General features: G+C 38.6%; 1 protein-coding gene across 1 annotated transcript; it reads left to right on the top strand.

Moving 5' to 3' along the window:
• The first annotated feature begins 54,618 nt into the window (after nt 1-54,618).
• SNCA (synuclein alpha) lies at nt 54,619-207,729 on the top strand. The gene is made up of 5 exons (XM_052642221.1): nt 54,619-54,739; nt 62,373-62,414; nt 69,145-69,287; nt 205,517-205,600; nt 207,618-207,729. The coding sequence occupies exons 1-5, from the start codon at nt 54,619-54,621 to the stop codon at nt 207,648-207,650; spliced, it is 423 nt and encodes a 140-aa protein (XP_052498181.1). The 3' UTR covers nt 207,651-207,729.
• Nucleotides 207,730-288,358: the final 80,629 nt, after the last annotated feature.

Consider the following 288,358-nt stretch of genomic DNA (forward strand, 5'->3'; position numbering starts at 1 on the left):
AGAGGAGTCTGGTGGGCTACAGTCCATAAGGTCTGTATGGGACAAAGAGTGGGACACCACTGAAGTGACTTAGCATGCACGGGACCTCCTTGGTGGCCTAGTGGTTAGGATTCTGAGCTTTCACCGTGTTGGCTTGGGTTCAATCTCTGATTGGGGAGGGTCCTATAAGCTGTGAGGTGTGGTAAAGAGAAAAAAACATTAAAAAAAATAATAATAAAGTACCCTACAGATTAAGGTTATGTTCTTATAGTCCACAAAATGTTATAGTTCACGTATTCAGAAAAACATTTTGTTTATGATATGTGCATGTATAAGATATATGTATATATACACACACACACATACATATGGATTATTGGGTATAAAGTTGTGAAAGATAAGGCAAATTTTAAACTTTTGACCATAGTTGAAACTTTGTTTTCAAAAACTAAAATTTAAAATGTTTAGTGTTTTTGATAAATGCATCATGGTTGTATAGATGGTAACATGAGGGGAGACTGAGTGAGAGATACATAGGGACTCTCAGTGCTTTACAACTCTTCTGTAAATGTTATATTATTTAAAATTTTTAAATGGCAGGTCTTAAATACACTAGAAACACTTATTCAGAGTTTTATTGGTATTATGGCTAATATGTTAATAATGTTACATACAGAAAGACAAGGAAAATAGTCTGAATATGGCTATTAGATCATTCACATTCAGCCTTATCAACTTTACCTCAGGCTGGAGTATAACATCTCCCTGACTTAGATACATAGTTATACTCAGAATTTAAATCAAATACCAAGAGCATTGAAATATCAAGGACTCACTATGTGTCAGGAAATGATAAAGTCCCTTAACCTTTCTTCACCAGCTCCAAGTGTCTTAGAGAAAGCACAGCTTACACTCATGAGCTTCAAAAGGCAAGTGTGGAAGTATTTAATATAATGATTCATTAAAATGTTGAAATAAAAATTAATTCAGCTTTCCTTTTAGCTCAATTATTTTCCTACCTTCTTATTAACAACTGAAGCTAAAACCATTCCCCCAGGTGCCCAAGAGAAAAACTAACTCAGAAATGTATGATTTTGTAACAGAGATACAGCCTTGTTTACATTCAACCCTCTTCTCCATTGCGCCCTGCAGTTCAGCTTGATCTGAACTGTTCATCATCAGCTCCCTGTAGTCTCTACCTACGCAGGAGCAAAACAACCTTTTATTGTTTGCTCATATGATTCATTCCATACAGCACAATCAGCTTTTCCTAGTGCAAGTCAATATCTCTGGACCTTCCCTGAGATATGCTGCCCCACCTCACATACATCCAAACATATTCAAGGAGTTTTAACACCCAACACTGAACTCCAGTTCTACTCAGTTCACCAAATCAAAAACATTTCACTATAGGCTCTAAACTAAAGGAGAAGGCAATGGCACCCCACTCCAGTACTCTTGCCTGGAAAATCCCATGGATGGAGGAGCCTGGTAGCCTGCAGTCCATGTGGTCGCTAAAAGTTGGACACGCCTGAGCAACTTTCACTTTTCACTTTCCTGCATTGGAGAAGGAAATGGCAACCCACTCCAGTGTTCTTGCCTGGAGAATCCCAGGGACGGGGGAGCCTGGTGGGCTGCCGTCTATGGGGTTGCACAGGGTTGGGCACGACTGAAGTGACAGCAGCAGCAGCAGCTAAACTAAACACTTTTATTCACAGAAAAGTAAGACCAAATTTCTGAACTTACAAAAACAGTGGGGGCATTGGCAGTCTAACATTATATATATATTTTTGCATTGTCCAAATTTGGTTTATTTTAATCTGAATGGACTGGGGATTTCCTAGATTTGCTATCCACAGCTCTTTTCCCTTCACTTAAAATGTCTCCCCTTTCCCAATCATTTTCTTTACAATGATCCATACAGATGGAACCAAAGGATCTCTGTTGTGAAATTTTCTCTAAACCACACAGCAACAAATGATCTCCTTATTTTCTTTTAAAGCAAACTTTTTTTTACACAATTACTGCATACCTATGAAGTTTCAAGACACAAGAGACTTGCCATTACAGTTCCCTAATATAATTTATTTAATGCTCCTTGGAGAATAACTTGTGATGTTGCCTGTGAATAATGACTTCCAAAGACTCCAAGATTCTTTGTGCATGTTGTTGATGAGGATCACTCTTGCAAGTCTTTTAAGTGTACAGGGAAGCGTCAACCACAGCTATTTCCTGCCTTAACAGTGAACAGTTACATTTACTGTTAGTAATTTTATGTTGTAGACTTAATCCATCCTCCGGTCATGTCTCCTCTTGAACTCTTCAGGAAATAAGCACTAAACTTTCAGAGTATGATCTCTTTTGATGTCGACCTCACCAGCCTCTTACACACCACTACCAACCAGAGGACTGGGGATGGGCCAGGGATAGAGTAAGAACAGCTGTCACATTTGTGCAGAAGTGTCCATTCCACCCGCAGCTTGGCTGAAGATCTGTTCACAAGAAAACGACCTCATCACATGGAGGAGAAGAGAGGACATGTATCAGAAAGACCCATAGGTGATGTAGCTCTCAGAAGAGATAGGTGTGGCTTCCCTGGCACCTGGGGATATATCTAACGGGTGGAATGGAGCCTGCAGAATGAATGGCATAATGGCTGGAGGGCACACAGGGCAGAAGATGCCTTCCAGCACTTTGGCCTATCCTAGTGCTCTATTTCGGAGGATTCCCAGGTGGCGCTAGTGGTAAAGAACTCACCTCTCAATGCAGGAGACATAAGAGACACAGGTTCAAACCCTGTGTCAGGAAGATCCCCTGGAGGAGGGCACGGCAACCCACTCCAGTGTTCTTGCCTGGAGAATCCCATGGGTAGACAAGCCTGGTGGGCTACAGTGCGTAGGGTCACGAAGTGTCAGACATGACTGAGCAACTTAGCACGCATACATGCACACATAGTTCTGTATTTCAGAGGTGGCACCCTGAAGGAAATGTGAACAGGTAAGAGTCCTTGCAGGAGCTTAGACACAGAGCTCAAGCCCCCTCAGCCAGCTGTAGTAGGCTCCTAGCCCAGAACCTTGAACTGGTACTGTGTTCAGCATGAGCAGGTCACATGAATACAGTGTGTTGGCAAGATAGATTCTGACTGTCCCTTTGTGCATAGTCTCATTAAAGAAATATTTTCCAGCCAGCAGGAAGTGATGCCATGATGTCTTCCTGAGCCTGTCCTCATCATAGGGTCCCCAAACAAAGCTAATAATATAAACACGAGCCCTGGGATTCTTAGGGGCATGTGGCCTACTCCATAAGGAACAGGACTGGGAAGTAGGGAGAGGGGCTGGTAATGGGAATCCTTTTCCAGGTTTTGGATTGTCCCTTCTGGAAAGTTCTGCTGACTTGGCAGGTCCCAGCTCTGGAGGGAGAAGGACTTAGAGTTTTGAAGAAGGCACTCACTCCAAAAATCAGCAGGGTTAAATGTAGAGTTCCATCATGCAGAAAGTTTTAAAAAATCCTTTTCTCCCAAGTGGTAATAGGAAGAAGTTAAAAATGTATCTTTCCCAGTTTTGCCCAGTGTTTAAATTACCTTAATGACCTAGGGCAGAATAAGGTGTTAGGGAAAAACTTTAGGAGAATTTAGGGAACATCTCTATGGAAATCCAAGAAATGTGGGAAAACAGACCCTAATAATAGAAATGGCTACCTTTTCCTTCAGCCATTGAAATGAAAATTTAAAAGTTATTTTGCTTGTCCTTGCACCTGCCTACACCTTGGTCCCAGTTATCCAAATTGACTCTCATAGCAGTATCTACATGATGAAGAGTGTTTCTTTCATCCTCACACTTTCCAATCCATGTTCTCTTCTGATCACCTTATGAATAATGCTTAAAGTTGGCTCACTTAAATCATAATTTTTAACTCCCTTATTACCTTTCTGAAGGTTCAAATACCTGAGTTCAGTTCAATTCAGTCACTCAGTCCTGTCTGACTCTTTGAGACACCATGGACTGCAGCACACCAGGCCTCCTAGTCCATCACCAACTCCCAGAGAGTGCTAAAACTCATGTCCATTGAGTCAGTGATGCCAAATATCTCATCCTCTGTCGTCCCCTTCTACTTCTGCCTTCAATCTTTCCCAGCATTAGAGTCTTTTCAAATGAATCAGTTCTTTGCATCAGATGGGCATCAGGTATTGGAGCTTCAGCTTCAACATTAATCCTTCCAATGAATATTCAGGTCTGATTTTCTTTAGGATGTACTGGTTGGATCTCCTTGCAGTCCAAGGGACTCTCAAGAGTCTTCTCCAACACCACAGTTCAAAAGCATCAATTCTTTGGCACTCAGCTTTCTTTATAGTCCAACACTCACATGCATACATAACTACTGGAAAAAGCATAGCTTTATCTAGATGGACCTTTGTTGGCAAAGTAATAATGTCTCTGCATTTTAATATGCTATCTAGGTTGGTCATAACTTTTCTTCCAAGGAGCAAATGTCTTTTAATTTCATGGCTGCAGTCACCATCTGCAGTGATTTTGAAGCCCTCCCCCAAAAAGTTTGTCAAGGTTTCCACTGTTTCCCCATCTATTTGCCATGAAATGATGGGACCAGATGCCATGATCTTAGTTTTCTGAATGTTGAGCTTTAAGCCAACTTTTTCACTCTCTTCTTTCACGCTCATCAAGAGGCTTTTTAGTTCCTCTTTCCTTTCTGCCATTAGGGTGATCTCATCTACATATCTGAGGTTATTGATATTTCTCCCAGCAATCTTGATTCCAGCTTTTGCTTCATTCAGCCTAGCATTTCTCATGATGTACTCTTCATATAAGGTAGTAAGCAAGGTAACAATATACAGCCTTGATGTACTCCTTTCCCTATTTAGAACCAGTCTGTTGTTCCATGTCCAGTTTTCACTATTCTTCCTGACCTGCATAGAAATTTCTCAAGAGGCAGATCAGGTGGTCTGGTATTCCCATCTCTTTCAGAATTTTCCATAGTTTGTTGTGATCCACACAGTCAAAGGCTTTGGCATGGACAATAAAGCAGAAGTAGATGTTTTTCTGGAACTCTCTTGCTTTTTCCATGATCCAGCGGATGTTGGCAATATGATCTCTGGTTCCTCTGCCTTTTCTGAAACCAGCTTGAACATCTGGAATTTCATGGTTCACGTATTGCTGAAGGCTGACTTGGAGAATTTTGAGCATTACTTTACTAGCATGTGAGATGAGTACAATTGTGCGATACTTTGAGCACTCTTTGGCATTGCCTTACTTTGGGATTGGAATGAAAACTGACCTTTTCCAGTTCTGCAGCCACTACTGAGTTTTCCAAATTTGCTGGCATATTGACTGCAGCACTTTCACAGCATCATCTTTCAGGATCGAAACAGCTCAACTGAAATTCCATCACCTCCACTAGCCTTGTTCGTAGTAATGCTTCCAAAGGCCCACTTGACTTCGCATTCCAGGATGTCTGCCTCTAGGTGAGTGATCACATCATCGAGAATATCTGGGTCATGAAGATCTTTTTTGCATAGCTCTTCTGGAGAAGGAAATGGCAACCCACTACAGTACTCTTGCCTGATAAATTCCATGGACTGAGGAGCCTGGTGGGCTACAGTCCATGGGGTCGCAAAGAGTTGGACACGACTGAATGACTTCACTTTCACTTTCACTTTCTTCTGTGTATTCTTGCCATCTCTTCATAATATCTTCTGCTTTTATAAGGTCCATACCATTTCTGTCCTTTATTGAGCCCATCTTTGCATAAAATGTTCCCTTGGTATCTCTAATTTTATTGAAGAGATCTCTAGTTTTCCCTATTTTATTGTTTTCCTCTATTTCTTTGCATTGATCACTGAGGAAGGCTTTCTTATCTCTCCTTGCTATTCTTTGAAACTCTGCATTCAAATGAGTATATCTTTCCTTTTCTCCTTTGCCTTTCGCTTCTCTTCTTTTCATAGGTGTTTGTCAGGCCTCCTCAGACAGCCATTTTGCCCTTTTGCATTACTTTTCTTGGGGATGGTCTTGATCTCTGCCTCCTGTACAATGTCACCAACCTTATTCCATAATTCATCAGGCACTCTGCCTATCAGATCTAATCCCTCGAATCTATTTCTCACTTTCACTGTATAATTGTAAGAGATTTAAGTCATATCTGAATGGTCTAATGGTTTTCCCTACTTTCTTCAATTTAAGTCTGAATTTGGTGATAAGGAGTTTATTGTCTGAGCCACAGTCAGCTCCCAGTCTTGTTTTTGCTGAGTGTATATAGCTTCTCCATCTTTGGGTGTAAAAAATATAATCAATCTGATTTCAGTGTTAACCATCTGGTGATGTCCATGTGTAGAGTCTTCTCTTGTGTTGTTGGAAGAGGGTGTTTGCTATGACCAGTGCACTCTCTGGTCATAGCAAAACTCTATTAGCCTTTGCCCTGCTTCATTCTGCATTCCAAGGCCAAGTTTGCCTATTACTCCAGGTATTTCTTGACTTCCTACTTTCACATTCCAGTCCCCTATAATGAAAAAGACATCTTTTTTGGGTGTTAGTTCTAGAAGGTCTTACAGGTCTTCATAGAACCGTTCAGCTTCAACTTCTTCACATTACTGGTTGGGGCATAGACTTGGATTGTTATAATATTGAATGGTTTGCCTTGGAAATAAACAGAAATCATTCGTCATTTTGAGATTGCATCCAAGTACTGCATTTCAGACTATTTTGTTGACTATGATGGCTACTCCATTTCTTCTAAGGGATTCTTGCCCACAGTAGTAGATATAATGGTCATCTGAGTTAAATCATCCATTCCAGTCCATTTTAGTTCGCTGATTCCTAGAATGTCGACGTTCACTCTTGCCATCTCCTATTTCACCACTTCCAATTTGCCTTGATTCATGAACCTAACATTCCACGTTCCTATGCAATATTGCTCTTTACAGCATTGGACTTTGCTTCTATCACCAGTCACATCCACAACTGGGTGTTGCTTTTGCTTTGGCTCTGTCACTTCATTCTTTCTGGAGTTATTTCTCCACTGACCTTCAGTAACATATTGGGCACCTATGGACCTGGGGAGTTCATCTTTCAGTGTCCTATCTTTTTGCCTTTTCATTCTGTTCATGGGGTTCTCAAGGCAAGAATACTGAAGTGGTTTGCCATTCCCTTCTCCAGTGGACCACGTTTTGTCAGGACTCTCCACCATGACCGGTGCATCTTGTGTGGCCTTAATGGCACGGCTATATTTTCACTGAGTTAGACAAGGCTGTGGTCCATGTGATAAGACTGATTAGTTTTCTGTGATTGTTGTTTTCAGTCTGTCTGCCCTCTGACAGAGAAGGATAAGAGGCTTATGGAAGCTTCCTGATCAGAGAGACTAACTGAGGGGGAAACTGAATGTGTACAAATACCTCATTTGTACACATTCACTTCCTGTGTTATTTGAGAATGCTGCATATGAAAAAGTTCCTAATTAAGAACCACTCCGAAAAGTCTCAATATTACTTCTTCTCTGCTTCAGATAACCTCTGTTTTATGATTGATTTCAGCCACAAAACTCCCCTGTCCCATGAGAGGATTTAGCCTTCAAACTGGTATTTGGAGCATCGTCATGCCTGCGTTCGTGAAATACAGCTCCCCACTTCCCTATTTGGGATCCTTCCACAGACCCTATAAACATGCAATTACACGAGGCTCTATTATTGTTCATGGAACAAATTGTGGGCCAAAAAAGTAAAATACTCAGTGCTGTTTAAATGTATAAATATGCACAGCAGCTCAATGTGTTTTTATTGGATTAACAACATGCTTTTACATTGTGATACTGCCAAAACCCCTGATATTTCAAACCTGGGAACATTCTCACTGGAGAAAGAGGAAGAGTTGCTCCAGTTATGTTGATGACCTCTTTGTAAAAATGTCAGCTTCTTTGCCTAAAACAGCACAAAAGAGTGCATGCCCAAGAACAAAACTCTGGATCAGCCCAACCAGGGTCTATTGCACTAACCTGTGGCTTTGATACTCTGTTTCCTTATCTGCAAAGCAAATATTATTATTAATGCCCAATACAGTTCAGAGGACTGAATGAGGTTAATTTAAAGCACTTAGCTCACTGCCTGAGTCATATTGGTGTTAGCTATCTTTCACTAGAATGGGTGAATTTAACTCAGATGACCAGTATATCTACTACTGTGGGCAGGAATCCATCATGGTCAACAAAGGAGTCTGAAATGCAGTACTTGGATGCAATCTCAAAAACGACAGAATGATCTCTGTTCATCTCCAAGGCAAACCATTCAATATCACAGTTATCCAAGTCTATTCCCCAACCAGTAACACTGAAGAAACTGAAGTTGAACGGTTTTAGGAAGACCTACAAGACCTTTCAGAACTAACACCCAGAAAAGATGTAGGGGACTGGAATGCAAAAGTAGAAAGTCAAGAAACACCTGGAGTAACAGGCAAATTTGGCTTTGGAATGCGGAATGAAGCAGGGCAAAGACTAATAGAGTTTTGCCAGGAAAATGCACTGGTCAAAGCAAACACCCTTTTTCCAACAAGACAAGAGAAGACTCTACACATGGACATCACCAGATGGTTAACACCAGAATCAGACTGATTATATTCTTTGCAGCCAAATATGGAGAAGCTCTATACAGTCAACAAAAACAAGACCAGGAGCTGACTGTGGCTCAGATCATGAACTCCTTATTACCAAATTCACACATAAATTGAAGAAAGTAGGGAAAACCACTAAGCCATTCAGGTATGACCTAATTCAAATCCCTTATGATTATACAGTGGAAGTGAGAAATAGATTTAAGGGCCTAGATCTGATAGATAGAGTGCCTGATGAACTATGGAATGCGGTTCATGACATTGTACAGGAGACAGGGATCAAGACCATCCCCATGGAAAAGAAATGCAAAAAGGCAAAATGGCTGTCTGGGGAGGCCTTACAAATAGCTGTGAAAAGAAGAGAAGTGAAAAGCAAAGGAGAAAAGGAAAGATATAAGCATCTGAATGCAGAGTTCCAGAGAATAGCAAGAAGAGAAAAGAAAGCCTTCTTCAGCAATCAATGCAAAGAAATAGAGGAAAACAACAGAATGGGAAAGACTAGAGAGCTCTTCAAGAAAATTAGAGCTACCAAGGGAACATTTCATGCAAAGATGGGCTTGATAAAGGACAGAAATGGTATGGACCTAACAGAAGCAGAAGATATTAAGACGAGGTGGCAAGAATACACGGAAGAACTGTACAAAAAAGAGCTTCATGACCCAGATAATTATGATGGTGTGATCACTCATCTAGAGCCAGACATCTTGGAATGTGAAGTCAAGCGGGCCTTAGAAAGCATCACTACGAACAAAGCTAGTGGAGGTGATGGAATTCCAGTTAAGCTGTTTCAAATCCTAAAAGATGATGCTGTGAAAGTGCTGCATTCAATATGCCAGAAAATTTGGAAAACTCAGCAGTGGCCACAGGACTGGAAAAGGTCAGTTTTCATTCCAATCCCAAAGAAAGGCAATGCCAAAGAATGCTCAAACTACCACACAATTGCACTCATCTCACATGCTAGTAAAGTAATGCTCAAAATTCTCCAAGCCAGGCTTCGGCAATACATGAACCGTGAAATTCCAGATGTTCAAGCTGGTTTTAGAAAAGGCAGAGGAACCAGAGATCAAATTGCCAACATCTGCTGGATCATGGAAAAAGCAAGAGAGTTCCAGAAAAACATCTATTTCTGCTTTCTTGACTATGCCAAAGCCTTTGACTGTGTGGATCACAATCAACTGTGGAAAATTCTGAAAGAGATGGGAATACCAGACCACCTGACCTGCCTCTTGAGAAATCTGTATGGAGGTCAGGAAGCAACAGTTAGAACTGGACATGGAACAACAGACTGGTTCCAAATAGGAAAAGGAACACGTCAAGACTGTATATCGTCACCCTGCTTATTTAACTTATATGCAGAGTACATCACGAGAAACACTGGACTGGAAGAAACACAAGCTGGAGTCAAGATTGCCGGGAGAAATATCAATATCCTCAGATATGCAGATGACACCACCCTTATGGCAGAAAGTGAAGAGGAACTCAAAAGCCTCTTGATGAAAGTGAAAGAGGAGAGTGAAAAAGTTGGCTTAAAACTCAACATTCAGAAAACTGCGGCACATGGTCCCATCACTTCATGGGAAATAGATGGGGAAACAGTGGAAACAGTGTCAGACTTTATTTTTGGGGGCTCCAAAATCACTGCAGATGGTGATTGCAGCCATGAAATTAAAAGACACTTACTCCTTGGAAAGAAAGTTATGACCAGCCTAGATAGCATATTCAAAAGCAGAGACATTACTTTGCCGAGTAAGGTCCGTCTAGTCAAGGCTATGGTTTTTCCTGTGGTCATGTATATGAGAGTTGGACTGTGAAGAAGGCTGAGCACCGAAGAATTGGTGGTTTTGAACTGTGGTGTTGGAGAAGACTCTTGAGAGTCCCTTGGACTGCAAGGAGATCCAACCAGTCCATTCTGAAGGAGATCAGCCCTGGGACTTCTTTGGAAGGAATGATGCTAAAGCTGAAACTCCAGTACTTTGGCCACCTCATGTGAAGAGTTGACTCATTGGAAAAGACTCTGATGCTGGGAGGGATTGGGGGCAGGAGGAGAAGGGGACGACCAAGGATGAGATGGCTGGATGGCATCACTGACTCGATGGACACGAGTCTGAGTGAACTCCGGGAGTTGGTGATGGACAGGGAGGCCTGGCGTGCTGCGATTCATGGGGTCGCAAAGAGTCAGATGGGACTGAGCGACTGAACTGAACTGAACTAAACTGAATCTTTACATTCATTTGAGTGAGGCAATCATAGTGATATGTTTATAACTTACTTATCCACGATGGGCTTTCCAGATAGCAGTGTTAAAGAGTCTGTCAGCTAATACAGGAGATGCAGGAGACTCAGTTTTGATCCCTGGGTTAGGGTAGATCCCCTGGAGAAGAAATGGCAACCCACTCCTGTATTCTTTCCTGGGTAATCCCTTGGACAGAGTAGTTTGGCAGGCTAACATGGGGTTGCAAAAAGTTGGACATGACGTAGGGACTGAACATGCATGTACACCCTCAGAATTAATATAAAGAAAAATTCATTTTTGTAGTCTAAGTTGCTAAAAGAAATTGAAATTAAAATAGTAAAATTGTCAATAATTTGTGTTTCCTTGCCTCAGCCTTTTGGACGTTTCAGTCAGCTTATTTCTGTGGTTCTCCATGTATCCTTCTTGGGCCAGCAGCATTAGCATCACCTGAGGAAGGAGCTAGAAATGCACATTCTTGGGCCTTACTCTGGGGCTGACTGAAAACCACTGTTTTAGTGCGATTAGAGGAAAACCAACCAAAGCACTGTACTTAGCATCATGTAGGGGGAAAAAACAAATCTGATATTGATACTTTCCCCATTTTCAGATGTTTCTGCTTATAGAAATCAGTTCAAACTATATGTATAAAAATAAAGTTGAACATTTATTTCACAAGGTATTTCCTCTGTTGTTTTCTGTGTTTAGGGAGATTATCATCCCTGAATTCTAATGTACACCCAGAATCAGCCTGTTTTCTCCCACCTGTCTCTCTTCTCACCCCTGTGTCCCCTGGACCCTAGTCTCCTTTCTGTCACAGAATGTTTTCCTCCACACCCCTCAGCCTGCTCTGTTTTATATGTGCAGCCAAATGTACTCACCAATACAGGCTCTTCTCCTTCCCATTCAAACAGCTGGAGCCTCCCTCACTACCAGAGAACCCAGAGAAGCTCCCAGTGCCAAAGACAATGTCTGTGTAAGAGTCTCCGTCTTAGCGCTGTTCACACTATGCCTTCTGCCTAGAATGGTATCCATATTTTACATCTTCACACTGTCTCTTCTGAAGATCTTTTTCTTAGATATCATTTCTCGGGAGTCTTTCTATGACCACTCATCAAAAATGGCCACTCGCCTCCCTCCAAGAACTCTCCAATCCATTCTTCTGCTTTATTTATTTTAAAATTAATTACTTCTACCCCTTATATTACATAATTCTTAATTGGCAGCCTTTGACCTTAGGTTCTAAACAGATCTTTGCTCCAAACCAATATGTAGCAAATAACAGACACACAATGAAATGAGCATTCTAATTTAAAACTTTGAAATGCCTTTTTTTCTATAAAAATTAGTATATACACAATACTTACTTCAAGACACAAATATTCATTGAGTGCCTAAAGCCTTCTGGGTATTTGACAAAGCACTGGGTAGGAAGAATAACAGGCTAATATCCCTGCATTCTAAGAGTGTGCACCCCAGTGGTTATAGATATAGTAACAACAGTATGCACAGTGGCTTGTGAATGCTAAGGCCAATTTCACAGATCAGGAAAGGTTTTTAAGAAGAAATGATAAAATTTGCATTTATTTCGAAACTGATAAATATGTTTTCCAGAGGCAAACAATTATATTTTATATAACTATTATACATAGCATGCTTTATTCAGATTAGTTCAAATCACACTTTCAATAGCAAAATAGATTTGCCTCATTTACTCTTTCTTTTAAATAAAGAGTTCATTAACTTAAGAACATATCAAATATATCTTGGAGACATCTTCTCATTGAAGTCTCTTAACATCCTTCTATCCTTTTGACACAGAAATCAGAAAGTTGTTTGACTTCTCCCTCTCCTTCAGCTCTCACATCCAAGCTATCTTTAAGTCATATCCATGGGATCTCCTGAATTTCTTACATCTATTTTCTCCCTATACATTCTCACTGTCAGTATCTTCTCTTTAGCTCTCATAATTTCTTTCTAAACAATTAGAACAACTTCCTAACTGGTTTCTCTGAATGTTGTTTTCATCCCTGGTGATGGACAGGGAGGCCTGGTGTGCTGCGGTTCATGGGATTGCAAAGAGTCAGACACGACTGAGCAACTGAACTGAACTGAAACATCTACAGGATAACATCAGAGTATGCTCTTTAGGCAAAATGAATCAGATTACACTGATTGCATTTCTCCTTTGAACTCTTTATCATTATCTCTATCTGTAGAATAATTATGTACCCCAAAATGTTGATCCAAATTGACCCAAACGCAGTCCAGTTTTACAATCCGTTGTCCTAGTGTGATTATTTGTAGTGTTCCTTTTGCTCTTATAAGTGTCTGATTTGAATAACAAATTATATGATTGCTGTTTTCATTGCCTTCATTATTTAGATTGAATTCTGTATTTTATATATGCAAAGACTTCACTCACAATATGCATCTTTCTATTAAGAGAAATAAGATTGATCTCATACTCTGATTGGTCTGTTATAAAATCTGAGTGCATCAAAATCATGGATTGTGTCTTAAACATTTTTGTCCACCTGATTTTCAACACCATGTTTGGCAGTGAATAGGCATTTAATGATGATCATCAAATTTTGAATAGTTATCTCTACAATTAAAGTTTTGTTATTAGTGATTGTTGTTGTTCAGTCGCTAAGTCACGTCTTACTCTTTGCAAGACATGGACTGCAGCACTCCAAGCTTCCCTGTCCTTCACTGTCTCCTGGAATTTGCTCAAATTCATGATTGAATCAGTGATGCCATCCAACCATCTCATCCTCTGCTGCCCCCTTCTTCTTTTGCCCTCAGTCTTTCCCAGCATTAAGATCTTTTCCAATGAGTCAGCTCTTTGTATCAGGTGGCTGAAGTATTGGAGCTTCAGCTTCAATCCTTCCAAAGAATATTCAGGATTGATTTGCTTTGGATTGACTGGTTTAATCTCCTTTCAGTCCAAGGGATAGTCCAAGTGTATTATCCTCTGATTACTGGGTATAGCCATATGGTTTTTGACCTTCTTTTAAGTATGTTAATTTACTCTAACAACAAACTATTATTGACCACCTACTCTTTATCAGTTGAGCAATGCCCTGGTAATGCTTGGAGCCAGAGAAACTGAAAAAAAAGAAAAAGAAACAAAACAGAGGTGTAACCAAATAAGGGCACAAGTGAGGATGTAGTTAGGTTCAAGGTACAGTAAGGGCACAAAAGAGGATGTGATCAAACATCAGGGAGCACAGAGAAAAGAAGGTTCATGAAAGAAAGGACGATTTAACTGCATCCGGGAAGATGTGCCATTGTTTTTCTGAGGGACAATTTGGGGGAGGCTATCTCGCCCATAAAGAATCAGCCTGCAATGTGGGAGACAAAGATCTGTCTAGTCAAAGCTTTGGTTTTTCCAGTAGTCATGTATGGATGTGAGAGTTGGGCTATAAAGAAGCCTGAAAGCAGAAGAATTAATGATTTTAAACTGTGGTGTTGGAGAAGACTCTAGAGAGTCCTTTAGACAGCGAGGAGATCAAACCAATCAATCCTAAAGGAAATCAATCCTGAATGTTCATTGGAAGGACTGATACTGAAGCTGAAGCTCAAATACTTTGGCCACATGATGTGAAGAATGGACTCATTGGAAAAGACCCTGATGGTGGGAAAGATTGAAGGCAGAAGGAAAAGGGGACGACAGAGGATGAGATGTTGGATGGCATCACTGACTCAATGGACACGATTTTAAGTAAGTTCTGGGAGATGGTGAAGGACAGGGAAGCCTAGCATGCTGCAGTCCATGGGGTCAGAGTTGTACGTAACTTAGTGACTAAACAGCAGCAACTCCACATTTATTGGAGATAGCTCTTTTAGATTTTGAGTTCTAGGCAAGGAACTGTAAATACTGACCTGAATGGGCTAAGCTCTGCTCAAGGAATTTTGGCTCCAGAGAGGAAAGCAAATTCAACCTCACCTTGATTGCATAGAAACGTGAAGCTTTACAGTGTTCTCTATTGCCTTTAACCTTACTATGTCTATTTTCTCCTTTTGGTACCAGATCAGAACTTTCTGACATATTTCAATTATTAAATTCAGTCTAGGATATATTAGGTGCCTCAGATGGGGTAAAGCATCTGCCTACAATGTGGGAGACCTGGGTTTTGTCCCTGGGTCAGGAAAATTCCCTGGAAAAGGGAATGGCTATCCACTCCATTATTCTTGCCTGAAGAATCACTTGGACAAAGGAGCCTGTTGGGCTACAGTCCATGGTGTTGCAAAGAGTTGGACAGGACTGAGTGACAAAATGCTTTTACTTTTTTCAGGAGATGTTAAAGCTTCAGCAGCAAAACCACTTCAAACTTTCTCTTACCTCACATTAGGCTGGACATGTCACTCCAAAGAGCTGCAGTAAGAAGAGGGAGGACTACGTCTCTGGAGAGACCTCTCTCTCCCCTTCTTTGGAGTCCGTAGAGATACATGATATGAGCACATCCTTGATCCATTTGTTTTCTTCCAGTTCTATCAATTAATGGTAGCCTTTGCTGATACTGGTGGCAAAGCTGGTAAAGAGTCCGCCTGCAATATGGGAGACCTGGGTTCTATCCCTGTGCTGGGAAGATCCCCTGTGGGAAGGAAAAGGCTAGCCACTCCACTATTCTGGCCTATCCACGGGGTCTCACAGAGTCGGACATGACTGAGCGACTTTCACTTAACTTCACTTTGCCGATACGTGGCTCTGTGCATGGTGTTTGTGGGCAGTATCACTTTCTCCTGGTCTCTTGTTCCTTATGGAGCAGAGGTGTCATCCCTCACATAGGCCTACTCCATGTGCTCCAGTGGGGAGTCTCCCAGGAGCTCTACACCTCTCTCCTCCAAGCTCTGTCCTCCTTCACTGGAGGTATAGGAAGTACTGGGTGTGATCTCCTTGCTCCAGGGCTGCAGGGGACTGTAGTGGAGAGACTCTTATCCAAGTCTTCTTAGGCACACACCATCTCTGTCCTTTCAAGGACTTCAGGTTACATGTGGCTTCCATCATCAGAAATCTCTAAATCAGAAACTGGCCCTAGTCACTATGTGTAGGTGATTCAGATGTTTAAGAGTCTGGTTGCAATGCACAAGGCTTGGGTTTGATCGCTGGGTCAGGAAGATCTCCTGGAGAAGGAAATGGCTCCCCACTCCAGTACTCTTACTTGGAGAATTCCACGGACAGAGAAGCCTGGAGGGCTACAGTTTGGGGGTTGTAAAGAGTCAGACACGACTGATTGATTAACACTAACAATGTCTACATCCCCCTCTTAACAAATGAATCCATGTCAATTTTGTGACCATACCAAAAATTTTTATATATCCTGTAGCTCAGCAACCATCCAACCAAGGCAACAGACATAGTCTCTTGTGCTGGACACCTTAACTCTGTGAGTAATTTTCTTAGAGCCAGATCCAGCTTAGCTGTCCAGACCTCTCTTTATCTCCATAGTATAGAATTAAATAGTTTTGTCTTTAAGTGAATTCCAGAGAAAAATATCTAACCCCAGTTGTTGGTGAATCTCTTCTAGAATGTGGATTCTTTACTGTTCATTCCTCAGTTTGGGGTCTTTGCCAAAATTTGGGAATAAGGAAAAGTCACATATTTTATTAAATTAAAAAATACCATGTTCTATGCAACAATGTATGAAAAGTATAAGCACATACAAACTATAGAGAATAATACTGAGGAGGCCATAATTAAAAATAGGGAAAAGAGAGGAAAGAAAGTATGCAAATCGGAATAAGCTTCCCAACAAAAGTCAAGTTTGAGTTGGGTTTTCAAGAATGAGTAGGAATTCATTAAAGAGATTCTGGTGTTTCTCCTAAGAATATTATTTTAATAATCCATCTGGCTACCTTCTGTAAAGTAGAATTTAGATATGTAGGATAATTTTGGACAGCTTAATCATGAGCCATAAGCAGGCCCGTGAGTCTGAGGAAGTCACTGGGAACTATGCTCTATCACTCATCCCCTCTCTAGGGCCAAATGACTTTTTCTTTGACTTTTCACTTCTCTCTCTGTAAATTGGCTTCTTGGCTCACCCAACCTGCTTGGCCATGGCTAATCAGTTACCTCAACAAGAAAATGAGACTGACCTTCCAGTTCAGTTCCCCAAGGACAGCTGTCTAACCCGTTGTCTCTAAAATTCCCTGAAGAAAAATGTTGAGAACCTGGACAGATGTCATGAATCCACTTCTAATCCAATTACATAAGGCCAAGGTATGGCTAGAAATGGGCATCAAGTGCTTCATGGGAGGAGGCTGTGGACAAAGAAAAGTTTGTACTAGGAGGCATGCATAGAAAGGAAATGGCTAGGTATGTTTCCCAGTAATTTAGGAATGCCAAGTTACTGTCTTTTTTAATCTTTGGAACACTGATTGTGTGGATGGTGGACATGAAGTAAGAAAAAGGCATGAGTTTCTTCTATAAAGTTGTTTTTCATTTTTTAAATTATGCTTATTTTATTTATGATGTTGCCTGGAGAATCCCAGGGATGGGGGAGCCTGGTGGGCTGCCGTCTGTGGAGTCGCACAGAGTCGGACACGACTGAAGCGACTTAGTAGTCAGTAGTAGTAGTAAGAACTGAATCTATTAATAGGCAGAATGAGGAACTATCTATAGAGTAAATCTGAGAATGCACTAGTGGTGGTAGTTAGAGTTTAATTGCTAAATAAAACTTCAATTCAGTCACTCAGTTGTGTCTGACTCTTTGCGACCCCATGGACTGCAGCAAGCCAGGCCTCCCTGTCCATCACCAACTCCTGGAGTTTACTCAAACTCATGTCCATTGAGTCAGTGATGCTATCCAAACATCTCATCTTCTGTCATCCCCGTCTCCTCCTGCCTTCAATCTTTCCCAGCATCAGGGTCTTTTCCAATGAGTCCATTCTTCACATCAGGTGGCCAAAGTATTGGAGTTTCAGCTTCAACATCAGTCCTTACAGTGAAAATTAAGGACTGATTTGCTTTAGGATGGACTGATTGGACCTTCTTGCAATCAAAGAGACTCTTAAGAGTCTTCTCCAACACCATATCAATTCGTCAGTGTTCAAAAGCATCAATTCTTCAGCGCTCAGCTTTCTTTATAATTCAAATCTCACATCCATACATGACTACTGGAAAAACCATAGCTTTGACTAAAAGGAACTTTGTTGGCAAAGTAATGTCTCTGCTTCTTAATATGGTGTCTAGGTTGGCCATGGCTTTTCTTCCAAGGAGTAAGTGTCTTTTAATTTCATGGCTATGGTCACCATCCGTGGTATTTTGGAGTCCTCCGCCAAGAAGTCTGTCACTATTCCACCGTTTCCCCATCTGTTTGTCATGAAGTGATGGGACCAGATGCCATGATCTTAGATTTCTGAGTTGAGCTTTAAGCCGACATTTTCACTCTCCTCTTTCACCTTCATCAAGAGGCTCTTTAGTTTTCTTTGCTTTCTGCCATAAGGGTTGTGTCATCTGCGTATCTGAGGTTATTGATATTTCTCACTGCTATCTTGATTACTGCTTGTGCTTCATCCAGCCCAGTGTTTATCATGATGTACTTACAATGCACATAAGTTAAATAGGCAGGGTGACAATATGCAGCCTTGATGTACTCCTTTCCCTATTTGGAACCAGTCTGTTGTTCCATGTCCAGTTCTAACTGTTGCTTCCTGACCTGCATACAGATTTCTCAAGAGGCAGGTCAGATGGTCTGGTATTCCCATCTCTTTCAGAATTTTCCACAGTTTGTGATGATTCACATAGTCAAAGGCTTTGGCATAGTCAATAAAGCAGAAATAGATGTTTTCTGTAACTCTATTGCTTTTTTGATAATCCAATGTATGTTGGCTATTTGATCTCTGGTTCCTCTACCTTTTCTAAAACCAGGTTGAACATCTGGAATTGCATGATTCACGTACTGTTGAAGCCTGACTTGGAGAATTTTGAGCATTAGTTTACTAGCGTGTGAGATGAGTGCAGTTGTGTGGTAGTTTGAGCATTCTTTGGCATTGCCCTTCTTTGGGATTGGAATAAAAACTGACCTTTTCCAGTCCTGTGGCCACTGCTGAGTTTTCCAAATTTGTAGGCATATTGAGTGCAGCACTTTCACAGCATCATCTTTTAGGATTAGAAGTAGCTCAACTGGAATTTCATCACCTCCACTAGCTTTCTTCATAGTGATGCTTCCTAAGGCCCACTCAACTTTGCATTCCAGGACGTCTGGCTCTAGGTGAGTGATCACATCATCGAGATTATCTGGGTCATGAAGATCTTTTTGCATAGTTCTTCTGTGTATTCTTGCCACCTCTTTATAATATCTTCTTCTGTTAGGTCCCTACCATTTCTGTCCTTTATCGAGCCCACCTTTGCATGAAATGTTCCCTTGGTATCTCTAATTTTCTTGAAGAGATCTCTAGTCTTTTCCATTCTATTCTTTTCCTCTATTTCTTGCACTGATCACTGAAGAAGGCTTTCTTATCTCCCCTTGATATTCTTTGGGACTCTGCATTCAGATGGGTGTATCTTTCCTTTTCTCCTTTGCCTTTCCCTTCTCTTCTATACACTGCTGTTTATAAGGCCTCCTCAGACCGCCAGTTTGTTTTTTTTGTGTGTTTCTTTTTCTTGGTGATAGTCTTGATCCCTGTCTCCTGTACAATGTCATGAACCCCTGTCCATAGCTCATCAGGCACTCTGTCTATCAGATCTAATCCCTTGAATCTATTTCTCACTTCCACTGTATAAATGTAAGGGATTTGATTTAGGTCATACCTAAATGGTCTAGTGGTTTTCCCTTCTTTCTTCAATTTAAGTATGAATTTGGCAGTAAGGAGTTTATGATCTGAGCCACAGTCAGTTCCCAATTTTGTTTTTGCTGACTGTATAGAGCTTCTCCATCTTTGGCTGTAAAGAATATAATCAGTCTGATTTTGGTATTGACCATCTGGTCATCTCCATGTGTAGAATCTTCTCTTGTGTTGTTGGAAGACAGTGTTTACTATGACCAGTGCATTCTCTTGGCAAAACTCTATTAGCCTTTGCCCAGTTTCAATCCGTACTCCAAGGCCAAATTTGCCTGTTACCCCTGGTGTTTCTTGTCTTCCTACCTTTGTATTCCAGTCCCCTACAATGAAAAGAACATCTTTTTGGGGTGTTAGTTCTAAAAGGTCTTGTAGGTCTTCATAAAACCATTCAACTTCAGCTTCTTCAGCATTACTGGCATAGAGTTGTATTACTGTGATATTGAATGGGTTGCTTTGGAAACAAACAAATCATTCTGTTATTTTGAGATACTCTTTTGTTGACTATGATGGCTATTCCATTTCTTCTAAGGGATTCCGGCCCATAGTAGTAGATATAATGGTCATCTGAGTTAAATTACCCATTCCAGTCCATTTTAGTTCACTGATTCCTAAAAAGTCAATGTTCACTCTTGCCATCTTCCGTTTGACCATTTCCAATTTGCCTTGATTCATGGACCTGACATTCCAGGTTCCTATGCAATATTGCTCTTACATAGCATTGGGCTTTGCTTCTATCACCAGTCACATCCACAGTTGGGTGTTGTTTTTCTTTGGCTCTGTCCCTTCATTCTTCCTGGAGTTATTTCTCCACTGATCTCCAGTAGCATATTGGGCACCTATGGACCTGGGGAGTTCATCTTTCAGTGTCCTATCTTTTTGCTTTTTCATTCTGTTCATGGGGTTCTCAAGGCAAGAATACTGCAGTGGTTTGCCATTCCCTTCTCCAGTGGACTACATTTTGTCAGACCTCTCCACTAGGGCACATCCATCCATATTTGGTGGCCCTACATGGCATGGCTCACAGTTTCATTGAGTTAGACAAGGCTGTGGCCCATGTGATCAGCTTGGTTAGTTTTTTGTGATTGTTGTTTTCAGTCTGTCTGCCCTTTGATGGGGAAGTCTTATGGAAGGTTCCTGGTGGGAGAGACTGACTGAGGGAGAAACTGGGTCTTGTTCTGATGGGTGGGGCCATGCTCAGTGAATCTTTAATCCAATTATCTGTTGATGGGTGGAGGTGTGTTCAATCCCTGCTATTTACCTGGGACCAAGGGAAGTTGGGCTTCCCTGGTAGTTCAGAGGTTAAAGCATCTGCCTGCGATGCAGGAGACCCGGGTTCGATCCCTGGGTTGGGAAGATCCCCTGGAGAAGGAAATGGCAACCCACTCCAGTATTCTTGCCTGGAGAATCCCCTGGATGGAGGAGCCTGGTGGGCTACAGTCCATGGGGTCACAAAGAGTCGGACACGACTGAGCGACTTCACTTACTTACTTACTTACTTAAGGGAAGCCTTGGTCCCAGGTAAATAGCCGGCTGCGACGGGCACACTAAGCGTGGCTGAGAGGAGCTACCCTACGTCCGAGCTCAGGGTCAGAAGCCAGAAGGACCCCATGCCCGAAGGGCGGTGGCCAAGAGGAGTTACCCCATGTCCGAGGTCAGGGGCAGTGACTGAGAGTGCCAGGCAGTGACGGTGCAGGAACAGCCGAGAGGAGCTACCCAAGTCTGAGGACAGGGGTGGCGGCTGAGACGAGCTACACCACGTCCAAGGAGCGGTGGCTGCATGGGCGCAGGAGGGCCTAGAGGAGATATCCCACGTTGAAGGTCAGGAAGGGCAGCGATGAGGAGATACCCCTCGTCCAAGGTAAGGAGCAGCAGCTGCACTTTGCTGGAGCAGCCGTGAAGGGATACCCCAGGCCCAAGGTAAGAGAAACCCAAGTAAGATGGTAGGTGTTACAAGAGGGCATCAGAGGGCAGACACACTGAAACCATACTCACAGAAAACTAGTCAGTCTAATCACACTAGGACCACAGCCTTGTCTAAATCAATGAAACTAAGCCATGCCTGTGGGGCAACCCAAGACGGGCGGGTCATGGTGGAGAGGTCTGACAGAATGTGGTCCACTGGAGAAGGGAATGGCAAACCACTTCAGTATTCTTGCCTTGAGAACCCCATGAACAGTATGAAAAGGCAAAATGGTAGGATACTGAAAGAGGAACTCCCCAGGTCAGTAGGTGCCCAATATGCCACTGGAGATCAGTGGAGAAATAACTCCAGAGAGAATGAAGGGACAGAGCCAAAGCAAAAACAATACCCAGCTGTGGATGTGACTGGTGATAGAAGCAAGGTCCAATGCTGTAAAGAGCAATATTGCATAGGAACCTGGAATGTCAGGTCCATGAATCAAGGCAAATTGGAAGTGGTCAAACAAGAGATGGCAAGAGTGAACGTCGACATTCTAGGAATCAGCAAACTAAAATAGAGTGGAATGGGTGAATTTAACTCAGATGACCATTATATCTACTACTGTGGGCAGGAATCCCTCAGAAGAAATGGACAAAGGAGTCTGAAATGCAGTACTTGGATGCAATCTCAAAAATGACAGAATGATCTCTGTTCATTTCCAAGAAGTGAAATAGAAAAATTTCCAAGAAATGGAAATTGTTCATTTCCATTCGATATCACAGTAATCCAAGCCTATGCCCCAACCAGTAATGCTGAAGAAGCTGAAGTTGAACGGTTCTATGAAGACCTACAAGACCTTTCAGAACTAACACCCCAAAAAGATGTCCTTTTCATTATAGGGGACTGGAATGCAAAGGTAGGAAGTCAAGAAACACCTGGAGTAACAGGCAAATTTGGCTTTGGAATGCGGAATGAAGCAGGGCAAAGACTAATAGAGTTTTGCCCAGAAAATGCACTGGTCATAGCAAACACTCTCTTCCAACAACACAAGAGAAGACTCTACACATGGACATCACCAGATGGTCAACACCGAAATCAGATTGATTATATTCTTTGCAGCCAAAGATGGAGAAGCTTTATACAGTCAACAAAAACAAGACCAGGAGCTGACTGTGGCTCAGATCATGAACTCCTTATTACCAAAATCAGACTGAAATTGAAGAAAGTAGGGAAAACCGCTAGACCATTCAGGTATGACCTAAATCAAATCCCTTATGATTATACAGTGGAAGTAAGAAATAGATTCAAGGGATTGGATCTGATAGACAGACTGCCTGATGAATTATGGATGGAGGTTCATGACATTGTACAGGAGACAGGGATCAAGACCATCCCCATGGAAAAGAAATGCAAAAAAGCAAAATGGCTGTCTGGGAAGGGCTTACAAATAGCTGTGAAAAGAAGAGAAGTGAAAAGCAAAGGAGAAAAGGAAAGATAAAAGCATCTGAATGCAGAGTTCCAAAGAATAGCAAGAAGAGATGAGAAAGCCAGTGATTAATGTAAAGAAATAGAGGAAAACAACAGAATGGGAAAGACTAGAGATCTCTTCAAGAAAATTAGAGCTACCAAGGGAACATTTCATGCAAAGATGGGCTCGATAAAGGACAGAAATGGTATGGACCTAACAGAAGCAGAAGATATTAAGAAGAGGTGGCAAGAATACACAGAAGAACTGTACAAAAAAGATCTTCATGACCCAGATAATCATGATGGTGTAATCACTCATCTAGAGCCAGACATCCTGGAATGAAGTCAAGTGGGCCTTAGAAAGCATCACTACAAACAAAGCTAGTGGAGGTGATGGAATTCCAGTGGAGCTATTTCAAATCCTGAAAGATGATGCTGTGAAAGTGCTGCACTCAATATGCCAGGAAATTTGGAAAACTCAGCAGTGGCCACAGGGCTGGAAAAGGTCAGTTTTCATTCCAATCCCAAAGAATGGCCAAAGAATGCTCACACTACCACACAATTGCACTCATCTTACACGCTAGTAAAATAATGCTCAAAATTATCCAAGCCAGGCTTCAACAGTATGTGAACCATGAACTTCCTGATGTTCAAGCTGGTTTTAGAAAAGGCAGAGGAACCAGAGATCAACTTGCCAACATCCGTTGCATCATGGAAAAAGCAAGAGAGTTCCAGAAAAACATCTATTTCTGCTTTCTTGATTATGCCAAAACCTTTGACTGTGTGGATAAGAATAAACTGTGGAAAATTCTGAAAGAGATGGGAATACCAGACCACCTGACCTGCCTCTTGAGAAATCTGTATGCAGGTCAGGAAGCAACAGTTAGAACTAGACATGGAACAACAGACTGGTTCCAAATAGGAAAAGGAGTACGTCGGAAAAGGAGTATGTCAAGGCTGTATTCTGTCATCTTGCTTATTTAACTTATATGCAGAGTACATCATGAGAAATGCTGGACTGGAAGAAACACAAGCTGGAATCAAGATTGCCGGGAGAAATATCAATAACCTCAGAGATGCAGATGACACCACCCTTATGGCAGAAAATGAAGAGGAACTAAAGTGCCTCTTGATGAAACTGAAATTGGAGAGTGAAAAAGTTGGCTTAAAGCTCAACATTCAGAAAACGAAGATCATGGCATCCAGTCGTATCACTTCATGGGAAGTAGATGGGGAAACAGTGGAAACAGTGTCTGACTTTATTTTTGGTGGCTTGAAAATCACTGCAGATGGTGACTCCAGCCATGAAATTAAAAGACGCTTACTCCTTGAAAGGAAAGTTATGACCAACCTAGACAGCATATTCAAAAGCAGAGACATTGTCGACTAAGTTCCATCTAGTCAAGGCTATTGTTTTTCCTGTGGTCATGTGTGGATGTGAGAGTTGGACTGTGAAGAAGGCTGAACGCTGAAGGATTGATGCTTTTGAACTGTGGTGTTGGAGAAGACTCTTGAGAGTCCCTTGGACTGCAAGGAGATCCAGTCAGTCCATTCCGAAGGAGATCAGCCCTGGGATTTCTTTGGAAGGAATGATGCTAAAGCTGAAACTCCAGTACTTTGGCCACCTCGTGTGAAGAGTTGACTCATTGGAAAAGACTGTGATGCTGGGATGGATTGGGGGCAGGAGGAGAAGGGGACAACAGAGGATGAGGTGGCTGGATGGCATCACGGACTCGACGGACCTGAGTCTGAGTGAACTCCGGGGGTTGGTGATGGACAGGGAGGCCTGGCGCGCTGTGATTCATAGGGTCGCAAAGAGTCGGACACGACTGAGCAACTGAATTGAAGGCTTCCCTTGTGGCTCAGCTGGTAAGAATCTGCCTGCAATACAGGAGACCTAGGTTCAATCCCTTGGTTGGGAAGATCCCCTGGAGAAAGGCAAGGCTACCCACTCCAGTATTCTGGCCTAGAAAATTCCATGGACTGTATAGTCCTTGGGGTCACAAATAGTCAGACACAACTGAGTGACTTTCATATGACTTCACAAAGTAGCTCAGATGGCAAAGCGTCTGCCTACAATGCAGCAGACACAGGTTCAATCCCTGGGTTGGGAAGATCTCCTGGAGAAGGAAATGGTTACCCATTGCAGTATTCTTGCCTGGAAAATGCCATGGACCGAGAAGCCTGAGAGGCTACGGGCAATGGGGTCACAAAGAGTCGGACACGACTGAGCGACTTCACCTTGAAACTATGGTGGAGGTAATGAAGATAATGGTACCTCCTTCAAAAGATTTCATGCACACATCACTACAGTCACTGCCCCCAGCCCCACAGCAGACCACCCTGGACTCACGCCTCCACAGGAGAGTCCTGGACACTCCCAGCAAGTCTGGGTCAGTCTCTTGTGGGGTCACTGCTCCTTTCTCCTGGGACCTGGTGCACACAAGTTTCTGTTTGTACCCTCCAAGAGTCTATTTCCTAGTCCTGCGTAAGTTCTGGCAGCTCTATGGTGGGTTTAATGGCAATCTCCTCCAAGACGGCTTATGCCATACCCAAGTCTGCTGCACCCAGAGCCCCTGTCCCAGTGGCAGTCCATTGCTGACCCGTGCCTCCACAGGAGATGCTCAAACGCAGTTCTGTCTCAGTCTCTTTGGGCTTCCTGGTGTGCACAAGATTTGTTTGAGCCCCCTAAGCATCTCTGGCGGGAATGGGGTTTGATTCTAAACAGAAATTCAACCCTCCTACCATCTTGCTGGGGTTTCTCCTTTGCCCTTGGGCATGGGGTATCTCCTCACAGCTTGTCCAGTGCCGTCCAGCTGCCACTCCAGCACCTACCATCTTGCTGGGGTTTCTCTGACCTTGGATGTGGGATATCTCCTCATGGCTGCTCCAGTGAAGCGCAGATGCTGCTCCTGACCTTGGACGTGGGGTATCTCCTCATGGCCACTCCAGAGCAGCCGCTGCTCCAGCACCTCACCGCCGCTGCTCTAGCACCATTCCAGCACCGCGCAGCCTCCATGCTGAAGAAGAAAACTTAGAGGACCCAAAAGAATAAAGTTTAAAAATTTATGTTTTATTTCAGGAAAGTGATACAATATGATGACAAGATTAAAAGTAAAGCATCAGAGCCAATCACTGTCTCCTGACAAGGAATCCAGAGAGGTCAGCTGTGGGCTCCTGCCCTTGTCCTTTTGAACCAGCGAGGGAGCACGTGAGTCCCTAAGCTTCACTAATTTCTTATGAAAACTTTGTCCCATAATAGCTGATTCCAATGGCCTTGGAACTGGCCTTAGTTGTTGAGCGAGAGTAAAACATCTACCTCCCTGTCCCTGATACCTACGTAAGGCCTGACATGTGGTGCTAAGTAGCATTGTTCTATAATCCTGAGGATGAGATAAGTTTCCAGAGGGTTTGTATCAGCTTGTCAGTATTGTTTGTTAATAACTAGGAGTTCAGTGATTTCCACCTAGCCTCAGTGAGACCCCTAGAGAATTATGTCATTGGAGATAGTTGTTCAGTCGCTAAGTCGTGTCCAACTCTTTGCGACCCCATGAACTGCAACATGCCAGGCTTCCCTGTCCTTCACGATCTCCCACAGTTTACACAAACTCATGTCCATTGTATTGGTGATGCCATCCAACCATTTTATCTTCTGTTGCCTCCTTCTCCTATTGCCTTCAATCTTTCCCAGAATCAGGGTCTTTTCAAATGAGTAGCCTCTTCACATCAGGTGGCCAAAGGATTGGAGCTTCAGCATCAATCCTTCCAATGAATATTCAGGGTTGATTTCCTTTTGGACTGATTGTTTTGATCTTCTTGCTGTCCAAGGGACTTGATGGTTACATAACAAGAATAAACCTACATGACCAGCATAATATAAGAAACCTGGCCTACACTCCATATTACACTCCCTGGTTCAGAGGAATTCTGTGCCCAGGTATGTTGTTCCTAATTCAAGAGTGGCAGTAGACAGCCCTTACAGAGGGAATGATCATAGAAGCCCTCACTTGACCTCCCAGAGCCCCTTATTGGGAGACAGTCTTTGTCTGATGAATATACTTATTTTAGTTTTCTTGCTATATTGTATCACTTTCTTGCAATGAAACATAAATTTGTAAATATTATCAAATCAATTTAGGTCCTTTAAGAATTTTCTGGCCCTTACAGTTGGTAATAATATCTATTAAATTTTACCAGAGTAGCAACAGTTTAACAGTTCTAAACACGTGCATGTTTACATTTATGTTTCTTAAAGCATACAGCTTTCCAACAGTGTGTGCCTTTTTTAAGGTTGGTTGATAAACTGGTCTGGACTGCTCCTAATCCTAGCAGCATAATCTACTGATGGTCAATATCAACTGGATATGAGGCTTGGGGAAGAAGGTGTTTGTAGATATGAGAAGAAATACTTGTTTATCCTGGTGATGACACCTTTGTGAAAGGTCTTGAGCCACAGTCTTATATGGAGTTATTACTTTGGGGGAAAAAATCCCCTACTTTAACCACTTGAAATGTTATGCATTCTTGTGAACATTTCAGGTTTCCCGAGAAAGTTGCTGAAAGTGGCCATTTGTCACTTTGATCACTTAAGGTCTAGCTTTAAGTCTGGCATTATGAATTCAATATTTTACTGCCGGTTCTTCTGAATTCAGCATACTCCCAGGATGAAAACTGTCTGGCACTGTCTGTCCTGTGGGAGTTGTTTGTATTTGAAGTAAACATTGAGTGTTAATGCATTTCAAATCTCCTCTTGCCACTTTGAGATTTTTAACACCTGCTAGCTCTGAAAGTTAAAATGTTAAATCAGGTGAAAAACACTGCAATGTTTTTAAAATGTGAATCTCAAAGAATTGAAGACATAGTTCAAGAATGTTAAAAGTTCAAGTGTTTTATCTGCAAATAATAAAAAGTAATTTGTTATTTTAAAGAAGGACAATAATAAACATGTGATACTACTGAAGCATTTGAGCAGTGGATCTATTAAATTACTAAAATCAGTTTAAAGAAATATAAGACCTATATATTACCATACTTGACTGTTTCTGAAAAGAATATGAGTTAAAAATTTTCACAAAAATTGGTATTAGACAAAATTTTCAGACATAAATGAGGATTTAATTTTTTATTCTTAATGATAATCATGTACTTTAATTAAGATTGTATGCCAAAAAAAGACAAATGGATCTACTGTGAGATTGGCCATTTTAGAAACTGATATACCTGAGAAAGGGCTTCCCCAGTCTATGGAGTCTCAAAGAGTCAAAGAGTTTCCCCAAGTGCAACTAAGCATGCATGTATAGCTGAGGAAATTATGGCAGTTATGAATTCCTACTGGTCACCATAAATACATATATTTTTAGACATGCATGTATCTTTATATGTCCATATATAGAGATATATTTCAAAGTTGTATGTTACAGGACTAAAAAAAAATCATAACAATGCATTAGTAGGAAAGCAACTCTTAAGCTTTTCACAGATTTTAAATACAAACATTTGAGAAGTGAAAAGAGAGGAGAAGCAAGAAGCAGGGGGAAAAAGAGGAAGTAGGAGGGAGATGGGAAGTGGCCCGGAGATAAACAGTTTGATAACTCAGGACATTCTGAAAATTTTATGTAATAGAGAAGTGACTCATATTAACAGCTAGAAATTGGACCCACTGTTTCATGTAATGACTGTACTAAGCACCAAGTAGGCTAGAAATACATTAAATACAAAAAGCACCGGGATTAGAGGCCGGAGATCTGGTTCAAATCCAGGACTGACTCTTACAGCTCTCTAAGGACTCGGTTTCCTCAGTTTCCATGTTCCAAGTAAAAGAAAGAAAGTGACTAATGATTAATACCCCAAAACTTAAGGATTAAATGCTATAATGAAGCAATGAGAATGTTGCCTGCTGTGAGTGTTCAAGAAATATTATTCCTTCCCTTTCTCCTTATGAGAGGTGACAAGCTCTTAATCTGTACATTTTTTTGTTTGTTTTATATCCAGGTAGGTAAAGGCAAGAAACTATCTTGAGTACTTTTTAATCTGTGATTTGAAGAAAACCTGTTTTCAGTCAAATTATCCTTGTGCTATACTAGGTAGTGGGGCTTCCCTGGTGGCTCAGACAGTAAAGAACCTGCCTGCAATGTGGGAGACCTGGGTGCAATCCCTGGGTCTGGAAGGTCCCCTGGAGAAAGGAATGGCTGCCCACTGTAGTGCTCTTGCTCAGAGAATTCCATGGACAGAGGAGCTTGGTGGACTACATATGGTCCACAGGGTTGCAAAGAGTTGGACACGACTGAGTGACTAATACACACACACACATACTAGATAGTGAGACTGTTAGTTTTTAGACTTTCGTTTAGGAATAACAAAACAGAATTCTATACATTGATATGTTTACAGAATTTCCACTGTGAAATTCTAAAAGAATTAAGCTTTTCATTCATATCCTAATTCAAATTTTTAAATTAGTTACTGAGGCAGAGACTAAGGTTTACTTTTTCTTGCCTTATTGAAAGAACTACAGAATGATATTAAAAATACTAAATTATTATTGTGTATTTGAATAATTAATATGTTTAATATTAATTATTTTAGGTATTAAATAAGAACAAGAACCTAAAAAGCTTGGTTTATTAAATCTATTTTTATGTTCCTAAGATAAACTTTTTGTGAACTAGTATAAAATTTTATTTTCACTAGATCAGAATAGTCTTAACTATGTTTTATTTACCTAAATCACTCAGTCAGTCAATAAAGTTTTAGTGAAAACTGGGACAATAGTTGATTTTCAGAGGAGGAAATTTAATATAAGAACTGTTTAAATAGAATTGAAGGACTGAAAAAGGACAAAATAGGATAACACAAAGATTACTAAGTACAAAAGTAGATATTGCTGCTGAGACTGGGGCAATGGAGGTCAAAGGTTGGGGTTATTACGGAAACCTAAACTCTGGAAGCAGGCCTCCTGTAGAGCTGGCTTTAATGATCCTGAGGAAGGGTGCTGCCAGGCTTGTGCTGGCGTGGCAGGAGCTCAGAGCTGCAATCAGACCCACAAGGAAAGATCTGATGAGGAAATCAAATTCAGAGAAAGAAGCACTGCCTAGACAGCTGGTGCTGATAACTCACAAGTCCAGGAGAAGAGTCCCTGGTAGGACCTCAGATATCCAAGGAGAGGGTGCTGCCCTCCTGGTTTTGGAAACCCTGAGGGGAGCAATGAGATTGGTTCTAGAAAGCAAGAACGAAGCTAGTGATGAGGACCGATTGCTGCTGCTGGAATGTGAAGATGGCTGGAATTGGATGTCAGTGACCACAGTCATCAGGTAAGAAGGGTCAAATCCCTTCCTCTTCTTTCTACTATACCTCTAAGGTCCTCATTTGGCAGAATCCAAACAGTCAGCAACCAAAGGAACATGGTTTCTGGAGCCAAGCCCCAGTACCAGATAAAAAAGAAAAGAAAAATAAACTTGGACTTAACAACAGTAGCTTTGTAACTGGCAGAGTGACATTTCATAAATTTAGCCAAATCTTTCTCGCCATCACAGTTGTTCAGCAAATACCCAGGTAGTAATGTGTACTTTTTGGGTAATACTCCACCAACAAAGGATTGAATATCTGTTTTTAGTGGAAAGTAAATTAATATTGTCATATAATTTTCAATTTAATGTTAAATATCTTGATGTAAATACAATCTGAGAGCTGTTGAAGTATAGTTAGCATTAATTCTGATAGATTATTACTTTTGTCAAAACTCTAGATATTAATAAGATATATCTTCTATGACTGTAAAATGACAAAAATTATTATAAGATATTATTATTTATCTTCTGCACATATGCTCCACTTTAGTGATTTACTCATACAACAGAGTCCTATATGATGAATCTGCCCAATGTTAAAATCAAGCTCCTGTTTACTGTATCCAATGATGGAAAATATGACAATGATTTGATTAGGTGTATAAATATACAATTTAGTATATAAGGACACTAGCCCTTCATGTTGCCAAAATTTTCCCTGCTTCCATACTCATCTCTGTTCCTGGAAGACATTCCTAGAATGTCTTCTTGGGCACCCCACTCCAGTACTCTTGCCTGGAAAATCCCATGGATAGAAGGGCCTGGTAGGCTGTAGTCCATGGGGTTGCTAAGAGTTGGACACGACTGAGTGACGACTTCCCTTTCACTTTTCATTTTCATGTGCCTCTTTCATAGGTGCCTCTTTCAGCACCTATGAGGCTGCATTTCAAAGTTTCACTTGAATCACAGTTTTGTTGCTGAAAATACACAGCAGAACACAAAGCACATCCTACCATATTTGGAAGGACAGGAAATTTGAGGAATATAGTCTAAAGTTAACACAATAAGCAGAGTATTCTAATTTTTCCCAAAGGTTCCACAAATCTACATGTTACAGGATGACAGCGCTCAAGTTTTCATTTTCTTTTCAAAGTTTCCAATAATTCTGTCATTGAAAAGTGTTTTTGCTAGGATTGATGGATATAGAACTGAGTCTGGGAAATAATCCAACATCTAGGTAAAAAGAATGAACAAAGGTGTGTGAGTTCTTCACAGTTGTTCTTTCCTATTCTGACAAGTTTCTTCATCCTACAAAAATAGATAATTTTATCATCTGAATAAATTTGTTTTATTAATAGGAGAGTAAGAATAATAAAAACAAAAAAATAGAAACCTGAACAAGGAAGGGAAAGAATTTAAATGACTCACCCAATCTTATTTTAATAAAAATATTAAATAACCAAACTAGAATGATACAATGTTTTTATTGAAGTATAGTTGATTTATAATGTTATATTAATTTCAGGTATATAGCACAATGTTTCAGAATATGTACAGATTACAGTCCATTGAGTTATTATAAAATAATAGGCATAACTGCCTCTACTTTACAATATATCCTTGGTATTTATCTACTTTTTACCTGGGAGTTTCTATCTCTCAATCCAGTACTCTTAATTTGCCCATCCACTTCCCTTCCCTAATTGATAACCACTAGAATGTCTTCTTGGAGAAGGCAATGGCACCCTGATACAGTACTCTTGCCTGGAAAATCCCATGGATAGAGGAGCCTGGTAGGCTGTAGTCCATGGGGTTGCTAAGAGTTGGACACGACTGAGTGACGACTTCCCTTTCACTTTTCATTTTCATGCACTGGAGAAAGAAACGGCAACCCACTCGAGTGTTCTTGCCTGGAGAATCCCAGGGATGGGCGAGCCTGGTGGGCTTCTGTCTATGGGGTTGCACAGAGTCGGACACGACTGAAATGACTTAGCAGAATGTCTTCTGAGGTTATTGGTATTTCTCCTGGCAATCTTGATTCCAGCTTGTGCTTCTTCCAGCCCAGCATTTCTCATGATGTACTCTGCATATAAGTTAAATAAGCAGGGTGACAATATACAGTCTTGACGTACTCCTTCTCTTATTTGGAACCAGTCTATTGTTCCATGTTCAGTTCTAACTGTTGCTTCCAGACCTGCATACAGGTTTCTCAAGAGGCAGGTCAGGTGGTCTGGTATTCCCAGCTCTTTTAGAATTTTCCGCAGTTTATTGTGATCCACACAGTCAAAGGTTTTGGCATAGTCAATAAAGCAGAAATAGATGTTTTTCTGGAACTCTCTTGCTTTATCAATGATCCAGCAGATGTTGGCAATTTGACCTCTGGTTCCTCTGCTTTTCTAAAAGCAGCTTGAACATCTGGAAGTTCACAGTTCACATACTGTTGAAGCCTGGCTTGGAGAATTTTGAGCATTACTTTATTAGCGTGTGAGATGAGTGCAATTGTGTGGTAGTTTGAGCATTCTTTGGCATTGCCTTTCTTTGGGATTGGAATGAAAACTGACATTTTCCAGTTCTGTGGCCACTACTGAGTTTTCCAAATTTGCTGACATATCAAGCGCAGCACTTCCACAGCATCATCTTTCAGGATCTGAAACAGCTCAACTGGAATGCCATCACCTCCACTAGTTTTGTTCATAGTGATGCTTTCTAAGGCCCACTTGACTTCACATTCCAGGATGTCTTGCTCTAGGTGAATGAACACACCATTGTGATTATCTTGGTCGTGAAGCTCTTTTTGGTACAGTTCTTCTGTGTATTCTTACCACCTCTTCTTAATATCTTCTGCTTCTGTTAGGTCCATACCATTTCTGTCCTTTATCGAGCCCATGTTTGCATGAAATGTTCCCTTGGTATCTCTAATTTTCTTGAAGAGATCTCTAGTCATTCCCATTCTGTTGTTTTCCTCTATTTCTTTGCACTGATCACTGAGGAAGGCTTTATCTCTTCTTGCTATTCTTGGAACTCTGCATTCAGATGCTTATCTTTCCTTTTCTCCTTTGCTTTTCACTTCTCTTCTTTTCACAGCCATTTGTAAGGCCTCCCCAGACAGCCATTTTGCTTTTTTGCATTTCTTTCCATGGGGATGGTCTTCATCGCTGTCTCCTGTACAATGTCACGAACTTCCGTCCATAGTTCATCAGGCACTCTATCTATTAGATCTAGTCCCTTAAATCTATTTCTTACTTCCACTGTATAATCATAAGGGATTTGATTTAGGTCATACCTGAATGGTCTAGTGGTTTTCCCTACTTTCTTCAGTTTAGTCTGAATTTCGCAATAAGGAGTTCATGATCTGAGCCACAGTCAACTCCCGATCTTGTTTTTGCTGATTGTATAGAGCTTCTCCATCTTTGGCTGCAAAGAATATAATCAATCTGATTTCGGTGTTGACCATCTGGTGATGTCCATGTGTAGAGTCTTCTCTTGTGTTGTTGGAAGAGGGTGTTTGCTATGTCCAGTGCATTTCTTGGCAAAACTCTATTAGCCTTTGCCCAGTTTCAATCTGTACTCCAAGGCCAAATTTGCCTGTTACTCCAGGTGTTTCTTGACTTCCTACTTTTGCATTCCAGTCCCCTATAATGAAAAGGACATCTTTTTTGGGTGTTAGTTCTAAAAGGTCATGTAGGTCTTCATAGAACCGTTCAACTTCAGCTTCTTCAGTGTTACTGGTTGGGGCATAGACTTGGATTACTGTGATATTGAATGGTTTGCCTTGGAAATGAACAGAGATCATTCTGTCGTTTTAGAGATTGCATCCAAGTACTGCATTTCAGACTCCTTTGTCCATTTCTTCTGAGGGATTCCTGCCCACAGTAGTAGATATAATGGTCATCTGAGTTAAATTCACCCATTCCAGTCCATTTTAGTTAGCTGATTCCTAGAATGTTGACGTTCACTCTTGCCATCTCCTGTTTGACCACTTCCAATTTGCCTTGATTCATGGACCTAACATTCCAGGTTCCTATGCAATATTGCTCTTTACAGCACTGGACCTTGCTTCTATCACCAGAAAGGAAGAGGAACTAAAAAGCCTCTTGATGAAAGTGAAAGAGGAGAGTGAAAAAGTTGGCTTAAAGCTCAACATTCAGAAAACGAAGATCATGGCATCCAGTCCCATCACTTCATGGCAAATAGATGGGAAAAAAGTGGAAACAGTGGCTGACTATTTTGGGGGCTCCAAAATCACTGCAGATGGTAATTGCAGCCATGAAATGAAAAGATGCTTACTCCTTGGAAAGAAAGTTATGACCAAACTAGATAGCATATTCAAATGCAGAGACATTACTTTGCCAACAATGGTCTATCTAGTCAAGGCCATTTTTTTTCCAGTGGTCTTGTATGGATGTGAGAGTTGGACTGTGAAGAAAGCTGAGTGCCAAAGAATTGATGCTTTTGAACTGTGGTGTTGGAGAAGACTCTTGAGAGTCCCTTGGACTGCAAGGAGATCCAACCAGTCCATCCTAAAGGAGATCAGCCCTAGGTGTTCTTTGGAAGGATTGATGCTAAAGCTGAAACTCCAGTACTTTGGCCACCTCATGTGGAGAGTTGACTCATTGGAAAGGACTCTGATGCTGGGAGGGATTGGGGGCAGGAGGGAAAGGGGATGACAGAGGATGAAATGGCTGGGTGGCATCTCTGACTCGATGGACATGAGTCTGAGTGAACTCTGGGAGATGGTGATGGACAGGGAGGCCTGGCATGCTGTCATTCATGGGGTCGCAAAGAGTCAGACATGACTGAGCGACTGAACTGAACTGAGAATGTCTTCTATATCTGTGAGCTCATTTCTGTTTCACATATATATTCATCATTTATATTATTTTTTAGATTCTTCATATAAGTGATATCATTCAGTGTTTGTCTGACTTATTTCAGTAAGCATAATATTTTCTAGGCCCATCCATATTGCTGCAAATGATGATATATCAATAGTTTTAATGACTGAAGATATCTATTATATATATATATAATTTTATTAATCTTATTAATTACTCAGTTCGGTTCAGTGATAGAATTCCAGTTGGAATTGGAGGTGATGGAATTCCAGTTGAGCTGTTTCAAATCCTGGAAGATGATGCTGTGAAAGTGCTGCACTCGATATGTCAGCAAATTTGGAAAACTCAGCAGTGGCCACAGGACTGGAAAAGGTCAGTTTTCATTCCAGTCCCAAAGAAAGGCAGTACCAAAGAGTGCTCAAAGTACCGCACAATTGCACTCATATCACATGCTGGTAAAGTAATGCTTAAAATTCTCCAAGCCAGGCTTCAACAGTATGTGAACTGTGAACTTTCAGATGTTCAAGCTGGTTTTAGAAAAGGCAGAGGAACCAGAGGTCAAATTGCCAATATCTGCTGGATCACGGAAAAAAGAAGAGAGTTCCAGAAAACATTTATTTCTGCTTTATTGACTATGCCAAAGCCTTTGACTGTGTGGATTACAATAAGCTGTGGAAAATTCTGAAAGAGATGGGAATACCAGACGACCTGACCTGCCTCTTGAGAAATCTGTATGCAGGTCAAGAAGAAACAGTTAGAACTGGACATGGAACAACAGACTGGTTCCAAATAGGAAAAGGAGTACGTCAAGGCTGTATATTGTCACCCTGCTTATTTAACTTATATGCAGAGTACATCATGAGAAATGCTGGGCTGGAAGAAGCACAAGCTGGAATCAAGATTGCTGGGAGAAATATCAATAACCTCAGATATGCAGATGACACCACCCTTATGGCAGAAAGTGAAGAGGAACTCAAAAGCCTCTTGATGAAAGTGAAAGAGGAGAGTGAAAAAGTTGGCTTAAAGGTCAACATTCAGAAAATGAAGATCATGGCATCTGGTCCCATCACCTCATGGGAAATAGATGCGGAAACAGTGGAAACAGTGTCAGACTTTATTTTCACTGCAGATGGTGATTGCAGCCATGCAATCATCTCCACTGGCTCTATTTGTCTCTTGATGAGCACTTGAATTGTTTCCATATCTTGAGTTTTTAAATAGTACTGCTATGAACATTGAAAGTGAAAGTGATAGATACTCAGTCGTGTCCCACTCTGCGATTCCATGGGCTGGAGCCCACAGGACTCCTCTGTTCACACATCCTCTAGGCAAGAATCCTGGAGTTGGTAGCCAGTCCCTTCTCTATGGATCTTCCTGATCCAAGTATCATACCCAGGTCTCCCACATTGCAGGCAGATTCTTTACTCTCTGAGCCAGCAGGAAAGCCCCATCTTGCATGGGGACATGATTATGACAAATTAGTGTTTTTTGTTTTTCCAGATATATACCCAGGATTAGAACTGCTAACTCATATGGAAGTTCTATTTTTAGTTTTTTCAGGAAAGTCCGTACTCTTTTCCATATTGCCTGCAACAATTGGCATTCCCACCAAGAGTGTACAAGGGTTCCCTTTTCTCCACATCCTCTTCAACATTTGAAGATACTTTGATTATAACCATTGTGACATGTGTGAAGTAATATTTCATTGTTGTTTTGATTTTCATTTTTGTAATAATTTTTGGAATAATATTTTTAATCAAAATCAAAATAGCATTTAAATCTTCTCACCAATTCAGCAATCTGCCTTTCGGAAGATTTTGGAGCAAATTGCTAGGTTTTCAAAATAAGTACTGGCAGAATTAAAGCAGAACGCTTGTCCTCACAGGATTCCCTCGGGTGAGTAAATAGTTTCCTGCAAAAGTAAACAATGGAATTCAAGGAGAGACTGAGTCCTGTAAACTTAAGATCAAGTGGTGAGGAAGTGCTTGGGAACCTCCTGGGTCCTTCCCCTGGACACATGCTAGGCACCAAGTATAGAAAAAGAGTGCCCCCCATTTGTTCAATAAATAGCAATTGTATGTATTGAATATTTAGTACCACATAGGTTCACAATCAGAATTTCAAGGCCGAGAAATATACGTCTAAAAGATGAATCCCTTAGAATATAAATGATGCTGTCTGTCTTCTATGCCCTATTTAGTTGTCAACATCTCCACCTTCTATTGAGTTGTCTGGGCAGTTTGGAAATGAAAATGCTATAGGGTAGGAAGTTTAAGAGTTAATGGATGCTTTTGATATTCCAGCTGGTTGTAAGGGTGGTGAATTCAGACATTCCTTATAACCTGATTATAATTCAGGTCTTCAAATTCTCAGTCACAAACTGTTTAATACACCAATGATTTTTAGGTTAACCTGTTCACCACACCTTTTTTAATAATCAGAGATGAGCTAGTAAGTCATATGATATTGGTTAGAATGGATTTAGAGCCTTAAATTCAAGCTTCAGAATGTTACTTTTGGCTGTGCATACTTATTTAAAAATATTCATAGTGCCAGCTTTTGTTCTCCACCCCCAGATTTTGTCCTCCACCCTCTGAAGCCTATAAAGTACAAGACAAGCACTTATGAAGGAGGAGATGGGCTGGTGTTAATTGTACATATTTTATTCCCTGGCATATTTAATTATGAGAGAGTAGACAAAGGGATTAGTATCTGCAGGAAAATCACAGCCTCCTCATCATCCACTGGAGTGATACTGGTTGGTTAATCCTGAGCCAGTCACATAGCTTCTAGAAATTTCAGGTTTCCTCAGGAAAATATGATGACAAGGCTCACTGTGTAGCTACATCGTTTTATTTGAAACTATAACTAGCATTCTTGAAGAAGGCAATGGCACCCAATCCAGTACTCTTGCCTGGAAAATCCCATGGATGGAGGAGCCTGGTAGGCTGCAGTCCATGGGGTCGCTAAGAGTTGGATATGATTGAGCGACTTCACATTCACTTTTCACCTTCATGCATTGGGGAAGGAAATGGCAACCCACTCTAGTGTTGTTGCCTGGAGAATCCTAGGGACGGGGGAGCCTGATGGGCTGCCGTCTATGGCGTTGCACAGAGTCGGACACGACTGAAGCGACTTAGCAGCAGCAGCATAACTGACATTGTGAAGCATACGTTTTCTAAAACTACCATAACAAAGTGCCACAGACTGGATGTCTTAAATAACAGATTTATTTTTTGTTATTCTTGGGCTCGAAGCCTGAGATCAATGTGTCAGCAGGGTTGCTTCCAACATAGGTCTCTCTCCTTCGCTGTAGCTGACTGTCTTCCCCTGTCGTTATCAGACTGAGTTCTCTGAGTGTGTATTTTTACCCTAAACTCCTCTTCTAATCAGGCCACTGGTTATACTGGATCAAGCCCAACTCAATGACCTCACTTAACTACTACTTTCAAGATGGTCTTTCGAATGTCAGTCATATTCTGAAATCCTGCAGGTTAGGACTTTAACATATGTGTTTGGGAGGGACATGATTCAGCCCATAACACTTGGGATATTAATTCTACTAGCTGTTAGTTCCTTGGTAAAGGAAGACCAGTATTAGAGAGAGAAAGGCATCAGAAATCAAAAGACAAAACTAAAAGAGAGAAAGGTTAGGGTGAAAAGAGGGAAAGAAAAATCTTGACTAGATGACAGGCCCCCTAATTATGTAAAGCTTCTGCATCCTATCTTCTATGTATTCACAGAGTTTTCTGTATTTCTCTTTACCTTCATTAAAAGTCTCAATATGCCAATCAGAATACATAGTTCACATATGGGAAATTTTCTCATGATACTGTCTCTAAATCACAGAAAAAATAAATTTGCACATTTGGCAAGCATGCAGACACTCAACAACATTCCAACACTGATAGAATAATTTGAAAGGAATTTAGATGAGACTTGTCATATTATTATTGTCTCTAATTAGCACTCTAAAAGGTATAACATTCTTTATATGCGATTAAGCTCTACTCTGAAAGGTGTTAAATTCATGCTTTTTTTCCATGGGGAGAAGAAAAATGTGAAAGAAATTTTGAGAAGTAAGTTTATAGTGATCATGAAGGTAAAAATCATCCAGGCCAAATGCTTTAATAAAGAAAAACCCAATGCTTAATCTGTTGCCAGGAAGCAACAGTTAGAACTGTACATGGAACAACAGACTGGTTCCAAATAGGAAAAGGAGTACATCAAGGCTGTATATTGTTACCCTGCTTATTTAACTTATATGCAGAGTACTTCATGAGAAATGCTGGACTGGAAGAAGCACAAGCTGGAATCAAGATTGCCGGGAGAAATATCAATAACCTCAGATATGCAGATGACACTACCCTTATGGCAGAAAGTGAAGAGGAACTCAAAAGCCTCTTGATGAAAGTGAAAGAGGAGAGTGAAAAAGTTGGCTTAAAGCTCAACATTCAGAAAACGAAGATCATGGCATCTGGTCCCATCACTCCATGGGAAATAGATGGAGAAACAGTGGAAACAGTGTCTGACTTTTTTTTTTCGGGCTCTAAAATCACTGCAGATGGTGACTGCAGCCATGAAATTAAAAGACGCTTACTCCTTGGAAGAAAAATTATGACCAACCTAGACAGCATATTCAAAAGCAGAGACATTACTTTGCTGACTAAGGTCCGTCTAGTCAAGGCTATGGTTTTTCCTGTGGTCATGTATGGATGTGAGAGTTGGACTGTGAAGAAGGCTGAGCACCAAAGAATTGATGCTTTTGAACTGTGGTGTTGGAGAAGACTCTTGAGAGTCCCTTGGACTGCAAGGAGATCCAACCAGTCCATTCTGAAGGAGATCAACCCTGGGATTTCTTTGGAAAGAATGATGCTAAAGCTGAAACTCCAGTACTTTGGCCACCTCATGCGAAGAGTTGACTCACTGGAAAAGACTTTGATGCTGGGAGTGATTGGGGGCAGGAGAAGAAGGGGACGACCGAGGATCAAATGGCTGGATGGCATCACTGACTCGATGGACATGAGTCTGAGTGAGCTCTGGGAGTTGGTGATGGACAGGGAGGCCTGTCGTGCTGCGATTCATGGGGTCGCAAAGAGTCGGACACGACTGAGCGACTGAACTGAACTGAACTGAACTTAATAGAGAAAACTATCTTGTAAAAATAATTCCATGGATGTTTCCAACTGGTTAGTAAAGCAAGAATCAATAGTATATATATTCTGCAGTGTCCTCCGGTTTGTGTAGGAATTAGAGAGCCTACTTCTCTCTCTGAAAGGGACAAGTGACTCTCTCTAGATGTTTTTCTTTGAGGGGCAGTCTCTGTTATGCTGACCCTCTTCACAGTGAAGAAAAGCACTTGCCTTGCTTCACTACTGCTCTCTGCCACTCTGCTAGGTCCTGTTTCAGTTCAGCTCAGTTGCTCAGTCATGTCCAACTCTTTGTGACCCCATGGACTGCAGCACGCCTGGCTTCCCTGTCCATCACCAACTCCCAGAGCTTGCTCAAATTCATGTCTGTTGAGTCAGTGATGCCATCCAATCATCTCATCCTCTGTGGTTGCCTTCTCTTGCCTTCAATTTTTCTCAACATTAGGGTCTTTTCAAATGAGTCAGTTCTTTGCATCAGATGCCCATCAGGTGTCGGAGCTTCAGCTTTAGCATCAGTCCTTCCAATTAATATTTAGGACTGATTTCCTTTAGGATGGACTGGTTGGATCTCCTTGCAGTCTGAGGGACTCTCAAGAGTCTTCTCTAACACCACAGTTCAAAAGCATAAATTCTTCACTGTTCAGCTTTCTTTATAGTCCCACTCTCACATCCATACATGACCACTGGAAAAACCATAGCTTTGACTAGACGGACCTTTGCTGGCAAAGTAATGTCTCTGCTTTTGAATATGCTGTCTAGATTGGTCATAACTTTTCTTCCAAGGAGCAAGCATCTTTTAATTTCATGGCTGCAGTCACCATCTGTTTAGCCACTATAATACTAGATGCTTGTGAACCTTGCTCATCTCCAGATACCTCTCTGTGTCCCATTGCAAGATGCATCCTGAAACTTTGTAATAAAGATAGGGGACCCTCACCATTGGCACTATCCTTAGTCAAGGTTCTAAACTTCCTAAAGAAAAGCTGTGTACCATTTTAAATACACTTTTGCTAAACAACTCTTTTCATTACACACAGATATATATATATATATGATTATTAACTAAATATTACATATATACAACAATGTTGAAAGCTCTTCTGCTGTTTCAAGTGATTATTATATTTATAGACTATCATATGTCTGTCCCATTATGATTGATTTTTAACATATCTTGGGAGAATCCCATGGACAGAGAAGCGTGGTAGGCTATACTCCATGGGGTCCCAAAGAGTCAGACACAATTGAATTGACTTAGCATGGGAGTGATTTTAATTATTTAAATGTTCCCTATAGTTCTGACCTGGTGGCTCAGCAGTAAAAAAATCTGCCACAAGCAGGAGATGTGGGTTTGATCCCCAAGTCAGAAGATCCTCTGAATAAGAAAATGGCAAGCCACTCCAGAATTCTTGCCTGGGAAATCCCATGGACAGAGGAACCTGATGGGCTATAGTCCATGGGGTTACAAAAGAGTTGGAAATGACTTAGAGACCAAACAACAAAATTATTTTGTCACCATGTTGATGATCTGGTACGTATACACTACTTCCTTATCTGAAAATAAGCTGCACACCCTTAAGTAATTACTATCAATTAGATTTTTACATGAATCAGTTTTTCTTATTGATGGTTGCACTATATGAAGATGTTTGAATGCTATTTTTTCTTTCTTATAGTTGTGATTTGAGTATGTAGTTATGTGACATGTGAAACATCTAGTCAGATATCCTGTGGAAATTGGAGATTTTCATATTTAAGCAGGTCTATTTCTGCACTTTAACTTTTGGTAATTTAAAAATAAAAATACACAACTTTATTTTTTAACCATTTTCAAATTACCCAAGTTCTATTAAAAATTTCATTCTTTGTGGTACCCTGGAATTTACTACATGTTTCTTCTTAGCCTTAGACTTCCCTGGTGGCTCAGACAGTAAAGCATCTGTCTACAATGCGGGAGACCCAGGTTCGATCCCTGGATTGGGAAGATCCCCTGGAGAAGGAAATGGCAATCCACTCCAGTACTATTGCCTGGAAAATCCTATGCACAGAGGAGCCTGGTAGGCTACAGTCCATGGGTCGCAAAGAGTTGGACACGACTGAACGACTTCACTTCACTCTTCTTAGCCTAACCTAAAAACAGAAACAAAAAACATTTAGTACAACATATTAAGGAGGAAAGAGAAACTTAAATAAAAATAGACTCAGGAAAGAATCTATGACTTACAGAACAATCATATTTTACTATAGAGAAGTTGATTTAAAAGGAATTCATTCATAATACTTTGTATATGAAAAATTATTAGACTGAATATATAGATGTTTTTATCCTACTTTTGTGAAGATACTAGAAAAATTGTCAAGTTATGCTTATAAAAATAAAAAATGAAAAGTTAAAAATAGACAACTGATTAAATATATGATACATTATAATATTTTAGGCAAAATGATGTAACAAATCTGTATTTATTTATGTGAATATGTTTTGTGAATGTATTTATCAAGAGGCTGTTAAGGAATAATTTATTCTCATTTTCTTATCTCACTCTCTTAAAAAATTCCCAGTTTTAGATGGGATAACAAGCTTTCAAAATATTAGTGATTTTTTTTTATAGTGTTGAAGAAAATTTCTTAAATGCCACTTCATCCTGTCAAATTGTCTTCAGAGGGAAATATATCAGATGCCCAGATAATTACAGTATTATAAGAAATATACTCATTTTGCTAATTTGTTATGATTTCTCTGCTTACAAGGGCATTATAACTTCAATTTAAAACACCACACACACACACACACACAAATTATAAATTCCCATGAAATGCTTTTTCATCCACTTATTTTCTGCCTTTCTGCACACAGATGCTGTTGAAAAGTATAAGTCGATCTGTCACGGTCTCATCAGTCTGTCCATTCTTCACTCACCTGGAACATTAGAGGCTGAGTTTATCTCTGAACTGGATATTCATTCTGAAGCATTTCAGAGGTGCTGTCACAACGACTCCGTCAAACTTGGAACTCCATTTGTTGTTTCATTTTATTTTTCTCCCTTGGAAAATTAACATAATTCGTATAGAACTCAGCCACCACCCCTTTAAAGAAACCAGATTCCAAGAATGTAAAACTGTCAATAAAGAGAGCAAAATATTTCTGTTACTGTATTAATTCAGTCTCCTGAAGCAAATTGCCATGAGTGCTGTTGTTATTGTAATCTACGCATTAAGGAGACACAAAAGATACTGGCAGATTTTCATCTAATGACCAGTAACAATGTCTTTAATCCCCCCACAACTTCTGTCCCAGGCTGGAAATATTTTACCTGCCATAATAAGTTAATATTATTGATGGGGAGGCATCAGATACCTCAGCTGTTTTGTGGAGTAGGGGAAGTTGCAGAGGGCTGGAAATAGTATTGAAAACTATTGCAATGAAAAAAAGGGTTATGGCAACCCACTCCAGTGTTCTTGCCTGGAGAATCCCAGGGACAGGGGAGCCTGGTGGGCTGCCGTCTATGGGGTCGCAGAGTTGGACACAACTGAAGCAACTTAGCAGCAGCAGTAGCAGCAGGGCACCCTGAAACATAGTGGCCAGATAATAATAATGCCTACTTATATTGAGAGATTCCACTATGTTTGGTTCTTTGCTAAATGTATTATTTATTCCTTACAATAGTCGTAAGATATAATCCCCATTTTAAAGATAAACAAAAATTAGAGGTTAGAGAGTATGTACACTTGCTCCCAGTCAGGCTACAAAATAGAAGAGCCTAGATAAGTCCCTGCATTTAACTTGTACCCAGTACCTCTACTTTCTGAAGTCTACCATGCTTATGCATGTCTTGAGTTCATAAATACATTTTCCCTTTTAGTACTAAATCATTTTATTTTTGTTTGTTTCATTTATAATTAAAACATTTTTTGACTATAATTGATTTGCAGTGTTTCAAGTGTACAACAAAATGATTCAGAATATATACATTCTTTTTCAGATTCTTTTTTCTTTATAGATTATTACATGAAATTGAATATAGTTCCTTGTGCTATACAGCAGATACAGTCATGTGTGTAAGTTTTTAAATTTATTTTTAATTGGAGGATAATTGCTTTACAATGTTGTGTTGGTTTCTGCCATACTTCAACATGAATCAGCCATAGGTATATATAAGTTCCCTCCTGCTTGAAACTTCCTGCCACCCTCCACCCCATCCCACCCCTCTAGGTCGTCACAGAGCAGATTTGAGCCCCCGTGTCATACAGCAAATTCCCACTGGCCATCTGTAATGTGCAGGTTTGTGTAAAGTGTATGGTGATGTGTATGTTTCAGTGCTACTCTCTCAATTCGCCCCACCCTTTCCTTCTTGTGGTCTGTGTTCAAGTCTGTTCTCTTTGTCTGTGTCTCTATTGCTACCCTGCAAGCAGGTTCATCAGTACCATTTTTCTAGACTCCATTTACATGCCTTAATGCATGAAGTTTGTTTTTCTCTTTCTGACTTACTTCACTCTCTATAATGGGCTCTAGTTTCATTCACCTCACCAGAACTGACTCAAATTCATTACTTTTTATGGTTGAGTAATATTCCATTATATATATGTACCACAACTTCTTTATCCATTCATCAGTCAATGGACATCTAGGTTGCTTCTATGTCCTGGCTATTGTAAATGGTGCTGCAATGAACATTGGGATACATGTGTCTTTCAGAATTGTGGATTTCTCAGGGTATATGCCCAGTAGTGGGATTATTGGGTCATATGGTAGTTTTATTTTTAGTTTTTTAAAAAGAAATCTCCATATTATTCTCCATAGTGACTGTATCAATTTACATTCCCCCAACCCATTCCAGCGTTCTTGCCTGGAGAATCCCAGGGGCAGGGGAACCAGGTGGGCTGCCATCTATGGGGTCACACAGAGTTGGACACGACTAAAGTGACTTAGCAGCAGCAGCAGCAGCAGCAACCATGCAAAGGGGCTCTCTTCCGTATCCTCTACAGATTTTATTGTATGTAGAAATTTGAGGATGGCCATTCTGACCAGTGTGAGGTAATATCTCATTGTAGTTTTGATTTGCATTTCTCTAATTATAAGTGATGTTGAACACCTTTTCATGTGTTTATTAGGCAACTGTATGTCTTCTCTGGAGAAATGTCTATTTATGTCCTCTGCTCATTATTTCGACTGGGTTGTTTGTTTTTATGATACTGAGTTTGTGTATTTTGCTGCTCATGTATTTTGGAGATTAATCCTTTCTCAGTTGCTTAATTTGAAACTATTTTTTCCCCCATTCTTAGGGTTATCTTTTCATCTTCTTTGCTTTCCTTTGCTGTGCAAAACCTTTATGTTTAGTTAGGTCCCATTTCTTTATTTTTTGTTTTTATTACCATTACTCTAAGAGGCAAGTCAAACAGGATCTTGATTTGATTTATGTCAAGGAGTGTTCTGCCTATGTTTTCCTCTAAGAGTTTTATAGTTTCTGATCTTACATTTAGGTCTTTAATCCATTTTGAGTTTATCTTTGTGTATGCTGTTAGGAAGTGTTTCGTTCTTTTACATGTAGCTGTCCAGTTTTCCCAGCACTACTTATTGAAGAGACTATCTTATCTCCATTGTGTATTCTTGTCTCCTTTGTCAAAGATAAGGTGCCCATAGGTGTGTGGGTTTATCTCTGGGGTTTCTGTCTTGTTCTATTGGCCTATATTTCTGTTTTGTGCCAGTACAGTACTGTCTTGATGACTGCAGCTTAGTAGTATGGTCTAAAGTCAGGAAGGTTGATTCTTCTGGTTCCATTTTTCTTTCCGAAAATTGCCTTGGCTATTCAGATATTTTGTGTTTTCATATGAACTGTGGAAGTTTTGTTTTGTTCTAGTTCTGTGAAAAATGCCTTTAGTAATTTGATGGGGAATGCATTGAATCCCAATTCAAATGAGTTGAATTTGATAGGGAATGCATTTGATTAGGAATGCCTTGGATAGTATAGTCATTTTCACAGTATTGATTCTTCCAGTCCAAGAACATGGTATATCTCTCTGTCTGTGTATGTTCCCTTTGATTTCTTTTATCAATGTCTCATAGTTTTCTGTATACAGATCTTTTGTCTCCTTAGGTAGGTTTATTTCTAGGTAGTAGTGTGTATATGTTAATCTCAAATTCCCAATTGATCCCTCCATCTGAATTCACCCTTTGATAATCATAAGTCTGTTTTCTATGTCTGTGAGTCTGTTTCTTTCATAAATAAGTTCATTTGTATCATTTTTTAGATGCCACATATAAGTGATATCATATTTGTCTAATTTCACTTAATATAATTTCTAGATCCATCCATGTTGCTGCAAATGGCACTATTTCATTAATTTTTATGGCTGAGTAGTATCCCATTGCATATATATGTGGATGGGCACTGAGGTGTTTTAGCTATTGTAAATATTGCTGCTATGAACATTAAGATGCATGTATCTTTTCAAAGTAGTGTTTTCTTATCTTTTTGCTTTAGGAGTGAATTACTGGATCATATGGTAATTCTGTATTTTAATGAAATCTCCATAGTGTTCTGCATAGTGGCTACACCAGATTACATTCCCAGCACCAGCATAGGAGAGTTCCCTTTTTGTACACCCTTTCCAGCATTTATTATTTATAGGCTTTTTGGTGATGGTCATTCTGACTGGTGAGAGATGATACCTCATTGTGGTTTTGATTTGTATTTCTCTAATAATTCATGATACTGAGCATCTTTTCATGTGTCTGCTGGCCATCTATTTGAACTTTTAGATCCCCAAATATTTAAACAATCTTTTCCATCTAGTTTTGAAGTTTTTAATCTTGGATCTTGCATGTCTTAATATTCTTAGCACGAAAATCACAAGGATATTTAAAATGATATCCAATTGAATTTTACATATTTCATATAACGTTTCTTGTGGTCACAGTTTATGGTCACTAAACATTAATGAGGATATAATACAATAATGACAAATATGATAAATGACATTGTGCTAGAATAAATGCCCACTGTTTTTTGGGCTTCCCAGGTGGCGCTGATGGTTAAGAACCTTCCTGCCAATGCAGAAGACATAAGAGATTCAGGTTCTATCTCTCTGTCAGGAAAATCCTCTGGAGTAGGAAATGGAAATCCATGCCAGTATTCTTGCCTGGGAAAGCCCATGGACAGAGGAGCCTGGCGGGATATAGTCCATGGGACCACAAAGAATTGGACACGACTGAGTGTGAGTGAATTTAGTTTTTTTTAGTTTATTTTTTGCTGTATATGACATTGTAGAAACAACACAAAGTTTTACACAGGGTCAAATTAGATAATCTTCTTTGGACTTTATACACTTTCTTTATTCCTCTTTATATCTCTTTGGAGTAACCCTACTGCCTTGTCTCAAGTGCAGCCCTTTCCAGTACCACACACAATGTCATCCCAACTGGATGCATTAGGCTTTCCCTTCTGTACCCACTGCGAAATAGAAGAGAAGCCTACCAAGATCTCACTAGCTCCTGTTTTTCATACATCTACAGAAGACGAGAGGAAAGTGCAGAGAAAAAGAAACAAGTGGCCCAAGAATCGACATTACATTGTTCCTTGTGTTCACAACAAATATAGAATAAAATCATTCAGAGATACTAAAGATTGCATTTTCCTTACTGACACACATTAAATCAATTCTTATCCTTCCTTTCGTTTATAGTCACTGAAGCTTCCTTATTTTTCATGTCATTCCACTTTGTAGTTCAAGCTTACCACATGGTACACCTAAAAATTCACTTGTTTTATGCTAAAGACAGAGAGTTTAGATTAACCATGCATTTCATAGAATGTTCAGTTTAGTTCAGTTCAGTCGCTCAGTTGTATCTGAATCTTTGTGACCCCATGAGTCGCAGCATGCCAGGCCTCCCTGTCCATCATCAACTCCCGGAGTTCACTCAGACTCATGTCCATTGAGTCAGTGATGCCATCCAGCCACCTCATCCTCTGTTGTCCCCTTCTCCTCCTGCCCCCAATCCCTCCCAGCATCATAGTCTTTTCCAGTGAGTCAACTCTTCACACGAGGTGGCCAAAGTACTGGAGTTTCAGCTTTAGCATCATTCCTTCCAAAGAAATCCCAGGGCTGATCTCCTTCAGAATGGACTGGTTGGATCTCCTTGCAGTCCAAGGGACTCTCAAGAGTTTTCTCCAACACCACAGTTCAAAAGCATCAATTCTTCAGCGCTCAGCCTTCTTCACAGTCCAACTCACATCCATACACGACCACAGGAAAAACCATAGCCTTGACTAGATGGACCTTAGTCGGCAAAGTATATGTCTCTGCTTTTGAATATGCTATCTACGTTGGTCATAACTTTTCTTCCAAGGAGGAAGTGTCTTTTAATTTCATGGTTGCAGTCACCATCTGCAGTGATTTTGGAGCCCCAAAAAATAAAGTCTGACACTGTTTCCACTGTTTCCCCATCTATTTCCCATGAAGAGATGGGACTGGATGCCATGATCTTAGTTTTCTGAATGTTGAGCTTCAAGCCAACTTTTTCACTCTCCACTTTTACTTTCATCAAGAGGCTTTTTAGTTCTTCTTCACTTTCTGCCATAAGAGTGGGGTCATCTCCGTATCTGAGGTTATTGATATTTCTCCCAGCAGTCTTGATTCCAGCTTGTGTTTCTTCCAGTCCAGCGTTTCTCATGAAGTACTCTGCATATAAGTTAAATAAGCAGGGTGACAATATACAGCCTTGACGTACTCCTTTTCCTTGAAACCAGTCTGTTTTTCCATGTCCAGTTCTAACTGTTGCTTCCTGATCTGCACACAGATTTCTCAAGAGGCAGGTCAGGTGGTCAGGTATTCCCATCTCTTTCATAGAATGTTACTCTTAAGCTAAATTAGTTAATTAAACTCAAGCATTCCTATTAGAAAGGAGCAAAATATCTAGATTTCATTTATCAAAGAGTAAAACAAACATGAGTGTAGTCATTAACAAAACATATAGTCAGTAATGCCTCCCAACCAGTTATCCTTCCATATTCTTTATGAGGTTCAAGTCATTCAATTAGTTAAATATTTTTTGTTTGAGCTTTAAAGTTATATTCTAATAGTCAAAAATTTTCTCAAGGCTATGCTGTAAACTAATGATGAAAGTGAAAAATACAAAACAGAATAAACCAAAACAACCCTTTATTAACTTCCAGTTTCCTTCTTTGTGCTTGAGTTGCTCTGCCTCCTTAGGAATACTGAGCTCAGAGAATACAGGTAGAACAAAAGGAATGTCACTACTGATATCACCAGTAACTAAAAGTTTATTGAATGTTTACTGTGTTCAAGGCACTTTGAGGGATGAAAAGAGGAGTAAAACATAAAGTTTTAAATGGCAAAAAATTATTTTATAATTTTGATTTAATTATAATTTTATAATATTCTTTTCTGTGGTTGATGAGAAATCAACTTCTCCTATAATTACTAATATAGAAATGGTAACATTTCAAATATGAAGGCAATGTTTTAGAACAGAAACTCTCCTTGATTTCCCAGGTCATATCCAAATTCAAAGGCTATTTCTAACAGAACTGGGTCTCACCTTTTACCTCTCACCCTATCCCATGCCCAGACAGTAAGGTACCAGAGAGTACTGCCAGCTCAGGAGACAACTGGCCTTTTGGAATAGTTCCTGCTGGCTTATGTCAGCTCTGCCACTTTAAAGCAATGCAATTTCTGCCTGTTACCAAAATTCTTTGAGCCTTAGATTCCCCGAATACAAAAGTTACATAATAAAACTTAACTTACCCATTTGTTATGATTAAATGATCATATATAGTCTTTTGCCAACCATAATATAACACATAAAGATGTGGAATCATATAATGCTGTAAGAAGTAGAAAAATGTAACAACAGCTCCAAAATAATTCTCTTTTTGGTCTTCACAGGGCCTAAAAAATAATCCTCTCATTGGTCTACACAGAGTCTAAAATATCTGTTACTTTATTCATCCCTGTAACTACTCAAGAGGGTCTCTGTTAACTATATATATATCATAATTGAGTAGTAAATATGTACTAAATATATTAAAATACACTTACTCCTTGGAAGGAAAGTTACGACCAACCTAGATAGCATATTCAAAATCAGAGACATTACTTTGCCAACAAAGGTCTGTCTAGTCAAGGCTATGGTTTTTCCAGTGGTCATGTATGGATGTGAGAGTTAGACTGTGAAGAAAGCTGAAGGCTGGCGAATTGATGTGCCGATGAATTGATGCTTTTGAACTGTGGTGTTGGAGAAGACTCTTGACAGTCTCTTGGGCTGCAAAGAGATCCAGCCAGTCCATTCTAAAGGAGATCAGCCCCGGGTATTCTTTGGAAGGACGGATGGTGAAGCTGAAACTCCAATATTTTGGCCACCTCATGCAAAGAGTTGACTCATTGGAAAAGACTCTGATGCTGGGAGGGATTGGGGGCAGGAAGAGAAGGGGATGACAGAGGATGAGATGGCTGGACGGCATCACTGACTCGATGGACATGAGTTTGAGTGAACTCCGGGTGTTGGTGATAGACAGGGAGGCCTGGCGTGCTGCATTTCATGGGGTTGCAAAGAGTTGGACACGACTGAGCAACTGAACTGAACTGAAATATATTAAATAACTAGTTGTGATGCGTCACAATGCAAAACACTATTATTGGCAGTAATAAAAAGAAACAAATTGAAAACAAATACCACTGGTTCATGCAAAAACATGAATGACCAAATATTAGGCTGAGTGAAGAAGCCAGAGAGATTTTTTTTTTTTAAGTTCATATTGCATGGTTTTACTTTTATGAAATTCTAGAAGCTGTACAACTGAATAGGGCACAAGGGAAATTTCTAAGGGTTGAAAATGTCTTATTTCTTCAAAACGGTGTGGGGTACATTAATGCATGTACTTTTCAAAATGGATTTAAAGGAATACAGAGTGGAACATATCACTGCATGCAAACTTTACTTTTAAAGTTTTAAAAAGACCAGCAAAACATCATTGTGTTTACTTTAAAATAGTTCTGATATCTTATGGATGCGTGCTGAATTATTTACAAATGAAAAGATATACATAATTCTTGGGATTTAGTTTAAAATGGGGAATGGGAGTAGTGATTAAAAAATGGGGAGTGGATGAGAATATAGATGAAACATGATTAATCATGAATTGGAAAATAGTGAAAGTTGGGTGCTATTCCACCGAGAGTCCTTTATTTTCTCCACTTTTGTATATGTTTGAACATTTCCCATAGTAAAAAGTTGAAAAGAGAGGGATCGATGAACAGAAGGACATAACTTGTTGAAACTCTCAAAGTCATAAAGCAAACCAACTCCCAACTTCTCCGATCCCAACGAAGTAAAACATGAATGTTTTGAAAAGACCACTTTTCAAATGAGCTGACCAATAGTGCAAAGAGTTGCTTAAGTAGCATATACTCGCTTCCCATCTCTTTTGGTTTCAAAGGGTTGTTTTGTAGATTTAAATTGCTCTTTACTCACATTTCAGAGTGTGAGTGCAAGGATCAGAGAGAGGTGCAAGGTTCAGAGAAAGCCTTTTTTTCCGCCCTACAAAAAATAAGCACAATACAAAGGAGCAAAAAACATATAGTAAAGATGCGTTTTTCCGTTACAGGTCTAAAAGCATCCTCTCTTCCAGGCAAAGAAAGCAGAGGGAGTCCGTTGGGGGGAGGAGTTTCGTTCTCCATTTCGGTGTGATCCAGGAACAGCTGTTTCTCCTTCAGCTTTTAAAGGTGAAACTGTGTTAAACAGTGCAAAAATTGTCTCGAACCCCTTGCGTGTGTCTGTCTGTGTGCCGGTGTGTGGAGATGGGGTGGCGTGTCAGCACCGAGGACAACGCGAATTGGAAGTCAGGAAGGTGAGTGGTATGTGTTGATAGAATCTCCCTTTTCAGAAGGCTCTGAAAAGATTGGATATACTGGTTCAGGAGAGTCAGTCACGCTGGATATGTCTCTTCCATCTAGGCACCTGCATCTGGAAAGTAAATTCCATTCTGAGGATGAAAAACCTTACAGCCGTTTGGTTTCGACGGCTGGGGAATGTTTATTCCTTGTTCCACTGATGGGAAAAGAAAACAGCGTCTGGCAGCCGCTGATTGGTGGAAAAGAAAATGGTGATAGTGGGGTGGAGAGAGGACTTGACTAGCCTCCTCCTGCCTCTTCAACCTGTAACTCTTCATTACTAGTCTCCTCTCCACCCGCGAGACCATATCGGGCCCACGAGAGGTTAAGAGTAGGCCTAAATCTGGGGGATATTTAAACAAAAGCATCGGTAACCTTTTGTCCTACGACCGTTAATCACACTTCATTGGTCTGAGGGAAACGTGCCCTTGGCAGAGCTGATGTGAGCGCGCTTCCTAGAGTGCCTGTCTCTTTCAGCAGCTCCTCCAGAGACTGGCTCTGCCTTTGGTGGTCGACCTGTCACACTCCCCGCTTCCCGAGGCTGGATCTGACGTGGGGGTCCCCGCGAGGAACCAGAGGGAAAGGCGGAGACAAGGATGGGGGGGGGGTGATGGGAGAGAGGGAGACTTCAGCCCAAGCCTAACACTCGGGATCCCCACGAGAGCGCCCGTGACCCTGAACTCGAGGCGAGCCGCAGAGCACCCCATCCTCCAGTCCCCTGGGTGCAGGCGGGAGGCGGGAGCTGGAGGCTCCGTCTTCCCCCGCCCCCACCCCATCCGAGGAGAGAGTGAAGTGCACGCGGCTGGGAGCGCAGCGAGCGCCGGGAGAGGGGCGGGGAGAGGAGCTAACAAATCAGCCCCGGGGGCGGTGAGAGGACGGGGAGGAGGAGGACCGCGGAGACTAGCAGGAGAGGGGGCCAGCGACCGAGCGCGGCGACGCGGGGTGAGGTGTGTGCTGGCTTTAGAGGGGACCCAGGGACCGAGCCGCGCCTGCAGCATCCTTGGCGCTCTTCCCCGCTCCCCTCGCCCCCCACCCCTTCCCTTCCGACCTTCTGCCTTTTTCTCTCGAATCCTCTCGTGCGGGGGACGAGGAGTGGCAATTCGACGGCAGGTTTGTGGGTTTGCCTCCCACGCCCCCCGCCTCCCAGCGCAGGCTTGTGCTGACAGCCGCCTCCTCTGGGAACCATCCCTCTTCTGGCGCCGCCTCCACCCTTCCTGTGCGCTCTTTATCCTCTCTTCCCACTTCAATAACATTTGGGAATGGTTTTTAAATTTTTTTAAGTGGGGGTGGGGGAGAAATTGGAGTTCGTGGAGCCGAGGAAATCTGGTAAGTGCTTGTGGAACTACCTGGGCAGCTTTGGAAGTCGTGGAGAACACCTGGCGGGAGACGAGTCGTTGCGGGCGCGCGGGCGTGGGGGTGGGCGTGCTGCCGCGAGGACCAGCTGTAGTCGGGCCTCTCTCAGAGGTGAGTGCTTATCCCTAGGGTGAGCGTGAGGAAAGGCAACTGACCTGTTTGCCTCCTGCTTCGACTGCTTCCCTCTTCTCGTCCTCAGAGGCCGAGAGGTCTGGATTCTCAGGGATAAGCTTCTCCTTTGGGAAACGCGAGGATGCTCCAGGGAGTATGAGTATTCAACTTTTGTTTGCCGCTTTCCTTAACCGCCCCCCGCCTCTAGTCCGCCCTCTCTGTTCTCTCTGTGAAGTAAACAAGCTATGTTTGGCAAATCGTTAAGTGGGAGCGCTGAGAGGGCGAGTCAACAGGTGATAAGGGGTTAACAGGTGCGGCGCAGGGTAGGGGGCGGGTTCCGGGCACTGAGAACGCCCCCACGGGTGGCTGGCGCGCCTCCTGAGGCTTCCGCGGTGGTGAACTCGCGCCCTCCAGCACGCTCTGGGTTGATAGCCCAGGGTCGGGTGCATGGTTGGGTGAATTAGAGCGAGGGCGGTGGGCTCGCAGTTGGCCTGAGGTTCAGCCACACCCAGAGTGAGTGGTTCCTTCCCTCCCCTATTCGTGATTGATCTGTTAGCTGCCTTCTGGAATGTAAGCGTGTCCCTGACCCCCTGCCTTCAGGTCCCTTTCCTTTTCCTCTGATGTCTTCTAAACGCACTTCTAACTTATACTGTCACCATTTGGACCCTGGGAAGTTAAAAGAGGAGTCTATCTTTCCGTGCAATTCCACTTCGGAAACGCGTAAGAACAGCTCATATGATTCATCCTAATCCATGTTTAGGCGGCTAGACTTTATCCAGCCAAGATGGATGGGAGATGCTAAATTTTTAATGCAAAAGCTAAGAAAAGCCTCCTTTGTCCAGTGGTTGAAATGGAGGTACACTTAAGAGAATCTCACTCTTTTGAGGATTCTACTGATGTTTCAATAGTTTTTACTTTGGGTGGTTCTAATTTCGTTTTTTACGCAGAAGGTCTTAAAGTGTATTTTGTCTTCCAGTGTGGTGTAAAGGAATTCGTTAGCCATGGATGTTTTCATGAAAGGACTTTCAAAGGCCAAGGAAGGAGTCGTGGCTGCTGCTGAAAAAACCAAGCAGGGTGTGGCAGAAGCAGCAGGAAAGACAAAAGAGGGTGTTCTCTATGTAGGTAGGTAAGCCCTAAATGTCACTTTGATATTTATTTGGGATTGATGGGTTAGGATGATGGATGCTTTAAATGCTGGTATTTCTCACCATTCCTCCAAGTGATGGGCTGAATCAGAGGTGTGTGTAAGTAGGTGAATGTGTGTGTTTGAGCTAATATACAAAGTGGGGCTATTTTGTTTTTCCAGACTATTTAATTTTGCAGTAATAGTTAGAACTTTGTTTCTTTTTTTAAATGAATGTTTCTATGCCTAAGTAACTATAGCTCTGAGGACACTTTTAAAAACTCAGTCTTAGAAAATATTCAATAGTATCTTAAAATCAAACTCCTTCATGAGCTTTTGATTTATTTTCATGAATAATATATGCTAATTTCAGTGTATTCTAATTTAAAAAGTAAGACGTTGATATAATCTTGAGATATGTAAAGAGAGACCTACTGTGACCCTAAAAAGAAAAGGACAGACAAGTCTTTGGAGTTACTTCTTGTGACCACTTGGTAAGTTGGGGACTAAGCTCAAGAAAGTGCTTGAAGGCTGCTAATATCTCTGAAACATTTATATAGTTCATTTATCAAATGATACAATAAATTAGATGCTTACTGTTTTTCCTTGTTTATAAATTCCCACATCAGAGTATTCTTGCAGTGAAGTGAAAGTTGCTCCATCCTGTCTAATACTTTGTGATCCCATGGGCTGTCCATGGAGATTCTCCAGGTTAGAATACTGGAGTGGATAACATTTTCCTTCTCCAGAGGATCTTCCCAACCTAGGGATTGAACCCAGATCTCCCCAGGGATTGAACCCAGGTCTCCCACATTTCAACTGGATTCTTTACCCGCTGAGCCACAAGGGAAGCCCAAAAATGCTTGGGTGGGTAGCCTATCCCTTTTCCAGAGGCTCTTCCTGACCCAGGAATGAAACCAGGGTCTCCTGCGTTGCAGGCAGATTCTTTACCAACTGAGCTATCAGGGAAGCCCTACTCTTTTTTTTTTTTTTATCTTGAACTGTGTTAGGTTGGGTGTTGTTTCACAAGTCACCTGGAATTCTTTGGGTGAAGAAATAGGCATACACATAGACACACACTCATCTATAGGGATACAAACAGGCACATGAGCATACACTCACACACTGCCCATTCTGTCTCTTTTCTCCTCTGAGCTTTTCCTCCTTTTTCTCACATTCTCTGGTAGCAGGTGTAGCAACAGTAGCCAAAGGATGAGTAATAAAGTGGAGGATGAGCATAATGGATTGTGTAGAATACTCTATGTCTGTGGGGTGAAAGAAAGCTGTATCGTCTCTTCAATATAGATGGACTGAAGAAAAGTTATACTTGGAATGCTTTTTATGAATATTTCTCATATTTTTTCTCACTGTTCATAGACTTTTTATTTTGGTTTAATCTTACCACAAACCTCTAGTTAAATTACTCTTTATCTTAAAATATATTTTCAGAAAAGCATTGAATTGAAACATGTTACAAGAGGTAAAAGTCAATGAGTTAATCTCATTTTTTTTCTTGTGAAATGTGGATTGTATCTTTTTAGGTGGAATTTGGAATACTGAATCAGTGACATTTAGATAATCAGTATTTTTATATTTGTCCTCAATGTTCCAAGTTGTACAAATGCATGCTTTGTAACCATTCCTTGATTTCAGTTACTTTATAGCTTAGTTACTTTTAAGATTTTTTTTAGTTGGATAATATTGATTTATTAGTTTTGAATGAGTCCAAGAACCACTGACTATTAAATTAACATGGTGCTGTTTTCCAGGTAATAAGCAGGATTATCATCTGGAAAACATTGTACTTGTTTTCATTTTCACCCATGAGTTTGGGCAGATAAAATAACTTAATTTTTTAGAGATTAATTCTGTTGTTTTCTCTGAAATTATTATATGAAATTTCAATTTGTTTATGTATACATATTTTAAAAAATAATCTTCAGTGTTCATTATGGTATTTAACAGAGTGCATTCTATATACTATTTATCAGTTGATATTTTAAAGTCAATTAAAAGTTGAACACAAATACATAATTCCGGATGAAGTATGACCTTGTGAAGTTATAGTACTACCAGGTTTTGGCAAGCTTTTTCCCTAAAGGGGTAGTGAATAATTTTAGGGTATGATGTCTGTTTCAGCTTTGCTCTCCTGAAGTGAAAGCAGCCATAAACAATAATTAGGGTGACTATGGTCCTATAAAACTTTACTTACCAAAACAGCTGGAGAGTTTATTTGGCTCATAGGCTATAGTTTACTGACTCCTGATAAAGTAGGAAAAAAATGTAGATTTGATGTCAAACTTAAATTCCAGTCCAGACTACAGCACTTTTTAACCTCTAGGATAATGGAAAGGTACTTAACATATCTAAGCATCACTTTACTCATTTGTAAAAATACAATTTGAATAAATGCAAGTACCTTGTAGAGTTCTTGTGAGAACATCATAATAAAGTCAAACCTATAAGTAAAAAGGCATACTTTTAAAAAATTAAAGACTTAATTTTTATAACAGTTTTAAATTAACAAAAAAATTGATATATAGAGGTTTCCCATGTACCCCAAACCCCACACATGCATAACCTTTCAAATTACCAACATCCTTTACCAGATGGTACATTTGTTACAACTGATGAACCTACATTGACACATCATAATCATCTGAACTCCATAGCTTCCATTAAGGATCACTCTTGCTGCAATACATTCTGTGAGTTTGGACGAATGTGGAAATGGCAATCCGCTCCTGTATTCTTGCCTGGAGAATCCCATGGACAGAGAAGCCTGGTAGGCTACAGTCCATGGGGTCACAAAGAGTCGGACACGGCTAAGTGACTAACACACACACACATTCATCATTATAATATATAGAGTATTTTCAGTGTCCTAAAAATCCTCTGTGCTCTGCTTCTTCATGGCCTTCTCCCAACCCCTGGCTATCACTGATCTTTTTCTCTCCATAGTTTTGCCTTTTCCAAAATGTCATATCAGTGGAATCACATATTGCTTAGCCTGTTGAGATTGGCTTCTATCAATTAATAACATGCATTTAAATTCTTTCATGTCTTTGAATGGCTCATTTCTGTCTAGTGCCAAATAATATTCTATTGTCTCAGTGTATCATAGTTTATCATTCCCCTCCTACATCTTGGTACTTGGAGGGCATCTTACTTGCTTCAAAGAGTTGGCAGTTATGAATGAAGCTGCTATAAACATCTGTGTGCAGGTTTTTGTGTGTGCATAAGATTTCAGCTCCTTTGGGTAAATATCAAAGAGCACCACAATTGCTGGGTCATATGATAAAATATGTTTAGTTTTCAAAGAAACCATCAAACTATCTTCTGCAGGGACTGCACCATTTTGCATTCGCACCAACAATTAACGACAGTTTTTGTTACTCTGCTTCCTTGACAAAATTTGATGCTGTCCGTGTTCTGGACTTTGGCCATACTAATACATATGTAGTGGCATTGCGCTGTTATTTTAATTTGTATTTTGAAACTGGTGACATAGGATGTGGAGCATCTTCTCAAATGCTTATCTACCATCTCCACATCTTCTTTGATGAAGTATCTATTAAGATCTTTGGCCTATTTTTTAATCAGGTTATTTGTTTTTTTACTGTTGATTTTTAAGAGTTCTTTGTCTTCTTTTCAGATATTTCATAAATATTTTCCTGTCTGTAGATTGTTTTCTTATTCTTTTAAAATTGTCTTTCATAGAAGTTTTTAATTTAAATGAATTCTCACTTACTAATGATTTAATGGAGTGTGTCTTTGGTGTTATAGCTCAACAGCCATTGCCATCCTTGAGATTATGTAGATGTTCTTCAATGTGATCTTCTAGAAGTTTTATAGTTTCACATTTCACACCTAAGGCTATGATTCATTTTGGATTATTTTCTTGTGAAGGTATAAAGTTGTGTAAAATTATTTTTTTCATGTAGATATCCAGTTGTTCTAGCACCATTTGTTTAAAGACTATCTTTGTTCCATTTTATTGTGTTTTTCCTTTGTCAAAAATCAGTTGATTATATTTATATTTGTGTATTTCTGGGCTCTCTTTTCTAGTCCCTTGATCTATTTGTTTATTCTTTCACCAATATCACATTGTGTTGATTATGACAGCTCTGTAAGAAGTCTTGAGGTTTGGTAGTGTCAGTCCTCTAACTTTGTTCTTCTTCAATACCATTTTGGCTGTTTTTGATCTTTGCCTCTCCACATAAACTTTAGAATCAGTTTGTTAATATCCATAAAATAACCGGGGTTTTGCTTGAGATTGTTGTTGCTCAATCACTAAGTTGTGTCCAACTCTGTGACCCTATAGACCGTGGCACAGTAGGCTCCTCTGTCCTCCACTATCTCCCAAAATTTGCTCAGATTCATGTCCATTGAGTTGGTGGTTCTTTCTCTCTCTCTCTCTCTCTCTCTATATATATATGTGTGTGTGTGTATATATATGTGTGTGTGTGTATATATATAACATGGAATTGTAAAATCAACTTGGGAAGAGCTAACATGTTGTTAATATTCTGTCTTCTATCCATGAATGTGGAATATCTCTCCATTTATGTAGTTCTTTGATTTTGTTATCAAAGCTTCATAACTTTTCCCATATAGATCTTGTATATATTGCATTAAATTTATGCCCAGGTATTTTATTTATTTTTGATGCTAATGTAAATAATACTGTGTTTTTAATTTCAAGTTCTGCTCCATTCATTACTGGTATATAGGAAGGTGATTGACTTTTTAACCTTGCATCCTGCAGTCTTTCTATAATAACTTATTAGCACCAGGATATTTTTTATTCATTCTTGACAGTTTTGTTTCATCTTTCCCAGTCAGATATCTTTTATTTCCTCATCTTATTGCAATAGCTAGGGCTTCCTGTAAAATGTTGAAGGAATGGTGAAAGGGGGTATTATTGCCTGTTTCTGGTAATAAAGTTCCTAGTGTCTCACAATGAAATACAATGTTAGCTGTAGACTTTTTTGGTAGATATTTTCTATCAGGTTGAGAAAGTTCTCTATTTCTAGTTTACTGGGAGGGTTTTTTTAATCACAAGTAGGTATTGGGTTTTGCAAATTCTCTTTCTGCACCTATTAATATGATCATGACATTTGTCTTTTTGAGCCTGCTGATGTAAAGAATTACTTAATTGACTTTCAAACATTGAACCAGCCTTGCATACCTATGATAAATGCCACCTGATTGTGATGTATAATTCTCTTCATGTATTGTTGTGTTTGATTCATTAACATTTCATTGAGAATTTTTGTTAGTGTACTTCCATATGTAGGAGCCATGGTTATTATTGTCAAATAAACGCTGCTTGGTGGCTCCACTGGTAAAGAATCTGTGCCAAGCAGGAGACCTGCGTTTGATCCCTGGGTCGAAAAGATCCCCTGGAGAAGGGAATGGCAACCCACTCCAGTATTCTTGCCTGTAGAATCCCATGGACAGAGGAGCTTGGTGGGCTACCGTCCATGGGATTGCAAAGAGTCTGACAGGACTGAGCAATTAATGCATAATTAACGCATACACACAAACTGCAACAGAATAATTTCTTTGTCAATGTATTTTCTTTCTATAATTTTAGCCTTCATTATAAAACTATTATGAATAACTAGCTTGAAAGATTAGAAGTAACTAGGGAAAATTTTCCTGTTTCACTTATGGCTGAACAAGTTTAGCATACTGTTTTCTTAAGCCTTATGAAAGAGTAATCTCATTCCTTTATAATATACTTTCAACAGCTAGCTTTTAATGCTAATTGATGAACCACCCATAAGGATCAGTATTATTTTTATGTTTTTTTCTCCTTTTGTGGTATCTTTGTATACAAATTTTCAATCAACCTACTTCAATTTAATGGACCAAAAATTTCTCAATCAAATGGTTTAGAAATTATAAGTTGAGAGTGAAATTCAAAAGCAAAAAAAAAAAAAAAACAAATGTAGCTCTCTGCCAAGTATTGTAACAGTAAAGGCAAGAAAATGACCTTCAAAACTCTTCCAGTGACATTCTGCTCAATAAGTAGCAGTGGTCAAGACTGTGGATTGATATCAAACTCCCAAGTCACAATTTACTTCACCTCCACCATACTGAGATAGTCAACATGACATGCACAGCAGCATAACTGAGTCCTTGGCAATGCCCAGGCATTATTTCTGATCTTCTCCACTCTGCAGCTTTGTGAAGTCATAAGAGACAAGAGGGGAATGGATGTGGGCTACATCAGCTTAGGGAAGCCATCAGATCCAGGGTCCCTTCAGCTATTATCTGTTATGAGATCTACTTATCTATAAGGTCTATCTGTCTATCACATTACTGGTGACATACCACTTGGCATGTATTTTGTAGCTTTATCTTTTCATTACAGATTACTTATCAATTAAAAGTTAATCATCAGTAACATATACTACTAAACAATTATGACAGCCAAAAAAAGGTGATTGGTTTGATGCAAAGCAACCTCATTAAGACTTTCTTGTATGTTTGGTTCAGGATACATTCCATGATTTAGCCAAAGATTAAATTATCAGGTATAACTGAGGCAGAGAGAATAGACTACAGGCCAACTGTTAAAATATATTTTTACTAGTTGTTTTTAAAAATAAGGGGTTGAAGGAGTGGCAGGTAGCGAATGATAAATATTCATTTCCCAGTTTTTTGGTCCTAATTTCCTTACATTCTTTGCTGTCTGATAGAATTAACTTTATTTAGCTTATAGGGTAGTTTTCAAGTGAATTTTCTTTTTGTTGTTATTTTCTCCAAGATCATTAAAAAGCTGTATGAAGTACAATAAAATCCAATATTAGAGAGCTGATGAATAAAATTATTCACAAACTTAATTTTAGCAATACATATTAATAAATTATTTGTGTGAAAGTTTGGTAATGGTCAAGATTTGGGGAAAATTCCTATCTTCCCCCTTCTTGAAGCTAGCATTAGTCATACTTCAGTGATAAAATACTGTATTCCTTCTAAAGGCTTGCCTGGTTTCATAGAAACAATATGGGCTTAGGGTCACAGAGCCCTTAATTTGAACATGCTTGTAGCTGGTGACTTCAGACAAATCATTTAACTTTAATTTGTAATTGCTTCATGCAGAATAAAATGGGCATGATTTGAAATGGGGATTTATCACAAACATTAAATGAAATGAAAAATGCCTTTTTCATAATAGATGTTCAACAACTATGAATTCCTTCTCTCCTTCCCCCATCCATTTGTGTTCCATGGGTTAAGTATCTTTCTCTGTACTGCGTTTTAGTAGAGCTTCTGCAGTTCTGAATCCAAAATCATCTTCCCAGCCAGACCCTGTGTTTTCTTACTTTTTCTTTTCAACTTTCTGTAAGTTGATATGTGTAGTGGGACACAAGGGGTTAAAAAGCTATTACTGTGTGCTAAAATCTTAATTGGAGCGTATCCTGTTAGCTTTGCTTTGTTGTATTTGTTGTAATGGTTACTGAATTTCTTTATTTTAAATTTTTTGCTCCCTGAAGATATTTTTACATATGGGTTTTTGAAGAGTGAGATATTGTTTTTCCATTAGACATATTTAAAAGTAGCTCATTAGCAGTAAAGGTGACTTTGAAGTTTATGGTTTGAATTTGTTTGTTTTTGTAGGATCCAAAACCAAGGAAGGGGTAGTTCATGGTGTGACAACAGGTAAGCTTTGTGGAACTTATATTCAAGGATGATATTGAAAATATCTAGTAAGCAGGATAACCCCAGCACTGATCGTTCAGGATGTAAATATAAATAACCACTCTGCCCATAGAGGAGCATTCTAGAAAACATCAGCTTTGTTTAATCTTGATTCTTTATTAAATATTAAATATTTTAAGTATGTTAAATATTTGTTATAAATAAGTAAAACATAGTGTTTGTAGTTGTCAAGAATGATGACTGAATTGACTAGTTTCATTGTTTAACTTATAGTAGTGTAACATTTCAATATTCTGGTCAACTTAATGTTCTGGCAAATAATAGTGCAATATCATATAAGGATTGCCATTTTTAAAGAGTTGAGTGAAAATTTTCTATAGAGTACAATGAAATATTCTGACACTAAATTATACAAATTATAATACTTCCTTGATTCAGAAGACATTTTAGGAAATACCCTTGGGATGATCAGTAAATTATTTATTGTATTTCTGTTTGGCCTAATTTCACCCAAATTTTGAAATTAGGTCTGTAACAAGATTACAATAACTGAATAGCGAAAATGATGAAAATTGTGGTGGTGATGATGAGGAAGAGGAGGATAATGATAGAAATAGAAAAATCACAATTTAGCAACTTTAATATATGGACTTGCTGTGATTGAGTTTTATGTTTTATGTACTCCAAGCTTTCTGACAGGCATGATAAAATAAGATATAATCATACGATCAGATATAAAATATTACTCATATGATGAGAAAACAGTAAATATGGCAGGGCCTCAGCAAAATAACATGCTTCTATTGCTAAGTTATAAAATAGATTTTGAGAAAATCAAATGGGAAAATTAATACAGTGTTTTGGTTAAGGCCACAAACAATGAAGCCAGAACTCTGTAGTCCAAATTTCTGCTTACCCCTTACTAGCTGTGTGACTGTTCTGCAAGACTCATTACCTCTGTGTGATTCAGTTTCCTCATCTGTAAAAGAACTCAGTGAATGAGAATATATATAAATACCTAGAATACTGAAGGCAAATAGTATGTATTACCTAGGTTTTACTATCATTTTGCAGTGAATCTACCTTGAGCTACATTTTTGTAGCTAGTGGAGAAAGGTATTTATATGACTTTTATACATACTTTTATACATACTATATAGTCCATGGAATTCTCCAGGCCAGAATACTGGAGTGGGTGGCTTTTCCCTTCTCCAGGGATCTTCCCAACCCAGGGATCGAAGCCAGGTCTCCCGCACTGCAGGCCGATTCTTTACCAGCTGAACCACGAGGGAAATCCAAGAATACTGGAGTGGGTAGCCTATCCCTTCTCCAGCAGATCTTCCTGACCCAGGAATCGAACCAGAGTCTTCTGCATTGCAGGCAGATTCTTTACCAACTGAGCTCTCAGGGAAGCCGTTTTATACATACTTTTGACTAAAAAAGTTAGAGTATAAAATAAAAACAGGGAGTTCTATGGTGGCCTTGTGGTTAGGATTATGGGTTTTCACTGCCGTGTCCTAGGTTCAACCCCTGTTCAGGGAACTAAGATCTCGCAAGCCACATAGTGCAGCTGAATATAAATAAATAAATAAAAAACAACCCTTTGAAACTAATTCTTCTAGAAGCTAAGTTAAAGTATGCAACATACATTTGCTCTGTTGGAATTCAGTATATATAAACTGCCCTGTAGGGACCTTCTATAAATGGCATGTTATAAAGTATGACTTTTGTAAAAACTAGCTATCAGACAGTTGTAGACTATGCTATATGAAGATAGTCTACTTGGATTAACAGCTGTTCATTGTAATAACTGAAGGAGAATCCATATGGATGAAAAAGCGGATAAGCATGTTGCAAAGTTTAGAACCTGTGGTAAAAATTAGAGAATAAACTAATACTACCATCCAATAGAGGCTATGCAGATGGGCTGTAAGGATAACTATTGACAAAGTCAGAATTTTTGAGTTTTTTTAGAATGACAGAATGTACACATGAGTTTTTGAGGTGTTTGTGTGCATGCATGTGTACACACTTGGCCTGGTACAAGTGACTGAAGTTTTGTACTATAAGGCAATAGTTTGCAAATTGTTTCTGAAAAACAGTAGCCTGCCAGCTAATGTTTCCATGGTTTTAAAATGTTTTTGCATATCCTGTCTTCCTTTTAGCATATTAAAGAAACTGAGCTGTTCTATAGTAAATAAATTTACATAATTTAGTTTAACCCAGGATTTCCAAAACTCATTCGACTTTCTTTCAATAGTTGAGAAAAAAGTGAAAGTCACTCAGTAGTGTCCCACTCTTTGTGACCCCCATGGACTACACAGCCCATGGAATTCTCCAGGGCTAAATACTGGAGTGGGTAGCTGTTTCCTTCTCCAGGGGATCTTCCCAACCCAGGGATCAAACCCAGGTCTCCCACATTGCAGGCAGATTCTTTACCAGCTGAGCCACAAGGGAAGCCTTTTCAATAGTTACTAGAGTTCAATTCAGTGAGTGTTCCCCAGAACACTATGGAAAATCCTTCTAAGCAGGGAGACCATGATGATTTTGGTATGGGCAGTATTTACACCATTGCACAAGTGATGTTAAATGCATTTACATCATTGCACCAAAGACTTCCCTGGTGGCTCAGAAGGTAAAGAATCTGCCTGCAATGTGGGAGACCTGGGTTCGATCCCTGGGTTGGAAAGATCCCCTGGAGGAGGGCATGGCAACCCACTCCAGTGTTCTTGCCTGGAGAATCCCCGTGGACAGAGGAGACTGTCCATGCAGGTTGCAAAGAGGCTGCATGACTGAAGTGAGTTAGCACAGCACCAGTCAATCACCCTGGCAGTAGTGAAATATCAAAAATGTAGTTATAAGTAATCTGGCCATGAAAATTGCAGTAGAATAAACCAGCTGCAATAAGGGCCATCCCTCTCTCATATCAGATAAATTAATTTGTTGAGTAAAGTTATTTCATGTAAAATTCTAAATTCATATTATAAGGATAAATAAATGATTAAGGTAATAACCTCAGCAGTTAATCGGAGAGAGAATTGGTTGCTTTTTATATATGACCTAAAATGTTTATCATGGTACATAATAAATACTAAATAATTGTTATTAATTTTGTTATTACTTTTAAAGCAGGGAAGTGAGCAACTGTTATAAAGTGCATAACATTATCAGCTAATGTTAAAAGAAAAATTTCCACGAGATTCATTTCATTAACTATTTTGTAGAAATACAGACTTTAGTAAACTTAGGCCAGGCGTTTTCTACCTACAACATCCAGGGAAAGTTAATCCTCCCAGTTAGATAATCTGAAGATAAAATCCAGAAAACTCTACCTTAATCCCTGGCTTTTTGATCTCAGGACATTATTATTTCAGTTGTCAGTACATCACATTATAGGAAAATATGAGAGTGCACTTAATCTGGGCTTGTTGAATGACATGCCTTTGAAGGTATTAAAAAATAATTTGATATAAGCTGACTCATTCTCATTTTTTCCCTCATGAATGTATGATATAAGAAATTCCTACTGTTGGAGATCTTCTGCAGGCTTTGATTCTTACACACAGAAATTTGTTATACAATAATGAACACAGTTAATTTTCAACATGTTACATTTTAAATTTCCTTGTTAAACTGCTTTAAAATATAAATTTCTTGTCCTCATATCTGTAATTTGTATACTAATTCAAAACTAGATCTTAATTTTGTAATTTTTTTTAATGTTATAGGTTAGATTTATTGTCTGTTCTAAAAGTTGGTGCCACATTTCCTTTGTGGAATTTTATTGTTAATTAGAGTCAATAATTGTTGAAATTAATGTATAAATTACACATATACACAAAATTTCTTTTAATGTACTCAAAATTATTTAATGAGTATTACTATGAAATAAAGAAAATATGATCTCTTGATTTTGATCAACTCAAAACATACTAGTGGAGGTGGATAGATATACTGGGAAATCAATAATTATGGTGCAAATAAAAAGTTCAGTAGTAAAGATATACCTAAAATTTTATGAGCACCCTGGAGGAGGAAGAAGGACAGTTGTTGGGAAAAGAGGTTATTAACATGGAATTTAACTTTCGAGGTGGATTTTAACAAAGGGGTTTAAGGTCAGTAAATTATCTGCTAGATAAATCAGTTCCTACAGAAATCTTAAAACATGTCTATCAAGGACTTCCCTTGTGGTACAGTGGTCAAAACTAAATGCTTCCAATGCAGGGACCTGGGTTCGATCCCTGGTTGATAAAGATCCCACATGCTGCATGGCACAGCCAAAAAATAAAAATAAATTAAGAAAATAAATAAAATGGTCCACCACTGCTATATGTAAATTCTGCCATTTTTTTATGTAAATAATTTCCTTATTCCTACAGTGGTAAAATCTAATAAATTATAATAAACTACAAAGTACATTTTACTGTGCAGTTTATGTGCATTAAAAAAGTATGTATATAAATCTAGAATTATAAAAATAAACTTTCATGGCTGGCAGAAGAAAAATTATGAATCTCTAAAAAGATCAAATTTTATTTTTGTCTTTGAGATTTTATAACAAATGTTCATTTTCAAGTAAAATTTTCTACTTGTGTTCCTAGAAAAGAAAAAAAAAATGAGAACTTGAAGCCCATAATTCACTATTTTTAAAGCATCAACATTCTGGAAATGTTTTAAAACATGAGATTCCCAGTACAGTTTTTCACTGGCATTTAAATTGAACTTTGCATTGAGTATAGCCATGACTAGTTGGTAGGCATCCACCACATCCCCAGAAGTAGCAAAAGGCAAATATCAAGCAATACCTGCTGTGAACTCTTCCTGCTTTTAGACTCTTGGGGCCACTTTCATTTCCCCCTATTGTCTACACTGAGGAGTGAGACTTGTTTTCCTTTTTTCCTTATGTACCTCCTCAACTTCCATGACCTACATGCTGTATTTGAAACCCAATTATTTTGACCACACTATTACTGTTTAGTTGTGTCAGACTCTGCAGTGCTCTGAATAGTAGCCCTCCAGGCTCCACTGTCCATGGGATTCTCCAAGCAAGAATACTGGAATGGGTTGTCATTTCCTTCTCCAGGGGAATTTTCCTGACCCAGGGACTGGCCCCTCCCAACTGGTGAAATGAAATCTGTACAATAATCAGGTGACTAGCACATAACACTTAACAGCTCACATAGTACAACTCATTGAATTCCTCAGAAAAGAAGGCAGACATTAGATATAGATAAGAATGCAAGACCCCGGCTTTATGAGTGTAAGTGTTATAAGGTTATAATTCAGTTTAGTTGTTCAGTTGTGTCTGATTCTTTGCAACCCCATGGACTTCAGTATGCCAGGTTTCCCTGTCCATCACCAACTCCCGGACCTTGCTCAAACTCATGTCCACTGAGTTGGTGATGCCATCCAACCGTCTCATCCTCTGTTATCCCCTTCTCATGCGTTTGATCTTTTCCCAGCATCAGGGTCTTTTCCAATGAGGCAGTTGTTTGCATCAGATAGCCAAATTATTGGAGCTTCAGCATCAGTCCTTCCAATGAATATTCATGACTGATTTCCTTCAGGATTGACTGGTTTGATCTCCTTGCTGTCCAAGGGACTCTCAAGAGTCTTCTCCAATACCATAGTTCAAAAACATGAATTCTTTATAGTCCAGCTCTCACATCCATACATGACTACTGGAAAAAGGTTTGGGTGGAGAGTTGTCTTGTTTCCTTTGACCTTGAAATTGTTAAAAGTGTAGAATCTCATCTTTTACTGCTTTTTCATAAAACTCTTAATTAATTGAAACAAACATTTTTTATTGCAGCTTTGTTTATTTGATATTTGTATGGAGTTAATATAGAAAGATTAATTCAACAGTTATATATAGTCTTAGATAATTTTTGATATGAGATCGAATCTCTTTCTAAATCTAATCCCAAACTATTTATACCATCATCTTAAAATTTAACTTATTTTTAAAAGCCTACCGTGGATTCAAGTCAATGTATGGCAAAACCAATACAGTATTGTAAAGTAAAATAAAGTAAAAATAAAAATTAAAGAAAAGAAAATAAAATAAAAGCCTACCGAATCTCCATATTTTATTTTTAATGAAAAGAAATTAAGTGTCCTCAACAAACCATTTCATTTCATACTTTAAGTCCAGCTCTTTTGCTCCCATTAAAATGACTGAAAATAAATCTTAACACTAAAACTCATTCTGTTTCAACTACCTGATGCTTCGTAAAAGGATCAGCGTAGTCATCCCTCCCTCTGTTTTATTTCTGATGGTACCATGTGAGAGCGTGTATATATTCTGTGACTCAGAAGGTGTGATGAAAAAAACATGCTGAGTGAGATCAAAGACTTGGCATTGAAATTGAAATAAAGAAATATTTCATGCTGAGTTTGATACAACTACACCTGCAAGCCTTGCTTTCTGTAAACTTTCTTTCATAAAATGTAAGAGCGAAATTGCTTATAGCCCTAAATTTGTGATCATTAGGCTTGAAACACCTTTAAATATCTGCATGATTGTATAGACTGTCTTGGCAAAGAATCTGTGTTTGGCTAAGCCACGCTCACTTAGCAATCTCAGTAACTTTTTCTTCTCCTGACTCATCAGTTATCTACGTGTGTGAATATAGGTCTTTGGAAGTTGATGGTTAGTGGAAGTGAAATTATTCCTAGTGGCTGTTGGTCCACCATCCCTTAACCTGTCATTGTTTTTGATTCATCCCAGTGGCTGAGAAGACCAAAGAGCAAGTGACAAACGTTGGAGAGGCAGTGGTGACAGGGGTGACTGCAGTGGCACAGAAGACAGTAGAAGGAGCAGGGAGCATTGCAGCTGCCACTGGCTTTGGCAAAAAGGATCATCTGGGCAAGGTAGGACTGTGTACGTCTTGTTCCATTTCTAAGCTTGTGGATCACCATTGCATTTTCAGCAAGGCACAGAGGCAAGAATAAGATGCTTACTTGCGGGAGAGCTGACTGAGCTTCCCTCATTAAAAAAAAGTACCCCCTTTATATGTATTCTTTTTGGAGAAACTCACCCAGATAAATACTGTGAAAATCGCACAATAAATGTGATTGTTTTATTTCCTGGAAAAAAAAAGTTAATGAAATGAACAGTGTAACAAATGTCTAAAAAAGCCGTGACATTTCAGAAAGAATGGGTGCTTTTATGTTGGCTGTGAATCTTGGAATTTTTCTTTGTTGGAGTATAGCAAAGGCTTTGTGCCCAATCTCTAAATGTTCAAAATGAAAATCTTTACTTGATTTCTTTATAGTGACATCATCTCTTATTAAATGGCATATTTGTTTATTATATAACAATTCACTGACAAATATATGTTTGTGGAAACGGAGGGGCTTAAACTATGATCATGGTTTTGGGGTGATTTTAAAATTCTCAGAATTCTCACTTTTCCTTTCTTGACAAATATGAGACTCTAGGAAAATTATTCAAGAGTTAGGACTTTCATTTTAAACAAATAAGCAACAGAAAATGAGGTATCAACTGGAAGATGAACATTTTACAAAATTCATGACCATTAAGCAGATTCTTTTTTTTTAAAATTGAAGTATAGTTGATTTATAATGTTGTGCCAATCTCTGCTGTACAACAAAGTGACTCGGTTATGGTCGTATATATATTCTTTTTTGTATTTTTTCCATTATGGTTTATTCCAGGTGATTGGATATAGTTCCCTGTGCCACAGTAGGACCTTATTGTTATCCATTCTAAATGTAATGACTTGCATCTACCAACTTCCAACTCCCAGTCCATCTTTCTCTCTCCTCTCCATCTTGGCCACCACAAGTCTGATCCTATGTCTGTGAGTCTATTTCTGTTTTGTAGATAGGTTCATTTGCATCATACTTCAGATTTCACATATAAATGGTGTCATATGGTATTTATTTTACTCTTTCTGACTTTGCTTAGTATGATAATCTCTGGTTGCGTCTGTGTTGCTTCAAATGGCATTATTTTGTTCTTTTTTATGGCTGAGTAGTATTCCATTGTATATATGTCACACCTTCTTTATCTGTTCATCTGTCAATGGATGTTTAGGTTGTTTTCAAATTTTGGCTATTGTGAATAGTGCTGTTACAAACATAGGGGTATATGGATTCTTTTGAATTATAGTTTTGTCTGGGTATATGCCCAGGACTGGGATTGCTGGATCATATGGTAAATCTATTTTTAGTTATCTGAGGAACCATCATCGTGTTTTCCATAGTGGCTTCCCCAACTTATATTGCCACCAGTAGTGTAGGAGAGTTCCCTTTTCTCCACACCCTCTCCAGCATTTATTATTGATAGACATTTTAACAAAGACCATTCTGACAGATGTGAAGTGGTACCTCATTGTAGTTTTGATTTGGATTTCTCTAATAATTAGCAACGCTGAACATCTTTTCATGTGCCTTCTAGCTATCTGTATGTCTTCTTTGGAGAAATGTCTATTATCGTATTCTCATTTTTTTGATTGAGTTGTTTGCTTTCTTGTTGTTATCGTTGAGTTGTATGAACTGTTTGTGTATCTTAGATATTAAGCCCTTGCCAGTCACATCATTGGCAGCAGAATGATTTTTGGTTTTTCCCTGCCACAAAGGCTTCCTGGCTATTCTTTAAATCCATATAGTGTACCCTTGCCTTGACTCTTCCCATTGTCTAGAAAGCTCTTCTCCAGTGTAAGTAACCCTGACTCACTCCCTTATCTCCTCAGGTCTTTGCTAAATAACACCTTCTCAGTGAAGCCTACCCTGACCTATTTAAAATTGGAGCCATTCTCCTTACCTCTGGTGTTCCTAATTTTTCTACTCTTTTTAAATTTTTGACCAAAGCATTTATCACCTTTAGAAATAATAACTGGCTTAATTATTTTTATGCATATTGTTTATTTTATTTCTTCCCTTCTGAAATGTAAGCACTATGAGGATAGAAGATATTAGTTTGTTCACTGATATTTCACAAGTGTCTAGAAGAGTACATGTAGGAGAAAATTAAGCAATTTGTATTACATTAAGACATAGAACAAGGAAATAGGTGATGTGTAGAGTGACTTTTATTTCTGTCTTTAATCAATATGTGTGTACTATAGCAACCATGGCTATTCAACTATTCAAAAGTTATCATCAAAATGTTTTGGAATAGATATCCTGAAATCTGTAAGAAAGTATTTATTTACTGACAAACTTCCCTGGATTCCTTCCACTCCTTGTAATCCTATGTAGCAGGCCTACATGAATGGGTCATTAAAACAGTGATAAAACAACTGAAAATATGTGACATATTGAGATTTTATTATATGTAGTTATTACATTGGTCTGCAACAATTGATTCTACTCATGGAAAATCTGGACTGGCCTTCCAGTGAAGTTCTTCATCTAATACTTAAGTATGTGATTGATGATAGTATTCCTTTGTGCAGAATATGCTCTTTAAATAATCTTATTGCTCATGCTAATAATTACACTATTTCCGATTTCCATCTAAAATTATAATTCTACGTGTGGCTTTATTCTATTTTCAAAACTAGGAAGGACCCTCAGGTTTTAGTACAGAGGCAACTAACATGTTTTGTTTCCCAGATCCTTGCCAACATAATGGAAACTATGGACTCTCTTCCCAGAAAAATGTACATACACACCCCAAAGGGCTTAATGGGATCATGGAAACCCATCAACAGACAGAGCTCCTGATTTAGACCAATTTCCCGACTGTACAGATGAGGAAAGTTAGAGAGGGGAAGTGCTCAGGCCAGGGTCACATAGCCAATTGTAATAGACTGGATTCCAGCAGTGCTTTTCCGCCTGCTATTGTCACATCCCCAACCCCTTCCTCAAAATTTACCTTCCTTTTGAGTTTTCATAAATAGAATTATGGACAAGCAGATTTAACTGGAAAAATTATTTGCTTCAGAATATTAAGAAACTAGGAAAGCTTGTACTGTCCTTGTCTCACCCCCATTTAATGTGTACAATGTAAATTGAAAATAAGGCATGAAAATGTTTCATTTCTTATGAAATTAGGCTTTGTACACTTTTAAAAATATTGCTCTTTATTTTCATGTTTTAAAGCAGAAGTCTAAATGATGTGACCAAGTTAAACATTTGGAGATATTTCTCTTATGGGTACTTGTTGTGTCTTACAAATGTCCAAAAATGAAAATGAAGTCATAAACCTAAAAGTTACAGCATAGTTGCAGCAAAAAAAAAAAAAAAAAAAAATTGAACTGGGATTTTAAATGGCTGATTTTCATCCCTGTGCTGTCACCAACAGGCTGAATGACCTTTTGAAGATCTCCTAAGACTCTTTCTTATATAATGAGGGATCTATAATAGAAAATTTTAAAATCCCAATTTAGCAGTAGAATTCTGCTTCTGTAATAACTAATGAAAGGTGCTAATGAACTTTCATTTTGGCCACATCTATGGGATGCTAAAAATTCTAGAGTTTAAACAAAATCATTGCATTTGTTCATTATGAAATGTGAAGTAATTTCATCCTTTAGACTCTGATCAGAGTGATTCTGGTGAATGGAAATAAAGCAATTTGTTGTAGCTTTAACCGCTTGTTAATGACCTCATTTTGACACACATTATTCATTGAATAAATAATACTTGTTCACTGTGTGCCATAAATTTTGCTAGATATTAAGGTTAAAATTATGAGAAAACCATACACTGTTTTTTCTTCATTATGCTTATAGTCTAGTGACAAAGATCAGTAATAATCATCTAATTACCCATAATAAGTGTATAGTTATAAACGGTGAAAAATGCAATGGTGTGCCTGATGCCAAGAATATCTAACTGAATGCTTGACCCAGTTACTGTGGATTAGGGTAAGGCCAGATGCTCCCTTGGGGAAATGATGTCTGAACTGGGATCCAAAAAATGACTAGCAGTTATCAGAAGTGAGAGTTAGAGGAAAAGCATTCCAGGCTAAAGCATCAGCATGAGAAAGTCTAATGTGGTAGGAAGGGACCATGGCAAATCAAAGGACAGCTGGAGCCAGAGAAGATAAGGATGTAGCCAGCCCACATCACAGCTAGCCATGGTAAAAATATTGGTCTTTGTTCTAAAAACAAAGGGACCTAGTCAAGTAGTGTAAGCACTTAATCTGGATTTCAGGTTATAGGTTTGCGTGTTGAAAAGATATCTCTGCTTGTAGAGTGGGAAACAGATTAAAGAAGGGAAATACTGAAAATCAGGAACCAGTTAGTGGACTACATGGGAAGAGGAGATGATTGTGAATACCAAGATGTTGGTGAGGGAAAAAGAAAGAAATGGTTTAATTCAAAGACTACACAGGAAGTAATATCAAAGCGATTCAGAGATGTATTTCACAAGGCTTGGTGGAAGAGGAATGTGACCAGCAGAGCTACTGGGTGTTGCTTGTTGAAGTGGATTAACAGCTGTGCCATTGTCTTGGTGGTTGAGGCCTCCCTTGAATGTCATGATTCCTGCAAAATGACTGGCTGCACCGGTGCTCAGTCCTCATGCACTTTGAGGGTACTTGGCCCATCATTCCCTGACTGATGAAGGGACAAATCTTCCTCCCTCCCTCCCTCCCTCCCTCCCTCCTTCCTTCCCTTTCTCCTTTCTTTCTTATTTCCATTTTGTTTGTTTTTCTAAACCAACAGTTCTAGTAGCTCATTTTTATTTTTCTCTCTTTATTTCTAAAGTTATGCCTTTGAGAATATTTATTCTGGTGTACTCGTGTCCTTTTGATGTTAACAGAGATGTATGACTACAGATACCTAAGTGTTTTTGTGAATTTGATCATATGGATGAAGCCACCCTTAGTAATAATTTCTATGATACTAGATTAAAGGACAAATCAGCTGTCATGAATTTTTAGAATTTTTTAAATCAGATACTATTAGCTTCTTTAATACATCAGCATAATCCATCTACTGATCTATATTTTTACCTGTGTACAACCAAGAAGTTGCCAACCTTAGAATTCATTACTTGAGGCTCATTCACTTGATTGGCACAGTAAGAATAGTCTAAATATGCATTGACAGAAATATTCAAGTTTTAAGTTCAAACAGTGATGTTATACAAGTAAAATTGGTAACTTCTATTGAGAACAGATGATCCTCTTGTACCAAGAGTATTATAAAAGAAAGACACTGGAGTGTTATTATGTAGTGAGTGCATCTAGGTTCACAATATACAGCTGTTCACTGCAGCGTTTGCTCCATTCCATCCGCTCAATAGTGCTCTGCATGTGTTTTTTTCGCAAGTAAATCCTTAATGAACAAATAAACATCTCTTTAATATTATCTGGAGTGTCCTAAAAGAGTTGGAGCCTCAGTGTCCCTGAAGTTTATATTTTTGTAATTGTTTGCTCATGTAGAAAGTGAAAATTCTGAATAAACTAATTAAGGCCACTGCTTGACAAATAGTACAGCTTGTTGTTCAGTCGCTTAGTCATGTCCAACTCTTTGTGACCCCATGGACTGCAGCACGCCAGGCTCCCCTGTCCTTCACTGTCTTCTGGAGTTTGCTCAGACTTATGTCCATCTAGTCAATGATGCCATCCAACCATCTCATCCTCTGTTGTCCCCTTCTCCTTCTGCCCTCAATCTTTCGCAGCATCAAGGCCTTTTCCAACGAGTTGGCTCTTCTCATCACGTGGCCAAAGTATTGGAGCTTCAGCTTCAGGATCAGTCCTTCCAATGAATATTCAGTGTTAATTCCTTTAGGATTGACTGGTTTAATCTCCTTGCAGTCCAGGGGATTCTCAACAGTCTTCTCCAGGAGCAGAATTTGGGAGAAGTATCAGTTCTTTGGTGCTCAGCCTTCTTTATGGCCAGGTCTCACATCCATACATGATTACTGGAAAAACCATAGCTTTGACGATATGGATATTTGTTGGCAACGTGATGTCTCTGCTTTTCAATATGCGGTCTAGGTTTGTCATAGCTTTTCTTCCAAAGAGCAAGCATTAATTTCATGGCTGCACTCATTGTCTGCAGTGATTTTGGAGCTCAAGAAAATAAAGTCTGTCGCTGTTTCCATTTTTTCCCCATCTATTTACCATGAAATGATGGGACCGGATGCCATGATCTTTGTTTTTTGAATGTTGAGTCTTAAGCCAGCTTTTCTACTCTCCTCTTTTACCTTCATTAAGAGGCTCTTTAGTTCCTCTTGGCTTTCTGCCATTAGTACAGCAGTCAACTTCATTATCACATCCCATTTAGGCACTGACCTATGTACATGGAGATGAATAGATTTTGTACAAGAAATAAACTTGAAATATTTATTATCTCAGAAACTTGAAATATTCAGGTTTCATCTGTTTATTTTTTTTTCTTCAGAGCCAGAATAAAGTTCCTAAACAGTGCCATCTTGAAAAATTAACTGAGATTATAAATAAACAGTACCCCAGAAAATGTTGATGTCAAATGTGTAGAAGCATGTATACTCTGTGATCCTGCCTTAATTTGTGAGAGAATAGCTCACCAAGTATGTACTAGGTGAATAAGACAAAGCTGAAATGAAAAATGTCAGATTGACATTATGATTTATAACATTTAAGTGTCCTTATTTTCCTTGATTTACCAGAGCTGTCATGTTTAGCTTGATACATATTTGTATGGAAACACTTGAGTACAACAGACCTTTTAATTAAATGATTAATCAGATGATGAATGTTGGCATCAGCTAATTCATTTAAGGCTGATTTCACAAATAAGCCAAAGGTCATAGGTGACCTTTCAGATTTCTTTGATGAAGTATACACATATCATATACATGACTTTATTATTGTTTATAAGGTGGTAATATATGTCAAGATTAGTGAAATATTTTAATTTACAGTAAACATTTTCTTTTAATGTTTTTTAATAATTGAAATAATATATTTTCTCAAATAATTGGTAGTTTGAGTCCTGCCTTGTGCTTGAGCATAACCAGCATAATTGTTCATTGTATTTAAACCTAAACTAAAAGCTTTGGTGAACAGTGCACTGCCTGATTTGTTTGTGGTGGAAACAGTGTATGTTATTAATATCATTGTAATCTTTGATTAAAACATAATGTGGTAAATGGGGGAGAAACCTAATTTACCCAATTGCTTTGTTTCAAAATGACTATAATCAATAATATTTTGCAATGTAGTATGTAAAAGTCAATATTCTATACTTTTATGAAAGTCTGCTAATGCTGTGTAAACTGCCTCCATTTAGAAACTCATCTCTTATGATGAGATTTCTCTTATCTAATATTTCACCAGATTCTTGATGGATGAATCATGATTCCTATGCTTAGTTGTTCAGTTGTGTCAGACTCTTTGTGACCCCATAGACTGTAAACCACCTGGCTCCTCTGTCATGGGATTTTTCAGGCAAGAATACTGGAGTGGGTGGCTTTTTCCTTCCCCAGGGGATCTGCTGATCCAGGGATTGCACCTGTGTCTCTTGTATTGCAGATTCTTTACTCGCTGAGCCATGTTTCCTAATGACTCTTAATCTTATATAATTGTAAGCAGGAAAGCACCTTCTAATTACATACAAGATTATAAGGGACATAGACTTAGGGTTACATTTTCATTACAATTCAGTAGCACTCAGTCATTTAATAGGTATTTGCATGTGCTGGTTGCTCAGTTGGGCACTATGGGAAATGCAAAGTTGAATACCACGTGAATGGCTCTGGTCCCAAGGAACGTGCAATCCAGGCAGGTGACTGATTTGTTAACCCCTGGGAAAAAGGAGCATCTCTGGTCTTTGAGAACTTGATTTTGTAACACGTATATATCCATCATAGGAAAAACACTTTCTGTTTGAAATGAGAGAGACTTATCCTCTCAATAAATATTATCCTTGAATTTTGTTTTTGACAGTAGACTATGGAATCACCTCATGCACATAGAGATAAGAGCCACAATATTTTAGTTGCTGAGACGCAGGAACATAAAAACACTTGCACCTGAGTTCTGGCACCAGTGGTTAATAATTTGTAAGCATTACAACCCTGCAATATATACATGACTACAGATCCAATTTTAGTCTGCAGAGAACTGATCGTGATGATAGTTTTGTTTGTTAGAGAAATATAGGAAGAGAGTGATAGAACTGCTCCAAGGCACACCAGCGAAACAGCTTCAGATCATATTTGTGCATTTGGTTTATTCCTTCATAAATGCTTGAAAGTGAAAGTGAAGTCATTCAGTCATGTCCTACTCTTTGCGACCCCGTGGACTGTAGCCCATCAGGCTCCTCCGTCCATGGGATTCTCCAGGCAAGAATACTGAAGTAGGTTGCCATTTCCACATGGATTAAAATTCTGCCGAATGCTGTGTGAGAGCAGTGTTCATACTTTTATGAATTAATTTTCATTGCGCCTGTGGCTAACATCTACTGCTACCAGTCCCTCACATGCAAAATTCACCATATTCTTAATAGTGTCAACCCACCCCAGTTTTCTTGCTTAGAAAATTCCATGGACAGTGGAGCCTGGCAGGCCACAGTCCATGGGGTTGCAAAGAGTTGGACATGACTGAGCCCACACACACTCATTAATCAGATACTATTATATGTCAGATTATTTTAAATTTAGGTCTTTTTAAAACTTGTATTACCATCTGAGCCATATTTTCACCTTGTAATTCAATCAAAAGCCTGGAAAATAACATTAATAATTTTAATGGTAGGAATAAAATGAGTAAGATGTGTTTATTGATTATGACATACAGTAATCTTATTCCGTACTTCAGTGATAATCAACTTACATGTTCCTAAAAAGTAAGAATAATTTGATTTTTTATCCTGTCAGATAAAGGCTTTTAGTTTTCTAATTTTCAGGGAAGTGTTTGGTGATTTTTACTTTGTCAAGATACAATACAGAAAGAGATCGTAGGTTCTCAAAACATTCAAAATACAAATCTAGAACAAAATTTGTTTACTTGAATTCAGAGGAATAAAAATGAGATAAATGAGATGCCAATTGTGTTTTGCATGCAAATACACAATTATGAGAACTAGAGTTAGGTGATTTATCAATCTAATTGTTCTTCTCTGCGGGGAAAATTAGTAATTTGTCAACTCAAATGTGAGGTAATTCTTTTATTTAAAAAACTTCATTAAAACTTTACCAAACATTTGTGTATGTAAGTTTCACTTTAAACATTCCTCTTGACCTGGTAGTTCTAGTATCACTTAAGAGATGTTTTAAAAATTCCAAAAGTATTATTTAATTCCTATTAAGGTTGTAGTGTGCATTAATACAAAGAACACTGAGACACTGTTTGAATAAAGAAATAATTGAATAAATACAAAAATAAAAAGAAGATATATATATATATTTTATCTTCTTGATTAAAGATGGAAACTATCTTATTTCTCTTTTGTGTTCTTCACACCTACACAATATGATGAATGTATGTGGAACTCAGTTCATAAGAATGAATTCAGTTGTAGCTTTGGGAACTGAGAATAATGTGAATTTATAATTTAAGAAAATCACATAGAATTTAACTGTTCGTGCTCACAAGGGAATGATGTAAGTCTGAGAAGCCCTATTAGCATATCGTCTCCAATTCACATGTATATACATTTATAAAAAAGCAGAAAATTGCCCTTTCATCATACACTGTATTATTTCATGCCATATGTGTTTCCTGAATGAGCACACACAGATTTGCCTTAAGGCCTCAGTTTTTATGCAGTGGGTTATATATTATTTACTGTCTGTAGCAAAATTGGAAAAAGCACGTACTTCCTATGTGTGTCACTGACTTTAGGGGTTAATATAATCATCACACAAAATGTATAATGTTACTAAAAAGACTTCATCTTTAATTTCTAGCATTGCAATATATGTAAAATAAGCACTTAAAAAATAATCTCCATTAAATATTAATAACTGCTTATAATAACAATCCTTCTTCTATAGTATTCTTCCTGAAAAAGGAAACTAATATTAGTGTTTGAATCAAGGGCAGATCACAAGTGTTCTGACTAAAACTGCTTTCTATGGTAGCTAACTGGTCTCTGTCTTTCTACTGCTGCTGCTGCTGCTGCTGCTAAGTTGCTTTAGTCATGTCCGACTCTGTGCGATCCCACAGACAGCAGCCCACCAGGCTCCCCCGTCCCTGAGATTCTCTAGGCAAGAACACTGGAGTGGCTTGCCATTTCCTTCTCCAATGCACAAAAGTGAAAATGAAGTCGCTCAGTCATGTCCGACTCTTAGCGACCCCATAGACTGCAGCCTACCAGGCTCCCCCATCCATGGGATTTTCCAGGCAAGAGTACTGGAGTGGGGTGCCATCGCCTTCACTGGTCTTTGTACTGAGCACCTGGCTTATTCACACTATTGGATTTGGTCACATATAGGAGAAGCATGGCTGAGTGCAGAGTGCATGTGCTTTTAACTCAGGGAACATGGAGTTGCTCCTGTCTCTCTGGATGATGTCATTTCACCCCTCTGAGCATGGATTTTCTCATCTGTGAAATAAAAGTGTTGGGCTAAATGAGTTCAGAATATTTTGAGTCTGTTTAATGGCTTGACGTTTAAGCCAGTTTGCTCAATTATGCATTGCCAGACCCCTGGCAACTCATTTAACCTTTCTGAACCAAACCTACTTGTCTGTAACTGGCCAGCCCCTGCACAGAGTGAGAGTATAAATGAAATGAGATATTGCAGACAAGAAATAAACCAACTGCAATGCATTGTAGAACATTTTGCAAAGGAGGAGCCCACATTTTCCTGAGTTGTGTTAGATTAGTGATTGTAGAAGGTCTCTTCTATATTTGTTTATATTTTGATGATGTTTAACAAGTGAATTTCAAACACAAAAAAAGAAAGTGAAATCATTGAGTGGTGTCCCACTCTTTGCGACCCCATGGACTGTAGCCTACCAGGCTCCTCCATCCATGGGATTTTCCAGGCAAGAGTACTGGAGTGGGTTGCCATTTCCTTCTCCAGGGGATCTTCCCGACCCAGGGATTGAACCTGGGTCTTTCCCGTATTGTAGGCAGACACTTTACCGTTTGAGCCACCAGGGAAGTCTGAATAATCTATTTATATAAATAAAGTCATACTGCCATTATTTTGCATTGGATTTCCCCAATACAGTTCCAGTGATTATTACATATATGTTAAATTTGTAACCCTTATCACAGAAAGTGAAGAAGAACTAAAGAGTTTCTTTATGGAAGTGAAAGAGGAGAGTGAAAAAGTTGGCTTAAAGCTCAACATTCAGAAAATGAAGATCATGGCATTTGGTCCCATCACTTCATGGCAAATAGATGGAGAAACAGTGGAAACAGTGGCTGACTTTATTTTGGGGGGCTCCAAAATCACTGCTGATGGTGATTGTAGCCATGAAATAAAAAGACACTTATCCTTAGAAGAAAAGTTATGACCAACTTAGACAGCATATTGAAAAGCAGAGATATTACTTTGCCGACAAAGGTCCGTCTAGTCAAGGCTATGGTTTTTCCAGTAATCATATATGGATGTGAGAGTTGGGCTATAAAGAAAGCTGAGTGCCAAAGAATTGATGCTTTTGAACTGTGGTGTTGGAGAACTCTTGAGAGTCCCTTGGACTGCAAGGAGATCCAACTAGTCTATCATAAAGGAAATCAGTCCTGAATGGTCATTGAAAGGACTGATGTCGAAGCTGAAACTCCAATACTTTGTTCACCTGATGTGAAGAACTGACTCATTGGAAAATACCCTGATGCTGGGAAAGATTGAGGGCAGGAGGAGAAGGGGACGACAGAGGATGAGATGGTTGGATGGCCTCACTGACTCAATGGACGTGAGTTTGTGTGAACTCCGAGAGCTGGTGATGGGTGGGAGGCCTGGCGTGCTGCAGTCCATGCAGTTGCAAAGAGTTGGACATGACTGAGCGACTGAACTGAGCTGAAAATTGGAAAGATATAATTTTGGGAAACGCTGTAGAAAACAAAGTTGGCAATCTTTCTTTTAAACTGAGGAGAATCTAGAGCCCTGATATATTGTGTTAGTGGCATAGTTGCTGTCTTTCCTTGCGGTTTTTTGATGTAAAACCCATGGAGAGTAGTACTGGCTATTCTGTGGAACACAGATTTGAGGTGCCCCAGGCTAACTGAAACTGTCGCCGCTCACTCAGTGCCTCATGTTCTTACGACTTGCTCTTTTGCTTCTGGATTAGAAGTGTTTAGAGAGATTACGAGGACTCAGCATCCCATATCCAAATCCTCTTCTTTTATACTCATTTTCTAGAAGATCCTTTGTTGCTGTTCAGTGACTTAAGTTGTATCTGACTCTTTTGAGACCACGTCTGTCAGGCTCCTGTCTGTGGAATTTCCTAGGTAAGTATACCAGAGTGGGTTGCCATTTCCTACTCCAGGGGATCTTCCTGACTGAGGTATTGAACCTGCATCTCCTGCACTGGCAGACAGATTCTTTACCAGTTGCTCCACCTAGGAAGCCCATTTCCCCTGGGACAAGGCCGACAAAAGGACTCCGTTCTTATGAAGCTTTGGTACCCAGTTCCGTTAGAGCTTCCAGATGGGGGCAAGTCTAAGTAGTTTGCAAGTGTGAAAATTGGCTTAGGCATCTTCTTGGCCCTTTTCCATTTTACTCAAAGGCAAGGAAATCCATCAAAAGGAAAGGGACCAGAGAGGGCTTCCTCAAGCTAACTTTCCATGCCATCAATTTCTAGAATGAGAGCATTTCCAGAGGAGGAACAACCTCAAGCTCATCTGATTTTGACAACTTCCTGATAAGCACTAAGGCTTAGTTTCATCTTTAAGGCCTTGTATTTAAATTTATTTTAGTTATTTCCAATGTAAAACAGACTCATTCTATAAACATTCAATCAAATCAAGATTTATTTTTTGCTGGAGCTTACCAGGAGCTCAAATTTCCCTTTCCCCCAAGTTCAGCTGAAATGGGAAGGTAGGTCTGTAGAGGGGGAAGGGATGATGGATGTGGGTAGGAATAGCTTTGCTCTTGAGGGGGTGTGGGTTTCATTCCACACAGCCACTGATGTCCTGCTGACTCTCCAATGTGGTCTAAATGGGCTGGACTGGTCACCGCCTCATCTCAGGGGTCTGGGACAAGCATGCTGCCCTGTCATTGCCTTCACATCTTTGCTAGCCAACCCCTTGCCAACACTTCTTTTCAAGGCCTTATCTGGACCCATAGGAAACCTAGGAGCCTTCCCACATCAGCCTTAACTCTTAGGAGTCAGGGTACGTGCGGGCAATGGAAACTGAACTCTCCAATGCAGTATGACAGTCCCCAGGTCCGAGAGGTTGTGGGCTCATACTCTGTTGGCACCAGGAAAGCTCAGCAGGCCCTGCTTCTCAGGCTGCATCTGTCAGGGAATAAGATGCCAGTGTCTCTGCTGACAGACATCTCCAACCTCATGAGGTACCACCTGCCTCCACAGAGGAGGGTTCATGAGAAAAGACTAACCCTAGTGTTCCACTTCATATCTGTTCCCCTGAAAATCCCTCCTCCTTCTTTCTTTTTGTACTTTACTGATGGAAGAATAATGAAACAGTCTGGTATTTGAACTTTCATGATTTAGTGTGATTGTCTCAACAATGAGTTCTGGTACCTACTTGGATGTGGGATAGAAAAGGGACCAGCTATTAGTCTGGATCACAGTGTCCTCAGTTTGTGCTACATTTTCAGCCACTCTGTGTTGGAGATGTTCTTTCAACAGAAGGGTTGGAGAAAAACTGATTCAAATCATTCTTGAGGTCATGTTGGAAATCTGTATTTAGAACATTGATATTATGCATATTCTTCAAATCAGCAGTTTCACTTCAAAGAACTTAAATGATCATAAAAATTTAAGTATACGGATGCTCACTTCAGCATTGCTTATCATATGAAGTTTTTAAAATATGCTAGAAGTTTGACAGTAAGGACTTAGTTAAAGGCATTCTGGTTGATCCTTAGAGCGGTTACGCTGAGCAGTCATCAAAACGCTAGTGTGGAAGAATAACTGATGGAGAGGAAGGATACTCTTGCTGCAGTAACTGAAAAGAACAGATTATAAAACAATATGGACAGTTTGTATCGTATAATCCACCTTTATTAAAAAAAAAACTGTGTGTATTGTGCATGTGTACAAAGACCTGAAGTGAATGTACCAGACTCTCAGTTGTTCTCAGTGAAGCACTTTCATTTCCAGCTGGACAGTTCTTTGCTTTGGGGACTCTCATTCACTGTGGGATGTTTCTCAGCCTTGGGCCTTACTTGTTAAATGCCAGTAGTGCTCCCCAGGCATCATACCAACCAGAAAAAGCCCTTCTTGAGGAAACACTGCCACTGAGTGATTATTTCCAGGTCACAGATTACATTCATTTTATTGTCTTCCTTTGTTTACTTACACTTTCTTCAATTTCCTTTAATAAGTATGTATTGCATTCATAACAAAAGGATAATAAATGGTACTTGTAATATCATACACTATTCAACATTTATTTGACTAAGCGTCCTTCTGCTTTAACTATAATTAGAACTTAAAGAGACTAATTTCCTTCTTAGTGCCCTAGTTCCCACTTATATTTGTTCAACTGATTGAAAACAAAAGTTAGCTTTATAGGTACTGAAAAATACAAGTATAGTATTTACTGTTCAGCCACTCAGCTATCTATTCATCCATTCATTTGATCCATATTTGTTACAGTCATGCCATGTGTAAAATACTGTGCCAGGCATCATCAGAAATATGGGGATATATGAGACCAATTTCTTCTCCTTTAGGCACTGACATCTAGCTGTTAATCATGGTGAGCATATGTAGGAGTCTGTCTAGTCATAGTGTGTTTGAAGATTGCGTCTCCAGCTACTTCTCTTTTCTTCAGATTTGAAGTAAGGCTGTCTCTGAGTGAGGTATCATACCACTCATAGTCTTGTATTATTTCTCAAAAAATTCTGGTTATAGTACACTTTTTCCATTTACTCCTCTTGATCACAATTATCAAACAAAATTAAAAAACTATTTCAGCAAGTCTATTTTGCTATCTAATAATATTGGTTTCCACATCCAAATTTCAAGATAAATTTTAACAAGGATTTTTGAAGAGTAATGGAGTGTTCTTCCCAATTGAATTAAATTATTTATTCTCTCTTTTTTGGCAAGTATATCTGCTCATTTAGGGCCTTACTCACAATTTGACTTTGCCAAATCTTTTTAAAAATGTGATTATAAATATTTTGGGTTCTGAGAAAGAGGTCATCTTCTTATACTCATGTATCCTCAAAACTTTGCCTTTCTCATTTCAGTGTATTCTCACATGCTTAGTTACTTAATCATGTCTGACTCTTTGTGACCCCATGAACTGTAGCCCACCGGCCTCCTCTGTCGATTCTCCAGGCAAGAATACTTGAGTGGGTTGCCATTCCCTTCTCCAGGGGGTCTTCCCATCCCAGGGATTGAACCCAGGTCTCATGCATTGCATGTGAATTCTTTACCATCTGAGCCACCAGTGAAGTACCAGCATGCCCACAGCATGACCAAATCCCCAGAATTACAAATAACCTCTCAATGTTTTGTTAACCTCTCTTATAATATACAGGAAGTTGCAAAAGTGTCACTTTTTGATAGACTTTTTACTATAGTCAGTTTATTTCTATTCGGATAAGATAACTCCATCTTAACCATGTTCACTTTACTTTATGAAGAAGCAAAAGCTTTGTCCCTGGACTAGGAGGACCTTACATTCTTTCAGTTCAGTTCAGTCATTCAGTCCTGTCTGACTCTTTGCGACCCCATGAAGCGCAGCACGCCAGGCCTCCCTGTCCATCACCAACTCCCGGAGTTCACTTAGACTCACACCCATCGAGTCCGTGATGCCATCCAGCCATCTCATCCTCTGTCATCCCCTTCTCCTCCTGCCCCCAATCCCTCCCAGCATCAGAGTCTTTTCCAATGAGTCAACTCTTCGCATCAGGTGGCCAAAGTACTGGAGTTTCAGCTTCAGCATCATTCCTTCCAAAGAAATCCCAGGGCTGATCTCCTTCAGAATGGACTGGTTGGATCTCCTTGCAGTCCAAGGGACTCTCAAGAGTCTTCTCCATCACCACAATTCAAAAGCATCAATTCTTCGGTGCTCAGCCTTCTTCACAGTCCAACTCTCACATCCATACATGACCACTGGAAACACCATAGCCTTGACTAGATAGACCTTTGTTGGCAAAGTAATGTCTCTGCTTTTGAATATGCTATCTAGGTTGGTCATAACTTTTCTTCCAAGGAGTAAGCATCTTTTAATTTCATGGCTTCAGTCACCATCAGCAGTGATTTTGGAGCCCCCCAAAATAAAGTCTGACACTGTTTCTACTGTTTCCCTATCTATTTCCCATGAAGTGATGGGACTAGATGCCATGATCTTCGTTTTCTGAATGTTGAGCTTTAAGCCAACTTTTTCACTCTCCTCTTTCACTTTCATCAAGAGGCTTTTTAGTTCCTCTTCACTTTCTGCCATAAGGGTGGTGTCATCTGCATATCTGAGGTTATTGATATTTCTCCCGGCAATCTTGATTCCAGCTTGTGCTTCTTCCAGTCCAGCGTTTCTCATGATGTACTCTGCATATAAGTTAAATAAGCAGGGGGACAATATACAGCCTTGACACACTCCTTTTCCTATTTGGAACCAGTCTGTTGTTCCATGTCCAGTTCTAACTGTTGCTTCCTGACCGCCTCTCTGTAATCACTGAATATCATCTCATTAATAGGTACTGCCTTTGGTTAATAGTAACTAACAAATCTGATCATCCCAAATGGCTAGGGTCATATTTCAATATAAATTACATTTTTAGACCTAAAAGTTTATTGAAATGTAACAAGAATTGAACCAATATTGTATATTTTTGAAAATAGAATTTAGTTACATTTGCAAATAGAAATTAGTTTTTCACTCTTAAAAATATAGGCAACTATGATTAAAACAAAAAGGCTTTAAGAGGGAAAAAATTTCCCAAAGTGCCTCTTTTTAGATATTGTTTTCACTCTTTATAGAAAGAATGAAATTTCTTCCCTCCTTCACACATTTCTTGTTCTTATTTGAAACTAATTGATGCCTTTATAAAAAGAAACTATAAAGACTTACTGGAGGGAGGTGCTTATGTTATCATTGATGGTTTTATATGAATGTGTAATGTGTATGTGCAAAATGCAATTCATGGTTGCATTCTCTTTAGAACTCTATTTGCTCTTCTCAGAATTCAAAAGTTTTATAAATGCATCTTCATAAATCTCTGTCGTTGGCATACATGAAATGACTTTGGCAGTACTTCCTATAGTATTCTGGAAATTTGAACATTAACCATGTCCACTACCCATAGAATCAAGCCCCAAGACCTAATCCTGTTATTCAAGATCCTTCCTTTCTGATCAACCGTGTGTTCCACAGTTACTCAAGAAAACTGCAGCTGAGACAGACAAGTGTCTTCAAAAGACCTTCCGGTTACTTAACACAGTATGTAAGTTAATTCTACCATAACTTTGAGAAGGCTTTATGACTCCTGTCTGAATTTTATCCAGGCTAAAAAGCCCAGCTCAAGCCTTCAGAACTCCAAAAACGTTCCCTTACTGCTAAAATGCATAATAATTTCACCTCACTTAGATCTCTTAGAGTTTGCAGGTATGTCCTATGGTACATATCTGGGGCTTCCCTGTGGCTCAGTGGTAAAAAATCCATCAGCAGTGCAGGAGATGCAGGAGCCACAGAATATATCCCTGGGTCAGGAAGATCCCCTGGAGAAGGAAATGGCAACCTGCACCAGAATTCGTGCCTGGAGAGTCCCATGGATAGACTGGGCCTGCTGGACTACAGTCCATGGGGTCGCCAAGAGTCGGATGTTACTGAGTAATGGAGCACACACCCATACACATGTGTATTTGGTTGCTAAGGATTAAACCGTCTTTTCCTTTCACTTTTCCAGTCCTTTAGCTAATTAGTTTACCTGTATTTCAAAATATATGTCTGATCTCACCACGTCTCCCTTCTCCACTGCCAGCACCCTAGGCCAGGCCTTCATCATTTCTCACCTGCATTCCTTCCCCTGCCTCTTAAGTGATCTCCCTGTTTCCACTCGTGCAAACTTGATAGTCTGTTCTCCACTGGTAGGAGAAATTCTTCTGAAGCAGATCAAATCATCCCTCTCCTGTTTTCCATCATCTAGTGCCTCCTATCACACAGAGAATGAATCCAGGCCCTTGCTCAAGGGGTGGGGTTAAGGCCACGTCATCTGGTTTCCCTTGTTTCATTTCCTGCCCCCAGTTTCCCCTGGTGCACTGTCCTCCAGCTGCACTGGACTCTTTGCTGTCCTTCAGACCTGCCAAGCACATTTCCAGTGGTCAAGAAATACATATAAAATGAGTTTTATGCATTTAAATGTGGACTGTTTCCTTCTTTTGAAGGCAAATGCAAATGGTATAGTCTTTAAAAAAAACAAAACCTGACTACTCAGAATTTCCGATATTAATTAAAAAAAAAACAAAACACAAGAATGTATAAAATGGCAAAGATAGTCTCTCCTTCAGATTTCCCTGTGATTTTGATGCCTGTTAGTAATTTGGTATATTATGGAATATGAACCTGTTCTAATGAGATCACATTTATCCTTCATTCACATAAGTTCTTGCTTTTGCACACATTTATTACAACTCTAGTTGATACAAGAAATTAACTTTCTCCTTAAGAACAAAGCAACCATGTCATTCATAAGATAAATATTGGTGATTTTCAAAACTTCTCATCACTATACATTATTCATATGGCAATAAACATTTTCTTAGTAAACCACATAAGTTAGAATGACTGTTGGACAGATGGGCTGAACTGCAGGCATCCAATATTAAGCAGTTGGTGAGCAGAAGATGCCAGAAAGAAGACTGAGACTAGCAAGGCAGGAAGCTTCCGATTGCAAGGGATGAGCCCTTGCTCCTGACTTGCTGCTGTGTGTCTTCCTTTGAAAATAATGCCTCCCAAAACAATTTATCGTGTTTTATATCCAAACACCAACTCAAGACTTTCACATGGTAATTGATATATAAATAATAAAATGAAATGTTTAAGCAGATTGAAAAAGGAACTCCCCCCCCTGCTTCTGCATTTTATGCAAGGATGACAGCTCTGAAATGTGTTTTCTCAGCAAGGAATGTGACAGTGTTCAGTCGCAAGAAGATGAGAGGGAGGGAAAGGCTGCTCACTGAGGAACAATGTGTCGTTTGTCACCGCCCGGACTCATCAGCCATGTGCAACTCTGAGTGGTACTGGCTGAGACAACAGCCTTCTTCACTTATTTCTTCTGGAATACTTCAGCAATACAGACGTCATTAGGAGCAGAGAAAAACATTAATAGCTAGATATCTTTTGTGATATGCAGTAGTCATCTCTGAATTTTGATCAAGTGAAACTTGATAACTTATTCATAGGTTGTACTGGTTTATCTAGAATATTCTAACTGCAAGGTGTATCTTTGAGTGTGATAGATTTTCTTTACAGTAAACAATACATTGAAAACAAGGGATAAATTCTGCCTACTGTAATGTCTGATATGGTTGAAACCATTTTAGTTTAACATATCCTCCTTTGTAGAAGGAAATTAATTGATATCCTACCTATAGGAAAACTATGTGTTAAGTGCCACTAGCTTCACAATCAAGGCAAATTTTGCATATATTTTCTTTCTTGATCCAAAATATATTTCTCAGATCGAGATGCCAGGGCCAATTGTGTGAGCAAGATAACTTGAGGGCCACAGTCCTTTTCACTTTCTGTGTTAGGACCCCTTTTAATTGATAGAGTAAAATTTGAGGGGCCCGAGAGCAGACGGTTGTATCCCTCTCCACACTTGACTCCCAAAGCCAACCACAGTTATGGTGATCATCTGTATATTTTTATGCCTGGACAAATTTGGATATTTGCTTGGAATTCATGCTCTCTACTACATTAAAATTTTTTGGAAAATTGGTTATATGAATCAGGGTGCCAAATTTTGTTTTGTTTATTGTTTATAACATTTTGTGGAATTATTTCAGACTAAAATGTTCACTTAGTTGTTGTCTACCCAAACTTTGAACTCAAATTAGCCAAACACGTAGAAAGAGATGGCTTTTACTTTCCCCAAGGTTAATTATTTTAAAATTAATTTCTTAAATTTGGTAAAATAGACTTTTGAAAGTGTTTATCTATGTAATATTTTTGTGAATTTTCTTCTTTTTTACTTCGGTTATATGTCTAATATTATTTTTCAAATTGATTCACAACTTGCTTTCAATGGTAGTACCTATGAGCTCTCTATCAACTCTAAATATTTCTTTCTTAATTTGTTTTTTGTACGTTCTTGTTAGGATTATTGATAGACGATTTATTAGTTTTTTAGAGTTCAATTTGCTACTTTAGGAATCCGTTTTAAAATATTTAAAGTGTCGTTCTCAGTTAATATAACATTGGAGTTTTTCCTGTTGGAGATACATTGTTTCTCTAAACCTCACTGGGAGAAAAGTTGGGTTGTGTGTTATAATGTACTTGGCTGATATTCAGTTTTCTAAGGTGCATTGTTTCTGAGAATACCATTGTTGGGTTTCATTCGGGCACATTTCACACTATTTGATAGAGTTAGTTCTTTTCAGAACCAATTATTGTCTGGATATTAAAACTTGTCATCTTTTATCTACTCATTTCAGATCCTTTAGGTGATCTTTGTTAGACACAGTTTGCATTCTTCGTTTCCATTCTTTTTTTAAAAAATATTAATTTATTTATTTTAATTGGAAGCTAATTACTTTATGATATTGTATTGGTTTTGCCATACATCAACATGAATCCGGGTGTACACGTGTTCTTTTTAAACATTGTATTTTCAGTGAAGGTTGAAGGGGATTCCCTAGAGAGCAACCAGTAATGACTCTAACAGCAAAACTGTTTAAAGAGCAAGCTCATAGACAAATAGAGAACATAAATAGCTCCCACAAATTACAGGAGGTCCTATTTACATTCCTACCTCTTTTCACATCTGATATTCAATTAATATTTAATGAATTTATGTCCAGTGCTATATGTGCTGATAACTTTTAGGATACGAGAATGAATAAAAATGTTCTTTGATCTTAGGAAAGTAAAGAATATCCAACCCAACTCTGTGTAACAGCTATTTCAACAAATTTCAGTAAAGCTAAAGGAATAGTTTTCCCAGATCTATTTTAGACGCTAGGCGCTTAGTTCAATGTCTTTTTCTCCTTACCGAGCTGGAATCATTCCACGCCTCTTCACTTCTGGGCAACCATGAAAATGAGATAGAGAGGATGCTACATCTGCCACAAATTTATCTTGATATACTGTTCAGTCTTGATTGGTTCTGAAGGTCACAAACAAAGTGTAGCTGTTTTGTGCGGTTTTTTTCCCCTTTCTTTTTTTTTCTTTCTTGGTTGATAAGAGGAAAAATAAAACAGCAATATGAGCCCAGAGCCAATATCTAAAACTAATTAAAAAAATTTTTTTTGCCTTATGTTGATTAACAATGTTGTGTTATTTTCAAGTACACAGCAAAGTGATTCATTTATGCATATACATGTACATATGTCTATTTCAAATTCTTTTCCCACTTAAGTTATTACAGAGTACTGAAGAGTTCCCTGTGCTATACAGTAGGTCCTTGTTGGTTATTTGTTTTAATATAGTAGTGTGTACATGTCAGTCTCAAACTCCTGGTCTGTCTCTCCCCTCATGCTTCCCCACCCCCTGGTAACTAAATTCATTCTCCAAGTCTGAGAGTCTGTTTCTGTTTTGTAAGTAAATTCATTTTTGTCATTTTCAAGACTCTTTATAAGCAACGTCACATAAGCAATAAAATATGATATTTGTCTTTCTCGGCCTTACTTGTTTCACTTAATATGAGAATCTCCAGATCCACCCATGTTGCTGAAATGGCATTATTTTATTGTTTTTAATGGCTAAGTAATATTCCATTGTATACATGTACCATATCGTCTTTATCCATTCATCATCTGTGAGTGGACATTTAGACTGATTCCATATCTTAGTTATTGTAAGCATTTCTGTAGTGAACATTGGGATGCATGTATCCTTTTAAACCGTGTTTTTCTCTGGATATATGCCCAGGAGTAGGATTGCTGGATCATATAGTACTTCTGCTTTTAGTTTCTTAAGGAACTTCCATATTATTGTCCGTAGTGTTTATACCAATTTACATTCCCACCAGTAGTGCAGGAGGGTTTCCTTTTCTTCACACGCTTTCCAACATTTATTGTTTGTAGCCTTTTTGATGATCTCCATTCTGACTGGTGTGAGGTGATACCTCACTGTAGTTTCGATTTGCATTTCTGTAATGATTAGTGAAGCTGAGTATATTTTCATGTGCTTACTAGCCATCTGTGTATCTTCTTTGGAGAAACATCTACTTAGGTTTTCTGTCCATTTTTGATTAGGGTCTTTTTTCTTTTTGATATTGTACTGCTTGAGCTGTTTGTAAATTTTGGAGACTAATCCCTTGTTCTCATTGTTTGCAAATATTTTTATCCCATTCTGCCAGTTTTTTGGCTTTATGGTTTCCTTGGCTATGCAAATCTTTTGTGTCCGATTAGGTCCCATTTGTTTGTTTTTATTTCCATTACACTAGGAGATGGATCAAGAAGGACATTGCTGTGATTGATGTCAAAGAGTGTTCTGCCTCTGTTTTTCTCTAAGAGTTTTATAGTATCCAGTCTTACGTTTAGGTCTTTACTCCATTCTGGGGCTTCCCAGGTGGCACTAGTGGTTAAAAACCTGCCAATGCAGGAGACATAAGAGACATGGGTTCGATCCCTGAGTTGGGAAAATCCCGTGGAGGAGGGCATGGCAACCCACTCCAGGAGTCTTGCCTGGAAAATCTCACGGACAGAGGAGGCTGGCAGGCTGTAGTCCATAGGGTCACAAAGAGTTGAACACAACTGAAGTGACTTAGCACACAGCCGTTACAGTCCATTTTGAGTTTATTTTTGTGTATAGTGTTAAAGAATTTTCTAATTTCATTTTTTCTACACGTAGCTGTCCAGTTTTCCCAGTATCATTTATTAAAGAAACCAAATAAAGCTAATTCTTTTTTTTTAAACTAATTCTTGAATAAATAGGAAGCTTGCCATTAAGGATCCCATGTAAAGTGTTCCCACATTTTCCTGCTGTTAACGAGAATAATCTACTGTACGTAGTATTGTTTGTATTCTAGAAATGGCCACTGTAGTTAAGGGTATATGATGTAGCCTTCTCCAGTTCTCCATGAAAAGTGGAATTAAACTAAATTTATTAGCTATGTATCCATGAACAAGTTGCTTCTTTATTCAGTCACATGATCTGTGTAAAGTAAGAATACTAAAATTTGTATCTCAGAGGTGTGGTAACCACCTGAGACAAGAGTGGGCCCAGAGCCTGGCACAAGAGAGTTTCATAGTTGCATAGTTCTCCCCCATCCTGCTTTAGTGTTCCAGAGGACATGTGTAGTAGTGCGTCTGCAGCACAGATCATCTTATTCTGTGTTTAGTTGTGAGCTTTCCTGACACACAGTGAACTCTGGGGTAAAGACCATCATGGGTATGACCTTATAGGTAGTGCTTTATCTTTCTCAAATTGTTCGCATGGTATTAGACACACAGATAGTTATTATTAAGTGCTTGTTTTTTATTACAACAGCTTCACAAAAAGATGGCTAGAGAAAAAGAATGTATTTTCCGTTTCACTGAATTTTCCATTTTAGTTTTGAACTTTTTAGAAATCAAGTGAACCAACTTTACATGATTATTGAGTGGCTCAGATGGAGCAAACTGAAGCTCAGTGATGCCAGGCTAAGTGTTTGGCCCACATTAGAGAGATCACTGCATGTCCCAGGAGAGTCTCGCATCTCGAGTCACATGATTCTCATTTGTGAATTTGTATGTATCAGAAAAAGTGTCCTGCTACTCAAACTTGCTAGCGATTAATAGGTATAGACAGTCAGTAGTGTTCAAGTCTTCACCAAATGGAACACTGATATCAGTGCAAGAATAGACAGGGAAAGTTTTATGTCCTATGTGTGTCATTAAGTCAACCTTCTTCACTCCTTAGTTAAACAGTTTGGCTGTTAGAAAACGCTTTCATTTAGCAACCAGCCTTTTTATAATTTCAATACATTTCCTCATCACTATAATAGAAATCAAGTACCTTATGATTATACAGTGGGAGTGACAACTAGATTCAAGAGATTAGATTTGGATAGAGTGCCTGAAGAACTAGGGATGGAATAACTTTGTACAGGAAGCAGTGAACAAAATCATCCCCAAGAAAAAGAAATGGAAAAAGGCAAAATGGTTGTCTGAGGAGCCCTTGCAAATAGCTGAGCAAAGAAGAGAAGTGAAAGGCAAAGGAGTAAAAGAAAGATATATCCATCTGAAGGCAGAGTACCAAAGTAAGTAATAGTAAGGAGAGATGAGTAAGCAGAAGATATTAAGAACTGGCAAGAATACACAGAGGAACTATACAAAAAGGATCTTCATGACCCAGATAACCACAATGGTATGATCACTCACCTAGAGCCAGACATCCTGGAATGAGAAGTCAAGTGGGCCTTAGGAAGCATCACTAAAAGCTAATGGAGTTGATGGGATTCCAGGTGAGCTATTTCAAATCCTAAAAGATGATGCTGTTGAAGTGCTGTATTCAGCACACCAGCAAATTTGGAAAACTCAGCAGTGGCCACAGGACTGGAAAAGGTCAGTTTTTATTCCAAGTTCAAAAATGGCAGTGCCAAAGAACATTCAAACTACCACACAGTTGCACTCATTTCACATGCTAGCAAGGTAATGCTCAAAATCCTCCAACCTAGGCTTCAGCAATATGTGAACCGAGAGCTTGCAAATACACAAACTGGATTCTGAAAAGGCAGACGAACCAGAGATCAAATTGCCAACAACTGTTGGGTCATAGAAAAATCAAGAGAATTCCAGAAAAACATCTATTGCTTCATTGACTACATTAAAGTCTTTGACTGTGTGGGTCACAACAAACTGTAGAAAATTCTTAGAAATGGGAATACCAGATCACCTTACCTGTATGCAGGTCAAGAAGCAATAGTTAGTACCAGACCTGGAACAGCAAACTGGTTCAAATTGGGAGAGGAGTACGTCAATGCTGTATATTGTCATCCTGTTTATTTAACTTATATACAGTGTACTTCATGTGAAATGCCAGGCTGGATGATGCACAAGCTGGAATCAAGATTACCGGGAGAATTTTCAACAACTTCATATATGCAGATTATACCACTCTAATGGTAGAAAGCAAAGAGGAACTAAAGAGTCTCTTAATGAAGGTGAAAGAGGAGAGTGAAAAGACTGGCTTAAAACTCAGCATTCAAAAAACAAAGATCATGGCATCCAGTCCCATCACTTCATGGTAAATAGATGGGGAAACAATGAAAACAGTGACAGACTTTATTTTCTTTGGCTCCAAAATCACTGCAGACAGTGACTGCAGCCATAAAATTAAAAGATTCTTGCTCCTTGGAAGAAAACCTATGACATAAATAGACAGCATATTAAAAGGCATAGATATCACTTTGCCAACAAAGTTCTATATAGTCAAAACTATGTTTTTTTCTATCAGTCATATACGAATGTGAGAGTTGAACCGTAAAGAAGACTGAGTGTCAAATAATTGATGCTTTTGAACTGTGGTATTGGAGAAGACTCTTGAGAGGCCTTTGGATTGCAGGGAGAGCAAACCAGTCAGTCCCAAAGGAAATCAACCCTGAATATTCATTGGAAGGACTGATGCTGAAGCTGAAGCCCCAGTAGTTTGGCCACTTGATGCGAAGAGCCAACTCATTGGAAAAGACCCTGATGCTGGCAAAGATTGAAAGCAGGAGGAGAAGTGGGTGACAGAAGGCAAGGTGATTGGATGGCATCACGGATTCAATGGACCTGCCTTTCAGCTAGTTCCAGGAAATGGTGAAGGACAGGGAAGCCTGGCATGCTGTCGTCCAAGGGGTCACAGAGTCAGACATGACTGAGTGTCTGAATCACAACAGTAAGAGAAAAGCAGAACCTTGGTCCTCTGATATTGCCTTAGACATTTACCAACACACAAAATAGCTATCAAACTTTAAAGCCCACTACACACCTATTAGAATGGCTGAAATCCAAAGCATTCACAGCACCTAATGCTGGCAAAATGTGAAGCAGTAACAACCACCAATTGTTACTGGTGTGAATCCAATGTGATGCAGCCACTTTGGAAAACAGTTTGGCTCTTTCTTTCAAAGTTAAATATATGCTTCTCATATGTTCCAGCAATCTTATCCTCAGCAATTACCCAGTGGAGTTGAAAATATATTCTTTAGGGAATCCTCAACACAGAAGTTTCTAGAAGTTTTATAGATAAGTGCCAAAATGTGGGAAAAACTAAAACATCATTCAACAGGTAAGGAGATAAATAAACTCTGGTACATTCAGACAATGAAAGATTATGTGGTGAGAAAAAGAAATGAGCTAGCAGGCCGCAAAACACATGGCAGATCCTTAAATGCATATTTCCAAGTGAAATGGGCCAGTCTGAATACATCCTATGTCGTTCAAACTATATGGCATTCTGGAAAAGACAAAGTTATGGAAACAGTGAAAAGATTGGTGGTTGTCAGAGGTTGGTGTAAGGACAGAGGGATGAGTGAATAGATAGAGAAGAGAGGATGTTCAGGCCAGTAGAACTATTCTTAATGATACTGCAGTGATGGATACAGGGCATATATATTTATTAAAACTCGCAGATCTGTACAACACAAAGAGTAAGCCCTAAGGTAAACTCTGGACTTTAGTTATAATAATGTATCACATTATTATCACAAAACAAGAGTGGGGTAGAGAGAGTCTCTGAAAGGTAAAAGGAAGAAACCAGTATATCCACAAAAGAAACCAGTAAAAATAGAAGGCATGCGAAGAAATAACAGTGAAAATATAAAAGTCTCAAAAATATGTTTGGTAACATTTTATGGAGTTTATTAAAATTCAATCTGAAGTGTGGTTTGGCAGGCCATGTTTGTCTGTAGAGAAATTCTTGTGAGATTTATACAAGGATTTATTAATAAAGAGAACACATAATACTAAGATTACATGCAGTCATGTTATGCAAGACAGGGACAAGGATATACTAGAAAAAGGATTTTGTGACTACACAGGCAATCCTCGCTTGCTTTCATTTCTGTACTGTTAAAGGTTATCGTGTACATAGAAATATTGCCATATAAGATAGTAAACTTGACATTTATGCAGCTGTATGTTTGCACATACCAATACGTATGGCCTTTCTACCTGGCTGATATTTGAGTCTTTTATTCTTCTTTAGTTTATTCGCTAGAGCATTCTCTACAGAAACTTTCCCACATTTTCACAATGCAGGCCTCTATTTCACTCTGCCTTATAGATTTCTGACTTACCCTCCCTAACTTTTGTTCCTTTTCCCTCAGCAGTGCCACATAGTCTCATGACTATTGCTTTGCATGTTTCTAGCAGACTCTCTTTCCTAATAAGCACTCTCATATGTCTGTCCACTGCAAATATTTAGTTAGATATCACAATCTCTTTGATTTCATTAAGTCTATAGTTACACTTAGTCTTTCCTACAAACAAGAAATGAAACCCTCCATTCATTTATCACCACCGACACCAGTGTTTCCCCTTTGATCCACAGTGTAAACCTTTGATGTATTCTTTCCACATGTAGTCATAAAATGACTCTAGGATCCTTATCTTTTCCATTATTTCTCCCATCACTTCCATTTTGTTTTGGATAAGACTCTCATCAACTTAGGTCTTCATCAGCACACTAGGCTCTCAACTTATCAACCTGTGGCTTTCCTTTTCCTCCCAATAAAGTTTTAGCTGCTATATATACATTTGACACATCATATCCCATTCAAACATTCAGACATTTAACTAGCACCTCATTTATTAGAAAAGAATATTTATGTCATTAGACTGTTATTTTAGTGTTTACATTTTTTTGTTCCAATGTTATATCTCTCTTCCTTTGCTTATTCATATGCTTGCTGCTAAGTCATTTCAGTCGTGTCCGACTCTGTGCGACCCCATAGACGGCAGCCCACCAGACTTCCCAGTCCCTGGGATTCTCCAGGCAAGAACACTGGAGTGGGTTGCCATTTCCTTCTCCAATGCATGAAAGTGAAAAGTGAAAGTGAAGTTGCTCTGTCGTGCCCGACCCTCAGCAACCCCACGGACTGCAGCCTTCCAGGCTCCTCCGTCCATGGGATTTTCCAGGCAAGAGTACTGGAGTGGGGTGCCATTGCCTTCTCCGTTCATATGCTTAAGACCTGGCTAATCTTTGAACACTCTTCAAATTCAGTTTCTAGTTTATGAAGCCTGTAATGCTGGCTCATCTATTGTCACTGGAATGTATCAATCTTTTTCTACCTCTGTGTATATGTATATATTTTATGCCTAAATCCTCTTCCTAAATCTCACATACTTAAGACACATACTTGTGCCCAATATCTCAGAAATCCCTGCCATAAATTCTTTTTTTTTAAATTTTTATTTATTTATTTATTTTTTTAATTTTAAAATCTTTAATTCTTACATGTGTTCCCAAACATGAACCCCCCTCCCACCTCCCTCCCCATAACATCTCTGTGGGTCATCCCCATGCACCAGCCCCAAGCATGCTGTATCCTGCGTCAGACATAGACTAGCGATTCAATTCTTACATGATAGTATACATGATAGAATGCCATTCTCCCATATCATCCCCATACAAAACTTGCCCTACAAACCTGCTGTTACAAAACCTGCTGTTATAAACACTGCTGAACTTCTCAGAGATGGCTGCATGCTGTCATTTGTCCTCTCAGTAGAAAATCTGTTTTCACAAATTCATTGTAATTAGTTTAGTGGTGCACTGTGATTTTTTTCCTATTGGTTTACTTAGTAGGTAATACAATTTTTATGTATGATAGGTACTTAATAAATGTTTCAGGTTGCTTTCTACACCTGCATCATCCATTATGGTAGACCCTAAACTCATGCTGCTATTAAGCACTTGAAATGTAGCCAGCCTAAATTGAGATGCAAGTGTAAAAAGCACACTTGATGTCAAAGACTTAGTCTGGAAAAAATTCATAAATTTCTCGAGTTTATGTAGATTACATGTTAAAGCTGTAATATTTTGGATGATATCTTAAATATAAAATTCATTTGTTTCCTTTTAGATTTTAATGTGGCAATTAGATTTTAAATTACATATGTGACTCACAAAAAATTTTGTTTTGGACAGTACTGCCAAAACTCATACTCATTAAATGAGTATTTAATGTGTGTGCAAGCAATATGGTTAGATAAAATATTAATATTGCTTGATGCTTCATTATTTTTACAGTTCTCCCTTATGTGTAGGTGTTTAAGTGCAGGTTAGTTATAGGTTTTCATCTTTGGACTAACTAGTAAGGCTACAGGGAAGGACCCAAGTTACCTGAATACTTAACTCAAGAATTGCCTTTTCATGGCACTGAGATTTCTGGGAACATTTGGGTTGTATGTTGCACAGTTTGATTGCACATGTCAAGTGCTCATTATTCTTCTAATTATTCAGATCCCTGGGGTGTTTGAGTTTGTGTCCCAGTTTTTACTGTTTCTAGCCTAAATGTTAACGCGAAACATTGTGGAATCTCTAAATGGCTGAATAAAAATAGGTCTCTTTCCATAAGGAGCGAGTCAGCACAGAGCTTGGATCTAGAGCCAGAAAACCTGTGCTGCCTGCTGGTGCACTGTTACATACATGCTGTACTTCTGCTTCTTCATCTGAAAAGTGATAATAATGATAAATTCCAGAGTGTGGCTATGAAGATTCAAAGAGATTAAGAATGTAGAATATAATGGTACATAGGAAAAATGCTATGGTATTACATCAGACCATGTTAGGTACTGCTCTTGGTATCTTGGTCCTTTAAAAATCTGAAACTTCTTTTCTATCAATAAAGCTAAAGTTGATATTTCAGATAAAGCTTTCAGATAAACAATAGAAAACTACCAAGTGTGTCATGGTGAAATACTTGTATGCATAATATTTAAAACACTCTCCAACTCAATAAAAAAAAATTAATGGGCAAAACAAGATGAAAAACTCTCAGCTTCATTGGTCAATTCAGTTCAGTCGCTCAGTCATGTCCAGCTCTTTGCAACCCCATGAATCACAGCACTTCAGGACTCTCTGTCCATCACCAACTCCTGGAGTTCACTCAAACTCACGTCCATTGAGTCGGTGATGCCATCCAGCCATCTTATCCTCTGTCATCCCCTTCTCCTCCTGCCCCCAATCCCTCCCAGCATCAGGGTCTTTTTCAATGAGTCAACTCTTTGCATGAGGTGGCCAAAGTATTGGAATTTTAGCCTCAGCATCAGTACTTCCAATGAACACTCAGGACTGATCTCCTTTAGGATGGACTGGTTGGATCTCCTTGCAGTCCAAGGGACTCTCAAGACTCTTCTCCAGCACCACAGTTCAAAAGCATCAATTCTTCTGCGCTCAGCTTTCTTCACAGTCCAACTTTCACATCCATACATGACCACTGGAAAAACCATAGCTTTGACTAGACAGACCTTTGTTGGCAAAGTAATATCTCTGCTTTTCAATATGCTATCTAGGTTGGTCATAACTTTTCTTCAAAGGAGTAAGCATCTTTTAATTTCATGGCTACAGTCACCATCTGCAGTGATTTTGGAGTCCCCCAAAATAAAGTCAGCCACTGTTTCCACTGTTACCCCATCTATTTGCCATGAAGTGATGGGACTAGATGCCATGATCTTCATTTTCTGAATGTTGAGCTTTAAGCCAACTTTTTCACTCTCCACTTTTATTTTCATCAAGAGGCTTTTGAGTTCCTCTTCACTTTCTGCCATAAGGGTGGTGTCATCTGCATATCTGAGGTTATTGGTATTTCTCCCGGCAATCTTGATTCCAGCTTGTGCTTCTTCTAGCCCAGCATTTCTCATGATATACTCTGCATATAAGTTAAATACGCAGGGTGACAATATACAGCCTTGACATACTCCTTTTCCGTTTTGGAACCAGTCTGTTGTTCCATGTCCAGTTCTAACTGTTGCTTCCTGGCCTGCATATAGGTTTCTCAAGAGGCAGGTCAGGTGGTCTGGTATTCCCATCTCTCTCAGAATTTTCCACAGTTTATTGTGATCCACACAGTCAAAGGCTTTGGCATAGTCAATAAAGCAGAAATAGATGTTTTTCTGGAACTCTCTTGCTTTTTTGATGATCCAGTGGATGTTGGCAATTTGATCTCTGGTTCCTCTGCCTGTTCTAAAACCAGCTTGTACATCAGAAAGTTCATGGTTCATGTACTGCTGAAGTCTGGCTTGGAGAATTTTTAGCATTATTTTACTAGCGTGTGAGATGAGTACAGTTGTGCGGTAGTTTGAGCATTCTTTGGCATTGCCTTTCTTTGGGATTGGAATGAAAACTGACCTTTTCCAGTCCTGTGGCCACTGCTGAGTTTTCCAAATTTGCTGGCATATTGAGTGCAGCACTTTCACAGCATCATCTTTCAGGATTTGAAATAGCTCAACTGGGATTCCATCACCTCCACTAGCTTTGTTTGTAATGATGCTTTCTAAGGCCCACTTGACTTCACATTCCAGGATGTCTGGCTCTAGGTGAGTGATCACACCATCGTGATTATCTGGCTTGTGAAGATCTTTTCAACTTCTGGGTTGTGAAGATCTTTTTTGTACTGTTCTTCTGTGTATTCTTGCCACCTCTTCTTAATATCTTCTGCTTCTGTTAGCTCTATACCATTTCTGTCCTTTATCGAGTCCATCTTTGCCTAAAATGTTCCCTTGGTTTCTCTAATTTCTTGAAGAGATCTCTAGTCTTTCCCATTCTGTTGTTTTCCTCTATTTCTTTGCATTAATTGCTGAGGAAGGCTTTCTTATCTCTCCTTTCTGTTTTTTGGAACTCTGCATTCAGCAGCTTATATCTTTCATTTTCTCCTTTGCTTTTCGCTTCTCTTCTTTTCACAGCTATTTGTAATGCCTCCCCAGACAGCCATTTTGCCTTTTTGCATTTCTTTTTCATGGGGATGGTCTTGATCCCTGTCTCCTGTACAATGTCATGAACCTCTGTCCATAGTTTATCAGGCACTCTGTCTATCATTGGTCAATAGGGAGATGTGAAATAAAGCCACAGTGAGATACCAGTACATATCCATTGTAATACGTGGAATGAAAAAACTATTATTAATAGCTAGGTGGTATAATTGCTAAGTCACGTCAGTTGTGTCTGACTCTGTGCAACCCCATAGATGGCAGCCCACCAGGCTCCCCCATCCCTGGGATTCTCCAGGCAAGAACACTGGAGTGGGTTGCCATTTCCTTCTCCAATGCATGAAAGTGGAAAGTGAAAGGGAAGTCTCTCAGTCATGCCCAACTCCTAGCGACCCCGTGGACTGCAGCCTACCAGGCTCCTCTGTCCATGGGATTTTCCAGGCAAGAGTACTGGAGTGGGGTGCCATTGCCTTCTCCAAAGGTGTTATAAGGTATAATAAGGTGTGAAACAACTAGAATTTTTATATACTTTCAATGAGATTGTGAAATGCTATAGTACCTTTAGAAATGCAGTTTCCAATAAAGTTGAAAACATACTTAATTCATGACCAGTAGTTTCACTGCTACATATTTACCTAAGATCAATGAAAAGATATGTTCATACAGAGAATTACACAGAGCCATTCATGGCAGCTTCACTATTACTAGCTCCAACTGGTAACAACTCAATTGCCAGTTAACAGTTTTGATAGAATACTACTTAGCAATAAAAATGCAATTAGCTCCTGATAACTTCAGCAAAATCGATGAATCCTCAAATTGTCATGCTGAGTGAAAGAAGTCATGCACAAATGAATACATACTACAATCATAGAAAACACAAATCTTATCTCCACTGACAAAAAGTAGATCAGCTGTTGTTGGAAGCAGAGTATCAATTCAGGAAGCATGAGGAAGTCATCCAGGAAGCTGAGACCAAGATGGAGTAAGAATTATAAGAAATTTATTGAGGGTAATAACCTGTGAAGGGAGAATGGGAGCAAAAGGAGGCTCAGAAAGCTTTGAGACCACCATGCAGGTTTGTGATCCATTTAAGAAGAGGTTGAAGGGAGAATTGGGCAGGAAGAGCCTCAGGCTGCAGTGCAGCTCAGGGGATGTCTGAGCTTCCAACAAAGAGCTCTGGTATAACATGTAAGAATTAAAGATTTTAAAATTAAAAAATAAATAAATAAATAAATAAATAAAAAAAAAATAAATAAATAAAGATTGCTGGTTGAGGAGTCATACACTGGGCAGAAATGTCCAGGTCCTAGTTTCATTGCTGCTCTCAGTCATTGGCTGGAGCCTGACCTTAGTTCTTACACTGCAGTGGATCTCATGGCTGCTGCAGTGGGAGACTGATAACACATCTTTCTGTGAATAAACTTTTGAATAGAGACTGACCTTCATGGCTACCACACTGGCCATTAGGGAGAGGGAATTAGCTAGAAAAAGACATAAACAAAATTTGGGGAGGTAATAGAAATATATGATTTATTGATTGTGGTGGTTGTTATATGAGATCATTAATACATTGAAACTCTAGGAATGTACATTTAAATATATGCATATTATTTTACGCAAATTCTGTTGTTCATTTGTATCCGACTCTGTGACCCCATGGACTGGAGCATGCCAGGCTTCCCTGTCCTTCACTATCTCCCCAGAGTTTGCTCAAACCTATGTCCATTGAGTCGATTATGCCATCCAACTATCTCATCCTCTGTCATCCCCTTCTCCTGCCTTCAATCTTTCCCAGCATCAGGGTCCTTTCCAGTGAGTCAGCTCTTCACATCAGGTGGCCAAAATATTAGTGCTTTAGCTTCAGCATCAGTCCTTCCAAGGAATATTCAAGGTTGATTTCCTTTAGGATTGACTGGTTTGATCTCCAAATTAGGCAATGGCACCCCACCCCAGTACTCTTGCCTGGAAAATCCAATGGACGGAGGAGCCTGGTGGGCTGCAATCCATGGGGTCGCTAAGAGTCGGACACGACTGAGCGACTTCACTTTCACTTTTCACTTTCATGCATTGGAGAAGGAAATGGCAACCCACTCTAGTATTCTTGCCTGGAGAATCCCAGGGATGGGGGAGCCCGGTGGGCTGCCGTCTATGGGGTCACACAGAGTCGGACACGACTGAAGTGACTTAGCAGCAGTAGCAGCAGCATAGTTGAATTCTAAAGTTACAGACTCTGGTTTATAATAAGAACAATTTGAGACCACCCTCCTCCCCCCAAATTAGGTGCCTTGTGATCAGCATAGCAGTAGTTAACTTGAAGATGATTGAAACATGAGACATTTAGCAAGGGAGGGGAAGATGTACCTTGTTCTAAATTAACAAACTTAAACATGTTCTACTAATAACATAGATTTTGAAAGAGTTACAGTATTTTCCCAGTATAAAATGTTGGATCTATGAAGGGGTTAGTTGATTTGTCCAGGGAAATAAAACCTTAAAGATCTATTGAAGGAGTCTGGAGAGGTAAAATAGAACAGGTCTCTGCTGGATGAGGTATTGAACTTTCAGAACACATGGAATGGAGTTGATGCAGGGGTCATTTTCTGTCACTGGCCCTATGAGGATGTGACCTTCCTCCCCCAACTGTCCCCTCTCCTCCTCCCCGACAGAGTCAGTTGTTCCAGTCATCCTCCGCTCTTCCTCTCCCTCACTCACTCGTATCATTGTGGTCAGTCATAGAGTTCTATGATTTTGCTTTCTAGATACCATATTTCTAGAATTCACCTCAAGACTTCAAAATCTCTTAGGTAGGCAAATGCTGTGTCTCCAAATTATCTCTTTTTTTCTTTTCCTGCCACCAAGTCTATGCTTCACAATTGTCAAAGTTGTCACCTGCTCAACTCCCATTGGCGGGTTAACACCCACCACATTTAGTACGCTCTCCCAAGCATTAACCTGCCTCTGCAAGCCCCTCTGCTCCCAGTTCAGGCTTTCTTTCCACATCATCTCTTGCTTCTGTTGCCCCAGGATTTCACTTCTGGTTGCTTGGTGCTCTCTGGGTGTGATCTGCATATCTTTTAATAAATATTATGGCTTTTGATGAATAGTGACTTTGTTAAATAATTTATTTCCAATATTTGGCAAGGAACTTCCTGAGGGCAATAGTTGTACCTTTCTCATTTTTAAAAAAATTCACAGCTTTCTATCAAGTCCTTAAACAGAGAGGTTCCCCAAATGAAATAAATCAATCGTTATTTAGTGAGTTATTTCTCTTTTGCTTTGTATATTTTTTAATAAAAATTGTCATGATCTTTTTCTTTTGTAAAGTAAATAATACTGAATTTGACATAAATTTTAGGGAACCTAGAGATACTACTTTCTAAAAGTTTTCTTTCTATGTTGTTGTTGTTTGCTTAGTCACTAAGTTGTGTCAGACTCTTCGCAACCCGTGGACTATAGCCTTCCAGGCTCCTCTGTCCATGGGATTTTCCAGGCAAGAATACTGGAGTGAGTTGCCATTTCCTTCTTCAGCTTCTTTCTCTAATCATCCTAATAGTTTTCCATAAGAGAAAAAAAAAAGAGTTTCAGTATCTTTGTGAGTGATATTTTGACAAAGAAGACTCAGGAGTTTTTTGAATTCACCACCTTTAATAGAGGCAGATATCAAACTAGAGTTTTCTATTGTAGTATAAATTAGTTTCATTGAAATCTTCCAATTGGACTTTTTTTTTTTTGTCTGTGGTGGGGAGTTATTTCCTCTTGGAATATTAAAGAAGAGAAATTAAAAGAAAAAATTTTTTTGCAATCTATTCTGGCCAGTATATATTAGAGCCCATTTTAAGTGTCAATCCCCCATCGAGATTGGGCAAGATTTACTTATCCTGACTTGTAAGCAGTCGTGGTCACTTCATGTGACATGAAACAGCTGCTTTTTAATATCTGATGATCAAGAAGCTCAGGGTCCTTCCTGACACCCTGACAGTAGAAGTAGGAATATTCCGTTCATTGCATGACTTGGTGCTATTTCTAGTTATAACACTGCACTGCGGTGACAGTTGAAGCAGCTCCGTGGGAGCGTGTATTAGGGACTTTGTAATGGTTGTGAAGTCCTCTCTTTATAGGCCAAAGAATCCCCGAAGAGTCATCATCTGGTGGATGAGGTCTGGATTATAATGTGATGAGAACTAAAGCAACTGTAAGTTTATTATGTGGGAAGTAAATAGAGGAAAGGTTCATTAAAGTGCTTCTGAACTTTTATTTCTTTCTTCACAAGTTCTTCACATAGCCAATATAGCTATTTTCATTTTAAGTAAAAAACATACAAAGTACAGGACTACTGAGGATGACAATATTAGAGTCAGGGATGACTTCTTCTCTGTCACTCTCCAAAACACTCAGACAATGGACGTGGCTTTGCTTAAGTGTTTCCTCCAGCTCCACCACAACAGTGTTAATTCAGATCTTCAAAATAGTACCTCACCTGGCCTGTAATAATAACTTGGTGTCTGCTTTCTGTCACCATAGCCTATTCCTGCTATATTAACATACTGTGTCATATTTAATCATATACCATAACCTCTAGGTAGATTTTAAGGTTCTTTATATGAGGCTTGTGAACTTGTTTGGTCAAATGGTCTTTAGGACCTAAAATACTGTGCTGTGGTAGGGATGTGAAATTTGAGGGGAGTGTTCTTGACTTTCATCAGGTTCTAATAGAGTTAAATAACACATAAAATGTAAAGAACTTTTACAGAAAGGAGAATTCAAAGCTTCTCCCCTCCTCACTACTCAGACACTACTCTGCATCCCACTTTGACTTTTGAAACTGAATCCATAAGAACACACAACAAAGTCATCATAATAGTGGGCACAGCTTTAAGTGGTATATTCAGTTCAGTTCAGTCACTCGGTTGTGTCCGACTCTTAGTGACCCCGTGGACTGCAGAACTCCAGGGCCCCTGTCCATCACCATCTCCTGGAGTTTACCCAAACTCATGTCCATTGAGTCAGTGATGCCATCCAACCATCTCATCCTCTGCTATCCCCTTCTCCTCCCGCCTTCAATCTTTCCCAGCATCAGGGTCTTTTCAAGTGAGTTGGCTCTTCACCTCAGGTGGCCAAAGTATTGGAGTTTCAGCTTCAACATTAGTCCTTCCAATGAACACTCAGGACTGATCTCCTTTAGGATGGACTGGTTGGATCTCCTTGCAGTCCAAGGGACTCTCAAGAGTCTTCACCAACACCACAGTTCAAAAGCATCAATTCTTCAGTACTCAACTTTCTTTTTTAAAAAATTAATTTATTTATTTTAATTGGAGGCTAATTACTTTATAGTCCAACTCTCACACCCATACCTGACTACTGGAAAAACCATAACCTTGACTAGATGGACTTTTGTTGGCAAAGTAATGTCTCTGCTTTTTAATATGCTGTCTGAGTTCAGTTCAGTCACTCAGTCGTGTCTGACTCTTTGGGACCCCATGAATCACAGCATGCCAGGCCTCCCTGTCCATCACCATCTCCTGGAGTTCACTCAAACTCATGTCCATTGAGTTGGTGATGCCATCCAGCCATCTCATCCTCTGTCGTTCCCTTTTCCTCATGCCCCCAATCGCTCCCAGCATCAGTGTCTTTTCCAATGACTCAGCTCTTCGCATGAGGTGGCCAAAGTACTGGAGTTTCAGCTTTAGCATCATTCCTTCCAAAGAACACCCAAGGCTGATCTCCTTTAGAATGGACTGGTTGGATCTCCTTGCAGTCCAAGGGACTCTCAAGAGTCTTCTCCAATAGTCTAGGTTGGTCATAACTTTCCTTCCAAGGAGTAAGTGTCTTTTAACTTCATGGCTGCACTCACCATCTGCAGTGATTTTGAAGCCCCCCAAAATAAAGTCTGACACTGTTTCCACTGTCTCCCCATCTATTTGCCTGAAATGATGGGACCAGATGCCATGATCCTAGTTTTCTGAATGTTGAGCTTTAAGCCAACTTTTTCACTCTCCTCTTTCACTTTCATCAAGAGGCTTTTGAGTTCCTCTTCACTTTCTGCCATAAGGGTGGTGTCATCTGCATATCTGAGGTTATTGATATTTTTCCCGGCAATGTTGATTCCAGCTTGTGCTTCTTCCAGCCCAGCGTTTCTCATGATGTACTCTGAATATAAGTTAAATAAGCAGGGTGATAATATACAGCCTTGATGCACTCCTTTTCCTATTTGGAACCAGTCTGTTGTTCCATGTGGTAGAGTAAAAGGCCCCTAAAGTTCTTACCTGTACAAGCAGCATTAATTCAGCAAACATTCTTCAGCTCCTACTTTGTACCAGTTCCTAGGCTGGGTACTAGAGATACAGAGGCCAAGTATATAAGATTCTAATTTCATGGGACAGTTAATATATGAGTAAAGAACTAGGGTAATTTGGATAGGTTCTGTGAAGAAAATAGAACAGAGTTCTATTTTAATTAATAATAATACTATTTGTTCATACTACATGCCAGGTCCTGTGCTCCAGGTGTTCCCAGATATAACCTCAGTGTCTCCTGAAAAACAATCTCTTGGTATTGACACTGCCAGTTTGCATATGGGAAAATTAGGTTTTAAAACTCTATCCTTTCCCAGATAGCATATTATTAAGTGGCAATGGAAAATTTTGACTCATTCATTCATAACTGGACTGAGTGCCCATGATGTATCAGGCGTTGTTCTAAGACACTAGCACATAACTACAAAAAAAAAAAAAGTGAAAAGTCTTGCCATCAGGGAAATTACATTTTCACAGTGGTTAAGCAAACACACACAGACAAAAGTATGATATACAGGATACCAGATCATGATAAGAGCTAAGAATGAATTAAGAGCTAATTAAGCAGGTAGAAAAGACAAAGAAGAAGATTCTCCCCTAAGACCCCCAGAATCAACACAACCCTACCAACACTTAAATTTTAACTCAGTGAGACCCCTGTCAGGCTTATACAAGACGCTAAGCTAATAAGTGTGTGATTTTAAGCCTCTGAATGTATGATAATTCATTGCAGCCACAGTAGAATAAAACTATATCAAAATACTTACATCATGGAACAATAAAATGTGAATGTGACAAATTATAGCTGTGGAATTATTGTAAATGCTAAAGAAGTAAATGGATTTAAAGCACTGAGAACAGAATCTGACATAAGTAATAGATGCTTTAATATTATCATCATTATCAAAATTTAGACACTAAGACAAATGACATGCACATAAAGAGGTATAAAAAAGATATCCTTGCTGAGGTAGAGGTTGTAATAGAGGATATAAGGATAGATAGCTGCTATCAAATTAGGGAAAACTGTATGTTTTATTGGATTAAATCTAATTCACAAGGCAATGCAAGCTCCATGGTAGGCTTTTAAGAGGAAAAATGCAAGCTAAAGGATAAATTAGACTCTGATTAGTCTGTGTTTAAGAATAATGAGACAATGGAAATATCAAGAGAATAGGTTGACATACTTTATATACTGGTGACAATCTTTACCAGGAAATTATCAATGGGAATAAATAAGTAATGATGGTGTTACTATTGAATGGTGTCCACAGAACGATTCTCTGGCCAGATGTTGGGCTGTTGTGAAGGAATTTGGTATGACCTGCATCGCTGTGTTTCCCTAGGGAGGAATTGAGCACAATAGGCCTAATAAGCCAGTTCCACTACTAACTTATGGCTTAGGCGGGTCTCTCAAACTCACATACCCTGTTTCATTTGTAAGTCTGAGGATGTGTGTTACAGGATCTCTAAGATTCTTTCTAGCTATAAAATTGTTTAACTCTTCCTTGTCTCCACAGTAGAAATTTGCTGTTATATTAAAATACTCTAAATGGATGGGATCAGAAGCACTCATTTAAAAAACATTTAAAAAAAAAAGCATTCTAGAATTAAACATAATGATTAGATTCTATTTCTTTATTTCTCTTCAAAATGTGTCAATAGTACAATACAAACCATCCAAAGATGAGAAATTTTTGTGATATTATTAGTACAAGTTGAAAGATTTGATTTCCTTAAGTTGGAAAGCCCTTTTCTATTTTGAGCTCTTTTTAATTCTCTAAAACAATTTGGAGGGATCAGTATTTGTATCTGAGGATAGGTCAAAATTTGGGCTCCCAGGTGGCACTAGTGGTAAAGAACCCACCTGCCAATGCAGGAGATGTAAGAGACACAGATTTGTTCCCTGGGTCGGTCGGGAAGATCCCTGGAAGAGGGCATGGCAACCCACTCTGGTATTCTTGCCTGGAGAACTCCATGGAGAGAGGAGCCTGGCGGATGACAGTCCGCAGGGTTGCAAAGAGTCAGTTACGATCGAAGAGCACTTAGCATGCAGGTCAAAATTACTTGTTTGCAAGACACTTTTATCTGTAGGAATCATTGCCATATAACATAAAAGTCAGCAGTTCAGTAGTAGGTATATTTATGCAAAGCCTGAAAATTGTAGTCAGCATGACTTTCAGGCAGCAGTATCTCATTACCTTTGCCAATTGTTGGGTTAAAAAAACCCTTCACCTGGCTGAGTGGTGATGATGGAGGAGGGTGATCAAGTGATAAGATTTGTACTTTGGTTTCTTTGTGGAAAGGGAAACACATTCTTCATTTTTGTCACACTACTAAATCACAGCTATACAGAATTTATGAATATATTCTTCTGAGATAAGAAAATGGCCACCAGAGGAAATCAGCAACTTGTTCTTCTCACACACAGGATGAGAACAGGATGAGAAACCTATCCATCAGTGACTTTAGTGTTGACCTGTGGAGTAACTCCTCTTAGGAAGACAAAGTAATTCAATGACTATCCTGCTTAATCTTTGACCTTTATTTTCTAAGATATTTTTCCATATGACTTACTGAGCTGTCTCAATTATGTCTGTATGTCCCCTGAGAAAGGTGAGACAAGACCACAAATATTACTTAGCACAAAGTCTTTAATTGGGGTTATATACCAACGCATCAATTAAATATGTAGAATGTAAGTCATTCTCACTAATAGCAGAGAGCATGGCAGAAAATGCTGAATTAGGGCAGTTAAAAATATTGAATTGTAATTAGCATTTTGAACTAGCTTGCAGCATTCCATTTAGGATATTAAATTGATACCTGCTGATTGTGTATTTGTGTGTGTGTGTGTGTGTGTGTGTGTGTGTGTGTGTGTGTGTTCATGTATTCATGAATGGGGTGATTTTCCTGAAGTGGGGATTCAGTTACCCACAGAGGCTACTGCTGGCATTATCCTTCCACCTTTTCAGTGACCTTATTCATTGCCTATGCTTCTTCTCACTTTTCTTTGACCATCGCTTGTTACCAAAGATGTGGGCCAGCCTCTCTCTGCTAGTTGCTGCTGAAGACCTAGGGCACAGAGATTTAGGCAGCGAAGAACTAGATCACAGGTACTGATCATGGCTGCTCATGCAGACTCAGTCCCCTTCTGCAGCATCTCTTCTTTTACCCTCTGCTGCCTGGACCCCCACTACTGCCTGGGACGTTGGGATTTCTCTTACTTCTGAAAACTAGGAAAACTTACTACTGAGAACTAGAACAACTAGAGCTAACAGAGAAACGTGGGTCTTGAAAATAAACTTTTGGTTTTCTTGGTTACATAGTAGTACCAATAATACTGTTTTATAGTCTCATGACTATCATGAATAAGAGACACTGTTTTGGATTTACCTTGGGAACTAAAACAGCCTTCATGTGATTCCTGTGTTGGAAATAAGGTCTTTGTTCCAGAAAACAATTTGCAAACACATTTTTGGAAGAAACACATTCATAATTGAGGAGATAGTGCCCTGGGTAACAGTGTTCTCTTCCTGTTGAAATTGTTAAGTCATAATTTGTTTTATGACTTATTTATCCTTCTTGCATTGGTTCTTTTAAGCCCAGTTTGGTAATAATATTACAGATACTGCAGACAACTTTTATGTTTTTGTTACTGTGTCAAAGTACTTGATAAAATTCTAAATGTAGTATATTAGGAGATTTTTAGAGGATTATTCAGTATAATGAATACATATGAAATTATTATATAAAATCGAAATTATTGTTGCATCTTGAATAAGATACTGCCCTGTCAGCTCTTTTTTCAATTTGTGAGAATTTTTTGCATCGATTGCGAATAATCAAGGAAGGGAGTGTACTTCTAGCATGAACCTTATATATCCTAGACAGAAATGAAGCATTTACTAAAACATCTATGAGGCAAAATGTTTCTGAATGTGAACTATGCACCTCCTATAAACGTCTTCTGTTCTGTAGCTAGATTTCAGAAAAGAGTTTTATTTTGACCAAAAAAAATCATGCTGGCTTACACATAGATTTTAAAGGTAAATAGCATTCTGATTTGTAATAAAGACAATGAAAAGGTTAAAAAAAAAAAGGGCCCATGTAATTAGGGTCTCGTTGGTCATCCGAGTTATGTTACTGGACCATTGAAAAGAATGTTCAGTGTTCTCATGCTACTTTTAAATTGTCTCGTGCCCAGAGAGATATTTTACAATTAAGGAAACAAGAGAAGAAAGATTGAGATTTCAAGCTGAGTGAAGTGTTCATCTTTGTGTGCCAAACCCTGTTATTTAGAGAGGCAGCAAAAAGATGCTGGTCATTAAAAAGAATTACAAGTCCAGGCAGCCAACTCTGATTTCTCAGCCCTTTCAACTCTTCCTTTCAATTCAGATAGAGTTTTGAGAGACATATAAATGTCCACATTAGGCAGTCCCCAGCAATTTTTGCTACTGACTTTCAAAAATGTCATTTGCTAACATTTCCTTTCAGGTAGCTTTAATTAGAAATTCTTTTCTTGCTCTTCTCATTTTTCTTTTCTTTCCTCAATTCCCTTCCCTTTTGGCATGGAGACATGCTAACTTGGGTCCCAGATGTCTGAGCAAGTCTGCGGGAAGGGTTGCCCAGCAGAGGTTAAATGCAATGTGCCCACAAAGAAAGTGGGAGAGGAACGGATGGGTCCTAAGATGGTGGGTGAAACACGTAGCCAGAATGATTATATTTCTCATACTGAACAAATGATTGAATGAACAATAAATGTATAATAAATTCATGTATTTTGCTTTGGTTGTTAGTGTCATATCACAGTTAACTTTCTGATTCTGAATTGTATTGTGTCAGTGTAGGAGAATCATTTTGTTTGGGGAGGTACACATTGGAGTATTGTTAAGGTTAATATACCACCAGGCCAGGGAAAAAATTACACACATTCAAACATATGGGCAGAGAGAGCAACTGAGGGCAAAATGCTAGTAATTAGGGGTTCTGGATAATAGGGGTATTGGGATTTCTAGTACAGTTATTAACACTTTTCTGTAGGTTTCAGTCAGTTCAGTCACTTAGTCCTGTACAACTCTTTGCAACCTCATGGACTGCAGCATGCCAGCCTTCCAAGTCCTTCACTATCTCCTGGAGCTTGCTCAAACTCATCTCCATTGAATCACTGATGACATCAAACCATCTCATCTTGTATCGTCCCCTTCTCCTCCTGCCCTTAATCTTTGTCAGGGTCTTTTCTAATGAGTCAGCTCTTTGCGTCAGGTGGCCAACATATTGGAGCTTCAGCATCAGTCCTTCCAATGATTATTCAGGGTTGATTTTCTTTAGAATTGAAAAATTTGATTTTGCTGTCCAAGGGACTCTCGAGAGTCTTCTCCAGCACTGCAGTTTGAAGGCATCTGTTCTTTGGAGATCAACCTTTTCTATTGTCCAGCTAACACATCTGTACAGGACTACTGGAAAAACCATAGCTTTGACAATATGGACCTTTGTCAGCAAAATAATCTCTCTGCATTTTTAATATGCTATCTAGGTTTGTCATTGCGTTTCTTCGAAGAAGCAAGCATGTTTTAATTTCATGGCTGCAGTCACCATCCACTGATTTTGGACACCGTCCACCAGAAAATAAAGTCTGTCACTGTTTCCACTGTTTCCCCATCTGTATGCCATGAAGTGATGGAACTGGATGCTATGAAGTGATGGAACCAGATGCCATGATCTTTGTTTTTTGAATGTTGAGTTTTAAGTGAGCTCTTTCACTCTCCTCTGATGAAGGTGAACTTTCATCAAGAGAATCGTTGGTTCCTCTTCATTTTCTGCCATAAGGGTGGTGGTATCTGCATATCTGAGGTTATTGATATTTCTCCCAGCAATTTTGATTCCAGCTTGTGCTTCACCCAGCCTGGCATTTCACATGATGTACTCTGCATATAAGATAAATAAGCAGGGTGACAGTATACAGCCTTGACATATTCCTTTCCCACTTTGGAACCAGTCTGTTGTTCCATGACTAGGTCTACCTGTTGCTTCTTGACCTGTATATACATTTCACAGGAGGCAGGTAAGGTGGTCTGGTATTCCCATCTCTTTAACTGTGATCTACACAGTCAAAGCCTTTATCATACTCAGTGAAGCAGAGGTAGATTTTTTTCTGTTTTTTTCATGATCCAGTAGTTGTTGACAATTTGATCTCTGGTTCGTCTGCCTTTTCTGAATCCAGCTTGTCTATCTGAATGTTCTGAGCTCACATACTGTTGAAGCCCAGCTTGGAGGATTTTGAGCATTACTTTGCTAGCATGTGAAATGAGTGCAGTTGTGCAGTAGTTTGAACATTCTTTAGCATTGCCATTCTTCAGGATTGGAATGAAAAGAGACCTTTTCCAATCCTATGGCCACTGCTGTGTTTTTCAAACTTGGTGGCATATTGAGTGCAAAACTTTAACAGCATCATCTTTTAGAATTTGAAATAGCTCAGCTGGAATTCCATCACCTCCACTAACTTTGTTCATAGTGAGGCTTCCTAATGCCCACTGGACTTCAACTTCTGGATGTCTGGCTCTAGGTGAGTGATCACACCATCGTGGTTATCTGGGTTGTGAAGATCTTTTCTGTATACTTCTATGTATTCTTGGAGCTTCCCACAGAGCTCAGTTGGTGAAGCATCTGCCTGCAATGTGGGAGACCTGGGTTCAGTTCCTGGGTTGGACAGTTCCCCTCAGTTCAGTTCAGTTGCTCAGTCATGTCCGACTCTTTGCGACCCCATGAATTGCAGCATGCCAGGCCTCCCTGTCCATCACCATCTCCCGGAGTTCACTCAGACTCACGTTCATCGAGTCCGTGATGCCATCCAGCCATCTCATCCTCGGTTGTCCCCTTCTCCTCCTGTCCCCAATCAGAGTCTTTTCCTTCCCAGCATCAGAGTCTTTTCCAATGAGTCAACTCTTCGCATGAGGTGGCCAAAGTACTGGAGTTTCAGCTTTAGCATCATTCCTTCCAAAGAAATCCCAGGGACAATTCCCCTGGAGAAGTAATATCTTCTGCTAGGTCCATACCATTTCTGTCCTCTATTGTGCCCATCTTTGCAACAGATGTTCCCTTGGTATCTGTAACTTTTTTGAAGAGATCTCTAGTCTTTCTCATTCTATTGTTTTCCTCTATTTCTTTGCATCGCTCAGTTAGGAAGGGTTTCTTACCTCTCCTGCTAGTCTCTGGAACTCTGCATTCAGTGGATATATCTTTCCTTTTATCCTTTACCTTTTCCTTCTCTTCTTTTCTCAGCTATTTGTAAGGCCTCCTCAGATAACCATTTTGCCTTTTTCCATGTCTTTTTCTTGGGGGTGGTTTTGATTACTGCCTCCTGTACAATGTTATGAACCTCCGTCCATAGTTTTTTAGGCACTCTGTCTATCAGATCTAGTCCCTTGACTCTATTTCTCACTTCCACTGTATAATCGTAAGGGATTTGATTTAAGTCATACCTGAATGGTATGGTGGTTTTCCCTGCTGCTGCTGCTGCTAAGTCACTTCAGTCGTGTCTGACTCTGTACGACCCCATAGATGGCAGCCCACCAGGCTCCCCCGTCCCTGGGATTCTCCAGGCAAAAACACTGGAGTGGGTTGCCATTTCCTTCTCCAATGCATGAAAGTGAAAAGTGAAAGTGAAGTTGCTCAGTCGTGTCCGCCTCTTAGCGACCCCGTGGACTGCAGCCCACCAGGCTCCTCCGTCCATGGGATTTTCCAGGCAAGAGTACTGGAGTGGGGTGCCATTGCCTTCTCCGAGTGGTTTTCCCTACTTTCTTCAATTTAAGTCTGAATTTGGTAGTAAGTTCATGATCTGAGCCACAGTCAGCTCCCAGTGTTGTTTTTGCTGACTGTATAGAGTTTCTCCATCTTCAGCTGCAAAGAATATAATCAGTCTGATTTCAGTATTGACCATCTGGTGATGTCCATGTGTAGAGTCTTCCCTTGTGTTATTGGAAGAGGGTGTTTGCCATGACCAGTGCTTTCTTCATTTTGTACTACAAGGCCAAATTTGCTTGTTACTCCAGGTATCTGTTGACTTCCTACTTTCGCATTCCAATCCCCTATGATGAAAAGGACATCTTTTTTTGGGTGTTAGTTCTAGAAGGTCTTGTAGGTCTTCATAGAATGGTTCAGCTTCAGCTTCTTTGGCATTAGTGGTTAGGCCACAGACTTGGATTGATTTGTTTGAGTGTATTTTGAGTTGTTTTAAAAAATCAAACTACAAAAATGAATTAATTTATTCCATAAATATCTACTAAACACATATGTATTTAATACCACAGATTGCATTTCTATAAAATTACTCAAAGATAATAAATGGCTATTTGTCATTCACATGGATATTTTGGGCTGCTAAATGAGTTTCCTCCAAAGAGTGATTAAAGGATTCAGACTCCTCCCATTTTGCAGCCTTGTCATTGTCTAAGGGACATATCCATTCCCAGTTTGAATTAGCATGCATTATTTCCCGTCTCCCTTAATTGGATGCTGACCACTACTAACTCAAGGTAGACTGGAAAATGTATCAATAAAATATAGTCCACCTGTGCTGACAATAAGAGAAACCAGATTTTGGTGGATAGCTAGAAAATTCTGATATAACCTATTTTTAAGCATTGTTTGTAGATACATGCTAACTAGAAGGAGATTTCTTTTCACTTCAACAAACATATATTGTACACCTTCTCTTTGACTGGAACTGATCTAAGTAATGAAGATTTAGAAATTTTGTGAAGGGACATAATTATTTATGTCAACGAGCTCACACAGGATGAATATGTGTAATATCATATATAGGGCTTGTGTCACTTAAGAAAAATTAATATTCATGAGTACCATTTTAGTAATTAATTTCTGTTGGATGGTTAAAACTCATCCTGAATATTATGTCAAGAAGAGGCAGATGATGTTTTGGATTTGGGAGTTAATAATTATAGTAAATATCAGTTCTTAATTTTTTTAATCTCAGAATTCTATATTTAAGCATGTTTATACATGCTGACATTCAGGGAGTAGAGACTGTTTTTTATAGCCGTGACCAGAAGAGAACATGTTAGTAACACCAGTTCTACATTTTATGCAATCAACTAATCATGTTGACCATTTTGAACTGAACTGACTATTAAGATCGATCCAGCTAGGAGTGCAGACATGGGCAAAATGCCATGAGCCCATCTGTGTTGTAGATACGCTTCAGTTCAGTCCAGTCCAGTCTCTGTGTTGTGTCCAACTCTTTGCGACCCCATGGACTGCAGCACACCAGGCTTCCCTGTCCCTCCCGGACTCCAGAGCTTGCTCAAACTCGTGTCCGTCGAGTTGATGATGCTATCCAACCATCTTATCCTCTGTTGTCCCCTTCTCCTCCTGCCTTCAATCTTTGCCAGCTTCAGGATCTTTTCCAATGAGTCAGTCCTTTTCCACTCTTAGATAGCCTTATTCACTCTTATTATAATGCTCCTTATATTTTTATTAATGGATGTATTTTTGGAGGTCAGACACCCTTTTATAGGTCATCACCTTTTATAACAAATACATATGCCATTCTCACTCTGGCTAGGATTTCTATACTGTGTTGAATAGAAGTGATGAGAGTGAGCATACATATCTTTCTCCCAACTTTAGTGGAAAAGCCTCAGCTTTTCACCACTGAGTATGATGTTAGCTGTAGGCTTGTCATATATAAACTTTATTGTGTTACAATATGTTTTTCTTTCTACGTTGACAATATATTTAATAGGAAGTGTATTATCTAGCATTTGATACATGTGGCAGCATAATAACTTACTAGCTATAATCTATTTTTCCTCCCCTTTCTTTTAAAAGACTAATAATTTTAATCACAATTATACATAAATCCGTACCCATATACAACAAACAACTGGGAAAACCATAGATTCTGCAGTATAATGTCCTGTTAGAGATCTGTATCAAGAGATAGTTAACATGCAGCTGAGTCCCAAATTGGTCCCTAACTACTTCTGTGTCTATGAGCAAATCACGTGTCTCAACTTCCTTGTGAATAAAATAACACAATTTAGTTTAATTTTGTGTATTATAAATAATGTTATGATGAATATCCTTAAGTTTAAACTGTTGTTTTTATTGTCACCAATTCCTTAGGAAGGATTGGAGAAGTAAATGTTGAAGATGCATATGTGCTGCTAAAAATATTGAGAAAATCTCTGATGTACAATAATTGTATTATATTTAATAAATACTTTTTATTTTTAATGTATTCACCTTGCTTTTGCAGCTATTTCCTGAACAAACACATATGAGATCACTAAAGAGTTAGTAGAACTTTACATAATTATATAACTGAATATATCTTTTGATATCAATTGAAGTAGCTGATCCTCTAGGAGTAATTCAGAAATGATAATCATCACATAGTTGAGAGCTCTCTGACTTAATTTGTGTCATTTATCATCCCTAAATTTTATGTGTTATAGGAGGGTAATATTACTCATCTAGAGCAGTAGTTGTGAGAATAAGTGAAAACATATGTGTTTATGCTTATGTATTTAACAAGTGGTAAAACGCTGTATACTTTTATTATCATTCATTTTTGATAAATAAAATGGTCAACTTTATTGAGTGATCTTTAATATCAATTTTAGGTTATATTTTTTTCTCTAACATTTCTTCTGATTAATAAGACATTTATTAATATATTAACCTCTATCTTTCAATAAATATAATATTTCTATATAATGTCAGAACATGGTGAAATTTTGAAGTTCTTTTTAGAGTACAGATTTATACACAAGATTAAAAATAATAAAATGAACAAATGGAATTATATGAAGCATCTTCAAAAACATTTAACTCTAAAAGGGGCCAATTTCATAAAACCTGACTTGTTTTTTATGGAGATTTCAAAATAAATCTAGCTTATGTGGTACAGTTTTAAAGAGGGAAAAGAAAAAAAAAAAGCAGAATCCCTGAAATATTGCCAAAAATATAACTTGGCATTTTATCCCACCTTCTGGATAAAATTGATTGGCAGCAGTTATGTGAAGCCAGAGGCATAGTGGGACTGGAAGGAGAAAACCAGAAAATTCAATGTTCTTGCTCCTAAAGAACAGCTTGTTTCTGTAATAATAAAATTTTGCCACCCCGTCTTCCAAATCTGTATTACATAATATGTGCAATCAATCTATTTTATGTTGCTAGACCTTCACATTCCCTTCCCACGCTCTTAGAAGAGTAAACATTGCTGGATAAATATTGGTTAATAGTCTCATTCTGTATTTCTAAAAAAAGAGTTACTTTAAGGTGAATTTATGCATATAGATGAAAATGATTTAATAATACTTCAGATATTTAAAGTAAAATATTTGTTATTTTAAAAGGAAAATTATTGGATCCTGAAATTTAGTAGTCAGGTAGAATGATCAACAATTCTAAATGAGTTTCTAAGATTTTTTTCAGCTTCCACTACCTTGGGAGCAGTTAGTTGTGTAGTTGTGTCTGACTCTTTGCGACCCTGAAGACTGTAGCCTGCCAAGCTCCTCTGTCCATGGGATTCTCCAGGCAAGAATACTGGAGTGGGTTGCATTCCCTTCTCCAAGGGATCTTCCTGACCCAGGGATCAAACTGTGTCTCCTTTGTAGGCAGGTGAATTCTTTACCACTGAGCCACCTGAGCAGCCCACTACCTTGGGAAGAGAACCACTGAAGAGAAATTTTAATGAAGACATCTCTTTACACACGTGGTAGTGTTATGTGAATTTTTTATAAACATATACTAAATTTGATAGCATTGGGAAGCTTCTGAAATGCCAGGGAAATTTTGAGATGTAACTGTGGACTCAGGATCATCAGATTTAGCATTGGAATGGACCATTACAGGCCCTCATCTTCAGATTCATTTTTAGACCCAGACTAATCAAGTGACTTGGCCAAGGTCATAAAACTGGAACGTAGTAGAATGGGCAGTAAATTACTATTGCTTTCCTTAGTGCTGTAGTTTAATTACTAAGGCTTCTTTGTTTCAAAAGTTACGAAGACCCTTCTTGCTGTAGATGTCCTTTCCTTGATGGTTCATGTTTTCAAGCAGTGGAGATACAAGTCCTCTGTTCCCCATTTCCAACACATCTTAGAAAGAACTTAAAAACAATTATCATCATCCTCTCTCCTTTTATGGGCTTCCTTGGTGGCTCAGATAGTAAAGAGTCTGCCTGCAGTGCAGGAGACCCGGGTTTGATCCCTAGGTTGGAAAGATTCCCTGGAGAAGGGAATGGCTACCCATTCCAGTATTCTTGCCTGGAGAATTCCATGGACAGAGGAGCCTGGCAGGCTACAGTCCATGGGTTTGCAAAGAGTTGGACATGACTGAGCAACTTCACTTTCACTTTTTGTCTTCTTTTACTGAAAGATGATTGATAGTGACAACATCCAATGTAAATGTTTCTCTCCAAGGCAGGAATTCTATGTTCATTGTTAGAAATGTTACACATTATCAAGTGTACAAAATTTTTCATCAACAAGAACTTTCAAGCCTTTTCCCTCCCCTTATTATAGCAATCTAAGTGTTCCATCCCATGTTCTCGTAATGCCTATGACTGAGGCAATTTATTCACAGGTGGAAGAAGTATATCACATGGAATTTGTCTAACAGGTTTAGACTACTCATGCAAGATGGCCAAGGGTCACCAGACATCCATCCATCTCTCACCTATTCATTTGTTATTTCACCTTATAATTACTGACTACTATTAAGTTGCCCTTAGATTTAATTTTATCATTGAGTCATGGAGGAATTTGGGGTGAAGCCATTGCATATTCTTTTCTTTTTCTTCCTTTTTCAGTATATTTTCTTCTATCTTATCTAGCCTTGACCATGGTCTCTGTGTTGTACTTCACATTTCTTACTGTTTAAAGTTATTTCTGTACCACAGATTATTCTCTTGGGAATTTTGTTTCTTCACTTATGAAAGTAACTCTGACCTGAAAGATTATAATAAATCATAGACCATAAACTATAGTACTGTCTATGTCAAACTTACAAAGTGTTTCAAACACAGACATTGAAAAATACAAACCTCGTATAAATTAGTTTTTATTATCCCAACCCCATACTGAAAGTCAACATTTAAAAAAAAGGGAAAGAAAGCTACATTAAGACATTTATCCTGGAAAATAAGCCTATCATAAATAAAGATCTATTCATATAGTTTATAAACCCACAGTTAAAAGCATGTTTCCTAAACTTCCATTTACTTATTAGACTTTTGAGTTTGAATGCAAGTATATAATTCTTCTTCAAAAGAAATATTTTAAAATTTTTGTAAAGGTAGATATTAAAGCTAGAGATAAAATGTTTAAATCTTATTTTTGTACCATAAGTGGATGAAAAATGATAACGCTTTTCTCATAATGTAACTTTAACTATGCTTAAATGTTGACTCAAGAAGATATCTTTTCTTCCATTCAGAAGCCATACTTATAGATCCTAAAATTGGATATGAAACAGATTTTTTTGGTTCGATTGCCAGTGCCCCATTCACTTGATCGTAAGAACAATAGTTGCAGGTAGTTATATGAGATTGTGTATCTCAAGTAAAAGTGTTTGATACACCAAAAGTATGTACATAAAGAATAGGAGGAAATGTGTATTTTCTCAAGGCATCATATAAAAAATATATATATAAGCAGGAGAGTAAACCTTTAAATTACATTGTAGATACAGTCTTTTTTTCTTTCCTGTTCCCTTGTGAAATGTATCAAATAACTGAAACCTGGAACTACTATTCTTTTTTTTTTTGTCTTTTTAATTTTTTTTTAATTTTTATTTTATTTTTATTGGTTTTGCCATACATTGACATGAATCCACCACGGGTGTACATGCGTTCCCAAACATGAACCCCCCTCCCACCTGCCTCCCCATAACATCTCTCTGGGTCATCACCGTGCACCAGCCCCAAGCATGCTGTATCCTGCGTCAGACATAGACTGGCAATTCGATTCTTACGTGATAGTATACATGTTACTATGCCATTCTTCCAAATCATCCCACCCTCTCTCTCTCCCTCTAAGTCCAAAAGTCTGTTATACACATCTGTGTCTTTTTTGCTGTCTTGCATATAGGGTCGTCATTGCCATCTTTCTAAATTCCATATATATGTGTTAATATACTGTATTGGTGTTTTTCTTTCTGGCTTACTTCACTCTGTATAATAGGCTCCAGTTTCATCCATCTCATCAGAACTGATTCAAATGTATTCTTTTTAATGGCTGCGTAATACTCCATTGTGTATATGTACCACAGCTTTCTTATCCATTCATCTGCTGATGGACATCTAGGTTGTTTCCATGTCCTGGCTATTATAAACAGTGCTGCGATGAATACTGGGGTACATGTGTCTCTTTCAATTCTGGTTTCCTCGGTGTGTATGCCCAGCAGTGGGATTGCTGGGTCATAAGGCAGTTCTATTTGCAATTTTTTTAGGGAATCTCCACACTGTTCTCCAAAGTGGCTGTACTAGTTTGCATTCCCACCAACAGTGTAGGAGGGTTCCCTTTTCTCCACACACTCTCCAGCATTTATTGCTTGCAGATTTTTGGATCGCAGACATTCTGACTGGTGTGAAGTGGTACTTCTTTGTGGTTTTGATTTGCATTTCTCTAATAATGAGTGATGTTGAGCATCTTTTCATGTGTTTGTTAGCCATCCATATGTCTTCTTTGGAGAAATGTCTATTTAGATCTTCGGCCCATTTTTTGATTGGGTCGTTTATTTTTCTGGAATTGAGCTGCATAAGTTGCTTGTATATTTTTGAGATTAGTTGTTTGTCAGTTGCTTCATTTGCTATGATTTTCTCCCATTCAGAAGGCTGTCTTTTCACCTTGCTGATATTTTCCTTTGTTGTGCAGAAGCTTTTAATTTTAATTAGATCCCATTTGTTTATTTTTGCTTTTATTTCCAGAATTCTGGGAGGTGGATCATAGAGGATCCTGCTGTGATTTATGTCTGAGAGTGTTTTGCCTATGTTCTCCTCTAGGAGTTTTATAGTTTCTGGTCTTACATTTAGATCTTTAATCCATTTTGAGTTTATTTTTGTGTGCGGTGTTAGAAAGTGATCTAGTTTCATTCTTTTACAAGTGGATGACCAGTTTTCCCAGCACCACTTGTTAAAGAGATTGTCTTTACTCCATTGTATATTCTTGCCTCCTTTGTCAAAGATAAGGTGTCCATATGTGTGTGGATTTATCTCTGGGCTTTCTATTTTGTTCCATTGATCTATATGTCTGTCTTTGTGCCAGTACCATACTGTCTTGATGACTGTGGCTTTGTAGTAGAGCCTGAAGTCAGGCAATTTGATTCCTCCAGTTCCATTCTTCTTTCTCAAGATTGCTTTGGCTATTCGAGGTTTTTTGTATTTCCATACAAATCTTGAAATTATTTGTTCTAGTTCTGTGAAAAATATGGCTGGTAGCTTGATAGGGATTGCACTGAATTTGTAAATTGCTTTGGGTAGTATACTCATTTTCACTATATTGATTCTTCTGATCCATGAACATGGTATATTTCTCCATCTATTAGTGTCCTCTTTGATTTCTTTCATCAGTGTTTTATCGTTTTCTATATATAGGTCTTTAGTTTCTTTAGGTAGATATATTCCTAAGTATTTTATTCTTTTCGTTGCAATGGTGAATGGAATTGTTTCCTTAATTTCTTTTTCTACTTTCTCATTATTAGTGTATAGGAATGCAAGGGATTTCTGTGTGTTGATCTTATATCCTGCAACTTTACTATATTCATTGATTAGCTCTAGTAATTTTCTGGTGGAGTCTTTAGGGTTTTCTAAGTAGAGGATCATGTCATCTGCAAACAGTGAGAGTTTTACTTCTTCTTTTCCAATTTGGATTCCTTTTATTTCTTTTTCTGCTCTGATTGCTGTGGCCAAAACTTCCAGAACTATGTTGAATAGTAGCAGTGAAAGTGGGCACCCTTTTCTTGTTCCTGACTTTAGGGGAAATGCTTTCAATTTTTCACCGTTGAGGATAATGTTTGCTGTGGGTTTGTCATATATAGCTTTTATTATGTTGAGGTATGTGGAACTACTATTCTTAAAAATCTTTCTTATCGTTCTGTTGACAACTGGAATAAGCTTTATTTTTTGTCTTACCTGAGTCTTCCAATATCATATGAATGGACCTTAATGTGGCCTTTGGTTAGCAGATAAATAATAATTTAACTGTTGCTGCAGGGACCAATTTGTTCAAGGGTGATTAGAATTAGGCTTGGAGTTCTAAGAAATGAAATAATTCTAGAAAACTTTGTACTTAAGATGTTAGTATGTCAGAACATGCCCTCCTAGCATGCAGAAACCACCATGTCCATATGCATGCACCTTGTATTCACAAAGGACCAGCCACGCAGAGTCCTGCTATTGTTCCAGAGAGTCCAGCAGCAAGGGTACTGTTCTAAAGGTTTAAAGAAATGTTTTAAAAAGGCTTCTGTTGGTTCAGCTAAAACAGATTCAACTAAAGCAGGATATTTTCAATTGGTAGTGGCTTTTAAAAATTGAAACAAGTTCAGCATGTAGGTCATTCACCTTGGAGGTGTTCTTTGCTGTTATGATTATTAACCATCTAGTCTCAAATCTAAAGACTTTTTTTTCTCGATCGTACTCATTCTCACATAACTTAAATAATTTCACCATATTCAAAGAAAACTGTAAAAGTAATACCTTCTACATCATATTTTTTAATGACAAATTTCAAATGAAATCCTCTGAGATTGAGAAAGGAACCAAATAACATTTTTACTACTCAAGTTGACTAGTTCTCAGTGTTTATAAAAGACATGTATCTGAAAGAAAGCTAGCAAAAGTCAGGTATTTTGCTATCTCTCCTTTGAGAATTAAGTTTATAAAATAAATGTTAGGAATTTTTTTTTCCTTTTATGGGCTTGTTTAGCAACAAAGTATGAAGGATAAAAAAAAAATCTAAGGCCAGTGTATAATTGTAAAGGAAAGTGGGATGCTAATGGCATTAGGTAAAATGCTGCACCATCTTCTTACTATTTTGTTGTTTAGTCACTAATTCATGTCTAATTCCACAGTCTCATAGACTGTGAGCCTATCAGGCACCTCTGTTCATGGAATTTCCCAGGCAAGAATACTGGAGTAGGTTGCCCCTTCCTTCTCCAGGGGATCTTCCTGACCCAGGGGTCAAACCAAGTCTCAGCATTGACAGGTGGGTTCTGTTTAACACTAAGTCACCAGAGAAGCCCCTATTGTCTTACTATAGAGCCATTTAACTGAAAGTAAAAGAAGCTGGCCTCTTGTTTAACATTAAATGTGAGCTATACAGAGGATTCTACACTCACTGGTACACAACTTGCTTTTTAATGAATGATGTTGAATGGTACTGAGATATATACCTCTCTTGTGACTACAGTTTGTGTGGCAATGCAGGCAGTCAGGCTTAGAGATGCTCTCCCCTTGTGTCAAAGAGTGATACCTGATATGAAGCTATGAGTCTAATAGGCTTTGACTTTATGAGAGTATAAACTAGGGAACTTCATGACTTTCAGTTGCCTTTTTTCAAGTTAGTGAAAGATATTTCACACTTTTTCCTGCAATATATTGTTCATGCAGGTCTTGTTCCAAACTTCAGCCAGTTGATGAGGCAATCAACTGATTTGCTGTTGATTTTGTTTGACATATAAGTGCATAAAGGAGGCCCTCTATGTGAGGCTCTATATAAAGAAATATAATTGAATTCTGCAGTCATTTGGGCCTCTACTCAACAGCCCTTCAGTTTATAAACTAATTGATAAGGGGAGATGAATGAATGAATTTTTAAAATCACTTACTATGACTAATATTTTAGTTATTTAATAATCAAACGATAAAATCAGTGCATTCATAAATAAAGAGCTGTATGAGTATTATAAACAATAATTCTGGAGAAGAATAAATAGTTACAGCTAGGGATTGATTGTCTGGGGTCTACATACAATAGGGAAATTTAATCAGATCCTTGAAATTTTTTAAACTATTTAGTCTTGGCTGCACTGGGTCTTGGTTGCTGCACACAGACTTTCTCTAGTTGCTGTGTGGGAGGGCTGCTCTTCGTTGTGGTGCACAGGCTTCTCATTGCAGTGGTTCCTCTTGTTTTAGGACAAAGGCTTTAGGCATGTGGGCTCAGTAGTCGTGACACATAGGCTTCGTTGCTCTGCAGCATGTGGAATCTTCCCAGGCCTGGGATCTAACCCATGTCCCCTGCATCGGCAGGGGGTTTCTTATCCACTGTACCACCAGGGAAGTCCTTGAAAATTTTTGATGAAAGAAATAATATGATAAAATTGAAGCTTTCAAATAATAACACTCATGGCAATGCACAGAATGCATGGAAGGGAGAAGTTACAGGTAGGAATGATCATTTGAACGCCCTAATAGATTCATCTGGAATCTCAAGATTTTGGAGTGCTTATTTATATTTCTAACTGGCCATCAAATGCTTAAAAGATAGTTTCTTTAAGATAAAAAGATTGCTAACAATGGCCTATGCATAAGAATTTTTGAAAAGTATTTTCCCTATTTTCTAATATGGATGTAGACTTCTGAAAAATGATTTGCATGTCACTTATTGATAGACTTATAAAATGATAAGCTGGTGTAGTGTTTCTTAAGGTCATCATTATAAATGAGTGAAATTTTTGCTTATGGGTTGAGGTCATGATCACATATATTCTGTATATTCACTTGTTTTCTAAAAACTCTTTTTAACGTTTGTGTCATATTTAAACCTTTGTGATCTTTGAATCTGCCTGTAATGCAGGAGACTCCAGTTCAATTCTTGGGTCAGGAAAATCCCCTGGAGAAGGGAACAGCTACCCACTCCAGTGTTCTTGCCTGAAGAATTCCACTGACAGAGGAGCCTGGCAGGCTACAGTCCATAGGGTAGCAAAGAGTCAGACATGCCTGAGCGACTTTCATTCCTTATTCACTATCTTTGTATTCAGATATGGGCTAAGGATATACATCTCCTAACAGGCAGCAAAAAGAAGTATTATATAAGATGTGTAGCACTGGTGAGAAAGCTCAGTGGCACCAGAGGTCTACACTGGGGTTTTACCAAAAGGCAGGTAACCATGTAGATGAGATCCATGAGAGATTTTCCTCAGGAACCCAGGGGAAACCACCACCACCACCACTACACATAGGGAGTGTGTGGGTGAGCCAGGGAGAGAGGGCTGGGATAGTACTGACAGACATCCTGGGTGACCATTAAGGAGTGGGTTTCTGCTTCCACAGGAACATGGCAGGGGCCCAACCTAATGAGCAGGCACAGGTGCTTGGCACCGAGAAGCAGAATTCAAGGCAGGATCCGAGGTGTACAAGTTGAGGCACCTCAGGCAGGGGAACTGCATCTCTGGAACGTAGGCCTGAAAGCACCCTCTTGGGACAGAGCCCTGCACGTCATGCAGGGGGTGATCAGTTTATACGTGTACTGTGGAGCACACAGGGCAAGGAGATGCTTCTGGGAGCCAGGCAGATACCGTCAGCTCGTTAATAGACAAATCTTACGGGAGACTTAGACTGAAAGGTAGATGCCTAGTGATCAGTTCCCAGGCACTTCCATGATGAGCCTCACAGGAAGGGACGTGGTGTCTAATGTTTTTCAGGTCTGACTCCAAAGAGAAGGGAAATAACGATACGTTGTGGACATAGAAATAGGTGAGAGGTCCATTATAGAGATGTTGTAGGTAGGCTTTTGAAGTTGCTTAAGTGTCTGGGGCTTTAAGTCAGGCTGGTTCTGGAAAGTAAGACATAGATGCACCTCCTGGGAAATCAGTGGGTTCAGAAATTACAGCAGTTTCAAAAAAATAGGGAAGGGTCATCTGTTTTTTTTTTTTATTATAACCAATCTCACAATAGTTTGAGACCCCAACTAAGTTCTTGGGTAATGCTTCTTGAATTTAGTCTTTTAGGCTCTAGTTTCTAAAATTTTCAAGATTTAACACAATATTCAAAAGGGATAATTTATGACCATGTGCTGCTTTACAACAGGGACTGTCTCTCCCAGTTTCTCTGCGAGTCCACAATAGGAGATTTTAAATTTCCAGCCCCACTGAACCACCCAGTGTTATGCAGCCTCTGTATGCACAGAATACTTGTGTGAGTCACACTGTGGGTTTGAGGGACAAAGACAAACGATGGTCATGGCATGTCAGTCGAAGTATTAGAAAGAATGTGATAGATACAGCAGTGGATGTTAGTATAAAGTGAGGTGAGAACACTGAGAGTCAAGAGTTGAACTCTGAATGAGAAGATAGTGAAAAGCTTCACAGAAGGGTTTGAACATCAGCAGCACCAGACTGTGTGTAACCAGGCTTTTCCTCCCTTGGTGCCACTGCGCTGCTCCCCTGTGCCTCTTTCTCCCCTTACCTAGCCTTCTCTTTGCTTCACTATTTCACACAGGCACTGCCTCCTCCAGGAAGTCCTCCTGAACCCTCTCCTCCTCCCATTCTGGCTTATTAGATATCCTCTCTCTTTGCTCCCATTTGCACATTCCTGGCCTTGCCCCTAGCCAGACTGTTTTTATAGTGATCTGATTGTCCATCTCCCCAATCAGACTGTGAGCTCACTGAGAGCAATGGCTATTGCAGTCACTTTTGTATCTTCAGTGCCTTGCTGAGAACCCAGAAAGGGATAGATACTAAGAAGTGAAGCTGGGAAGTGGCATGCGCCATGTGGTGGATGACTCTTTGTATGATGTGAATTTGAACTCTACTTGGTAGCAATATGGACATATTGACCACTTTTCAACAGAGGTGTGGTGAAATCACATTTGATTTTAGAAAGAAAACTCTCATGACACATATGGAAATAAGAGATTAGAGATAGGTATTCCAATTAAGAAATTTAAGCACAAGTGTAGGTGAGAGGTCACTGAAGGTCTGAACCAGATTGCAAATGTGATAATAGAGAAAAAAGTTAACAATTTCGGTGTGAGAAGGGTGAGAGAAAGAGGGTGTGTGTGTGAAGAATGACTAAGTGTGGAATCGTTTCTTAGGAGTGAATGGAAATTTGAGTATTTGAGCTAATAAGGGCTAATACTTGCTTTTCGATGAATAAAATGTTAGCGATTTATCATTTCAGCCAGGAACTTTAAAAAATATAAATCTTCACAACCTTTTTCATAGACTCAGTTTGAAAAAAGAGCCTAGCCTTTTCCCTTGCCTCTAAACTCCATTGCAAACCTAGGGCAGGAAATCAAGAGAGTTCTACTTCCTCCCAAAATTCTAGATGAAAGACTTATTTTCCTTTTCTCTAGTATTGTGTATAAGTGTGGGTAGAACTTTTGCTTTGTATTTTAATAATTTTTACCATAACCATTTATCTTTGTAAATATTTAAGGTAAATAAATTATTTCCCTAACCTGAAAAATTTGTTGTTCAGTCACTCACTCATGTCTGATTCTTTGTGACCCCATGGACTGTAGCCCACCAGGCTCCTCTGTCCATGAGCTTTGCCAGGCAAGAGTACTGGAGTGGGTTGCCATTTCCTTTTCCAGGGGAACGCCACAGGCCAGCAATCAAACCCACATCTCATGTACTGGCAGGTGGATTCTTGACCACTGAGCCACCAGGGAAGCCCCCTGAAAAATTTACAACTGGATGCATTATTTTTCCATAAAAAATAGAAATGCTACAATAAATATTTTGGAAGTTAACTTATTAAATAATTTTGAAATATTTATTATATACAGTATTTCAAGTCATTTGAAGTATAACATGATTATAAAAATACTTCAACTTTGTTGTCTATGTTTGTAATGATGCTGTTCACATAATTTCACATTTTTATACAATTACTAGTAATATTTTCTCCAAACCTTGATAAGGTATACTTTTGTGCACACTAACCATGATACTGGAATCCACATTTACATCTGAAAAGCAATATTAGTTTAAAGAAATTGCTGGCATAGTTGTAAGAATATGCATGAGTTTTACCTTCAGGTAAAACGTTTTCTTGTGTTTTATGTGTAATCACATAAACAGAATTCACTTTCAGACCTTCAGAATGCCAGTAGAGGGATGGTCAGGAGACTCTGGGCTGATTATTGGAAATCTCATAACCTTTCACTGGTGGATTGGTGAGTACTGTATAAGGAGACCATGAGTGACCATTCCACTGGCTGTCGCAATCAGAGGGTCAAAGGGACGTGGAACTCTGCATGACCCAGCAAAACATCAGTATCTGTGCTCTCCTGTGATGTTTTCTTGAAACTTTAAAAGAGAAGAAAACTTGGGAAGCACCATTTATTTATAGCTATGGATCTTGATTGAGGGCAGGAGGAGAAGGGGATGACAGAGGATGAGATGGTTGGATGGCATCACCGACTCAATGGACATGGGTTTGGGTAGACTCCTGATGATGTACAGGGAGGCCTAGTGTGCTGCGGTTGATGGGGTCGCAAAGAGTCGGACATGACTGAGCGACTGAACTGAACTGATGGATCTTGAAAAATAAAAACGTCAATGGTTAGAGTGCTAGTGATATGTCCTGGCAGGGGTGTCATGAGCCTTCTTTGCAGCAAGGCTGACTCTGTCTGAGGGAAGTGAAAGTCACACTTGCTTCCCTTTTTTCTTCAGACTACACATTTTTCCCCTCCCTAGGTTAATATCTCTAGATGTGAAAGCTGAGAAAAGTTACCTGTCTTGTTTTTCTTTCTCTGTCACAACTTACCAGAAGTTACACTGGGGCAGTATATCTAATTTCCAGACTTTGGCCACTGTCTCTTCTTTTGGTGAATCAGCTTCCTTCATTTTGTTTCATTCCACAGTTTTGAGCTGACATTCAGTACTAGGTTCTATAACACTTACAGGTGTGTCTTACAGGTCTGTTTCCTAAAATTTGCTGTTTAACAAAAAGTCCATAAATGAGAACTATGAGTTCATTTATTTAATCATCATTGACTGAACATCTTTACTTTGTCAGGGACTGTATTAAACTAGAGTTTCAGGATAAATAAAGGAAACCTCACACTTAAAGAAGTTTCTGTGCTAAGTTCTGTAATAGAAGTAGGTTCAGGGACCTGGGAGCACAGAAAGAGGTTGTGCTGTGGGCCTCGTCTTAGCTTTGTCAGAGTCTTCCAAAGCAGAGTCTGATACACACTGGGGAATGCAAGTAGCTGACTTTGATGGTAATCCCAAGGAACGGGAAAGAGTGTGGCAGGTATGGAGAAAAAGCCAATGTAAAGGTATGCTTTTGGATGCAACGGAGACTTTCAGTCTCTGCAACCTCTTGAGAACCACATAGACAGCTTCCCTGAATTATCAGCCTGAAGGACAAGAAGAAGAAACATTTACCCATTAGCTCCTGTGCTCCATTGTTTGAGAGCTGCCACCAGAATATTAGCTCTGCAATTCTGCCAGGGTTCCATCTTATCTCTGGTGCTGGAGGAAACCCTAGGCAGAAAGTAAGAAGGCACAGCATACTTAAGGCAAGTGCTGGCACAAAAGCAATCAAAGCCCACAAGAAATTGTGCATCCAGCAGCAGCTGACATCAGAAGATTGGGAAGGGACTATGAGGGGTGGCATTTTTGACGTTCCTTTTGTTCTGAACCACAGTTCCCCCTGTATACAGGTTAGTAAAGGCATACTGGATCAATGGATTAACGTGCAAAAACATGGCCAGCAAAGAGCACAAATTAAATTCAGGAAAAGGCAAGACGTGTTATGTCTTTACGGACTGTGAGTCAGTCAGAACAGGGAGGCATGTGGAATAGAGGCAGGAATTGGGATGAGAAAGTTAGGTGGGGCTAAGTCTCTGGCTAGAGAGAGTGGACTTTATTCTACAGATGATGAGAAGCTCCTGGAGGATTTTTATTTTTAATATAAATTTATTTATTTTAATTGGAGGTTAATTACTTTACAATATTGTATTGGTTTTGCCATACATCAACATGAATCCGCCACTGTAGCCATCATGGTCAACAAAAGAGTCCGAAATGCAGGACTTGGATGCGATCTCTAAAACGACAGAATGATCTCTGTTTGTTTCCAAGGCAAACCATCCAACATCACGGTAATCCAAGTCTATGCCCCAACCAGTAACGCTGAAGAAGCTGAAGTTGAACAGTTCTATGAAGACCTATAGGACCTTTTAGAATTAACACCCAAAAAAAGATGTCCTTTTCATTATAGGGGACTGGAATGCAAAAGTAGGAAGTCAAGAAACACCTGGAGTAACAAGCAAATTTGGCCTTGGAATGCGGAATGAAGCAGGGCAAAGACTAATAAAGTTTTGCCAAGAAAATGTACTGGTCATAGCAAACACCCTATTCCAACAACACAAGAGAAGACTCTACACATGGACATCACCAGATGGTCAACACAAATCAGACTGATTATATTCTTTGCAGCCAAAGATGGAAGAGCTCTATACAGTCAACAAAAACAAGACCAAGAGCTGACTGTGGCTCAGAACATGAACTCCTTATTACCAAATTCAGACTTAAATTGAAGAAAGTAGGGAAAACCACTAGACCATTCAGGTATGACCTAAATCAAATCCCTTATGATTATACAGTGGAAGTGAGAAATAGATTTAAGGGCCTAGATCTGATCGATAGAGTGCCTGAAGAACTATGGAATGAGGTTCGTGACATTGTACAGAAGACAGGGATCAAGACCATCCCCATGGAAAAGAAATGCAAAAAAGCAAAATCGCTGTCTGGAGAGGCCTTACAAATAGCTGTGAAAAAAAGAAGTGAAAAACAAAGGAGAAAAGGAAAGATATAGCATCTGAATGCAGAATTCCAAAAAATAGCAAGAAGAGATAAGAAAGTCTTCTTCAGCGATCAATGCAAAGAAATAGAGGAAAACAACAGAATGGGAAAGACTAGAGATCTCTTCAAGAAAATTAGAGATACCAAGGGGACATTTCATGCAAAGATGGGCTCGATAAAGGACAGAAATGGTATGGACCTAACAGAAGCAGAAGATATTAAGAAGAGGTGGCAAGAATACACAGAAGAACTGTACAAAAAAGATCTTCATGACCCGGATAATCACAATGGTGTGATCACTCATCTAGAGCCAGACATCCTGGAATGTGAAGTCAAGTGGGACTTAGAAAGCATAACTACGAGCAAAGCTAGTGGAGGTGATGGAATTCCAGTGGAGCTATTTCAAATCCTGAAAGATGATGCTGTGAAAGTGCTGCACTCAATATGCCAGCAAATTTGGAAAAGTCAGCAGTGGCCACAGGACTGGAAAATGTCAGTTTTCATTCCAATCCCAAAGAAAGGCAATGCCAAAGAATGCTCAAACTACCGCACAATTGCACTCATCTCACATGCTAGTAAAGTAATGCTCAAAATTCTCCAAGCCAGGCTTCAGCAATACATGAAGCGTGAACTTCCTGATGTTCAAGCTGGTTTTAGAAAAGGCAGAGGAACCAGAGATCAAATTGCCAACATCTGCTGGATCATGGAAAAAGCAAGAGAGTTCCAGAAAAACATCTATTTCTGCTTTCTTGACTATGCCAAAGCCTTTGACTGTGTGGATCACAATAAACTGTGGACAACTCTGAGAGAGATGGGAATACCAGACGACCTGACCTGCCTCTTGAGAAATCTGTATGCAGGTCAGGAAGCAACAGTTAGAACTAGACATGGAACAACAGATTGGTTCCAAATAGGAAAAGGAGTACGTCAAGGCTATATATTGTCACCCTGCTTATTTAACTTATATGCAGAGTACATCATGAGAAACGCTGGACTGGAAGAAACACAAGCTGGACTCAAGATTGCCGGGAGAAATATCAATATCCTCAGATATGCAGATGACACCACCCTTATGGCAGAAAGTGAAGAGGAACTAAAAAGCCTCTTGATGAAAGTGAAAGAGGAGAGTGAAAAAGTTGGCTTAAAGCTCAACGTTCAGAAAACGAAGATCATGGCCTCCAGTCCCGTCACTTCATGGAAAATAGATGAGGAAACAGTGGAAATAGTGTCAGACTTTATTTTTTTGGGCTCCAAAATCACCGCAGATGGTGACTGCAGCCATGAAATTAAAAGATGATGACTCCTTGGAAGAAAAGTTATGACCAACCTAGATAGCATATTTAAAAGCAGAGACATTACTTTATTGACTAAGGTCCGTCTAGTCAAGGCTATGGTTTTTCCTGTAGTCATGTATGGATGTGAGAGTTGGACTGTGAAGAAGGCTGAGTGCCGAAGAATTGATGCTTTTGAACTGTGGTGTTGGAGAAGACTCTTGAGAGTCCCTTGGACTGCAAGGAGATCCAACCAGTCCATTCTGAAGGAGATCAGCCCTGGGATTTCTTTGGAAGAAATGATGCTAAAGCTGAAACTCTTGGCTACCTCATGCAAAGTGTTGACTCATTGGAAAAGACTGTGATGCTGGGAGGGATTGGGGGCAGGAGGAGAAGGGGACAACCGAGGATAAGATGGCTGGATGGCATCACTGACTGGATGGGCGTGAGTCTGAGTGAACTCCAGGAGTTGGTCATGGCCAGGGAGGCCTGTCATGCTGCGATTCATGGGGTTGCAAAGAGTTGGACACAACTGAGCAACTGAACTGATACACGTGTTCCCCATCCTGAACCCCCCTCCCTCCTCCCTCCCCGTACCATCCCTCTGGGTCATCTCAGTGTACCAGCCCCAAGCATCCAGTATCATGCATCGAACCTGGACTGGCGACTCATTTCATATAAGATTAGTGTTTTAGAATGACTTCTCACCAATGTTGAGGTCTGACTTAAAGGCAGCAAAACTAATGTCAGGAAGGCCATTTTGATGAATAACGATTTTGTTGTTGCTCAGTCAGTAAATGGTGTCCAGTTCTTTGTGATTCAAAGGACTAAAAGATGCCAAGCTTCCCTGTCTGCTATCTCCCAGAGTTTGCTGAAAGTCACGTCCATAGAGTCAGTGATGCCATCCAATCATCTCATCCTCTGTCACCCCCTTCTCCTCCTGCCCGCAATCTTTCCCAGCATTAGGGTCCTTTCCAATGAGTTGGCTCTTCACATCAGGTAGCCAAACTATTGGGGCTTCAGCTTCAGCATCAGTCTTTCCAATGAATATTCAGGATTGGTTTCCTTCAGAATGGACTGGTTGGATCTCCTTGCAGTCCAAGGGACTCTCAAGAGTCTTCTCCAACACCACAGTTCAAAAGCATCAGTTCTTTGGCACTCAGCCCTCTTTATGGTCCAACCCTCACATCCATACATGACTGCTGAAAAAATCAGAGCTTTAACTATGTGGACCTTTGTCAGCAAAGTAATGTCTCTGTTTTTTAATATGCTGTCTAGGTTTGTCAAAGCTTTTCTTCCAAGGAGCAAGCATCTTTTAATTTTACAGCAATTTTAATTGCCATTAAGGCAATGGCACCCACTCCAGTGCTCTTGCCTGGAAAATCCCATGGACAGAGGAACCTGGTGGGCTCCAGTCCATGGGGTCGCGAAGAGTCAGACATGACTGAGCGACTTCCCTTTCACTTTTCACTTTCATGCTTGGAGAAGGAAATGGCAACCTACTCCAGTGTTCTTGCCTGGAGAATCCCAGGGATGGCGGAGCCTGGTGGGCTGCTGTCTGTGGGGCTGCAGTCTGTGGGGCTGCACAGAGTTGGACACGACTGAAGCGACTTAGCAGCAGCAGCAGCAGCAGGAGCAGCAGCAGTTGTTGTCTGCAGTAATTTTGCAACCCAAGAAAATAATTGTTGTTGTCCAATTGCACAGTTGTGTCCGAATATTTGGACCCATGGACTGCAGCACGCCAGGGTTCCCTGTCCTTACCATCTCCTGGAGCTTGCTCAAACTCATGTCCGTTGAGTTGATGCCATCCAACCATCTCGTCCTCTGTTGTTCCCTTCTCCTCCTGCCTTCAATCTTTCCCAGCATCAGGGTCTTTTCTAATGAGTCAGCTCTTTGCTTCAGGTGGCCAAGAAAATAACATCTAACACTTTTTGCACTTTCCCCATCTATTTGCCATGATGTAATTGTGAGAAAAATGTCATCTTCAACCAATGTATGATGCTTATGATGTGTAATCAAGAGAATTTAACAGATTTGATATGAAAAAAGAGGGAGAAAAAAATAAGTCATTTATTGTTTATTCTTTTTTTTTTTTTTGCTCAGCCCCTCCATCTGCATGTGGATGAACTTTTTAAACACTTATAATCAAAAAATTCAGTGTGCTCCCCAAACTTGTCTCTTAGATGAAACAAATAAACCTTTATATATTTGAAAGTATGTAAACAAGTATAAATGTTGGGAGTGATTTTTAAAAGCATTAGGCAAATTTCTTTGGGAGGGAAAGACTTGATTCAGTTCTTTGCTGGCAGTGTTCTTTGTGAATTTTGTCCATGATCTCTATATCTAGACTCAAATGTTGCTAGTTGGAAATGTTTCTCTTTCAAATTAGTGTTACTTTTATTACATGCTTTACTATTTACTTTTCTGCAATCAGAAATCAGTGATTAATCCAATAATTCTTTCTGACAATTTTTTAAAAAAACGTTTGAAACATGCTATCTTCAGTCCCAGTGTGTAGTGGCACAAAGGAGAAAATGCGATCAAATTTATGGAAATAATCTCTGATTTATCCACCTATAAATTCAGTGGTAGCTCAGGAGAAGCACAACTGTTGATGTGTCTTGGAATCAAAGTTCCCTAAATGAATACAGAGGAAGAGTTCTAGCTGAAGTGTAGTTGAAGCTGCAGTCAGCTCTTCAACACGAAGGCCATCCTAGTAAAAAATTTCTCAGTTTTCATTGCCTCAGTCTAAAAATTGGTCTTTTCTGTCATGGATGAAAGCAAAGTAACTGAAAAGGATCTGTTTCAGTTTTCAAATATCTTGAAAATATATTGAAGTGAAGCCACTTTCCCTTTAATAGGGGACAGTTTGCTGGTTGGTTGCTCTAGGCAGATGAGAGTTATGCCCTTTCTCTGCTTAGTCTCAGCATCTCATCTATCTGTGTGGACACAAGTGATTTAGGATTGGGAGCTGATGTGGAACCAAAGAAATAATCATTAGTGGAACCTTGTGTGTGAATGTGTGTGTGTTTGTCTTAGCAGAATGTAAGAGAGAGGAAACACAGGCAGACTTCTGTCTCCAGTGATTAGTCTTTGATGAAATCTTGGAACATTTATAATTTGGAGGATAAATAAATCCCTAACCACTTTATGTAGAATACTAGTTACTTGGAGATATGACAAAAACATAAATGTATACTATATACTAATTAAAAACAAAAAATAATTGCCTAAAGAATTCTAAAAGAAGGTGGCCCAGTGATTTTTTTAGTTAGTATAATAGTTCTAATCATGGAGTCCATTGAAGAGAAAGGAATACAGAGAAATGGTGAGATGATAGCCTTTTAATCTGTGTCACAGTAGAGTCTTTTCTATACTTATGGGAAAGACTTGGAATTAAGGAAATATAACAAGATATAAATAATCTTCTGATAGGTAAGAACTATAGTAATTAGCGTCAGATGCAAACAAGTACCATTATTGAGTATTATTGAAATACTAGGATTAGTTTGTATGTCTTATTGGTAGTACTGGTACATTTTAGTATTTAATTCATATTTATTCATCTTATTTCTAACTAAATTCCTGAATGAAAGGAAGGCATAATATTGAGGAAAAATATTATTTACAAAACAAACTTTGTCTTCCCTTTAAGAATGATAGGTTAATGCTTAGTTCAATTCAGTCGCTCAGTTGTGTCCGACTCTTTGCGACCCCATGGACTGCAGCACACCTGTGATCACCAACTCCCGGAGCCTACTCAACCTCATGTCCACTGTGTCAGTGATGCCGTCCAACCATCTCATCCTCTGTTAATGTTGGTATTGTGGGCAGGCTAATGTTTCCTCCTTCACTTCCCCACGCCCTAAAGTTGTCCATGTCCTGATCCTTAGAACCTGTAACAGTATTATGTCAATAAAAAGGGAAATAAGGTTGCAGATGGAATTAGCTTTGTTAGTCAGCTGACCTGGCGATGGGGAAGGCACCAGGTTTATCCAGATGGGGCCAGTTTAATAGACTGCATGTGTGCTTTCGTGTCTGACTCTCTCTGACCCTGCCAGGCTCCTCTGTCATGAAAGCCTCTAGGCAAGATTACTGGAGTGGGTTGCCATTTCCTCCTCCAGGGGATCATCCCCACCCAGTGATTGAACCTGAAGTCTTCTGTGTCTCCTGCAGTGGCTGGTGGATTCTTTACCACTGAGCCACACAGTTTAATCATTCGGATTCTTGAAAATGAGAGAGGATGCAGAAGAGTCAGTGTTAGAGCGATGATGCTTGAGAAAGGCTTGAAAAGCCATTTCTGGTTTTGCAAGAAAAGCCATATGCCAAAAGAAGTACATGCCAAGAGGAATGTGGGCACTCAGGAAGCTGAAACATACAGGAAATGGTTTCTGCTCTAGAACCTCTATAAGCACAGTCCTACTGACACCTCCACATTAACCCAGGGAGAGCCATTCCAGACTTCTGACATTTAGAACTGTAAGATATACCTTTCTATTGTCTTCGTCACTTCATATTTGATATTTTGTTGTAGCAGCAATGGAAAACTATAATTAACTAAAAATCATGAAGGAAAATTAAGCGGGCATAATACTAAAATAATTTAGAAATGATCATAAGAGTTTTGTTACCAAAATAGGAATTTAAAATCCGCTATTACTTCTAAAATGTAGTCCTTTGAATGATGTGGAAATCCCTTTTCATTTTGTAGATAGACTGTTATTTGATGAATTGTGAAAAGCAGAATGAATTATAACAATTTTAAAATCTAAGTTAATGCTATTGAGAAAGAAACAGAAAGAGTATGATGCACTATACCAAAAGTCTTTCTAATGGACCTAATGTTATCTACCTATTCATATATTCATGGAAGCAGAATTGGGTTATGAGATATGATTAAAAAGCAAAAAATGCTAAGGAAAAAATGTTTTATTCAATGGAAACAAAACAGATGTTATCAGCCAGCAAATGTGACATGTTTGGAACATCAAGCCATATTTATTATATTTAAAATTTTAGGAGAGATTAAAGTTGGTGCTAGATCTTGACTTTTAATTTAAGACATAGCTATGATGTGTAACAATTATTTCATATTTGAAGGGAAAAAAAAGCTTTAATTCAGCTTTACAGTTATACCAGGAGGTGGAAGATACTTTGTAATTCTAAACTTTATCAATTATATCAATATGTTAAAAGAAAATGCTTCATTCTATTGTCATTTGGGAAGAAAAAGCAGAAATTTTACATAGTGTTAAAAGAATTGAATATCGAAGTATGAAACAGGTAAAGTGTTTTTATTCATTTCTGTACCTTTTAGAAATCAAATTCATATTTTACTTTTTGTAAAAAATAAACTGAAGACTCAGTCTAAGGAAAGTCGAAGACTTAGATTTTAAATGATTCATTATTCTGGAAGTATAATATTTTGTTTAAAGAGTCTATACTTTGTCTTCTACCAAATCTAGATTTAGAAAACCAAGAAACCACGAAAACGTACCCACTTGGACTTTAAGGTGGAGGAAACCAATTAAGTGGATGAGTAATATCACACTTTCTTTCCTCAATATCTTTTAATTTTTAATGCAGAAACAAAAATTGGATGGCTTTAGTCTTGGGATCTCACAAGTGTTAGTATTTCACTCTCCTTATCTTGACAGCAACTTGAAATAGAATCTCAGTAGTCGAAGCAAAATTGGGCCCTGAGATTTGGTTAAAAATTATTTGGCTGAGAGCCTGTTGCTGAGGGAAGATGAAACAAACTGAGCATATTTTTGGAGCCAAATGCCAAATTGTCTGTGCTTAGTATCACAGCTCCAGGCTTACCCTTCAACATGATTCTAGAGCCAACGCCATAGCTGTTCTGGTCTGGCCACAGAGTTCTATTACTATTCACCAGTGATAGAAAGTGAGAAGCAGCATCGTGACTCTCCATGGCCCCTCTTGTTTTTCAGATTAAGGGTCCTTTGCTTTTTTTGGTCTTATACCATTCTATTTTTTTTTCATTTTTTTTACATGTCTTAATTTTAAGGAGATTACTTTATTGAGACATGTTGCCTTTCTTGTGACCTTTAAGTTTTTGTTGTTCAGCCATTCAGTTGTGGCTGACTCTTTATGACCCCATGGACTGCAGCATGCCGGCTTCCCTGACCTTCACAATCTCCTGGAGTTTGCCCAGACTCATGTCCATTGAGTCCATGATACCATCCAACCATCTCATCTTGTGTTTCCCCCTTCTCCTCCTGCCCTCAATCTTTCTCAGCATCAGGGTCTTTTCCAGTGAGTCAGCTCTTCACATCAGGTGGCCAAAGTTTTGGAGCTTCAGCACCAGTCCTTCCAATGAATAGTCAGGGTAGATTTCTTTTAAGATTGACTGGTTTGATCTCCTTGCTGTCCAAGGGACTCTCAAGAGTCTTCTCCAACACGACAGTTTGAAATCATCAATTCTTTGGCACTCAGCCTTCTTTATGGTCCAGCTCTCCCATCATACATGGTTACTGGAAAAACCATACCTTTGGGTATAGGGGCCTTTGTTGGCAAAGTAATGTCTTTGCTTTTCAATATGCTCCCTACGTTTGTCATAGCTTTCCTTCCAAGGAGCAAGCATCTTTTAATTTCATGGCTGCAGTCACTGTCCACAGTGATTTTGGAGCCCAAGAAAATAAGTCTGTTGCTGTTCCTATTGTTTTCCTATCTATTTGCCATGAAGTGATGGGACTGGATGCCATTATCTTCATTTTTTTGAATGTTGAGTTTCAAGCCAGCTTTTTCACTCTCCTCTTTCACCTTCATCAAAAGGATCTTTAGTTCTCTTTGCTTTCTGCCATTAGGGTGGTGTCATCTGCATATCTGAAGTTATTGATATTTCTCTTGATTCCAGCTTGTGTGTCATCCAAAACTTCAAGTTGCGAACTTTCAAAATTTCAAACGTGCCCAGAGAAGGGAGGAATAGAGACCAGAGGAGAAAGAAGTAACTGAAGAGCCTAAGAGATTCATACTGCAGAAAATGGCAAGGGGATTTTCTTTATTTGAGGAAGCACTATTAGTTTTTGAGGCATAAGACCCGAACATAGAATGGTGCAGAAAGGTTGCATCAGCTGTTCAGAGTGCAATCCAGTGCTACCGTGTCATCTTTGACGGAAAAAAAAAGAGCTACCACCCTGACATTGGGGCTTCCCTGGAGGCTTAGTGGTAAAGGAATCTACCTGCCAATGCAGGAGACTTGGGTTTGATTTCTTGGTCAGGAAGAGCCCCTGGAGAAGGAAATGGTAACCCATTCCAGTATTCTTGCCTGGGAAATCCCACAGGAAGGAAGCTTGGCCGGCTGCAGTCCATAGGGTCACAAAGTGTCAGACACAGCTTAGTACTAATTAAGCATGCATGCACCCAGACATTACTGGATCATTTTCTCGAAAGGGTAGATATAATTGAGTCCAACAAGGAACCAGAACATGCACCATCAGTGTCACATGTGGGTGAAACTGCAGCTTGTCCTTCATCTCCTATTGATGATGATCCTTCAGCTCTACATCCCCCCTCTCCTCCCCTCCTCCAATCATTTTCTCTTCTTGCTTGTTCACATGATGCCAGCCCCTGTATACCAGCTATTATACTATTGTACTTTTCAAGGTACTGTGCTGTAATATTAAAAACATTTCCTTAATTTTTTATGAATGTTTTTTATGGATTATTTGTGTGAAAAGTTTATAAACCTGTTATAATATAGTACTATATAGCTGACTGTGTTAGTTGGGTGCCTAGGCTCTTTACAGACAAGTTGAAATTACAGACATGCTTGTTCATATGTAGAGGACTTACTGTAAGTATATATTTTAAACATTACAATTTTCTATTTTTTTTTTTTTTTAGTGATGTCAAATGAATGTAAGGAAAAGGGACCTTAAAACATTCTTTCCCTACACTGCCCTACTTTGGCATCTGCAGTAAAAAATTTTTTCATTGTCGACTCTCTATATGATGAAAGTAGCTTTACATAGGGAGAAGGAAATGGCAACCCACTCCAGTATTCTTGCCTGGAGAATCCCTGGATAGACGAGCCTGGAGGGCTGCTGTCGATAGGGTCACACAGAATCGGACACGACTGAAGAGACTTAGCATGCATGCACGCATTGGAGAAGGAAATGGCAACCCACTCCAGCATTCTTGCCTGGAGAATCCCAGGGACAGAGGACCCTGGTGGGCTGCCGTCTATGGGGTCACACAGAGTCGGACACAACTGAAGCGACTTAGCAGCAGCAGCAGCTTTACCTAAAGCAACTCTGTTACTCTATGCAGATAAACATAAATCTTGAATCTTGAAGATATGCTGATTTTAGGGTATATTCCTGTGAGTGGAAGCAATCATTTTACTTAATGGTCATTCTTTACCCCACTGATTGCTGTGACAGGTCTGACGTAGATCAAGTTCCCACTACGCATGGCTCTTTTTTCTGAGCTTTCCATTTAATTCCATCACTTTTGGTTTACTTATCTCTATGTCTATACCATAGTGTTTTAATAATTATAGATTTTTCTTAAAGCCTTCATTTTTAGTAAGGTTCTTCCTCCACCTTTTTTTTTAGAAATATGTTCACCTTTGCTTTTTTTTTTTTTTTTTTAAATTAATAGACTTTCTTTTTGAGCACTTTTAGGGAATGGACAGAAGGTTCTTATCCACTGAACTAGTTAAGACGTCCACTGGAATATTGACTTGTAGAGTGGTGAGAGCAGGCATCCTGATTTGAAAGGAAATCCTTTTATTGTCAACCTAGTAAATATGATGTGTGCTTAATTGTTTTTATGTATTCCTTTTACCTGGTGAATGTTTGGCCCGTTTCCTAATTTGCTAGGGGACTTAATATGAATATAAATGTGAATTTTAATGAATTGTTTTGCAGCTGAAGAAAATAATCATTTTGGTTTTGTTGCCTACAGACCTCATGCAACTCAAGAATAAACCTCAAGTCTGAAAAATAAAAAGAGAAGTTTCTATGCCTCTGAGTATAGATTCTTGATGTTTACAATTGGTTAAGAAAGAGCAGATTTGAAAACAGAGAACCATATAATATATGCATAATACCTATATATAGAACAAGATAAGGGTTGTGGTGGTGGTGGTTGTTCAGTCGCTCAGTTGTGTCCAACTCTTCACGACCCCATGGACTGCAGCACACCAGGCTTCCCTGTACTTCACTGTCTGCTAGAGCTTGCTCAAACTCATGGCCATTGAGTCAATGATACCATCCAACCATCTCATCCTCTGTTGTCCCTTCTCCTCCTGCCTTCAATCTTTCCCAGCATCAGGGTCTTTTCTAATGAACCAGCTCTTCACATCAGATGGCCAAAGTATTGGAGCTTCAGCCTCAGTCCTTGTAATGAATATTCAGTACTGATCTCCTTTAAGATTGACTGGTTGGATCTCCTTGCAGTCCAAGGGACTCTCAAGAGTCTTCTCCAACATCACAGTTCAAAAGCATCAACTCTTTGGTGCTCAACCTTCTTTATGGTCCAACTGTCCCATCTGTACATGACTACTGGAAAAACCATAGCTTTGGCTATGTGGACCTTTGTCAGCAAAGTAATGTCTCTGCTTTTTAATATTCTGTCTAGGTTTGTTATAGCTTTTCTTCCAAGGAACAAGCATCTTTTAATTTAATGGGTGCAGCCACTGTCTGCAGTGATTTTGGAGCCCAAGAAAATGAAGTCTGTCACTGTTTCCATTGTTTCTCCATCTATTCACCACGAAGTGATGGGACCAGATGCCATGATCTTCGTTTTCTGAATGTTGAGTTTTAAGCCAGCTTTTTTACTCTTCCCTTTCACCTTCATCAAGAGGCTCTTTAGTTCCTCTTTGCTTTCTGCCATTAGGGTCATGTCATCTGCATATCTGAGGTTATTGATATTTCTCCCAGAAATTTGATTCTGGTTTGTGCTTCATCCAGCCAGGCATTTTGCATGATGTACTCTGCATATAAGTTAAACAAGCAGGGTGACAATTTGCAGTCTTGATGTACTCTTTTCCTAATTTGGAACCAGTCCATTTTTCCATGTTCAGTTCTAACTGTTATTTCTTCACCTGCATACAGGTTTCTCATGAGGCCAGTAAGGTAGTCTGGTATTCCCATCTCTTTAAGAATTTCCCACAGTTTGTTGTGATCCACACAGTCAAAGGCTTTAGTGTAAGCAGTGAAGCAAAAGTAGATGATTTTTCTGGAATTATCTTGCCTTTTTCTATGATCCATCAGATGTTGGCAATTTGACTCTGGTTCCCCTGCCTTTTCTGAACCCAGCTTGAACATCTGGAAGTTTTCGATTCAAGTACGGTTGAAGTCATGCTTGGAGGATTTTGAGCATTACTTTGCTAGTGTGTGAGATGAGTGCAACTGTGCAATAGTTTGAACATTGTGTGACACTGCCTTTCTTTGGGATTGGAATGAAAATTTAGCTTTTCCAATCCTGTGGCCATTGCTGCTTTTTTCCAAATTTGCTAGCATATTGATTTTAGCAGCAGTATCTTTTAGGATTTGAAATAGCTCTGCTGGAATTCCATCACCTCAACTAACTTCGTTTGTCATGATGCTTCCTCAGGTCCATTTATGTATAATGTATACATAATACCTATATATAGAATAAGATAAGCATTAAGCATAATTTAACTTGTTTTTGTTTTTTTTTAACCAACTTATAGCTATACATTTATGGGCTTCCCAGGTGACTCAGTGGGTAAAGAATCCACATGCAATGCAGGAGACATAGGTTTGATCCCTGGGTTGGAAAGATCCCCTGGAGGACAGCATAGCAACCCACTCCAGTATTCTTGCCTGGAGAATCCCGTGGACAGGGAGCCTGGCAGGACATGACTAAAGTGATAGTGCATGCACAGATATACATTCATATTCTAAATTTAGATAACTTTATAAAGCAATTGCTTCTCTATTTAAATATTAGATATATTTTCAGTAGACTGAGAAACTTATAAGGTCTTTTTTGTAGTCAGCTATTTGTTTGTTTCTCAATTTCACTGCCCAATATTTTTGTTTAAATCTTTTAGCAAACATTAAAATGCTTGTGAAATCAAATGAGAAAAATGTGGTTTCAGCCTAAGCTGAAAGAAAAAGATGCCAGTTATTCATAGAGGAGAAGAGTGTGATTCTGAAATTAAAACTACTTCTTTTGTTCTGTATTTTCAAATCTGCTCTTGCCTAATCAGTTGTAAGCCTATGGATAATTAATAGCCTTGTATAAAGAACCCTATGGATAATTAATACAGAAGCAATGATGACTTAAAGGAGGATAGCTACAAAGAATTAAATGAATTGCAATGAATTCTCATCACTTTTAAACATAACTCCCTGGTAGCTCAGATGGTAAAGTACATGCCTGCCTGCAATTTGGGAGACCCTGGTTCGATCCCTGGGTCAAGAAGATCCTCTGGAGAAGGAAATGGCAACCCACTCCAATTCTCTTGCCTGGAAAATTCTATGGATGGAGGAGCCTGGTAGGCTACAGTCCATGGGGTCGCAAGGAGTCGGACACGACTGAGCGACTTCACTTTCCACACTCCTTGTTCTGTTCCTCAGATTTTGTGGGAGGAATATCCAGCAAGAAATTTAGTTCTGTGAATATTTCAAACGTCAAGATTCTTACTCACAGAGGTGACAGCTGTTTAAGATTTCACCTCTTGGTCTGTGCTCACGTATCTGACACTGAAGGTATTCTTAGTTCAGCAGGTCCTTCCCTCCACATGCTCATCTGAGGCTCAAAGAGATTCTAGGAGGCAGGTAATTTGTGATTGGGAGCAGTGTTCCTTTCATATAAGGATTAACTATATCACCACATTTGGATGAGAAAAACCCTCAATATCTTTTAAGACTAAGGGGATCACAGGACTTCCAAAATCATAAATTTGTCATCTACCAATGGCTAGGCACTTTATACTCAAACATGTAGTGAGAATTCCCAATGAAATCCCTTACTTCTCCAAATAATTTTATTCTTTGGATACCCATCTATTGCTGCAGACAATGACTATGTTGTAAGACTGTCTTGTGCATGTGTTTGCTCTACTGACTTTGAGATCCTGAAGGCCAGGGATACCATCTTATTCTTCCTGGAATTTCCAACCCTTTGTGCTGTGTTGGTAACAGAGCAGATGCTTGCTGAAGAGTTGAGTAAAAATATGTACAAGGAACAGAATTAGCTTTGTTGGGAGCAATTTAACACAATATCAGTATATAGTAGCTTTCAAGAGTAAATCTTCAGAGTGACCAAGAATATCTCTTTTTGTCTTGATTAATTGGTCTTAGACTTATGCCACTGAACCAAACATACAGCATAATACTAATTCTATATGTTCTTGAGTCTAATAACATATACTATGAACTTAATAATAATACTGTAAGAGTTTAAGGAGACAGACAGGGGACTGTAATGCTAATTTTAAAAATGTATTCCAATATCAGTAGTCAACAGAAAAAATATAGATAACTATATGTCATTGAACCAGAGGAATACCATATTTTAAGCTGCTCAGTTTGCTATGACTCGGTGGCAAATCATTATTATCATTGACTTATTGAGCATTTAATATATACCAGCCACTGAATTATGGCCTTTACATGTATTCTTTCATTTAATCTTCAAAGTAGCCTAGGATGTAGGCATTTTGAGAAGTTAAAAACACTTGCATTTGCTCAGACCTAGTGTTTAGAATTCAGACATGTCCAGCTCAGAGCCCATGATTTTATAACTGTTTTACTCCCTCCATTAGCTCCCAAATTTACTTACAATCCACACATTAAAAAGGAAAGTCATAAGCTTAGTGTTACCCATATATCTACCTACTAAGCTTTATTTTCAAATAGTGGTTGTATCTTATAGATTAACCAGTATGGTGGTGTTTCATATTTTTATTTTATATAACAAAGTCTTATTTATAGATGTAGACGTGCATGATTACAGATAGATGTATTTCCTGTGCTTTTTCACAGTGGTGCAATGCAATGAGAAAAATAAATGAATCAATTTGCAGATACCCATAGGCCTGTGGTGTCTAAATAGAAATAAATTCTCCTAAAAGAGAGGGAGAAAGCATGTGAAGTATCCCTGTGAACAAAGGCCACTCAGTCAAAGATTACAAAAAACAATAACCAAAACATACATTTTTCATGCAAAGTTCATAAAGACCACTTTGTTTAAACAAACTATGTTTTTTATACTTAAAATATTTCTGTTGAATGTAAGATTTTTTCTTCTGAGATTTTTTTCTGCCTGATTTAAGTTAATAGAATATGGCATACTTTTAATTTGCCCTGACTTCTTCGGAGGCTTACAGTAGAAATGTTAAGACCGTGGTCTCTGAGTTGCATTACTGGTGTTAAGAGTTCTGCTTTCCCATTTACAGACCCTGCCATCTTGGGCAAGTCAGTTTGCTTCTCTCCCAAATCTCCCAAGGACAGAACAATAGGAATATTCCATATAAACAAGCTATAACATGAAGTGTTTAGAAAAGTGCCTGGCAGGTAGTGAGCACTCATTGAGGCTGGATTTTCTCAACTCTCTGGAGATAAAGAGTTGAATTATCAGCATTATGTCCCTAAAACCCTCATAAGTGACAGAAATGGAAAACTTCCCAATCTGATTAGAGAGCATTTCTGGTCTTGGCAGATGCTTTCAGGACAGGACAGTTTCACTCCAGCTTCAGATGAGAGAGCATCTCTGAGTTTTTCGACCTCTGTGTTCAGGCTTCTTGCCTCCATCTTGAGATAAAGAAGCATGATAGAAAAGAGGTAGAGCCTTTGGCTGCAAAGAGTTTCTTGAAGGATATATTTATAGACACCCTCTAGCCCCAGCTTTTAGAGTCAGCGGATCCAGCCCTAGCTAAGTGAAAGCAATTTTCCCCTCTAAGCAGTCTAAATTCTTACCACTTGGAGAGAATTAAGTTCAAGGAATTCAGTGTGCCGTAAGTTTTTATTACTGAGACCTGCACCTCTTGGGAATATTCAAAGTCAGCACCATAGTGAAAGCCACTACTTAGATGCAGCATCTTGCCAAATGAACTTATATGTCAATTGCATTAAAGTCCTAATTGCTGCCACCCTGACTGTCATTCTCAAGCTATTCATGAAGCACCTATTCTGTGCTCATCCCTGGCTTGATGTGCTTTTACTTACATTGTCATCATCTGCTCTCCACAATCCCTAAACCATGAACTTAGGAAATGAGCCATTTTTTAATACAGCTATATTTTCACCCCAAATACATACATTATTCTAATAAAACTACTACCATAAATTTGGGGTGTACCATTTAAGAGATTTTTCTGTATGTGCACATGGAAAAATATACTTATGTATATAGACTTATGCTGAGTCTTCATTGCAGCATGCAGGCTCTTTCCAGCTGCAGCACGAGGCTTAGTTGCCCCACATATGTGAGATCGATCGTACTTGCCCCACCAGTAATCAAACTTGCTTCGCTTGTGTTGGAAGGCAGATTCTTAACCACTGGACCACCAGGGAAGCCCCTTATTTTATCTCTTGATACTTTCTTGAGCTAGTTAAGCATTACCTTACATGACTTTGGACTCCTAAGCTGTGCTGACCTATCTGGTATAAAGCATGGCTCTTTCACAAGCAGAGCTAAGAAAAAGTCATTTTAAGGACAGCTTTTCTGCTGAAGTAGTAGAGGTATAGAAGTATGACACCTGTTTTACTTTTGCAACTGGGCAAGTGTCTTGCAAGTCACATGATTTTAATTATATAATATTTGTGTGTGTATGTGTATAATTTATGGATCCCCTTAAGTTATAGAAGCATGACTATGATGATTAGTTATCTAAATTTGGTCAGCTTCCATGGTGTTCTGAATACTGCTTTGGTGCATAGAGGAGTTTTACCTCCAGATATAAGGAACCACTTAAATCCTGTTTTTGACCAGATTTTTGTTGTTTAAGAAAAACAAAAAGACATTATTCAAAACAAGTGGGTCAGTGACTAAGATACATAAGCAAATATAGAGCCAAACTACCTGATCACTCACAGCCCCGCTGCCTCAGGCTTTATCATAATCTTTCCTGTTTCTATGACCCCGATCCATTGGGTCTGGGAAATTTGATTGCATGGGGAAGCAGCCATGGGCCGGGGTGGGAGGAGGTTGCTCAGTCTAGGCTGAGAGTGGTACTGAGAGCAGGGCAGAAAACAGACCACTTTTTTAATGCTGTGGTCATGATAGTCCTCAGTGTTTGAGATGAAGCAGCCAACCTCTCCCTCTTACCCTCCATCCAGCCATTCACAGGGGCCTGGAAATGTCACTTTTCAAGTATTTTCTGATTCTCTCCCTCCTCCCAATTTATCAATATTAACGTAGTTGAGAGTCTTCTCTCCTCTCCCATTGTGACCTCAGTTATCGCTCTTCACAGTGCGATTCTGCACATCCCTCAGTGACATTCTACCCCATGCAAAATAAAGTTCAGACTTTTTGTTAACACAGTCATGTACTCTAGGCCTACCTTTATTTTCTCAGCAGACTAACTTTTTTTTGTGATTGACTTCCAATGTCAGTGAAAACCTAGTGTCGTGAGTGTGTGATGAATATATTTGAAACTGAAGATCCCAAATGTAAAGACCATGCAAGGAGAGGTTTATAGTGATACACAGGAAGTTTTACAATACAGTGATTGAAAGCTATGTTTTTATAGTCAGACCATTTTCCAACTATGAGATTTTGGGCAAGATGCCTTAATCTTTATGTGCATCAATTTATTTACATGTGAGATAAGGTTAAAAATACTTCTACTTCATAGGACTTAAGTGTTCGACTCAGTATACTTGCTGAGTGCCAGATAAGTTTATAGGATAGCAGTTCCAAAGTGAGTGGTGGTTATTATTCTAAAGGGAAGTATATTTATATCCATGTTTAAAAACATTCTGATAGAGAGGTATCGCTATAAAATAGAGGTTAGAGAATGCTCTGGAAAGAATTGGCTATAGGATGATTGAAGGCAGTGATGAAAGAATAAAAGATGATGGTAAAGAGTAAGCCTTCAATCTGAGGAGGAATGTAGCCCTAGGATTTTCAGGATCTGGGAGAAGGGAAAGACAGATAAAAAAGACTATTCATGGGGTTTGGCCTCTTTTGCCAAAATGCAAATTAGAAATTTGGGATTTAAAAGTTAGGGCAGTCACAAAGTTTGGTTTCCACAGAATTCTTATCCCTAAAAAGAATCTGTTTTTGTTTAGTTGCTAAGTTGCGTCAGACTCTTTTGCAACCTCATGAGCTGTAGCCCGCCATGCTCCTCTGTCTATGGGATTTTTCAGGCAAGAACACTGGAGTGGATTACCATTTCCTTCTCCAGGGGATTTTACCAACCTGGAGATCAAACCTACATCTCCTGTGCTGGCAGGCAGATTCTTTACCACTGAGACTCCAGGGAAGAAAAAGGAAGTATAAGAATCCCAGAAGATATGCCATGGGGAGCATTAAATTTCAAAATAATCTCTTAATTATTAAAATTATATTTTAATTTTCTAATATAAATTGCAAATTAAAAGAAATGGGTTCCAAATTTGTGACAGATAACATAAGGATAAAGCCTATTAAAATATGAATTCCATCTCTTTAGAGATCAAGCGCATGATTTATCAATATCCAATTAAACCTTCAACTAGTACATTTAGACTCATCATAATTTCAGAATGTTACTTATTGATGCCAATTAGCAGTACAATATCTCTGAATACCACATAGTCCTAAAATTATTTGTGCAAAATAAAATTGGTCTGCAAGAAATATTCATGCTCTAATTTATAGGGGCTTCCCACATGGCTCAGTGGTGAGAAATCCACCTGCCAATGCAGGAGACTCAGGAGACAACAGTTTTGATCCCTAGGCCCAGAAGATCCCTGGAGGAGGAAGTGGCAACCCACTCCAGTATTCTTTCCTGGAGACACACTACAGAGGAGCCTGGTGGGCTACAGTCCATGGGGTTGCAGAGTCAGATATGACTTAGTGACTGATCATACACACACACACACACACACACACACACACACACACACACACACACACAGATTTAAATTTATAACAAAATGGAATATCAGTGAAATTATATCTGTTGGGATTAGAAAATGAGAACTTTCATATCTCCTCATTTCCTTTTTCTTCAAGGGTATGATCTTGCTTAAGATAGCTCTGCATAGCAAGGTCACATAAATATTCTTTAAGGTTAAAAAAAGATAACTTGTTGGTTCCAGTATAGATATCAAATTAGTTTGTAGATGACAGCAATTATATTAGTAATTATAGCTTTAATTATAGCTTTAACCCTTTTATCATTTTCCGTTTTATTTTCCAAGGTAGAGTTTTTAAAGTTGAATATCCTTTGGTACCTATAAGCTTTATTGAAAAATGTGTTCATTTGTTTGGGTCTGCTGATTTTTATGGTCATAATTTCACTCTTCAGACTTCTTGCATATAATTTATAAATATAAATACATATAATAAGTACATATAATTTATGAATTTTTTGTTGTTCATATTAATAGTCTTTTCCTTATGGAAAGCAAACATTGATCTGAAGTTTATTAAAAGACTAAGTTCTGAATTTATATTTTTCTTTAAATGTTCTGAATTTATATTTTAACAGTTACATATTAGGAAAATTCATGCCCTCTGGGTATATTAGAATCTGTAGATAATCCATCCATCTTTCCTTAATGAATAAAGTGAAATTTAGTGGTGAAAAATTATCAGTGAGTTAACACTATGTAATTTAGCTAATTTAGACATTAACTCTAAACCTATTTTAAAGTCAGTTTATAATTTACAGTAATTTCCTGTTGAGACTTCACTTATTCATTTATTGAACAAGTGTTTGAGTTCTTATAATGTATAAGATTTTGTACCTAGGCTAGAGTTTTTTTTTTTTTTATAGTTTTTTATTTTTTTAATTTTAAAATCTTTAATTCTTACATGTGTTTACACTGTTACATAGGCTTGTCCTTGAAATATTATCAAAGATCTGAAGATGAAGAGAAAGGGTCTGAGAAAAGACAAAGGGTTAATTCATTAAAAAAAAGTTTGAGGACTTTTCTTTTTTGTTTGTTTGTTTTGCAAGGCATAAAGTTACCATCTTTATTAAAAGGAGACATTTCAGATTGAGGATGTGAGACGTGAGTTCCAATAAAGCTGATTGAACAGCTGTTCCACTGGTGACACTGGTAAATGAACTCTGAGCAGTATTGCATAGTAGCTGCGTATTCAGCTTTCATGATGGTTAATTCTTTCCATTCTCAGTGATTTTCTGAGCTTTGGGACTTCCTGTAGCACCTAGGGTATAAAGGCCTATTTGTCTAAATGAAAAACAGAGAATTAGATGTAACAAATGTGCATAAAATACAAATGGCTTCATCCCTTTATTGTCACAGAAAATGGATGTGGGAGACATTAAGATGATGCTAGAACATATGACTGCTTTTTTAGCTAGAAAATATCTCATGCCTAGTTTTATGTACATTGGGGTTGAGAAAGAAATGAAATTTATATTTTATGCATTGTCCTCTCTTTTCTTGGAAGAGCTCTCTGATGAATGAGTGCTGTGTAGATAGAGTAGATATGTAATTATAGGCTTTCTTGACCCAGTTTCTAAATAGTAGATGCCATTTCAGGAACATCCTTTGGCTCCAAGCCGTACCTAGACACATATCCAGTCCACTGTCGTTTCTATCCACTGTGGCCATACTTACTATTCAGGTAACACTTCCAGTTCTCTGTTCATATGACACATACCAACTAGACTTTAGAGTAGTGATGGCTGTGCCTACCCAGGTTCATGCTGTTTGTCTATCGTTATGATTTTATGGCGCTTCCCAGGTGGCTCAGTGGTAAAGAATCCACCTGCCAATGCAGGAAATGCGAGAGATGGGGGTTTGATCCCTGGATTGGGGATGTCCCCTGGAGAAGGAAATGGCAACGACTCTGGTATTCTAGCCTGGAAATTATCCATGGACAGAGGTACTTGGTGAGCTACAGTCCACGAAGTCACAAAAGAGCAGATATGACTGAGTGACTGAACACACACATGGTTTTATGAGCAAAGGCAAGAATTCTTGGTAAAGTACCATAGGAAAGATTACTATAATAATAGCCCACCAGGCGTTTGACTGACCCATTCATTTGCCCTCTCTTCACTTCACATAGCCCTCTTCTGAGACTGCAGCTGGCACAGATCAAATTAAAAATGCTTGTTTCTTGGAAAACTACTATCTTTCTTGACATAAAAGAGTTTGGAGTTGCTAAATAGTTCCTGACTATGCTGGTATATTACATTTATATGCTTTATTAAATATACCAAAACATCAGCAAATAAATACAATTAAAGGGATAAATTAAATGGAAGATATAACTATAAATAAGAGAATGACAATGGTATACTTGTATAAAAATATCCAGTTAGAGAAGAGAGGGTCTGTATTATAAATGAAAATATTTTTTAAAGTTCAGTCACAGGTCTGAAACATGAATAAATGTGTCTGTGATTTAGACTGTTCCATCTGTGTGGATATAACCTTTATTTTTCCTCTCATGAAAGAATGCCAAGGTAAAGAACATAATTTTTTCTTTAAGCATTTCTGTATGAATGCCTCAGTAGGAGGATTATTGGTTACATTTTCTTATTCCATGAGTATATGAAGAGTGTCTCAGTTAATTCAGCACTGTTTAGTCCCAAAGGCCCTACGTGGGGAAGCATTCCCAATATAAATAACTCCCAAATCCACAAAATCAGTGTGGCAGTGTAGGCAGAGATGATGATACAGTCCAGCAAGGGGTTTACCCACTTGTTTGGGGTTTCCCTGGTGGCTTAGGGGTTAAAGCGTCTGCCTGGAATGTGCGAGGCCTGGGTTCGATCCCCTGGAGAAGGAAATGGCAACCCACTCCAGTACTCTTGCCTGGAGAATCCCATGGAGGGAGGAGCCTGGTAGGCTACAGTCCATGGGGTCGCAAAGAGTCAGATCCGACTGAGTGGCTTCACTTTCTTGTGATTATACAAGCACAGTTAGAGAAGTGGTAATGTGCATCTAGAATTCTGTAATAGGGACTTTTTCCCACACATAATATTATGAAAAGATTAAATTCAAAAAATTAGATAATGAAAGTGAGTGAGAACCTTAGATCATGTACCTGACCATCACTGTTTTAAACCACAAGTCTGTTTAATGCATTGCTCACTTATATTGAATCTAGTTGGATTTTGGTGGCTAGACAGTATCCTTTCCCTGGAATAAATTTTTTTCCTCTCATAATAATATTCCAAGTGGTGCACAGACCAGCATTGAACGATGGCTATTTTTTTTTTAGCTTCCAAGAAATCTCTTCTATAATTATCTTTAATGTTAAAGACCATTCTGAAAAATAATACCCATGGGATGTTCTGCATGGGACTTGTGTAGAGAATTTTAAAGGGGTTTTAATTTGAGGTCATTTTATTGTCCTCAGATTATGTTAATCATATTGAAAACAAGCCTGTCACTGAGTAGAGCTCAAAGCACCAGAGACATTTGCCTAACATGGTATTTTAAAATAGGAGTGCTCGCAGTTGAGTGTTCTGTCATACTTGAGAGATTCTGGCCCTTGAAGATTTATATGAGTGCTCAACTCTTATTGAACTGTCTCATCATGGATGACTTAATAAATGTTGGTTTTTGCATCAGATAATGGCTTACCATTTAATCTCCTCCTGCACCCATTATACACATTCCTCTCTCTCCCTCCTACCCCACCCCCAAACAGCTTGTAAAGTAAAACAGAAAAACTTTAATTTCTGCTTCTAATTGATCGTACCACACAGCCACCTGCTCATCATCTGTTCATCACACTGGCAGAGTTTACAGTTTCAAAGACACTGAAAACTGTGCATATATTAGGAAACTAGCAGTTTTCTGAAATAAGTTTTGTTATAGTCTTTTAATTACCTAACTCTGTTAGCCTTTGGCCTGCTTAATTGTGTACTCCAAGACCAAACTTGCCTGTTACTCCAGGTTATCTCTTGACTTCCTACTTTTGCATTCCAACCCCCTGTGATGAAAAGGACATCTTTTTTTGGTCTTGGTTCTCAAAGATCTTCTAGGCCTTCATAGAACTGTTCAACTTCAGCTTCTTTGGCATTAGTGGTTGGGGCATAAACTTGGATTACAGTGATGTTGTGTAGAAGAATTAATGCTTTCAAGCTGTCATGCTGAAGAAGACTTTTGAGAGTCCCTTGGACAGCAAGGAGATCAAACCAGTCAAACCTAAAGGATATCAACTCTGAATATTCGTTGGAAGGACTGATGCTAAAGCTGAAGCTGCAATAAGTTGGCCACCTGATGCAAAAAGCCAACTCATTGGAAAAGACCCTGATGCTGGGAAAGATTGAAGGCAAGAAGAGAATAAATGAATACCTGACTTCCTTTATTATATACAAAGAATTTTTGTTTCTGGCCGTCTTTGTAGTTAGAGCCTAAAAAGTATTTGGAGAATAAATGACTAGAATAAGAGCAAATTTCTATACAAAGGACCTCTTTATTAGGGTGTAATTCACTATGTTGAGTTGCTAGTAGTCTCTAAGGATGACAGCTACAATTAGCTGGATAAACCATTATGTTTATTATTAGGACATTAGACAATTTACAGGCCCAAATAATGCATAAAATTCTTACTTCACATTACTGTGTTATCAATATCAGATATTGATTTACTTTCTGGTTCTTTCCAGTTATTCCACTGAATTTTTTGCTTGTCCATTTGCTGAATCTTAAAAATCATAGGTCAAAGGAGGGAGAGTATAGAAAATTTTAGACAATTACATTTAAAATGTAAGAAATAAAGCATTATTTGTAAATATATAGTGTATATAATACTTTAAAAGTATATATTTGAGTACTTTAAAAGTGTATAGTGTTGCTTAAAATTTGCCTTTGAAAATACTAAATTAAAAATAGGGTAGTTAACTGCATTCCTCATTTATGTCCAAACAATGAACTTTAACAATTTTGTAGGCTCTCTAGAAAACTATCTACCATTTACTGTTTAAAAATGTAAGGAATAGGTGACACAGGCCAGGCCGTTTTTCTACTTTGCCTGAGCTCTTTCAACTTTTTCTGAAATCTTTGCTTCTTTCTGTTGCATTTTGTCAAGAGTTCTGAGGGACTGTGCTTTATCTTAAGTATCACAAAGCATTTAGGAGAATATTTCTGCTTAAATTCTTTTAGAGCTGTTACTTTCAGGACAAATATAACATTGTGTGTTTTGAAATCACATATGTATTTAAGATTTCAAGTTATTGGTGAAATAATTCTTTCTGTTAAATATATTTAATAATTTAAAATTATGTGAAAGATATCTAGCTGTTCACACCTTTCTTATGCTAATAATCATAAAAAGTTTTACTTTGTGATTGTAGTCACATACAGTATACTGAATGTGAGGTGTTGTTTTTTTTTTTGTATACAGACAAGTCATATATCTGAACTGATGAAATGAAAATAGTATATTAACAAACATATGCTGAGTTGTTGTTCAGTCACTCAGTTGTGTCCAGCTCTTTGTGACCCCCATGAACTACAGCATGCCAGGCTTCTCTGTCCTTCACCATCACCTGGAGCTTGCTCAAACTCATGTCCATGAACTCAGTAATACCATCCAGCCATCTCATCCTGTCATCCCCTTCTCCTCCTGCCTTCAATCTTTCCGAGCATCAGGGTCTTTTCTAATGAGTCAGCTCTTCACATCAGGTGGCCTAAGTATTGGAGCTTCAGCTTCAGCATCAGTCCTTACAATGAATATTCAGGGTTGATTTCCTTTAGGATTGACTGGTTGGATCTCCTTGCAGTCCAAGGGACTCTCAAGAGTCTTCTCCAACACCACAGCTCAAAAGCATCCCTTCTGGTGCTCAGCCTTCTTTATGGTCCAACTCTCACATCCCTACATGACTACTGGAAAAACCATAGCTTTGACTAGCTGGATCTTTGTTGACAAAGTAATGTCTCTGCTTTTTAATATGCTGTCTAGGTTTGTCACAGTTTTCCTTCCAAGGAGCAAGTGTCTTTTAATTTCATGGATACAGTCACCATCTGCAAATTTTGTGATAATTCTATTTAAAACAAACCTTTTAAATCTCCCAATTTCTCTTGGTGCATTTGTGCATTTTTATCTTTAAAATAGGTAATTTTTTCTTTCCACTGAATAATTTTTAACATAGGTCTACAAATAGTGCATCATTTTGTGGAACTTTATCATTGTAACCACAAATTACAGTTGCCTGAGCTCCAATTGGAGACCTAATGAATGGCTGAACCTTCTTACACTAAACCCCCCACTGCTGTGCAATATGGCCATACAGGCAAGCACACAACCGTCTGACTCATGCTCAGTACTATAAATGTTTTAATAGTCTTCTTGGAATCTGGAAATGGAGTCGTCCCCAGATGATCCCTCTACCTTTGAATCTTCTTGTTGTCTCCTTTACAAATCAATTAATAAAAACTTAGGTGTTAAATTATTGCTTGATGAGGTTTTATATAGCCTTGCTATTATGATTCTGTGGCCACACATATCAAATATATTTTTAAATTACTTTTTATTGAAGGATAATTGCTTTATAGAATTTTGCTGTTCTCTGTCAAACCTCAACAAGAATCAGCCATAAGTATACATATATACCCTCCCTTTGAAACTCCCTGCCATCTGCCTCCCCATCCCACCCCTCTAGGTTGATACACAGCCGCCGTTTGAGTTTCCTGAGCCATACAGCAAATTCCCCTTGGCTATCTATTTCACGTATGGTAATGTAAGTTTCCATGTTACTCTTTCCATACATCTCACCCTCTCCTCCCCTCTCCCCATGCCCATAAGTCTATTCTCTATGTCTGTTTCTCCATTGTTGCCCTGTAAGTAAATTCTTCAGTGTCACTTTTCTACATTCCATATATATGTGTTAGAATATGGTATTTATCTTTCGCTTTCTGACTCACTTCACTCTGTATAATAGGTTCTAGGTTCATCCACCTCATGAGAACTGACTCAAATGTGTTCCTCTTCATGGCTGAGTACTATTCCATTGTGTATATATACCCCAATTTCTATATCCTTTCCTCTATAGATGGACATCTAGGTTGCTTCCATGTTCTAGCTAGTGCTGCAATGAACAATGGTATACATGTGTCTCTTTCAATTTTGGTTTCCTCAGGGTATATGCCAAGGAGTGGGATTGCTAGGTCTTATGGTGGTTTTATTCCTAGTTTTTTATGGAATCTCCATACTGTCTTCCATAGTGGCTATATCAATTTACATTCCCACCAGCAGTGCAAGAGTGTAACCTTTTCTCCACACCCTCTCCAGCATTTATTGTTTGTAGGCTTTTTGATGATGGCCATTCTGACCTGTGTGAGGTGATATTTCATTGTGGTTTTGATTTGCATTGCTCTAATAATGAGCAGTGTTGAGCATCTTTTCATGTGTTTGTTAGCCATCTGTATGTCTTCTTTGGAGAAATGTCTGTTTAGGTCTTTTTCCCACTTTTTGATTGGGTTGTTTGTTTTTCTAGCATTGAGTTGTATGAGCTGCTTGTATATTTTGGAAATTAATCCTTTGTCAGTTGTTTCATTTGCTATTATTTTCTCCCTTTCTGAGGGTTGTCTTTTCACCTTGCTTATAGTTTCCTTTGCTGTGCAAAAGCTTTTAAGTTTAATCAGGTCTCACTTGATAACTTTTGTTTTTATTTCTGTTACTTTAGGAGATGGGTCATAGAGGATCTTGCTTTGATTTATGTCATCAAGTGTTCTGCCTATGTTTTCTCTAAGAGTTTTATAGTTTCTGGTCTTACATTCAGGTCTTTAATCCTTTTTTATTTTATCTTTATGTATGGTGTTAGGAAGTGTTCTAACTTCATTCTTTTTCATGAAGCTGTCCACTTTTCCCAGCACCATTTATTGAAGAGGCTGTCTTTGCCCCATTGTATATTCTTGCCTCCTTTGTCAAAAATAAGGTACCCATAGGTGCATGGGTTTATTTCAGGGATTTCTATCTTGTTGCATACATCTATATTTCTGTTTTTGTGTTAGTACCATACTGTTTTACTGACTGTAGCTTTGTAGTATAATCTGAAGCCAGGAAGGTTGATTCCTCCAGCTCCATTCATCTTTCTCAAGACTGTTTTGGCTATTTGGGGTCTTTTGTGTTTCCATATGAATTGTGAAATTTTTTCTTCTAGTTCTGTGAATAATGCCTTTGGTAATTTGATAGGGATCACACTGAATCTGTAGATTTGGTAGTATAGTCATTTTCACAATATTGATTCTTCCTACCCAGGAACATGGACTATCTCTCCATCTGTTTATGTCATCTTTGATTTGTTTCATTAGTGTCTTATAATTTTCTGTGTACAGTTCTTTTGTCTCTTTAGGTAAGTTTATTCCTAGATATTTAATTCTTTTTGTTGCCATGGTTAATGGGATTGATTCCTTAATTGCTCTTTCTGATTTTTCATTGTTAGTATATAGAAATGCAAATGATTTCTGTGTATTGATTTTGTATCCTGCAACTTTGTGAAATTCACTGATGAGCTCTAGAGAATCAGAATTTTCTGATACCATCTTTAGGATTTTCTGTGTATAGCATCATGTCATCTGCAAACATTGAGAGCTTTAATTCTTCTTTCCCAATCTGGATTCCTTTTATTTCCTTTTCTTCTCTGATTGCTGTAGCTAGGACTTCCAAAACTATGTGAATAATAGTGGCAAAAGTGGACACCCTTCTCTTGTTCCCGATCTTAGGGGGAATGCTTTCAGTTTTTCACCATTGAGAATAATGTTTGTTGTAGGTTTGTCATCTATGGCCTTTACTATGTTGTGGTAGGTTCCTGCTATGTCCGTTTTTTGAAGAGTTTTAATTACAAATGGGTGCTGGATTTTGTCAAAGGCTTTTTCTGCATCTATTGAGATGATCATATAGTTTTTAATCTTTCAATTTGTTAATATGGTGTATCACATTGATTGATTTCCATATATTGAAGAATCTTTGCATCCCTGGAGTAAACCCAGCTTGCTTATGGTATAAGAGCTTTTTGATGTATTGCTGAATTCTGTTTGCTAAAATTTTGTTGAGAATTTTGCATCTATGCTTATCAGTGATATTGGCCTGTAGTTTTCTTTTTGTGTGTTGTCTTTGTCTGGTTTTGGTACCAGGGTGATGGTGGCCTTGTAGAATGAATTTGGAAGTGTTCCTTCCTCTGCAATTTTTTGAAAGAGTTTTAAAAGGATAGGCATTAGCTCCTTTCTAAATGTTTGATAAAATTCTCCTGTGAAGCCATCTAGTCCTAGGCTTTTGTTTTTTGGGAGATTTTTGATCACAGCTCCAATTTCAGTGCTTGTAATTGGGTTCTTCATAATTTCTATTTCATTCTGGTTCAGTCTTGGAATATTGAACTTTCCTAAGAATCTATCCATTTCCTCCAGGTTATCTATTTTGTTGCCATATAGTTGTTCATAATAGTCTCCTTTAATCCTTTGTATTTCTGCATTGTCTGTTGTAACCTCTCCTTTTTCATTTCTAATTATGTTGATTTGATTCTTCTCTCTTTTTTTCTGGATAAGTCTGGCTAAGGGTTTGTCAATTTTGTTTATCTTCTCAAAGAACCAGCTTTTAGTTTTATTAAACTTTACTGTTGTTTCTTTCATTTCTTTTTCATTTATTTTTGCTCAGATATTTATGATTTCTTTCCTTCTACGAATTTTTTGGGGGTTTTGTTCTTCTTTTTCCAATTGCTTTAGGTGTAAATTAAGTTGTCTGTTCAACGTTTTTCTTGTTTCTTGAGGTAGGATTGAATTGCAGTAAACTTCTCTCTTAGAACTGCTTTTGCTACATCCCGTAGGTTTTGAGTTATTGTGTTTTCATTGTTATTTGTTTCTAGAAATTTTTTATTTCTCTTTTGATTTCTTCAGTAACCTGTTGGTTTTTTAGAAATGGTAGTAAAGATTATTTTTAACTGAGATATGGCAGGAAAAATTGCTGTTTTAATCACTGGGGTCACCATTTAAAATAGATATGCATTTACCTTTTAATCTGGAAACAGGTTAAAGCAAATAGTATTTTATATCTAAATCACATTTAACATGTTTCAAAATTGACAGTAATTGTTTTAAAATTTAAAAATGTATTTGAACACAGAAGCACCTCAATACATAAGGCAAACACTAATGGACATAAAAGGAGAAACTGACAATACCACAATAGTAGGAGACTTTAACACCCCACTCACACCAATGGACATATCATCAAAATAGAAAATTAATAAGGAAACGCAAGTCAAATCATACGTTAGATGAGATGGATCTCACTGATATCTTCAGGACATTCCATCCAAATGCAGAAGAATACACCTTCAAGTGCACATGGAATATGGAGAAGGCAATGGCACCCCACTCCAGTACTCGCCTGGGAAATCCCGTGGATGGAGGAGCCTGGTGGGCTACAGTCCATGGGGTCACGAAGAGCTGGACATGACTGAGTGACTTCGCTTTCACTTATCACTTTCCTGCACTGGAAAAGGAAATGGCAACCCACTCCAGTGTTCTTGCCTGGAGAATCCCAGTGACAGGAGCCTGATGAGCTGCCATCTATGGGGTTGCACAGAGTCAGATATGACTGACGTGACTTAGCAGTAGCAGCACATGGAATATTTTCCAGGATAGACCACATTTTGGGGCTTCCCTGATGGCTCAGAGGTTAAAGCGTCTGCCTCCAATGCGGGAGACCTGGGTTCGATCCCTGGGTCAGGAAGATCCCCTGGAGAAGGAAATGGCAACCCACTCCAGTATTCTTGCCTGGAGAATCCCATGGACTGAGGAGCCTGGTGGGCTGCAGTCCACGGGGTCACAAAGAGTCGGACACGACTGAGTGACTTTACTTACTTACTTACTTATCAGTTATAGAAGACAGTTTCTTCATTGACTGGAATGATATTTGAAGTAGGTAAATTTATTAAAAAACAATAAAAGTTATTTCCATGCTTTGTTGAGTTTCTGTACAAGTTGATTTGTTTCATATTGGGAGAAAAATCTAACCAATGGCCACAAGTTCTATGATGTTCCCTTGCCCCTAAAGTGCATCATATTAGGCCAGAGGGAACTAGGAGAGATAGAAGATGTTTCATGATAGTCCATCAATATCACAAGGAAAAAAACTGAAGGCATATGTTGAACTGGCAGCATCATATGCATGCAAGTGAGAGCACATTTCTACTGTCAAATCTGTTGCAATTTTTCACGGTTGAGAGTCAAATGAAATGCTTAAATGTATTGAGTCATTGAAGTTAGAGATTAATTACAGCTAGATTTATGTCTGTGCTAAAATAAAGCTAGTCAGAAAACAGCTAAATTCCCTGACCATACCAAGTCTGACTGATGACTCACCTTATATATTTAGAGAGCATCATTTGTTCTCACTTCTGTGTGTTTATTTGACAGCTTGCCAGTATCCATTAGGTGGTCAGGAGGAAAAGGGAAAACACTATGTGAGTGCGTGACAAGGCACTGGGATTGATTTGTGGCTTTTGATAATTTCAGGATGGTGTTATCTGGTTTAGTACAGAGACAGATCTGTAACTGCAGATAATCACTGACTGTTATCATCCCAGGGGTCATTTACTTGACCCAAGTATCTTTGGACCTGACAGCCTGAGGATAAACATTATTCCCCTCCAATCCCCTCCATCTGCAGGGCTTCAGCCACCCCTCGCAGTCTCCGAGTGATTTATTGCCATCCCCAAGGGTATCTCACACATGCTCAAGAACAAATCTGCTTGCTTTCATCTGCTTTCCTTTCCTTTTTGGAATCTACTGTCTTTGAGTTACTAAGGGAGGAATCATGCCACTGCCACCCTTGGTGGTGACCTTGCTTCTGGTGCCCTGAGTACTTCAATTACGTCAATCAAACAGGCACCTTCAGTGTTTGCTGTAGTGGTTGTTTTTTTTTTTTTTTTCCTCTCTCTCTCTCTCTCTCTCTTCCCCTCCTTAAGATCCCTAGAGCTATTCAGGGAACAGATACTGTTTCCCCTTTTACACCTCTGCATCAGTACTTCTGCTCTCCTGAGATCATTTCCTTCTCATTTTTTCTCCCCGCAAACAAACCATTATAAAATAGATGCACAGAGGGTATGTGATGAGAATGGAAACCCATTAGCCATTTGGATTCAGTCAGTTCAGTTTATGAAAAGTTCATACAGGAAGGTCACATTTAAATTGAGATCAGAAAGGTGAGAAGGGGCCAACCGTGTGATCAGAGAATGCTTAGGGTGGGGTAATTAGAATGTGGGGCAGAAAAATCCAAGGCAGAATGAGCTGACCTGTGAAGGTCCTGTTGGTGGGAGAATCTGGTGGTTTTAATGGCATGAAATGACCTGCATAGATAGAATATAGGGGATATGAGAGAGGAAGGAAGATATAGAGGCTGTAGCTATTTCATATTTTATAATGAAAAAGTTTGGATTTATGCATAGATTGTGGGAAGGCATTGAAATTTCATTCCTCTCTCATTACCCTATTTATGTAGTCTCTGATTTATGAGCTAAAAATATGCAAGAAATAACTGTGGTAATGCTTTTGGTCACAAAATGCTATATATCCATTTCCAAAATGTAAAAATCTTCTAATATAAATTTGGATATGCTTGTAAGTATTAAGCATTATTGTGTAAACGTGGGATTTATTGCATGAGTACAATTAAACAGATGAGAAACACTTCAGTATCACCTCACCTCAGAGTTAATGCATGCACATTTTTTATCCTCCTGAAACGCTATGAAAAGAAATTGTTAGGTAGTGTACATAAAACACTTCAGTTTCTTTGAAGAAAGTAACTCTTATAAATAGAAAAATTATGACTGGTTGGTTCTGACAGCTTCCAAAGTCATCACTCAAAAGTGAATTTTGAATTTAATTATTGAAATGACTCAGATGTAGCCAAGTTCTCAAAAGCATTTAGTTCCCTAGTTTCCTTCAAAAAACAAGGACTCTTGAATTTTAATGATGAAGTGTCCATTTCAGAGTAGAGATATTTTAAAAACTGACTGCCTTTGTTTTGGAAAAACAATCTGTATTTATATTACATAAACTGATTTATACCTAAAAGGGACAGCATTCTACTTATGCCTTTATCATTACGTATCCACCTGTAGGATCACACCCATCCATTTGTTGAAGGTTGTCAGATCTTCAGAGTATGCTATAATAATAGATCTTTTAGGTCCAATGGCTCATTTGATGTAAGCCCCTTAAAGTGACAAACTGTGGTCACAAAAGCATCAGATACTTGGTGCAGAATTTCAGTGTTCTTTTTTTCAAAAAAATCTGTTTTTTCAGGAAAAAAAAAAGTATGTTTTGTTCATACCTTCACCCCAAATACCAATTTTTAAGAACAATAAAATCCAGTGCTTGTTTCCTCTCTCAAAATATCTCCTCTCCATCCATAAGTTTTATGCTTAGTCACTAAGGACTATACCAGTATCGGATGCTATTGTCTGTATTTCTTCCTGGAACAAGTGTTAATTAATCTCCTTGGGTGTGTATATAAACTGAGGAACATGGAGGGAAGGAGTCGTCATTGTCTAGGGAGTTACCCTCATCTCTGTAGCAGAGCAGATAGATGCTCTATATGAAAACTTTTCAAAGAGGAAATGGAGCGGCCACTTCCCCAGGGCTTTCTCAATAGTCAGACCCCTTCATGGCTTTAGATCATCTGGTTTTTGTCCTGCCAAGGCCACTTGATGAGTTGAGTAGCCACTGTTCTTGTTCAGATTTTGTCATACATATACTCTCCAGAAAAGTTGCTTGGAAGGAGACATATGCTTTCTCTGAAACCCTGAGAGTATGTCATACATTCCAAATAAAAAGGGAAATGAATGAGACAATATAACTTATAAAAATAATTTACAGAAACACCCAGAGGATGTATGTTTAAACAAAAAATCGACTTTCTTTCTTAGATCCTAATTAAGGAGTCAGTATGTTGAGTATGGCCTCAAGATTGGAACATAGTTGTTGTTGTTGTTGTTTTCTTTTATATATTTACCTTTAAAGAATGAAAGGTTCTAAGGAAGTTTACTTATGTCATTTAGATAGTAGATTATACTACTTAGGAAGACTATAAACATCACAAAACATTTTGTGAGTTTTTCAATAACATAGAATTATATAGAATGTTAACACTTAAAGAGGAAAAATGATTTAGCAATACCCCAGGTAAATATCTTGGAGAAGGAAATGGCAACCCACTCCAGTGTTCTTGCCTGGAGAATCCCAGGGATGGTGGAATCTGGTGGGCTGCCGTCTATGGGGTCGCACAGAGTCGGACACGACTGAAGCGACTTAGCAGTTAGCAGGTAAATATTTGGAGAAGGAAGTGGCAACCCACTCCAATATTCTTGCCTGGAGAATCCCTATGGACAGAGGAGCCTGGTGGGCTACAGTCCACAGGGGTGCAAAGAGTTGGACATGACTGAGTGACTAAGCACAGGTAAATATACCATTTTGTCTTTCTACAGTGTGATAAGCTATAGCTTTCAAACAGTAAAAAAAAAAAAAATGAAAATTAGAAAATATGTTTCACACCAAAATAAATACGTGTTGAAGGTTTTATTATTGTTACTAATAATATTATAAAAATGAGAATCATTAAGCTGGTAAGACTGGTTCAAAGGAGAATTTGAGGAATAAAGATTTATAGAAACAGTGAGTCACAGGCTTCTAAAATGAATTGGCTATTAGATACAAAACCAGTTAATATTTTACTAGTCAAGGAACTGTAACCTTTGGAATTATGTTTTCTGTTGTTGTTCAGTTGCTAAGTTGTGTCTGACTCTTTGTGACCCCATGGACTGCAACATGCCAGGCTTCTCTGTCCCTTACTATCTTGGAGTTTGCTCAAACTCATGTCCATTGAGTCGGTGATGTCATCCAACCATCTCATCCTCTGTTACCCCTTCTCCTCCTGCCCTCAGTATTTCCCAGCATCAGGATCTTTTCCAATGAGCTAAATCTTTGCATCAGGTAGCCAAAGTATTGGAGCTTCAGCATCAGTCCTTCCAATGAATATTCAGGGGTGATTTCCTTTAGGATTGAACTGGTTGACCTCCTTGCTATCAAAGGGACTCTCAAGAGTCTTCTCTGGCAAAACAGTTGAAAAGCATCAATTTGGCTCTCAGCCTTCTCTCTGTCCAGCTCTCACATCTGTACATGACTGCTGGAAAAATAGCTTTGACTATATGGTCCTTCGACAGAAAAGTGATGTCTTCTGCTTTTTAATACACTGTCTAGGTTTTGCTCAAAATTCTCCAAGCCAGGCTTCAGCAATACGTGAAGTATGAACTTCCTGATGTTCAAGCTGGTTTTAGAAAAGGCAGAGGAACCAGAGATCAAATTGCCAACATCCGCTGGATCATGGAAAAAGCAAGAGAGTTCCAGAAAAACATCTACTTCTGCTTTATTGACTATGCCAAAGCCCTTAACTGTGTGGATCACAATAAACTATGGAAAATTCTGAGAGATGGGAATACCAGACCACCTGACCTGCCTCTTGAGAAATTTGTATGCAGGTCAGGAAGCAACAGGTAGAACTGGACATGGAACAACTGACTGGTTCCAAATAGGAAAAGGAGTATGTCAAGGCTGTATATTGTCACCCTGCTTATTTAACTTATCTGCAGAGTACATCATGAGAAACACTGGACTGGAAAAAACACAAGCTGGAATCAAGATTGCCGGGAGAAATATCAACAACCTCAGATACGCAGAAGACACCACCGTTATGGCAGAAAGTGAAGAGGAACTAAAGAGCCTCTTGATGAAAGTGAAAGAGGAAAGCAAAAATGTTGGCTTAAAACTCAACATTCAGAAAACAAAGATCATGGCATCCAGTCCCATCACTTCATGGGAAATAGATGGGGAGACAGTGGAAACAGTGTCAGACTTGATTTTTTGGGGCTCCAAAATCACTGCAGATGGTGAGTGCAGCCATGAAATTAAAAGACGCTTACTCCTTGGAAGAAAAATTATGAGCAACCTATATAGCATATTCAAAAGCAGAGACATTACTTTGCTGACTAAGGTCCGTCTAGTCAAGGCTATGGTTCTTCCTGTGGTCATGTATGGATGTGAGAGTTGGACTGTGAAGAAGGCTGAGCACTGAAGAATTGATGCTTTGGAACTGTGGTGTTGGAGAAGACTCTTGAGAGTCCCTCGGACTGCAAGGAGATCCAACCTGTCCATTCTGAAGGAGATCAGCCCTGGGATTCTTTGGAAGGAATGATGTTTAAGCTGAAACTCCAGTACTTTGGCCACCTCATGCGAAGAGTTGACTCATTGGAAAAGACTCTGATGCTGGGAGGGATTGGGGGCAGAAGGAGAAGGGGACAACAGAGGATGAGATGCCTGGATGGCATCACGGACTCAATGGACGTGAGTCTGAGTGAACTCCAGGAGATGGTGATGGACAGGGAGGCCTGGCGTGCTGCAGTTCATGGGGTCGCAAAGAGTTGGACACGACTGAGTGACTGAACTGAACTGAACTGAACTGAGGTTTGTCATAGCTTTTCTTCCAAGAAGCAACCGTCTTTTAATTTCATGACTGCAGTTCTAATCCACAGTGATTTTAGAACCCAAGAAAATAAAATGTGTCACTCTTTCCATTTTTTCCCCATTCATTTGCTATGAAGTAGTGGGGCCAGATGTCTTGATCTTGGTTTTTTGAATGTTGAGCTTTAAGCCAGCTTTTTCACTCTCCTCTTTTAGCTTCATTAAGAGGCTCTTTAGTTACTCTTTGCTTCTGCCATTAGGGTGGTGTCATATGCATATCTGAGGTTGATATTTCTCCTAGCAATCTTGATTCCAGTTTGTGATTCATCCAACCTAGCATTTCACATTATATATAAGCAGGGTGACAATATGCAGCCTTGACGTACTGCTTTCCCAGTTTTGAACCAGGTCATTGTTCCATGTTGGCTTCTAACTGTTCATTCTTGACCTACATATAGGTTTCTCGGCAGGCACGCCTGGTAGTCCTGTATTCCTATCTCTTGAAGAGTTTTCCACAGTTTGTTGTGATCCACACAGTCAAGGGCATTAGCAAAGTCACTGAAGCAGAATGTTTTTCTGGAATTCTCTTGCTTTTTCTATGATCCAATGGATGTTGGCAATTTGATCTCTGGTTCCTCTGCCCTTTCTAAATCCAGCTTGTACATCTGGAAGTTCTCAGTTCATGTACTGTTGAAGTCTAGCTTGAAGGATTTTGAGCATTACCTTGCTAGCATGTGAAATGAGTGCAATTGTATGTCTTTGACATTGCCTTTCTTCCAGATTATGTTTTCTAAAATACAAAAATCTACATTTTACAACTCAAGGTTTTGAGCTTGAATTAAGTATTTCATCCCAATCTAATTCAGATATTTTCTTTTAAATATTTTAATAATCATTGGTGAGCTTGTTAAAAATAACACTTAAAGGACACATAGTAATAATCCTATCTTTATTTCTGTTTTTAATTTTCTCATGTGCACCAGTAATATGAAAACTTAACAATTGACATCATTTAGTCCAAACACTCCTCTAAGAAAGCATTCTATTTATAAAATTTATGAAAAAAAGCATTCTAGTCTATGATATATATATGTACTTGCTTGTGTGTGTGTGTGTGTTTACAAATGTATTTGTGTATGTGTATATTAGAGCCAGATATCCTGAAATGTGAAGTCAAGCGGGCCTTAGAAATCATCACTACAAACAAAGCGAGTGGAGGAGATGGAATTCCAGTTGAGCTATTTCAAATCCTGAAAGATGATGCTGTGAAAGTGCTGCACTCAATATGCCAGCAAATTTGGAAAACTCAGCAGTGGCCACAGGACTGGAACAGGTCAGTTTTCATTCCAATCCCAAAGAAAGGCAATGCCAAAGAATGCTCAAACTACTGCACAATTGCACTCATCTCACACGCTAGTAAACTAATGCTCAAAATTCTCCAAGCCAGGCTTCAGCAATACGTGAACTGTGAACTTCCAGATGTTCAAGCTGGTTTTAGAAAAGGCAGAGGAACCAGAGATCAGATTGCCAACATCCACTGGATCATGGAAAAAGCAAGAGAGTTCCATCTATTTAGAAAAACATCTATTTCTGCTTTATTGACTATGCCAAAGCCTTTGACTGTGTGGATCACAATAAACTGTGGAAAATTCTGAAAGAGATGGGAATACCAGCCACCTAACCTGCCTCTTGAGAAACCTATATGCAGGTCAGGAAGCAACAGTTAGAACTGGACATGGAACAACAGGCGAGTTCCAAAAAGGAAAAGGAGTATGTCAAGGCTGTATATTGTCACCCTGCTTATTTAACTTATATGCAGAGTACATCATGAGAAACGCTGGGCTGGAAGAAACACAAGCTGGAATCAAGATTGCCAGGAGAAATACCAATAACCTCAGATATGCAGATGATACCACCCTTATGGCAGAAAGTGAAGAGGAACTAAAAAGCCTCTTGATGAAAGTGAAAGTGGAGAGTGAAAAAGTTGGCTTAAAGCTCAACATTCAGAAAACAAAGATCATGGCATCCAGTCCCATCACTTCATGGGAAATAGATGGGCAAACAGTGGAAACAGTGTCAGACTTTATTTTTTTTGGGCTCCAAAATCACTACAGATGGTGACTGCAGCCATGAAATTAAAAGACGCTTACTCCTTGGAAGAAAAATTATGACCAACTTAGACAGCATATTCAAAAGCAGAGACATTACTTTGCCGACTAAGGTCCATCTAGTCAAGGCTCTGGTTTTTCCCTTGGTCGTGTATGGATGTGAGAGTTGGACTGTGAAGAAAGCTGAGTGCCGAAAAATTGATGCTTTGGAACTGTGCTGTTGAAGAAGACTCTTGAGAGTCCCTTGGACTGCAAGGAGATCCAACCAGTCCATTCTGAAGGAGATCAGCCCTGGGATTTCTTTGGAGGGAATGATGCTGAAGCTGAAACTCCAGTACTTTGGCCACCTGATGCCAAGAGTTGACTCATTAGAAAAGACTCTGATGCTGGGAGGGAATGGGGGCAGGAGGAGAAGGGGACGACAGAGGATGAGATGGCTGGATGGCATCATGGACTCTATGGACGTGTCTGAGTGGACTCCAGGAGTTGGTGATGGACAGGGAGGCCTGGCGTGCTGTGATTCATGGGGTGGCAAAGAGTCGGACACGACTGAGCAACTGAACTGAACTGATATTAACAAGACTAAACATAATAAGAAACTGTAATTAACTAATTTTATAGCAGGTATACTAAAAAGCCTCTTGATGAAAGTGAAAGAGGAGAGTGAAAAAGTTGGCTTAAAGCTCAACATTCAGAAAACGAAGATCATGGCATCTGGTCCCATCACTTCATGCGAAATAGATGGGGAAACAGTGGAATTCAACAGAGTTGAATTTTTTGGGCTCCAAAATCACTGCAGATGGTGAGTGCAGCCATGAAATTAAAAGACACTTCCTCCTTGGAAAGAATGTTATGACAAACCTAGATAGCATATTCAAAAGCAGAGACATTACTTTGCCAACAAAAGTCCATTTAGTCAAGGCTATGGTTTTTCCAGTAGTCATGTATGGATGTGAATTGGACTGTGAAGAAAGCTGAGTACTGAAGAACTGATGCTTTTGTTCTGTGGTGTTGGAGAAGACTCTTGAGAGTCCCTTGGACTGCAAGGAGATCCAACCAGTCCATCCTAAAGGAGATCATTCCTGGGTATTCCTTGGAAGGAATGATGCTAAAGCTGAAATTCCAGTACTTTGGCCACCTCATGTGACGAGTTGACTCATTGGAAAAGACTCTGATGCTGGGCGGGATTGGGGGCAGGAGGAGAAGGGGACGACAGAGGATGAGATGTCTGGTTGGCATCACTGACTCAATGGATGTGAGTTTGAGTGAACTCCGGGAGATGGTGATGGACAGGGAGGCCTGGCATGCTGCACTTCATGTGGTCGCAAAGAGTCAGACACGACTGAGTGACTGAACTGAACTGAACTGATGCTCTTGTTGGTTTGTTCAGTTGCTCAGTCATGTCTGACTCTGCAATCCCATGGGCTGCAGCATGCAAGGCTTCCTTGTCCTTCACCATATCCTGGATCTGGCTCAAACTCATGTCCATTGAATCAGTGATACCATCTGACCCTCTCATCCTCTGTTGTCCCCTTTGCCTCCTGTTGTCAATCTTTCTAGTCATCAGGGTCTTTTCCAATAAGTCACCTGTTCGCATCAGGTGGCCTAAGTATTCGAACTTCAGCATCAGTCCTTCCAGTGAATATTCAGGATTGATTTCCTTTAGTATTGACTGGCTTTATCTTCTGGCAGTCCAAGGGCCTCTCAAAATCATTTCTCCATATATTTGCCACTAAGTGATAGGACTAGATGCCATGATCTTTGTTTATCAAATTCTGAGTTTTAAGCCAACTTTTTCACTCTCCTCTTTCATTTTCATCAAGAGGCTCTTAGTTCCTCTGTTTTCTGCCAAAAGTGTGGTGTCATCTTCAATATCTAAGGTTATTGGATATTTTTATGATCCAATGGACACTGGCAATTTGATCTCTGGTTCTGCTGCCTTTTCTAAATCTAACTTGAACATCTGGAATTTCTCAGTTCATGTACTGTTGCAGCCTAGCTTGAAGAATTTTGAGCATTATTTTGCTAGTGTATGAGATGAATGCAGTTGTGTGGTAGTTTGAATATTCTTCTATTTGGGACATTGCCTTTATTTGGGATTGGAATGAAAATTGACCTTTTCCAGTCCTGTGGCCACTGCTGAGTCTTCCAAATTTGTTGGCATATTGAGTGAAGCATTTTCACAGCATTATCTTTTAGGATTTGAAATAGCTCAGCTGGAGTTCCATCACCTCCACTAGCTTTGTTCGTAGTGATGCTTCCTAAGGCCCGATTGACTTTGCATTCCGGGATGTCTGGCTCTAGATGAATGATCACACCATATGGTTTTCAGGGTCATTAAGATCTTTTTTGCATGATTCTTCTGTGTGTTCTTGTCACCACTTCTTGATATGGTATGTTTTGAAGGGAGTTAATAGGAGAAGTAAACACTATGCCTTGTGTTCAATGTTTTTTTCTTTTTGCAAACACCTTTGTAGAAGTCTGTTAGAAGATATTAGTTTCTGAGAAATGTGGCAGGATTTAAAGTTAAATCCAGAGGGAAGGAGAGACTTCGGAGTAGCTGGTAATAGAGAGGTTTGTTTTCTTTTTTCCTTCAACATTTCTTGCTACACATTGAGAGAATTGGGGTAGATTTGTTATGTCTGTAGAGTGGACTTCATCTTAGCACCTACCTCCTATGGTTAAGTCCCTAATAAGTATTAGCAAGTGGTTAACCAATCATGCCGCAGTCCATGTGGTTGCCAAAAGTCAGACACGACTGAATGGCTGAACAACAACAAATCTTTAGAAATATATATTAGCTACTGTTAATACCTAGTCTTCAGTTTCATTCTATTGTCAAGACCCTCTCAGTTTACACTTTGTTTATACTCCTTCATGTTTTGTAATTCTGAAAGGCCACTGTGTTATTAAGTACTTTAAGATTGGTAGGTACTTGCTTTCTTTATCCAGAACACTAAACTGCCATGAAGTCCCATAGATAACACCAGGAATATAAAATGCACCATCTGTAATGAGATTTGGGAGCTTCTTCCACAAGGGAGTCAGGCTAAGGAGTGAGGTAGTTCTCACTGCCATGGGATACAGAGTCCCAAGGATTAAGGCTTTTCTAGAAGTGTATGCTCTCGGAAAAGCTGATCATCTTTTTTCCTTCTCCCAAGGAAAAAATTCCTTTCTCAAAGGAGTCTTACCAGACAATGCATAGGTAAAATTTTTGCAACAATGGATTAAGAAAATGTTAGTCTTAATCTCTGCATATTACCTGAAGAGCTTATTTTTAAAATTCAAATTTCTGTTGGTTCTTCCTCAAAGATTCTGATTCAGTAGTTAAAGGACAAAGCCTGGGGCTCTGTATGTATAATAAGGACTTCAAATGTTACCCATTCATAGTGATGTTAATGTTCTATATCTCGCTGTACATAAAAGGTAAATTAAAATGTGTAAAACCATAATGTCACACAATGTATTTAACATATAACAAATTGTGTTATCTTTTTGGGGTGGTTGTATCTCTTCTTACTTGGACCTGAATCCTAAATTCTATTACAAATCACTGAGGGATTCCTATTTTAAAACAATTAAATTGAGTTAATTTTTCAGTAACTCACATTTTCTGTTTCCTCTGTTGGTATTTTATACACATTAATTTATTCTTTTTTTTTTTTTCAACTTACCTGGCATTGTTTGCTGGGCACTGGGCAAAGAATTAACTGTGGAAGGTGCATGCGTGCGTGCGTGCATGCTGAGTCACTTCAGTCGTATCTGACTCTTTGTGACCCCATGGACTGTAGCCTATCAGGCTCTTCTGTCCATGGAATTCTCCAGGCAAGAACACTGGAGTGGGTTGCCATGCCCTCCTCCAAGGGATCTTCCCAATCCAGAATCAAACCCTGCTCTCCTGCATCTCCTGCATTGGCAGGTGGGTTCTTTACCTTTATTGCCACCTGGCAACTGTAGAAGGTAATGTTGAGTATAATGTTATCCCTCCTCTCGGAAACCTACAACCCAACAGAGGACATCAGCCTATACCAGTAATTTTGAAACAGGCAGTTTCTGCTGAGCTACCTCTGTGGGGAAAATGTTTAGGGGTACACACAGGAGAGAGATTAGCTCTGAGAGAGGATATCATGGAGAGGATATCATGGAAGAATTCATATAAGAGATACGATTGCTCATTTGATGAATACTTACAAAGCAAGTACTGGGTGCCTACAACTGTTCCGGGATATAAGGAAGACTTTTAGGTTACTTCTCTCAGATCCCTTCTCTTTTAGTGGGCATGTGACCTGGCCTTAGAAAAAATTAAGAAAATTGGTGAAGAAAGTGAAGCAGTTTTTAACACTCAGTTTGCATGCTTTTGCTTGTGTTTTTATTTTAGTCCAGCACAATGTAATAAGACATTCTCCAAAGTGTAGGAATGGTTATGCTCTGGTTTGCCTCCCTATAGCCAGCAGCCAGGAGCTCCCATCACTGCACTAAGTGGGGAAGACCCCTCTACATAGATTTGAATCTCTTGGTGACTAATCAGTTATCAGTTTGCATCTTGTCTCCCTAAGCGTTCACACCTTAGAGAGTGATACAGTGTAAATATAACTTTAGCATTTTCATTGCAACAAGCAACTGATTCCTATTTCTTTACTAGCGCAGCTGAAATCAGAAAAGTACATTACAGGTTATAAAATATGTGTAAAATTCATAATGACCTCTTATAAAAAAGTGCAGAAATAAGATTAAGCCCATTCCAGAGACCTTTTTGAGTATATCTGTATATCGGAAAATTTGGCTGAGAAGCAACCTGTTTCTCAATACATTTTTTTTCTCTTTTGATAATGAAGAACTAAAAATACTTAAAGATGCAGAACAGCAATGTGTCTCCAGTGATCCTCTCTTAATTAATGTGGTGATCTATGTAGAGAAAAGGGACAATCACAAGAGTCCCTTAATAATTATCTAGCCAAGAATTTCAGGTAATTACAGCAGAGAGATTTTAAAGACACAAAATATTCTGTAAAACTTTGACCTCTCATTTTGATTCACGCATTTTATTTAAAAATAATATTTTCTTTCATGCTAATGTCTAAGCTTCACAAAGTCAGCTAATGTCAGATGGATCCTAGGAAATCAAAATGTTGCCGACTTCACAGTTGGAGGATTTGGATATAGTAACCCAGCCTTTTAAAAATCCTATAGTGAGAGTAAAAGTACTGAATGAAAAAAATCAAGACATTGTCAAGTAGAAATAAACAGAGAAATGTGGGGTAGCATAATAAAATATATTCAAAATAAGAAGTATTAACTCTTGGCAAAGAAAAAAATAGTCTCAGACAATGATATGTTCCATTTGTAAAGATGATTGTTAATTAGTGATCTTGCTGGAGGAAACACTGGAGAAAATGCTGAACCATCACATTCATGAATATTAAAACAACCCATTAGCCACACTTCCCTTTTGCTTAATTTCACAACTGATAGTCCAAATAATATTCAGTTTTCCTCCATTGTAATTAAAAAAAAAAAAACTTAAGCCATCAGTTGAGTTTCTGGACTTTATAATTTCAGTCAGCCAGGAAATACATAAAATTATTTCTTGTTAAAAGCCAGTTTGCCTTCATGATCTTTCTAAATCTTAAAAAAATCTCCCATCAGCCCTCTCTCTAACTTGAATAATGACAGTGTTTTCTGATAATGATGAACTCTCTCTCCTTGGTTTGCCTCAAGATAGAGTATTTAAACCGTCCTTAGAGATTGAGCTCTCAGTTCTAAATTGTCCTTTGTGATACCAAGCAAGGACACTGCTTTGTATTAAGTGGCCACAGTGTGAAGCACAGCCAGGCAGCACTGAATTTTCTAACACCTTCTGTTCTTTTTAAAATGACTGAGATATAAATTAGATTATAAGTAGAAAAGTGCATAGGTGCTATATTTCCAGCATGTCTTTTTTCCTGAATTATTTCCCTATTGTGACATCCTTTTTTTTCAGGTGCCTTGCACTCCATGACGTTCTGTGTTCGCAGGCACCAAGGCAGTTGTCTCACCTGCCAGAAATAGCTGTGAAATTAAAAAGAGGACCAGAGGAGAGATATGTACCTAACACCTAAGGTTGAATAGCTGAGAGTAAAACTGAGATGTCAGTCATGGAACAATTTAGGGATAATGGATATATAGGTTCATCATTAAATTAATTTATGGAAATAATTTCTGTTTTGAACGTGATTCAAATTAGCCCATGTCAATCTGGACTGATAATTAATCCATTCAGTACATATTGTGCTTGGCCATGAAGAATGTAAAATTGAAGGACTATGCTTTCACATTTAGATACTTGGTAAAAACTTGTTTTATACCACCTCTGTGTAGCTAGTGGGTATGTGGGTTTTGGAGGCCTTATTTTACAGGTGTGCAGGTTAAAAATGATTAGATGATCTGTCAAATTACCTTATCAGCTATACATTGAAAATGGCTTCAAGAAGTTTCTTAACTAGTGACATTGTATTATATCAGTCTGTATTTTCCCTGAACTAAAATGCTTGTATCTCTCTTTCGTGAGAAGCACTGATGTGTTAATAGTTGATCCTTCTGGTTTTCACACCTGCTTCAAGGCTTTCTGTCAATTCCTTTGATGTGCCTATGTCCCCTGTCCCAGGGGCAGTGGGAATGGTGGGCAGGAACCACTTTTATTTGTTTACACAGACTTTTTAAAGTTTTTTTTAATAAAAATAGTTATTTTATACTTTATAATAATTACTATGTGATGATGATAAAAAGGTTTAAAATGATTAGATTGTCAGTTCTGGGCAGGAATTTTTCTGCTGTGATAACCATTAGTCTAGGAGAAGCTCCATCCTGCTGTTTTCTGAGCATAAGCACATGACAACACCAATACAGTTCTACTTTTGTTTTATGTAGAACATCCTGCTGCTGCTGCTGCTGCTAAGTCGCTTCAGTCGTGCCCGACTCTGTGCGACCCCGTAGATGGCAGCGCACCAGGCTCCCCCGTCCCTGAGATTCTCCAGGCAAGAATGCTGGAGTGGGTTGCCATTTCCTTCTCCAATGCATGAAAGTGAAAAGTGAAAGGGAAGTCGCTCAGTCGTGTCCGACTCTTCGCGACCCCATGGACTGCAGCCTACCAGGCTCCTCCATCCATGGATTTTCCAGGCAAGAGTACTGGAGTGGGGTGCATCCAGTGGCTTTCAAATATTCCTTTTGCCTAGGAAAAAATTCAAGAGAGGCAGACATTATTTTCCAGGGAAGGTTTGCTGAGTCTGTTAGGAAAGTAAACTGTGGGCACTGGCTCTTCTGCTCTAGTGGACTTTCTGATGAAACCATCTTTGTACTGCCTTGTCTTGGTTTCCACAGGAATGTGATACATGGTACTCTATACCAGATTATGGTTTGAGATGTGAAAAAAAAGGGATAGAAAAGTCACATCAAAAAAGACTGCCAGCACTTTAAAAGGTTAGGGCGAAAAAGGAATAGTTCCCTAGACTTACAATTCAGAGCTATCAAAATCTAGAGGAATCTAGAATGAGGGTAAGCAAAACTATAAAAGTTGTTTAGAAGAAAATGATGATTCTCTGGCTACTGCTTTTATTATGAGGAATAAAGTCATTTGTCTCCGACCCGGGACTCTTGTGTCTTTGGCCAGCCTTCATAGAGCTACGGCAGGACAACTTGTTGGCTTGCAGGTAGGATAAAATGAGTTATCACAGTTAGTAAATAACAGTTGCTAAATTATGTCCAATCAACTTCCACAGTAGCTCGCAACGGCAATCCCTTTGCTCTGTTTTCACTCCCTTCCTCTAGTCATATCATCACCTCTCTCTGGATCATTGCTGTGAATGCTCCCCTACAAATGATCCATCCATTTCTGGTTCCCTGCCTTCCAAACTGTTCTGTGCATCATTTCCAGGACATTTCTCCTCAAAGAAAATGCATACCGTACAACTTTTCTAGGTGATACACAGAACAGTTCTTCTGGCCTTTTCTTTGTTTGTTTGTTTTTAGTAGATATTTATTTATTTATTTGCTGTCCTGGGTCTTTGTTGCTGCTTGTGGGCTTTCTCTGGTTCCCACAAGCAGGGCTACTATTCACTGTGGTGAGCAGGCTGCTCACTGTGGTGGCGTCTCTTGTGGAGCACAGGCTCTAGGGTGCAGGTGGCTGGGTGGGTGGGCCCAGTAGCTGTGTTGCTCGGGCTTAGTTGTCCCACAGCATGTGGAATCTTCCTGGACCAGGGACTGAACCCATGTCACCAGCATTGGCAGGCAGATTCTTTACCACTGGAGCACCAGGAAAGTCCACACAGAAGTATTCTTCTCTGTTTAAACCCCATTGAGTAACCATCACAGTACTCCTCCATCTCCATACCCTGTTCTCCAGTCAGCCAAAATCACTTCTCTGTCACTGTGTTTTTCCATGATTGTGTCCTCTTCGTGAAGTTGCTAGTCTGACAAAAACATTCAGATCCAGTTCTAATGATGTTTCATTTAACCAGAAGTCATCACAACTCATTCTGAACATTTTATTGTTGCCTTTCTTCTGCCCTTTTATCACATTTACTACCTTGTGTTTTACCAGCTTTTATGTATCTTTTAGTTATTTATCTAGACTTGAGGTAAACCATGTCTTATATAGCATTGTATCTTCTATGATTCCTGATATATGTACTATACATAATTATGTTTATTAGATTTATACTGCTAATTATTTCCTTTTGATTAATTGAATAGGTTAATATTGGCAATATGATTGCATGTTTGATATTTGGTACTATAACACAAAACATAGAACTTCTATCTCTGAATTAAGCTGTAGAGAAACATTTTCTGTATCATAGTTTTTATCAAATTTGCCAGTGCTCATTGATAAATAATATGATAAAAAATCATCATTATTAGGTCAGATCTTAATACAGAACAACTTTAATTCTAAACTTGCCTTCCAAAGTGTTAGACATTTTAAAAATGTATGGCACGTTTTTGGAAGCAAGTCACAGTGTTCCCAAGTCATTGTGATTATACAGTGACTGTCAAAAATGCAGTCCCTGACTTGTGATGATTCAGCTTAGGGTTATTTTGACTTTATGATGGTGTGACCGTGATACTCATTCAGTAAAAACCATACTTTGAGTTTTAATGTTTTCTAAGACTAACAATATGTGGTACAATGCACCCTCATGATACTGGGCAGTGACAGCTGTCAGTCAGCCATGCAGTCAGGAGGGTGAACAAACAATACACCACCATTCTATAGCCAGATGCCCATTCCACTTCTTACTTTCATGAGAGCATCAATAAATTACATGAGATATTCTATACTTTATTATAAAGCAGGCTTTGCGTTGGATGATTTTGCCCAGCTATAGGTTAATGTAATTGGTCTCAGCACATTTAAGGTAGGCTAGGCTAAGTTATGATGTTGAGTAGGTTACTTGTATTAAATGCATTTTAAACTTAGGTTTTCAACCTATGTAGGGTGTTGGGATGTAAATACATCTTAAGTCAAGAAAGATCTGTAGTAATGTTACACTATTGGTATTTTCCAATTCTAAGATCTCAGTACTCTATATTTTCCCCTGTGTTGTATTTTTATGATGAGGTTATAATTGAGTGATCTAGCAGTTCAGAGTTTCACAAGCACAGTAGTGCCCCTTTTGTGAGGTTGACCCAAGAGTCTGCAAAGGAAAAGTCAGGACTTTTAAAATATAATGTGTTTTGTTCCAATTATAAAAGCTAATTATTGCAAGGATAAGAGGTGTTTCTTTAACAACATTATAAATATCAAGAAAAGTATATTTATCTTCAAGTACAAGTTCTGTGAATATTTCTCATCCTTGATATTGTCTAAATATAACACCGCTTCTGCTTAAAAGTCTTCAGTTAAAAACAATTAGAACATTGTATTTGTAGCATCTACACTGTAGCTCTGTAGTGTTTGCTTCTCATCTAAGTTCTAAGATGTACTCAGGATGTAACAGGTCCATCTATCATTTAGCACAAAAGCTTTCAGCTGTATTCATAGGCAGCCAAGAGGAGAACAGAGAGGAGAGCACGTGCACAGTTTGAGCAAATAAAACACTGCAGTTCATTGGAGAGTCAAAGCCAACTAGTCAGTAAGATAAGGCAAAAGCTGTCATTTTTTTCAATTGGAGGGTAATTGCTTTACAGTGTTTTGTGTTGGTTTCTGCCATACATCAATAAGAATCAGCCATAGGTATACGCATGTCCCCTTCCTTGTGAACCTCCCTCTTACATCCCACCCCTCTAGGTTGTCCCAGAGCACCAGTTTGAGCTTCCTGCATCATACAGCAAATTTCTTCTGGCTATCTATTTCACATATGGTAATATATAAGTTTCCATGTTACTCTGTCAATTCTTCCCATCCTCTCCTTCCCCCACTGTGTCCACAAGTTTGTGCTCTATAACTGCATATCCATTGCAGCCCTGCAGATAGGTTCATCAATACTATCTTCCTGGATTCCATATATATGTGTTAATATATGATGTTTGTTTTTCTCCTTCAGACTTACTTCACTCTGTAAAATAGGTTCTAGGTTCATCTACGTCATTAGAACTGACTCAAATACATTCCTCTTTATGGATAAGATATATTCCTTTGTATATATGTACCACATATCCTTTATCCATTCATCTGTCGTTAGACATCTAGGTTGCTTCCACGTTCTATCTATTGTAAATAGTGCTGCAGTGAACAATGGGATACATGCATCTTTTTCAGTTTTGGTTTCCTCAGGGTCTATGGATAGGACTGGGATTGCTGGGTCATATAGTGGTTTTATTCCTAGTTTTTAAGAAATCTCCATACCGTCTTCCATAGTGGCTGTATCAAGTTACATTCCCACCAGCAGTGCAAGAGTGTAACCTTTTCTCCACACCCTCTCCAGCATTTATTGTTTGTAGGCTTTTTGATGATGGCCATTCTGACCTGTGTGAGGTGATATTTCATTGTGGTTTTGATTTGCATTGCTCTAATAATGAGCAGTGTTGAGCATCTTTTCATGTGTTTGTTAGCCATCTGTATGTCTTCTTTGGAGAAATGTCTGTTTAGGTCTTTTTCCCACTTTTTGATTGGGTTGTTTGTTTTTCTAGCATTGAGTTGTATGAGCTGCTTGTATATTTTGGAAATTAATCCTTTTCAGTTGTTTCATTTGCTATTATTTTCTCCCTTTCTGAGGGTTGTCTTTTCACCTTGCTTATAGTTTCCTTTGCTGTGCAAAAGCTTTTAAGTTTAATCAGGTCTCACTTGATAACTTTTGTTTTTATTTCTGTTACTTTAGGAGATGGGTCATAGAGGATCTTGCTTTGATTTATGTCATCAAGTGCTCTGCCTATGTTTTCCTCTATGAGTTTTATAGTTTCTGGTATTACATTTAGGTCTTTAACCCATGTTGAGTTTATCTTTGTGTATGGTGTTAGGAAGTATTCTAATTTCATTGTTTTACATAAAGTTGTCCATGTAAATAAGGACATATTTATTAAAGAGAATGTCTTTGCCCCATTGTATATTCTTGCCTCCTTTGTCAAAAATAAGATACCCATAGGTGCATGGGTTTATTTCTGGGATTTCTGTCTTGTTGCATTGGTCTATATTTCTGTTTTTGTGCCAAGTCCTGGGTGTTCTTTGGAAGGACTGATGCTAAAGCTGAAACTCACGTGAAGAGCTGACTCATTGGAAAAGACCCTGATGCTGGGAGGGATTGGGGGCAGGAGGAGAAGGGGACGACTGAGGATGAGATGGCAGGATGGCATCACCAACTCGATGGACATGAGTTTGAGTGAACTCCGGGTGTTGGTGATGGACAGGGAGGCCTGGCGTGCTGCAATTCATGGGGTCGCAAAGAGTCAGACATGACTGGGCAACTGAACTGAACTGAACCATACTGTCTTGATGACAGTAGCTTTGTAGTATAATTTGAAGTCAGGAAGGTTGATTCCTCCAGCTCCATTCATCTTTCTCAAGACTGTTTTGGTTATTTGGGGTCTTTTGTGTTTCCATATGAATTGTGGAATTTTTTCTTCTAGTTCTGTGGAAAATGCTGCTGGTAATTTGATAGGGATTGCATTGAGTCTGTAGATTGCTTTTGGTAGTATAGTCATTTTCACAATATTGATTCTTCCTACCCAGGAACATGGAATATCTCTCTATCTGTTTGTGTCATCTTTGATTTCTTTCATCAGTGTCTTATAATTTTCTGTGTATAGTTCTTTTGTCTCCTTAGATAAGTTTATTCCTAGATATTTAATTCTTTTTGTTGCCATGGTTAATGGGATTGATTCCTTTATTTCCCTTTCTGATTTTTCATTGTTAGTATATATGCAAGTGATTTCTGTGTATTGATTTTGTATCCTGCAACTTTGTGAAATTCACTGATGAGCTCTAGTAATTTTCTGATAGTATCTTTAGGGTTTTCTGTGTATAGTATCATGTCATCTGCAGACAGTGAGAGCTTTACTTTTTTTCTGATCTGGATTCCTTTTATTTCCTTTTCTTCTCTGATTGCTATAGCTAGGACTTCCAGAACTATGTTGGATAGTAGTAGGGAAAGTGGACACCCTTGTCTTGTTCCTGATCTTAGGGGGAATGCTTTCAGTCTTTCACTGTTGAGAATAATGTTTGCTGTAGGCTTATCATATATGGCCTTTACTATGTTGAGATAGGTTCCTTCTATGCCCATTTTTTGAAGAGTTTTAATCATAAATGGGTGCTGAATTTTGTCAAAGGTTTTTCTGCACCTATTGAGATTATCATATGGTTTTTATCTTTCAATCAATGAGATCCATCTCATCCAATGTATCGTTTAAGACTTGTGTTTCCTTATTTTCTGTTTTGATGATCTGTCCATTGGTGTGAGTGGGGTGTTAAAGTCTCCTATTATTATTGTGTTACTGTCAATTTCTTCTTTTATGTCTGTTAGTGTTTGTCTTTTGTATTGAGGTGCTCCTATATTGGGTGAATAGATATTTACAATTGTTATGTCTTCCTCTTGGATTGATCCCTTGATCATTATGTAGTGTCCTTCCTACCTCTTGTAATCTTCTTTAAGGTCTATTTTGTCTGATATGAGGATTGCTACTCCAGCTTTCTTTTGCTTCCCATTTGCATGGAATATATTTTTCCATCCTCTCACTTTGTCTATATGTGTCTTTAGGTCTGAAGTCGGTTTCTTGAAAACAGCATATATATGGGTTTTGTTTTTACATCCATTCAGCCAGTCTGTGTCTTTTGGCTATAGCATTTAATTCATTTACATTTAAAGTAATTATCAATATATATGTTCCTATTGACATTTTCAACTGTTTGGGGTTGATTTTGTAGATTTTTTTTTTCTTCTCTTGTATTTCTTGACTGTATAAGGCTGTTTAACATTTATTGTAAGGCTGATTTGGTGGTACTGAATTCTCATAACTTGTCTGAAAAGCTTTTTATTTTTCCATAAATTTTGAATGAGATCTTTGCCTGATACAGGAATCTTGGTTGTAGATTTTTCTCTTTCAGTACTTTAAATATATCCTGCCATTCCCTTCTGGCCTGCAGAGTTTCTGCTGAAAGATCAGCTGTTAAGCATATGGGGTTTCTCTTGTGTGTTACTTGTTGCTTCTCCCTTGCTGTGTTTAATATTCTTGGTTTGTGTTTTGTCTTTGTTAATTTGATTAGTGTGTGTCTTGGCGTGTTTCTCCTTGGGTTTATTCTGTATGGGACTCTTTGTGCCTTTTGGACTTGATTGAGTATTCCTTATCCATGTTGAGGGAATTTTCAACTATAACATCTTCAAAAATTTTCTCATACCCTTTCTTTTTCTCTGTTTTTCTGGGACCCATATAATTCAAATGTCAATGTGTTTGATATTGTTCCAGAGGTCTCTGAGACTGTCCTCAGTTCTTTTCATTCTTTTTACTTTATTTTGCTCTTCAGAAGTTATTTTCACCATTTTATCTTCCATCTCACTGATTCATTCTTCTGCTTCAGATATTCTGCTATTGATTCCTTCTAGAGTATTTTTAATTTCAGTAATGGTGCTGTTTATCTCTGCATGTTTATTCTTTAATTCTTCTAGGTATTTGTTAATTGATTCTTGCATTTTCTCCACTTTGTTTTCAAGGGTTTTTTTTAATCATCTTTACTATCATTATCCTGAATTCTTTTTCAAGTAGTTTGCCTATTTCCTCTTCATTTGTTTGGACTTCTGTGTTTCTAGTTTGCTCCTTCATTTGTGTAGTATTTCTCTGCCTTTTCTTTCTTTCTTTCTTTTTTTTTTTTTTTTTAACTAACTGTGTTAGAGGTATCCTTTTCCCAGGCTTCAAGGTTGAATTCTTTCTTCCTTTGGGTTTCTGCCCTCCCAAGTATGGTCCAGTGGTTTGTGTAAGCTTTTTATAGGGTGAGATTTGTGCTGAGTTTTTGTTTGTTCATTTGTTTTTCCTCTGATTGGCAAGGCCTAGTGAGGTGGTGTTCTTGCCTGGAGAATCCCAGGGACAGGGAAGCCTGGTGGGCTGCCGTCTATAGGGTCGCACAGAGTTGGACACGATTGAAGTGACTTAGCAGTAGCAGGGTCTTGGAGTCAGTGCTCCCACTCCAATGGCTCAGGGCTTGATCTCGAGTTTTGCATGGGTCTATATATTTTTTTCTGCTGGTCAGGTACTCCTCTCAGCCAATGTTCTGCCTGCACTTCTGTGTCTGAGGTGTATTCCTGATGTATCCATGGAGAGAGATGTACTCCACACCCACCTACTCTTCTGCCATCTTGTCCTCTGAGAGAAAGCTGTCATAGTTACCATCTTCTAGTTGAGACATCTTCATTGCTCAAAATCTCACAGATAGAATTTGCCACTAGGTCAGTCTGCCACCATATCCCATGCTCTTTAAAGCATATTTTCTTTCTTGTGCTTCCAAATTACAAATAGTATATACAGTTTCAGTTTCTCAGCAATTAATTAGAATTAGGAATCATCCTCAGTAGATAGTTTTTGCAACACTCACACACATGCTTCTACCCACCCTACCTACTCCTTAAGGCCATCAAGACAGTTGCAGTACCTTAAATACAGAATATTCTGCATGTTCTTTGCTTTTTCTCCCTCTGATATATACTAACCGTGAGTTTCTACTGAAAAAAAAAAAAAAACCCCAAAAAATAAAAGGGAGATATAAATGAACCAAATTAAGCAAGAATGTTTGAAAAAAATATAGAACTCTATTGAGTTACTGAGAGTTCAGTAATGTTATCCAGAAATAAAGGATGCTTTAAAAGTAATTAAAAGAACACAAATAAGCATTTAGTGCTTAATTAAAGGTAGAAAAAAAGATAATGTTAGACAAAGTAAAGGTTATCCATTGGTTGTGATGAATAAATCTTAATTTTCTCAATTCTCTTTGGAATAATACAGAATCAATCAATAAATAAACATCATGACTAAGTGTAACATCTGCCCAGGGACTTATTGATCATTACTTTTTATTATGAGAATGATAAATTATGTTGCTGGTATTGGTAGAGATGACCATTTCAAGTGAAAAACTAAGGAGGAGCTCTGTGACCCAGGCAAAACCTTTATTAGTTGGTCAAAGGAGTGAAGAAAGAAACTCAGGTGATGATTCAAACCATTTGGAAAACTGTAATTTCTGTGCCATATATTTAGGGGAAAAAATGAACAACTTTTTTCTGACTATATAGTCTATAAGAACCAGTGTAATGAAAAGGTCTAAACTTGAAAAGTGTTATGTATTGAATTCATAATAAGCTATTTTACCCTGTAACAAAAAGTTAATCAACTTAGTGTTTGCAGATTTAATAACCATGTGGTTAAAATGCTATTCTGTCTGATTTTTGTCTGTGTAAATATACCACTCAGATATATATATAAACAGTTCTTTGAGCCTATAATTTTTTTTCTAATAGTGACAAGTGTTTAAGTAATAGTAGAGATAGTTCAGATATTTGTTCATAACATATTTTACACTGCATTTTGAGAGTGTTAATTTTTTTGAAACTGAATTTTATCTTCTGTTTAACTTATCTTTTGTTTAACGCTCTGCTTAATTTAATGTCTTAGTGAGATGCTTTTGTCAAGAAATTGCCTTGTAGCTGAGCTTGGGGCTTAGAGCTACATTGCCAGTCTCTATTCATTCACTGAAAAAATAAATAATTGTAGCAACCACTGGGAGTTGGTTTTTAAAATGAAATGATGCACGTGAAACTCTTGAAACACAGCTAATACAGAATAAACACTAAATAAACCTTAGCTGTTATTTCATGTAAGAGTAAGATGCATAATTAAGCATTTAAGGATACTTCATTTGAATGACCTTCAAAACATCTACTTCTGCTTTATTGACTATGCCAAAGCCTTTGACTGTGTGGATCACAATAAACTGTGGAGAATTCTGAAAGAGTTGGGAATACCAGATCACCTGACCTGCCTCTTGAGAAACCTGTATGCAGGTCAGGAAGCAGCAGTTAGAACTGAACATGGAACAACAGACTGGTTCCAAATAGGAAAAGGAGTACGTCAAGGCTGTATATTGTCACCCTGCTTATTTAACTTATATGCAGAGTACATCATGAGAAATGCTGGGCTGGAAGAAGCACAAGCTGGAATCAAGATTGCCGGGAGAAATATCAATAACCTCAGACATGCAGATGACACCACCCTTATGGCAGAAAATGAAGAGGAACTAAAAAACTTCTTGATGAAAGTGAAAGAGGAGAGTGACAAAGTTGGCTTAAAGCTCAACATTCAGAAAACGAAGATCATGGCATCTGGTCCCATCACTTCTTGGGAGATAGAGGGGGAAACAGTGGAAACAGTATCAGACTTTATTTTGGGGTACTCCAAAATCACTGCAGATGGTGAGTGCAGCCATGAAATTAAAAGACACTTACTCCTTGGAAGGAAAGTTATGACCAACCTTGATAGCATATTAAAAAGCAGAGATATTACTTTGCCAACAAAGGTCTGTCTGGTCAGAGCTATGGTTTTTCCAGTGGTCATGTATGGATGTGAGAGTTGGACTGTGAATAAGGCTGAATGCCAAAGAATTGATGCTTTTGAACTGTGGTGTTGGAGATGACTCTTTAGAATCCCTTAGACTGCAAGGAGATCCAACCAGTCCATTCTAAAGGAGATCAGTCCTGGGTGTTCATTGGTAGGACTGATGCAGAAGCTGCAACTCCAATACTTTGGCCACCTCATGCGAAGACTTGACTCATTGAAAAGACCCTGATGCTGGGAGGGATTGGGGGCAGGAGGAGAAGAGAACGACAGAGGATGAGATGGCTGGATGGCATCATCAACTCGATGGACATGCGTTTGGGTAAACTCCGGGAGTTGGTGATGGACAGGGTAGCCTGGCGTGCTGTGATTCATGGGGTTGCAAAGAGTCAGACGTGACTGAGCGACTGAACTGAACTGAACTGAGGATGTATACACCCATTATCTTTCTTGATAATCTTCTAAGTCTTGATAATCCTCTGTTTTATCTCATATTTATTGAGACATGGATAGAGGAAAGTTTTTCTCAGTATCCAAAAGAAACAACCACACCTGATATGGCAAAACTTAATGAGGGTAGAATTTACACAGTAGAGTAACTTCAGTACCTACTGAAATTGACCACTGTGTTTTGTGGGATTTGTTCCCTCCACATCCCCTGTTTTATGTGCTAGACAAAAATATTCCAGCTTGAAAGCTGAGGTCCTCTTGAAGAATTTTCCTCCAGGTCTTGAAAACCCTTCACATCTGACAGGGATCTCTTCCCAGTATCATGGAGAATCATGAAACCTCAGATTGTCGCCTGCACTTGGCTGGATTGCATTCCTGCTCAGCCATTTATTTTACATCTCTTCCTAGTGTGTTCTCTCTTAGATGAAGAAGACAGATGTTTACTCATTCTTTAAGATTCTCTTCCTGGGTTTCACATGCCCTGATCTTGAACATCTTGGCTTTTCTTTCTGCCTCAGAGCCTTAGAGGTCCTATGCACCTTTGTGTGTCTGAGCAGTTTGTTTTGCCTGAAGTATTTTCTCCCCTTCAGGTATTAAGAAGAGTTTTCCACTTTTTTCTGAGCAAACACCTGAGGCTTGGCTTTTGATAGAAATTTCCTCTTTCTCAGGGGCCTTTCAGCATTCCCTAGGATCCCTAAGATATGAAAGCACACTCCCTGTCTCAGTTCAGTTCAGTTCAGTTCAGTTCAGTCACTCAGTCATGTCTGACTCTTTGTGACCCCATGGACTGCAGCATGCCAGGCTTCCCTGTCCTTCTGAAGCTTGCTCAAACTCATGTGCATTGCATCAGTGATGCCATACAACCATCTCATTCTCTGTCATCCCCCTCTCCTCCTGCCTTCAATGTGTTCAAACATCAGGGCCATTTCCAAAGAGTCAGTCCTTCGCATCAGGTGGCCGAAGTGCTGGAGCTTCAGCTTTAGCATCAGTGCCTCATAGCTCAGTTGGTAAAGAATCTACCCTGCAAGGCAGGAGACCCCAGTTTGATTCCTGGGTTGGGAAGATCTGCTAGAGAAGGGATAGGCTACCCACTCCAATATTCTTGGATTTCCCTTGTGGCTCAGCTGGTAAAGAATCTACCTGCAAGGTGGGAGACCCGGGTTCGATCCTGGGTTGGGAAGATCCTCTGGGGAAGGGAAAGGCTACCCATTCCAGTATTCTGGCCTGGAGAATTCCATGGACTAAGTCCATTGGATTGCAAAGAGTTGGACATGACTGAGCGACGTTCACTTTCACTTTCCAATGAATATTTATTTAGGACTGATTTCGTTTAGGATGGACTGGTTTGATCTCATTGCAGACCAAGGGACTTTCAAGATCTTCAACACCACAGTTCAAAAGCATCAATTCTTTGGTGCTCAGCTTTCTTTTTGGTCCAACTCTCACATCTACACATGACTACTAGAAAGAACATAGCTTTGACTATATGGCCTTTTGTCGGTAAAGTAATGATTCTGATTTTTAATATGCTGTCTAGTTTGGTCATAGCTTTTCTTCCAAGGAACAAGCATATTTTAATTTCTTGGCTGCACTCATCATCTGCAGTGATTTTGGAGCCCAAGAAAGTAAAGTCTGTCTTTGTCTCCATTGTTGCCTCATCTTTTGCCATGAAGTGATGGGGCCATATGCAATGATCTTGATTTTTTGAATGTTGAGTTTCAGCCAGCATTTTCAATATCCTATTTCACTTTCATCAAGAGGCTCTTTAGTTCCTCTTTGCTTTCTACCATAAGGGTGCTGTCATTTGCATATTTGAGGTTATTGATATTTCTCCCGGCAATCTTTATTCCAGCTTGTGCTTCATCCAGGTCCAGCATTTCACACGATGTACTTTGCATAGAAGTTAAATAAGCAGGGTGACAATCTACAGCCTTGACATACTCCTTTCCCAATTTGGAACCACTCTGTTGTTCCATGTCCGGTTCTAACTGTTACTTCTTGACCTGCATAGAGAGGTTTCTCAAGAGGCAGGTTAGGTGGTCTGGTATTCCCATCACTTAAGAATTTTCCACAGTTTGCTGTGATCCACACAGCCAAAGGCTTTGGCATAGTCAGTAAAGCAGTAGTAGATGTTTTTCTGGAATTCTCTTGGTTTTTTCTATGATCCAGTGGATGTTGGCCATTTGATCTCTGGTTCCTTTGCCTTTTCTAAATCCAGCTTGAACATCTGGAAGTTCTCAGTTGAAGTGCTATTGAAGCCTATATTGAAGAATTTTGAGCACGACTTTGCTAGCACGTGAGATGAGTGCAATTGTGTGGTTGTTTAAACATTTGGCATTGCTTTTCTTTGGGATTGGAATGAAAACTGACCATTTCCAGTCCTGTGGCCACTGCTGAGTGTTCCAAATTTGCTGGCATACTTAGTGCAGCACTTTCACAGGATCATCTTTTAGGATTTGAAATAGCTCAGCTGGAATTCCATCATCTCCACTAGCTTTGTTCTTAGTGAGGCTTCTTAAGGCCAAAATCTACCCTCTCCACTGATTCCTCTTCCAGTTGCTAGTTTTAAGTGCATGAATATATGCTGCTCAGATGTGTCCAACTCTTTGTGACCCTATGGAATGTGGCCCGCCAGGCTTCTCTTTCCGTGTAATTTTCTTGGCAAGAAGACTGGAGTGGGTTGCTGTTTCCTTCTCCAGCGGATCTTCCCACTAGTTTTAAGACTTGCTGCCAAATATCAATGCATTTGCCAAGGTGAAAGGACTGGTTCCTTCTTAGCTCAATAGAGGAGTTGATCTTCCTAAGGCTGACCCACTTTCATACTGATGATGTCTTATTCAAGCACTTCCTAAGTGGAAGCTCTTCAAGAACTCTATCCATGCAGATTTAAGTAATAAGCAAATATAAATATATATTTAGACATAAAATATTTTATTAATGGAAGAAGAGGATTAATCTTTGGACCTGAAAACTGAAACTACTTTATTCCCAGACTCCCTATTGTATATTAGTATTTGCAGCTAGATCTATATCCAAGTAACATGAGAAAAGCTGGCAATTGTTGCTTTGCTGTGAAGTCATATTAGGTGAGTCAGCTAATTACATGCCACTTTCATAAAAATGAGTTGACTCATTGGAAAAGACTTTGATGCTGGGAGGGATTGGGGGCAGGAGGAGAAGGGGACGACAGAGGATGAGATGGCTGGATGGCATCACTGACTCGATGGACGTGAGTCTGAGTGAACTCCGGGAGGTGGTGATACAGGGAGGCCTGGCGTGCTGCGATTCATGGGGTCGCGAAGAGTCGGACACAACTGAGCGATTGAACTGAACTGAACTTCATAAATATGGCAGTTTTACTGAACTACTTGTTATGCTTACCAAGGATGAAGATTTAAGATAGAATACTACCTCTTTGCTATAGAAAGAAAATTTCTTCTCAAAAATGATTTCACACAGATTCCTAATTTCCAGACTAATTATTTTATAGTTCATGGCTCAATATATTTAAAGCTGGATTCAGGAATACTGATAAAGAACCCCCAAAGAATAGCACTAAAATTGATTTAATATGTTAGCTTTACTCTCTCTTCTACTCATAAACCTCTTAAAAACAAACTAGTTTTCATTTCATCTGTTCCCTTTCTCTTTCTTTGTGAAAGGAGTGCCAAGACTAAAGAAAGAATTAGAAAAGCAAAAGGCAAGAAAATGAGTAATATGATAATATATAATCCAAAATAGAGCATGATCAATTTCTAAGTACTTATTTCAAAATCAGATTGGTTTCTCTAAAACTATTATTTATAATAGATTTTCATTTTATTTTTAATTGAAGTATTACTGATTTACTATGTTAATTTCTTCTGTACAGCAAACTGATTCAGTTACACACATACATGTTGTTTAAAATTTTATTTTCCATTATGGTTTATCCTAGAATACTGAATATAGTTTTCTGTGCTATACAATAGGACCTTGTTGTTTATCTATTCTATATGTAACAGTTTGCATCCACTAACCCCAGAATCATGGTCCATCCCTCCCCACCTTCCCTTGGCACCCACAAGTCCGTTCTCTATGTCTGTGAGTCTGTTTCTGTTTCATCGACAGCTTCATTTGTGCCATGTTTTAGATTCCATATATACGTGCTATCATGTGGCATTTGTATTTCTCCTTCTGCCTTAGTTCACTTGGTATGATAATCCCTAGTTGCATCCATGTTGCAGCAAATGGCATGATTTCACCCTTTTTATAGCTCAGTGGTATTCCATTATGTACATACATTGTACAGTGGTAATACATTATGTACATCTTCTTTATGCATTCATCTGTTGATGGACATTTACGCTGTTTCCGTGTGTTAGCTGTTGTGAATAGTTCTCTATGAACACAGGGGCACATATATCTTTTTGAATTATATTGTTGTCTGGATATATGCCCAGGAGTGGGATTGCTGGAACATATATTCTGTTTTTAATTTTCTGAGGAACCTCCTTACTGTTTTCCATAGTGGCTGCACCAACTTACATTCTCACCAATAATGCTAAGAGGGTTCCCTTTTCTCTACATCCTCTGTAGGATTTGTTATTTGGAGACTTTTTAATCATGGCCATTCTGACTGGTGTGAGGTGGCACCTTGTTGTAGTTTTGATTTGCATTTCTCTAATAATTAGCTGTGTTGAGCATCTTTTCATGTTCCTGTTGGTAAGCTGTACTACTTCTTTGGAGAAATGTCTATTTAGGACTTCTGCCCATTTTTTAATTGTTTTTTTTGTTGTTGTTGAGTTGTATGAGCTGTTTGTGTGTTTTGGAAATTAAACCCTGTTTGTCATATCATTTGCAAATATTTTCTCCCATTCTGCAGGTTGCCTTTTCATTTTTTTATGATTTCCTTTGCTATGCAAAAACTTTAAGTCTGATCAGGTCCCATTTGTTTTTGTTATTATTTCTATTTTCTTGGGAGATTGACCAAAGAAAATAGTGGTTCAGTTTATGTTAGAGAATGTTTTGCCTGTGATCTCTTCTAGGAGTTTTATGGTGTCTTGTCTTATATTTAAGTCTGCTGCTGCTGCTGCTGCTAAGTCGCTTCAGTCATGTCCGACTCTGTGTGACCCTATAGACAGCAGCCCACCAGGCTCCCCCATCCCTGGGATTCTCCAGGCAAGAACACTGGAGTAGGTTGCCATTTCCTTCTCCAGTGCATGAAAGTGAAAAGTGAAAGTGAAGTCGCTCAGTCGCGTCCGACTCCTAGCGACCCTGTGGACTGCAGCCTACCAGGCTCCTCCGTCCATGGGATTTTCCAGGCAAGAGTACTGGAGATATTTAAGTCTAAATCACTTTATTTTTGTGCATGGTGTGACAGTGTGTACTAACTTCACTGATCCACATACAGCTGTCTAACTTAGCCAGCACCACTTGAAGAGAATGTCTTTTTCCCATTTTATATTCTCGCCTCTTTTATCTAATTTTAATTGACTGTGGGAGTGTAGGTTTATTTCTGGGCTCTCTATTCTGTTCCATTGATCCATATGTCTGTTTCTGTGCCAAGAGCATGCTGTTTTGATTATTGTATCTCTGTAGTATTGTCTGAAGTCTGAGAGAATTATACCTCCTGCTTTTCCTTTTTTCCTCAGGATTGCTTAGATTCTGGGTCTTTTATGGTTCCATATGAATTTGGCGATTATTCTAGTTCTGTGAAAAATGCCATGGATAATTTGATAGGGTTTGCATCAAATCTATAGATTGCTTTGGGTAATATTGCTATTTTAACAATATTAATTCTTCCTATTGAAGACCATGGGATATCTTCCCATTTCTTTGAATAATCTTTGATTTCCTTTGTTCTTTCAGTTCCTTGGTCAGGTTTATTCTAAGTATTTTTGGGGGGGGGGGTGCAGTTTTAAAGGTTTTTTTTTTTTCACATTTCCTTTCTGTTATTTCATTATTAGGATAAAGAAATGCATCCAATTTCTGTATGTTAATCTTGTATCTGGCTACCTTGCCAAATTCATTTATCAGTTCTAGTCGTTTTTCTGTGGAGTCTTAGAATTGCATTTTTAATCTGAAAACATTTCTCTGTAGGTATGAATTTTCCTTGTATGTGTATTTAATATATTGTCTTACTATATGATTTAATGGTGTTCATCCGTGTGACTAACCCCAAGTGATCCAGATGGTCGATTACACAGTAATTTGTAAATTTGCTGAGACAATCGCAATAGGTATCTAACACAGCTAATGAGGTGTGTAGGTCATTTTGCTAATAAGAAAGCCTAACAGATGACCAGGAGCCCCATCTTCACTCAGCCTGTTGCTAATTTTGCTTGTTGGTAGCATGTGCAATTTGTGATGAAAATGATGTGCTGCAGCTACACTTTTTAATTAGGAGATTTAAGATGGTCTCAGGAGATAACCCCAGAGATAATCAGTGGTCTAGAGTTGTGTCTGTGTATGTGTGCGCTTTCTTTTATCTTAAACCATATCTTATACACATTAGTAATGAAAGCTCATGGAAAGATTATGGACTAGGAGATCTAAAGCATAACATGGCAGTATGTTATAAAAACTTGAACTTTTCAAGAAGAAAACAATTTCAACAAAATCTAAACTACTACTCTATTGAAATAACAGTGCAAAAACATTCAAAATGCTGTAATTATAGCTTTGTCTTTATGACTGTAGCAGGTCTATCACTCTTTAATTCCTGTCAATGCCTTGCCCTTCCACTTACTCATTCTCTTTTACATCTAACTCACTACACAAATAATGCAGTTCTTAGCCCTCTCTGTATGTAACTGAGTTGAAAGGAGAAGACTGGTTGGATGGGCTGAGTGATCCGCTGTGTCTTGTCTCCCTAAGCTGATATGCTTCTCTGTCTTCCTTGGCTGGTTTCCTATAAAGTATTATCAGTTAAGTCTCATTTTATGATTTGTTTTATAGAGAATTCAGCTAGACACGCATCAGTTGGTAATTGGTTATATATCAGCTATTTGACAGAAGAGCTCCATTTTAAAAATAACATGAATTTGTGTCTTATAGTGGGAAAGGTCAGTCACAACCCTTTCTGCTCCATGCAGCTTCTCATAAGTCTGTATCTTTGCTCATTAGCAGTGGAGGGCTGTACCACTGTAATATTTTTGATAACCTTTTTTATTTCCAAGGTTTGTGGGCAGAAAGGGTTGTGACTTATATATACTATAAATATAAGTATATATATATAATATATATATATATATATATATATAAGTATACTATATATACTACCCTATACTAACCTATAGAACACAGATTCTCTTCCTAAACATGCAGGCATATATCATAATCCATATATTTTTATCCTGTATTTTATTACCCTAACATGTTCTGAGTTTATACATCATTAACATAAAAATGGAACAGAATGTTTTTTCAAAGGTGTTCAACATTTATTATGTTTGGTTTTTTTTTCTTTTGTGGTAAAAATGAATAGAAGCTGCATTTCACATTATCAAATATGATTGTTTTAAAAACAAGTCTTTAATATCCATAAACTACAAAATTTCAAGGTTCCTTTTATAGCATTCAATGCATACTTAGGTACAGTTCTAAATGAGTTGAACTATGTTGAGATCTTTCTAAATAACACTCAGTTTTTTAGAGGTAGGTTTATACAACAGTAAATATACAGGTATCTGGGTAAAGTTATAACTAGTGACTCTCTGAAATGTTTCTTGTTATATTTTCTTGGAATAGTTACCAAATGTTTTACTATGCTTAAATATATATTAATACTATGGAGTTGAGAAATTTAAAATAATCATATTCAGAAAACAGAAAAGCTATTGAAATGAACACATACTTTTAAAAACTTACAAAAATTAAAGATGGAAAATGGGCAGAAAAATTTTTGCTTCTTCCCCTCTCGTTTCTTTGGCTGGTCTAATAAATAAATTGACATAAAACATCGTGCCAGGAGAAAGACATTTAATTTTGTACAGGTGGGATGTCCACAAAGATACAAGATTCAAAAGCAGCCAGGAAATTGAAATTCATACACTATCCTAAGCTAAAGAATAGGGACCTGCAGCTTCAAAGGGGAGGAAGAGATTCACTGAAAGAGGCAAAGAGCAGATGTTTGATAATCAGATGTTTGCTTTGCCTCTCAGATAAAATAAAATTTATCTGAAAGTTACCTCTGGTTAAAGCTCTCTTTCTGGTACAAGGCCCTATCTAAATCCTTTATTCCCCCCACTGTTTCTTCATTTATTTGCCATGAAGTGATGGGACCAGATGCCATGATCTTCGTTTTCTGAATGTTGAGTTTTAAGCCAACTTTTCACTCTCCTCTTTCATTTTTATTAAGAGGCTCTTCAGTTCTTTACTTTCTGCCATAAGAGTGATGTCTTCTGCATATCTGAGGTTATTGATGTTTCTCCTGGCAATCTTGATTCCAGGTTGGGCTTCATTCAGCCCAGCATTTTTCATGATGTATTCTGCATGTAAGTTAAATAAGCAGGGTGACAATATACAGCCTTAATGTACGTCTTTCCCTATTGGGAGCCAGTCTGTTGTTCCATGTCCAGTTTTATACTGCAGTAGAGGAGAAGGCAATGGCACCCCACTCCAGTACTCTTGCCTGGAAAATCCCATGGACAGAGGAGCCTGGTAGGCTGCAGTCCATGGGGTCGCTAGGAGTCGGACACGACTGAGCGACTTCACTTTCACTTTTCACTCTCATGCATTGGAGGAGGAAATGGCAACTCACTCCAGTGTTCTTGCCTGGAGAATCCCAGGGACGGGGGAGCCTGGTGGGCTGCCGTCTATAGGGTCGCACAGAGGCGAACACGACTGAAGCGACTCAGCAGCAGCAGCAGCAGCAGAGTAGATTTACAATATTGTGTTAGTTTCAGGTACACTGCAAAGTTGTTTAGTTATACATGTATCCATTCTTTTTCAAGATACTTTTCCCATATAGGTTATTACAGAGTATTGAGTATAATTCCCTGGGCTATACAGTAGGTCTTTGTTGATTATTTTATCTATAGTAATATGTACATGGTAATCCAAACTCCCAGTTTATCCCTTCCCTCCCATCTTTTCCCATTGGTACCATAGTTTATTTTCGAAGTCTTGAGTCTGTTCCACGGTATGATTGGAAAGTATCAGAAATCAGTACTTTTCCAGGAGTCCTCTTAAAGGTGAAGCACTTTTGCAGGTACACTTTTCCCAAAGCACTAGAGTAAAAGAGAAGGTGTTTATTAATCACAAAAGAAAAAAAAGTCATAAAGATTTGTTGAGAATTCATTATAATGCAATTGATAAGGAAATTTGATTATTTTTGTGACATTTTTAGGCAATTGGAATTATGACTGAAAATGTTATAATATTTTTAAGAATTGCACACAATTTCTGGAGTACACATTAATAACATACATCTAGAGAAATATAGCTCAAAGAAGATTTAGTATTACTTCCTGCCTGACAATGCTTACCATGTAATTTAAATATCAAATAAACAATGTTTAACATCCTCATATATATATATGAGAGAATAAATCTTTAGAGCTGTTTCAGGGACACTCTTGAAAATGCCAATTATTTCAAGAGCAAAAATATTTCATTTAGAGTATGATATGGGGAATTCAAGGATCGTGGATCATTGTGATATAATATTTAGTTATCCACATAACCAAAGTGACAACAAAATACTTTGCAGGCAGATACAGAAAGTTATATAGCTGTTAAAAAAAAATAGCTCTTTTGATAGAGAAGACTCAGTTTTCTTAAGTAATCAAACACTTGTAAATATAACATGAAGCACAAGAAATGATTTTGATAAAATATAGAATCTTTATTCTAGTCAGATTACTTAACAGGGTAATGAGAAACCTTTCACGATCTTACAAAGGGCATACCAGTAGGCTAAGGAAATCTTGTTGTTGTAACAGATGAAAGAAAATTTTACATAAATAGGCATATACTAATTGTTATTAAAGCTTATTCTTGAAAAGATATATAAATTTATTCAATGTTATCCAACTTAACTACACAAGGCAAAATTCTCTTTTCTTATTCCCTCCCCACTTTTCTTCTCAACTTTGTATATCCATTTAGTTTCAAAATGAAAAAGCAGAAAATAAGAGAAATAATTATTACTTTAGGACAAAATTAGTCTTTTCCCCTTAATAAATCATATCGCTATACTTCATACCTTTTCTTAAACGCATCTTACCTTCCTGCAGAGTTTTAATTACATATATTAATTATAATTCTTAAGTCTTGGAAATATTAATATCTAATGAAAACGTAAGAAAGTGTGAATTGTCAGACTAATATTCCATAGGTTAGCGTTTTAGGAGTATACTGCATAATTTCTAGAAGCGTACACTTTCTCATAGTACAATTTTTTTTTTAAATATGGCGCAAGACATGTTACTGACAGGTGCAAATATCTTTAATTTCTCTATAATAAGAAGTGAAAACCAATAATTGATGTTTCTCTCTTTTACCTACTTTGGAAATGACCTCAATGAATTTCCATCATTTAACTTAATATAGCAAAACTCTAAGTTACCAAAGAGATTTAGGACATATAGTAAAACATAATTATTTTTGAAAAGTTCACTTAAAATTTGTATCTCCATTACAATTATTTAATTCACTTGTTTTTAATAACCATGTTTAGAATACTCATAAGATGAGACATTAAAGCAGCAAGCCATCATCTTAGGTTATTTTTCCTTCTGATAAATTCTGTAACAGAGATAATATGAGCTTATTTGACTTTTAGTAAACCTAGGTAGAAAGCTCTGAAGATATGCCTATTTTAATTAAACTGACAAATTTAAATTAGGTTGTTTTTTTTTGTAAACTAGTTTTATTTATCAAAGATTACCACAGACCACATGAACTTGGAAAGCATTTGGATTAGTGTCTTATTTCTGAGGGTTTAGAAATATATAAATTAATAAGTGCATATTTTTCTTTAAGCCAGTTAAAGTCAGTTTTTTTTTTAACAAAGTAATTGTAGCTATACCTTCCAGTAGAAAAATATCACATGCGCATAACATACATCTATAGATGTATGTAAATACACAGACAGAGATCCTGTATGTCAACTCGCAGCTCAGGTTGTACATTTTTTAGAAGCTAAGTTTTATTTGGGGGCAGAATGAGTACTGCAAGTCTGAGAGACAGCACCACAGATAGCTTTGAGAAACTGCTGTAAAGAAGCAGGGGAACGGTCAGTATATATGTGATTTTGGTGAAGGGAGAGAGACATACAATCAGACACATATTTTTCAGAAGCTTTCTGCTAGTCACAAGGAATAGGCATCACCATGAAAGATTTTAGTGCTTTTTCTAGGCATAAGGAGATATAAGAATTGGGCTTAATAAAAATCGGCTGCTGAAAATATCTATCTAAAGACCTGTCCTGCGAGTTTTCCCAGAGCACAGACTGCCTCATCTCTGCTCTCCACCCTGAACTCTTTTCAGGGTGTGTTGAAAATTAGCAGCTGCTGCAGCATGTGATTTAATCCTTATAGAGGTAGATGGCAAGTGCCAATTTGTAGTGAACATATAGCTTCCATCCCAAAGTTGTAGCCAAGAATCAGATACAACAGAACAGAGCTCACTAGTTCATAAGTAACAGCTGAATCCAAATTGTGTCTCTGGAAGGTGGAACAAGTGAAGTTCACCTACTCAAATGGCTAAAGCATTTTACTAATTTTTGTGGAGAAGACTTTTAAGATTCGTATTTGTCCTTGACAAGTAATCTTATGGGAGCTGTGTACTAAATTTTGAGGAAGGGAAAATTTATAGCAGTTTGTATTTTCAAAAACCTTTTCTCCATCCCCCCTTGTTTACTTCTGTCTCAGATGATTGTGGGCTGTGTATTAGTTATCTACCTTGAGTGTTTACATTTGAAAGATATGGAAGATTTACTTCTTCAAGTGACAAAGAATGCATGATGTCTCCAAGGAGTTTGGGAGTGTGTTTATGATCCAAAGTCTAGAATAATTACTATTTTCTTCTTTTTAGAACACTTGTTTCAATGTCTTGATCTTTTACAGTGTGTGCAAGCATTTTGAGATCAAAAGGGGAAGTTTGGAGGTTGGTAAAAGATAGGTGTATTTTGCATTGTTTTCTAGAGGTGCATTTCTGGTTTTGTGAAGGTTTATTAGACAAGGACTGTTGATTTTAATTCCTCGAAGAGTTGGGTTGCAGCCTGAGTGATATCAAATGGCTGGTTCACCCATTCAAATACATTATCTTAATTTGCTCCCTTATGTCAAGGAGATTTCCAAAGAAGATGGAAATCAAAAGATTTCTATGCTCTGGAGTTCAGGATTTAACGCCATATGCCTGTTAAACTTCTGAATAAAGTTTTTAATGTTTTTCTTTTTTTCTCCCCTGACTGTACAATTCAATCTTCGACCAACTCACCTCAGGAGGAAAAACCTCAACTATTGCTTCTCTTAGCCCCTGAATACTGGGCCTTTCCCTGATTATTTAGGAGGGCCTGGGTCATCTGTTTCTTCTTTAAGAATGCCCCTTCTCCCCATAGGGAACTGTCTGTTTTCTCTGTTAACTACATTATATCCAAAATAATGTTTATGGTCGGGAGAATACATCTTAGAAGCGAATCAGAGTCCCTGTAAGTGGGACTGTGAACGTGCAACTAATCTTTTTAATGCCTCTCTAAATCTGTGAAAGTGGAGGTAAAAGGACTTTGTAATTTACTAGAACTACTGCCATCCATAAACACCAGTTCTTTGCATTGGGGGACCAGAATATATTTGCATTGCATAGGAAAGCCTGAAGCCAGCAGAACCCAACTCAATTACAGGGCCCTGGAAAAGTAGGAGTTGTTGTAAGGATCAGTGAAGCCAGCCCAAGTGATTGTGTTAAATTCACTTCCTGGCTTTCAAGATTTACACAAATATTCTTTATATCCTGGGCCTAGTGATCTGGACAGAGTTATTCTCTGCAGATCTTAACAGGAAAGGGAAGTTGAAACAGGCAGATGTGGCTGAGCAAAACAGAAAGAATACTTTATCTGTTGTTGTTTTTTAATATAGGGGAAACACAGCAAAACTTGTCTAAAGAGACACCAGCCTAGTGAGAACAATGAACTCACCAGTCTGTGAGACCAGTTTAAAAAACAAGCTTATGGGATCTGTGCCTATATTCAACCCTATGATTATCCTCTTTATGACAAACAGCACAAAAGAAAACAAGAATATTCATAAGAAATCTTTACCAGAGTCACTATACCAAAGATAGTGGTTCACACAAATATTTTCTCCTGCTAATCTAAATCTAGAAAAAGAAAAGAACTCTCCCTACTCTTATTTCCACCACATCCTGCAGGCAGAGACCCAGGAAACTGATGTGGTAAGAACTCTTACCTTCTACCAGAGCTTCCAGGATCTCTCAGCTGTAGCAGCCATGGAACAAAAGATGTCCAGCCAAAGCAGAGCCCCACATTGGGCGCCAGACTACTGGGGAGGAAAAATTTTCCTTTCATTCCTTATAGGTTCTTTGGTTGGTCTCGTAACTAAATTTTGACATAAGACAGATTCACAGGAGAAATACAAATTTGATTTTATACATATGGGAGCCCCACAAAGACATGAAACTCAAAGGCAGTCAGGCAATTGAGGCTTATATACTACCCTGAGCTAAAGAATAGGATAGAGGCCAGAGTTGCAAAGGGGAGGAGGGCAATTCACAGGAAGATGAGAAGAACAGATGTCTGGTAATCAGATGTTTGCCCCACCTTGCAGATGAAGCTTTCAGATTAAAAAAAAAAAAAAGTTCTCTCTGGTAAGAGCTCTTTCTGATACAGGCCTCTAATCCATGCTCTTTTTGGCAGTTATGGAGGAGGTAAAAAGCTACTCCAGAGTCTGGTGGGCCTTGATTGCCTTCATTTCAAGTAATCCACCTGTCAAAGTGTCATATTTTAGGGTACATATCCTGCTTCCCTTTAAATGCAGCCAATCACTACCACATAGACTCCTGTTTCTTATACAGCCTACTCAATTCTGTCCATCCAAACCACATAATTTCCAAGCAAATACCCAGATATCTTCTTTGATCTAAAAACTTTTGATTATTTTTTTAATTTAAAGAATTTCTTTAAGTAAAACCCCAATATTACTTTTTAAAAATAAACAGTAACTCCTTAATTAAATATCCAAAGCAATGTTGAAATTCTCCCCTCTCATGTTTGTTTCTCATTTTCTTAAACTAGGATTCCAAATAAGACTGAAATAAGATTCTTAAATTGTAATTTTCTAATGCTCTCTCAAGTCCACTTTATAGGTTTCCCAAAACTTGTTTTTCTTGCAAAATTTACTTGTTGAAGTAGTTATTTTTCCTGTATCGTTTCCCACAGTCCAAAATTTGCTGATTGCATCCAGTGATGTGAACTTGTTTCTCAGTCCCTTGTATTTGCTGTAAACTGTCAGCTCTAGTGATATTTAGGTTTCAGTGAATTCTAATGTTTGGCAAAGATATTTTTATTGGTGTTGATATGTCTGCCATCAGGCACATGTATGCGGTTATATCTCTTCATGTCACATTGGCAAGCCGTTAATGATCCTTGCCTAGATCCCTTGTAAAAAAAGGTGATAGAATTCTAATTCATTCCTTTCTTAGAAGAAAAGACGGTATCTGTATAAAGAAAACCTGTGGCCAACTATTTGATTACCCTCAGTTCAGTTTAGTTGCTCAGTCGTGTCCGACTCTTTGCCACCCCATGAATCACAGCAAGCCAGTCCTCCCTGTCCATCACCAACTCCCGGAGTTCACTCAGACTCACATCCATCGAGTCGGTGATGCCATCCATCCATCTCGTCCTCTGTCATCCCCTTCTCCTCCTGCCCCCAATCCCTCCCAGCATCACAGTCTTTTCCAATGAGTCAACTCTTCACATGAGGTGGCCAAAGTACTGGAGTTTCAGCTTTAGCATCATTCCTTCCAGGGAACACCCAGGGCTGATCTCCTTTAGAATGGACTGGTTGGATCTCCTTGCAGTCCAAGGGACTCTCAAGAGTCTACTCCAACACCACAGTTCAAAAGCATCAATTCTTCAGCACTCAGCTTTCTTCACAGCCCAACTCTCACATCCATACATGACCACTGGAAAAACCATAGCTTTAACTAGATGGACCTTTGTTGGCAAAGTAATGTCTCTGCTTTTGAATATGCTATCTAGGTTGTTTACCCTAGGGTACAGTTTTTACCGGAAAGGCAAGATACATGTTTGATGATTTTCCTGTGACACATTTTTCCTGGTCGATTCTGATTCCAATTCCTTGCTTCCAATTATGCAGTCCATCTCATACCTCTGCTGTGCTTTCCTCATACGCCCCCATCCTATTCTGACCCCTGGGTAGCACTTTAATGAATATTTAGAGCCAATAGGCTATGTGTGAAGAATATAGTAGGATGGTGAAATTATACTGCAGCACAATACTGGACAGAAAATAGGCAATTGAGCATCATAACCCTTATTTTTAAAGAATTTTGAGTAATTATCTTTTATACTGCCACTTCATCCCCACTATTTCCTTAACCCTCACTAGTTTCTCTGTTTGTTTTTTTTTACACACTAGAGAATTTATCAGGGTTTTGATAAACAAAGGCAACTCTCACTTGTGTTTTGACTAATACTTTTTGTTCTTTTTTTCCCTCTGGGTAAACTTTTATAGTATGAAGTGTACAACAGGCCCATAGAAGATATAATGCTTGTGAATAAACTTTGATGGGTTTCAGTAATCAAGTTATAAGACAATTTTGTTTACAAGGAATAGACTGTTAACTGGGTCCTAAAGGAATAGTCAAGGCATAGTCAGGGATATGACAGAATTTCCTATCGCTCAGTTTCTACAATCTATAGATAAAACATTTTGAATTCCAAAATTCTTTTGGAGAAGTAGTTCAGGATAGTGGTTAATGGCACAGGGTCTAGAGTCACCTGTGCTAGTTTGAGCAAATTACTAAACCTCTTTAAATCCAGATTTTCTTGGGAAGTGGTTAAGGATATTCTGCCTCATGGGAGGTTTATGAGCTATTTCTACTTCATGTAATGTAATACAGGTAAATATCTTAATGATAGCTTATTAATGTGTTTTATTTTAATGAAACCAATAGTCTTATTCTCTAAAGAACAACATTTAAAGTCAGCAGTCAGACTTGTGATATCAACATATATTCCTTTAGAGAATAACGATCATCTGAAAATATGGGCCTCTTCTTATGCCATCTTAATACTTATTAACCATCATGGTATTTGTTTCACTTCCTTCTACTTTTCCCCATTTATCTAAGTATCTTCATTTCTGCCTTATCACTTGGCCTCTTTAATATTATATCTATGGTTTCTCAAGCCCTGACCCACAAGTGACATATTTTACTTCAAAAACTGTGGATATTTGAAGTGTAATTTTAAGGATTAGGTAAATACATGGTCAGAAAAGCATGTACTTTTAAAAATGAGTAATTATTAAATACTTGCAACCTAAGTAAATCATTATTTAAAATTAATAGGGGTAGTTTTTGCTTGAACCCAATACATGATCAATCTAGCCAAAGAATTCATTACTTGGATGAACTTTGAAAGGTGCAACAGACACACCCAAGTACACATAGACACACATATCCAATAACATTCACCAGTCTTAGTTGTACAATTAACACCTTATTTGTGGTAGAAAGCAAGTCAGTTCTCCATATTGACTTGTCCAGTCTGTATCAAAATCTTTAAACAAATTAGGTTAGAGAAATAAAGCTCTAAGAGCTTAAAATGATAGTAATGGGAAATTTACCTTATTATCTTCATACTTCACTATCACTAAAAGTTAATCTAAATAACTACTGAGAGAGCTAATGATGTCACTGGCTCTTCCCAATGAAAAAATGGTATTGTTGCCCCATTTTATCACCAAGGCTATTTGATGCTTAGAGAAAGCTTAAGAAACATGCCCAACATCATGAAAGATCTGGAATCTTTAGCAGCTAGGATCTGAACTCAAGTCTTGTGATATTATAGTCCTTATATCTAACCACCAATCAGCAGAACTTGTATTCTTTACATTACCAAAAGGCAAAACACTGAAAATACCACCTTTACTCCATGTTTAGAAGTAAAGTATTTTAGCGAAGGTTTATATTACCTTATTTCATTTGTAAACAACTAGGACTTTTTAGATCAATCAAACAGGAGTTGGGCAGAGGAGGATGACCTATAAAATTCTCTGCCCAGCTAATTTAAGAATGGGCTTTAGTTTGACCTTTTCTCACTGTCAGCCACTTCCTTATCCCTCTCCCTACTTGTCAGTCATTCACATGATGAAGACATGGGGAGATGTTATTTACATCAGACATGTGGGTGCAAAACTGCTTCAGTCATGTCTGACCCTGTGCGACCCTATGGAGTGTAGCCTGCCAGGCTCCTCTGTTCATGGGATTTTCTAGGCAAGAATACTCAATTAGATTGTCACGACCTCCTCCAGAGGATCTTCTTGACCCAGAGATCGAACCTGCGTTTCTTATGTCTCCTGCATTGGCAGGCGGGTTCTTTAGTACCAGCTGGGAAGCACCCCACGTCAGGCATAGTTTTAAATAGATGCCACACTGACTGAAGGACTATTTGATATATTTGAGTGATTCTGTATAGACTCATGTTGCTTCCTTGCTTTTTCAATTTTCAGTGACTCCTTTATATAATTCCTTTTCTGGAATAAATGCAAAGCAACAAAAGGTACTTAATGAAGAACAATAATAAAACCATGACCATTTCAGGTTGAATTTGTGGTATCCTATTTCTGACCAAATATTTGATTTTTGCTCCTCCAAATATGTACAGTTTCAATCTTGAAATTTCAGTTTTTTTGTTTCTTTGTCATCTTTAGAAATAAAATATAAAATATATATAACCATTTATAATATAAAAGCATACATAAGTTAAAAGCTTACAAAAATATATGCATAACTGCCCAACAAATATTACTCTTAATATTTTGTCGTGCCTTCCTCTAGTCTGTTTCACTTTTGCATCTGAATTCTACCAATTATATCTATAATATATACAACACTTACATACTGCTAAACATTATAAAAGGTTATTTTCATATAACTTACGTCATAGTAATAGATGCTTTCATAATTATCTATTGAATAGCTGAATGATAATTTTTCTATCTCTTCATCATCTATTAGAATATTTAGGTTAGTAATTTGTTATTCTGTCACTGATCCTATTAAAAACACCTTTGTTCTCTAGCTTTGGACTGTTTTCTGAATAGTAAATTACTTGGCAAAAAAAAAATCATCCATTTTTAGAGTAAATAACACATGTAGCGTCAATGTTTTACCAAAGGCACTGTATAGTTTAGAATATTATCAGTAATATTAAAGAGTGTCATTTTCTACCACATCCCTGCCAGTACTGTGTATAAGATTTTTTTCAAAATACGATTGTGATTTTTAGAAGTAAATAATGGTACCTCTTCATAATCTTTGTTTGCTTTTCATTTAAATATTAGGGTGAAGAAGGAGCCTCCCAGGAAGGAATTCTGGAAGATATGCCTGTGGATCCTGACAATGAGGCTTATGAAATGCCTTCTGAGGTAAGAATTTATACATATAAAACTCCAAACAGAAAGCTTAAAAGCTTAACATTGGGTCTAGTAATCGGTACCCCAAGTCTGTCACCTTCAGATTTCCCTCACCTTTGTTCTTAAAGAGAATGACTTACTCTCTAGATGCACAAGTTGGCCAGATCCAGGACGTCTAGCGTGTGGACAACTTGCAAGCTGTGAATCGTTTTTACATTTGTAAAGAGTTATTTCTAAAAAAGGCAGCAGCAGTGACAGAGACCATATGTGCACCACATAGCCTAAAATATTTTCAGCCTGGCCCTTTACAGAAAGAGTTTGCTGATCACTACATTAAAGAATTATTTTACTAGAAACGTTACCTTCTAAAACAAATCCCCAAATGGAAAGTTAGAGAAATCAACTAAATACCAAGAGAACATAATTATTATTGACCATACATTTCCAGCTGGATGTGCGCATAGTAAAAGTAAATCAAAATTATAGAGTAGAAATATGATAAATGCATGGTTTTTAATAATGGATATATTTCAGTCTATCATTCTAAACAGCATAATTTAAAGTTTCTTTAATATAAAATGTTTCAGAAGGGAAATTAGAAAATACCTTTAGATGAATGACTGACTCGGGAAGAAATAGAAAATCTGAATAGATTTCTAACAAAAATATTGAATTATTAAAAAAATAAGTGAGAACAATATTACCTTGATATCAAAACAAGACATCACCATTAAAACCTGAGTTAAAGTGTGTTCTAGTAGGGTTGTTCTTCTTCATGGCATTTTTTAAAAGTATATTGATAATCTCCCACTTGTAGAAAGACTAAATTGTTTATTTTCCTAATTTTACCAATATTCTGGTTTTTTTTTTTTTAATATTGGATTGGCCAAAAAGTTCATTGGGATTTTCCGTAAGATCATACAGAAAAATACCAAAACAAACTTTCTGGGCTCCCAATGAATGCACAATGCTAAACACTAAAGAGAATAAAAGAGTATTTACTAGTACAAGAACACAAGGAGTTTACACTTCAGTATGTTTGATTAAAAAATAATACAAATGTATCCCTTTATTTATTTATCATGATACCCGTGACAATCATTACTGCCTTTTATGCATGAGGCATCACAGAGGCAAAAATATACACCATGCACAAAGTTAGTATTTTACAAGATTTTTTTTAGCTCAATCGGGGTAAGTTTTATAGAAGAGGTGGGTGGGAAGGGGTGGGAGATGTGACAGGTCAAAATGAAGGAAGGACATTCTAGCACAAGAAAATCTCCAAGGCACACATGCCTGGGAATCCAGGTGGATATGTCTGAGGCACAGTGAGTAATTAAATGTGATTCAAGCTCTGAGAATAGTGACAAATGAAGGCTGCAGAGATTGGTCCAAGGTGACTTGTGAACTACTAGAAAAACCTAGCCATTTAAGTTTGTACTTTATTCAGAAAGCAGCTTGAGTATTGAAAACATGTTTGTTTTTAAGCAGGATTCTGATATTATTAGAGTTGTTCTTTAGGAGGACTGATTTGGCCTCTTTGGTTAAGACCATTGATATTTTTATTGTACGTGTTACTCAAATATTGGAGGGGAAAGGAGGAGCTTTGAAATAGGAATAATTAAAGCTGCAGATGAAGATGAAATTTTTAATCTTTAAGTGTCTTAATTTCTTTATAAAAAATTACCTGATTTGGTTCTCACACTTTAATTGAAGAAAATGAGAGTCAGATAAGACAGGCTAGCTACTTGTCCTACAGGACCAGGTCACAGACTGTTAAACAGCACATCTAGAAGTGGAATTCAGATATCTGACTACCACCCTAATTACTTCACTTTTGTATTTGAAAGGCAGATGAAACTGTTAAAAAGAAAATTGTAATGGATGTAGGAGAATAGTTTCAGATCTGTAGGACTATATCCTTTTTTCAAAATGGCAAGCCATGTCCTATCCCATTTTCCTGGAAGCCCTTGATTACTGGTCACTTATGCTAAACTTCATGTTGCCTTTCTGATTTTCCTTATACTAGGAAGGGTATCAGGACTACGAACCCGAAGCCTAAGAGATATCTTTGCTCCCAGTTTCCTGAGACCTGCTGAAAGATGTTCCACCCTGTACGAGTGCTCAGTTCCAACATGCCCAGTCATGACATTTTTCTCAGAGTTTTCACAGTGTGTTTTGAAGTCTTCCATCAGCAGTGATTGGATTATCTGTACCTGCCCCACCAACTCAGCATTTCGGTGCTTCCCTCTCACTGAATAAATGGTAGCAGGGTCTTTGTGTGCTGTGGATATTGTGGCTTCAAACATAAAATGTTAAAATAAATTAAAAACACCTAAGTGACTACCACTTATTTCTAAATCTTCACTATTTTTTTGTTGCTGTTGAAAAATTGTGAGTGATTTACTATCATAGATTATAAGATTTTATGGTGTCTTTTAATGATTCTAAAGAATAATGATGTATTGTGAAATTTGTTAATATATACAATACTTAAATATGTGAGCATGAAACTATGCACCTATAAATATTAACTATAAAATTTTACTGTTTTGTGGTGTTTTATTAACTTGTGTTTGTATATAAATGGTGAAAATTAAAATAAAATGGTATCTCATTACAAAAATTTTTATCTCCTCTCACTTTAATAATAAAACCATGCTTATAAACAACATGAAATGAGAACTAACAACTCACTTAAAGCTCTTAACAGTCATCTGAAGGAGGAGGAATTTTAGAGGTGTTTAAAAAAGACGAGATGAAATATTAACCCTTTACTGAGGAAATTTCCTGAAGCAACACTGTCCAAAGTTTGTTTTGCTATGCATTAGCACCTTAAGAGGCTATACTAAAAACGTGGGTTCCCCTCCTACACTGTTGGTGGGGATGTGAGCTGGTGCAGCCAGTATGGAAAACAGTATGGAGATTCTTCAAAAAAACAAAAATAGAATTATCCTATGAGCCAGCAATTGCACTCCTGGACATATATCCAGACCACACTATAATTCTAAAAGATACACACACCCCTATGTCCATAGCAACCATTCACAGTAGCCAAAACACGGAAACAGCCTAAATGGTCACTGACAAGAGGGATGAGGATGACGATGTGGCGCGTGTGCATAGTGAAATGCTGCTCAGCCATGAAAAGAATGGGGTAAGGCCACTGGCAACAGCACAGACGGACCTAGAGATTATCGTGCTCAGTCAGTCAGAGAAAGACAAATGCAGTGTGATACCAGTTATATGTGGAATCTAAAGTATGACACACAGGAAGCTGCTGTTATCTATGAAACAGACTAATGTGTTCATATGTAGAGAACAGTCTTACGGTTGCCAGGGGGGAGGGTAGGATTGGGAGCCTGGGGTTATAAAATACAAACTAGCATATATAGAATGGATAAACAATATCCTACTGTATAGCACAGGGAACTATATTCAGTATCCCAGGATAAACCATAATGGAAAAGAACACACACACACACACACACACACACACACACACACACACACACCTGAATCACTTTGCTGTACAGCAGAAACTAACACATTGTAAATCAACTATATACTTCAATAAATAAATAAAAACAAAAACTGAGTTCTATAGAATAGTGAAGTATAAGATAATTTTGATGATGTCCTCTTTGGATATTCATAAGGCATATTAGCACATTAACCTAGCATTTTCTTTAAAAAAAAAAAAAAATGTTTTTCCTTCTAGGAAATACCTTTTAAACATCTCTGGGAACTACCAAAGAATTGCCGTAAGATCTCTAGATTTATGAAAATTTCCTGGATGCCTTTGAATTCTGCTAAACATATGAATTCCAGGATGTATCTCTAGAAAAGTTTATTTCCTTCTTTTTCTTTTTTTGAATTAGGGAAGATCTGTTAACTGCACATGGGTACTGACAATAAATTTTCATGTCAAAAGACCTATACAAATCAATCTTTTGATTTTTTAATTAGTCAGGAGAAAAAATAGCATAGTCCCTTTAAAAAGTCACCAATAGAAGATATAATTTTAAGAAACTATTCTAGAAGTGCTAGGCAGCTTATATGCAATCATGAGTAATTTGATGTATATTAGGCATTGGCAAGGAAGCAAGTTAGGATGAATATAATGATTATAAGCCTGATCACCACAGAAACTTTCCTTTTTGCATAATTGGAAACAGACTATAGAGAGTGTTAAACTGCTGTAGTCAAACTGGAAAAAAGTGGTAAGTCTCTTGTTTTATTAGATACATTAATGAAGAAACCACATGGAAAATTAGATCTTTTTGTACAAGAAGCCTTCTATTCTAACACTAATATGTGCCTAGAAAATACCATGGGAAGATATATACCAGTAGTGGTTATTTTGAACAAAGCACTTAGAAAGTAGTGCAAGGCACATAAGCCTTGTCAGGAATCTTGTCTCACAGCCACTGCTGAGACAACTTCCTGACAAGTGGCCTGATGGTTAGCTTGCTCTCAGGTTTATTTTGCAGACCTCATGCCCCCAGATCTGAGTTATTTAGCCTCATATGCTCCATGCACTTTAGCAAAACAGGTCAGGATGGGCTTTGGCCACAACTGGCAGTACAACAATCGAATATGTGGTTTGACATTCCAAGTCAGATCTCTTTCCAAAGCTCCCCACCAGCATGAGATATTGATATTCCCTATGCTGGCTCATCCAGTGGGTAACCATTGGATCAGCACTCATGGCACGCATGCACAGACCCACACACACACTTCAAGGGCAACCATAGTGCCTCCCACATCCATACTGAGGAAGAAAAACACACTTTTGAACTGAAAAGGTGAAGACTCCTTGTCTGCTGCATGACTTTTTATCTGGCATGAATTCATCCTACTGGGTTCTGTCTTGGGAAAGAGTACAACCAGGCTGGTATCTCCCTGTTTGCTCTGTCCCTGGAATTTGAATTGGAGATACTTTGTTTAATTACTATATGTCAAATATAGATGTGATTGATCAATAGTAACTTGATTTATTCTCAAAACAGCTCTAAGTTCCATTCCTGTCCTCACTTTATATATATTAGCAAACAGGAGCACCTGCAGGCTAAGTAACGTTCTCATAGCCACAGAGCTGGGAAATGGCCAAAGCAGAAGTCCTATCAATACGGGGCCAATGCCAAACCATTTCTCAGAGTGAGGACACACAAGTAAGTCAGTATCTCACTGAAGTCCAGAGAATGGGGTAGTAGCCTTGCTTTTCTACATATAATTATTACTATATTTCTAGTCTTCTTCAGGTGTCTATGTCTAAAATAAGTGATACTCATACATATGGACATTTATTTCTAATTCTAGGAGAAATTAGAGAGCTCCTAATACCCTGATCAATCTTTCCTTATAACTAAATTATGCATGTCATTAAAACTAAGCTATTTACTTTCAGTAGAAGAGAAAAATATCAACATAGTAACAGTAGATTATAGTAAGGCAGGCTTTTTCACCTTCCTATTGCATCATGGGTACTTAGTTTCTATCAAATGGCTAAAGTATAAATAAAATGTTTTCAATTATACATATTTATTAATGGATGAGTTTATAAATGAACAAATGAAAGTACATGAATTAACATACTTTCAAATTATATAAGCCTTGATTTTCTAAGTGTATTTTGTGATATAGTAATACTATATTTTATTCTTTGAGTAAGCTAACTTTCAAAAATCAAAATGCAATAGAATAGCTATAACACCAAATCTATAAATTTTATTTTAGCTTCAATGTCTCCCATTTAATTATCTAAGATTTTCTTTTATGTTTCTTTTCTACTGCCTTTGATTAGTTTAAATCCAGTGGCACAGATGGCATATTGGAAGCAGTTAAAAAACATTCCTTCAAAAAGTCCAGTTTGAGCCTCTAGTAGGTTTTGCTGATAGAATATACTTCTAAAATCAGATAGGATTGCATAGGGGATTTTGAAAGTTGATCCTGCAAATACAGTTAATATTCTTGAGTAGCTCTTCTTATGAACCTTATGAAAATGTATCCTCAGATTCCCTTAAAGGTCAGTGACCAGAAATCCCCACTGTTTCTATAGCAACACAGCAAGATATGGTGCCTTGGAAATGTGCTGCATTTTAATTAGGTTCCTCTAGGGTTTCCTAACTGCCTTTTGCAGGTGAACTAAATACCAGGTTGCTTTATGTCTTGAAGGGAGATGAAAGCTAGACCATCTGTAAATGTCAAAGCAAAGCTGGGCTCCAGTAAAGTCAAATCTAAACAAATATAGTGGCAAGTCTATGTGTTTATCTTAGAAAAGAATACAGTATTCTTTACCAAAAATAATCAGGAGTGCTTGCTTAATTAGCTTGGGAGCAGCAGTGGTGAGGATCCTGGATTCTAAAACTAGACTACGTAGGTTTAACTCCCAGTTATGTTATTTACTACCTGTGTTACTTTGCCCAAGTTACGTAAGCTCTTGATGTTTCTGTTTTCTTGTCTGTAAAACTGCAGAAGACAGTAATAGTACCTCAAAGCAGTGTTGTGTGGATTACATGAGTTAATAGAAGCAGAATGCTTAGGACTATGACTTACCTATGATAAGTGATCAATGAATCGTGATGCTGATCATAGTAGTACTACAAGTTGTGGTGGTGGTAGTAGGGGACACAATATTTTTAAAGGTAAATAAGAAATAAATATTTTAAATGTTTAGATATATTCCTAATGTACATCCTAATATAAAAGTTATAATAGCCAACGCAACCTTAAAAAAGAATAAAGCTGGAGGCACCATACTCCATGACTGTAAAATTATAGCAGTCAGAACAATACGGTATTGGTAATAAAAACAGATAGCTCAATGAAATAGAATAGAGATCCCTAAAATAAATCTCTGCATGGGAATATACAATGGTGAAAGGACAGTCTCTTCAATTAATGATGTTGGAAAAACTGGACAGACACAGCAGAAGAATGAAACTGGACTACCATCTTGCACTATACACCAAAACTAACTCAAAACGGTTGAACGACTTGAATGTGAGACCTGAAACCATAAAATTCCTAGAATAAAAAGCATGAGCAATAAGGCCTTGACATCAGTCTTGGCAATTATATTTTGGATTCAAAAGAAAACAATAAAAGTAATAAAAGCAAGAAAAAAAGAGAAACAAGTGGGACCATATCAAAATAAAAGGCTGCAAGCAAAGGAAATCATCAACTAAATGAAAAAGCAATCTACTGAACTGAAGAAAATATTTGCAAATCATATATCTGTTAAGAGGTTAATATGGTCCAAAATATACAAAGACACACAGAGCTCAATAGCAAATAATTCAAATAAAACATCGGCAGGAAATCTGAACAGTCATTTTTCCAAAGAAGACATAAAGATGGCCAACATGGTTATGAAAAGGTGACTCATCACTAATCATCAGGGAAATGTACATCAAAATCATCAGGATATCACCTCACACTTGGAATGGCTATTGTCAAGAAGACAAGAGGTTGAGAATTCCCTGGTGGTCCAGTGGTTCGAAATTCACCTTGCAATACAGAGGACACAGGTTTGATCCCTGGTCAGGGAACTAAGATCCTAAATGCTGCAAAACAACCAAGCCCGTGTGCCATAACTAAAGATCTATGCACTGCAGTGAAGATCCTGTATGTTGCAACTAAGACCCAACACAACCAAATAAATAAAATAAGGAGTATTAAAACATAAGTTCTCATCACAACAAAAAAATATGGTGGTTCCCAAACATGACCCCCCTCCTACCTCCCTCCCCATAATATCTCTCTGGGTCATCACCGTGCACCAGCCCCAAGCATGCTGTATCCTGCATCAGACATAGACTGGTGATTCGATTCTTACATGATAGTATACATGTTACAATGCCATTCTCCCAAATCATCCCACCCTCTCCCTCTCCCTCTGAGTCCAAAAGTCCGTTATACACATCTGTGTCTTTTTTGCTGTCTTGCATACAGGGTCGTCATTGCCATCTTTCTAAATTCCATATATATGTGTTATATACTGTATTGGTGTTTTTCTTTCTGGCTTACTTCACTCTGTATAATCAGCTCCAGTTTCATCCATCTCATCAGAACTGATTCAAATGTATTCTTTTTAATGGCTGAGTAATACTCCATTGTGTATATGTACCACTGCTTTCTTATCCATTCGTCTGCTGATGGACATCTAGGTTGTTTCCATGTCCTGGCTATTATAAACAGTGCTGTGATGAACATTGGGGTACATGTGTCTCTTTCAATTCTGGTTTCCTCGGTGTGTATGCCCAGCAGTGGGATTGCTGGGTCATAAGGTAGTTCTATTTGCAATTTTTTAAGGAATCTCCACACTGTTCTCCAAAGTGGCTGTATTAGTTTGCATTCCCACCAACAGTGTAGGAGGGTTCCCTTTTCTCCACACCCTCTCCAGCATTTATTGCTTGCAGATTTTTGGATCGCAGACATTCATTCGTGTCAATGTATGGCAAAACCAATACAGTATTGTAAAGTAAAATAAAGTAAAAATAAAAATTAATTTAAAAAAATATGGTGGTAATGGAGACATTACTTTGCCAACAAAGGTCCATCTAGTCAAGGCTGTGGTTTTTCTAGTGGTCATGTATGGATGCAAGAGTTGGGCTGTGAAGAAAGCTGAGCGCTGAAGAATTGATGCTTTTGAACTGTGGTGTTGGAGAAGACTCTTGAGAGTCCCTTGGACTGCAAGGAGATCCAACCAGTCCATTCTGAAGGAGGTCAACCCTGGGATTTCTTTGGAAGGACTGATGCTGAAGCTGAAACTCCAGTACTTTGGCCACCTCATGCGAAGAGTTGACTCATTGGAAAAGACTCTGATGCTGGCAGGGATTGGGGGCAGGAGGAGAAGGGGACGACAGAGGATGAGATGGCTGGATGGCATCACCGACTCGATGGAAGTGAGTCTGAGTGAACTCCGGGAGATGGTGATGGACAGGGAGGCCTGGCGTGCTGCGATTCATGGGGTCGCCAAGAGTCGGACATGACTGAGCGACTGAACTGAACTGAATGGATGTTAAGACTTATGATCATTTCACAACATATACAAATATTTATCCTTATATTGTACACCTGAAAATAATGTAATGCTATGTGTCAATTATATCTCAATAAATAAAACATTGATCAAGATTAGGATGATGGAAGAGTCATGCCTGGACATACACAGAGCCACTCTGGAGACTTGAGCAGAGACTATTTACTAAGAGTTACGGGAGGATTTTAATGGTTGAATAACCAGTATGGATATTTGTAGAATATCACTTAGCTTCAAAGAAAGTTGAGAAATCATAACTTACTAAGAGATAAATATGTACCAAATCCAAACACTGTATTCATGGAACACATCTATCTTTAGACACAGCTGTACTCATCAAGTCATACATCTTCACATTCAAGTGATATGTTTTTTATATGTATATGTATAATCATATATTCAGTAATTTTGGTTCTGGTCACAAGAAGAAAAAAGACAAGTATATGTATGTGTATATGTGTGTGTGTGTGTGTGTGTGTGTGTATATATATATATATATATATATATATATATATATATGCTTCCCTGATATCTCAGTTGGTTGGTAAAGGACCACCTGAAATGTAGGAGACTCCAGTTCAATTCCTGGGTAGAAAAGATCTGCTGGAGAAGTGATAGCCTACCCACTCCAGTATTCTTGAGCTCCCCTTGTGGCTCAGCTGGTAAAGAATCTGCCCACAGTGCAGGAGACCTGAGTTTGATCCCTGGGTGGGAAGATCCCCTGGAGAAGGGAAAAGCTACCTACTCCAGTATTCTGGCCTGGAGAATTCCATGGACTGTATAGTCCGTGAGGTCACAAAGAGTTGGACATGACTGAGCAACTTTCACTTCACTTCTTGATATATATATGGTCTAAAATAGATTTTGTACTAACCACAAGGTGAAAGGAGAAAAACAGGCGATTGAATTTCCATTCATTTCACAAATCTCATTCATTTCCCATTATCTTGCCCAATACTACTCTCATTTTTTACCCCAAAGGAGGCAACATTTTATACAAAACTGTTTGCTTTACACAAAATGCAACAGAAATGCCGATAGTCACAAAGGAAAATATTGTTTCCTCTTTAGTGAGTCCCTAGGATCACTGCCGAAAAAAGCAAGTGAGCTGGTAAGATGCTTGCCAGGATCCTGTGCTACATGAACTATCTGAAACAGATTATTCTGGGAACTAAGTTACAGTGGCAGAAAATTATCATCCAATACTACAGTTTTGACAGTGATCAATTCTTGGGGTAAAAATAACCAAAGACTAAATCCAGATAGATGAACATCTAGCATACATTATTTGTCACATAAGGCCTCACCCAGATCTTTATAGCAATGATCAAGGCAAGTCTTGAGAAGCTGCTGAGCATTTGGAGTTCTGCAGGACAGACTCCTGCTGTTGAAAATGGACTGCCATGTTGAATGGTGAGATATCTGGCACACCTTCTTGGCATGTTTCCCCAGCAATCAGCTGTGAGCACGCCTAGCAACCTGTACTAAGCTTTTAGCTAGGCCATTTGCCAGAAAATGGTGAGCGAAAGGGTAAAACTAAGACAAAAAACCTTTTCACAATTTTCTTCATGTCCTCTAAACCAAAAATAGAAGCATGATTTAAAACATTTGTATATTATATACTGTTAATAACTGATACTGAATTCTGGATATGACAGCAATGTTTGGAGATAAAATATTGTTTAACATTGGTGTCATTCTGAAAAAGATTCTAGTCCAACTCAAAGCTATGTCAGTCATGTTTAAGAACAGCTCTGCAAATCAATATTAAGGAGTTTTGCTCTCACTGTTTTGTCACTGTCCTATGTAGTTCCAGGACATCAGACACAGCTTTTAGTCATTGTTTTCATGCCAACAATTCCTGGATGCACTAGGAACCGGTTGCTCAAAGTAATTCTTTTTGGAGTAACAACAATTTCCACAGAAGAGTCACCTTCCTATAGATGATAATTCATATTGATAGTCTATAATTAACTTGAATTTTTAAAGCAATTTCTTTACAGATAAACCTTTCCATCCCTATTGCCACATACACCCATCACTAGCTTAAAACAAACCAATCTTGTAATCTTGCATATTTAAATGTGGAATGCATTCAGTATGAAGTTGTTCACATTTTAATCTTTACCACTTAATATCTGTATAATGTTTCTGATTTCTGAATGCATTTTTTGTTCTTATCTAATCTACATAAGAAATATTCAGACCTGATTTACAGTAATAATGAACAAACCAAAAAACCCCTCTGGACTATAAAATAAATCTGAAATGTTTTAAAATATGAGACCTCATTTATAGAGAGTGGAGAAAAATGTCTTGAGAATATAGTGTGGAACAATACATTTAAACCCTAGAAATCTAAGTTTCTTAATAACCAAAATCTGAACGGGAAACACAAAGACTGTATAATTTTCAATGTCTTCAGGAAGAAGATACTTTGTTATTGCTGTTGTTTCTGATTATTTTCATTGTTATAATTTTGCAGAGAGGCAGAAGAACCATTTTTTCTTCTATTTTATGTCTAGTAGAAATGTATGACCAAACAGCTCTGTTAAAAACATAACACAGTCAAATGGAACCCTTCTAAATCATAACTCCCCATAGTCAAGGACATTCATAATCAGGTTCTTTCTTAAGAAAGAAGTCCCAGACCATCCTAAGGATGGGTGACTGGGCAAATTGCACTGACTTCCTCTTTAATGCAGGCCCACATTATGTCCAGAATAGATGGAGATGGATGTTTTGATTTGCCAGTTCTTCTAGGTTCCTAGAAGCTCTAAGCAGAAGTCCCAATTGCTGTCCACCCAGCAATAAAATTAAAAGCATTTCTTTTCCTTAAGGAAAAGACCCGATGGAGTGGTTGGTACAAACTGTGAAGGTACCTCACAACATTTAGTTAGAGAAGGCTTGGATGCTTTGTAGTACAGAACATATTGGGAAAAAAGATATTCTGAAATTTACTCATCTGTGGGAAGAAGGAAATACTGGGGAAAACTTTAGATATACAGGTAATAGGGGGAAAAAATTCCCAAAATGATAGCCCACTAACGGTCCAGAAAGAAATGGCCAGGGGCATGTGGGTGAGCTGTGGCTCTAGGGACAGAGGAACCAGTACTCTTCATCCAGGCAGCATCAGGGAATCCTGACAGCAGAGCAATGTGATTTCCACCAAAGCCAGGGGTTCCCATTGAGATTCTGGAGTCCCCTATGAGTTGGCAAGACCAAGGTCAGGCTGCAGACCAAAAAGGTGAGTACTGAAGAGAATAAAAATAAACCACTTAAAATGCCTTACTATATCCATTGGGTAGCCCAAAATGTCTACTTTAACTCATGGCATTTGGCAAAATAATCAAGTTTTTGCTGTAATCTTGACACTTAGAGAAATTTAGAATTTTAAAGAAAGATTATGCTGAGAATTTTGTTCTAAACCAAGTGATTTCATACATATCTTGGGCAGAGGTGAAACAAAAATATAGAAAAGGTATATTTTCATGTATTTGGGCCTCACAATCTCTGAGATACAACATTCACTTTGTAGAAGTTCACTGTTTTGTTTTCTTTCAGGGAAAAAAAAATCAAAGCCTCCTAACATATGAATTCCGAGAATATGATTGATTGACATTGTGCTTTAGGAAAATCCTCAAAGCACACATTTGTAAAAGGTCAAATTTCCTAGGTGGATTCTTGACTGAATTTATGTTGCCTGTGGTTATCTAGTTAAGTTTTCTTTTTGGTGGATGCTTTCATTCTGTTAAGTTCAGACAGAAGCTGAGAGTGGGATTGCTATTGTGAACTTCCCCCCAAGCAAAGCAAGAATAATTCAAGACAGTCTAGATTGTAAAAAGGTAGAAAGAAAAACAAAAGGAGTGAGGCAAAGTCAAGATTTAGGGTCTAACACAAACGCAGGAAGAATAAACGACCTTAGCAGTTCTGTATATCAGAGTCTAGAAAACAAATTCGTGTCCACAGCTCTTACAGAAGAGTGATCCTATCTTTCCTCCCCAGTCAACCCTTCCCAGGGGTAAACTAACAGAAAAAAGCTGCCTGATAGCCTAGAACTTTCTGAGCATCAGAACATCACTTTATAATTGTCCAGTGCCTTCATTTTATAAATAAGCAAACACCTAAGACTGTATGGTCTTGTCATCTTGGCTAGATTAAAACAGACTTTCAACCAATAACACTTAATTGCTGCAAAAACTATTCCAAGCAAAATTCACCTGAACTCATGGCAATATTCTAGTATATGTCTCTAGAAGGGATAAAAGTTATTAACAGTAAAATCCAACATACCCTGGAAGCATAATAATGCTTCCAATCCTTGAAAGTTCTCGTATACTACAGACTTAGGATTCATTATCTTCTTTCTCCAAACCACTATATCCACTCTTAACTTAATAACTTCTTTATTGCTTGTTTGGAAATGAATATATAATTCTTAAGTAATTAAGTATAATAAATTTACATACAAGTGTCCAAGAAAATAAAACACAAAATTCAATGTCTAAATTTTAAGCACAAAAAATAGGAACTTAGTATTTAAGAATGACCCATATACCCACACAAATATAATTTAATAAAGTTCCTTACTGAACACGTTCTTGAACTTTCATAGTACAGTTTCAGGTAGAAACTTGCTCAGAGTAAATATTTGAATGAATAACTCAATCTATTAGATGTCATTTCTAAATATCAAGTGTCTTTCACTGGATGTATTAAGAGTAAGATGGAAAGAAACCCATTTGTACAATTGCTAAGAATAAACTTACGACTAAAACTTGTTACACAGTTCAGTGTATGTGCGCATGCTCAGCCGCTGCAGTCGTGTCTGACTCTTTGCAAACCTATGGACCATAACCCACCAGGCTCCTCATTCCGTGGAATTCTCCAGGCAAGAATACTGGAGTGGGTTGCCATTTCCTCCTCCAGGGGGTCTTCCTGACCCAGGGATCAAACCTGCATCCCCTGCGACTCCGGTCACCTTTACCAGTGTGGCTACCAAAGTGGCTCTTTACCACTGAGCCACCAGGGAATCCCTTCAGGTGTATAACTAACATAAGTTATAGCAGAGATAACATCTTTTAAGTGCCTACCATCAAGTAAGTGACATTTTTTTTGAGATGATAATTCTGTGTTCTTTAAACCACAATCAAGTTGACTTCATCCTTTAAATAAACTCTAAATCATTGAAAACAAAGGAGGGAGTGCCAGTCTTTAAGGAATATGCTACTGGATATGCCCAATATGCTACTGGAGAAGAGTGGAGAAATAGCTCTAGAAAGAATGATGAGGTTGAGCCAAAGTGAAAACAATACCCAACTGTGTATGTGACCAGTGATGGAAGTAAAGTCTGATGCTGTAAAGAACAATATTACAATATTGCACATGAACCTGGAATGTTAGGTCTATGATCAAGGTAAATTGGAAGAGGTCAAACAGGAGATGGCAAGAGTGAACATCAACATTTTATGAATCAGAGAACTAAAATGGACCGGAATGGGAAAATTTAATTCAGATGACCATTATGTCTACTACTGTGGGCAAGAATCCCTTAGAAGAAATGGTGCAGCCCTCATCATCAACAAGAGAGTCCAAAATGCAGTACTTGGATGCAATCTCAAAAATGACAGAAACATCTCTGTTCATTTCCAAGGCAAACCATTCAATATCACAGTAATCCAAGTCTATGCCCCAAACACTAATGCCAAAGAAGCTGAAGTTCAATGGCTCTATGAAGACCTACAAGACCTTCTAGAACTAAAACCAAAAAAAAAAAAAAAAAAAGACATCCCTTTCATCATAGCAGACTGAGATGCAAAAGTAGGAAGTCAAGAGATACCTGGAGTAACAGGCAAGTTTGGCCTTGGAGTACAGAATGAAGCAGGGCAAAGGCTAACGGTTTTGTCAAGAGAATGTACCAGTCATAGCAAACACCCTCTTCCAAACACAAGAGACTACTCTACACATGGATACCACCAGATGGCCAATACCAAAATCATATTGATTATATTCTTTGCAGCCTAAGATACAGAAGCTCTGTATAGTCAGCAAAAAGATCAGGAACTGACTGTGGCTCAGATCATAAACTCCTCATTGCCAAATTCAGACTTAAGGTGAAGAAAGTAGGGAAAACCACTAGACCATTGAGATACAATCTCAATCAAATCCCTTAAGATTACATAGTGGAAGTGACAAATAGATTCAAGGCATTAGATTTGATCGACAGAATGCTTGCAGAACTATGGACAGAGGTTCGTAGCATTGTACAAGAGGCAATGATCAAAACCATCCCCAAGAAGAAGCAATGCAAAAAGTCAGAATGTTTGTCTAAGGAGGCATTACAAATAGCTGACAAAAGAAGAGAAGTGAAAGGCAAAGGAGAAAAGGAAAGATATATCCATCTGAATGCAGGGTTCCAAAGACAAGTAAGGAGAGATAAGAAAGCCTTCCTAAGTGATCAATGTAAAGAAATAGACGAAAACAATAGAATGAGAAAGATTAGAGATCTCTTCAAGAAAATTAGAGATACCAAGGGAACATTTCATGCAAAGATGGGCACAATAAAGGACAGAAATGGTATGGACCTAACAGAAGCAGAAGTTATTAAGAAGTAGTAAGGATACAGAAGAACTATACAAAAAAGATCTTAATAACCTAGATAACCACGATTGTGTGGTCACTCCATAGAGCCAGACATCCTGGAGTGTGAAGTCAAGTGGGCCTTAGGAAGCATCACTATGAACAAAGGTAGTGGAGGTGATGGAATTCCAGCCAAGCCATTTCAGATCCTAAAAGGTGATGTTGTGAAAGTGCTGCACTCAATATGCCAGCAAATTTGGAAAACTCTTCCGTGGCCCCAAGACTGGAAAAGGTCAGTTTTCATTCCATACCAAAGAAAGGCAATGCCAAAGAATGCTCAAACTACCACACAATTACACTCATCTGACACTAGCAAAGCAATGCTCAAAATTCTCCAAGCTAGGCTTCAACAGTACATGAACCAAGAACTTCCAGATATATAAGCTGGATTTAGTAAAGGTAGAGGAACCAGAGATCAAATTGTCAACATCCATTGGATCATAGAAAAAGCAAGAGAATTCCAGAAAAAATCTAGTCTGCTTCATTGACTACGCTAAAGCCTTTGACTATGTGAGTGATGGGTGAAAGTTGCTCAGTCGTGTCCAACTGTTTGCGACCCCATGTACTATACAGTCCACGAAATTCTCCAGGCCAGAATACTGGAGTGGGTAGCCTTTTCCCTCTCCAGGGGATCTTCTCAACCCAGGGATCAAACCCAGGTCTCCCATGTTGCAGGCAGATCCTTTACCAGCTGAGCCACAAGGGACGCCCCTTTGACTGTGCAGATCACAACAAACTGTGGAAAATTCTTAAAGAGATGGGAATACCAGACCACCTTACCTGCCTCCTGAGAAACACCTGTATGTAGGTCAAGAAGCAACAGTTAGAATTAGACATGGAACAATGGACTGGTTCCAAATTGGGAAAGGAGTACTTCAAGGCTATATACTGTTACCCTGTTTATTTAACTTATATGCAGAGTACATCATGTGAAATGCTGGGCTGGATGTAGCACAAGTTGGAATCAAGTTTGCCAGGAGAAATATCAATAACCTCGGATATGCAGATGACACCACCCTTATGGCAGAAAGCGAAAAGGAACTAAAAAGAGCCTCTTGATGAACGTGGAAGAGGAGAGTGGAAAAGCTGTTAAAATGCAACATTCAAAAAAAGAAGATCATGGAATCTGATCCCATAACTTCATGGCAAATAGATGAGGAAACAATGGAAACCATGACAGACTTTATCTTTTTGGGCTCCAAAATCACTGTAGATGGTGACTGCAGCCATGAAATTAAAAGACGCTTGCTCCTTGGAAGAAAAGCTATGACCAACCTAGACAGCATATTAAAATGCAGAAACATTACTTTGCTGACAAAGGTCCATATAATCAAAGCTATGGTTTTTCCAGTAGTCATGCAGGGATGTGAGAGTTGGACCATAAAGAAAGCTGAGCACTGAAGAATTGATGCTTTTGAACTGTGGTGTTGGAGAGGAGTCGAACTTCTCTTGGACAACAAGGAGATCAAGCCAGTCCATCCTAAAGGAAATCAATCCTGAATATTCATTGCAAGGACTGATGCTGAAGCTCCGATACTTTAGCCTGATGTGAAGAACTGACTCATTGGAAAAGATCCTGATAAAGATTGAAGGCAGGAGAAGAAGGGGACAACAGAGGATGAGATGGTTGGATGGCATCACCAACTTGATGGACATGAGTTTGAGCAAGTTCTGGGAGTTGGTGATGGACAGGGAAGTCTGGCACGTTGCAGTCCATAGTGTTGCAAAGAGTTGGACACGACTGAGCAACTGAACTGAACTGAATCTTTAGGGAAAGAAAAACCTCAGTCATCTCAGGACACATCAGCTTTAAAAAAAGACAGTGCTTTTTTGGGAGTATGTTTGACATTTTCCACATATTTCAAGAAGGTCCTATACTGATCTAAATTTGTAGCAGATGGAGAAGCAGCAGGTGTGAACTCAGCAAATACACCAGAGACGAGATTCCAAACTAGGCCAGCTACTTCAGGCCTTTCACATTCGGGGTTAGGGAATGGATATACTTCAGAAAAAAAACACAAAACTGTGTGTGTATGTGTAATGTATTAAAAATTATGAGAGTGTTTTTCTATATGACATGCCATATATCTAAATCCTAAAACAGGGTAAAAACAAGGGAAAACAAAGGTAAGAGACACAAAAGCATAAAGAAGAAAGGTATCTCTGTCTATTGTACAACTAACTCAATATCTATTGTGTTTTAGCCATAGCAATATGCTTCTCTAAAGGCAAATTCTTATTTAACAACCTCAACCCCAAAACTTGTTTTTCCAGTTTCTTTGAAATTATTTTTAAATAAAAACATACTGACGTTTAAAATCAGAATCTGTCAGTTTAAAGTTACAGCTCAACCACTTTCTAGCTATGTGACCCTAGGAAATAGCTTTGTATCTCTGAAAATTAGATGTAAATTAGAAATAATGGTATTTAGTATACTTCATTAAAAAGATTAACTGAATTCTAATTAAATCACTCTTTATTACATATATTTCATATATTTCATACATATATTACATATATTTCTTCATTTCTTCTCTTCAATGTTGTAAGAAAAAGTCAAGTTTTTAGGAGTAAGGTGTAATAGAATTAAAATGATATAAAATATTATTTGAATAAATATACAATCCAATAAATATACATTTGGGATTAAATGCAGTAATTCCTTATTCTACGATGAGGAATACTATAAAAAGAGAAGCAAAAAAAAAAAAACAAACAAATTAGCAAACGAGATCTTGACCCATAAAAACTTAGGACAAAATAAACCAAAGGAAAAACATCTGAAATAAAGTGTTCAAGTTTATTAATAAAGAAATAACTTTTCCTGTTTATGTTTGACAGAAAACAACAACATTCTGTAAAGCAATTATCCTTCAATTAAAAAATAAATATATTTTTTAAAAAGAAATAACTTCTTGTATTTTGGAGATTTGAAAATTCCAAAAAGGCTTTTGACTTAGTAAAAATATACATAAGCAAAGAAACTTAAATTACAAATGAAAATCTACTTATTTACTTACACAATCCTAACTTATATAGAGAAAAAAAGAAAATATTAGAAAAACTTATTAAAAATATATCTGGAATAGACTTCACACTAACCAAATACATTATGCATTTTGTACTCGGACTATAATAAAGCTCAGAATGTTTTACAGACTTGAACTTCTCAATATTATGCTTCTGAATATGTATAATACAAATGGAGTAAGGAAATTATATCTCTGAACTTAATCCACTAAAGGAAAGCATTTAAAATTTTATATTGTAAATGCTGTATTTCAGAATATACAAAAAGGGGACAAAATATCAACCTTGACTTCCTTGCTCCTGGTTCTCTGACAATGTCTATATCTTTCCTCTTGGAGGTGATTTAAGAGGGTCATGACAAGGACAAAAGGCACATACCGCACTGAGTAAATGTCAGTAGTAAAAGTTTTGAAGACATACCATGAAGTATGCTTCATGGTGCATGTGTGAGTGCAAAGTCTTTTCAGTCGTGTTCAACTCCTGTGACTCTATGGACCGCAGTCCGCCAGGCTCCTCTGTCTGTGAGACTCTCCAGGCAGGAACACGAGTGGGTTGCCGTGCCCTCCTCATGGTAGCAGTACCCAAAGAGGAGCTTAATTGGTGAGTGAACCAGAAGGTTCACATTTCCTTAACATGGTGCCAGTGGTGACTTTTAGGAATCACCCTTAAATAATATGCAAAATTTTGAACATTATGTAAAATTTAATGTCCATATGTCTATACATCTTTCTTTGGCTAAAAACATTTACAGCCTTCGTCCATTCCTAAACTGGGTATGACTCAGAAGAGGTTAAATAAACTGAAGAATAATACTCTATAATTACTAGACATCTCAAACTCACTAAAATCTTATTTCCATCAAATTTATTCCAGGAAAGACTAGTTTCTAGTGAGTTAAATAGATATAAAAAAATGTGATAGATAAACTTCTCTACAGCAATACTTTTCAGAGTCATTAAAATTTTAGCATTTTATCTAATATTTTCAATTTATCATTCTTTTATTTTTTTCACTTCTATGAGTGTAACATTATAGGCAGTGTTTCCAAAACTCAGTGAAACTTCCTGTGGAAGCATTTCCAGCTCCACTGTTCTAAGGAAAACATTTGGGGGAATGATGATTTAAGAGCTCACTTCCTGACCAGATATTCAGCGATAGATAATCAAGTGGGGATGTTAGAATTTAATACAAATCAACTAATTTTAGTCAGTTACATGGGCTTCACTACTCTCTAGGGAGTAATAACAAGAGTTGCGCACAACTGGGTAAGTTTTCTGGTAGGTCTCAACTGGATGAATAATTTCACATATTCTTTAATCATGTGGGCAAATTATCTTCGAAAAATATAATGCCTGGCTCTGTTGCCCCAGGATCCTTACTACTTCCTCTCTAGCTAGTCAGCAGGTATATTGAAAAAACAAAAAAAAACATAAGAACCATAAACGACTGGGAAGAAAAGAAAAAAAGAGAGAATGTCTTAGCTAAAGCTCATGGAATCATAGTCACTGGTGAAATTCTGTAAAATGTATAAAGTGAAGAACAATACTTTATTTGTATGATTACCAGGATTTGAAACAGAATTCATTATAAACCTATGTCAAAACAAACAAATAAAAACCAAAGGGAAAGAAACAATCAAACATTCCCACAATTACACGAGCATAGGAGAATCCCATGGGTGGAGGAGCCTGGTGGGCTGCAGTCCATGGGGTCGCGAAGAGTCGGCCACGACTGAGGGACTTCCCTTTCAATTTTCACTTTCATGCTCTGGAGAAGGAAATGGCAACCCACTCCAGTGTTCTTGCCTGGAGAATCCCAGGGACAGGGGAGCCTGGTGGGCTGCCGTCTATGGGGTCGCACAGAGTCGGACATGACTGAAGTGACTTAGCAGCAGCAGTGAATCTAGTTGTCATACTTCCTAAGCCTCATTCTTTGTATCTGCTTCTCCTGTTGCAGAGACCATATGGATTGATGTTCCTTATGAGTGAATCAGAAACACATTTTATTTCCACAAGAATCACAGCTGTGACCTAAAGAAAGAAAATAATGCTGTGGGTCATCCTTTCCCTTCCTATCTACTTTATCAGCTGTTCAATTATCTCCACTGTCTCCATTTAAGCTGACAACTGGTATTTTTCTTTCATCCCCTCTCTTCACACTACTGTTTCATAGCTTCTGGGTTCTCCTCTAGGTGCACCATCTTGGCTTTCCCTGCAGCTGTGCTTCATTAGCTTCCCAGAGAGGTATATCTTCACTCAGTAATACTGATGGAGCATCCATGATGAGCATGAGACGGAATACATGCATTTGGGAAGATTTGTTTCACAATTGAGAGATGCTGATAATCACACAAGGGAACAAAGGACAAAAATAGCTGCTACTTTATCTGCCAAGAATAAGCTGAATTTTTGATAAGTGGCTTTTGTGTGTGTGTAGTAAATGAGAAAGGGGATCACTTATTTGATTCCTCATTAGGGAATGACATTCTGATATTACAAAAAGGTTGTTTTGGATGCTTATATTACTTATTTGTAAAATGGCAAGAAGTTGCACATTTTAAAAAGAATTACAAATATTTTTAGAGAATCTGTGTTACTAAAAAAAAGCTCTGTTAGACCTGTAACATTATTTAAAATGCTGAGATAATTTTTATTACACTGTGTCCTTTAACAACTACCCTTTACACTGCTGTCATGAGAATACTGAATTATCAAAAAATTGAGGTGGTGTACTGAGCACTAGAAATATGCTCTCTAGGAACATAGTTATCCAAAAATACAATAATGGAATTTTTTAAGTTAATCAATTTTGACTGATTACCTTCTGCATATTTAGATTAAGGACTTTTTTCAACAATATTCAGAGAACTACAATATTAAAGGTAGATTTTCTAATATATATCCTCGAAATTTTGTTTCACTATGGTTAGTGCAAATGTTCTAACTTGAGTACAGATTTTCAGAGAAAAATGTTTATCATACATTTGTTAACAGGCAGGAGAAATGTAAAATGGCATTAATACTTACAATGTGAAAACAAATATATATGTGTGATAAGGACAATATACAGTTGAATTGCATTTGGTTGCAAGTAACAGATGACAAGTGGATCTAAACAGGTAAACACAGTCTTTGGAAGATACTGGCACATCTCACAGGAGCTCAGCTAGAGCTGAATAACTGGGTCTTGGGTAAATCAGGTATCAGAGCAGGTACCAGCCGCTGGAGTTCACAGGGCTCTGGGGAACTGCCACTAATAAAACTTAACTACCAGAAGCTCCCAACATCTGTGTCTCTCAGTTACCTTCCTAAATTCCTGGGATCATGTAATGGCCACTGGTGAGGTGTCCACCTCTGACCCAGGCAACCATAGCAGATGAAGCAGGTTACACAACACAGCCAAAACTGGGGGAGACCCATCCCTTCTGTATCAGGGGCAGTTTCCAAAGAAGGAGAATGGTTGCCAGCTAGATACTAACCAAAGAGCTATTTCCTACAGCCAAAGAGAAAAAGAGAGTGATCACTGACCTAGTTAAATTTTAATCATTATCAAAGTTGATGATTGTACATTTAAAAATATTTATTAACCAGTTATGAGCAGGTTATTTCCCATTTAGGTGATACAACTAAAACATGTGCTCAGCCTTCCTTTGTAAAACAGAGAGAAGCATGATACAATACATCCAAATTTTTTAATATAAGTATATACTTAAATAGGGCTTTCCAGGTGATGCTAGTGGTAAAGAACCTGCCTGCCAAGGCAGGAGATGTAAGGGACATGGGTTCAATCCCTGGGTCTGGAAGATCCTCTGGAAAAGGAAATGGCAACACACTCCAGTATTCTTGCCTGGAAAATCCCATGGACAGAGGAGCCTGGCAGTCTACAGTCCATGAGATCACAAGGTTGGCCACAACTTAGCAACTTAGCACACACGGCTTCCTTGGTGATGCTAGTGGTAAAGAACCTGCCAGCTGGTGCAAGATACATAAGAGATGTGGATTTGATCCCTGGGTCAGGAAGATCCCCTGGAGGAGGGCATGGCAACCCACTCCAGTATTCTTGCCTATAGAATCCCACGGACAGAGGAGCCTGATGGGCTACAGTTCATGGGGTCGCAAAGAGTCGGATGTGATTGAAGCAACTTGGCATGCACACAGGCATACTTGAATAACCAAAAAACTCAGCTCAATAGACTTTAATGTTTATTTTTTCTCTCTTTGCTCTTTGAATGTGAAGTGCAATCATCCAACTCTATTAAATGTTATAGAAATTGGAAAATAGTGGTGATAAAAGAATAACAATTTAGTGGTGATAACAAATATAGTGGCAATAAAATAACAAAATAGTGGTGATAAAAGAATAACAACTTCTCTATAGAATAATGTATATATCAAAATTAAATGGATTATTTCCTTTTAGAAATAAGCTAGCAGTTCTTTTTGTAAATACCTTACAAGATATTAGAGCCTCTGATTTTCAAGAGTTTTACTCTGTTACTGACTGCTTTTGGAGTCAGTAAAGAAGGTTTTTTATTTGTTCTTCAGGAAAATTAATAATCATGTATCAGTCTTATTTGCTTTACATTCAGAACTTATCAAGAAATACAGCAATGATACAAGAGGCACATAAATCAGCAAAGAACAAAAGAAAATAATGAGTTCTTTAAATAATTACATAGTTTGTATTTGTTTTTTAGCAACACAAATCAGTTACTTTTCTACCTATTTTATGTTGGCATAAGGCAGTGATCTGTAGAAACTTGCTGATTCTTTATGATTACTCTAAGTGAGGAAAGAGCTGACTTCAGTGGCTGTTGTGAGAGACCTCTGTGGGCAAAAATAGCTCAATCTGTTTTCCCTCCTCTAATAATAACCAAGCACTTAACTCCTTTAATGAATTCCTTTTGTTGGATCATGGGAGTGGAGAATGGGAAGCAGGAAATTGCAAGATGAAGAGACAGGCTCTCATTGTCTGAGCAGCTGACTGCCTGGCTGGAGCAACATCAGTGGGGCTCAAGCAAGAACAGAAATGACAAAAAAAAAAAAAAAAAAGATCCCTTTGTACATTCAGTGGTGTGTTAGATTCAGGGCCAGATACCAGCAGTGCACAGGTGACAAGAGCCAAGCATGGATGTCTGTGAGGAGATGGAAGCCTTGCTGTTTTGCACACTGGCAAATGACATCCAGGCAAACACCAGGAATTTTCCACAAAGCTCTGTCTTTCTCATTCTCTCTCTTTGGAAGAGGGAAATCAGTTACACTCGAATATCTTGACCTTCATCCTCAGTTCAGTTCAGTCACTCAGTCATGTCTGACTCTTTGCAACCCCATGGACTGCAGCAAGCTAAGCTTCCCTGTCCATCACCAATTGCCGGAGCTTGCTCAAACTCATGTCCATCGAGTCAGTGATGCCATCCAACCATCTCATCCTCTGTCGTCCCCTTCTCCGGTTCCTCTTGGACGTCTCCACCCTCGAGTACAAAAACTAGCCAAAATGGCACCCTCTCTATGACAGCATGCTATTCTGCCTTGAACTAGGAAGGAAGGGCAGGTTTTCTGTGAGTAGAGACAAAGGAGGGTATGAAAACTGATTTATTATGTTCCACAGGTTAAGGCAACATTACCAGAATTTTGTTGGTATCCATAGTGAATTATAATTCAGTTTTAAAATTTTATATAGGAAATGTGTGTGTATATGTGTATAAAGGTGATGACTTCTCCATGTAATATGGTTGATGCAACTAATATTGACATAATTGATTCTAATTTTAATCTAGAACTATAACTGAAGCTTATTTCATTACATGCAGAGAGGCTTCTGTCAAGAATAATAACGTCTGCTTCCAAAAAGCTTGAGCAAAAGCTATGGCCTGGAGCCATCTGATCAGACCCTAACACATCACACTGGCCTGATCAGGCAGATTTTTGATCAGTGATAACCACTGCAATCTGTTTCCAATAGAAAGAATCCAATTCCAGTATGTAAGTCATGAAAATTAGATGGTTCTAGTTGCACTATATTAAAAAGAAGTAAATTATTGAAATTAATGAAAATCATCACACAGTCCCTAAAAGAAACCTAATATTTACATACATAATAAACGATTATGTTGTGCCCAACACTGAAATAGGGGCTTGCAACTCAGTTTGAATTTTTAGAGGAAAAGAAAGGCATCAAACAAAATAGAATGAAGTTTCATGCAATTGAACATTATCACATTTTCTCCAGATGAAATGGATGAAACACCAAAAAAGGGAACTGCACGGGCTGGTTCAACACATCAGGCTTTTGGAAGGTTCAGTAGAAGCGCTAATTATAAGGACAATGGAATCTGATTGCTCTTGCTAAGTATAATTGATATGTGGAGAAAGACACTGAAAAGTCAAGGGTACTTTCACAAATCAAAAGCAAAATGTGAAAGTTAGAGGTCCTCCTAGGCCACATATAAAGTAACTTGTTTTCTACAGTCTAAGACAGATAAAGCAAAGGGTCTGGGCCAGTAGCTCATATCTAAAGAATACTGAAGTCTTAGTTCAGTTCATTCGCTCAGTCATGTCCAACTTCTTAACAAAAAGTCTACGTGGACTGCAGCATGCCAGGCCTCCCTATTCATCACCAACTCCCGGAGTTTACTCAAACTCATGTCCATTGAGTTGGTGATGCCATCAAGCCAAAGCTCCAGCTAAAAAGTAGTGAGACTCTGAGACATGAGGTGAGGCCATGTTGATAGAGAATAATTAAGCTTCAGATCCCCTTGAGCCCTCTGGATCTGCAGGAACTTTCGACACCTCCCTGTTAGAAGGGGAATCCGAAGGTCCCAGTTTTCTCTTGCTTGAAGGCAATGCAGCAGCCTCTAGATCATACTCCTACCCAATCATAAGAACCTAGCCCCACCTTCTTTCCCTGCCCCCAGACCAAAAAGAAGCATCAAGCTGCAGCAGAGCATGGCCAGTGAAGGGCTGTGACTGCAAGAAAGGAAATGGCCTATATCCTGAAAAACTGCATGATTGAGCCAACATGTCCCAGCAGGAGCCTGGAAATGATATAAGGAACTGGATGCTGAGAATGCTATACTATGAAGTTGGACAAGGAGCATGTAGATGAACAGAAGGCTGGATACGGAAAAGTCTGTTAACATAAGTGTATTCTTCCATGATACAAAATCTAATAATCTGGCAAGGACACCAGAAGATGGTGCTAATATGCTAACTAGATAGCTCTAATTTGGACGACATTTACAAGTTTGGAGAGACCATTGGCCCAGAGTAAATGAGACAGAAATGGAATAACTGCAGATAGTGGAAGTAGGCATCTAGATGGACATCAACATAAAGTTAGAAAATCTACCAGTTGACCATATTCTGTGCATGGAGTTAGAGGATACTTTTATCTATAAAAGTAATAAATTATACTCCAGTGAGAGTGCCACTAGCATCATTAAGACACCTAATGATGACTTTTCATCTGTAAGAGAGAACAGAAGGAGATTCTATTACAAGTGGGTTCAGAATTAGGAATGTCAGAATTTCAAAATAATACAAGTTAGGAAATGGCACCTAACCATCAGAAGTTGCAATCAAGTCAATGAGCTGCAAGCTTGGAGTGGCAGATTGGGACCTGAACCGAGGGGCACCATGGAAATGATTATTAACATATAGCTCCCCTGTACACAACCTAGGTGGTAACCTACAAGGGTATTACTCAATCCATAAAATCAAAACAATTTAATAAAGAAGGCTGAGGGCCTCTGCCTATAAAATCTTTCCAATTCTTGCCCAGTTTCTTGACCTGAGCCTTTTGCAGATCTGAAACATATTGACTGAAGTCTTCAGGAGGAAAAACCCTGCAAAACCATGCAAGTGGGCAAGCATGCAGAAAAATGATTCCCAGTCTTTCCTCAAAGAGATTTACAGCCATTCACTCAAGTAACCACATACTCACAGGAAGGGGGTATGAAATATTTCCAAGAAAGTTAGACACTGATCCTGAGCTAACTTGATGTTCAGGAAAGTGAAACTTATAATAAGTACAATATTGTCACAGGTTGGGTCACAGGAAGTTTCCTGGGTCCCCAGAATCACTCAATGGTCATTTCTCCAGTCCCTGGTCCCAAATAGTATCATTGGTATAGATATTCTTGGTTGTTTTTAGAATTCAGTCATGTACAGATGTGAGAGTTGGACCATTAAGAAGGCTTAGCAGTGAAGAATTGATGCTTTTGAACTGTGCTTCTGGAGAAGGTTTGAGAGTGCCTTGGACAGCAAGGAGATCAAACCAGTCAATCCGAAAGGAAGTCAACCTTGAATATTCATTGGAAGGACTAATCCTGAAGCTGAATACTTTGGCCACCTGATGCAAAGAAGCAACTCACTGGAAAAGACCCTGATGCTGGGAAAGATTGAGGGCAGGAGAAGAGGATGACAGAGGATGAGAGGGTTGGATGGCATCACCAACTCAACGGACATCGATTTGAACAAACTCTGGGAGATAGTGAAGGACAGGGAAGCCCAGCATGCTGTCATTCATGGGGTCACAAGGAGGTGGACACAACTAAGAGACAACAACAGCAAAATAAGTTCTGTGGGTGAAAAATGTTTCTTGCCATATCGGTAAATGAAGGATGTTGCAGTCATCGAGCCAGCAGCCACTCCCAACTATGCACCCTAAGGGGGTCCAAGAGAAGAAAAACAGGAAGTTGGCCCTAGACAGTTCTGGTATATATCAAAGAAGTGATTTCAGTGAGCCCAGACTACTGCATCTTGCCCTACGCAGAAAAGCACTAAATGCATTAACTTTAGATTCCTGGCTTTCTTGAACAGTAACCTTTTGATATTCTGACTTCCTGGGTTTTGCTTCAAAAGCTCCTATGAATCCTTGCTCCTCTCTTACCTCTTTGGAGCAATCCTTCAGAGACAATCTGAGGCTGTCTTCTAGGCTTAAGTCCCCAGAAAATCCACCAAATAAAATATATTTCTCAGCTTTTAGGTTGTCCATTTTTTGGACATTTGTTGGCACAGTTCCTTTCCCTGACTGGTAGATAACACTGTAGTGGCAAAGGACATTCGGAAACATCTGAAATGTCACCATCCCATCCTACCCCCACTGGCCAGGTGAGTAAATCAAAAACAGTAATGCATCTTAGAGAGATTGGCAGAAATTAAATTCTCAGCGAATGCAAATTATTGGGATTATTACTATATCCCAAATTAGTTTCTAATCAAACATATAAATTCTGTTTGCTGTGCAGGATGTGGATATGGGCTCAGATACATGGTGTGTGGCCACTGATCAAACAAATGTTTTCATTTCTGTTCCTATTATGAAGAAAGGTTTAAGAAAATGTTGTGGTCATTCGGAACAGACAGCAGTATACTTTTATGGTCTTACTTCAGGCCTACATTAGCTCTCCTGCCATCATTTGTAACATACTTAGAAGACTTGGGCCATCTGAACATTGACAAAATACCACATTAGTATGTTCTATTGAAAACATCACATTAATAGAACCAGCTGAGCAAAAAGTTGCAAATATGTTAAAGGTTTTGGTTAAATGCATGAACTCTGGAAACTAGGAGATAAACCCTATGAAGAATTAATCAGGGCCAACTATATTGGTAAAGTTTTGAGGGGCCCAATGGCCTAGGCCATGATGGGATGTCCCCTACAAATAAATGCACGTCACACCTAAAAGGACTTTAGTATGTAGAAAGCTAAGAAAGAAGCATCTTTGCGTCCACGGCAGAACATTGCATTGGTAAGAATGGTACTCTGACTTGCAGTGGATGCCATGGAAGACTGCCACACGAGTGGGATCCAGGGCAGGAAAGGGGCCTGCAGTGGGTCTGGGCTGCTGCGAAAGCAGTTTGACCACTTGGCCCAGAGTCCTATGAAACTACTATTGTCTTCATGTTCCTGGATGGCCCTGGCTTTCCGAAAAAAAAAAAAAAAAGGATGGCTGAACAGCAACCCCAAATATAGATCTCCCCTGAGGCCATGTGTTTATATACCAAAGTACTGCATAAAAGCTAGAAATACTTTCTTCTCCTCCCTGGAGAAAATTTGTTTATATTTTGGAGCAAATGTCTCTCTCTGGAGAGGAGGAAGGAGATGTGCCAGCTGCCCTATAAATTCCAGTTATCCTAATTTCAGGGTTCCTATTCTACAGTGCAACCTCTGCATGCAGAAATGATACCTGGCCCTCACTGTGTTGGCCCAAGAGGAGTTAGGGCACTGCTGAAATGCTCTGTAGGTAAGCCATCTGTTTTCTCATATGTTAGTTTGCTGTCTCTGTTATTAGATAAATAGATGGTTGGTGACCTGCCTCTTGAGAAACCTGTATGCAGGTCAGGAAGCAACAGTTAGAACTGGACATGGAACAACAGACTGCTTCCAAATAGGAAAAGGAGTATGTCAAAGCTGCATATTGTCACCCTGCTTATTTAATTTATATGCACAGTACATCATGAGAAATGCTGGGCTGGAGAAAGCACAAGCTGGAATCAAGACTGCTGGGAGAAACATCAATAACCTCAGATATGCAGAAGACAGCATCCTAATGGCAGAAATTGAAGAGGAACTAAAGAGCCTCTTGATGAAAGTGAAAGAGGAGAGTGAAAAAGTTGGCTTAAACCTCAACATTCAGAAAACGAAGATCATGGCATCCAGTCCCATCACTTCATGGGAAATAGATGGGGAAACAGTGGAAACAGTGTCAGACTTCATTTCTGGGGGCTCCAAAATCACTGCAGATGGTGACTGCAGCCATGAAATTAGAAGACGCTTACTCCTTGGAAGGAAAGTTATGACCAACCTAGAACAGCATATTCAAAAGCAGAGATATTACTTTGACAACAAAGGTCCATCTAGTCAAGGCTATGGTTTTTCCAGTGGTCATGTATGGATGTGAGAGTTGGACTGTGAAGAAAGCTGAGCATCGAAGAATTGATGGTTTTGAACTGTGGTGTTGGAGAAGACTCTTTAGAGTCCCTTGGACTGCAAGGAGATCCAACCAGTCTTAAAGGAGATCAGTCCTGGGTGTTCATTGGAAGGACTGATGCTGAAGCTGAAACTCCAGTACTTTGGCCACCTCATGTGAAGAGTTGACTCATTGGAAAAGACTCTGATGCTGGGAGGGATTGGGGGCAGGAGGAGAAGGGGATGACAGAAGATGAGATGGCTGGCTGGCATCACTGACTCGATGGACATGAGTTTGAGTGAACTCCAGGAATTGGTAATGGACGGGGAGGCCTGGCATGCTGCGATTCATGGGGTTGCAAAGAGTTGAACACGACTGAGTGACTGAACTGAACTGAACTGAGGTAGGTAGGATAGAAGAAGAAAGGCTAGCTAATTCATTAACTTGTAAGTGGAATAATGTCTCGTGTCTTTTACACTTTCAGACTTAAAAATGTGAACTATCACTTGAGGTGGAAAAAAAAGAAACCCATGTTGTATGGACATTTGAAAGCCCTAGTAGGAATTTCACAGCATAAAAACCAAGGATTTTGGAGGTAGATGGTATCATCTACATCAGAGAATTAAACACCATTAAAAAAAAAAAAACAGCTTATGGGTTGCTCTTTAGACCTAAGAGAGATGGAGGTCATATGGGTGATTGGCATGAACCATGAAAGAGCATGCAATTTTTTAAGAAGGCCAAGGAGTGTGTGTGTGCTCAGTGACAATGGTGTGCAAAGATGCTAAGATGCTGTCTCTCTGCTCTGAGAGATAAGAGAGAAGATATGCAGATTTGTTGGGAAGAAGAAAAGGTTAGTCAAGGTCTTTTAGGGAAGATGAGATTCCATCTAACACCAAGGGGCACAAAATATTGAGTGAAGAGTTTTAGGATCTCTGAAGTTCATTAACAATGGAGTGGTAGACTTAGGAAAGTAGTTTAGGGAGAACCGAGGAGAGGATGGGGTCAGGAAACAGAAACATGAAGTTGTACTGACACGAGAGTAAGTCAAAGCACTACTTAATCCCAGGAGTCTATGTCTGGGTAACAGGTGAAAAAAATAAGAACATGGAACAGGTTGACCTTGGGTCCTGACGATAAGAGCATGATGGTGAATGACAGCCATTTGGTCAACATGATGGCTGGTTTTGTGTGTTCTCTTGATTGACCTAAGGATGCCCAGACACTAGGAAAACATTACTCCTGGTTGTGACAGTCTTTCCAGAAGAGATTAGCATTTAAATCAATAGACCGAGTAAAGCAGATCCACTCTCACAAAAGTGAGCTGGCATCATCCAATCCTTTGAGGGCCCAAATGGAATAAAAAAGGCAATGGAGAGGTGAATTCTTGCTTTCTCTTTTTCACCTAGGATGCCTATCTTTTCCTGCCCCAGACACTGGTGCTTCTGGCTCTTGGGCCTTCAGAATCTGGGACTCTTTATACCAGTGCCCCCTGGCTCTCGGGCCTCTGGCCTGGGAATTACACCATTGCTCTTCTGATTCTCGGGTCTTTGGGTTCAGACTGAATTATACCACTGGCTTTTCTGGTCCTCCAGCTTACAGATGACAGACTATGGGATTTCCAGCCTCCAAAAACACATGAGCCAAGATTCGGTAGTATATCCCCTGTTTTATTATCTCTATATATCCTATTGCTTCTGTTTCTTTGCAAATCCCTGAGTAACACAGTCAACTTGGGACTTAACTGTCATCAGGATGGAAAGCTAAGTAACTGCCACTACACAAGAGAGTGGGGCCAACTTTAAACAGCCTGTAGTGACAGCAACATCACAGGACAACATCATATGCAACATGACAAAGGCATCAGAGAGAGGAATTCCTCATCTCTCTGGGATGGATAGGAACTCAGCTGTGTGTTTTGTTTGTCCAAGCATGCCTATTTTCAGAGAGAATTTTTCAAACTCTAGAATCTGCTTGGCCCATATTTCCCTTTTAAGCACAAATAAACCTGCTGTGAGCCCCAGTGAGAAAAGCAAACAAACCTCACCTGATTTGACCTACAGAGCTAAAGAAACTATGGCTAGGTGAAAATGCAAGAGCCATTGTGGATGATAATGGAGCTAACATACTTAGATTGCTGAGGAAGTATGAGAGGTCCAGATACACAGAGAAGCCAGTGTTGCTTGCACTCACGCTAGCTCTCAGTGATACGAAGCTACTCTCCTGGCCTACCTGAAGTCTACTGGACGGCAAGACTAGACCCTGGAGGGTATGCCATATGGTAAACACTCACCTCACCCTAATTCTCCATGTGCTCACCCTCACTAGTGCCATTTTTCTTATTAATAAAAAAAATTATAGCCTAAGAGTTCACATTTCCTGAGGACTTAAAATATGCTAAGTACTGAGCTGTGCTTCATAAACGTTATATTGTTTTATACTTAGACAACTTGATTGGCACTACTTTTTAAAAATTTATTTTTAATTGACTGATAATTGATTTACAAGATTGGCTTGATTTCTGTCATACATCAACATGAATTTACCATAGGTGTACATATGTCCCGTTCTTCTTGAATCTCCCTCCCACCACCTGCCCATTCCCACCCCTCTAGCTTATGACAGAGCCCCCATTTGGGTTGCCTGAGTCACACGGCAAATTCCCATTGGCTATCTGTTTCATAGGTCACTGTATATGCCTCCATGCTACTCTCTCCATTCATCTCACCCTCTCCCTCTTCTCCCCCACCTTTATCCATAAGTCTGTTCTCTATGTCTGTGTCTCCACTGCTGCTCTGCAAATAGATTTTTCAGTACCATCCTTCTAGATTCCATATATATGTGTTATTATACGGTATTTGCTATTCTCTTTCTGACTTACCTCACTCGGTATAATAGGCTCTAGGTGCATCCACCTCATTAGAACTGACTCAAATGCATTCCTTTTTATGGCTGAGTAGCGTTCCATTGTAGACATGTACCACAGCTCTTTATCCATTCATCTGCTGATGGACGTGTAGGTTGCTTCCATGTCTTGCCTAGTGTAAATAGTGCTGCAATGAACAAAGGGGTACGTGCGTCTTTTTCAGTTTTGGTTTCTTCATGGAATGTGCCTAGAAGTGGTATGGCTGGGTCAGATGGCGGTTTTATTCCTGATTTTTTAAGGAATCTCCATACTGTCCTCCATAGTGGCTGTATCAGTTTACATTCCCACCAGCAGAGTAGGAGGGTTCCCTCTTCTTCAAACCTCCTCCAGCAGTTGTTATTTTTGGATTTTTTTTAATTATGGCCATTCTGTCTGGTACTATTTTTAAGAGCTTCACTGATGGCTCAGGGGGGAAAGAATCCACCGACAATGCAGGAAACCCAGGAGGCGCAGGCTTGATACCTGGTTTGGGAAGATCCCCTAGAGCAGGAAATGGCAACCCATTCCAGTATTCTCGCCTGAAAAAAAACCCCACGGACAGAGAAGTCTGGCAGGCTACAGTCCAAAGGATTGCAAAGATCAGCCACTACTGACCAACTAAACATGCACTATATTTTAAACCATGTCATAGAAAGAAAACCATTGTACAAAGACGTTAAGTAAACAAGTCACACAAATGGTAAACTGTGGAATTTCAAACTCAGAAGTATAGAGTTTCAGAGCCCGTGCAATTAACCACTAACAACACTGGTCTGTGTTTCTCCTTTCTCTCTGCTTAGTCCCATTTTTCCCTTGAGAATCTCTCTGTTAGCACACACAGCTGCAGCTATTTGTTGAAGTCAAAACATTAGGTTTGCTCACCCAGGAATAAGTAAAGTGGCAGGATAGAGGTAGATAAAGAGAAACAGGTGGACATGGGTTAATGTGATTGGAGACAATTCATTTAGAAACAAGTAATTTTTTGTTCAGAGGAGCAGACAGTGGAGGAATATTAACTATTACAGTTCAAACCTACAAATTAGAGTATGGTTCAGCTGCCACCTTAACACTTTTAGCCAATCTGTAAAAAGTTGCAAGTCTATTTTGGAACCATAGATATAAAACCTAAATTTTAGTTTCAGACTTTTTCTTTAGTAAAAAATTGAATATTTACCACACATTTAATTTTAGATGTATTAATGTCTATTCGATCATTTAACTGTGTGTCAACTATCAATCATAAATATCTCTCAGAATTACCTAAATAAGGGATACATTTACTAAAAATATTATCATGCATTGGCTCCCTTCCTCCTCTTCCTGATCCTTGAAATTCAGCCACCATGTTGTGAAGAAGCTTTGGGCACAAGGAGAGGCCATATGTGAGTGTTGCCACTGATAATTCCAATTAAGGACTCAGTGGACAGCAGAACTGACTGGTAAATGAATAGGCAAGCATGTAGACAAAACTAGTCCCTGGGTCACAAGGCTTCTTTCTGAGCAAAAAAAAAAAATATATATATCCTTTCAACATTCTATCCTCATATTAAATGTTACTTCCTTAAAGAGTTTTCTCTGAGCTCTCACATTTGATGAAATTGCTCTTTTATGCATCATCATAATGCCAGCAAATTTGGAAAACTCAGCAGTGGCCATAGGACTGGAAAAGGTCAGTTTTCATTCCAATCCCAAAGAAAGGCAATGCCAAAGAATACTCAAACTACCGCACAATCGCACTCATATCACACGCTAGTAAAGTGATGCTTAAAATTCTCCAACCCAGGCTTTAACAATATGTGAACCGTGAACTTTCAGATGTTTAAGCTGGTTTTAGAAAAGGCAGAGGAACCAGAGATCAAATTGCCAACATCCGCTGGATCATGGAAAAAGCAAGAGAGTTCCAGAAAAAACATCTATTTCTGCTTTATTGACTACGCCAAAGCCTTTGACTGTGTGGATCACAATAAACTGTGGAAAATTCTGAAAGAGATGGGAATACCAGATCACCTGACCTGCCTCTTGAGAAACCTGTATGCAGGTCAGGAAGCAACAGTTAGAACTGGACATGGAACAACAGATTGGTTCCAAATAGGAAAAGGAGTACGTCAAAGCTGTATATTGTCACCCTACTTGTTTAACTTCTATGCAGAGTACATCATGAGAAACGCTGGGCTGGAAGAAGCACAAGCTGGAATCAAGATTGCCAGGAGAAATATCAATAACCTCAGATATGCAGATGACACCACCCTTATGGCAGAAAGTGAAGAGGAGCTAAAAAGCCTCTTGATGAGAGTGAAAGAGTTGACTTAAAGCTCAACATTCAGAAAACTAAGATCATGGCATCTGGTCCCATCACTTCATGGGAAATAGATGGGGAAACAGTGGCTGACTTTATTTTTGGGCTCCAAAATCACTGCAGATGGTGATTGCAGCCATGAAATTAAAAGACATTTACTCCTTGGAAGGAAAGTTATGACCAACCTAGATAGCATATTAAAAAGCAGAGACATTACTTTAACAACAAAGGTCCATCTAGTCAAGGCTATGGTTTTTCCAGTGGTCATGTACGGATGTGAAAGTTGGACTGTGAAGAAAGCTAAGCGCCGAAGAATTGATGCTTTTGAACTGTGGTGTTGAAGAAGATTCTTGAGTCCCTTGGATTGCAAGGAGATCCAACCAGTCCATTCTGAAGGAGATCAGTCCTGGGTGTTCATTGGAAGGACTGATGTTGAAGCTGAAACTCCAATACCTTGGCCACTTCATGCGAAGAGCTGACTCATTGGAAAATCCCCTGATGCTGGGAGGGATTGGAGGCAGGAGGAGAAGGGGATGACAAAGGATAAGATGGTTGGATGGCGTCACTGACTCCATGGACATGGGTTTGGGTGAACTCCAGGAGTTGTTGATGGACAAGGAGGTCTGGCGAGCTGCAGTTCATGGGGTCGCAAAGAGTCAGACATGACTGAGTGACTGAATTGAACTGAAAGCCTTACTGTTTCCCTCCACAAAGCATATGAAATGTACCCATCTGTTTCATATTCATTAAAATTCTGTGCCCCCCTTTAGAAAGGTATTAGGGGCTTTTGTCCACAGTATTTTAAGTCTGACATTTAGTAGATATTCAATGCATATTTGCTCTATAAATTAATTGTTACTGCAGCCTTGTACTGGTAAAGGTCTGAGTTCCTAGAGGCTCAGAAAGACATTGGTTTTTGACACTCCGAAAGATTGGAAGCGTGATGGTAGAAGACTGTTGAAATAACCTAGTTTTCAGTTTTGCATTTATTATTTTGTAATAAACTGCATGTGTTTTAACATAAATAACTCATCTGCACAGATTTTATTGTAAAAATACTTTTCTTTCTTTGGAACATACAAATGACTCCTTCGACAATGTCCTTGCTTCTTTCTCTGCATAGCTCTAACACTGATCATTCAGCAGATGAGACTATGATACAAAAGGTGAAATAGAAAGGAGGGCATCCAGAAGACAAACACTGCAAATTTAATCCTGACTCAACAACTGACGGGCTGGGTGACCTAGACCTGGACATGTTTTAAATCTTCATATATCTGAGGCTCCACAAAGCTGCATAAGCAAAGTTTTCCTAATGGAAACAGATGCCCATATATTCCCAGTTATATGTGCAATGCAACTTGACGGCATGTGAAGCAGTGACATACATTGTGGAGATTTTTTTTCAGGGGCAGCATGCTATAATAGAAAAAATGACTGCTGTAATGTCAGCTAGACCTTGAACCTTACTCTTCTACTTTCAACTGGGCCTCATCAAAAGTGGCCTGTACTTAGTGAAAGTCACTCAGTTGTGTCTGACTCTGTGACCCCCATGGGCTGTACATTTCATGGAATTCTCCAGGCCAGAATACTGGAGTGGGTAGCCTTTCCCTTCTCCAGGGGATCTTCCCATCCCAGGGATTGAACCCAGGTCTTCTGCATTGCAGGTGGATTCTTTACAAGCTGAGCCATAGAGCAGCCCTATACTTAGAATTAATAAAAGAAAGAATATAAAACACACTGCATAGTAAGCTCTCACTAATTTTAATCCATTTACTCAATAAATATTAAGGAATCAAATTTATGATAAGCTGTTCTATATTTTACTTGAATCAATGTAAGTATTCTAGTGGTAGTATTGTACTATATGTTTACAAGATGTTACCTTTAAAGCCCAATGTTGTAAGGAGCAATATTGCATAAGAATCTGGAATTTTGTCCACGAATCAAGGCAAATTGGATGCAGTCAAGCAGGAAATGGCAAAAGTGAATATTGACTTCTTAGGAATCAGTGAAGAGAGTAGGAAAGCTACTAGGCCATTCAGGTATGGCCTAAATCAAATCCCTTATGATTAAACAGTGGAAATGATGAATAGATTCAAGGGATTAGATCTGGTAGACAGAGTGCCTGAAGATCTACGGACGGAGATCCCTAACAATGTACAGGAGGTGGTAACCAAAATCATCGCCAAGAAAAAGAAATATAAGAAGGCAAAGTGGTTGTGTGAGGAGGCCTTACAAATAGCTGAGAAATGAAGAGAAGTAAAAGGCAAAGGAGAAAAGGAAAGATATACCCACTGGAACGCAGAGTTCCAAAGAATAGCAGGGAGAGATAAGAAGGCCTTCTTCAATGAACAATGCAAAGAAATGGAGGAAAACAATAAAATGAGAAAGACTAAAGACCCCTTCAGGAAAACCAGAGATACCAAGGGAATATTTCATGCAAAAATGGGCTTAATAAAGGACAGAAATGCCAAGGACTTAATAGAATCAGACAGTATTAAGAGGTGGCAAGCACTATGGAGAACAATGTGGAGATTTCTTAAAAAACTGGAATAGAACTGCCCTATGACCTAGCAATCCCACTGCTAGGCATACACACTGAAGAAACCAGAATTGAAAGAGACATGTGTACCCCAATGTTCATAGCAGCACTGTTTATAATAGCCAGGACATGGAAACAACCTAGATGTCCATCAGCAGACGAATGGATAAGAAAGCTGTGGTACATATACACGATGGAGTATTACTCAGCCATTAAAAAGAATATATTTGAATCAGTTCTAATGAGGTGGATGAAACTGGAGCCTATTATACAGAGTGAAGTAAGTCAGAAAGAAAAACACGAATACAGTTTATTAACGTATATATGGAATTTAGAAAGATGGTAATGATGACCCTATATGCAAGACAGCAAAATAGACACAGATGTAAAGAACAGACTTTTGGACTCTGTGGGAGATGGCAAGGGTGGGATGATTTGAGAGAATAGCATTGAATCATGCATATTATCATATATGAAATAGACCTTCAGTCCAGGTTCGATGCATGATACGGGGTGCTCAGGGCTGGTGCACTGGGATGACCCTGAGGAGTGGGATGGGGAGGAAGGTGGGAGGGGGGATCAGGATGGGGAACACATGTACACCCATGGCTGATTCATGTCAATGTATGGCAAAAACCACTACAATATTATCAAGTTATTAGCCTCCAATTAAAATAAATGAATTAATTTTAAAAAAGAAGAGGTGGCAAGAATACACAGATGAATTGTACAAAAAAGGTCTTAATGACCAGATAACCTTGATGGTGTGATCACTCACTTACCTAGAGCCAGACATTCTAGAAAGTGAGGTCAAGTGGGCCTTAGGAAGCATTTCTATGTGGGCTTTAGGAAGCTCCACAAAACTAGTGGAGGTAATAGAATTCCAGGTGAGCTATTGCAGATCTTAAAAGAAAATGCTGCTGAAGTGCTGCACTCAACATGCCAGCAAATTTGGAAAACTCAGCAGTTCCAGTCACAGGACTGGAAAAGGTCAGTTTTCATTCCAGTCCCAAAGAATGCTCAAACTACTGCACAGTTGCACTCATTTCACATGCTATCAAGGTCATGATCAAAGTCTTTCAAGCTAGGCTTCATTAGTAGGTGAACTAAGGACTTCCAGAAATTCAAGATGGATTTAGAAAAGGCAGAGGAACCAGAGATCAAATTGTCAACATCCACTGGATCAGAGAAAGCAAGGAAAATCTCCCGAAAATCTATATCTGCTTCATTGACTACACTAACACCTTTGACGGTGTGGATCACAACAAACTGTAGAAAATTCTTAAAGAGATGGGAATAACAGATCACCTTACCTGCCCCCTGAGAAACCTGTATGCAAGTCAAGAAGCAACAGTTAGAACCAGACATAGAACAATAGAATGGTTCCAAACTGGGAAAGGAGTATGTCAAGGATGTACATCGTCACCCTGCTTATTTAACTTATATGCAGAGTACATAATGGAAATGCGGGGCTGGATGAAGCACAAGCTGGAATCAAGATTGCTGGGAGAAATATCAGCAACCTCAGATATGCAGATGACAGCATCCTAATGGCAGAAAGTGAAGAGGAACTAAATAGCTTCTTGATGAGGGTGAAAGAGGAGGGTGAAAAGGCTGGCTTAAAAAACATTCAAAAAACTAAGAGCATGGCATTGGGTCCCATCACTCCATGGCAAATAGATGGTTAAAAAAAAGTGGAAAAAGTGATAAATTTTATTTTCCTGGGCTCCAAAATCACTGCAGATGGTGAGAGGAGCCATGAAATTGAAAGACGCTTGCTCCTTGGAAGAAAAGTTATGACAAACGCACACAGTGTACTAAAAAATCAGACATCACTTTGTCGACAAAGGTCTGTACAGTCGAAGCTATGTTTTTTTGAGCAGTCATGTACAGATGTGAAAGACCATAAAGTAGGACCATAAAGAAGGCTGGACCATAAAGAAGGCTGAGTGCTGAAGAACCGATGCTTTTGAATTGTGGTGCTGGGGAAGACTCATGAGAGTCCCTTAGACAGCAAGGCAATCCAATCATTCAATCCTAAAGGAAACCAACCCTGGATATTCATTGGAAATGCTGAAGTTGAAGCTCCAATATTTAGCCACCTGATGTGAAAAGCCAATTCACTGGAAAAAACACTGAAGCTGGGAAAGACTGAGGGCAGAACGAGAAGAGGGCATCAGAGGATGAGATGGCTGGATGGCATCACCAATGCAATGGACATGAACTTGGGCAAACTCCGGGATGGTGAGGGACAGGAAGGCCTGGTGCTACAGTCCAGCGGGTCACAAAGAGTCAGACATAACTTGTAAACAACAAAAACGATGCTATGGCTAGGAACATCCATCCCTTCTTCTGTTGGAATATGATAAATGAGAAACATTTAACATTTACAAATAAAACAGATTGGATGCATTAACTTTAATACTTTATTGAAACATCATTCAGGGCCAACAAGGGCTTTTGTGTAGTATGTCCTAAAGAACAGCAGAGATGCCCCTCTCAAGGCCTCTATATCTGTTACTGCTTCTCTGTCTGTAACTCTGCCATTCTTTTCGTTCTTATTGGTTACATCTTAGCAGCATCTCAGAAATGTAGCCTCTCAGTTGTTGTTACCACCAATGTTTTACATTCCTTTCCAACAGAAAACCTGCTGAAACTAACATCTTGGGGATATAAGACAAAAGTAATTAAATTTCACTGGAAGAAACATTCAACCCTAATAAGGAGGGGCTGGTCTTCATGGGCTAAGGTGATGGGAACCTTAAGGCAGCAGCATACCTGGGTGAAGGGTATGTACGTGGGGGAAGCAGTTAATCAAAATTGGGAGAGAAATATTAAAAGGGTTTAAGAGAAGGATGATTTAGAAATACATTCTGCTAGTTTATCGTTTTATTCAATGTAAGTATTTATCACTAACATAATAGTATTAAAAATATGCACATAGTATTTTCCTAAAGAGTATCAAAGGGAATTTAATTAATAAATATAAAAGTACACACTACTGTATACAGAATAGATAACTGGTAAGAACCTACTATATAGCACAGGAAACTCTACTCAGTTCTCTGTAATGGCCTATATGGGAAAAGAATCTAGAAAAAGTGGATATATGTATCTGTATAACAGATTCACTTTGCTATACACCTGAAATGCAACACTGCAATTCAACTGTACCCCAATAAACATTATTTTTAAAGTATCATGCATATAAGAAAATAAATGTCTTGACAAATGTTAAGTATGACTCATCAAACTCATACTAAAATTTTCAAAATTAACATGCAAGTGATGAGGAGGTATAAGATATAAAAGTTTTCCCACCAGAAATCATTTGCATGTAGTAGAGGAGAACTGGACATATTTATAATGCCTTAACTGTAAGTTCTGATGTTAAAGTAAAACCTCTTCTTCCACTAGTAGACTAAAAGATCCCACTAGAATAATTTATGTATATTCGTCACTTCTACAAAAACAATTATTCAAATGTCTCTTCCATTCTTTCAGTTGTGTACAAGAATAGCTCTGCATAAGTGGATATGTCACCCTGAGCCCTCAAGAAATGAACGAGGCATAAAGCTAACAGTACGAAACAGCAGTTAGAGATGAACTGCATAGTAGTTCATTCTGTGGCTATTTTGGTATAGCTACAATCAAGCCATTTATTGAATTCTATTTGAATTCTATTTAGAACTGCATTAGAAAATATGAAAGCATTCTTTGATGCTTTTTCTCACATATGTGCAATTCTTTATTACTGAGAATTCCACACCTAAATGCAACAATGTTTTTGGACAGTGGATGCATGACACTCATAATTTCTTAGCCTACATGGCAACGTTTACCAAACACTGTTTTCCTGATATGAATGAAATTTCTACAATGGTGGAAAAAAATACGTGGAACATTGTTTCCACCACTACCTTGCTTCTTTACATCATCTTTCCTTTAAATCATAAAAGGAAAACAACACTTCAGTAAAACAGCCAAGTGCGATAATCTCTTTGAAACTTTAACTTGATTTCAGGCTGACTATTGCACACTTTCTAAGTTGCTTCAGTCGTGTCCGACTCTTTGTGACCCTATGGATGTAGCCTGCTGGGCTTCTCTGTCCATGGGATTCTCTAGGCAAGAATACCGGGGTTGGTTGCCATGCCCTCCTCCAGAGGATCTTCCTGACCCAGGGATCAAACCTGCATCTCTTATGTCTCCTGCATTGGCAGGTGGGTTCTTTACTACTAGTACCACCTGGAAAGCTCATTATATCACTATAAAAGTTCACTGTGTGTCCTCAAAAGCCAATTTCTATCCAGTTACAAATACCTAGAGATCTTTTACAGACAGGAACCTATAAGCACACACACTGTATTATATCATGTATTTTTTATGACTGTTTTCTACACCTAATGTGTTATATAAATTAAATTTTTATCAGTGATAGGGTATTTCTAATTATTTGATTTTATAAACATAATGGTAAAATAATGTACTTAATGCATTTTTTACTTTGATAAGTATTGACACATTTCTATCCCAAAAGACTAGACACATTCATACTCTCCCCAGCAGTAAAGCATGACCCCTTTCCCGCCACCTCATTTTACATTTCACATTCCAGTTCTTCCCAGTAGAATTTTCTGCAGTTGCTGAAATATCTCCATGCTATCTAATATAGTAGCTATTAGCTATATATGGCTATTTAGCACTTAAAATCTGGCTAGCACAATTAAGGCATCAAATCTTTAATTTTATTTAATTTAAATTATTTTAAATTTAAGTAGCTATACATGACTAGTGTCTACCATATTGAATAGCACAGTGATACACAGAATAGGATCTGGTTTAATTTGTCTTTTCCTGTTTATTCACAAAGTTGATCCTTTTTTATGCTTTTAGTTTATCATTTTAGCTGCTAAATTTTGTTTGCAAGCTTTGCCATTTTTCTATTGTATGACTTCATCTTACTGATTTATAAGTAATATTTCTCTCATATGTTTATTTCTATAGGATGTTTATTAACAACTACTCCATCATATACACTGCAATATTTTGTTCCAGGCTCTTATTTATTCATAGATATTTACCCACTAGGTACTATCATGAAGTATACATTTCACAACTGTCTTAACCTTCAAGTCCTGTTGTGGAGACTCAAAGCCACCATAGGTGAGAGATTCAGTCCTTCTCATGTGCTTACTAGGCATGCATTTGGTAGACATGCTCACATTTGTGGCCTTTTAGATAACTAGGAAAACAAGGAGCTTTAAAAAGTCCTCTAAAGTCCTCTTGTTCTCCAGTTTTCCTTTTAAATTTCTTTGCCAGCTTTTTATTAGCCCCAAGTGGTATTTTCACCTCAGGCAGCTATGATTTTAAACAACTGTTCATGATTGTTTTAGACACATATCCTGGGGATATGATTATTCTCATAGTGCAAATTCTAAATCAGGCCAAATAAAGATAAGCCCCAGGTAGAAAATAGTTTAGACAGAATGGATAAACAACAAGGTCCTACTGTATAGCACAGAGAACTATATTTAATATCCTGAGATAAACCATAATGAAAAAGTATATAAAAATGAATGCATGTGTAACTGAATAATTTTGCTTGACAGCAGTAATTAACACTACTTTGCAAGTCAACTATGCTTCAATTAAAAAAATAAAAAGTAACAAAAGGAAAGAGAGAAGATATGAAAAAGAAACAATGTCCAAGACTGCATAAGATTCTTAATCAAGTAAAGGATACATGATAAAAACAGAGTTCTAGGAGGACTCTCACTAAGAGAATCAGTAAGGCTTACTGAATTAACTGGGGATTAGAGATGTAGCATTTAATTAAAAAAAAAAAAAGTCCTGAGAATGTAGCTTTTCAGGTAGCTTCCATAAAGATCAAATGATGACAACAAAATGGGATGAGATTTGGGGGAAGTTCCAAGCCTTCTCTTCCTGATCTGCTGGTTTGTATGCTGGTGGTTTTCTCAGCTACGATGACTGTAGTTATGGATCTGTTGCTTTGCAAGGCTACCACAGAGCTCGTTAGATGAAAATAAATGGGAATGAGGCATCTGAAACACCATAAACTTCACAGTTCTTAACAGGATTCAGTATTTGTTAAAATAAATTTTTTTGTGATTGTTGTTAGCACAGGGTCAGACATGACTGAAGCAACTTAGCAGCAGCAGCATGGTTAGTTTCCAGAGTTCTAAAAACGTTGATTTTGACAGTTTCACTAGTGTCCCTGCTTCTTTTACAAAGAACTGGTTTTGGAGGAGTTAACTCCACCATTCTGTAGGTGCTTCTCTCTCTTTCTTTCACTTTAAAATAATTATAGATGATTATGAAAATATATCTAGCAATATACAATAAGAGAGCTCCAGAAAAACATCTACTCCTGCTTTATTGATTACACAAAAGCCTTTGACTGTGTGGATCACAGCAAACTGTGGAAAATTATTAAAGAGATGGGAATACAGGCCCACCTGACCTGCCTCCTGAGAAATCTATATGCAGGTCAAAAAGCAATAGTTAGAACTGGACATGGAACAATAGACTGGTTCCAAATTGGGAAAGGAGTATGTCAAGGCTATACATTGTCATCATACTTATTTAACTTATATGCAGAGGACATCATGATAAATGCTAGGCTGGCTGAAGCACAAGCTGGAACCAAGACTGCCAGGAGAAATATTAATAAACCTCAGATATGAGGATGACATCACCTTTATGGCAGAAAGCGAAGAAGAACTAAAGAGTCTCTTGTTGAAAGTAAAAGAGGAGAGTGAAAAAGTTGGCTTAGAACTCAACAATCAGAAAACAAAGATCATGGCATCTGGTCCCATCACTTCATGGCAAATAGATGGGGAAACAATGGAAACAGTGAGAGACTTTATGTTTTGGGACCTCCAAATCACTGCAGATGGTGACTGCAGCCATGAAATGAAAAGACACTTGCTCCTTGGAAGAAAAGCTATGACCAACCTAGACAGCATATTCAAAAGCAGAGACATTACTTTTCCAACAAAGGCCCATCTAGTCAAAGCTATGGATTTTCCAGTAGTCATGTATGGATGTGAGAGTTGGACTATAAAGAAAGCAGAGCACTGAAGAATTGATGCTTTTGAACTGTGGTGTTGGAGAAGACTCTTGAGAGTCTCTTGGACTGCAAGGAGACCCAGTCAGTCCATCCTAAAGGAAATCCGTTGTGTTCAACTCTTTGTAACCCCATGAATCGCAGCACACAAGGCCTCCCTGTCCATCACCAACTCCTGGAGTTCATTCAAACTCATGTCCATCGAGTCAGTGATGCCAGCCAGCCATCTCATCCCCTGTCATCCCCTTCTCCTCCTGCCCCCAATCCCTCCCAGCATCACAGTCTTTTCCAATGAGTCAACTCTTCGCATGAGGTGGCCAAAGTACTGGAGTTTCAGCTTTAGCATCATTCCTTCCAAAGAAATCCCAGGGCTGATCTCCTTCAGAATGGACTGGTTGGATCTCCTTGCAGTCCAAGGGACTCTCAAGAGTCTTCTCCAACACCACAGTTCAAAAGCATCAATTCTTCGGCGCTCAGCCTTCTTCACAGTCCAACTCTCACATCCATACATGACCACAGGAAACATCATAGCCTTGACCAGACAGACCTTTGTTGTTAAAGTAATGTCTCTGCTTTTGAATATGCTATCTAGGTTGGTCATAACTTTTCTTCCAAGGAGCAAGCGTCTTTTCATTTCATGGCTGCAGTCTCCATCTGCAGTGATTTTGGAGCCCCCCAAAATAAAGTCTGACACTGTTTCCACTGTTTCCCCATCTATTTCCCAAGAAGTGATGGGACCGGATGCCATGATCTTAGTTTTCCAAATGTTGAGCTTTAAGCTAACTTGTTCACTCTCCTCTTTCACTTTCATCAAGAGGCTTTGAAGTTCCTCTTTATGCTCTGCCATAAGGAGGTTGTCATCTGCATCTCTGAGGTTATTGATATTTCTCCCGGCAATCTTGATTCCAGCTTGTGCTTCCTCCAGCCCAGTGTTTCTCATGATGTTCTCTGCATAGAAGTTAAATAAGCAGGGTGACAATATACAGCCTTGACGTACTCCTTTTCCTATTTGGAACCAGTCTGTTGTTCCATGTCCAGTTCTAGCTGTTGCTTCCTGTCCTGCATATAGGTTTCTCAAGAGGCAGGTCAGGTGATCTGGTATTCCCATCTCTTTCAGAATTTTCCACAGTTTATTGTGACCCATACAGTCAAAGGCTTTGTTTGTACAGTCAAAGGAAATCAGTCCTGAATATTCATTGGAAGGACTGATGCTGAAGCTGAAACTCCAATACTTTGGCCACCTGATGTGAAAAGCTGACTCATTTGAAAACACCTTGATGCTGGGAAAGATTGAAGGTAGAGGAGAATGGGACAACAGAGGGTGAGATGGTTGGATGACATCACTGGACTCTACGTACATGAGTTTGAGCAAGTTCCAGGAGTTGGTGATGGACAGGGAAGCCCGGCATGCTGAAGTCCATGGAGTTGCAGAGTCGGACATGACTGAGTGACTGAACTGAACCTAAAGAATGTATAATTGACATCCTTTATATTAAAAAAATTAAATGCCAAGAGAAAACATTAATGGCAACAGCTGTGCATCTACATAAAAATAAATCTAGACACAGACCTCACATGCTTTATAAAAATTAACTTAAAAGGGGTCATGGAGCTAAATGTAAAATACAAAACTCTAAAACTTCTAAAAGATAATATAGGAGAAAATCTTGATGATTTAGGGTATGCTAATGGCATTTAGATGTAACATTGAAGCATTGATCTTTGATAGAAATCATTGACAAAACTAGAATTGATTGAAATTTAAAATTTTTGCTCTCTGAAAGATAATGTCAAAAGAATGAGAAGATAAGCCACAGACTGAAAAAAATATTTGAAAAAGACATCTGATAAGGGACTTAAATCCACAATATATAAAGAATACTTAAAAGTCAACAATAAAGAAACAGAAATCTGATTTAAAAATAGGCCAAAAATCTTAACAGACACTTCATCAAAGATGATATACAGATGGCAAATAAGCACATGAAAAGATGTTCCACATTATATATCATAAAGGAAATGCAAATTAAGACAAGATACCACTACACACCTATTAGAATGGCCAAAATCTGCATATGGAACACAGACGACATCAAATGCTGATAAAGATGTGAAGCAACAGGAATTCTCATTCACTTCTGGCAGGCATGCAAAATAATACAGCCACTTTGGAAGATCGTTTGGCCATTTTTTACAAAACTAAGCATACTCGTACCATGTAATCCAGCAATCCTGCTCTTTGGTATTTACTCAAAGAGTTGAAAATTTATGTTCTCACAAGAACCTGCCACTTTATTCACAACTGCCCAAACTTGGAAGCAATCAAAATGTCCTTTAGGAGGCAAATGGATAAACTATGTTATATCCAGACAATGGAATACCTTTTGGCACTAAAAAGAAATGAGATATTGAGCCACAAAAGGACGTCTTAAATGCATATTACTAAGTGAAAGAGGCCAATCTGAAAAGGCTGGAGATTTTGGACTCTTAACTACATGACATTCTAGAAAAGACAAGACTGTGGAGAGAGTAGGATCACCAGGGTTGCTGGGGGCTGGGGAGAAGGGATGAACAGGAGGAACACAAAGGATTTTTAGGGAAGTAAAAATACTCTGTAAGATGCTACAGTGATATATATGTCATTATACAGTTGTTCAAACCTATAGAAAGTACAATACCAAGAATGACCCCTGATGTAAACCATGGCCTGAGGATGACTATGATGTGTCAACATAGGTTCATCAGTTGTAATACATGTACCTATTGGGTGGGGATGCTGATAAGAGGAAGCCAGACATGGTCCTAATAATAAGAAGAGTGTAACATGTGGCCTGATTTTGGCTTGTCAAAGGAGCATGAGAATCAAAAATTCATTTGAGCTTGATATTTTTAGAGTCACAGGGATTATGGCATCAGACTTACTGAGAAGGAAAGGTAAATTCTAGTGTACTACTTGACTCAGGAGTGAACAAAGACATAATAATGAAATCACAGCTTGTTTAATTTGGATGTTTTGCTCAAATTTTGACTAAGCACAGATGAATTAACTGCAATGTTATTGTCCTTTGAAATTACAATAATGAAGGTGTCTACATGAGAGCTTGAGATCAGAAGAAAATTAAATGGTAGGTTCAATAACGTCTTCTTGTAACATGAAAAGTAGTTCAGATCCTTGTCGAAAGTTATTGTCATAAGAAAGATCGGCAAAGGAACATCATTTAAAGTAACTAGGGCAACCACAGAGAGTTAAAAATATCAAGCGTAAAAATGACAAAGGCAAGAGACAGGAGTGTGAGCAAATTCTTATCTTTCAAAGATAGGAAGTGATCAATAATGTCTAAAATTGTTAATCTTATTGATTTTGTGCAAATGCCTGACAGTCATTTTTTCTCTTCATTAGAAAGGGGAAACTGGGCCTCCCTGGTGACTCAGTAGTAGAGAATCTGCCTACCAATGCTATAGACATGGGTTCAATCCCTGGTCCAGGAAGATGTGAAGGTCCTGCATGCCGAGAAGCAGCTAAGGCTTAGTGCCACAACGGCTAAGCCTGTGCTCCAGCACCCAGGAGTCACAACTACTGAGCCCATGTGTTGCAACTACTGAAGTCCACGAGCCTAAGCCTGTGCTCCACAAGAAGCCACCATGAGAAGCCCAAGCACTGTGACTAGAGAAGCAGCCTGTGCAGGAAAGAAGACCCAGCACAACCAAAAATCAGCCAATAAAATTTTAAAAAAACAAACAAAAAAAAAAAACAAAGGGAAAGGGAAACTAATTTGATTAATATTGGCACTGGCACAGGGTTCTATTATCTTTATGTATATTTGTTTCTCAAAGTATTTTCTGTCTTGAAAGAAAAAAAGCAATATCTGGGTTCATAGAAAGGCATGTGAATTTTTAAGCTTTGTTTTAGAAGACTCACGGGCAGGTAGCAGCCAGGAACACTGTCCCCCACCTCAAAAACATTGATTTGTTTATTTTGCTTTTGCCATCTTGGTGAACTACTAATTGGTGATTTAAATTAGACCTGTATTGGGGCTGTTTAGAGTCCCAAAGGCATTGTGAATTCAAACCTGTACTGGGAAGAATGTCTCCCACATCTGTTGAAATCTCCATCTATTGTCTGGCTTCTAACTCCTCCACTCAGTTTTTATCAATGTGTGTCCTTTAAATGTGGCTCTTAAAAATGACTAATTATGTTGTCTTTAATGGGGAATTTATCTAATTAATATGTTTAAACTTTTTGTTGCCATCTTGTGTTTTATTTTCTATTCATGTTTTCACTGTCATTAAATTTTTTTTTTGTATTTAATCTAACTATGCTACTTCTTTCTCCTTGACTGAGTGAAAGTCACTCAGTCGTGTCCAACTCTTTGCGACCCCCTGGATGTGCAGTCCACGGAATTCTCCAGGCCAGAATACTAGAGTGGTTATCCGTTCCCTTCTCCAGGGGATCTTCCCAACCAGGGATCAAACCCAGGTCTCTCACATTGCAGGTGGATTCCTTACCAGCTGAGCCACCAGGGAAGTCCAAGAATACTGGAGTGGTAGCTTATCCCTTCTCCAGTGGATATTCCTGACCCAATCCTTCTTAATGAATTATAAATTCTAAGTCTTATTTCTATCATTCTATTGGGCTTCCCAGGTGGTGCTAGTGGTAACGAATTTGCCTGCCAATGCAGCAGACATAAGACACAGGTTCGATCCCTGGATCACGAAGATCCCCTGGAAGAGGGCATGGCAACCCACTCCAGTATTCTTGCTTTGAAAATTTCATGGACAGAGAAGCCTGGGAGCCTATAGTCCATAGGGTCACAAAGAATTATTCTATTAGTTATCCTTAAATGAGGAGCAAAATATTTCAATCCATTTTTCCATCAATGTCAAGAATTAACCCTTTGAATTTTGATAAATTATTATAATTGTTTATGTGAGAAATTGTTTAGGTAAGTTTTGTGAATCCTCATTTAAGAATTATATTAAAATTTGGGGTGGAAGCCTCAATAATTATTAGTTAAATGAACATTTTTCCGGCCCCTTTGCTCGTCACTGTTTCTTGAATCCAAAACTTTCCTCTTCATTGGTTTACAGTTATTTTTCTGATACTGTTTCCTCAAGTCAAGTGTAAGGGTGCCGTCACTAGTTAAACAATGGCTGTAGAAATATGAACAGCCATGCTAAAGTCTTATTTAAAACTCATGACTATGAACCATATGTGGCTTTCAATTCTCATCTGTGATCACAATACATTGCCCTATTCTATTCACTCTCCTATTCCTCTAGCTCTGTGCTATCCAGAAAGACAGCCACTAACCACATTCAGGTCTTTACATTTTCATTTAAAAATATCTTGTTCTCAGCAGCACTAGTCTTACTTCAAGTGCCTAATCATCATAAAGATAGTGGTCACATTGCTAGGATGAATAGTCACCCCCAAAGCTATGACCACGTCCTAATCCCCAGAATTTGTGAATATGTTACCTTACAAGGTGAAAGGGGCTTTGCAGATGTAATTAAGGTTAAAGACATTGAGATAAGGATATTAGCCTGAATTATCTATGTAGGCTTACTGTAGTCACAAGGGTCCTTAAAAGTACAAGCAGAAGGCAGAAGAAAAGATTATAGTAGTGTAATATGAGAAGTATGCAACAAGCCACACTGCCTTTAAAGTTACAAGGAGGGACTGAGCCCAGGGATGCAGGTGGTTTATAGAAGCCAAAACAGGTAGATTCTCCATTAGAGCCTCCAGATTGGAATGTAACTCTGCCAACACTTAGATTTTCAACCACTGACACCATTTTGGACTATTGACCAGAGTCGTTTCTTGTGTTGTTGGAAGAGGATATTTTCTATGACCAGTGCACTCTCTTGACAAGACTCCGTTAGCCTTTGCCCTGCTTCATTTTGCATTCCAAGACCAAACTTGCCTGTTACTCCAGGTATCTCTTGACTTCCTACTTTTGTATTCCAGTCTCCTATGATGAAAAGGACTTCTTTTTTGGGTGTTATTTCTAGAAGGTCTTGTAGATCTTCATAGAACACTTCAGCTTCAGCTTCTTTGGCATTAGTGGTTGGGGCATAGACTTGGATTACTGTGATAGCGAATGGTTTGCCTTGGAAATGAACAGAGATCATTCTGTCATTTTTGATATTTCACTGAAGTATTACATTTTAGACTCTTCTGTTGACTATGAGGGCTACTTCATTTCTTTTAAGGGATTCTTGCCCACAGTAGTAGATGTAATGGTCATCTGAGTTAAATTCACCCATTCCAGTCCATTTTAGTTCACTGATTTCTAAAATGTCGATGTTGACTCTTGCCATTTCCTGTCTGACCACTTCCAATTTACCTTAATTCATGGACCTGACACTCCAGGTTCCTATGCAATATTGCTCTTTACTTCCACTACCAGCCACATCCACAACTGGCACTGTTTTCACTTTGGCTCCATCTCTTCATTCTTTCTGGAGTTATTTCTCTACTCTTCTCCAGTAGCATACTGGGCACCTACCGACCTGGGGAGTTCATCTTCCAGTGTCTTTTTGCCTCTTCATACTGTTTATGGGGTTCTCAGGCAAGAATACAGAAGCGGTTTGCCACTCTCTTCTCCAGTGGACCATGTTTTGTCAGAGTCGGACATGACTGAGTGATTGAACTGAATATATAAGATTTTAAATAATTGAAGGTGTGGTAAATGTAGCTCTCATTAACTTTTCTTAGTCTTCTCTTCTTTATATATGCTCATTTTTGGATGATCTCTTCTAATCTCATAATTTTGCATATGTAATTATAAAAGCTGTTGATTTTCAAATTTATAACTCCAGCTTGGTCCCCTCTTTTGAACACCAGAAGCATATACATATATACATATATGTATGTATGTGTGTATGTCCAACTGAAAATTTGACATTGCCTATGAGGTGTGTAATAGACATCTCAAATAGAGCATGTCCAAAACTGAATTCCTGATTTCCTCCATTTTACTCTTTTTATTTCTCATCTCAGTTAATGGAAACGCTATTTTTAATGTCTTGGACAAACCCAGTAGAGTTATTTTTGATTCTTTATTTCTCCTATAAAACTCATAGAACCTATCAGAAATCTTGCTGAATCAACCTACAAAATATATATTTGCTCTAATGCCTTCTTATCATTTCCACTGCCAATTTCTGAGCCACCATTATCTTTAGCCTGTTATAATAGCCCACTCTATTAGTAAAGATCCAATGGAATAACAGAAACTACTTTGGGGAATTAATAGAAATCAATTAATTATTTTTAAAAGTTAGAATATCTGAAGAAACAAGCAGAAGAGTTAAAATAATCTGGCCATTACTTACTACAAGAAGTTGCTATCCTAACCTTTGAGGTAGTGTTACTAGAACCCAAGAGCTAAGATCACCCAACCCAAGTAGCAACCAGAGTGGTCTGTCCAGCATGGACTAACCACGGAACACGTGGGGCAGCCACTCAAGGTGTAACTCAAAGCAAACAGAAAGAGGGAGGTTGGTTCTCCCTTCTTCCTGCCTTTAAATTCATGACAGTGTTTATTTTTTATCAAATTCAGCTTGAAACCTTTTAGCAAAGAAGCCTTGGAATTGTACTTTGCAAAGATTATACCTCTAATATATTGATCTGATGAGAAGAAGGAAACAGAATGGATTTAAGAGAAGAGAACATACTACTTGATGTGCCCCCAGCTTCTATTATATAGCTGTCTGTCCACTACCAGTCCTTAACATACACATGTTCTATTCTGACAGAGTAGGCAAAGTGATCATTTTATAAGTAAAGACATACAGAATGGATAAACAACAAGATCCAAGATCCTACAGCACAGGGAATACTCAATATTCTGTGATAAACTATCATGAGAAAGAATATACGTAATACATGTAACAGAAGCACTCTGCTATTTAGCAGAACTTAATACATTATAAATCAACTATACTTCAATAAAAAAAAACTGGAAAAAAAACACAACAAATCACTCCAGGATTCTGCTCAAAATCCTATAACTGTCTTCCCATATTTCAGAGTAAAAGTCAAACTCACTAAACTTACACGATTTGTCCCCACTTTGCCTCTTTGATCTAATATCCTCCCTTTTTTTTTCCAGCTCAATTTTCTCCAGCTATAGTGATCAGCTTGTTGTTCCTAGAGAACACAAAGAACTTGCCTAATTCTATCTTTCCAGCTGCTGGAAATTTCTTCCCCTATATCTGCTTGGCCAAATCCTTTACCCACTTCAGTCATGCTCAAATGTTTTGGGGTTAAAGAACAACTCTTGGGCATCATAACAATGTGTGGAGAACAGTTAACAAATATTGCATTGTGAAAGAATGGAACTGGGAGATCTGTGTTTAGTGCTGAGTAACTTTTCTGGTGCTGATGATTCCTTTATTATATTAAACTATGCTAATTTAACTCAGCTTTGTTGTCTTCCTCTATGAGTTAATATCTAATGAAAAACATTGCATTCTTATCAAAGCTATAACTCTAAAAAGAAGTGAACAAACAGAAATGAAAATTCAGATGACATCCAGAACAATTTTGTTGCTGATGTTCAGTACAATTCATTTCATGGTTCAGTTGAGCACAGTCTCCTGCTTGAACAAAATAATAACAGAGGAGAATGCAGCAGGCTAAGGCAACAATTTCATTGTTATACCAGGAACAAGTGTTATCTGAACAAATGATAGACTTGACAGATTCTCAACACGAAGAAGCTAATGTAGTAAAACAATCTTCGTTGGCTATGAATCTCTCTCTTGTTTTTTTCCTTGTTTCAAGGAAGTTCTTTTACTGAATTAAACTGATTGAAGCATAGATGTGCATGTGTCACACTTTAAAGATATTTCTTAGTTTCTCTTCATAAAAGAGTAACAACAAAATAACATGATTTAAAGTAAAGTCCATTGACAAAGTAGAAATCAATATGTAGGCACTTCTCTGCCTCTGTGCTTATACCTCACACCATGTAAGCAATATCTTACTTGAATGTGGTATCAGCTAAGTTGCTGCCTTCAACTAAGATCAATTTTTTTCAGTATTGACCTGAAAACCATCATCTTGGCCAATGGCAAGTTGGGTAGTTTGCAAAAGTGACATAAAATCCTCACTACTTTCTGTATTCATGTCCTTTTCAATATAATTTTTAGCTCCTCTCAACAAAGGATGGAGGATTTTTCCTCATCTCTAAATGTGGGATGGCCTGGTGAAGAGAATTGATAGGAATGACAGTGTCCCATTTCTAAGCCTAGATCTCAAGAGGTCCTGCGTATAACACTGTCTTTCATACTCCTGCCACCATGTGGACAAGGATAGGCTGGTCTTCTGGAGATATGAGAAATGAGAGAATCTCAGATGAAGAGAGGGGCTATCTCAGCTCAGGCAACCCTGGATCAATCAGCCCACAACCAACCCACCAGCAGATCGCTTACACAGGATAAGCCCAGAAAAGCCACTCAACTGAGCACAGACCAAATCACTAATTTGGAAACAGATGAGTTAAACGAAGAGTTCCTGTCTTAATGAACAAATGAAAAAAAAAAAAAAGCAGCAAATGAAAAAAAATTTTTAATTAAAAAATAAAAAGAAGTTCCTGATCTCATCTTAAATTAAAGGTTGGATACTCACTGGAAGAAGCAGCAGTTTCTCTTTCAGTATTTACAGATTAGAGAAAAGAAATGACTTGCTTGCTTCCCCCAGCATCTCCTCACAGACTGTAACTCTAGGTGCAGGTGGCTGGCATGGAAGGGCCAAGTGGCAGCACAGGCAGCCATTCCCCTTAGTGTACAGTTGCTGTTAGAGCAGACCTGGCTCTGTCAAAGATGTTCCAGTGGGAAAACTCCAAATTTAATCACTGTCACACAAATGTCTAACTTTCACTTAATTGAATAACCCCTTTTGTGAATAAGGAGGTTAAATTCCTCCAGATGACCATGCAAACTGAAGAAAGAACTCATAAATCAAACATTGGAGCTAAGACTCAGCTATTTTGGCAATACTGAGTAAGGAGATACATTTATTCAACAGAGTCTCAGACTAGAATATAATTGTTACTGTGGCTACAACTTTGGGAAGGGTAGGAGATATTCTTTTGATACATTCTGAAAACAAATGAACTGTGCAAATTCCAGCCTCAGTAGGAAAAGCCAGTATAAATCACAGAAAAATTAATAATGGAGTAAGATTTTTTTCAAAAAAGAAGAATTAGTCTTTATCTGAAAGAATTTCTGAGTGAAGAACATTTTTGCCATAAATTTTATCAAGCCTGATGGATTATCCTCTGCCTTGAAGTGAAGTGATGTTGCTCAGTTGTGTCCAACTCTTTGTGACCCCATAGGCTGTAGCCTACCAGGCTCCTTAGTCCACAGAATTTTCCAGGCAAGAGTACCGGAGTGGGTTGCCATTTCATTCTCCAGGGGATCTTCCCAACCCAGGAATCAAACCTGGGTCTTCTGCACTGCAGGCAGACGCTTTACCATCTGACCCACCAGGGAAGCCATCCTCTGCCTCAGTTCAGTTCAGTTCAGTCACTCAGTCGTGCCCGACTCCTTGCGACCCCATGAATCGCAGCACACCAGGCCTCCCTGTCCATCACCATCTCCCAGAGTTCACTCAGGCTCACGTCCATCAAGTCCGTGATGCCATCCAGCCATCTCATCCTCGGTTGTCCCCTTCTCCTCCTGCCCCCAATCCCTCCCAGCATCACAGTCTTTTCCAATGAGTCAACTCTTCACACGAGGTGGCCAAAGTACTGGAGTTTCAGCTTTAGCATCATTCCTTCCAAAGAAATCCCAGGGTTGATCTCCTTCAGAATGGACTGGCTGGATCTCCTGGCAGTCCAAGGGACTCTCAAGAGTCTTCTCCAACACCACAGTCCAAAAGCATCAATTCTTCAGGGCTCAGCCTTCTTCACAGTCCAACTCTCACATCCATACATGACCACAGGAAAAACCATAGCCTTGACTAGACGGACCTTTGTTGGCAAAGTAATGTCTCTGCTTTTGAATATGCTATCTAGGTTGGTCATAACTTTGCTTCCAGGGAGTGTCTTTTAATTTCATGGCTGCAGTCACCATCTGCACTGATTATGGAGCCCCAAAAAATAAAGTCTGACACTGTTTCCCCATCTATTTCCCATCAAGTGAGGGGACCATGATCTTCGTTTTCTGAACGTTGAGCTTTAAGCCAACTTTTTCACTCTCCTCTTTCAGTTTCATCAAGAGGCTTTTGAGTTCCTCTTCACTTTCTGCCATAAGGATAGTGTCATCTGCATCTCTGAGGTTATTGATATTTCTCCCAGCAATCTTGATTCCAGCTTGTGCTTCTTCCAGCCCAGGGTTTCTCATGATGTACTCTGCATATAAGTTAAATAAGCAGGGTGACAATATACAGCCTTGACGTACTCCTTTTCCTATTTGGAACCAGTCTGTTGTTCCATGCCCAGTTCTAACTGTTGCTTCCTGACCTGCATACAGATTTCTCAAGAGGCAGGTCAGGTGGTCTGGTATTCCCATCTCTTTCAGAATTTTGCACAGTTTGTTGTGATCCACACAGTCAAAGGCTTTGGCATAGTCAATAAAGCAGAAATAGATGTTTTTCTGGAACTCTCTTGCTTTCTCCATGATCCAGCAGATGTTGGCAATCTGATCTCTGGTTCCTCTGCCTTTTTTAAAACCAGCTTGAACATCAGGGAGTTCACACTTCACGTATTGCTGAAGCCTGGCTTGGAGAATTTTGAGCATTACTTTACTAGCATGTGAGATGAGTGCAATTCTGCGGTAGTTTGAGCATTCTTTGGCCATTCTTTGGGACTGGAATAAAAACTGAACTTTTCCAGTCCTGGGGCCAATGCTGAGTTTTCCAAATTTGCTGGCATATTGAGTGCAACACTTTCACAGCATCATCTTTCAGGATTTGAAACAGCTCAACTGGAATTCCATCACCTCCACCAGCTTTGTTCATAGTGATGCTTTCTAATGCCCACTTGACTTCACATTCCAAGATGTCTGGCTCTAGATTAGCGATCACATCATCATGATTATCTGGGTCATGAAGATCTTTTTGTACAGTTCTTCCATGTATTCTTGCCACCTCTTCTTAATATCTTCTGCTTCTGTTAGGTCCAGACTATTTCTGTCCTTTATCGAGCCCCTCTTTGCATGAAATGTTCCCTTGGTAGCTCTAATTTTCTTGACGAGATCTCTAGTCTTTCCCATTCTGTTGTTTTCCTCTATTTCTTTGCATTGATCGCTGAAGAAGGCTTTCTTATCTCTTGCTATTCTTTGGAACTCTGCATTTAGATGCCTATATCTTTCTTTTTCTCCTTTGCTTTTCGCCTTTCTTCTTTTCACAGCTATTTGTAAGGCCTCCCCAGACAGCCATTTTGCTTTTTTGCATTTCTTTTCCATGGGATGGTCTTGATCCCTGTCTCCTGTACAACTGTCACGAACCTCATTCCATAGTTCATCAGGCACTCTATCGATCAGATCTAGGCCCTTAAATCTATTTTTCACTTCCACTGTATAATCATAAGGGATTTGATTTAGGTCACACCTGAATGGTCTAGCGGTTTTCCCTACTTTCTTCAATTTAAGTCTGAATTTGGCAATAAGGAGTTCATGATTGGAGCCACAGTCAGCTCCTGGTCTTGTTTTTGTTGACTGTATAGAGCTTTTCCATCTTTGGCTGCAAAGCTCACTAAGTGCAGGCGGCTGCGGCAAGCCGGCGCACTAAGCGCGGCGGAGAAGAGCTACCCCATGTCCAAGGTCAGGGGCAGTGGCTTAGAGTGCCAGGCTGCGACGGCGCAGGAACGGCTGAGAGGAGCTACCCTGCGTCCGAGGTCAGGGGGCGGCCGGGAGGAGACACCCCGCGTCCGAGGTCAGGGGCGGCGGCCAAGAGGAGCTACCCTGTGTCGGAGGTCAGTGGCGGCCGGGAGGAGCTACCCTGCATCCGAGGCCAGTAGCGGCCGGGAGGAGACACCGCACGTCCTCTGCCTCAGTATGTGCCATTACTTGATATTCCACACCTAACCCTACCCGGTCTCTTTCATCTTTCTTTCTAATTTGCTGTTAGATTTTTTATTTAAAATGCTGATTTTTTTTTTTTCTTAAGATGAGCCTCTGGCCTTTGGTAATTAATTTCTGATGGTAAAATTATTTCTCTGATAACAATTGCATTTGAACAAACCAGTTGAATCATATCCCTTTAAACAGTTTCCTGAAAGCCCCATCCACTGACCTCCACTTATGGATCATTGGTCAGAGCTGTGTCACTGACTACTCTTAGCTTAAAAGACAATTGACATTCTTTACCAAAGTGGTAGAAACCCATTTTGTACTATGAAGACAGCAAAATTGATCATTAAACTACAGAAAAATAAATGAGTAAACAAATACAAATATGTGTGTATAGCTCTTCTCCATCAAATCTGGGCACCCTGTAGTCTCTCTGTGAACAAAAAATATCAAACTGACAGGAACTGACTAGAAACATGATTGGTTTCCTGAAAAAATATTTCTCTAGGAGAGGAAAATCATTACATTCATGAAGATGATAAGTTATTTTAAAATAGTATAATTTTAAAACAATCTCTTAATCAGCTGTACAAACCTAGCCACCACAAATGTGGCCTATTCATCTCTCCATTGCGTTAGAGCCACCCAGATCCCCTCTTCCTACCCAACATTCTCTATTTTTAGGGTAAAAATTATCCATCCTCTAAGTTCTCAGTGTTTAGTACCCTTTATGCTGATCAACAGTTACCAAACAAACTAAAAAAGGCCTTGAACTTAATAAGAAAGACATAGAATATTTCCCTTGCCTCAACTGTCAAAAATGTCCTGAGTAGAATTAAAGCGATAAAAATTTGGAGGCTAGCTCTTTCACTCTGTCTTAAAGTATTTTTATTCAAAAATTATGCTCAATTTCCAGAAATAGACTTATCCTTGGCTTTGTAATGTATCATTCTGTACATCACATTTACTTTTTAAAAAACATGGTTAAAAGAAAATAATCCAAATTTAGAGAAAATTTATTGCAAAGCCAATTGTCAAGAAAGAGATGCACTTTTACAAAGTATAATTATAGATTCACTCAATTGAATCACTTTAATCTCAAGCTCTACAGGTTCTTCTAAGATGACAATCACCTCAGCTTAGGTTTCTTCATCAGTTGTCAACCTTAGGCACTTAGAGACCACTTCTATACTAATGTGCAAAATGGAAAAACTTTTCCATATAAACCCATAATATCATCTCACATATGTCTTTCTCACTTTGTAATATGCTAAATGGACACTTGCCTTTCAAATAACATAGCTCAAAATAAGAATCAGAATCAAAGAACGAAGCCTAGAATCTTGGAAGTCATTTGGTAAACATGAGGCCAATCTGTATTGGCTTGAGGTCTGAGATCAGGGTGGCAGCGTGGTTGAGCATGGTGGATTCCTTCTTGTAGGTTGCAGTCTGTTGACCTGCTTTTTCATCTTTACAGGGCAGAAACCAGAGAGCCTGAGCAAACTCTTGAGTCTCATTTTATAAGGGCACTAATCTCATTCATGAGGACTCCACCCTAATGACCCAGTTACCTCCTGAGGCCCCAGTCTCTTCGCATCATCACATTGAGGGGTTAGGATTTCCAGAAATGAATCTGGGAGGGGGAGGTGCACAGATATTTTGTCTATAATAAAATCCATGACATCTCACTGAAGGCTTCTATTATTGTTCACTGTCCCTTAGAGTTTTCATCCTCAATCTTGCTTTAAAGGCTATAATCATTTTTCACAGCTTCTTTGCTTAGAATCCAAAATGGTTTCACTAATATTATAAATCATGTCTTCTGCAAGAATCTGTGAGATTGGCAGGATGACTTACTCGGTTTCAAGAAGAGTAAAATCACAGACTTTTTATAGTTCTTAACACAGAAATCTTAAAGTGGTTGCTTTGGGAAGAAAAACATTTGACTGGAAAGAACATAAGAGAACTTTCTGTGGGAAATAAATGTTCTATTTCTTGTTTTGGGTGGTGTGCACATTGTTAAAGGTTAACAACTTAAAAATTACACATCTATCATAAATTTTAATCCATTATAAGGAATAAAAATAGAACAAATAAATTTAAGTATTTATAAACTACAGATTAATTTTAAAATACACAAATAATGTAAAACAAAATGTAATCATGTTTTAAGGTCTCTAAAAATGCTTACTGAATGGTATTAGGCCAATTCTTTCTAGTAATAATTTTGAAATATACTTGGAATATTAGTACCATTGGCATACACAATGTTAAGTGACAAATATTAAATAAATATTTGTGAATAGTAACAAAGCAGCAGTCACCAAATGAATTATATTAATGTCAATTCAGAGGAAGAGAAATATCTCTGTGATCTGAGAGACTTAAATTATGAATAACTCTTGATAAGCTTAAATGTTTATTGTTTGGGTTTTATGAAATATCCAAAACTAAAACAGAAGCAGAGAAGTCTTAGTGAGGATTCCCAACATGTGGCTATTGAGGGATAGACTGGAAAAGATGTCAGCAGAATTTTGTAAAACAGAAAAATAGGTCTGGCTGCAAAAAAAATATCCAAATGCATCCAAAGATATTTGAATATCCAAAAATATTCAAATGACAAATTGAAACCAAGTATCTAAATTTTGAAAAACTTAGTAAAAAATTAACATTGGAAGGAACTGAAAAACACATTTCAAAGGCAATTATAGAGCTCCTATTTCCAGTCCAACAGGTAAGAAGCTTGGATGGCACCACTCCTTCCTAATAACACTCCTTAATTTTTTATCTAGTAAGGATAAAAGCTGAATAAACTGAAAAGTCAGCAACTTAGAACTGTAACAGAAGTGAGAACACAGGTAAAATCACTGCCAAATTGGAGAGACTGACAGGCAAATACAAAGAATTAGAACTTACTGGAACAGAACCCATGAGCAGCATCCTTCTTGGGAACCAGTACCAAGACTAGACAAGAAATTCTGAACTGTAATTATGAATTGTTGGAGTCTCAGTGTGAACAAGTCTTAGAAATAAAACCTCCAAGGAGACCAAGGCATTGGTGGATGGGGGAAATGTGTTCACACTTTTATGAGTTTTTACCTCCTAGAGCTCTACTAGGTTCTCATAGTAAATATCAAAGAAAAAAAATTCTCCTCATGCTTCCAGCAGTGGGAGAAACAAGGATTTAACCTAAAATATACCAAAGCATTCTGTTCTCTTTAACATGGTCTACCCTCAGGAGACACTATTTAAACAGAGCTTAAACTTCTGGGGTTTTATCAGGGCCTAACCTGTGACCATCCATGTGTGCAACCTAAGTTTAGATGCACACTCATTCCAACCTCTCCTGCTCCATGTCATACTTCCACACTAGGGTGAGAGCTGCAGCAACTGAGGAGAGTACACAGTACATATGGATGGAGCCAGCTCAGACTCAAAACAGAATCTGAACACAGCAAGGGCAGCCATTGCTGGCTGTTATGGAGGCAACACACTGGGAGAGGCTTGGAACACTGACTGGGACCAAGACCAACTCAGTCCATTCTCTGACCCATGCTGAGTATCTATTCAGTTCTTCTTGCTCTAACAGTCCTCTATGAATCAAATGTGCCAGGGATGAGAAAGAGGAGAGCACACACTTGGAGGGAATGGAGCCAGCTAGGTCCCAAACATTAGGGTTTCTGTTCTGGAAATGTGGGACCAGATCCCAAATCAATAGGGAAGTGTTGGCCAGTGAGCAGAGGAAAAGCCCCAGCTCACCGAGGCTCTGGCTCTAACTCTCCACCTCCAGCCCCACCTCCTACCATGATGATAGCTCCCATCACACACTGGGGGAAGACATGGCTCATGCTCAATTCAATCCAACTCTTCCAAAGAAGATACTGGGTACACACAAAATGCACAGAGATGCTCCCCATAAGGACAGCCTTTCAAGACCAGGACAGGTAACTGTTTCATGTAATCTCATAGAGATAGAGAAAGTTAAGCAAAATAAGAAGCAAAAAGAAAAACAAATATTAGAAATGAGAACAGTTAAAGGGATGTCTGAAACAGTATCAGGTGTACCATCATTCACATTATAGGGATCCCAGAAAGAAAAGAGAGGGGAAAATCTGTGAAAAATGCATCCAATTAAATTCAGTTCAGTCGCTCAGTCATGTCCAACTCTTTGCGACCCCATGAATCGCAGCACACCAGGCCTCCCTGTCCATTACCAACTCCTGGAGTTCACTCAAACTCATGTGAATCGAGTCGGTGATGCCATCGAGCCATCTCATCCTCGGTCATCCCCTTCTCCTCCTGCCCCCAATCCCTCCCAGCATCAGAGTCTTTACCAATGAGTCAACTCTTCGCATGAGGTGGCCAAAGTACTGGAGTTTCAGCTTCAGCATCAGTCCTTCCAATGAACACCCAGGACTGATCTCCTTTAGAATGGACTGGTTGGATCTCCCTGCAGTCCAAGAGACTCTCAAGAGTCTTCTCCAACACCACAGTTCAAAACCATCAATTCTTTGGTGCTCAGCTTTCTTCACAGTCCAACTCTCACATCCCTACATGACCACTGGAAAAACCATAGCCTTGACTAGATGGACCTTTGTTGTCAAAGTAATGTCTCTGCTTTTTAATATGCTGTCTAGGTTGGTCATAACTTTCCTTCCAAGGAGTAAGCGTCTTTTAATTTCATGGCTGCAGTCACCATCTGCAGTGATTTTGGAGCACAAAAAAATAAAGTCTGACACTGTTTCCAGTTTCCCCATCTATTTCCCATGAAGTGATGGGACCAGATGCCATGATCTTAGTTTTCTGAATGTTGAGCTTTAAGCCAACTTTTCACTCTCCTCTTTCACTTTCATCCAGAAGCTTTTTAGTTCCTCTTCACTTTCTGCCATAAGGGTGGTGTCATCTGCATATCTGAGGTTATTGATATTTCTCCCGGCAATCTTGATTCCAGCTTGTGCTTCTTCCAGTCCAGCATTTCTCATGATGTACTCTGCATATAAGTTAAATAAGCAGAGTGACAGTATACAGCCTTGATGTACTCCTTTTCCTATTTGGAACCAGTCTGTTGTTCCATGTCCAGTTCTAACTGTTGCTTCCTGAGCTGCATATAGGTTTCACAAGAGGCAGGTCAGGTGGTCTGGTATTCCTATCTCTTTCAGAATTTTCCAATTAAATTAAAGCTGAACAATTCCCAATCCTTAAGAAGGAAACAGATATCCAGGTATAGGAAGCACAGAAATATTAAAATGGCAAAGTTAGAAGATTCTAAAGAGAGAAAGAAAAAATAAAGTGTCCGTTATGAGGGAACACCCTTGGGTCTAACAGCTGATTTTTCTGCAAAAACTAAAAGAGTGAAAATTTTCCTTTCCTATAAAACAAATATGAAGTTGTTATTCTATCTGTATTCAGACTATACTATAAAGCTACAATAATAAGAAGAGCATGGTTCTGGTGTAAAACAAACATGTAGATCAATAGAACATAGCAGAGAGCCCAGAGAAACCCATGAACTTCTGGTCAATTAATCTACAATAAGGGCTTGCCTAGTAAGTTCAGTTAGTAAAGAATCTGCCTGCAATGCAGGAGACCCTCGTTAGACTCCTGGACCAGGAAGATCCACTGGAGAACCGATAGGCTACCCACTCCCGTATTCTTGGGCTTCCCTGGTGGCTCAGCTGGTAAAGAATTCACCTGCAATGCAGGAGACATGGGTTTGATCCCTGGGTTGGGAAAATCCCCTGGAGAAGGGAATAGCTACCCATTCCAGTATTCTGGCCTGGATAATTCCATGTACTGTATAGTCCATAGGGTCACAAAGAGTCAGACACAACTAAAAGATATTCACTTTCACTTCAATCTACAATAAGGAAGACAAGAATATACAATGGACAAAGATAGTCTGTTCCGTAAGTGATACTGGGAACACTGGAAAGCTACATGCAAAAGAATGAAGGTAGAACATTTTTCACACTACATACAAAACTAAACCATGCTAACATTATTAAAAAGTTGTTAGGGATAAAGAGAGACCAATTTTCAAGAAAACATTACAATTCTTAATATGTACACATTCAACAACAGAGTTTTGAAATACATGAGGCAAAACCTGATATAACTGCAAGGAGAAATACATAAATAAACTATTATAGTTGAAGACTACAGCATTCCCCTATTAGAAATGAATAGGTGCAAAGGCAGAAAATCATTCTATGTGATAAAACAATGGTAGTGTTAGTCCCTCGGTTGTCTCCAATGCTTTGTGACCCCATGGACTGTAGTCCACCAGGCTCCTCTGTCATCGAATTCTCTGGGCAAGAATACTGGAATGGCTTGCCATTCCCTCCTCCAAAAATAATGTTAACAAATGTAAAATTATAGAAGTCATAGAAAGTCTTTTCTCGAATCACAATGGAATTCAACTACAAAATATTAACAGAAATATAGCTGGGAAATCACCAGATACCTACATATTAAGAACACACTTCTAAATAACATATGAGGCAAAGAGAACTTTGAAGAGAAATTAAAAATTGTCTTAAACTAAATAACATAACATCAAATTTTGTGGGATGCAGCAAAAGTAGTCACAGAAAGAAAGTGTACACAGAAAGAAAATATTCATAGCATTGAATGAAAATGTTAGAAAAAAAAAGACCTAAAATCAACCATAAGCTTCTACCTTAGGAGAAAATAACAAATTTAATCCAAAATAATCATAAGAAAGGGAATAATAAAAATTAGAGCAGAATCAACAAAATTGAAAATAGGAAATCAAGGAGAAATTTAATTAAATCAAATGCTGGTTCTTAGACAAGATCAATAATACTAATAAGCTTCTAGCTGAGCTAATTAGGGAAAAAGAGAAATAACATGAATTACTAATATCAGAAATGAAAAAGGAGACTCATTACAGATCCAATGGACATTAAAAGTTAAAAAACACAATGAACAATTCTATACACATTTCATAACCTAGATGAAATGGACCAGTTTCTCGAAAGACACAATCTGACCAGCTTACACACACAAAAATAGACAATATGAATAAACCTGTATCTATTAAAGAAATTAAATCAACCATAAATGACAAAACAGAAAGCACCAAGCCCAGAATTCACTGGTGACTACTACCAAACATTTAAGGAATAAATCTAATCAATTCTATATAATCTCTTTTAGAAAATAGAAGTGAATGGAGTACTTTTTAACTCATTCTATGAAACCAGTATTATCCTAATACCAAAAACAGACAAAGAGATTACAAGAAAAGGGAAACTACAGACTAATATAAGCAAAAGTCCTCAACAAAATATTAGCAGATTGGGTCCAACAATAAAGACGAAAATGTAGACAGACAGAGAAGACTGCATGAGCAGGTAGTGGGAGGCAGCCATTTGCAAGCCAAGGGGATGGAAGCCTCGGAAGATGCCAGACCTGCAGATTCCTGAATTTTGGACTCCTTGCTTCTAAAACTTGAACCTCTCTGGGTGTCCCTCAATGTGGGGAAACTTTTTGTCTTTAACCTAGATGTTTCATCATCGGTACTGTATAGACGGAGAAGTCTTGAGGCTACTGTAAAAACAAAACTGTAAACCAGAAGCAGGAGGCTTAAGTCCAAATCCTGAGAACATCAGAGAACTCCTGAATCCAGGGAGCATTAATAGATAGGAGCTCATCAAACGCCTCCATACCTACGCTGAAATCAACCACCATCCAAGGGCCAACAAGTTCCAGAGCAAGACATACCACGCAAATTCTCCAGCAACACAGGAACACACCCCTGAGCTTCAATATACAGACAGCTCAAAGTTACTCCAAAACCATTGACATCTCATAACTCATTACTGGACACTTCATTGCACTCCAGAGAGAAGAAATCCAGCTCCACCCACCAGAACACTGACACAAGCTTCCCTAACCAAGAAACCTTGACAAGCCACTGATACAACCCCACCCACATCAAGGAAACTCCATAATAAAGAGAACTCCACAAATTCCCAGATTACAGAAAGGCCACCCCAAACACAACAATATAACCAAGATGAAGAGACAGAGGAATACCCAGCAGGTAAAGGAACAGGACAAATGCCCACCAAACCAAACAAAGGAGGAAGAGATAGGGAATCTACCTGAAAAAGAATTCTGAATATTGATAGTGAAAATGATCCAAAATCTTGAAATCAAAATGGAATCACAGATAAATAGCCTGGAGACAAGGATTGAGAAGATGCAAGAAAGATTTAACAAGGACCTAGAAGAAATAAAAAAGAGTCAAAATATAATAAATAATGCAATAAATGAGATCAGAAACACTCTGGAGGCAACAAATAGTAGAATAACGGAGGCAGAAGATAGGATTAGTGAAATAGAAGATAGAATGGTATAAATAAATGAATCAGAGAGGAAAAAAAGAAAAATGAATCAAAAGAAATTAGGACAATCTCAGAGACATCCGGGACAATATGAAATGCTCCAACATTCGAATTATAGGAGTCCCAGAAGAAGAAGACAAAAAGAAAGACCATGAGAAAATCCTTGAGGAGATAATAGTTGAAAACTTCCCTATAATGGGGAAGGAAATAATCACCCAAGTCCAAGAAACATAGAGAGTTCCAAACAGTATAAACCCAAGATGAAACACCCCAAGACACATATTAATCAAATTAACAAAGATCAAACACAAAGAACAAATATTAAAAGCAGCAAGGGAAAAACAACAAATAACACACAAGGGGATTCCCATAAGGATAACTGCAGATCTTTCAATAGAAACTCTTCAGGCCAGGAGGGAATGGCAAGACATACTTAAAGTGATGAAAGAAAATAACCTACAGCCCAGATTACTGTACCCAGCAAGGATCTCATTCAAATATGAAGGAGAAATAAAAAGCTTTCCAGACAAGCAAAAGCTGAAAGAATTCAGCACCACCAAACCAGCTCTCCAACAAATGCTAAAGGATATTCTCTAGACAGGAAACACAAAAAGGGTGTATAAACCCGAACCCAAAACAATAAAGTAAATGGCAACAGGATCATACTTATCAATAATTACCTTAAATGTAAATGGGTTGAATGCCCCAACCAAAAGGCAAAGACTGGCTGAATGGATACAAAAACAAGACCCCTATATATGCTGCCTACAAGAGACCCACCTCAAAACAAGGGACACATACAGACTGAAAGTGAAGGGCTGGAAAAAGATATTCCACGCAAATAGAGACCAAAAGAAAGCAGGAGTAGCAATACTCATATCCGATAAAATAGACTTTAAAACAAAATTGTGAAAAGAGACAAAGAAGGCCACTACATAATGATCAAAGGATCAATCCAAGAAGAAAATATAACAATTATAAATATATATGGACCCAACATAGGAGCACTGCAATATGTAAGACAAATGCTAACAAGTATGAAAGGGGAAATTAACAATAACACAATAATAATGGGAGACTTTAATACCTCACTCACACCTATGGACAGATCAACTAAACAGAAAATTAACAAAGAAATGCAAACTTTAAATGATACAATAGACCAGTTAGACCTAATTGATATCTATAGGACATTACACCCCAAAACAATGAATTTCACCTCTTTCTCAAGTGCTCATGGAACCTTCTCCAGGATAGATCACATGCTGGGCCATAAATCTAACCTTGATAAGTTTTTTAAAAATGAAATCATTCCAAGCATCTTTTCTGACCAAATGCATTAGGATTAGATCTCAATTATAGGAGAAAAACTATTAAAAATTCCAACATATGGAGGCTGAACAACACACTTCTGAATAACCAACAAATCACAGAAGAAATCAAAAAAGAAATCAAAATATGCATAGAAACTAATGAAAATGAAAACACAACAACCCAAAACCTGTGGGACACTGTAAAAGCAGTGCTAAGAGGAAAGTTCATAGCAATACAGGCATACCTCAAGAAACAAGAAAAAAGTCCAAAAAATAACCTAACTCTACACCTAAAGCAACTAGAAAAGGAAGAAATGGAGAACCCCAGAGTTAGTAGAAGGAAAGCAATCTTAACAATTAGGGCAGAAATAAATGCAAAAGAAACAAAAGAGACCATAGCAAAAATCAACAAAACAAAAAGCTGGTTATTTGAAAGGATAAATAAAATTGACAAACCATTAGCCAGACTCATCAAGAAACAAAGGGAGAAAAATCAAGTCAATAAAATTAGAAATGAAAATGGAGAGATCAAAACAGACAACACAGAAATACAAAGGATCATAAGAGACTACTATCAGCAATTATATGCCAATAAAATGGACAACATGGAAGAAATGGACAAATTCTTAGAGTAGTACAACTTTCCAAAACTGAACCAGGAAGAAATAGAAAATCTTAACAGATCCATCACAAGCACGGAAATTGAAACTGTAATCAGAAATCTTCCAGCAAAAAAAAGCCCAGGTCCAGACGGCTTCACAGCTGAATTTACCAAAAATTTCGAGAAGAGCTAACACCTATCCTACTCAAACTCTTCCAGAAAATTGCAGAGGAAGGTAAACTTCCAAACTCATTCTATGAGGCCACCATCACCCTAATACCAAAACCTGACAAAGATGCCACAAAAAAAGAAAACTATAGGCCAATATCACTGATGAACATAGATGCAAAAATCCTCAACAAAATTCTAGCAATCAGAATCCAACAACACATTAAAAAGATCATACACCATGACCATGTGGGCTTTATCCCAGGGATGCAAGGATTCTTCAATATCCGCAAATCAATCAATGTAATACACCACATTAACAAATGGAAAAATAAAAGCCATATGATTATCTCAATAGATGCACAGAAGGCCTTTGACAAAATTCAACATCTATTTATGATTAAAACTCTCCAGAAAGCAGGAATAGAAGGAACATACCTCAACATAATAAAAGCTATATATGACAAACCCACAGCAAACATTATCCTCAATGGTGAAAAATTGAAAGCATTTTCCCTAAAGTCAGGCACAGGACAAGGGTGCCCACTTTCACTGCTACTATTCAACATAGTTCTGGAAGTTTTGGCCATAGCAATCAGAGCAGAAAAAGAAATAAAAGGAATCTAAATTGGAAAAGAAGAAGTAAAACTCTCACTGTTTGCAGATGACATGATCCTCTACATAGAAAACCCTAAAGACTCCACCAGAAAATTACTAGAGCTAATCAATGAATATAGTAAAGTTGCAGGATATAAAATCAACACACAGAAATCCCTTGCATTCCTATACACCAATAATGAGAAAGCAGAAAAAGAAATTAAGGAAACAATTCCATTCACCATTGCAACGAAAAGAATAAAATACTTAGGAATATATCTACCTAAAGAAACTAAAGACCTATATATAGAAAACTATAAAACGCTGATGAAAGAAATCAAAGAGGACACTAATAGATGGAGAAATATACCATGTTCATGGATCAGAAGAATCAACATAGTGAAAACGAGTATACTACCCAAAGCAATCTACAGATTCAATGCAATCCCTATCAAGCTACCAGCGGTATTTTTCACAGAGCTAGAACAAATAATTTCACAATTTGTATGGAAATACATAAAACCTCGAATAGCCAGAAATCAACCTGCCTGACTTCAGGCTCTACTGCAAAGCCACAGTCATCAAGGCAGTATGGTACTGGCACAAAGACGGAAATATAGATCAATGGAACAAAATAGAAAGCCCAGAGATAAATCCACACACATATGGACACCTTATCTTTGACAAAGGAGGCAAGAATGTACAATGGAGAAAAGACAATCTCTTTAACAAGTGGTGCTGGGAAAACTGGTCAGCCACTTGTAAAAGAATGAAACTAGATCACTTTCTAACACCACACACAAAAATAAACTCAAAATGGATTAAAGATCTAAACCTAAGACCAGAAACTATAAAACTCTTAGAGGAGAACATAGGCAAAACACTCCCCGACATAAATCACAGCCGGATCCTCTATGATCCACTTCCCAGAATTCTGGAAATAAAAGCAAAAATAAACAAATGGGATCTAATTAAAATTAAAAGCTTCTGCACAACAAAGGAAAATATAAGCAAGGTGAAAAGACAGCCTTGTGAATGGGAGAAAATCATAGCAAATGAAGCAACTGACAAACAACTAATCTCAAAAATATACAGGCAACTCCTGCAGCTCAATTCCAGAAAAATAAACGACCCAATCAAAAAATGGGCCAAAGAACTAAATAGACATTTCTCCAAAGAAGACATACAGATGGCTAACAAACACATGAAAAGATGCTCAACATCACTCATTATCAGAGAAATGCAAATCAAAACCACAATGAGGTACCACTTCACACCAGTCAGAATGGCTGCGATCCAAAAGTCTACAAGCAATACATCCTGGAGAGGGTGTGGAGAAAAGGGAACCCTCTTACAGTGTTGGTGGGAATGCAAACTAGTACAGCCACTATGGAGAACAATGCAGAGATTCCTTTAAAATTTGCAAATAGAACTGCCTTACGGCCCAGCAATCCCACTGCTGGGCATACACACTGAGGAAACCAGAATTGAAAGAGACACATGTACCCCAATGTTCATCACAGCACTGTTTATAATAGCCAGGACATGGAAACAACCTAGATGTCCATCAGCAGATGAATGGATAAGAAAGCTGTGGTACATATACACAATGGAGTATTACTCAGCCATTAAAAAGAATACATTTGAATCAGTTCTAATGAGGTGGATGAAACTGGAGCCGATTATACAGAGTGAAGTAAGCCAGAAAGAAAAACACCAATACAGTATACTAACACATATATATGGAATTTAGAAAGATGGCAATGATAACCCTGTATGTGAGACACCAAAAGAGACACAGATGTATAAAATGGACTTTTGGACTCTGAGGGAGAGGGAGAGGGTGGGATGATTTGGGAGAATGGCATTGAAACATGTATACTATCATGTAAGAAACAAATCGCCAGTCTATGTTCAATACAGGATACAGGATGCTTGGTGCTGGTGCACGGGGAAGATTTATTTCTATTTTTTAAAAAAAAATATACATCATGACCAAGTGGAATTTATTTCAGGTATATAAGTCTGGTTCAACATTTGAAAATGATCCAAAAAATCTACAAATAATACATACTGGAGATGATGTGGAGTAAAGGGAACCCTCATGCACTGTTGGTGGGAGTGTAAATTGAAAGAGCCACTATGGAAAACAATATGGAGGTTCCTTAAAAAAATAAAAATAGAACTACCACATGACCCAGCAATCCCACTCCTGGGCATATATCCAGACCAAACCATAATTCAAAAAGAAACATTCACCCCTATATTCATAGCAACTGTCTACAATAGCCAAAACATGGAAACTACCTAAAGGTACCCAAAGAAAACCATAATTCAAAAAGGTACATGCACTCCAATGTTCAGTGTAGCAGTATTTACAATAGCCAGGACATGGAGGCAACCTAAATGTCCATCAACAGAGGAATGCATAAAGAAGATGTGGGGTGGTTGTGTGTGTGTGTGTGTGTGTGTGTGTGTGTGTGTGTGCTGGAATATTACTCAGCCATGTAAATGTGGAATCTAGAGAAAGAGTACAGATAATCTCATTTGCAAAGCAGAAATAGAGTCACAGATGTCAAATATATGGACACAAAGGAGAATGGGGTAGGAGGAGCTGGGGGACTAACACATATACACTACTGATACTATGTATAATACAGATAACTAAAGAGAACACGGGGGCTTCCCAGGTGGCTAAGTGGTAAAGAATCCATCGGCCAACGCGAAAGATGCAAGAGACGTAGGTTTGATCCCTGGTTCAGGAAGATCCCCTGGAGTAGGAAACGGCAACCCATTCTAATATTCTTGCCTGGAAAATTTCAGGTACAGAAGAGCCTGGGAGGCTATAGTCCATGGGGTAGCAAGAAATCAGGACGCAATCAAACACATGCACGAGAGCATACTCTATAGCACACTCTATAGCACAGGGAACTCCACCTAATGTACTGTGCTGACTTGAATGGGAAGGAAGTCCAAAAGGGAGGGGATCCATGTATATGTATGGCTGTTTTATTTTGCTGTACAGTAGAAACAAACACAACATTACAACTTTACTCCAAGAAAAAGTAATTTAAAAATCAACTAATATAATTCATTATATAAATGGATTTTAAATAGCTCAGCTGAGATTCCATCACCTCCACTGGCTTTGCTCATAATGATGCTTCCTAAGTGAAAGTCATTCATTCGTGTCCGACTCTTTGTGACCCCATGGACTATACAGTCCATGGAATTTTCCAGGCCAGAATACTGGAGTGGGTAGCCGCTCCCTTCTTCAGGGGATCTTCCCAACCCAGGGATCGAACCCAGGTCTCCCACATTGCAGGCAGATTCTTTACCAGCTGAGCCACCAGGAAAGCCTGATGCTTCCTAAGGCCCACTTGATTTCATACTCCAGGATGTCTGGGCCTAGGTGAGTGATCACACACCATCGTGGTTATCTGGCTCATTAAGATCTTTTTTTTTCTTTTGGTATAGTTCTTCTATGTATTCTTGCCACCTCTTCTTAATATCTCCTGCTTCTGTTAGGTCCATACCATTTCTGTCCTTTATTGTGCACATCCTCGCATGAAATGTCCCCTTGATATATCTAATTTTCTTCAAGAGATCTCTAATTTTTCCTGTTCTATGGTTTTCCTCTGTTTCTTTGCTTTGTTCACTTAAGAAGGCCTTCTTATATCTCCTTACTATTCTCTGGAACTCTGCATTAAGTTGGGTACATCTTTACCTTTCTCCCTTGTCTTTCGCTTCTCTTCTCAGCTATTTGTAAAGCTTCCTCAGACAAATTCCTCAGATCAGTTTTCATTCCAATGCCAAAGAAGGGCAATGCCAAAGAATGTTCAAAATACTGTATAACTGTGCTCATTTCACATACTAGCAAGGTAACACTAAAAATCCTTCAATGTAGGCTTCAGCAGTATTTGAACTGAGAACTTTCAGATGTACAAGCTGGGTTTAAAAAAGGCAGAAGAACCAGAGATCAGATTGCCAAAATCCATTGGATCATAGAGAAAGCAAGGGAATTCGAGAAAAGCATCTACTTTTGCCTCATTGGCTATGTGACCTTTGAATGTGTGGATCACAACATACTGGCAAATTCGTAAAGAAATGGGAATGCCAGGCCACCTTACCTGTCTCCTGAGAAACCTGTATACCAATCAAGAAGCAACAGTTAAAACTGGATATGGAACAAAGAATCGGTTCAAAATTGGGAAAGGAATATGAAAAGGCTGTATGCTGTCATCCTGCTTATTTAACTTATAAGGAGTACATCAAGATACCAAGCTGAATGACTCACAAACTGGAATCAAGATTGCCAGGAGAAATATCAAGAATCTCAGATATGCAGACAACACTACTCTAATAGCAGAAAGCAACGAGGAACTAAAAAGCCTCTTGATGTAGGTGAAAGAGGACAGTAAAAAAGCTGGCCTGAAACAATATTCAAAAAAACTAAGATCATGGCATCTGGTCCCATCACTTCATGACAAATAGAAGGGGAAATAAGTGGAAGTAGTAAGAGATTTTATTTTCTTGGGCTCCAGAATCACTGTGGACAGTGACTGCAGCTACAAAAGTGACTGCAGCTACTGCTCCTTGGAAGAAAAGCTATGACAAACCTAGACAGCATATTAAAAGGCAGAGATATCACTTTGCCGACAAAGGAACATATAGTTAAATCTATGGTTTTTCCAGTAGGCATGCACAGATGTGAGAGTGGACCATAGAGAAGGTTGAGTGCTGAAGAATTGATGCTTTTGAATTGCGGTGCTGGAAAAGACTGTACAAAGTCCCTTGGGCAGCAAGGAGATCCAACCAGTCCACCCTAAAGGAGATCAACAGTGAATATTTATTGGAAGGACTGATGCTGAAGCCAAAACTCCAATTCTTTGGCCACCTGATGCAAAGAGCCCACTTACTGGAAAAGACCCTGCCTGACACTGCAAAGATTGAAGGCAAAAGGAGAAGGGGGGCTACAGATGATAAGATGGTTAAATAGCATCACCGACTCAATGGACATGAGTTTGAACAAACTCCGGGAGAGAGTGAAGGACAGGGAAGCCTAGCGTGTTGTAGTCCATGGGGTCGCAAAGAACTGGACATGCCTTAGCAACTGAACAAATTATATCAATGAGCCAAGAAGAAAAGCCAAATTATCATATCAACTGTTGCTGTTTTTCAGTGGCTAAGTACGGTCTGATTCTTTTGGGATCCTATCGACTGCAGCCTGCCAGGCTCCTCTGTCCATGGGATTTCTCAGGCAAAAAGATTAGAGTTGTAGTTTCCTTCTCCAGAGGATTTATAGATGTGGACAAATATTTGACAATATCAACACCCATTCATGATTTTAAGAAACCTCAATAAAAGAACAGAAGAAAGCATCCTCAATTTGAAAAGGAGTATCTATCCAAAACCCCAATAGTTAACATTACACTTAATGGTGAAAAATTTGAGACCCACTCTAGTATTCTTGCCTGGGAAATCTCATGGACAGAGGAGCCCGGTGGGCTACAGCCCATGGGGTTGCCAAAGAGTGAGTTTGGGTTCCAGTTGGCACAGTGGTAAGGAATCAGTTTATCAATGCTGGAGAAATGGGTTTGATCCCTGGGTCTGGAAGTTCCCCTGGAGTAGGAAATGGCAACCTGCTCCAGTATTCTTGCCTGCAAAAATCCCATGAACAAGGGACCCTGGAGGGCTACAGTCCACAGGGCTGCAAAGAGTCGGACACAACTGAGCGCGCGCGCGCGCGCACACACACACACACACACACACACACACACACACACACACACTTAATGGTGAAAAATTTGAAGCTTTCCCACAAAGACCGGGGATAAAGCTGAAATGTCCCCTCTTACCACTGCTTTTTAACATGTTACTGAATATACTGGCTAAGGCAATATGACAAGGAAAGGGGAGGGGAGAGGTAGGGTTGGTTGGGGAGAGGAGGACAGAAAAAGAGAAAAGATATTCAAATTAGGAAAGAAGAAATCAAACTTTCAGAAACATCCCTCTCCTACAGCCTAAGGGAGAGAACACTGCTTTTCTAGCCTCCAAAGAGTCAATCTCCCTGTTTACTCTGTGATGCTGGAAGTTAATACACAATCTGAGCCTAGGGTTGTTATCATAGGATGAGGAGATTGAGAGAGGGCATCCCAGAGCCTCAGTGACAGTATTGTTCAGTCCTGACTTGTCTTTGATGTCCAGAGCACCTCATACCCAATAATGAAGCCATTCTTCCAGCTATAAACTCCTACTCTCAGCCCCAGGATCTAAATCTACATGAAGTCCCTTTTTCTTCTCTGTGCTTCCAGAAAAGCCAGGTACACCACATTTTCTGTCACAGAATGATTGGCAATTGGGATATCCTTGTCCTCTTGCCTGTTTTTCAGATGTGTTTTGGACTGCCAGGCATTCTCTTTGTTCTGTAGCCTTGCCCCTAGCTTTCTGTACTTGGGTCTCTCTATGCCTGCAGGTAGCATCTTATGTTGTGTCTTTTCTCAGTCTTCAAATTATATGGATTTGAAATTGACCTTGAATCCATTACTTCAAAACTATATATCTCTACAACTGGGAAGCTGGCTACATTTCTCTGAATTTTAAGCAAAGTCATTAATTTCTAAGTTCTGAAGCCATAGTAGACACTCAGAAATGATTCGAGTCTTTCATTTTATATTTTGTCATCCAAAGTGAACACATGGTAGAAGCTCAATAACTGGTTGACTGGGCCAAATTTTTGTTACAAGAAAAAGAATTCCCCAATTAATAATTGAGCTTAGGCTAGATACCATCTGTCATTGAGAAATTACCATTTTGGTAGGGAGAATGTCAATCAGGGAATTACTTTAAATTGCTAGCAATCATGAAGTCATCAAAGGTTAGTCTGAAAATGGAAAAAGGAGGCAGTTGGATAGAAATGTGTCATGGTTTATAAAAAGCCCAATAAGAATGTATGTGCTTATATATATAAAAAGAATGGAATCTACTGTGCTTTGAAGAATGACAGAGAGGAATTATTCCAAGAAGAATGACAGTTACTAAAAATACCAATCCTAACCATGCTTGTCATATTTCTACCTGATCCTTTGAAAACTGTTTTTTTTTTTTTTTTTTTGTTAACAGATGGCTATTTTAATTTTTCAGGTGAGCTGTCATAGCTATCACCTTTCTGGACTCCCTCCCAAAATAAAGAAAAGCTATTCCAATGTAACAAAGGAAAGCTATGCATTCTGTTGAATCATGTTCTCACGTGTCTCCTGAAAACTGTAATGGCAGTTCATATGGCTTCTTTGACCTGTAGATAAAAAGGTAGTAAACTTAGCTGTTGGCACTGTTTGCATCATGTAACTGACAGCAGTAGCTAGAGCTTGCTTTATGTAAGGTGAGGTGTGCAGCTTTGTCATGCTCCTTTCCATTAGAATTAGGGGTGTATCTAGAGGGAATGCATCCTCAATCATGCAGATCAAAAGTGTTAAGTTCCCATAGGAACTATAAAGAAATTTTGGTCTATTTCTCTCAGTTTTTGTAGATTAAAAAAAATCACACAAGAAAAAAAAATCAACTTTACAAATCTCCTTGCCATAGCCTCCCTGGGTACCTGAAATTCCATTATTAAATATTTATTGGCACATCACAAGGATCTCAGGCATTTAGGTATCTTTAGTTAAAAACACAAACATCCCTACTAGATATCGTACATTCACCGTTATCATCTTCCAGCACAGGTTAGGGTTTCTTCCAATGGGATGAACAAAGGACAGGCAATCGTGATGGCAGGAGGCAAAGTAAACTTGGGAGTGACAGCATGAGTATTCTGTGCACTTGGAGGAATGGGTCTGAGAAAGAGAGTTGCATGAACTGAGGAAGAAGAGCCCAAACCAAAGTTTTCCCATCTCACCACTGTGGCTGGCTTTTGTCTGAAAGAAGAAAACTATTTAAAAATTAGGTTGCAGACCAGAGATATAAGGATCTCACGAGAAATGGATTTATTAGTATGTCAAATCTGACCTCAGAGCAGACACATTTTTAGATGAAGACTCCAGTTTCACTAGAGGCAAGAATCCCTCTTTTGCACATAGGCCTTCCACTTAAATTCAGTGATGTTCCAAGCAACCTTTATTTCTGACCAAGTGATCTGCTGATGTACCAAGGTATATAAGGGAGAGGGAAACCTCACTGACCTGTCTGCCAACACTTCTCATTCTGTCCCATGCTTCCTCTACAGGGGTCTCCCCTTCTCTGCCCTATAGGGAGTCCCTCTATAGATCACCCTGACCATCCCACAATACTTAATATAATGTTCTCAAGCAGTGGCCTTTATAATCAAGTCTTTAAAACACTGCCTTTATAATCAAGTCTTATTCAAGGCAGAGTTGCTTACACTCACAGCTGAACATGACAAAGTTTCTTTAAATATAGCGTTGCTTCATCTCCATCCAGGTGACCACAAGCAACACAAACCTTAGGCAAAGTATTGATGTTTGTTTCCTTGATTGTGTGTTTCTTGGTTTAGAAGTTGAATAATAGACTTTTTATTCTTCTTGTGACCATCTTAATTCTATGTTTAATTCTACATGTGTACAGTTAATATTGATTCTCCAAATATATCACAAGCATTATCCAATTTGCACTCTCCTTTACTACTCTCCCAAATTATCACCTGAAATCTTCTTGGATTTAAATTTTAAAATGTTACTAATTTGTTCACAATTTCACCAACACTTGTATATATTTAACTATAAATTTAATAATTCTTTTGACCATCATTGTTTTCCTCTTCCATCATATTCCCTGTTAGACTCTTTTTCTTTTGCTAGATTAAATTTTCAAATAATTATTTCAAAGGATCTAATGGTAATGTATTAATTGGGAATGCCCTGTCTGCAAGTAAAATACCCATATAGTAGTAGTTTAGGCAAATAGAGAGTTATTTGTATCTTGTAACTACAAGATGTTGGTTCAGATATACATAATATTAGGTCACCATTTCTGCAATTTTTCCTTTCTTTATAGTTACAGATAGCTACTGATCTAGGTCTCATGCAAGCCTTATAGTAGGAAAGATGAGGAAAACAAAAGAGTACAATCTGTATCAAGGAAAAAAAACTTTCCCAGGTACTCCATGAAACAATTTCATTTATTATTGGTCACAAATATATAATGTGGGCAACCTTGGCTGTTACAAGGCTATGGGAAATGAGGATGGGAATGATAGTTGGGTCCAATAAACAGCAATTTGCCAAGGGGCTAAATTTTAGAAGACTTACATGACTGAAAAACTCTTTATTTGTCCTCAACTTGAAAGATATTTCTTGGGGATATAGTATTCTAGGTACAAACTATGTATCTTCAATATTTTGAAGATATTACTTCATTTTATTCTCCCATACAGTATAGTTGATGATGTAGATCATTGTCAATTTTATTTTTATTCCTGTATAAGTAACCTCTCTTTTTCTTGGTGATAATGATCATTCTGGAGGATTTTCATTCTTTTTAAAAATTATCTGAATGTGCTATGGGTTGAATTGTGTTCCCCAAAAAGATGTATTCAGTTCTTAATCCCCGGTATTTGTGAATGGGACCATATTTGGAAATAGGGTCTCTGCACATATTACCAAGTTAAAATAAGGTCATACTAGTCTAGGGTGGGTATTAGTTCAATGAATGATTTCTTTATAAGAAGAAACTTAAGCAAAACACACATACGAAGAATGCCATGTGGTAACAGGGGCAGAGGCTGGAGTGATGTGTCTACAAGCTAAGGAACACCAAGCACTGACAACAACCAAGCAACCAGAAGAAACAAGGAAAAATTCTCTTCTAGAGCCTTCAAACAGAACATGGCCTGGCCAAACTTATTTAAGACTTCCGGCTTTCAGATCTGTGAGAGAATAGACTTGCTACTATAACCAAGAGTGGACATTGTGGGACCTCTTAGAGGTACAGGGTTTGCAGCCTAACAGCGAGGAGATGACCCTCAAACAGTCCATGACTACTTCAAGAAAGAGCATAAGCTGGAGATCACTATCCTGTCCCACGGCGTGTCTATGCTCTACTCTGTCTTCATGCCAGTCACCAATCTCAAGGAATGATTGGAGCAGCTGATGACCCAGATTGTAAGCCATGTGTGGAAACAAAAGCTTGGCCGCCATGCGTGAGTGCCGGTACTTGAGCTGTGCTGTAAGGACGAGCAGCAAGGATGTCGAGGTCCCCTATGTACAATACACCATCTGCTGATCCGTGTCCTCTCCTGTAGACTGACCCCAGCTCCCCCTCTCCAGATCCCTTCCATCCCAGGGCTCCTATTTGACCTCTGGCAGTGGCCCAACTAGCCAGGCCTGGTGTCCCCCTCTTCATTCCCCTACCTGGACTCTTCTTGCTGCTGTTTTCTACCTTGTTCCAAACCTGACCCCTAATAAAGAATTGTTTATCTAGAAAAAAAAAAAAAAAAAGACACTGCTTTAAGACTCACTGTTCTTTGTTATGATAGCTTTAGGAAGCTGATACATCATGGTTCTAAAATTTCTCTCTGTTGTCTATATTTATGACTCTTCTTTTACTGATCTTATTTAACACGGGGTAGAGCCTATAAATAGCTGAGAAAAGAAGAGAAGTGAATGGCAAAGGACAAAAGGAAAGATATACCCATCTGAATGTAAATCTAAAGAGATCTTTTCTTACTTCTGAAAATGTTGATCTTCAATGTCTTCCCTCCACTCTCTATGCTCTCTCCTTCTGGAACACACTGTCTCATGAAGGGCAACTATCCTGACTGCACGGACTGTTAGTCACTCCACATTCATGAGCAGAAAAGAGGCCTGCTTGCAGCATCTGTTTGAACATAGCCTTCACTGAATGATCCTGACTACTTTCTAGAGGTCCTGTGTGTTTGTGTTCACGCTGAACATGGAATTTCTCTGGGCCTTGTGGGATAAACTGCCTTTTCCCAACCAAAACTACAGTTTGCATATGTTATGGTCATCATTTTCTCTGTCCTTGTTCTAACAGCTGATTCCACTGATTCTAGATTTCTTTCACAACGTATGGCCTATTATCAAAGTCCATTCTCATTCTACAGGCTTACATTTCACAAGCATCTTTCCTTTTTGTAACATGAAGAGATTTGTCAGCAAGACGGGGAGTGAGTGTGCGCTCAGTCTCTCATTTTGAGTCAAGTCACTGACAATTTTTAATCTATTTATTTACCCAGGTATGTATTTTCCCATCAGGCCTTCAAACCATATTGGTATTCAAAGCTTTTCTGTAGTTTTGTTTTTGTTTTTTTAACTTTGTCTAGGATCCAAGTGTAATTTGTGACTGCCTCCAAAAATATTTTTCCCTCTATTAGAAAATAATTAATTTGTTTTACACAAGCTAAAATTTTAATAATCTCATTTATATTAGAAATAGAGGTTGTATGGCATTGGGTAATATCCCCTACCAAGAATAATCCGTTAATAATCTTTAGTATGCTCAGGTTTAAATGTATTTATGTTCCAAACTAGTCATATGTATCCATGTAAGCCCCTAAATTTGGGAGAAGACTTATAATAAAACTGCCAATTTAGATGTTTTTCAAAATGCCACAGTAGTCCAGTTAAGATCTTCTGGTTCATAGAAACACACACACACACACACACAAAATGCACAATTATAATACTTGCAGTATTATTTCCTAAGGCAAATTTAGTGCTTAGAAAAAGATTATTAATTTGCACTTATGCAGGCAGATAACTTTATATGTGACACAAAGTGTCCCAATGATGATCTGCTCAATTAGCAGAAATCAATTAAAACAAATGTAAAATGAACAGAAGACTAAGGATTTCAAAACTGAAAACAAGCAGACCGTATACTACATAAACTGAGCAGATTTTGTCTTTCATTTTTATTTCTTTTCGCTTGATTTCTTTCAGGAAACTTATTTTCCAGGGATCTCTAATATATTAGCACTAGAAAAATTCGTCATCTCTCACACTTCAGCAGCTGGGTCTGAGAAGGGGAGGAATTAATGAATTTATGGTATAATGAAACATTTCCTTCTTTCTATATTCCCTTGGTATTTTACATTTTGCAATATTTCTGTCATTCACAAAAGTACAGAGAATAATATAAAGAATACTGTACCTATGTACCTACCACCCACATTCAATAAAGGTTAATATTCTAGCATATTTAATTCATATATTTTATATTTTAATGTGTAAAAGGTTAAGATATAACCTGAAGCCCTTTGTTCACCTCCTGTGTTCTTGTTTTTCTTTATTTCCTGACTGTAAGTATTATTCCTTTGATATACAAAATTATTTCTTATCTTCCTCCTAAATCAAACAAGAATCTCTGCCTCCCACCAAACCAATCTGTTATTACTGACAAGTATTTTAGTTTCATCTTTTTTTTAGCTCCTAGATTGGCTATTCTTCTATTTCATGATTAACAGTTGAATTTGCTAATGTATTTTACCAATTTTCAGGGTTGTTTTTTTTTCCATACATCCCATTCTTTTTCTTTGGATTTAATCTTCTTGCTACAGTATAGATTTGAGTAATTCCTTCTAGAAAAATATGGATAGTAAATTTTACATTCTGTGTGTGTGAAAATACATTTATTCTCCATTCACTATATCCTAGGACAAGGCAATGGCAACCCACTCCAGTACTCTTGCCTGGAAAATCCCATGGGCGGAGGGGCCTGGTGGGCTGCAGTCCATGGGGTCGCTAGGAATCAGACACGACTGAACAAATTCACTTTCGCTTTTCACTTTCATGCATTGGAGAAGGAAATGGCAACCCACTCCAGTGTTCTTGCCTGGAGAACCCCAGGGATGGGGGAGCCTGGTGGGCTGCTGTCTATGGGGTCTCACAGAGTCGGACACGACTGAAGCGACTTAACAGCAGCAGCAGAAGCAGGTGGACAGTAGGCCTCTTTCAGTACTTTAAAGGTAAATTATCATTGTCTTCTGGCATCTTTGTTGCTCTTGTGAAGTCTAACTGTTCTTTCATGGGGATCTGTCTTCTTTGGTAGATTTCAAGGTTTTTTCCTTTATTTTTGACATTCTGATATTTCTCTAGGCTGTTTCCCTGTGGATATACTTTTAGTTATCCTGATTAGCCCTCAAAGTTAATTGCCAAGATTAAGGCTCATTTTATTAAAATTTGGAAACAATTATATAATTTTGATTCCTACTTTTCTTCCAAAACTAAAATAGAATATTTCATTATTTTAAATTGTTGAGTGTGTTGGCTTTCTTTCATAATTTCTCCTGACATCATCAAGAACACTGATTTTCAGGCTAATGTTGACCAAAGTTTCCATTTTAACCACAACCTTTCTGCCTGGAGGTATTAAAATTGCCTCTACCTGGCAACCAGTGCAATATTGGTGATTCTGAGCTCATGTGCACAGTGGTGTTGACAATATCTTAGACCAGTCATTGAGCCAGTAGACAGGTGGCCTCAGATATTGACTAAAAGGCTTTTGCCTTCTTATTCCTCAGACCATAGCTGCAGGGGCAAGTCACAGCTTTTTTTTTTTTTTTCGAGCTCTTTTCCACTTGAATAGGACTCTTTGGTTTCAGGAAGAGAACAGAGTTCTGTGCTTATCCCACAAGAGGTACATTTGGTTTCCATTAACCAAAAGGATCAAAGATTCCTGGAAGCATCAGCTTGCTTCGGGCCCCAAAGCCTGGCAGGCCTGTAGGTTCTACCTCATTTATCATTTTGTGTTTCGGTTCCATTTATGGTCCACAAAGAACACTGTCTTGTTTCTAAATGTAGCTAAATCTTTATAACTTTTACTTTTTATGTTAAATCTACTGCTATGTTGGGAGAAGAGATCTTCAGAATGTACACTTACTGTGTTTGATCAAAGCATTGAGGAAACAATTTTCACATTGTATCATATGACTGAATTATATTAAAAAATTTATAAATTTATGTCTATATATGTATATACATGCATTTTACATTTTAAAGGCTGATAGCAAAGTTCTCAAATTAATATTTTTAAATTTATCATGACTTTCCTTATATCATTATTTGAAAAACACAAATTCACAGAAGCAAGTATCTATCCGTCCTTAAACAAGGAAATCTGTGTTGATTTTCATCTTTTCATGGTATTTGAATACAAATAAATTGAAGGGGAGACTCACAATAAAATGTGAAGGATTGCACTCATTTTCCCATTTAGCAATTAATTGCTGATTTCTACGGCAAAATGTCTCACTGAA

Source organism: Budorcas taxicolor, chromosome 6 (genome assembly GCF_023091745.1).
Source record: "Budorcas taxicolor isolate Tak-1 chromosome 6, Takin1.1, whole genome shotgun sequence".
Taxonomy (NCBI): domain Eukaryota; kingdom Metazoa; phylum Chordata; class Mammalia; order Artiodactyla; family Bovidae; genus Budorcas; species Budorcas taxicolor.

What these genes read in the sequence shown, in the direction of transcription:
- SNCA (XM_052642221.1), top strand. Translation starts at nt 54,619, where the DNA reads ATGGATGTTTTCATGAAAGGACTTTCAAAGGCCAAGGAAGGAGTCGTG. An exon ending in AGTTCATGGTGTGACAACAG is followed by an intron (nt 62,415 to 69,144) that starts GTAAGCTTTGTG and finishes GATTCATCCCAG; the next exon opens with TGGCTGAGAAGACCAAAGAG. An exon ending in AAAAGGATCATCTGGGCAAG is followed by an intron (nt 69,288 to 205,516) that starts GTAGGACTGTGT and finishes TTTAAATATTAG; the next exon opens with GGTGAAGAAGGAGCCTCCCA.